This window comes from Somniosus microcephalus, unplaced genomic scaffold (assembly GCF_052327205.1).
Source record: "Somniosus microcephalus isolate GS21.2 unplaced genomic scaffold, FLI_Smic_1.0 unresolved_chr6, whole genome shotgun sequence".
Lineage (NCBI taxonomy): Eukaryota > Metazoa > Chordata > Chondrichthyes > Squaliformes > Somniosidae > Somniosus > Somniosus microcephalus.
Window position 1 is genome coordinate 41,002,207 of NW_028225184.1, and position 288,358 is coordinate 41,290,564.

The window sequence follows — 288,358 nt, forward strand, 5'->3', positions numbered from 1 at the left end:
GCTACTGAATTTCGGCGATGTGGCCTCCACTTTCCGGCGGGCGCTTACTTTAGCGGCCGCCCGACTTTACCACCCCAAAAGTGGCTAGACTGAATTTCTAGGCCAAAGACTTCAGCCTTGATTTTTTTTAACACAATTAGTCCTTTTAGAATTATTATTTACTGTGGCTCTCTTTGATTTACACCTTTGATTTCTCAGCCTTCCACTTTGGCTTTTTTCCTTCCTGTCTTTTGTTTCTATCCTTACTTCACTGTCCTCTGTCTCCCTGCACAGGTTCCCAACCCTCTACCATTTTAGTTTAAACTCTCCACAACAGCACTAGCAAACACTCCACCTAGGATATCGGTACCGTTCCCGCACAGGTGCAAACCGTATAGTTTGCACTGGTCCCACCTCCCCCAGAACCGGTTCAAATGCCCCAGGAATTTGAATCCATCGCCCTTGCTCCACTCCTCTAGCCACGGTTTGATCTGAAATATACTTCTATTTCTACTCTACTAGCACGTGGCACTGGTAGCATTCCTGAGATTACTACCTTTGAGCACCTATTATTAAATTTACCTCCTAACTCCCTATATTCAGCTATTAGGACCTCATCCCGCTTTTTCCTATAGCGTTGGTGCCTATATGCAGCACGACACGCTTCTGGTCTCTGGTGACCCCCAATTGCTCATGGTGGGGGATTCGGTGATGGTAATGCAGTTGAATGTCCAGCATCGTTAATAAGACTCTCGCTTGTTGAAGATAATCGTTCCCTGGCACTACTGTGGCTTGTGTTACCTGCCATTAATCAGTCCAAGCCTGAACATGGTCTAGGTCTTGTTGCATGCGAGGATGGACTGATTCATTGTCTGCGGTTTTGTGAATGGAAGAAAAACTGTGCAGTCATCAGCGAACATTATCATTTCTCATCTTATGTTGGATGGAATGTCATTGATGAAGCAGCTGAAGATGGTTGGGCCTAGGACACTGCCCTGAGGAACTCATGCAGTGAAGTCCTGAGGCTGTGATGACTGAACCTCTGTGAGGGAATGGCCATATTCAGAAAGATACAGCATCCTATAAAAAATTGTACCCTTAATAAACATGACAAACTGGGCTTGATAATCTAAAAGCCTCAACGATGGAAAAGCTGTAAACGGCATACAGTTTTTTGAGATAAGATAAGTTGTTATCACTGGAACAATAGCCCTATTGAAGCAGAGGGTTAGAGCTTCCGAAATGTATGAAGTTTTGGAAAGTACACAATGGTATAATGTTATGGAGTCATAAACCATCACTTCGGGAAACAGAAAAACAGAAAATTAAATAAATATTTGCCCTCATTAATATGACATCAAATGAAATACGGAGACAGGAAATCTGTGTTACAACCAAATGAGGTATCTAAGAAGACATTGATGTACCCAGTTGAAGTGTTTATAATTTACATGTTGTAAAAAGATACAAAAGGAAGTCCTTCGTGAGAATGACATCAAAGAGTATCGCTGCTGTCACATTGTTTATATGATAATTTTTGAACACCTAAAGGAGAGTCACGAGACTGAATGCTACAAGCTGAACTGACCTTAATAATAGCAGGTGTCAACAGAATAATGATTAGAGATAATTAGCTTACATCAGCAGAAAATCTCACAGGTTATACTACTGAAAAATGGTAAAAATATAGAATTTTCGAATATGAAGAGTGAATTCGCTGTAAGGGGCAAAGTGATTGTCGGCTTCAGAGGCAGGCTCTGTAAACCTGCAAACCTTTGGGTCTCGGGTATCAAAGGTATTTGGTTTTGGTGGATATCCTGGAATATAGACTAAGAAATGTAAAAATGTAACGAAGTTAAGATTTGAGAATAAGGATCTCTGAGAATAAGAATTGAAGGCTATTTGGTTTTGGAACTGTTAAAGTTGCGATTGAATCACCAGCTGTAATTACATGTCGGTTCTTTAATAACTCTTTATTTCTAGAATTGACTCACAGAGTACTTCTGTATTAAACTCTCAAACTCAGTCTCTGTACACTCTTTGGTGAGGAGTTGCAGAATTCTGGGGGAGATTTCCGGACCCTCATAATAACTGGAATGTTACAGTCTAGTTAACCTGATTAAAAATGCTATCTGGAGGACAGTAACATCTTCAGGTCGTTCCTTTCCTTTAGGGAGAGATAGTCTGGACCTTTAGGCTCAATTAAGCATCTTTTAGGTTGTAGCTATCTCTAACTTAGTTGAAAGTGAATGTCTGGGGAATACGCCTAATGCGGGGCGGCCCGGACGCGGCTCGGACTAGTAATTATCCCTTCACTTCAACCACCACAATTATCTTCATTTGTGCTAGGTATGACTCCAGCCAGTGGAGCGTTTCCCCCCAGATTCCCAATGACATCTAATTCACTAGGGATCTTTGATGCCACTCTCGGTCAAATGCAGCCTTGATGTCAAGGCTAGTCATTCTCACCTCACCGCTGGAATTCAGCTACTTTGTTCATGTTTGGGTCAAGGCAGTAATGAGGTCGGGAGCCGGGTGGTCTTGGCGGAACCGAAGCTGGGCACCAGTGAGCAGGTTATTGGTGAGTAAGTGCCACCTAATAGCACTGTCGATGACACCTTCCATCATTTGATGTTGATTGAGAGTAGACTGATGGGGCGGTAAACGGCCGTGTTAGATTTTTCCTGCTTTTTCTGGAAAGGAAAAACCTGGGTAGTTTTCCACTTTGTTGGATACATGCCAATGTTGTAGCTGCAATGGAACAGCTTGGCTAGATGCGCAGCTAATTCTGCAGCACAATCTTCAGCACAATAGCCGGGATGTTGTCCAGGCCCACAGCCTTTGCTGTATCCAGTGTGCTCAGTCATTTTTTGATGTCACGTGGAGTGAATTGAATTGGTTGAAGCCTGGCTTCTGTGGTGGTGGGGATCTCAGTAGGAGTCTGATATGTATCATCCAATCTGCACTTCCGGCTGAAGGCGGTTGACAATACTTCAGCCTTGTCTTTTGTACTCACGTCTTGGGCTCCATCATCTTTCAGGATGGGGATATTCATGGAGCCTCCACCTGCCGTTAGTTGCTTAATGGTCCACCACCATGCATTTAGTCCTGTGTTGCAGCTTTCCCAGGTTGGCGCCTCATTCTTATGTATGCCTGGTGATACTCCCAGCATACTCTGCTACACTCCTTATTGAACTGGGTTTGGTCCCCTGGCTTGATGGTAATGGTAGAGTGAGAGATATGCTGGGCCATGAGGTTACAGATTGTGGTGTCTACAATTCTGCTGCTGATGGCCCATAGTGCCTCATGGATGCCCAGTTTTGAGGTGCTAGAACTGTTCTGAATCTATCCCATTTAGCAAGGTGCTACTGCCAAACAACACGATGGAGAGTGTCCTCAGTGGGAAGACGGGACGTCGTCTCCACAATGACTCTCTGATGGTCACATCTACCAAGGCTGTCGTTGATAGGTGCATCTGCGAGTTATTTGTAATAAGTATAACACAATCACCGCCTGAACAATAACTAAATCACCAATAACCTGTACAGTTGTAGCCGGACTGCCCTTGTTTTATACAACAACCCTCTTGCAATAAAGGACAACATTCCATTTGCCTTTTAAATTACTTGCAGTACCTGCATGCTAACTTTTTGTGTTTCATGCACGAGGACCCCGGGTCCCTTTGAACTGTAGCAATGTGTAAACTCTCTCCATTTAAATAATAATTTGCTGTTATGTTTCTACTGCCAAAGTGGAAAACCACGCACTTTCCCACATTATACTCCATATGCCAAATTTTTGCCCATCTCACTTAGCCTGTCTATATCACTTTGCAGTTTCTTTGCATCCTCTGCACAACTTGCTTTCCCACCCATCTTTGTATCATCCGCAGACATGGCTAAATTACACTGGGACCCTTCAGCCAAGTCATTAATGTAGATTGTAAAGACTTGTGTACTCAGCACCGATCCCTGTGGCACTCCACTAGTTATCGTTTGCTAACTGGAAAATTATCCATTTACCCCGGCTCTCTACTTTCTGTTGTTAGCCAATTCTCTATCCATGCTAATGTATTATCCCCAACCCCGTGAGCTCTTATCTTATGCAGTAATCTTTTATGTGGCACCTTATCGAATGCCTTCTGGAACTCCAAATGCAACACGCCCACTGGTTCACCTTTGTCCACCCTGCTCGTTACCTCCCCAAAGAGCTCCAGCAAATTTGTTAAACATGACTTCCCTTTCATAAAACCATGCTAACACTGCTTGACTGCATTATGCTTTTCCAAATGCTCTGCCACTGCTTCCTAAATGAAGGACTTCAGCATTGTCCCTACGACAGATATTAGGCTAGCTGTTTTATACTTTCCTGCTTTCTGTCTCCCTCCTTTCTTAAGTAGGGGAATCATTGATAGAGACCCCTGTCATCTATTCCAAACATCTGGATACTATTGCCACCTATCCAGTGGAGGAGAGCTCCACAAAGCGGCTCTGCATATACAAAACTAAGATTTGATATGGGCCCAGAAATTCGGGACCCCACGGGTGAGTACGCACGGGGTACTCACCCGTAGGTTGAATGGATGTGTCGGTTTCCTGCATGCACTGCGCATGCGGGGGCCGCCGGCACTACCGACCCTCTGAAAGGCAGAACGTGTGCATGGGTGAGGCTGCGTGTGCGCTTTGAACTTAGGTTTTTTTTGCAGCTTTTCTCGCGAGGTTAAGTCTGCAGGATTAACACATTTAAAAAGCAGGCATAAGGCCTGCTTTTTACAGGGTAAGTGGTCAATTAATTATAATTAAAAAAAAAAATTCTGCAGATTTATTATTTTTAAATACTTTAAAGCAAGGTAAGTTTATTTTTAGCCCAGTTAGAATATAAAATTATTTTTTTCAAAAATTTAACTTATTGTTTAAAAAGTTTTTTTATGTAATTTATAGTTTATTTAAAAAGTGTGATTTAAAAAAAAAATATTTGAAGGTTTACTGCTATTTTGGGGCCCGTAGTGTTTACAAGTTTTGACAGATCCTCCTGTCAATCTTATGAAAGATCTTTTCCCTTCTCTGATTGGATGCCCATGGCTCACGTGATCCCAGGGGAAGCATCGCACTAACTACGCCCCTGGGACATGCAAGCACAACGCGCTGGCAGCTCGGCCAGGCCCCGGAGCGGAACTCCACGCGACCCTACAGCTCAACTGCCGGTGCGCTAGGTAAGTGCACCCACGGCAATCCCCTGACCCAAATTTCTGGGCCATTGTCCCCGAAGGATTTATGCATCCATAGATACCCTCGTGCTCCTGTCACCACCGTGTCCAACATAACAGAGTGTCTCCCACTGCTCGGGATTGGGTCGGGCTTCCTACATTTTTGCGAGCATTCCCAACTGATAGTGCCTTCGAATGGTTACATAATTCTGCACCCTGGGCCCGGTGGTGCCATCAAGGCATTTTAAGAATAAACTTCCCACATTCCTGGCCCTCTTCAGTGATAACCCATGCTGCCCCTGAGCACGCAGGATGAAAATTGTTACGTCTGTGTGTTCTAGTTATTGTTAATAAGAATCACTGCACACAGACCACAAGAATAAATTCCACAGGTCTTTACTAGTCGAAGGTCAGGCTGAACTGCCCAATAAATCATTACACAGCACTTATATACCGGTGTGGTCACCACCAGTATTACAGTATACAGCAGCCAAGATAAAGTAGTGCATCTCTTAAAATAGTTCTCTTAAAGGTGGAACGGTTACATACACCACAATCCTCCCTTTTTAGCTTAACAGTATATATTCCCCATTTAACATAATATAATAACATATATACACAACTTCATGTAAAAACAGTTCACAGATTCAGTCTCTGAGGAGGCCCCCTGATCCGAGACGGATAACGCCTTTCAGGGGTCTCTGGTTCTCGTTGCTGGGGTGACTCATCTAGTTGATCCCCTATGGATAGGACATCATCATCAGGTATATTCACTTCTGAGGTAGATGCTTCAGGTTCTCTAACTTCCTCCACGGTTGTCTCTGTTGTAACCATGGGCTCGACCCTTGTTCTCGATCCCACCAGTTGGTCAGCATGACGTCGCATTACGTTTTCACCAACATCTACCGTGTACATCAGGGGTCCTTGTCTGGCCCGAATTGTTCCAGATTGCCATTTCTCGTTTTTATAGTCCCTGGCTAACACCGGTTGTCCTATTTCAAAACTCCGAGTGGGCTTGTTATTGATATGCTGGAACTGTTTGTTTTCGACTTCCCTCCGCACATTTGGTTTTAACAAGTCCAACCTGGACCGCAACCTCCTGTTATAGAACATCATGGCAGGACTTTGGTTTGTTGTTGCATGGGTGGCGTTTCGATATGCCAGTAGGAAATTGTCCACCTTGTGTTGCAGTGGAATCTGATCTTCGCTCATGGCCTTTATTGCCTTTTTGAACGTCTGTACAAACCTCTCGTCCAGCCCATTCCTAGCTGGATGAAATGGGGCAGAGGTATAATGTTTCACCCCATTCTTCTTCAGGAATTTCTGGAATTCCTCTGCCACGAACTGTGGTCCGTTGTCTGATCATATTTGCTCTGGCAATCCATTTCTTGCAAATATCGTTCTTAGCACCGCGATCGTCTTCTCCGAGGTAGTGGTAGTCATTTTAATCACTTCTGGCCATTTAGAATGTGCGTCCCCCGCAATTAAAAACATGGAGTCCATGAATGGACCAGCAAAGTCAATATGTACACGTTGCCATGGGGTTGAAGGCCATTCCCATGGATGCAGCGGTGCAACTGGTGGTGCATTTTGGACTTTTTGGCACCCTGAGCAGCTTTTCGTCAGATCCTCTATCTGTTGGTCGATACCCGGCAACCACACATAAGCCCTAGCAAGGCTTTTCATCTTGACTCCCCCCAGATGACCTTCATGTAGTTCTTTTAGAACTCTCTCTCTTAACTTAGGAGGGATAATCACCCTTGTTCCATACATCAATGTTCCCTGACAGATGGACAGCTGTTCTTGTCTTGCTGAAAATGCCGGTAACAGTGGATCACCATGGGCTGGCCATCCCTTTACTGTCAATTCGTAGAACCGGGACAGTGTCGGATCATTCCTAGTCTCCCTTTCAATATTTGCATTGGTGACAGGTAAACATTCGATGATGGTCGAGTGAAATAACTCCACCGGGTCAACCGTCGGTGCCTCCTCCTCAGTAGGTAGTGGCAGGCGTGACAGCCCATCAGCATTACCATGCTGCTTTGTACCTTTGAATTCTATCTGATATTGATGTGCCCCTAGGAAAAAGGACCATCTCTGGAGCCTCTGTGCTGTCATCACCGAAACACCCTTCTTAGGGTTAAAAATGGATACCAACGGCTGGTGGTCTGTCAGCAGTGTAAACTTCTGGCCCTGCAGGTAATGATTAAACTTCAATACTCCCCACACAAGGCTGAGAGCCTCCCTATCTATCTGAGCATAGTTGCGCTCAGCGGAGGTCAATGATCTGGATGCAAATGCGACTGGCCTTTCCAAGCCATTTGGCAACTTGTGTGAGAGTACTGCTCCAATACCATAAGGAGAAGCATCACAAGCTAAACGAATAGGTAGCGTTGGGTTGAAGTGAGCCAACACTTCCTCTGAGGTGCTCAATGCCTTGCTTTTGTGAAAGGCCTTCTTACAGTCCTCGCTCCACTTCCATGGTACTTCCTTCTGCAAAGGAGCGTTCAGCGGGTGCAGCACCATGGATAGATTTGGCAGAAACTTATGGTAATAGTTAATCAACCATAGGAACGACCTTAACTGGGATACATTTTCCGGAGCGGGAGCCTTCACAACAGCTTCGATCTTGTCAGGTGACTTGTGCAGCCCCTCCTGGCCAATGACATGACCACAGTACGAGATCCGTTTCTGAAAGAACTCACATTTCTGGCGATTAACTCGAAGTCCATATTCCTTCAATCTGGTGAGCACCAGTTTCAAATTTGCAAGGTGTTCCTCATCGTCATCTCCTGTAATCAGGATATCGTCCAAGTAACATTGAGTGCTTGGAATTCCCTGTAATACCTGCTCCATGGCCCTCTGCCAAATTGCTGGAGCCGAAGCCACTCCAAAAACCAGTCTATTATATCGATACAAGCCTCTGTGCGTGTTGATTGTGAGATACTGGCGCGACTCTTCCTCAACTTCCATCTGTAAGTACGCTTGCGACAGGTCTATCTTGGTGAAGTGTTTCCCACCAGACAAAGAAGCAAAGATATCCTCAATCCGTGGAAGTGGATATTGCACCATGTGAAGCACCGGATTAACCGTGAACTTGAAGTCTCCACAGATGCGGAAATTCCCCGGTTCCCCTGGCTTGTTACTCGATGAACGCTTCATGATGGGAACAATGGGCGTGGCCCACTCACTCCAGTCCACCTTAGACAGTACTCCTGAACGTTCTAGCCCTTCCAGCTCAGCTTCCACAGCAGGTCGTATCGCATAAGGTACCGGTCAGGCTTTGAAAAATGTTGGGTTTGCATATTCTGCAATCTTGATTTTTGCCGCAATTCCTCTCAGTGTTCCCAGTCCCTGTTGGAACACCTCTTTAGCATCATCCAATATTCTGGACAATCGTTCAGGTTTGACATCTTTTTTTCCGGAATCTACAGTTATTGCTTTTAGGGAGTGCCAGTCCATATTTATTTTCCTGATCCACTCCCGTCCCAGAAGTGGTGGACCTCCCTCAGGTAGTACATATAAGTCCATTCCTTGGTGTTCTTTGCCCTTGTGTACCACCTTGACTTTTATCTTTCCGATGGTGTATACTCTTTGCCCCGTGTATGTCTGCAATACTATCTCTGTATCCCGTAGGGGAATATGTGTGAATAGCCTTTTGTAATCTTGCTTATTCATGACCGTCAACGCCGATCCGGTGTCCAATTCCATCTTCACTTGGATTCCTGCTATCTGAAGTGTGACCCAGGTAGTTTGTAGGTCAGCTTCCTTACTCACATTGTGAATTCTCAGACTACCCAGTTCCTTGCTGTTGGAGTCTGAATCCGAATTCTGTTCATCCGAACTCTTCTCAACCATCTTATGTACCTTTCTGCACTTTTCCTGCGGTGACTTTTTGTTGCTGGTCTTCTTTCCTGACCGGCATACTTTAGCTATGTGACCAAGCTTGCCACATTTTCTATATTCCTTATTTTTAAACCAGCATTGGTTCTGATCCTGTGTTGTCTTTCCACAATGATAACATTTCGCTGTACCAAAAGCCATTTGATCTACGCTGAGTACCGCTGCCTTAAGCTGCATTTCCGCAGTGCCTCTCGCTGCGGCTTCGTGTGATGCTGCAATAGTGACAGCCTTATCAAGTGTAAGATCATTCTCTTCAAGCAGCCGCTTTTGGTAGTTCCTTCTTTCGACAATCCACACACGAATTTGTCTCTCAGTGCCTCTGTCAGTCTTTCCCCAAACTGACAGTATTTTGCTAGATTACACAGTTCAATTAAATACTCCACGTTGCTTTCCTCTTTCAGTTGCGTTCTCGCATAAAATTTAAATCATTCCGCTAACATCAGCGGTGTGGGGTTCAAATGATTTCTCAGGACAGCAACAATATTAGCGAAAGCCTGATCCACCGGTTTAGCTGGTGATAGAAGATGCTTCAATAGCCCGTATGTCTTCGCACCCATTGAGTTTAGTAAGGTTAGTGCTTTATCATCATCTGATATTTTATTTGCCTTACAATAAATCTCTATGCATTCTACATACGTGGCCCAATCTTCAACATCGGCATCGAAATCGTTGATGTTACCACGCTTAGGCATCCTTGCAATCTTCTTGAGAAACAGAAAGAAATTTTTCTTTTATTTTTTTTTTCAAAATGGCGGTTTCCCGCGCTTGTCTTGTTCCCCCGCCTACGAAAATGGCGGCTTCCAACGTTTGCCTTTCTCCCCCGCTGGCTGTAATGGCGATTGCCTTATTGCTGCGTTCGCCCTCCCCAGCGGTTCTCAAATCGTGCCTCCCAGCCCCTCTTGCAGTCCGGACCTTTCCATCGGCTGCGGCTGAGTTCTCCGCGGTTTTTAAAAAAAATTTAAAATTATTTTTATTTTCTCCCGCGCCTTGCAGCCTCGTTAGCTGCCCGGCCTTTTTCCCCCGGTCGCGGTCGAGCTCTCTCTCGAAACTGTTGCGTCTCCCAGCCCGCTTGCAGCCCGGTCTTTTACACCGGCTGCGTTTGCATTCACTACGGCTCCCGTGCCTTACGCTGCCACAGTCTCAGCGCCTCTGGCCCCATTTCTGTCCGGCTCTATTCCCCGGCCGTGGTCGAGTTCTCCACCCTTATATCCTCTGTTTTTCCCTCCCCTACTTCACAGCCAACGTGGCCGACTTGCTTCTCGTCGCTGATCGGTTTACCCACCTCCATGGTAGAAGGGGTGATCACTGCCTGTTGCTGATGGAAGGCTTCGTGTCAGGATTCTTCCTTGCTCTTCAGACCCGAATCTTTTCTCAGCAGGCTGATGAGGGAGGATGCCTCTTTTCGACGCCCGTTAAACTGCCTTGGATATATCTCTGCCGCAGGGTAAGATCATCATCATCACCACTGTTAAGTCTGTGTGTTCTAGTTATTGTTAATAAGAATCACTGCACACAGACCACAAGAATAAATTCAACAGGTCTTTACTAGTCGAAGGTCAGGCTGAACTGCCCAATAAATCATTACACAGCAGTTGTATTCCGGTGTGGTCACCACCGGTATTACAGTAAACAGCAGCCAAGATAAAGTAGTGCATCTCTTAAAATAGTTCTCTTAAAGGTGGAACGGATACATACACCACAAAAATCACCCTTGATGTACTGTAGGGCAATGTATTCCAGTGGTGTCCCGAGTGGTGACTCCGGGGAAACTGCAATCGAATTATTATAGGGCAAATAGTTAGTGGTGGTCCATTATGCCATGTAAGTTAATGTTGAAGCTTCGAGATTGACCAGAATCCTGATCATTAGCCAGAATAATTATGTAATTTTATACAGTTCAGATTCTCAATACTGTTGTTTATTTTAAAACAAAGCAAAACGTTACTTCCTACTTTTCCTTTTCTGCAAAGGGCAAATTTGCACTCCCCCCACTCTACTTCAAGTGTGTATTTTTATTTCATTTAATACGTCGAGGGGTCGGTTGGCCTCGTCTTTGGAGAAGAGTTGGTTCTGGACCTGGGGCAAGGAGTATTCTACAGCTCCTATGTCCTGTCCACCTTCATCTGGATCATAAATGTAACTGTGGCGACGCCAATTCAGGCAAGGGCGCCTCAGTGGCTGGGGTGTCCCATTAGGCACAACTTCTTCTTCATACCATTGAAGCGGATTCAGTCTCACTATGCTCATGATCGTGGCTTATTGTGTTCTTGACCTGCTTGTGGGCTGAAAAACTTCCTCTGGTTACTATGAAACCATTTGATTTTCTTAGGTAACTGAAAAGCGTATACCATAGGAAAAACGTTGTCAACAATTTGATATGGCCCCTTGCAGAGGGGATCAGAAACTCCATCCATCCCATCGTTTCGTACCTGGCTCTCTACTTCCCACTCTTGGGGTTTACTAAGAGCCAGGTGTAATCGGTTGCGTTTGTGTTCCTTCAAAATGGTGTTGGCGGCCCTCAATTCAGTTCTTTTTAAAGTTCCCCACAGGTCACTCAGGATTGTTTTCCAAGTGACCTCCTTACTTTGTTTATCAGTGAGATTATGAATAGGTGTGTGGGGGTTCGAATGGTTCTACATGCTACCAATTCATGAGGACAGTGACCGGTTCCTTTGGATTTGTTACTATGTAAGGATTAGGGGAAGCACCTCATCCCATTTAGTGAGCGGTTTGTATAATTCCTTTAACAGGGCCAACTTCAATGTATGGTTAGTACTTTCCAGAATTCCCGATGATTGTGGGCTGTGGCTCACATGACATTTCCCTTCAATTCCAAGCATTTCAGGGTGGCGTGCATTACGTGACCTGTCAAATTACTTCCCTGGTCTGACTCCATTACTTCTGGAGAATTCGTCTCTAACTAGGTTCTTGGCCGTCTACGAAGCTGCGGCTGATTGCACGGGTAGTCGTCTACCCACCTCGTAATCTTGCACCATCAACACTCATCTGGCCCCCTGTTTACAAGAAACAACACACGATCCATTGTGGATTCCCTCATGAGCAATGGGCTAATTCGGCAGTTCCTGCTGAACTTCTGTCATTTTGGAGAAATATTCACTTAACATTCATAAATTTTTATTGAATAAAGTACAATATCTATCAATTTCATTCAGTTGTAGTGAATGAAAATAAAACCAGCTGTCAGTGGAAAGGGTTCGCTCCTTGACAGGTTTGTAGGAAGGCAGAGCCAATTGTCAGATGCACGCAATTAGGTCACTTCACATAAATTGATAAGAAACTTTCCTTTTCGAAAAAGACAGGATTAAACCGTTTCAGCTCCATTCACAGAAGAGGGGGTGGAGCTAAAACAAACACTACAGACACTCTCTTTCAAAAACAGTCATTCAGACAAAAGGAATACTGTAACGTTTTAATATTCATCTTCAGGAAAACGTCCACACTTTAACACACACTCTCAAACAAAGTGAACTTCCAGCGTCCTTTAATTTTCCTTTCACACCGCAAATCTTGCATTTTATTTTTCTTGGTACAGACGCTGATAGCTTCCTTGTCGGTAAAACTTTAAGTTTCCTTTATTTCTTCTTTTATATCATCATGTCAGTAGGTATCCCTGGCTCTCCAAATCCCTGTTTCCCTTTCCTTTGCTGAGTTTTCAGATTGGTTCGCCTTAACTTAGATATTTTCCGCTCTTTCTCTCCCGCACTTTAATCCACTTCAGTTTGGATACCATTACCTACTCGAGCCTGTTTCTGGGTGACCCTAAACAAAACCTTAAGGTCCTCAATGACCTTTTCTACGTGCTCTGAATGACGTCTCTGTTTGGATAGATCATTGAGAAGGAATCGCTCTGATTCTGGTTATTTATACACTGGATCTCAAGTTGTTCTTTAGTACACAACATATTCTCCTGTTCTAACTTTTCCTCGAGCCTGTTTCTATGTTCCATTTCTACTTCTGTTTCTTTCCGTAACTTGATCATTACCCGTTCATCAGATTGATCCTGCTTCTGCTAGGCCAATAAACAAATGGATTCGCTTAAACTTTTCTGACTTCTGGACCCTTGGATCCACTGTTCAGCCTCCAATACTGGATCATCACCATTTATAGTAACCCGTATCCACCCCATGCTGAGGGGAACTCCCTGTCACATATTTCATCACTTACACAGCCATTGGCTTTGCCATTGTCTGCAGTGACCGGGTCCCTGTTCGGGCGCCAATTATCTGTAAGACGTTCAGATTGCCTGACAGTTCACAGATTTCAGTTGTGGAACCGACAACTCAAGACAAAGATTTCAGTGTAAACTATTCTTTACTTAAAAATCAGCAAGTGTAAGTAGCAAACACAAACCATACTCAATTCATTTACTTATTACAAGAAAGCAGGCACGAATCAAAAATCATTTACTTTAATCTCAGGTAATTATAAGCAACCACACATACGTACTAACACCAGATGAGAGGCCACTTCAACGATGAATAGATGTATGACTTTAACTGGCATCTGACCATGTCGCCATTGACTGCAGCAACGAATGTCACAAAAAACCCGAAACTTGGCAACTCGCCAATAACATTCATATCCCAACGTATGTGGATAATTTTCTCTCTCTCTCTCTCTCTCTCTCTATTCCTGTATATTTTGAGCCTTAGTTAACCAAAGCCAGACATTCAAGTATTGGAGAGAGCCTTGTCTTTACATTTGGAGGCTTGTTGATGCGTGAATGCTTTTCTCAGAAATGTCAAGATCTTTTCTTTTGAAGGAATGCAGCTGGGCACAGAGTGAACAACTTGTGAGTTTGGTGAGTGTGGCATTGAGTCTGAAGGGATAATCTCTGCTTGATAAAATCTAGTGATAAGATGTAGCCGCGCAAGTGGTAGCAGTGTCAGTAGGAGAGCATTTTGATGACAGTAACCATAATTCGGTGAGATTTAAGGGAATCATGGAAAGGGACAAAGATGGACTGGAAATAAAGGATCAAAATTTGGGGAATGCCGATTTCAATATGATAATGGAGGATCTGGCCAAAGTGGACAAGCTTATTGTCGGAAAAGGAACATCAAAGGATTGGGAGACTTTCCGAATGGAAATAGAGAGAGTACAACGCCAACATGTTCCTGTAAAGGTCAAGGGTGAGACCAACAAGCCCAAGGAACTCTGGATGTCAAGGGATATATAAGAATGGATTCAGAAAAAAGGGAGGCTTTTGGCAGATACTAAGAAGTAAAAAGAGTGCAAGCCATAGAGGAGTATAGGAAGTGCAGGTGGGTATTAGAAAATAAATTAGGAGAGTGAATACGGGGCATGAAAAACATTGGCGAGCAAAATAAAGGAACATTCCAAGGTGTTTTATAAGTATATTAAGGGCAAGAGGATAACCAGGGAGAGAGTAGGACTCAGTAGGGACCAATGTGGCAATCTGTGTGTAGAGCCAGAAGATGTAGGAGAGGTTTCAAATGAATATTCTTCACCTGTGTTCACTATGGAGAAGGATGATATAGGCATATAAATTAGGCAGGTGGATTGTGATATACTTCAACAAACTAGAATTGAGAGGGAGGAGGTACCAGCGGTTTTAGTGCGTTAAAAGTGAATATAACCCCAGCCACTGATGGGATGGTTCCTAGACTGCTGTGTCAGGCTAGTGAGGAGATTGCAGGGGCTCTGACACACATTTTCAGATCCGCTCCGGCCACAGGGGATGTGCCAGAGGACTGGAGGACAGTTAATGTAGTACCATTGTTCAAGAAGGTGCTAGGTATAAACCAGGGAATTACAGGCCAGTGAGCCTAACATCAATGGTAGGGAAATTATAGGAAAAACTTCTGAGGGACAGAATTAGTCTCCACTTGGAGAGGCAGGGATTAATCATTGATAGTTAGCATGGCTTTGTCAGTGGGAGATCATGTGTGACCAATTTGATTGCAGTTTTCTTGGGGGTGATTGGTGTGTGGATGAGGGTAGTGCCGTTGATACTGTCTACATGGACTTCAGTAAGGCTTATGACAAAGTCCCGCATGGGATACTGGTCAAGAAGATAAGAGCCCGTGGGATCCACGGCAATTTGGCACATTGGATCCAAAATTGGATTAGTGGCAGGAGGCAGTGTGTGAGGGTCGATGGTTTTTCTTGTGACTGGAGGCATGTGTCCAGTGGTGTACCGCTGCGATCGGTGCTCGGTCCTTTGCTTTTTGTAGTGTACGTTAATGATTTAGATTTGAATGTAGGAGGTATAATCAGTAAGTATGCAGATGGCATGAAAATTGTTGGTGTAGGAAATAGTGAAGAGGGAAGCCTTAGGCTACAGGACGATATAGATGGGTTAGACAGATGGGCAGAACAGTGCCAAATGGAATTTAACTCTGAAAAGTGTGAAGTAATGCATTTTGTAAGGAATAACAAGGCAACTGAATGCACAATGAAGCGTAGGAAACTAGGAAGGACGGAGTGTCAGAGGGTCCTTGGTGTGCATGTACATAGATCCCTGAAGGCAGCAGGACAGGTAGATAAGGTGGTTAAAAGGCATATTTGATACTTGCCTTCGTTAGCCAAGCTATACAATTTAAGAGCAGGAAGGTTATGATGGAGCTGTACAAAACGCTAGTTAGGCCACAGCTTGAATACTGTGTGCAGTTCTGGTCGCCACACTATAGGAGGGATTTGATTGCTTTAGAAAGGTTGCAGAGGAGATTCCCCAGGATGTTACGTGGGTTGGAGTGCTTCACCTATGATGAGACACTGGACAGTCTGTGGTTGTTTTCCTTGGAGCAGAGATTCCTGAGGGGGGACCTGATTGAGGTGTACAAAATTATGAGCGGTGTAGATAGGGTAGAGAGAATGGAACTTTTCCCCTTAGTAGCGGGGTCAATAACCAGGGGACATAGCATCAAGATAAGGGGAAGGAGGATTAGCAGGGATTTGAGGAAAAACGTTTTCACCCAGAGGCTGATTGGAATCTGGAACTCACTGCCTGAAAGCGTGGTAGAGGCAGGAACCCTCAACATTCAAGAAGCGTGTAGATGAGCACTTGAAACGCCATAGCATACAAGGCTACGGAACAAGTGCTGGGAAATCGGATTATAATAGACAGGACTTGATGGCTGGCGTGTACAGGATGGGCCGAAGGGCCTCTTTCTGTGCTGTATAACTCTATCACTCTATGATTCTAGTCATGTGTGCTTCCAATTAGCATTTAACTTAAATTTACTCTTTTCAGCTTTAAGTTTCTTCCAGGCTTGGACGTAACTCAGCAAGCTGTGTACTGGAGTTAGTTAATTATCTCGTCTAATCTGTTTCTGCACCTGCCAGACAGTGGAATCATAAATCTCAGCAGTAGGGAGATTGCCGTGCAACTTGGCGCAGAGTGAACAAATTGTGCGTTTCATAAGTGTGGAGTTCGATGAAGTGGTGGAAGGAGCTGCATGCATTTCCTAACTTCTCCCGCAATGCGGCGCCGGCCCTGAGCAGGAGCAGACCGAGTCCCGAGAGCGGGGACAAAAGCAGCAGCAGACCTGCATCAATAAGAACAAACTGCATTGTGACATCACAGGTAAATCAGGGAAGTGATTGGTAGTGACTGTGGGCGAAGTATCAAGTTATGATATAACATATAACTAAATTTAAAAAACTAAAATTAATTTAATTAATTTAATAAACTAAACGAGGTAAATGCTTTGATTAACACTAAACTAATTTAATTAATTAATTAATTAATGGGAGAACAGGAGATGTGTTGCTGCTGCAATACGTGGGAGCTTCTGGACATTTATGTCCAGGGTGACTACATCTGTGGTAAGTGTCTGTGACTCGACGAACTCCGGCTCCGAGTGCAGGAGCTGGAGTGCGTGCTGCAGACATTGTGAGACTTCAGGGAGGGAGAAAGTTGCCTGGAACTTTTGTCCAGATGTCAGCCACAACCCTTAGATTAAATATTTTGGAATTGAGACGTGGTCAGGGACAGCAGGGTGCAACTGTGAGCGAGGCAGGTACGGGGATCCAGGAGGTAGTATCGCAGGAGCCTATGTCCCAGCAATTGTCCCATAGATTCGAGGTTCTTGCAATCGGTGTCGACCAGTGCAGGGACTGTGGGTAGGACCAGCAAACTGACCATGGCACCGTGGTAAAAGAAGCCGTTCAAGTGGGGGGAGTAAAAATTAAGGTGGTTGTCGTAGGTGACAGTATAGTTCGGGGGATTGGCACTGTTCTCTGGAGACAGGAGCGTGAATCCGGATGGTTATGTTGCCTACCCGGTGCCAGGGTAAAGGACATCTCCTCCGGGCTGGAGAGAAATTGGACTGGGAGGGGGAGGATCCATTTGTCCTGGTCCACGTAGGTACCAATGACATAGATAGGACTGAGAAAGAGCTGCTGCTGGGAGAGTATGAGCAGCTAGGGAATTTATTAAAATACAGAACAACAAAGTTAATTATCCCTGGATTATTACATGATCCACGAGAAAATTGGCATTGAGTCAATAGGATCATGGAGATGAATGTGTGCCTCAAAGACTGGTGTGGCAGAAGTGGGTTTCCAATCGTGGGGCACTTACACCAGTACTGGGGAAAGGGAGAGCTGTTCCATTGGGACGAACTACACCTGAACCAGGCTGGGACCAGAGTTCCAGCGAATCGAATAAATAGGGAGGTAGATAGTGGTTTAAACTAAATGAGGGGGGGGATTGTCCCGGTGGAGAGAAATCTAGAATGCTAAAGAGAAAAAACAAGGAAGCAGTGCAGGAAAGTGATTGGCTTAAGGAGAACCAGATTGTGTCAGGTAGGGACAGAGCGTACAAACAAAGGAGGGCATTAACAAATAGGGTCCGGATAAGAAAAAATGTTAATAAGACACAGAGGGCCAATGTATAAAGAAACGTTAAGATGTCTAAAATTGTTAAAAAAAAGACAACTCTAAAGGTGCTCTATCTGAATGCACGAAGCATTCATAATAAGGCAGACGAATTAACAGGGCAAATAGATGTAAATGGACACGACATAATTGTGACTATGGAGACCTGGCTGCAGGGTGACCAATGCTGGGAGCTGAATATACAAAGATTTTCGATATATAGGAAGGACAGGCAAAAAGGAGAAGGAATTGGGGTGGCGTTGTTAGTAAAGGATGAAATCAGAGCACTATTGAGAAAGGATATTGGCTTAGAAAAATCAAGATGTAGAATCACATGGGTGGATCTAAGAAGCACCAAGGAGCAGGGAATATTGGTGGGAGTTGTATTTAGGCCTTTAAGCAGTCGTGGTAATGTAGGGGACAGAATCAAGCAGGAAATTAGAGATGTATGTAACAAGGGTACTGCAGAAAAATAGAGTATGAGAGTTAATTTGCAAGGAACATTACAGCGGATTGTAAAAACTTCTACAAGTATGTAAAAAGAAAAAGATTACTGAAGAGAAAAGTAGGTCCCGTACAGTCAGAAATGGGAGAATGTATAAGGGGAACAATGAAGTGGCAGATCAATTAAACAATTATTTTGCTTTAATTTATTTATAGACTGGCAAAAGCAAATTAGCAATGCTAATCTGGAGGATGAATTCCTGGAGTGTGTACGAGATTGTTTTTTTAGACCAGTACGTTCAGGAGCCAACAAGGGAACAGGCTTTCCTAGATTGGGTATTGTGCAAGGGGAAGGGGTTAATTAAAAATCTTGTTTTGCGGGTCCCTTTAGGGAAGAGTTACCATAACACGATAGAATTCATCATTAAGATGGAAAGTGAAGTTGCCCAATCCGAAACTAGTGCCCTAAAACTAAAGAAAGGGAACGACTCAAGTATAAGGAGGGATTGGGGAGCTTCATTCAAAGGCATGATGGTGGATAGGCAATGGCGAGCATTTATGGAACGAATGCATGAATTGCAGCAGTTATACATTCCTTTCTGGTACTAAACACAAAAGGAATGTCGGCCCAACCACGGCTAACAAAATAAGTTAAGGACACCATTAGTACCAAAGAGGAGTCATATAAAGTTTCCTGAAAAAGTAGCAAGCCTGAGGATCGGGAGCAGTTTAAAAGTCAGCAAAAAGGGACCAAGAGATTGATTATGTGGGGAAAAATAGAATATCAGAGTAAATTTGCAAGGAGCATAACAGCGGACAGTAAAATCAAAAATATTAGTGAATACAAAAGTAGGTCCGTTATAGTCAGAAAGAGGAGATTTTATAAGGGGAACAATGAAATGGCAGAGCAATTAAACAAATATTTTGTTTCCGTCTTCACGGTGCACTATATAACATAAGAACATAAGAAATAGGAGCAGGAGTAGGACATTCGGACATCCGAGCCTGCTCCACCATTCAATGAGATCATAGCTGATCTTCTGCCTCAACTCCATTCACCGGCCCTATCGCCATATCCCTTGATACCGTTACTAGTCAGAAATCTATCGACTTCTGTTTTGAATATACCAAATGACAGAGCCTCCACAGTCCTCTGGGGTAGAAAATTACAAAGATTCATCATATTCTTTGTCAAGAAATGTCTTGTCATCTCAGTCCTGAATAGCCAACCCTCTATACTGAGGCTGCAGACCCTGGTTCTAGACTTCCAGACAAGTCAAACATTCTACGAGCATCCACCCTCTCAAGCCTTGTAATAATTTTGTTCAATGAGATCCCCTCTCGTTCTTCTGAATTAAAGAGAATACCGGCCTAGCTTACTCAATCTCTTCTCATACGGCAGTCCCACCATCCCAGGAATCAATCTCGTGAACATTCGTTGCAATCTATGGCAAGTTTATCCTTCCTTACAATAGGACAAAAATAATTTCCATAAATAGTAAGGAGCCAAGGGTCGAGTGAGAAGGAGGAATTAAAGGGAATTTGTATTTGTAAAGAAATAGTGCTGGAGAAAGTAATGCGACTGAAAGCTGATAAATCCCCAGGGCCTGATAATCTGCATCCCAGAGTACTAAAAGGGGTAGCCATGAAAATAGCGGATGCAGTGGTAGTCATCTTCCAAAATTCTATAGAATTTGGAACAGATCCTGCAGATTGGAGGGTTGCAAATGTAACCCCATTGTTTAAAAAAGGAGGTAGAGAGAAAACATGGAACTACAGATTGGTTAGCCTAGCATCAGTAGTAGGGAAAATGCTAAAGTCTGTTATAAAGGATGTGATAACAGGACACATATTAAATATCAACGGGATTAGACAAAGTCAACATGGATTTATGAAAGGGGAATCGTTTTTGACAAACAACTGGAGATTTTTGATGATGCAACTGTTACAATAGATAAGGCAGAACACGTGGATGTGGTGTATTTGGAGTTTCAGAAGGCCTTTGATAAAGTCCCACATAAGAGGTTAGTGAGCAAAATTAAAGCCATTAAAATGGGATTGGGGGTTATATACTGGCATGGATTGTAAATTGGGTAACAGACAGGAAACAGAGAGTAGGAATAAATGGGACTTTTTTGGGGTGGCAGACGGTGACTGGTGGGGTACTGCAGGGATCAGTGCTTGGGCGCCAGCTATTCATGATATATATCAATGATTTGGATGAGGGATCCAAATGTAATATTTCCAAGTTTGCTGACGACACGAAATTAGGTGGGATTGTTAGTTGTAAAGAGGATGCAACGAGGTTTCAAGGCGATTTAGACAAGTTGACTTAGTGGGCAAATATATGGCAGATGCAGTATAACGTGGATAAATGTGAAGTTCTCCACTTCAGTAGGAAAACCAGAAAGCCAGAGTATTGTTTAAATGCTGATAGATTGGGAAATGTTAATTCACAAAGCGACCTGGGTGTCCTTGTACAGAAGTCACTGAAAGCAAACATGCAGGTGCAGCAAGCAGTTTGGAAGACAAATGGTATGTTGGCCTTCATTGCAAGAGGATTTGAGTACAGGAGCAGGGATGTCTTACTACTGTTGTACAGGGCCTTGGTGAGACCACACCTGGAGTACTGTGTGCAGTTTCGGTCACCTTACCTGAGAAAGGATATACTTGCCACAGATGGAGTGCAGCGAAAGTTCACCAGACTGACTCCTGGGATAGCAGGATTGTCGTATGATGAAAGATTGGGTCGTCTTGGCAAGTATTCACTGGAGATTAGAAGAATGAGACGGGCTCTCATTAAAACACATACAATTCTGACAGAGCTACACAGACAGGATGCATGGAGGATGTTTCCCTGGCTGGGGGGCCTAGAACGTGGGGTCAGAGTATCAGGATACGGGGTATGGGGGGAGAGCGTGGGGTATGGTATTGAGATAGAGGATCAGCCATGATCATAATGAATGGCCGAGCAAGTTCGATGGGCCGAATGGCCTACACCTGCTCCTATTTTTTTCTACGTTTCTTTTCTTTTCTAATACCAGCATATCATGATTCTAGCTCAGCAGTCTCTTGCCTCAAAGTTTAGCTCACTTTCAGAATCAGTCAAGTTTCCTATGAAAAGTATATCCTTACTATAGGCAGAGAGAGAGAGAGACAGAGATAGATGAGATTTAGATGGAGCTAGAAAGAGAAGAGATTATTAGATACAAATAAGGAGAGAGAGGGTGGCAGGGATAGAGGAGAGGTAGCTGGACATAGGGAGAGAAGAGATTATTGATACAGATAGGGAATGAGAGAGTTTGACAGAAATGGAGGAGATATAGATGGAGATAGAGAGAGGAGGGATTACTAGAAAGGAAGAGGGAGTCGGTGACAAAGAGAGATGAGAGATAGATTTAGTTAGAGAGAGGAGAGATTATTTGATATAGATAGGTAGAGGGAGCGGGTGACAGAGATAGAGGAGAGATAGATAGAGAAACAGAGAGGAGAGATTATATTTATTCGTTTATGGGATGTGGGTTTCGCTGGCAAGGCCGGCATATATTGCCCATCTCTAATTGCCATAGAGAAGGTGATGCTGAGCAGCTTTCTTCAACTGCTGCGTTCCGTGTGGTGAAGGTACTCCCACAGTGCGGAAAGGGACACAGTTCCAGGATTTTGACACAACGGCGTTGAATTATCGGAGATATATTTCTATGTCAGGATGGTGTGTGACTTAGAGTGGATTTCTCTATATATATAGGGAGAGCAGGATGACAGAGATAGAGGAGAGTTAGATGGAGATAGAGAGAGGAGAAATAATTAATTATAGATGTGGAGTGAAGTTGACAGAGATGGGGAGAGATGCATGGAGGTAAGGAAAGCTAAGATTATTAGATATAGATAGGTACAGAGAGTGGTTGACAGTGATAGAGGAGAGGTAGTTGGTGGTAGAGAGGGAAGCGATTATGAAATATAGTTAAGGGAATGAGCTGGTGTCAGAGATAGGTTAGATATAGATGGTAAAGAGAGAAGTGAGATTTACATGCAGAAAGGGACAGAGAGAGGGTGACAGAGATAGATGAGGAATAGATGGAGATAGGAAGAGGATTGATAATTAGATATTGATAAGGAGAGAGAGTGGGTGACAGAGACTGAGGTGAGATAGATGGATATGGAGGGAGGAGAAATTATTAGTTATAGATCGAAAGAGAGAGTGTGACAGAGATTTTGGAGAGATGGATTGAGGTAGAGCAACGTAAGATTATTAGATAAGGATTGCGAGGGAGAGAGGTTGACAGAGATAGAGGAGAGTTAGATGGAGAAAGAGAGAGGAGAAATATTAGATGTAGACAGGGAGAGAGAGAGAGAAAGAGACACAGATAGAGTGATAGATGGTGATAGAGAGTGGGGCGATTATTAGATATTGATAGAGCGAGAGAGGTTTACAGAGATGGAGGAGAGATAGTTGGAGATAGAGAGAGGAGAGATTCTTAGATGTAGTTTGGGAGAGAGCGGCTGACAGAGATAGATAGATGGAGAGAGAGTGAGGAGAAATTATTACATATAAATAGGGAGAGTGTGGTGGTTTCAAAGATGGAGCCGAGATTAATGGTGGTAGAGGGAGCAGCGATTATTAAATATAGATAAGGGAGTGTGAAGGTGACAGAGATAGAGAGAAAAAGGGAGATAGAGAGAAGAGATCATTAGATAGAGATAGGGAGAGATAGGGTGACAGATAGAGGTGCAATAGATGGAGATAGAGAGAAGATAGATTATTAGATATAGATAGGGAGAGAGGGAGGGATGGCAGAAATAGAGCTGATAGAGATGGATATAGAGTGTGGAGTATATTATTAGATAGAGATAGAGAGAGAGGGTGACAGAGAAAGAGGAGAGATGGATAGAGGTAGAGAAAAGTAAGGTTATTAGATAAAGATAAACGAGAGATGTATGGGGATAGAGAGAGGAGAGATTACCAGATATAGCTAGAGACAGCGAGACACAGATAGAGAAGAGAGAGATGGAAATAGAGAGTGGGGCGACTATTAGATATAGATAGGGATGAGATTGGGTGATACAGTTAGAGGAGATGTAGATGGAGATATAGAGGGGAGAGTTTATTACACATAGACAGAGAGATGGGGACAAAGTCGACCCAAATAACTATCGAGGCATCTGTGTAAACAGTAACCTGGGGAAGATATTCTGTAGTATCATAAACAAAAGACTTATAAACTTCCTTGAGGAGCACAATGTCTTGAGTAAAAGCCAAATTGGATTCCTGCCAAACTATAGAACATCAGATTATATCTTCACCCTACAGACCCTAATTGACAAACACGTTCATCAAAACAAAAGCAAAATCTACGCATGCTCTATAGATTTCCAGATGGCTTTCGATTCCATCTGGCATGACGGTTTATTCCTGAAACTTATCGAAAGCGGTGTAGGGGGAGAAACATATGATGTAATTAAATCAATTTATACAAACAACAAATGTGCAGTTAAAATTGGAGACAAACAAACAAAATACTTCCCACGGGGCGGGGGGTGATGCAGGGCTCGCCCATCTCACCGACACTCTTTAATATTTACGTAAATGAATTGGCAAAACTACTTGAACAATCTGCAGCACCCGGCCTCACCCTATATGAATCCAAGGTTAAATTCCTCCTTGTGGTGATTATTCCTTGTTTAGTAAAAGCATTGTGATTGGTTGTTTGTTAACTGCCTTGGGATATATGTTGTAATCTCATTGGTAGTTGATGATCACATGATGTGTTGTGGCCACGTTAAATTCAGTTCTTTTCCAGCTTTGGTTGGGACTGGATGTGGGAAGATGTGCTGCAGATTTTAAAGTTAATAAAGCTTAGCTTTGGAAGGCAAATCTATTCTTTATTTCAATTTATTAACTTTATGTTAGAATGGAGCGATATCTTCAACCAGAACGATTCAAGGCTGACCCCAATTCTGCTGGAGTGGATGATAAATGGAAACATTGGTATTGTACATTTAAAAACTTTTTGGGCGTGTTGGATCAAGAGTATCTAAATAAGCTGAATATGCTGATCAACTACATTGCTCCGGATGTACATAAATATATTTTGGACTGTAAAACTTATGAAGTGGCTATTTCTACATTGGAAAAGATTTTTGTTAAACCAAAGAATGAGGTATTTGCACGTCACCTTCTATCTGCCCGTAGGCAGCAGGTGGGAGAATCTTTGGATACTTATTTACAAGCACTTCGGTGCCTTAGTGTTAACTGTAATTATAAGGCCGTGACGGCTGAAGAATATAAGGAAGAATCGGTACGGGATGCTTTTATTAATGGATTACTGTCTAGATCAATTCGTCAGCAGTTGTTAGAAAATAAGACTTTGGATCTTCAAAGTGCTTTTGAGCAAGCTTCTACATTGGATGTGGCTCAGAGACGTTCGGATACTATGCTTTTTTTAATTGGCCTGCGACTATGGTTTCGGCAGTTTCGGATGAAAAGGAATTATGTGGACTTAATGGGAGTGGTTTACTAGGTTCTGAAACAGTTTCTACTTCAGCGGCTGTTGCCTCTAGGATTCAGAAGTGTTATTGTTGTGGGAATATCCGGCACCCTCGTCTGAAGTGTCCTGCTCGGGAGGCTGTGTGTAGTAAATGTGGCAAGAGAGGTCATTATGCACGCGTGTGCAAATCATCAGGTTCAATTACCTCCTCCTCTCCTGGTGTGGGAGGGCCCTCCTCCACTACCTCCTCTGTGACTATTCATCCTTTAGATAGGGCGTTTATTGCATCAATTTCTGCTGCATTTGCTCATGGCCTAAACAAAGCTGTAGTTACGGATCAAGTTAATGGGTTGGAAGTGAAGGCCCTTATAGATACGGGCAGTACTGAGAGTTTTATAAGTCTTCAGTTTGCGAAGGAGAAGCATTTGAAAATTTCTCCTGTTACGTATCAGATATGTATGGCTCAGACGACCCTTACTTCACAAATAGCTGGTTGTTGCTTTGTGAAAATGATTCTTCTAGGTAATACGTATACTGATATACGCCTATCTGTTTTGCCTAATCTCTGTGCAGATATTTTGATTGGACATTATGTGCTTCAGTTACACGAGTCTCTTAGTCTTTCATTTGGAGGGACTAAGCCACCTTTATCTATTGTGGATTAACCTCTTTATCTATTTCTCCATTATCACTTTTTTCCAATTTGATGTCGGATTGTAAGCCAATTACTACCAAGTCAAGAAGATATCGTAGTCAGGATAGAGAATTTATTAATTCTGAAGTTCAACGTCTCTTATTGGAAGGAATCATTGAACCTAGCTGTTCGCCTTGGCGAGCACAGGTAGTTGTCACGACGAATGAGAGACACAAGAAACGAATGGTGATAGACTATTCCCAAACTATTAATAGGTGTACTCAATTAGATGCGTACCCTTTACCTAAGATTGATGAGCTTATCAACAAAGTATCTCAGTATAAGGTTTTTAGCACTATTGATTTAAAGAGTGCTTATCATCAGATTCCTAGTGTTAAGAAGGATCAACCATATACGGCCTTTGAGGCTGGTGGAAAGCTGTATCACTTCTGCGGAATACCATTTAGTGTTACTAATGGTGTTGCTTGTTTTCAACGGGCAATGGATGCTTTTATAAGTGATAACTCCCTCTCTGACACCTTTTCATACTTAGATGACATCACAGTGTATGGCAAATCAAGGGTGGAGCATGATTCTAATTTAAATAGATTCCTTCAAGCTGCGGAAAAAGCTGGTTTAACTTTTAACAAAGAGAAATGTATCTTTTTGACTACTGAGGTAAATCAATTGGGGTATATTATCTCGGGAAACAAGATTAAACCAGATCCAGAACGTCTGCGACCATTGATTGATTTACCTTGTCCTACTAATTCTAAGGCTTTGCAACGAGTTGTTGGACTGTTTTCTTATTATTCTAATTGGATTGCAAATTTTTCACGGAAGATCCGGCCTCTTATTCGGGTTACGACATATCCTCTATCATGGGAGGCCAGGACATGTTTTGAGAATTTTAAAATGATATTTTGGGAGCAGTTGTGCATTCTATTGATGAGCAGGTTCCCTTTGTGATCGAGACGGATGCTTCGGATTTTGCAATTGGGGCTACTCTGAACCAAAATGGAAGACCTGGGCCTTTTTCTCACGTACTTTGAACAATAGTGAAAAAAGACATTCTTCAATAGAGAAAGAGGCATACGCAATAGTAGAAGCATTGCCTAAATGGAGACATTATTTATCAGGGCGACATTTCACGTTGGTAAATGATCAAAAATCTGAGTCCTTTATGTTTGATGTTAATCATTTTGGAAAGATCAAAAATGATAAAATAATGAGATGGAGGATTGAGTTGGCATGTTACCATTTTGACATAGTTTATCGTCCGGGGAAGGATAATGTTGCTGCTGATGCACTGTCGAGGGCTTATTGTTCTGTGATTCACGGAGATACGCTTATTAATCTTCACAATGCCTTATGTCATCCTGGGGTTACGAGGATGATACACTTTGTACGCAGTAAGAACTTGCCTTTTTCAGTTGAAGACGTCAAGCGGATGACTTCATCATGTTCTATCTGTGCTCGGTGTAAACCGAATTTCTTTAAGCCTCAACGAGCTCATCTTATAAAGGCTGCTTCTCCTTTTGAACGTTTGAGCGTCGATTTTAAGGAGCCTCTTCCTTCAACTACTCAAAACCGATATATATTTACTGTTGTGGATGAGTTTTCAAGGTTCCCTTTTGCTTTTCCTTGTGCAGATGTATCAGCTGCTACAGTTATTAAATGTCTGACTCAACTTTTTGTCATCTTTGGGATGCCTGCGTATGTCCATTCGGATCAGGGAAGTTCTTTTGTGTCTTCCCAGTTGAAGGAATACCTTCAGATTCGGGGAATTTCTACTAGTAGAACTAGCCCGTATAATCCCCAGGGTAATGGACACTGCGAGCGATACAATGGGGTGATCTGGAAGGCAGTTATGTTGGCTTTGACATCCCGGAACCTTAAGAATACACAATGGGAAATGGTACTGCCTGATGCCCTGCATTCCATTAGATCATTGCTTTCAACGGCTACTAATGTGACCCCCCATGAAAGGCTCTTTAACTATCCACGGAGATCTACTACGGGATATTCGGTACCTTCATGGCTTACTATGCAGGGACCTGTGCTGCTTCGACGCCATGTTAGATTGTCAAAATATGATCCTTTGGTGGAGGAGGTGGAGCTGTTGGAGGCAAATTCCCAATATGCTCATATTCGATTCCAAGATGGGAAAGAAAGTACTGTTTCAATTAAAGACTTGGCTCCTTGTGGGGGCCAGTCCTCTTCTGAGGATATTAACAATAGTCATGATTCAGATAATGTGGATGCTGTTACAGATACTACGAATATTTGCAATCCGATTGCAAATAATTATACTTCTATTAGTCAGCCCTTGATAGATGTTTATGACCGTCCCAGTTCCCCTCCTGATGGGATTTCTAATCCGGAAACCGTTGAAAATCGGGATATGGATAGCCTTCCTGCTGAAGATACTTCTGTGCCTTCTGGTGTGGGAGGGCAAGGAATTTCACCAAGGTTAAGAAGTTCGACACGAACAAGATATCCGGTCGACCGATTGCAAATGGACTTTTAAATTGATAGTAATGTTTTAAAATTGTTGAAATATTATAGTATATTGTTTTAGTTGAGAGATACTTAATACTTATGTGCAATGTTACTATTTGTTGTTGTTCACTTAGTATTGTGTCATGTGAACAGTTTTATTCTTGTTGTGCATAGTTTTAGTTGTAAATAATTAATTATAAATTGTAAAGGTTATTTAGGTTGGAGTATATTTTAAAAGGAGGGGTGAATGTGGTGATTAATCGTTGTTTAGTAAAAGTATTGTGATTGGCTGTTTGTTAACTGCCTTGGGATATATGTTGTAATCTCTTTGGTAGTTGATGATCACATGATGTGTTGTGGCCACCTTAATTTCAGTTCTTTTCCAGCTTTGGTTGGGACTGGATGTGGGAAGATGTGCTGCAGATTTTAAAGTTAATAAAGCCTAGCTTTGGAAGGCAAATCTATTCTTTATTTCACTCCTCTATGCAGATGACCTGGTTCTGCTGTCACCAACTAAGGAGGGTCTACAGCAGAGCCTGGATCTGCTGGAGTCGTTCTGCCAGACCTGGGCCCTAACAATAAATCCCCAAAAACCATAGTCCTTGTGTTCCAGCAAAGATCCAGACATCAGGGACCCAAAATAAATTTCACACTAGGAACAACCAAAATTGAACAAACCACTAATTACACATATTTGGGCTTAAAAATCAGTTCTGCGGGAAATTTTCATCTGGCTGTGAATGAACTGAAAGAGAAAGCAAGAAGGGCTTTCTATGCCATTAATAAATCAATCCAAATAGAAATCCCAATAGCATTTGGCTCAAAATTTTCAAATCAGTAATTGAACCAATTGCACTCTATGGCAGTGAGGTATGGGGACCGCTAACACAACAAAAATTTGCAAAATGTGACAAACATCCAATTGAGATCCTACATGCAGAATTCTGTAAAAGTATCCTCCGGACTCAAAGGAAAACCATAACCAATGCATGCAGGGCAGAACTAGGCCAATATCCATTAATAATCACTATCCAAAAAAGAGCCACCAAATTTTGGAAACACCTAGAAATGAGCAACCCCCAATGCTATCATTACGAAGCCCTGGATTGCCAAGAGAGGACCATAAAGAAGTATCCCCTCAGTCAACTAGTCCTGGGACTCAGTGAACTAACTACTAACACTACTAACAATAACCAGCCCCAGGACAGTGACAGCGTAACACAAAGAATTAGACCCAACACAATCGTCGCTAAGCAAAAGGAAAAATATCTCTCATATTGGGCAGAAACAACAAAAACCCAAAGCAAACTCAATTGCTACTTTGCCCTAAACAGACAATACAACATGGTTGATTACCAGACCAGGGGAAAGGATAGCAAAATGAGCAAAACCTTGACAATGTACAGACTTAGTGAACATAGCCTGGCGATCGATAAAGGTAGACACAGGCAGACCCGGCTACCAAGAGAGGACAGGATATGCTCTCACTGCAGTCAGGGAGTGGTGGAGACAGAGATGCACTTCCTCACAGCGTGTAGAAAATATCAGGGCATAAGGGAGAATTTCTACCCAAAATTCACAAAAATATGCCCGGAATTCAGAAATTTGAATGACGACCAAAAACTCCCATGCCTACTAGGGGAAGAGAAAAATTGTGTAAGCTTAGCGGCACACTATGTTACAGCTTGCCATAAACAGAGGGACAACAACTAAACATAAGAAAAGAGTATATACAAATTATATGAATGTATATTTATACACTCAGGGATATATCTGTTTGTACACTGTATGGATAGATCTGTATTTTTGTGTACAACCATGAATGTTTTTCGACGCTTTGGCAACATAAGAAGTACCTTGTCATGCCAATAAAGCGATTTGAATTGAATTGAATAGAGAGAGCGAGAGAGGAAAGAGGCACAGATGGAGGAGAGCTAGATGGAGCTAGAAGATGAGAGATTATTAGATCTAAATAGGGAGAGGCAGAGGCTGGCAGAGATAGCAGAGAGTTTAGTTGAGATAGAGAGAGTAAAGGTTATTCGTTATAGATATGGAGAGAGAAGGTGTGACAGAGATAGAGGTGAGATTATTTTCTATAGATACAGAGAGAAGGGGCCGACAAAGATCATGGGGAGATAGAGATAGAGTGAGGTGAGATTATTATATATAGATAGGGAGAGAGTGCCTGATAGAATCACAGAAACGCCACAGTGCAGATAGAGGCCATTTCGGCCCATCGAGCCTGCACCGACACATATCCCACCCGATCCCCGTAACCCCAACACCAACACATATCCCACCCTATCCCCGTAACCCCACGTATTTAATCCCCCTAACACTAGGAGTCAATTTATGATAGCCAATCACCCTAACCCGCACGTCTTTGGACTGTGGGAGGAAACCGGAGCACCCGGAAAAACCCACGCAAACACGGGGAGAATGTGCAAACTCCACACAGACAGTCGCCCGAGGCTGGATTCGAACCCGGGTCTCTGGCGCTGTGAGAGCAACAGTGCTAACCACTATGCCACCGTGCAGCATAGAGATAGAGGGGAGATAGATTGAGTTGGAGAGAGGAGAGATTGCTAGCTATAAATAGGGAGAGTGCACGAGTGACAGAGATAAAGACCGAATAGATGGTGATGGAGAAAACAACGATGTTTAGATAAGGATAGGGAGAGAGGGAAAGGGTGACAGAGATAGCTGAGAGATAGATGGATTTAGGGAGAAGATATTATTCGATATAAATAGGATAGATTGTCAGTGACCGAGATAGATGGAGATAGGGAGAGGAGAGATTATTAGATATATACAGAGAGAGAGAGTGACAGAGATAGAGGAGAGATTGATGGAGATAGAGAGAGCGGAGTGTTTATTATATATAGATAGGGAGAAAGAGGATGACAGAGATAGAGGAGAGATAGATGGAGATAGAGAGAATGGAGATTATTAGATATAGCAAGGAAGAGAGAGAGTGTGACACAGATTAATGAATGATAGAGATAGCGGTGTGTTTAGTTGAGGTAAATTAAAGATTATTAGTTATAGATACAGAGCGAAAATGTGTGACAGAGATAGAGGTGATGACGTATGCAAAGGAGAGATTATTAGATATAGATACAGAGATAGAAGGGCGACAAAGATCGTGGGGATATTGAGATAGAGTGAGGTGAGATTATTAGATATGGATAGGGTGAGGGTGCTTTATAGAGATACAGGAGAGATAGATGGAGATAGAGGGAGGAGAGCTTATTAGATATAGATTGAGAGAGAGAGAGCGTGACAGAGAGATAGATGGAGATAGAGAGCGGAAAGCTTATTAGATATAGCTAGGGAGGGAGGGAGGGTGACAGAGAGAGGAGATTGAGATGGCGAGAGAGAGAGGAGATATTATTAGATATAGATAGGGAGAGACAGATGGTGACAAAGACAGAGGAAATATAGATGGAGATAGAGAGAGGAGAGTTTATTAGATATAAATATGGAGAGAGAGGGGTTGACAGCGAGAGGTGAGGAAAATCTAGATAGATAGAGGATAGATTATTAGATAAAGATACGGAGAGACAGCTGGTGATAGAGATAGAGGAAATATAGATGGAGATAGAGAGAGGAGACAGCAGATAAAGATAGGGAGTAAGTGGGTTTGACAGAGACAGTCAACAGATAGATGATAGCAGACAGACGAGCCTTGAGAAACAGGTTATAGGCAGAGGGACGATAGCAAAATACTGCGGATGTTGGAAATCCAAAGTAACAACAGAAAATGCTGGAAAAACTCAGCAGGTCAGGCAACTTCCGTGGACAGAAATTTGAGTTGACATTTCGGGTGGAACCCTTCTTCAAAACTGGAAAGAAAAGATGGATCGGAGGCAGGGCTGCGATCGGACAAAAGAATAAAAGAAACAAAAGAAGTACAAAAGAGACAATAAAAGGTATTAGAAGCTAGACGAGATGGTAATAGGCTGACATTGGGTGTAAAGTGTACTGGCAGGGCAAGGGATAGCTGCCAGGTGTGAGAGTTAAACAAAAGGAAAGCTGGGGGTGGGGAAATGAGTGGAAAAATTACAAGAAAGATGAAATAGGGGCCGAGGTTATGATATGAAATTGTTGAATTCGATATTGAGTCTGGAAGGCTGCAAAGTGCCTAATCGGAAGATGAGGTGCTGTTCCTCGAGTTTACATTGAGCATCCGTGGAACAATACAAGAGGCCAAGGACGATGAGATCCGAGTGGGAATGGAGCGTTGAATTAAAATGAGAGGCGACCGGAAGTTCGGGGTCACCCTTACGGACTGAATGGAGGTGTTCAGCAAAGTGGTCACCCAATCTGCGTTTTTACTTCTCGGAATCTAGTGTACTGTATTCGCTGCTCACGATGCAGTCTCCTCTACATTGGGGAGACCAAACGCAGATTGGGTGACCGCTTTGCGGAACACCTCTGTTCAGTCCATAAGGGTGACCCCGAGCTTCCGGTCGCCTGTCATTTTAATTCAACGCTCCATTCCCACTCGGACCTCACCGTCCTTGGCCTCTTGTAGTGTTCCATGGAAGCTCAACGTAAACTCGAGGAACAGCACCTCACCTTCCGATTAGGCACTCTGTAGCCTTCTGGACTCAATATCGAGTTCAACAATTTCAGAAAATATCCTCGGCCACTATTTCATTTTTTCGTGTAATTTTTCCACTCCTTTCCCCACCCCCCTTTCCTTTTGTTTCACTCACACCTGGCAGCTATCCCTTGCCCTGCCAGTACACTTTACACGCAATATCAGCCTATTAACATCTCGTCTAGCTTCTAATACCATTTATTGTCTCTTTTTTACTTCTTTTGTTTCTTTTATTATTTTGTCCGATCGCAGACCTGCCTCCGATCTATCTTTTCTTTCCAGTTTTGAAGAAGGGTTCGACCCAAAACGTCAACTCAAATTTCTGTCCACGTATGTTGCCTGACCTGCTGAGTGTTTCCAGCATTTTCTGTTGTTATAGGCAGTGGATGATGTGTTTCCCGCTTTGTTCTGTAAATCCCTGTGTGCTCTGTGCTCTTTGATCAGTTAATGATCCTTTCACGGAATATATTTCAACATTGGGCGTGATCCATATCCTGTACTGGGGAGCAGTTCAAATTAAGATATGTGCCATTCTCTGTGACTCACATTCCTGAGCATTATACTCAGAGACAGTGTTTGTCTTCGTCAGTACTGTTCACAATGGAAGATTCTGTCTCTCGCTCGGGTCTAGATTCCTCAGGCAGCTCCTGCACATTTAATGCTGCGTGTTGCTTTTGAACCGTGGAAGGCGTCATGTTCAGTCTCCCTCACGATATCCAGCTCCATAACATCGGTCGTCTCCACCACTGCCTGAACTCAACTTCTGCTGAAACACTCATCCCTGTTGGTTACCCCTAGAGACGATATCCTGGGAACAGGTAGAAAAATTTTTTAATTGGGATAAAATCAATGATTTTTAATTCACTGATTGAACCCCGGCGAGGCCTGGGATCAGAGCGGGCAAATCATGCTCTGCTAAATAAATTGCAGAGAATATACAGCACAGAAGCAGGCCATTCAGCCCAACCTCTCCATGTCAGCGTTTATGCTGCACACGAACATCCTCCCACCCCTCTCCATCACTCACTATCAGCACAACCTTCTATTCCTTTCTCCCTCATGTGTTTATCTCGACTCCCGTTAATTGGATCAATGCTATTCGCCTCCACTCCTCCCTGTAGCAGTGAGTTTTCACCATTCTCTGGGTGCAAAAGCTTCTCCTGAATTACTGTTTGGAATTATTGGTGACTACTTATATTCATGGCCCCTACTTTGGGTCACAAACTTAGAGCATGATTTCAGTTTTTTTTTAAACTATTTATGAAATTTTCAACACACCTTGTCTCACCAGCCCATTGTGTTATTAAGAATATAAGAACATAAGAAAAAGGAGCAAGCGTATGTGGAACAAAAACAAAAACATAAGAAATAAGAGCAGGTGTCGGCCATCCGGCCCCTTGAAGGTGTTCCACAATTCAGTAAGACCACGGCTGATCATCGACCATAACTCCACTATCCCACCCGATTGCAATATCCCTTGTTTCCCCTGGAGTCCAAAATTCTATCACTCTCAGCCGTGAATATACTAAAAAAATCAGCATTCAATGCAGTCAGGGGTGGAGAATTACATAGTTTCACAACTCTCTGATTGAAGAAATGCTCCCTCCTCTCAGTCTTAAATGGCCGACCCCTTATCCGGAGATTATGCCCACTAGTTCTAGACTCTCCAGCCAGGGGAAGCAACTTCTCAGCATCCACCATGACAATCCCCTTCAGAATCTTATATGTTTCAATTAGATCACCTCTCATTCCTCTAAACTCCAGAGAGTGTAGGCATATTCTAGTCAAGCTCTCATAATAGGACAGCCCACTCATCCCAGGAATCAATCCAGTGAACCTTCGTTGCACCGCCTCCAAGGCAACTATATTCTTCCTTAGATACCCAACACTGTGCACAGTACTCCAGGCAAGTGTTGACTCAACAATACCCTGTACAATTGTAGCAAGACTCTTATACTCCAACCCCTTCCAATGAAGGCCAATATGCCATTTGCCTTCCTCATTGAATTCCTGCATGCTAGCTTTATGTGTTTCTTGCACGAGGACACCTACATCTCGCTAAACACCAACATTTAAAAGTTTCTCACCATTTAAAAAATATTCTGTTGTTCTATTCTTCCTACCAAAGTGAATAACCTCACATTTCCCTACATTATACACCATCTGCCACCTCACTTAGTCTATCTTGATCTCTTCCCAGACTCTTTGTGTTCTCCGCACAGCTTACTGCCCCATCTTGCGTTGTATCATCAGCAGTCTTGGATACATTACACCTGGTCCCTTCATCCAGGTCATTCTCAGCTGTCGCCTTTATCACATTACAGGTAACGATTAGAATTTGGATCAAAACTGCAGAACGTCGATTCTTCACTTGAGACAAGAGCTCAATAGCTTCTGTTATCACAGAATCACAGAATCATTCAGCGCAGAAAGAGGCCATTCAGTCAATCGAGCCTGTTCCGTCTCATTGAAAGTGCTAAACAATTAGTCCCACTCCCCTGTTCTATTCCCATAGCTCTGTAAATCACTCACTTCCATTACTGATCCCGTTCCCTTTTGAAATTTATTATTGAATCTCCTTCTATCACATTTTCAGAAAGCGCATTCCAAACCATAACAACTCGCTGCATAAAACACATTCTCCTCATCTCCCCTCTGGTATTTTTGCCAATTATCCCAAATCTATCTTTTCTGGTGTCAACTCTTCCACCACCGGACAAAGTTTCTCATTACTTACTCTATCCAAACCCTTGAGCACATCTATTCTATCTCCCCTTAACCTTCGCCACGCAAAGGGAAAAATCTCATTGCCCAAACTCTCCATATAACTGAAAACCTTCATCTCTGGTAGAATTCTATTAAACACTTCTAAGTCAGGATGGTGTGTGACTTCGAGGGGAACTTGGAGGTGGTGGTGTTCCCATGCGCCTGCTTCCCTTGCCCTTCCAGTTTGTTGAGGTCGCGGGTTTGGGAGGTGCTACCGAGGAAACCATGGCGAGTTTCTGCATTGCATCTTTTAGATGGTAAACCCTGCAGCCACGGTACGCTGGTGGTGGAGGGAGTGGATGTTTAGGTGGTGGATGGCGTCCCAATCAAGCGGGCTGATCTGTCCTGGATGGTGTCGAGCTTCTTGACTGTTGTTGGAGCTGCACTCATCCAGGCAAGTGGAGAGTATTCCATCACACTCATTACTTGTGCCTTGTAGATGGTTTAAAGACTTTGGCTGAAGTTGTTTGCAAACGCTTCAGCCTTGTCTTTTACACACACTTGTTAGGCTCTACCACCATTGAGGATGGGGATATTCTTGGAGCCTCCTCCTCCCGTTAATTGTTTAATTGTTCACCACCATTCACGAATGGATATGGCAGGACTGCAGAGCTTTAATCTGATCCGTTGATTGTGGGATGGCTTAGCCCTGGCTATAGCATGCTGCTTCTGCTTTTTTGCATGCATGTAGTCCTGTGTTGCAGCTTCCCCAGGTTTGCACGACATTTTTAGGTACGCCTGGGGCTTCTCCTGGCATGCTCTTCCACACTCCTTGGTGAACCAGGGTTGGTCCCCTGGCTTGATGGTAATGGTAGAGTCGAGATATGCCGGGCTGAGGTTACAGATTGTGTTGGGATGCAAGTCTGCTGCTGCTGATGTCCCACAGCACCTCATGGGTGCCCAGTTTTGAGCTGCTACATCTGTTCTGAATCTATCCCATTTAGCACGGTGGTAGTGCCACACAACTCGATGGAGGTTGTTCTCAGTGTGAAGACGTGACTTCGTCTCCACAATGACTGTGCTGTGATCACTGCTGCCAATGCTGTCATGGACAGATGGCTCTATGACAGGTAGATTGGTGAGGACGAGGTCAAGTAGCTTTTACCCCTCTTGGTGGTTCACTCCCCACCTGTCGCAGGCAAAGACAGTCAATTATGTCCTTCAGGACTCAGCCAGTAGTGGTGATGCCGAGTCATTGAAGTCCCCCACCCAGATTCCATTCTGTGCCCCTGCTGCTCTCAGTGTTTTTTCCAAGTGGTGTTCAACATGGAGGTGTACTGATTCATTGGCTGAGGGAGGGCGCAATGTGGTTATCAGCAGGATGTTTCCTTGCCCATGCTTGTCCTGAAAACTTGAGACTTCATGTGATCCGCTGTCAATATTGAGGATTCCCGGGGACACTCCCTCCCTCCTCAGTGCTTCTTCCAAGTGGTATTCAACATGGAGGATTATTGATTCATCAGCTGAGGGAGAGCGGCAGTTGGCACAGTTCCCATGGATTGGAGGGTAGCTGATGTAACCCCGCTATTTAAAAAAGGTGGTAGAGTGAAAACGGGGAATTATAGGCCGGTAAGCCTGATATCGGTAGTGAGGAAAAGGCTAGTGTCCATTATAAAAGATGTAATATTAGAGCACTTGGAAAACAGTGACAGGTTAGGAGAAAATCAACATGGATTTACAAAAGGTAAATCATGCTTGACTAATCTACATGAATTTTTTGAGGCTGTAACTGTTAGAATAGATAAGCGAGAACCTGTGGATGTTGTGTATTTGGACTTTCAGAAGGCTTTCGTTAAGGTCCCAAATAAGAGATTAGCGTGCAAATTTATTTATGCAGGTGGGATTGGTGATAAAATACTGACTTGGATAAAGAACAGAATGGCAGACAGGAGGCAAAGAGTTGTAATAAATGGGTGTTTTTCAGTGTGGCAGGCAGTGAATAGTGGGGTACCGCAGGGATCGGTGATAGGACCCCAGCTTATCACAATATATATTAATGATCTAGACGAGGGAACTAGATGTAATATTTCCAAGTTTGCAGATGTCACAAAGCTGGGTGGGCGTTTGTGCTATGAGCAGGAGGCAGGGACAATCCAACATGATTTTGACAGGTTGGGTGATTGGGTAGATGCATGGCAGATGCAGTATAATGTGGATAAATGCGAGGTTATCCACTTTACTGGCAAAACAGGAAGGCAGATTATTATCTGAATGGCAATAGATTGGGAGACGGGGAAGTGTAACGAGACCTGGGTTTCCTTGTCGTTGAAAGTAAGCATGCAGATGCAGCAGGTGGTTAAGAATTCAAATGGTATGTTGGCCTGCATAGCGAGAGCATTCGAGTACAAGAGCAAGGATGTCTTGCTGCAGTTGTACAGGGCCTTGGTGAGATCACACCTTGTGTATTGTGTGCAGTTTTGGTCGCCTTATCTGAGGAAGGTTGTTCTTGCCATGGAGGGAGTGCAGCAAATATTCACTAGTTTGATACCTGGGATGGCTGGAATGACGTATTAAGAGAGGTCGATTAGGCTTATATTCGCTAGGGTTTAGAAGAATGAGAGATGATCTCATTGAAATGTACACAATTCTAACAGGACTAGAGAGACAAGATGCAGGAAGTACGTTCCCGATGACAGGGAAGTCTGTTCCCGATGACAGGGAAGTCCAGAATCACGGATCACAGTCTACAGATAAGGGTGATAGCCATTTAGGACTGAGTTGAGGAGGAATTTCTTCACCCAGAGAGTGGATAAACTGTGGAATTCTCTTGCACAGAAGGCTGTTGAAGCCATTTCATTTAAATATATACAAGGAGGAGTTAGATATATTTCTTAAGGCTAAAGAGATCAAGGGATATGGGGAGAAAGCAGGGACAAGGTACTGAAGTTGGATGATCAGCTATGATCTCATTAAATGGCGGAGCAGGCTCGAGGGGCCGAATGAGCTAATCGTGCTCCTATCTTCTATGTTTCTATGTTTCCATGTAATCAGCAGGAGGTTTCCTGGCCCATTCTTGACCAGAAGCCAAGAGACTTCATGGGGTCCGGAGACAATGTTGACAACTCCCAGGGCCACTCCTTCCCGACTGTCCCAGCGCCCCTGGTGGGACTGTCCTGTCAGTGGGACAGGACAGACTCAGGGATGGTTATGGAGGAGATGGGACATTGGCTGTAAGGTATGATTCTGTGAGTATGAATATGTCAGGTTGTTGCTTGACTAGTCTGTGAGACAGCTCTCCCAACTTTGGCACAATCCCCAGATGTTGGTGAGGAGGACTTTGCAGCATCGACTGGTCTGGGTGTGCCATTGCCATGTTTTTAGCCGGTGCCGAGTTCGATGCCGTGAGCTAAGTCCATTTAAATTCATGTTATTTTGTTTTGTAGTCGTTATTTACAACTGTATGACTTGCTAGGCCATTTTAGATGTCAGGTAAGAGTCAACCCCCTTGCTGTGGTTCTGGACTCACATATAAGAACATAAGAAATAGGAGCAGCATTTGGCCATTCGTCCCTTCGAGCCTGCTCCACCCAAAATGAGATCATGGCTGATCATCTGCCCCAGTTCCATTCACTGGCCTTATCGCCATATCCCTTAATGCACTTACTAGTCAGAAATCTATCGACTTCTGTTTTGAATGTACCCAATGACTGAGCATCCACAGCCCTCTGTGGTAGACAATTCCAACTTCCGTGTGAAGAAATTTCTTCTCATCCCAGTACTGAATGGCTGGCAATTATCCTGAGGCTGTGGCTCCTGGTTCTACACTCACCAGCCAAGGGAAACATTATCCCTGCATCCACCCTATCAAGGCCTGTAACAATTTTGTATGCTTCAATGAGGTCCCCTCTCATTCTTCCGAATTCAAGAGAATACAGGATAGTTTAGTCAATCTCTTCTCGTACGACAGTCCCGCCATCCAAGGAATGAAACTCGTGAACCTTTGTTGCACTCGCTCTATGCCAACTATATCTTTCCTCAGTTAAGCAGACAAACAATGTACACAATACTCCAGGTGTGGTCTCATCAAGGCCCTATATAATTGGAGAAAGACGTGTTTACTCCTTACTCAAATCCACTTGTAATGAAGGCCAGCATTCCATTTGCCTTCCTAATGGCTTGCTGCACCTACACATTCACTTTAAGTGACTCATGCACAAGGACACCCCGGTCCATTTGAGCACCTGCATTCCTTAATCATTCACCATTTAGGAAACACTCTGCCTTTCTGTTTTTTCTAACAAAGTGGATAACTTCACATTTACCCACATTATAATCCAGATGCCATGTTCTTGCCTACTCACTGAGCCTGTCGAGATCCCCTTGAAGCCTCTACACATTCTCTTCGCAACTGACACTGCCACCTAGCTTTGTGTCATCAGCAAATTTGGACATTTTACATTTAGTCCCCTTTTCCAAATCATTGATGTAGATTGTGAACAGCTGGAGCCCAAGCAGCGATCCTTGTGGTACCCCACTAATCACAGCCTGTCATCCTGAAAAAGACCAGTTTATTCTGACTCTTTGTTTGCTGTCCATGCAAGTCTATTACACCCAATTACATGTGCCCTAATTTTGTTCACCAAACTCTTGTGTGGGACCTTATCGAAAGCCTTCTGAAAAGCCAAATACAGTGCATCTCTCGGTTCTCCTTTGTCTACTCCATTAGTTACTTCCTCAAACAACTCCAATAGATCAGTCATAAAGGACTTCCCAATCATAAATTCAAGTAGCTGAATTTAAAATGAATATTTTGCACATGTGTTCACTATGTAGAAGGACGATGCTAGCATAAAAATCATGCAGTGGAATTTTGATATACATGAACAAAGAAGTATTGAGAGGGCAGAGGTACTAGCGGTTTTAGCGGGCTTGAAATTTGATAAATCCCCTGGCCCAGCCGATATGTATCCCAGGCTGATGCGCGACGCAAGGGAAGAGATTGCAGGGCCTCTGACGCAAATTTTCCGAATCTTTCTGTCCACAGGGGAGGTGCCAGAGGACTGGAGGAAAACTAACGCAGTATCATTATTCAAGAAGGGTAGTAGGGATAAACCAGGGATTTACAGGCCAGTGAGCCTATCATCAGTGGTAGGGAAATTATTGGAAACATTCTGAGGGACAGAATTAGTCTCCACTTGGAGAGGCAAGGATTAATCAAGGTTTGTCAGCATGGCTTTATCAGGGGAAATCATGCCTAACCAATTTGATTGAATTTTTCGAGGGGGTGACTCGGTGTGTGGATGAGGTTAGTGCAGTTGATGAAGTCTACATGGACTTCAGTAAGGCTTTTTACAAAGTCCCAAATGGGAGACAGCACAAGACTGTAAGTGCCCATCGGATCCAGGGCAATTTGACACATTGGATCCAAAATTGGGTTAGTGGCAGGAGGCAGAGGGTGACGGTCGAAGATTGTTTTTGTGACTGGAAGCCTATGTCCTGTGGTATACCGCAGGGATCGGTGTTGGGTCCTTTGCTGTTTGTAGCATACATTAATTATTTAGATATTAACGTAGGCGGTATGATCAGTAAGTTTTCAGATGACACGAAACTTGGTGGAGTGGTAAGTAGCGAGGAGAGAATCCTCAGGCTAGAGGATGATATAGACGAGTTGGTTAGATGGGCAGAACTGGTAAAAATAATTATACCGTGAAAAGTGTGTGGTGATGCATTTTGGGAGGACTAACAAGGCAAGGGAATACACAATGAATGGCAGGACATTAGGTAGGACAAAGGATCAGAAGGAACTTCCTGTGCATGTACATAGATCCCTGGAGGCAACAGGGCAGTTAGATAAGATGTTTAAAAAGGCATATGGGTCGTTTGCCTTCGTTAGCAGAAGCATAGAATAAAAGAACAGGGATGTTATGATGGAGCTTTCCAAAACGCTAGTTGGACCACAGCTGGAATACTCTGTGCCGTTCTGGTCACCACACTACAGCAAGGATGACACTTCATTGGAGAGGATGCAGAAGAGGTTCACCATAGTGATAGCTGGGCTGGAGCGTTCCAGCTATGATGAGAGACTGGACAGGCTTGAGTTGTTTTCCTTAGAGCAGTGAAGGCTGAGTGGGAACCTGATTGAGGTGTACAACATTACGAGAGGCAAAGATAGGGTAGATAGAAAGGAATTGTTCCCCTTAGTCGAGGGATCAATAACCAGGGGGCAAAGCTTCAATTTAAGGGGCAGGAGATTTAGAGGGGATTTGAGGAAAAACGTTTTCACCCAGAGGGTGTTTGGAATCTGGAACACACTGCCTAAAAGGGGGGTAGAAGCAGGAGCCCTCACAACATTTAAGAAGCATTTAGATGAGCACTTGAAGCGCCATAGCATACAAGGCTACGGACCAAGTGCTGGAAAATGGGATTAGATTAGACAGGGCTTGATGATCCGTGCAGACACGCTGGGCCGAAGATCCTCCTTCTGTGCTATATAACTCTATGACTCTGGAACTCTATGTTGAATCTGCGCAATCTTACTATTAGTTTCTAAGTGCCCAGTTATTGCATCCTTTATTATTTATTCCTGCATTTTCCCAGCTACTGATGTGAGGCTAACAGGTCTGTAGTTACCCGTTTTCTCTCTCCCTCCTTTCTTAAATAGCAGGGTTACATTTGCTATCCTCCAATCTGCACTAACCGTACCAGAATCTAGAGAATTTTGTAAGATGACAACAATTGTGTCCACTATCCCAATGGCCACCTCTTTCAAAACCCTAGGATGTAGGTCACACGATCCTTGAGATGTATCGACTTTTAGTCCCATTAATTTTGCTCGTACTTTTTATCACTAATAATAATTTCTTTAAGTTCCTCATTCTCGCCACACCCTTGATTTTCTCGTATTTCTGGGTTGTTTTCTGTGTCTTACCCCATGAAAACAAAAACAAAGTGCTTATTTAATTTCTCTGCCTTTTCCTCATTCACCATTATAAATCCTGCCGTCTCTGGCTGTAAAGGACCTAAACTTAACTTCGCCAATCTTTTCCTTTACACATACCTATAGAAGGTTTTACAATCCGTTTTATATATTTCGCTAGTTTGTGCTCATATTCCATTTTCCCATTCTTTATCAATTTATTGGTCTTCATTTGCTGATTTCTAAAAAGATCACAATGCTCAGGCAGACCGATTTTCTGGCAAATTTATAAGCTTCCTCCTTTGACTTAATACTAGTGTGTATTTCCTTTGTTAGCCATGGATGGACCACTTTTCCTTTTGGGTTTTCATGCCCTAGAGGAATATATGTTTTTTGCAAATTATGCATTATTTCCTTGAATGTTAGCCGTTGTATGTCCACCTTTATACCTATAAGTGTAGTCGCCCAATCCATCATGGCCAACTTGTCCCTCAGACACGTGTAGTTTCCTCTGTTCAGACTGTAGACCTTAGCTTCAGACTAAACTACATCATTCTCCAACTTAATGGCACAGAAATTCAGGTCTCCACGGGTGACTACGCATGGGGTACTCACCGATAGGCCCAATGGACGGGCCGGTTTCCTGCATGCACTGCACATGCGCGGGAAACCGGCACTTCCGTTCCCCTGAAAGAAGCTCTTAAGAGGTGGAACACGTGCGCAGGAGAGGCAGCGTGTGCGCATCGAACTTTCATGTTTTTGCAGGCTTTCCCGGGAAGCTAAGTCTCCAGAAGTTTGGCATGTAAAAAGCAGTCGCAAGGCCTACTTTTTAAAAGGTAAGTGGCGAATTAATTAAAATTAAAACATTTTTTCCTCAGGTTTACTATTTTTTAAAACTTTCAAGCAAGGTAATTTTTTTAGGCCCGTTAGAAAATAAAATTAATTTTTCAAAATTTTCAATTATTGCTTAAAATAATTATTTCATGTAATTTATTTTAAAAATGTGATTTTTTAAAATGTTTATTTGAAGATATAGTGAAATGTTGGGGCTTATAGTATTTATAGGATAGCCAGGGCTTCCTGTCAAACTTATGAATGAAGCATTCCCTGCTACCATTGGCTCTCCATGGCCCACGTGTTCCCAGGGGATGCATCAAACTAACTATGCCCCTGGGATATGCAAGCACAGCGCGCCGGCAGTTGCAGGATGCCCAGGATCGGAATCCCATGGGGGCCCGCAGCTCAACGGCTGGCGTGGTAGGTAAGTGCATATTGGGGACTTGCACCCGTGGTAAGCCCCCAACCCAAATTTCTGGGCCAATAAAAAATTGAATCATATTATGGGCACTTGTCCCTGAAGGCCCCTTCACTACAAGATTATTGATTAGCCCTTTCTCATTACACAATACCAGATCCAGAATAGCCTGTTCCCTGGTTGGTTCCTCCACATACTGATCCAGGAAACCAGCACACATGCATTCCAAGTATTCGTGCTGCACACCATTAGTGTTAATTAGATTTGCCCAGTCAATATGTAGATTAAAGGCCCCCATGATTACCGTATTGCCCTTGTTGCATGCACGTCTAACCTTTGATTGATACTGTGCCCTACATTAAAACTACTCTTTGATGGCCTATACACAACTCCCACCAATGTTTACCACCCCTTGTTGTTTCTTAGCTCCACCCAAACTGATTCCATTTCTACATCACTATCTGCCAAGCCAAGATCTTTTATCTCCAGCGTACCGATCTCATCCCTTATTAGCAGTACTACAGCACCTTCCTTTCCTTTTTGTCTGTCTTTCCTAAATGTAGAGTGCCCTGGAACATTCACTTCCCAGCTTTGGTTTCCCTGCAACCATTTCTCTGTAATGGCAATTACATCATACCCATTTACTTCTATTAGTGCCATTAATTCATCCACCTTGTTGCAAATGCTGCGTGCTTTTAGATGAAGTGCTTTCAATTTTCCCTTTTCAATATTTTCCTGCACTTTGACCCTCTTTACCGTTGGCCTTTTTTTTCTGCTCTCTACTAGTTTTGCTGACTAATTTTCTAACATGCACTTCCAGCTTTTTTTCTTTCTGGGCCAACACTTAGCTTCCCAGCCCCCTAGCAAACTAGTTTAAATCCTTCCCAAAAGCACTAGCAAACCCTCTTTCGAGGATATTGATCCCGGTTATGGTGTAGTGTATTCCGTCAAGCTTGTACAGGTTCCACCTTCCCCAGAATCGGTCCCAATGCCTCAGGATTTTAAATCACTCCCATGCTATACCATCTCTCCAGCCACGCATTCATCTGATCTGTTCTCCTATTTCTGCTCTCGCTAGCACGTGGCATATGGAGTAATCCTGAAATTACAATCTTTGAGGTCCTGCTTTTTAATTTATTTCCTAGCTCCCTATATTCTCCTTGCAGGACCTCGTCCCTCTTTCTACCAATGTCGTTGGAAACAATGTGACCCACGACCTCTGACTGTTCGCCCTCTCTCTTCAGAATGTCCTGCAGCCACTCAGTGACATCCTTGACCCCAGCACCAGGAAGGCATCCTACCATCCTGGAGTCACGTCTGCAGCCACAGAAACTTCTATCTGTTCACCTTACGATAGAATCCCCTATCACTATTGCTCTCCCATTCTTTTTCCTCCCCTCCTGTACAGCTGAGCCACTGTTAGTGCCACGGACTTGGCTCTTGCTGCTCTTCCCTGAGAATCCATCTCCCTCAGCAGTAGGAGAGGGAGATGGACACAGGGGACTCCTGCACTACTTTACTAGTTCTTTTACTCTGTCTGGCCGTCACCCATTCACTTGCTGCCTGTGCACCCTTTTCCTGCGATGTGACCACCTCGTTAACCGTGCTATCCACGAAGATCTCAGCTTCGTGGATGATCCACAGTGACTCCAGCAGCAGCTCCAGCTCTGAAACGCGGAATTCGAGTAGTTGCAGCTGAAGACACTTTCTGCACGCGTTTTGCCTTGGACACTGAGTGTGTGCATGACTTCCCACACAGCATAGCAGGAGCACTCCACGCTGCCGAGCTGCCCTGCCATGTACTTCCCTTAATTTACTCAATTTATGTCCTCTAAATGAAAGTATATTTAAAACACGAGGGACCATAATTCAATTTAACCACAACTCACGCTAAATTAGAGACCTTATTTTTACTTTAATGACTGTTTGTCTATGCCCCTTTCTGAATGTGTGTCTCTGTACCTGCCTGTACCTGCCTGTCAGTCTGCACACCTGAATCTTTTCTCTGCCTATCTCTATGTATTTGTTTATCTCTCTATGTCTGTCTGTTTCTGTCTCTTTGTCGGTCTGTCTTTCTCTGTCCCTCTCTCTGGCTCTGTCTGCCGTTGCCTTTCACTCTGCCAGTTCCTGTCGCTGCCTTTGTCGACTGTCTGCCTGTCTTAGTCTGTCTGTCTGTGACTGTCTCTATTTATTTCTCTCTCTGTCTCCCTCTTTCCCGCTCTGTCTGTCTTTGTCTCTCTCTCTTTCCCTGGTAATTTCGGTTACTGTCTGTTTCTCTATCCATCTGCCTCCCTCGCTCTGTCTACCTCTTTGTCTGTGTCTTTCTCTGCCTGGCTCTGTCAGTCTGAGTCTATTCCTCTTTCTGCCTCCCTATCTCAGACTGTCTCTGTATTTCTGTGTCTCTGTCTTCCTGCCTCTCTGTATGTATCTGTCGCTCTACCTGCGTCCATCTGACTATATCAGCCTGTCTGTCAATGGCTTTCTGTATCACTCTCTTTATTTGTCTTTCTCTGTCTCTATCTCCCTGCCAGTCTCTCTCTGTAACTTGTCTCTCTCCCTGTCTCTCTGCCTATATGACTGCCCGTGTCGCTGTCTGTGCCTCTCCCTCTGTCTCTGCATATCTCTTTCTGTCGCAGTTTCTGTTGCTTCTGTATGTCTCTCCTTCTCCCTCTCTGTCTGTTTGTCGGTCCCGACTGCCTATCACGTTGTGGTTGATGCTCCACCTGCCTTTCTGCCTCTGTCTGTTTCTCTATCTCTGTCTTTTTGAGTCTCCCATTCTCTGTCTGTCTCCATCGCTGTCTGTCTCTGCCTGTCTTTACCTGTTTATCTGTCTGCGCGCCTGCCTTTCTGTCTTCCTGTCTTGCCCTCTTTTTCTATCTCAATATATCTCTGTATTTCTCTGCCTCTGTCTCTCTGTCTCTCTGCTCGTGTCTCTGGCTTTGTCTGTGTCTCTGTCTCTGTCGGTTTTTCTGCCTCTCTCTGATTGTCTCATTCTGCCTAATTCTCTGTCAGTTTCTGTCAGACTCAGTTTCCACTGTCACAGTCTTTTTCAGTCTGTGCCTCTCTGTCTCTCTGTCTGTCATTTCCGGTTTGGCAGACTCAGTCTGTCTGTCTGGCATAATCTGTCTGTTTGTGTCTGCCTGTATCTTGCTGCGTGGCTTTCGCTGCCTGATTGCCTGCCTCAGTCAGTTTGTTTATATTTCTGCTTGCCTCTGTCTCCCTCTCTCCAGCTCTGTTCTCTCTCTCTCTCACTCTGTCCGTTGATGTTGCTGTCTGTGTCTCTGTCCATCTGCCTCCCTCTGTCTCTGCATGTCTGTCTCTCTCTCCATTTCGTTGTGTCTACCTATGCCCTTGATATAACCAACACATTGTTCCTTCAGAGGGACAAATACAAGGCTTCATGGCAACACCCTCGCTCCAAGTACTGTCATCTGCTGGACTACATCATCTTCTGAGAAAGGGAATGCAAGGACGTCCACATTACCCGCAACATGACAGGAGCTGACGACTGCTGGACAGACGACTGCCTAATCTGCACTGTCGTCTCCATCAATGTAGCACCAAAAGAGGGGTGGCAACAGAAACAATGCCGCTGGTAAATCAACGCTGGCGCACTCAAAGTCCCAGCTATGAAAGCCGTAGCCAGCTTCAGCCTCACATCCAATCTGGCGACTCCCAGTGATCCAGATACACAGACTGCCCACAGCGCCTACTCTGAACTCAAGACCTCCATAATCAGCTCCTGTGAAGATACGCTCGGCACTCAACAAGGAACCACCAAGACCGGTTCAACGAGACTGACCAGGAGATCCAGGATCTAATAAGCCGCAAGGACAAGGCATTCCTGATCTGGAAACAGCAACAGAACTCGACAGCAAGAAAACAACTCCACAGAAGACTGAAGGCCAAGATCCAACAAAATCCTTGTGACCTAATCAACAGGTGGTGGGTGAAGAAAGCGCAGGAGATCCAGCAGCTAGCCGACAACCATGACGTGCGTAGACTCTTCAGTGAAGTCAAGTCCATGTAGGCCCAAGCAGGCAAGGTCCTACCCCACTGCGGGCCAAGAACGGAGAGGTACTCATCAAGGACAGGGAGGCATTCAGTTCGCGATGGAAGGAACAATTTGAACATCTCCTTAACCGAGATGCTTAAGGAAGTGGACCTAGAAATAGTACATGCATTGATGGTCATCTTCCAGAACTCGATAGACTCTGGAACAGTACCCATGGATTGGAGGGTAGCTAATGTTACCCCACTATTCAAAAAGGTGGTCGAGGAAAAGAGGGGAAATATTCACCGGTAAGCCTGACATCGGTAGAGGGAAAATGCTAGAATCTATTATAAAAGATGTAATAGCAGAGCACTTGTTCCTCTTTTGGTAGAATCTATTATAAAAGATGTAATAGCAGAGCACTTGTTAAGCAGTGACAGGATCGGACAAAGTCAACATGGATTTACAAAAGGTAACTCATGCTTGACTAATCTACTGGAATTTTTTGAGGATGTAACTGGTAAAATAGATAAGGGAGAACCAGTGTATGTGGTGTATTTGGACTTTCAGAAGGCTTTCGATAAGGTCCCACATAAGAGATTAGCGGTCAAAATTAAGGCACATGGGATTGGGGTCAAGGTATTGACTTGGATAGAGAACTGGTTGGCGGACAGAAAGCAAAGAGTTGGAATAAACGTGTCGTTTTCTGAGTGGCAAGCAGTGACTAGTGGGGTACCGCAAGGATCGGTCCTAGGACCCCAGCTGTTCACAATATATATTAATTATCTGGACGAGGGAATTGGATGTAATATCTCCAAATATGCAGACGACACAAAGCTGGGTGGGAGGGTATGCTGTGAGGAGGATGTCGTGAAACTCCAGTACGATTTGGACAGATTGGGTGATTGTGCAGAAACATGGCAAATGCACTATAATGTGGATAAATGTGAGGTTATCCACTTTGGTGGCAAAAACAGGAAGGCAGATTATTATTTGAATGGCAATAGATTGGGAGAAGGGGAAGTGCAAAGAGACCTGGGTGTTCTTGTGCACCAGTCGCTGAAGGTAAGCATGCAGGTGCAGCAGGCGGTTAAGAAGGCAAATGGTATGTTGGATTTCGTAGCAAGAGGGTTCGAGTACAGGAACAAGGATGTCTTGCTACAGTTGTACAGGGCCTTGGTGAGACCGCACCTTGAGTATTGTGTGCAGTTTTGGTCGCCTTACCTGAGGAAGGACGGTCTTGCCATGGAAGGAGTGCAGCGAAGACTCACCAGGCTGATACCTGGGATGGCAGGAATGACGTATGCGGAGATATTGTGTCGATTGGGCTTATACTCACTGGAGTTTAGAAGATTGAGAGGGGGTCTCATCCAAACTTAATAAATTCTGTCAGGCCTGGACAGACTAGATGCAGGAAGGATGTTTATGATGGCCGGGGAGTCCAGAACCAGGGGTCATAGTCTCAGGGTACGGGGAAAGACATTTAGGGCTGAAATGAGGAGGAATGTCTTCACCCAGAGAGTGGTGAACCTGTGGAATTCTCTGCCACAGAGGGCGGTGGAGGACAGGTCATTAAATATATTCAAAAAAGAGTTGAATGTATTTCTTAATGCTAAAGGGATCAAGGGATATGGGGAGAAGGCAGGGACAGGTTACTGAATTTGGTAGATCAGCCATGATCTCATTGAATGGCGGAGCAGGCTCGAAGGGCCGAATGGCCTACTCTTGCTCCTATCTTCTATGTTTCTATGTTTCTATGTCTTCGACACGAGTGTCCTCAACTCCATCCCGCTGCAAGCTACCCGCCACCACCTTAGCACAACATCAGGTTGAAATGGCCATCCTAAAATGGAAGAACATCAAGGCCTCAGGAGCATGTGGCATCCCCGCTGAGGCGCTAGAACATAGCGGAGAAGCACTATTGGCGCGAATACCTGAACAGATTTATCTTATTTGGAAGGAGGAGAGCATGCCAGGGGATCTCAGAGATGACGTTATCGTGACCAACTTCAAGAAAGTTGACAAGTCCAATTGCACTAATTATAGAGGACTTCCTCTGCTGTCTGCAACATGGAAAGTCATCACAAGAATCCTCCTCAATCGGCATTTCCCAGTGGCTGAAGAGCTACTCCCAGAGTCGCAATGCGGATACCGCCCAATGAGGTGCACAATGGACATGATATTCACCACGCAAGAGAAATGCAGGGAACAGCACCATCAGCTCTGCATGTCCTTCTTTGATCTCACAATGGCCTTCGACACCGTCAGCCATGAGGGATTATGTAGATTCCTCCTCAATTTCGGATGCCCTCAAACGTTTGTCACCATCCGGCGACTGATTCACAATGACATGCAAGCCGTGATCCTGAACAACAAATCCACCACTGACCCAATTCACGTATGGACCGTTGTCAATCAACGCTGTGTCATCGCACTAACGCTTTTCTAGATCTTTCTTGCTGCAACGTTCCATCTCATCCTCACTAAGCTCCGCGCTGGAGTGGAGCTAATCTACAGAACAAACGGGAAACTCTTCAACCTCCGTCGCCTCCATTCCAGATCCAAGGTTGTCCCATCCTCTGTCATCGAATTACAGTATGCAGACGACGCTTCCATCTGCGCAAACTCTGAGGTCGAACTCCAACCCATCGTCAACACCTTCACCGAAATATACAAGCGCTTGAGCCTTACACTAAACATCCGTAAGACAAAGGTCCTCTACCAACCTGCTCCCGCCACACAGTACTGTGCCCCGAATATAAAAGTCAATGACGAGGCCTGGGACAACGTAGACCACTTTTCATAACTCGGGAGCCTACCATCAGCAAGGCCAGACATCGAAGACGATGTCAAACACCTCCTTCAGTGTTCCAGTGCAGCCTTCGGTCGCCTGAGGAAGAGAGAGTATGAGTGCCAGGACCTCAAACGCAGGACCCAGCTGATGGTCTACAGAGCAGTAGTGATTTCCGACCTCCTGTGCGCTTCAGGGACATGGACCATGTAGAGCAGGCTCCTCAAAGCACTGGAGAGTTACAACCAACGCTGTCTGTGCAAGATCCTGCAAATCCATTGGCTGGATAGGTACACCAACGTCAGTGAACTCGGTCAGGTCAAAATCCCCAGCATCGAAGCTTGACCACGCTCAATCAGCTCTGATGGACGGGCTAGATTGTCCGCATGCCCGATACGAGACTCCCAGAACAAGCGCTCTACTCGGAGCACTGGCACGGCAAGAGAGCCCCAGTTGGGCTGAGGAAGCGCTTCAAGGACACCCTCAAATCCTCCTTGAAAGAGTAAACATCCCTTTCGACACCTGGGAATCACTGGCCCAAGACTGCTTAAAGTGGATGAGTAGCATCCGGGAAGGTGCCGAACAATTCGAGTCTCGTTGCCAGGAGCAAGCGGAAGCCAAGCACAAACAGCAGAAGGAGCGCACGTCAACCCAAGCACCCCACCCACCCGACCCTTCAACCATTGTCTGCCCCACCTGTGAAGAACACTCTAGGTCCCACCTTGGACTCATCAGTCACCTGAGAACTCATCTTTAATGTGGAAACAAGTCATCCTCGGTTCTGAAGGACTGCCTAAGAAGAGAAGTGGCCTGTTGAGTTTTTCCATCGTTTTGTGTTGTTATTTCGGATTTCCAGCATCCGCAGTTTTTTGCTATGGTCTAAGTGTCTCCCTCTGTCTGGCACTGTCAGTCTGATTCTATTTATTTTTCTGCCTCTCTATCTCTGTCTGTCTCTGTCTATCTATGTATTTGTCTCTCTGTCCATGTGCGTCTGACTATCTCAGTCTGTCTGTCACTACCTGCCAGTTTCGGTCACTTTTTTGTCTCTGTCGCTTTGTTTGCCTCTGTCTTTATCTAACTCTCTGCCTGCCTGTCTAACTCTGTCTCGCTGCCTGTGTCCGTCTGTGCCTCACCATCTATATATTTATGTTTCTGTCTGTCTCTGTCTCTCTCTGTATGTTTTTGTCTGTTTCACTGCCCACTGTCTGTCTGTCTTTGTCTCTGTCTTGGCCTATCTCTCTGTTTCTCTATCTATGTATCTCTCTGCCTCTGTCTGTCTGTATCACTGCATGTGCCTTCGGCTTGTTATGTCTCTCTGTCTCCGTCTGTTTATCTGTCTCTGTCTGATTGTTTGTCTCATTCTACCTCGGTCTGCGTCAGTCTCAGTCAGTCACTTCAACAGTCTTCCGCTGTCTGTCTCTGCTGTCTGTCTCAGTCTGTCTCAGTCTGCCTCCGTCTGGCCCTGTCTGTCTGTTTCTCTTTGTCAGTCACTTTCTGCGTGTATGTCTCTATCTGTCTGTCATCTGGCACAGTCTGTCTATTTATATGTCTTTCTCTGTCTGCCTGCCTCTGTCTGCCTGATTCTGTCTTTATGTCTGTCTCTCCGTCTGTTACTGTGTTTCTGCGTGTGTGCATGCGTGCATGTATGTGTGTATATAGGTGAGACAGACAGAGGCAGGCAGACGGAGAAAGACTTAGAAACGGACAGCCTGTGCCAGATAGTCAGACAGAGAGAGACACGCAGAAAGAGACCGACAGCTTTAAACAGACAGCGTGTGACTGACAGAGGCACACTGGGAGATTAAGTATTAAGGGGCTTATCAGCTTTGAAAGTGGATAAATCCCCAGAACCGGATGAAATATATCCCAGGCTATTAAGAGCAGCAAAAGGGGAAATAGCAGAGGTTCTTACCATCATTTCCCCCCCCCTTCCTTGCTACATGTGTGGTGCCGGAGAACTGGAGGACTGCTAATATTGTACATTTGTTTAAAAACGGAGAAAGGGTAGACCTAGAAATGGCTTCCTTCTGTGTGTAAATTCGGAGTCTATTTCTATGATTCTCTGTATGTGTCTCCCTGTGTGAGTGTGTGTCTCCCTGTCGGAATTTATTGTTCAGTCTCTGTCTGTCTCTGTCAGTCTTTCACTGTCTGCCTTTGCTCTGCCTCTCTGAGTCTGTCCGTCTCAGGTTATCTCTCTGACTCTGTTATTTTTCCATCTCTCTACCTCTGTCTGTCTCTTCTCTCTCTCTCTCTCTCTGGCTCTGGCTCTGTTTGTCTATCTGTCTCCCTCTGTCTGTCCTTTTTGCTGTCTCTCTGTCTCAGTCTGACTGTGTCCCTGTCTGTCTGTGTCGCTGTCTGTCTGTTTGTCTGATGATATATTTATGTCTGGCTGTGGGACGCTCTCTGTCCATCTGTGTCTCTTTCTCTGTCCAGCACTCTCATCCTGTCTATTTATCTGTGTCTCTGTCTGGCCCTCTCTCGCTATGTCAGTTCCTTTGCTAAATGTTTTGCTGTCCATCTGTGTCCCTCTCTCTGTTATTCAATCCGTCTATTTCTCTGTGTCTAGCTCTGTCTGGCTCTCTCTTCGGAGCCTATTTTTCTTTTCACTCCTCTATCTCTTTCTTTCTGTGCCTCTGTCTGCCAATCTCTCTGTATGTATCTGTCTCTCTCTATGTATAGGTCTGACTATGTCAGTCTGTCTGTCAATACCTGTCTGTCTCTGTCTCTTTGTTTGGTCTGTCTGCCTCTCACACTCTGCCTGTCTCATTTTAATTCGTTTATGGGATGTGGGCGTCGCTGGCAAGGCCGGCATTTATTGTCCATCCAAAATTACATTTGCGAAGTTGGTGGTGTGCCGCATTCTTGAACTGATTGAGTCCGTGTGGTGTAAGTACTCCCACAGAGCTGTTAGTTCGGCAGTTCCAGGATTTTGTCCAGGCGACGATGACGGATCTGCAATATACTTCTAATTCAGGGTGTTGTGTGACTTGCAGGGGAACTTGGAGGTGGTGGTGTTCCAATGAGCCTGCTGCCCTTGACATTCTAGGTGGAAGAGGTCGCAGGTTTGGGAGGAGCTACCAAAGACGCCTTGGCGAGTTGCTGCAGTGCATCCTGTAGATGGTAAACACTGCAGCCACGGTACGTCGATGGTGGATGGAGCAAATATTTGAAGTGGTGGATGGGGTGCCATACAAGTGGGCTGCTTTGTCCTTGATGGGGTCGAGCTTCCTGACTGTTGTTTTAGGTGCACTCATCCAGACAACTGGCCTTGGTGAGACTGCACCTTGAGTATTGTGTGCAGTTTTGGTCACCTTACCTGAGGAAGGACGTTCTTGCCATGGAGGGAGTGCAGCGCAGATTCACCAGGATGGCACCTGGGATGGCAGGAATGACGGACGAGGAGAGATTGTGTCAATTGGGCTTATACTCACTGCAGTTTAGAAGACTGTGAGGGGATCTCATCGAAACCTATAAAATTCTGTCAGGTCTGGGCAGACTAGATGCAGAAAGGGTGTTTCTGATGGCCGGGGAGTCCAGAACCAGGGGTCATATTTAGGACTGAAATGAGGAGGAATTTCTTCACCCAGAGAGTGTTGAACCTGTGGAATTCTCTGCCACAGAGTGCGGTGGAGGCCAGTTCATTAAATATATTCAAGAAAGAGTTGGATATATTTCTTGAGGCTATAGGGATCAAGGGATATGGGGAGAAGGCAGAGACAGGGTACCGAATTTGGATGACCAGCCATGTTCTCATTGAATGGCGGAGCAGAATAGAAGGGCCGAATGGCCTACTCCTGCTCCTATCTTCTATGTTTCTATGTTTCTATGAGGCGATTCCAACATACTGTGCCTTGTCGCTGGTGGAAAGGATTTGGGGAGTCAGGAGTTGAGACATTCACTACAGAATACCCAGCCGCTGACCTGCTCTTCTTGCCACCGCATTTCTGTGGCTGGTCCAGTTAAGTTTCTGGTCAATGATGACCCCCAGGATGTTGATGCTGGGGGATTCAGCGATGTTAATGCCGTTGAATTTCAAGGGGCGGTGTGTATTGCTGAAGCAGCTGATGATATTTCGCCTCTGGACACTGCTCTGAGGAAAACTTGCATCGATGTCCTGTGCCTGAGATGACTGATGTCCATCAACCGCAACCATCTTCCTTTGTGCTAGTTATGGCTCCAGCCAAGGACTGTTTTCCCCTGATTCCCATTAATTTCAGTTTTGCTGGGGTCACTTGATGCCACACTCGGCCAAATTCTGACAATCTCGCATCACCTCTGGAATTCAGCTCTTTCGTCTATGTTTGGACCAAGGCTGTAATGAGCTCTGGAGCCAAGTGGTCCTGCCGTTACCTGAAGTGATCTTTGGTGAGCAGCTTATTGCTGAGTAAGTGCTGCTTGATAGCACTGTCGATGACACCTACCATCTCTTTGCTGATGATTGCGAGTAGACTGATGGACAGGTAGTTGGTCGGATTGGATTTGTCCTGCTTTTAGTTGACGTGACATATCTGGGCTGGTTTCCACATTGTCGGGTAGATGCGAGTTTTTTGCAGCTGTATTGGAGCAGCTAGGCTAGAGTCGCGGCTAGTTCTGGATTACAAGCCTTCAGCACCACATTCGGAATGTTGTCAGCGATCATAACCTTTGCTTTATCCAGTGTGCTCAGCCGCTTCTTGTTATCACCTGGAGTAATTCGAATTGGCTGAAGACTGGCACTTGGCACTTCCGATGGAAATGGTTGCAAACGCTTCAGACTTGTCCTTTGCACTAATTAAGGATGGGGATTTAACTGGAGCCTTCACCTCCTGTTAGTTGTTTAATGGTCCACCAGCATTCAGGACTGGATGTGGCAGGACTGCAGAACTTTGTTCTGATCCATTGATGGTGGGAGCGCTTAGCCCTCTCTATAGCTTGCTGCTTCCGCTGTTTATCATGTTTGCTCCTCTAGATCTTTCCCACTAGTTAGTGGTCTATAAAATACACCTATTCGTGTAATGTCACCTCTATTATTTCTTAACTCTAACCACATAGATTCTGTCCTTAACCCCTCCAGGACATCCTTTCTCTCCAGCACTGTAAAATTCTCCTGATTCAATACCGCCATCCCACCTCCTTTATTTCCTTCACATTCCTTCCTGAACACCTTCTGCCCAGGAATATTTAGTACCCAATCCTGCCCTTTATTGACCCATGTCAACGTGATCATCACAACATCTTATTTCCCTGTGGCTATTTGTGTCTGCAGCTCACAAAACGTATTTACCACACTTCATGCATTAACCCATATGGGACTGTAAACCTGTCTTGTATTCTTTTAGTCTGACCCCACATAATACCTTATTATTTATTACTCTTGGCTATCCATCTCTCCAATCCTTTTTGCACCTGGTTTCATCTTTCTAGTGCTACAGCCTGGTGCCCAGCGCCTGCCAATTTAGTATAAAACCTCCCCAACACTACGAGCAACCCAACCCCTCCCCATCGAGACCATTGGTTGCGGCCCTGTTTAGGTGCAGCCTGTCCAGCCTTTTTAGGCCCCACCTCCCCGAGAAACGGTCCCAGTGTCCCAGGAATAAAAAGCCCTCCCTCCTGCACCCTCTTTCCAGCCAGGCATTCATCAGCTCTATCCTCCTATTTCTACACTCAAAAGCACAATCACCTGGAGTAATCCGAATATTACTACATGAAGTCCTGATTTTAGTCTCTTTCCCAGCTCCCTAAAATCTGCCTGCAGGTCCTCATTCTTCTCCCTACATATGTCATTGTTATCGATATGGAACATGGTCTCAGTCTGTTCACCCTACCCTTCAGAATGTTCTTGTGCCACTCAGTCACATCCTTGACCCTGGCACCATCCTAGATTCATGTCTGCGGTCGCAGAAACGCATGCCTATTCCCCTAACTATTAAATCCCCTGTCACTGTTGCTTTCCTGATCTTTCTCCACCCATCCCCACCAACCCACTGTAAAGCTGAGCCACCCGAGGTGCACCGGACTTGGCTCTGACTGTACTCACCAGATGAACCACAGCCCTCTCCTGTAATTAGAACTGAATACCGGTTAGAGAGTTACATGCACTCAGGGGATTCCTACATTACCGGCCAAAATCTCCTTTTCTGTCTGCCGGTCACCCATTCCCTCTCTGCCTGCACTCTCTTAAGCTGAGGGGTGACCACCTCCTGAAACGTGCTATCCAAGTAGCACACAGCCTCACGGAAGCACCACAGTGACTCCAGTTGCTGCTCAATCTCCGAAACCCAGAATTCGAGCTCCTACAGCTGATGACGCGTCCTGCACATTTGGTTGTCCTGGACACGGGAAGTGTACTGGAGTTCCCACAAATCACAAGATTTGCATTCCACGGGAATGAGGTGTTCTGCCATGCCTGTATTTAATAAACCATTACTAACTTAACAGAAATAAATTTAAGACTTTTGATATATATTTAAATAATACGCATTGTTAAACTGTTTATATAATCTGCACAATCAGTTCTTGTTAGCCTGGTAACGCCCTCATGGTGTCTGGCAAGTGAGATCCCATGCATTGTGAGTTTGTGGGAACACAAGATTACTGGACTTTGGACCAGAGAGGTTGTGGGCGGGTCTGTTTACTAGTTTGAGGAGATGAATTAGTTTGAGGTGCTGTATTAGATTGAGGTACTGTATTAGTTTGAGGTATTGTATTAGTTTGAGGTACTGCATTAGTTTGAGGTACTCTATTAATTTGAGGGGTTGTACCTGATTGAGGATCCATCGACAAATACGCTAATTTAATTGTTTAACTAAATGGCCACACTTAAGGCAGTCAGCCCCATTCGAGATTGCAAAGAGCATCCCTGAGAGGACGCTCTAACATTTGGAATGTAATTACTGAATGGCCACAGCAGAGTGAAGGACATCATCAAAACAATATGAGATCTAGGGGTGGACCTGGTGGTGTTTGAAACAACAACCCCATTGGTGGGAGAATACAGCTGGCAATTTACATTAGTTATAACATGTGATCAGAATTGTCCGGTCTTTTGGGTGTTCAATTTCAATCTCAGCAGTAAATATATTCCATCACAACAGGGAATTCAGTCCACTGTCGTCATCTGTTTGTTCAAATGTGTTTTTAAATAGTATTTTCAGCGCTTCTGTAAACTCAACGTCCCCGTGGGAATCCCGCAGGGTATAAATGAAAGGCTCTGGGAATGTATCACCTCAGAGTTTAATTCACAGAGATTGCCGGCAGCACGAAGGGAAACACGGCTTCACACAGAAAATGCTTGACACATATCTCAGTGTGGAGAAAATATCCTACATGATCATTGCCGTCATTGGAGTTCCTGGCAAGTGATTATAACTATTGAAGTTGTTTAATCTGTGTGTGAGCTGGTCTCTGGTTTTGCTCTGTGACTGATAATGTTGCATTGTGATCTAGTCCTTACTGTTATTCAGACACCCAATCAATCATAGCATATCGTTTAATCAAATGTCCTGAATTTCCTCTGAGATTTTATTCCAATGCGTCAACTGAATTTAAAATTCTGTTTGTACTCATGGGCTCGCTGTGTTATGAAGTTATTGACTTTAGTGTAATATTGTGTACTGTTGTATCAGACCTCAGTGTAAGCAACTCTCTGAGAGAAGTTATTAGTGGAAGGGACTGTCACTGTAGAAATTTACTGAGTATTGGTCACTAACTGGAGTGGAACACCAGACCCCAGTGGCCATGTATTACTGGAGTATCTTTCACTGTAGAACTGTACTGAGTGTGGGTCACTAACTGGAGTGGTACATCTCATCCCAGTAGCCATGTATTACTGGGAGTATCTATCACTGTATAACTGTACTGAGTGTGGGTCACCAACTGGAGTGGAACACCAGACCCCAGTGGCCATGTATTACTGGGAGTATCTGTCACTGTAGAACTGTACTGAGTGTGGGTCACTAACTGGAGTGGTACATCTCATCCCAGTGGCCATGTATTACTGGGAGTATCTATCACTGTATAACTGTACTGAGTGTGGGTCACTAACTGGAGTGGAACACCTGACCCCAGTGGCCATGTATTACTGGGAATATGTGTCACTGTACAACTGCACTGAGTGTGGGTCACTAACCGGAGTGGAACACCTGACCCCAGTGGCCATGTATTACTGGGTTTATCTGTCACTGTAGAACTGTACTGAGTGTGGATCACTAACTGGAGTGGAACACCTGACCCCAGTGGCCATGTATTACTGGGAGGACCTGTCACTGTAGAAATGTTCTGAGTGTGGGTCACTAACTGGTGTGGTACACCTGACCACAGTGGCAATGTATTACTTGGTGTATCTCTCACTGTAGAACTGTACTGAGTGTGGGTCACTAACTGGAGTGGAACATCTTTTCCCAGTGGCCATATATTACTGGCAGTATCTGTCACTGTAGAATTGCACTGAGTGTGGGTCACTAACTGGAGTGGAACATCTCATCCCAGTGGCCATGTATTAACGGGAGTATCTGTCTCTGTAGAACTGTACTGAGTGTGGGTCACTAACTGGTTTGGAACACCTGACCTTAGTGGCCATGTGTTACTGGGAGTATCTTTCAATGTAGAACTGTACTGTGTGTGGGTCACTAACTGGAGTGGAAGAAGTCTGTTCCAATTTGAAATTGTTGTTATAGATGACTGATCTCTCCCCTTCATTGTGCTGCATTCGTGTTTTCTGAATGTAATCAGTGGCAAAGGGGAAGATTTCTGCTGTTGGTTGAAGAAGTTTGGTAATAAGCATAAGCATCGCTGCAACAAAGGTTCACGAGATTGATTCCTGGGATGGGAGGGCAGTCATATGATGAGAGATTGTGTAGAATGTGCCTGTACGCTCTGCAATTCAGAAGAATGAGAGGTGATCTCATTGAAACCTATAAGATTCTGAAGGTTATTAGGATACTTGCCTTCATTAGCTGAGGAATAGAATATAAGAGCAGGGTGGATATGATTGAGCTGTACAAAGCGTTAGTTCGGCCACAGCTGGGATACTGTGTGCAGTTCTGGTCGCCACACTATAGCAATAATGTGATTGCATTGGAGACGGTGCAGAAGAGATTCACCAGGATATTACCTGGGCTTGAGCTTTTCAGCTATGAAGAGACAATGGACAGGCTGGGGTTGATTTCCTTAGAGTAGAGTAGGCTGAATGGGGACCCGATTGAGGTATACAAAATTATAAGTGGCACAGATAGGGTAGATGGAAAGTAACTTTTCCCCTTACTGGAGGGGTCAATAACCAGGAGGCATAGATTCAGGTTAAGGGGCAGGAGGTTTAGAGGGGATTTTAGGAAAAACATTTTCATCCAGAGGGTGGTTGGAATCAGGAACTCACGGCCTGAAAGGCTGGTAGGGGCAGAAACCCTCACAACATTCAAGAAGCATTTAGATGAGCACTTGGAACAGCATAGCATGCAAGGCTACGGAGGAAGTACTAGAAAATGGAATTCGAATAGACAGGTCTTGAAGGCCGGCGCGGACACGATGGGCTGAAGGGCCTCTTTCTGTGCTGTTTAACTCTATGACTGTATGACTCTATTGCCAGGGTTAGATGTTGAGAGGTTGTTTCCCCTGGCTGGAGTGTCTAGAACTAGTGGACATAGTCTCAGGATAAGATGTAGGCAATTTTAGAGTGGGCGGAGAATGATATTATTTTCTCAGAGGATGGAGAACCTTTGGTATTCTGTACCCCAAGGCTTGTGAATGCTGAGTCTTTGAGTACATTCAGGACTGAGATAGATGGATTTTTGGACTCATGGATAATCAAGGGATATGGAGATCGGGCAGGAAAAGGCTTTTGAGGTCAATGACCAGCCATGAGCTTATTGAATGATGGAGCAGGCTCGAGGGGCCGTATGGCCTACTCCTGCTTCTATTTCTTATGTTCTTATATTCAGATATAAGGTGAAATGCCTTGGTAATGTTTTGTTTCCTATTGAACTGCACCAAAAGAAACATATGTTACCTAATTACAGACAGGTGAACAGCGGGAGAGCAGTTTTACAGTATTCCAATCCTCTATATAATGATTTATTCTTACTTTATGTATAGTTATTGTAAACACTTTAATTGTTTTGGTGTTGATTAGTCCCCTTCCCCCAACACAGTCCTGAGAATCTGTGGGTCATGACTGCTGAAATTCATTATGTTACCATTAGACGGGCTGAATATTGGGCTGTGGTTATTGATTTTTGCACTTCTGTAATTGATTAAGGTTTGACGAACCAGTTCTTCTCTCTGATTCAGAGTCTTTACACAGGTAACCTGCACCGATCTCTGGCCTTAGCTCAGTGAGGTGAGTCCCTGCGAAGCGGGAGTGTAAGAAATAGCTGTTAGATTCAAAGATGCGTTTTAATTCTTAGAACAGAGACTGACAACAGTCAAGCGGAAAAGAGACAGCATAAATGGTGGAATATCAAGCATCAAAAGACAAATAGAAGTGATAAGGGAATTGTAAAATGCAAGGTAACAGTGAGGATAGCACTTGCTAGATATAAAGGAGCCACGAAGCCATAAAATGCCCTTGGAGAAACTTGACAAAACATTCCTCAGAAAGATAAGAGGGAGGCCTTGTCAGTCATACAGAAAGGGACGGCGAGGGTTGCCTTCCCGCTTCACAATTGGACAATAGGATTGGGATCAAATGATTGACACCAGGTGATTACCAGCCCACAAAAATAACTACAAATATAGACGATCGAGAGAGGAAATCAGGCAGTCAGGGGCGAAGGCTTCCCCACGGTGGCTGTGGCCTAACACCTTGATCAAGAAGTTCCACGAGATTGATTCCTGGGATGGCGGAACTGTCATACGAGAAGAGATTGAGTAAACAACGCCTGTATTATCTTGAATTCAGAAGAATGAGAGGGGCTCGCATTGAAGCATACAAAATTATTACAGGGCTTGATAGGGTGGATGCTGGGAGAATGTTTCCCTTGGCTGGGGAGTCTAGAACCAGGGGTCACAGACTCAGGATAAAGGGTAGGCCCTTCGCGACAAGGATGTGAAGAAATTTCTTCACACAGAGGTGGTGAATCTATGGAATTCTCTACACCAGAGGGTTTTGGCGGCTCAGTCATTGGATATATTCAGAACAGAGGTCCGTATAGATTTCTGACTAGTAAGGGCATCCAGCGATATCGCAATAAGGCCAGTGAATGGAATTGAGACAGGAGATCAGCCATGATCTCAGTGACTGGCGGAGCAGGCTCGAAGGGCCGAATGGCCTACTCCTGCTATTATTTCTTATGTTCTTATCTGATTTACAGCAGTCTCAGTATTTTGCATTTGCTCCTATACTTCTGCCTGGATATTAACAGAGGTGTGTCATGTACGATGGCCGGAGGGTATGGGGTGGGTGTGAAATATCAGACAGGATACCTGGAAGTCCAGGTATTCCCGGACGTTGTGGTGCCTTAACTCCACAGTGTACGTCCTTTGTCCTTGACTGGTTCCCCACCCCGGAATTCAGCCTGATTGATAGTCGAGCTTCCAGTCGGACGGGGTCCGGGAGACTCCGGAGCAGGACCAGGTTGGTCCCGGAGGTGAGTCCATCAGACCCCGTGGAGTGTCCGATCATGTACTCGGGGTTTGACCGGCCCCAGGGGGTTAGCCCGGTCCCAGGTAGTTTGACCGGTCCCGGGGTTTTGACTGGTAATGGGGGGTGTGACCGGTCCTGGAAGTTTGACCGGTCCCGGGGGTTTGACTGGTAATGGGGGGTGTGACTGGTCCTGGAAGTTTGACCGGTCCCGGGGGATTGACCGGTCCTGGGGGGTGTGACTGGTCCTGGAAGTTTGACCAGTCCTGGGAGTTTGACCGGTCCCCGGGGGTGTGCCCAATCATCAGTCTTGGCAATGTCCAACCCCGATTGCGCTGTTCTATCCCTGGGGGGTCAGGCGATGGGTAGAGCTTGGTGAGTGGGGGATGAAATCATTCCAGTGGCCCAGGGAGACCGGCCAACCGTAGTTAAGCCTATAAAACAGGATAAATCAGTGGCTGCACGCCTCATTGATATATTTAAATTGCCAACCCGCCTCCTGGGAGCGGTTCACTTCCCGCCCGCTGTCCCATCTCCATTAACCAGGAAGCGGGCGGCTTGGAGGCATTTCCGGGTTCGGAGGATATTGTTCAATTTTCACCTCTGACCCGACACCTACCGCCGGTTTTTGGGGTGTTAAAACCCAGCCCTCACTGTCTGGGCTCAGCCACGGAGAGTGTGTGATCAGTAGTTTCCAATCTCTTTTCCCTTCCATGTTTTACAGTGAATTTGCTGGCGATTGTGATCCTGTCCCAGGGAAAGTGCGGGCTCTCCACCTGCACCACTCGCTACCTGGTGGCCATGGCAACGGCGGATCTCCTGGTCATTGTCTTTGAGGTCATAATGAACCGGATCAAATATATTTATTTCCCATGGTCTATCCTGGACATCACTCCTGTGTGCAGAGTTATCGCTGTCCTGGCCATTGCAGCCACAAACTGTTCTGTCTGGTTCACCATCACTTTCAGCTTTGATCGATTTGTGGCCATTTGTTGCCAGAAGCTGAAAACTAAATATTGCACCGAGAAAACTGCGGCTGTGGTTCTGGCAACAACCGGCATTCTGCTCTGTTTAAAAAACGTTCCCTTCTACTTTACAGTTCAACCCTGGAGGATAATCGACAATGTACCGTGGTTCTGTGCCATGATCCCAAGCTATTTTACTGATCCTGGTTGGGTGGGATTTGACTGGTTTGATACGGTTTTAACACCATTGCTCCCATTCACTTTAATTCTGTTGCTCAACGCTCTGACAGTCAGACACATTTTAGTGGCCAGTCGGGCCCGTAAGAGATTGAGGGGTGAGAGCAAGGGAGAGAATGACAGAGACCCAGAGATGGAGAGCAGAAGGAAGTCAGTGATTTTACTCTTCACCATATCCGCCAGCTTCATATTGCTGTGGCTGGCCTATGTTATCAACTGCTTATATTATACCATTACAGCAACGAATCCCGGTTATTACACTGATTCTTTATATATCTTTGAACAAGTCGGATATCTGCTGATAAATTTAAGTTGCTGCACAAACACATTTATTTATGGGGTGACCCAGTCCAAGTTCAGAGAGCAGGTGAAGAGGGCGGTGATATATCCACTTACCTCAATTAATCAATTAATTATTAATCATATATAACTGAGCGCAGCCCAGAGGCGGCTCCCAGTGTTTCCAGCGCAGCAATGCCATCCACTGAATTACACCAGATATCGCTAGTGATCTGAAGATACAGCCAGCGGCGGGGCGAGCACTGTGTTTAGGACTCGGCGCTGTTTCTGATTGACATTTCCCACATTGTCTTTTGGGACAGGACCACGAGTTGTCTGCGTTCCGTCTTTAAAGAGTCCCTTCAGGTATTGAGTGCAGCAATTCATTTGCAACTTCCAGAGCAAGAGCCTGGTCAATAGATAGACAGACAGAGCTGAGCTGTAGTTCAGAGAATTATATTACCTGGGATACACAGCACACAAACAAGCCATATGGCCAATCTGTCTGTGCTGGTGTTGATGCTCCACACCAGTCTCCTCTCATTGCATGTACATCACCTCAGACACTTAGCTTATCTTTCTGTTCCGTTTTCGTTCATTTACTCGTCTAGTTTCCTTTTGAAATAATCAAAAATATTTTCCTCAAATACTTCCTGTGCCATTATCTTCCACATTCTAACTACTCTGAGTTAATTAATTGTTCATTACATCCCTTTTGAATTTATTAGTAACTATTTTGTATTTATGACCCCAGGTGTGGCATTCTCCCACAAGTGTAAACATTCTCTCCACATCTACCCTGTGCAACCCATTCATCATTTTCAAGATCTCTATCAGCCTCATCTAAGTCCGCTCTCTTCTAAGAAATGCCCAACCTGTTCAAACTTTCCTGAGAGCTGCAATCTTTCAGTTCTGGTGACATCCAACGAAATATTTGTAAGACCAAAGCTATTGGCCCCCTTCACAAAATCCGTTGCCTACCCACCGACTCCATCCCTCCCCGTAGCAGCAGTTTGCTGTTTGCAACCTTTGTGTCGTATTAGACCTCGGGATGATCTTCCAACCGGTTATTCACTTCATCACCAGGACGGCTTACTTCCACTGCCGTAACATCGCCAAACGTCGCCCCTGCCAAAGCTCATCTGCTGCTCGAAGCATCAGCCCTGCCTTTGGTAGCTCTACACTTGATAACAACAAATCTCTCCTGGCCGGCTTCCCAGCTCCCACCCTCCATAACCTGAGCTCATCCAAAGCTGTCCTGCCCATAACCTAATCCACAACCATTGCGGTAAACCACTACTCCTATGCTCGCTGACCTACAGTCATTCCAGTTCCGGCAATGCCAACATTTTAAAATTATCATCCTTGCTGTCAAATCCCATCATGGCCTCGCCCTCCCTTCCTCTGCAAGCTCCACCAGCCCCTCAACACTCCCGAGGTCTCTGTGCTCCTCTAATTTTGGCCCCTTGCACATCCCCGATTATAACCGCTCCACCAGTGGCGGCTGTGCTTTCAGCTGCCTGGGCCCTAAGCTCAGTAATCCCCTCCCTAAAACTCTCTGCTTCTCTAATTCTCTCTCCTCCATTAAGATGCTGCTTAAAGCTTAACTCTTTGACTAAGCTTTTGCTCATCTTTCCAAATATCTGCTTATGTGGCTCAGGGTCAGGTTTTGCTCAATAACGATCCCGTAAATCGCTTAGGTCATATTACTATGTTAAAGGTGCAATGTAAATACAAGGTGTTGTTGTTGTAAGTATTCTTTGCACATTCTCCAGTTCTTCTATGTCCTTTTTATATTATGGAGACCATAAATATGTGCAGTTCTCTAAATGTGACCTGACCCATGTCCAACACAAGTTTAATACAATTTACAAAGTATTTACAGCACAGAGAAAAGATACTTGACTCAAAATGTCCATGTTGATGTCCTTGCTCCGCAAGAGCCTCCAACCACCCTCCTTCATCTAACCCAATAAAAATATCGTCCTATTCCTTTCCCCCTTTAAATTTGTCTGTTATTCACATCAACTGCTCCTTGTGGTAGCGAGCTCCAAATTCTGACCACTCGTTTAGTTAAAAGGTGACTCCTGAATTTCCTATTAGATTGATTAATGACTATCTTAAATCTATGGTTCGAGATATAGTCTCTCCTGCAAGGGGAAAGAACTTCTCTAATCTACCATATGAAACCATTTCATAATCTCCAAGAACATTATCTGTTTATCCCTCAGTCTTCACTTTCCTAAAGAAAGGAGCCCCAGCCTGTTCAGACTTTCCTGACAGGTATAACCTCTCAGTTCTGGTATCACTCTAGTAAATACTGTTTGTAACTTCGCCAGTCCCTCTCTGTCCTTTATATAAGATGGACACCATGTGCACAGTACACCGAGTGTGGCCTAACCAAGGTTCCATACAAGATTAACATAACTTCTATTTTTTACAATTCTATCCCTCTAGAAATGAAACCCCGTGCCTTCTTTGTTTTTATGGCCCTATCAACCTGCATTTCAACTTTTATTGATTTATGTAACTATAGCCTCACATCCCTCTGTCCCTTTACCCCGTTTAAAACTTATTTTCCAAGGAGTGGTGACCTCCGTATTCTTGCTATTAAAATGCACCACCTCACATTTCGCTATATGAGGCTCAGTTACTCACCCATTCTGCCAGTTTAATAACGTCTTCCTGGATTTTGTCGCAGTCCTCCTCTGTTTTAAGTATATACCCCCATTTAGGTGGCATCTACAATGTTTCAAATTGCACTTCTGATTCCCGAGTCCGAAATGTTTAAGTAAATGGTGAACAAAGTGTTCCCAGCACCGATCCTTGTGAAACTCCACTTCCCACCATTGGCCAACTTCATTTCTTTTGAATTCTATCACCTTAGAAATAAATCCCAGTTCATTGTTAGCACTTTAATTGTTTTGCTGACCAGTGATACTGCATTTAATTACTTGTTCATCTGTTGCCGTAGAACCCTTTGCTCTTCTGCCATGTGCCGCTTCTTATTTTCTAAGGTATCGGTGATTATAGAATCAGGGAATGATACAGCACAGAAGGAGGCCATTCGGCCCAACGTGCCTGTGCTGGCTCTTTGGAAGAGCTGTCCAATAATCCCACTCCTCTGCTCTTTCCCCAGTAATTTATTTGACTTCAAGTATTTTTTCCAAATCCCCTTTGAAAGTTAGTATTGAATCTGCTTCCACCGCCCTTTCAGGCAGTGCATTCCAGATCACAACAACTCGCTGTGTAAAACACAATCCTCCTCATGTTGCCTCTGGTTCTTTTGCCAATCACATTAAATCTGTGTCCTCTGTTACCGACCCCACTGCCACTGGAAACAGTTGCAACTTAATTACTCTATTAAATCTATTTAGGTTTTTGATCACCTCTTAACCTTCTCTGCTCTAATCAGAACAACCCCAGCTCTGCAGTTACCGGAAGCCCCTTATCCCTGGTACCATTCTAGTAAATCTCTTCTGCACACGCTCCAAGGCCTTGACATTTTCCTGAAGTGTGGTGCTCAGAATTGAACACAATAGTCCAGCTGAAGCCTAATCAGTGCTTTATAAAGTTTTTGCATAACTTCCTCGCTTTTGTGCTCTACTGCTTATTAATAAAGCGAAGGATCCCTTATGCTTTATTAAAATACTTCTCAAATTGTCCAGCCACCTTCAAAGATAAGTGTACATACACGTCTAGGTCCGTCTGTTGCTGCACTCCCTTTAAAATTGTAACATTGAGATCACATTGCCTCTTCTCATTTTTCACTTCACAATCCTCTGTGTTAAATAGAATCTGCCAAGTGTATGCCTAATTGAATCCGAGTTCGGGCTATGCTGTAAGCAAAGCGATTGGATTGGGAAAGAAACACCATCAGCGAAGTGTAGGATCATGTTAGGGACGTATCTGAAACTCTAAAACCCTCCAGCTTGAGGAATAGTTTATAAGGGTCAAGACACAGCCAACTTTTCTTGGCATTTAGATTCTTGTTTTCGGCTCCAATTATATATTATTCTGATAATGCAAAATATGCCTGAAGACTGAGTAAGGAGGTACATTTATAGGCAGGAATGAGGGTCAGTTAGAAGGTGTTGCATGAATGACTTTTAACCGAAGGTCAGCCATGTTCATATTGAATGGTGGAGCAGGATTGAAGGGCCGAATGGCCTACTCCTGCTTCTATCTCTTATGTTCTCTTGCAGAGCAATCAGTCTACGTCCTCCTGATGTCTGTTACTATGCTCCTCATCGTGGACTGCATTTCCGAGTTTCGATGCTCTGTATACCCAACAAAGGTCATTAAAAAATCAGAGAGCACGGGTCCTAATAGCGACCCCTGGGGAAGACCACTGTATACCTCCCTCCAGTATGAAAAACAACCGGACACCACTATTCTCTGCTTTCAGATACTTAACCAATTTTGTATCCATGCTGCCCTGTCACATTAATCCCATGGGCTACAGTTATATGATCAGGTACGTCACGTGATTTTTGTCAAACTTCTTTTGTAAGTCCATATACACAACATCAACCACGCTACATTCATGATGCTTATATTTTCGTACCAAAGTTAATCACGTCGCATTTGTAGATGTTAAACATCACTTGTCAATTAACTGCGCAGTCTGTATGCTTTGTAATTGCCCACAAATTCGGGTCTGGGGCTTCCCACGGGTGCAAGCCCCCGACCTGCACTTAACCAGCGCGCCAGCCGTAGTGCTGTGGGGCCGCTTGGGATTCCAATCCTGGGCCTCCTCCAACTGCTGGCACGTAGTGCCTGCACACCCCAGGGGCGCAGTTAGTGCGATGCGTCCCCTGGGATCACGTGGGCCATGGAGAACCAATGCCAGCAGGGAATGCTTCATTCATCAGTTTAACAGGAATACCTGTCAAACCAATAAATACTATAAGCCCCAAAACATCACTAAAACTTCAAATAAATTAGAAAAACCATCACATTTATGCAAAAAAATAAATTACATGAAATAACTATTTTAAACAATAAATTACATTTTCTGAAAAAATTAATTACATTTTCTAATGGGGCGACAAACAAACTTAACTTTCTTTAAAATATTTAGAAATAACAACCCTGTGGAAAAAATGTTTTAATTTTAATTAACTCACCAGTTACCTTGTTAAAAGCATGCCTTGCGACTGCTTTTTAAAAGTGTACCTGCTGGAGACATACCCTGCAGGAGAACATGCAAAAAAAAACGTTAGTTCGATGCGCAGGTGCTGCCTCTCCTGTGCACGCATGCAAACTCTGACCCCCTTCTTTCAGGGGAACAGAAGTGCTGGATTCCTGCACATGTGCAGTGCATGCAGGAAACCGTCACTTCCATTGGGCTTACGGGTGAGTATCCCATCAGTACACACTCGTGGGGGCCCGAATTTCTGGGCCAATGTCTATTGTGAGATGTCATGTAGAGAAATGTCTCTTCAATATTTGAGGCAAAGCATCTCTGCATTGAATAAACAAAAATAATTATTAATAAAGGCAGCATTCTACAACTGTGTGTAGTTTTGGAATGTAATCATAATGCCTGCGGATTTATTGCAGAGTAAACTCCTGCCTTGTCACTTTATACCACAGTTTTTTGAAGAGGTTGGTGAAGTTATAACAATACTGCTCTCCTGTATGCTTCAGCCTCACTTTGTGACTCTCGAAATCTATTTATGCATCGAACATACTAAACACCTTGCCACCCCACATAAGATACTCAGCTCCTCCCCACCGCACCTAATATTCTCTATTCCTCCACACCCCATCTAATATCATCAGGTCCTCCCCATCCCATCTTATATCCCCAACTCCTCCCCACCCCACCTAATAACCTCAGCTCCTCCCAACACCACCTAATATCCTCAACTCCTCTGCAACCCACCTAATATCCTCAGCTCCTCCAAACACCACCTAATATTCTCAGCTCCTCCCCACCCAGCCTATTATCCACAGCTCCTCCCCACCCAACATAATATCCTCAGCTCCTCCCCACCCCACATAATATCCTCAGCTCATCCCCACCCAACATAATATCCTCAGCTCCTCCCCACCCCACCAAGTAACCTCAGCTCCTCCCCACTCCACCTTATATCCACAGCTCCTCCCCACCCCACCTAAAATCCTCAGCTCCTCCCCACCCCACCTAATGTCCTCAGCTCCTCCCCATCACAAATAATATCCTCGGCTCCTCCCCAACCCACCTAATATCCTCAGCTCTACCCCACCTCACCTATTATCCTCAGCTCCTCTCCACCCAACATAATATCCTCAGCTCCTCCCCACCCCACATAATATCCTCTGCTCCTCCCCACCCAACATAATATCCTCAGCTCCTCCGCACCCCACCAAACAACCTCTGCTCCTCCCCATTCCACCTTATATCCACAGCTCCTCCCCACCCCACCTAATGCCCTCAACTCCTCCCCACCGCACCTAATACGCTCAGCTCCTCCCCACCCCACCTAATATCCTCCAGGTTTTGGCTCCTTACCTAAGAAAGGATATACTTGCCTTAGAGGGAGTGCAGCAAAGGTTCACCAGACTGATTCCTGGGATGGCAGGTCTGTCATATGAGGAGAGATTAGGTCGACTCGGCCTGTATTCACTAATACGATAGCAAAATACTGCAGATGTTGGAAATCGGAAATAACGACAGAAAATGCTGGAAAAACTCAGCAAGTCAGGCAACATCCGTGGAGAGAAATTTGAGATGACGTTTCGGGTCGAACCCTTTCTTCAAAACTGGAAAGAAAAGAAAATAGATCGGAGGCAGGGCTGCGATTGGACAAAAGAAGTAAAAGATACAAGAGAAGTAAAAGAGACAATAAAAGGTATTCGAAGCTAGACGAGATGGTAATAGGCTGAGATTAGATGTGAATTGTACTGGCAGGGCAAGAGATAGCTGCCAGGTGTGAGAGAGAAACAAAAGGAAAGGGGGGGGAAAGGAGTGGAAAAATTACAAGATAAAATGTAATAGGAGCCGAGATTATGATCTGAAATTGTTGAACACGATATTGAGTCCGGAAGGCTGCAGAGTCCCATCTCTGGCTCTTCCCTTCCCTTCCTCGACTTCTCTGTCTCCATCTCTGGGGATAGGTTATCGAGTAATATTCACTACAAGCCCACTGACTCCCACAGCTACCTGGACTACACTCCCTCCCACCCCGCTTCCTGTAAGGACTCTATTCCATTCTCCCAGTTTCTCCATCTCCGCGGTATCTGCTCCGATGATGCCACCCTCCACACCAGTGCTTCAGACATGTCTTCCTTTTTCCGCAACCGAGGATTCCACTCTACCGTGGTTGACACTGCCTTCGACCGTGTCAGTTCTATGTCCCGCACTTCTGCACTCACCCCTGCCCCTCTCTCCCGGAACAACGATAGGGTTCCCCTTGTCCTCACCTTTCATCCCACCAGCCTCCGCATTCAACGGATCATCCTCTTGCATTTCTGCTACATGCAAAGTGATCCCACCACCAAACGTATCTTCCCCTCCCCTCCCCTATCAGCATTCCGTAGGGACTGCTCACTCCGAGACACCCTAGTCCACTCCTCTATCACCCCAAACAGCCCTTCCCCTTCGCCTAGCACCTTCCCTTGCAAGCGGAGGAGATGTAACACCTGCCCCTATGCCTCCCCCCTTCCCACTGTCCAGGGCCCCAAACACCCCTTCCAGGTGAAACAGCGATTTACTTGTACTTCTCGCAATCTAGTGTACTGTATTCGCTGCTCACGTTGCGGTCTCCTTTACATTGGGGAGACCAAACGCTGATTGGGTGACCGCTTTGCGGAACACCTCTGTTCAGTCCGTAAGGGTGACCCCGAGTTTCTGGTCGCCTGTCATTATAAATCACCGCTCCATTACCACTCGGACATCACCATCCTTGGCGTCTAGTACTGTTCCACGGATGCTTAACGTAAACTCGAGGAACAGCACCTCATCTTCCGATTAGGCACTCTACAGCCTTCCGGACTCAATATCGAGTTCAACAATGTCAGATCATAATCTCAGCCCCTACTACATTTTATCTTGTAATTTTTCCACTCCTTTCCCCCCCGCCTTTACTTTTATTTCACTCTCACACCTGGCAGCTTTCTCTTGCCCTGCCAGGGCAATTCACACCTAATCTCAGCCTATTACCATCTCGTCTAGCTTTGAATACCTTTTATTGTCTCTTTTACGCCTTTTGTTTCTTTTACTTCTTTTGTCCGATCGAAGCCCTGCCTCCGATGTATTTTCTTTTATTTCCAGTTTTGAAGAAGGGTGCGACCCGAAACGTCAACTCAAATTTCTATCCACGGATGTTACCTGACCTGCTGAGTTTTTCCACCATTTTCTGTTATTATTCTGTATTCACTCGTGTTTAGAATGAAAGTGGATCTCATTGAAAGGTCTAAAATTCTGACAGGGCTAGACAGACTGGATGTAGGGAGAATGTTTTCCCTGACTGGTGGGTCTAGAAGGAGGGTTCACTGTCTCAGGATACGAGTAGGACATTTCGGACTGAGCTGAAGAGAAATCACTTCACTCAGAGGGTGGTGAACCTGTGGAATTCTCTACCACAGACGGCTGTGGAGGACAAGTGTGAATATATTTCAGCAGGAGATAGATAGATTTCTAGACACAAAATGCATGAAGGTGTATGGGGAGAGTGCGGCTATAAGGTAATGAGATAGACGATCAGCCATGATCATGTTGAATGTCAGAACAGGCTCGAAGGACCGAATGGCCTACTCCTGCTCTTTTTATTTTGTGTTTCTATGTTTCTATACTTGAACCTGGCAGCAAGGAGGCAACGTACCATCCTGGAGTCACGTCTGCTTCCACAGAAACGCCTATCTGTAGCCCTAACCAATGAATCTCGTATCATTATTCCACTCTTCTTCCTCACTGTGCATGTGTGCCACCCGTGGTGCAGTGGCCTTGGCCCTGGCTGCACTCCCAAGAGGAGCAATCTCCACCACCAGTTTCCAGAACTGTGAACCGAATAGCGAGCTGGATGCACTCTGGGGTTTCTTGCACTTCTGATTGTTCCTCCTTCTCTCTCTGGCAGTCACCCTTTCCATCACTAACTGCACATTCTGAGGCTGCAGGGTGACCACTTCTGGAAACGTGCTTTACAATTATTGCTCAGCCTCGTGGACGCACTGTAGCGACTCCAGCTGCCACACCAGCTGCGAAATCTGGAGCCGCTGCAGTAGGCAACACTTCCCGCACACGTGGTCATCCAGGCCGCCAGAAGTAGAAAAAAGAGAACTGGTAGATGTGGTGTATCTGGATTTTCAGAAGGCCTTCGATAATATCCCACACAAAGGGTTGGTGAACACCATTAAGGCACATGGAATTGGGGTTAATTTACTAGCATGGATTGAGAATTGGTTAACACAGAAAACAAAGAGTAGGGATAAACGGGTCTTTTTCAGCATGGCAGGCTGTGACTATTGGGGTACCGCAAGGAGCAGTGCTTGGGACCCAGCTATTCATAATCGATATCAATGATTTGGATAAGGGGATTAAAGTAACATTTCCAAATTTGCTGATGATACAAAGCTAGGTTGCAGTGTCAGTTGCAAAGAGGATGTGAAGAGGCTTCAAGCGGATATCGACAGGCTCAGTGAGTGGGTGAGAACATGGCAGATGGAATATAATGTGGATAAATGTGAAGCTATCCACTTTGGTTGAAAAAGCAGAATGCAGAGTATTTCCTAAACGGTGAAAGGTTGGGTAATGCAGCTGCTCAAAGGGACCTGGGTGTCCTTGTACATGAGTGACTGAAAATGAATGTGCAGGTGTAGCAAGCCATTAGGAAGGCAAATGGTCTGCTGGCTTTCATTACAAGAGGATTTGAGTAGAGGAGTAAATAAGTCTTACTCCTATTATATAGGGCCTTGGTGAGACCACACCTGCAGTACTGTGTACAGTTTTGGTCTCCTTACCTAAGGAAGGATATACTTGCCACAGAGGGAGTTCAACGAAAATTCACGAGATTGATTCCTGGGATGGCAGGACTGTCGTATGTTAAGAGATGGAGTAAACTTCGCCTGTATTCACTTGAATTGAGAAGAATGAGAGGGCCTCTCATTTAAACATACAACATTATTACATGGCTTGATAGGATGGATGCTGAGAGAAATTTTTCCTTTTCTGAGAATCTAGAACCACGGGCCACAGCCTCAAGATAAAGGGTAGGCCATTCAGGACTGAGATGAGAAGAAATTTCTTCACACATAGGGTGGTGAATGCTTGGAATTCTCTACCCCATAGGGCTGGAGAGGCTCTTTCATTGGTATATTCAAAACAGATGTCGATAGGTTTGTGACTAGTAAAGGCATCAAGGGATATGGCGATAGGACCTGTGAATGGATTTGCGGCAGAAGATCAGTTATGATCTCACTGAATGATGGAGCAGGCACATAGGGCCGAATGGCCTAATCCTGCTCTTATTTCTTATGTTATGAAGCATCCAGGATATCCCACATGGCACAAGATGTGCAAAGCAAAGGACGGAGGTGCCCTGGCATGCCTCGATTTATCAGATTTTGGAGGTAATTTAGCAGTAATAAACTTAACAAGAGACACTCAACAGCTACCCAACAATCAGCACTTCCCTCTAATAGATAGGCTATGAAATTTTTAGCAGATATTTACTGAAAGCAGAAGAAAAAAATACCACGAATAATCACTCTGTACTCAGCTCTCAGCTCCCTTGGGCTAGCGACAGCTTTGAATACTGACGCCACTCCTTCGTTGTTTCACTTGCCGACCATTCCCCTTGCAGATAGTCCACTTGCGCAGTCACCCAGGATTCTGCTCCGAGCTGTCTTTATCCCCGGTCCTTTTTGGTCTTAAAATACTTCTGTGCAGCACCTTGGGACGTTTTACTATGTTAATCGCATATAAATACAAATTGTTGTTTTTGTTGTCTCTGAATCGGTTCCACCCGCTCAGACTCGCAAGTAGGTTATTCCCTCCTGTTGGTTCACTCAGAACTGTCGTAGGCCCAGTCTAACATAGAAACATAGAAGATAGGAGCAGGAGTAGGCCATTCGGCCCCTTGAGCCTGCTCCGCCATTCATTGAGGTCATGGCTGATCATCCAGATTCAGTACCCTGTCCCTGCCTTCTCCCCATATCCTTTGATCCCTTTAGCCTTAAGAAATATATCCAAATCCTTCTTGAATATATTTAATGAACTGGACTCCACCGCCTTCTGTGGCAGAGAATTCCACAGGTTCACCACTCTCTGGGTGAAGAAATGGTTTCCCTCATCCTAATCATTGATGTATATTGTGAACAGCTGGGGCCCAAGCACTGATCCCTGCAGTACCACACTAGTGACAGTTTGGCACACTAAAAAAGACCGATTTATTCCTACTTTCTCTTTCCTGTCTGTTAAATATTTTTAAATCCATGCCCGTATATTACCCCGAATCCCATGTGCTTTAATTGTCCACGCTAACCTCTTATGTGGGACTTTATCAGAGCCCTTCTGAAAATCCGAACACACCACATCCACTGGTTCTCCCTTATCTATTCTACCAGTTGCATCCTCAAAAAGCTCCAGTAGGTCTGTCAAACACGATTTCCCTTTCATAAATCTATGTTAGCTTTGTCTAATCCCGTTGATACTTACTAAGTGGCCTGTTGTTACATTCTTTATAATAGACTCCAGCATTTTCCAAACTACTGATGTTAGGCTAACCATTCTGTAGTTCCCTGTTTTCTCTCTGCCTCCTTTTTGAAATTATGGGGGTAGATTTGCCACCCTCCAATTCCTGCAGGAACTGTTCCATAATGTATAGAATTTTTGAAGATGACAACCAATGCATCCACTATTTCAATGGCTACCATTTATAATACTCTGGGATGCAGATTATCAGGCCCTGTGGATTAATTGTCTTTCAGTCCCATTAATTTCTCAAGCACTATTTTTTTACTGATAATAATTTCCTCAAATTCCTCCTTCTCACTAGACACTTGGTGCCCTAGCATTTCTGGAAGGTTAATTGTATCCTCTTCCGTGAAGACAGAACCAAAGTATTTGTTTAATTGCACTGCCATTTCATTATTCTCCATTATTAATTCCCCTGTTTCAGACTGTAAGGGACCTACATTTGTTCTCACTAATCCTTTTCTTTTTACATAGTTGTAGAAGCTTTTACAGTCCACTTTTATGTTCCTTGCAAGTTTTCTCTCATGCTGTATTTTTCCCCTCTTAATCAATCTCTCGGTCCTTTATTGCTGAATTCTAAACTGCTCCCAATCCTCAGGCTTGCTACTTTTTCTGGGAACTTTAATAGACTCCTCTTTGGATCTAATTCTATCCTTAATTTCTGCTGTTAGCCATGGTTGGGCCGCTTTTCCGAATGTCTTTTTGTGCCAGAAAGGAATGTATAACTAGCAGTTCATGCATTTGTTCCTTAAATTTAGCCATTGCCTATCCACCATCAAGCCTCTTAATGAAGCTCCCCCATCTATCATAGCCAACTCACTCGTTATAGCTTCGTAGTTTCCATTATTTAGATTTAGTACCTTGTCTCGATTGGACGACTTCACTTGCCATCATAATGAAGAATTCTATCATGATATGGTCACTCTTCCCTAAAAGGCCCCGCACAACAATATTATTAATTAACCACATCTCATTGCTCTATAGCCAATTTAGGATAACCTGTTCCCTAGTTGACTCCTCAAATTACTTGTCTAAATTTCTATATTATATAAACTCCAGGAATTCTTCCTCCACAGTATTATTGCTAATTTGGTTTGGCCAGTCTACATGTAGATTAAAGTCCACCCTTCCCTCAACTTCACATGGCCCATCTCTGACTCTTCCCTTCCCTTCCTCGACTTCTCTGTCTCCATCTTTGTGGATAGGCTACTGACAAACATTCACTACCGCCCCACTGCCTCGCACAGCTACCTACACTACTCTTCCTCGCTCCCTGCTTCCTGCAAGTACTCTTTTCCATTATCCAATTATCTCAATCTATGCTGCATCTGCTGTGACGATGCCACCTTCCATTCTAGTGCTTCCAGCATGTCTTCTTTTGTCCTCAACCGAGGATTCCCCTCTACTGTGGTTGACAAGGCCCTTGACCAGTACCGAACTATTTCCAGCACTTCTGCTCTCACCACTTCCCCTCCCTCACTGTACGATGATAGGGTGCCCCTTGTCCTCAACTTTCACCCCACCAGCATCCACATTAAATTGATCATCCTCTGCCATTTCCGCCACTTCCAGCGTGATCCCACCACCAATCACTTCTTCTGCTCATCTCCCCTTTCAGCATTCCTAAGGGACCGCTCCCTCTGCGACACCCTGGTCCACTCCACTATCACACCAAACACCCCTTCCCCTTTGGCCGTCACATTGACGTGCAAGTGTAGGAGATGCAACACATGCACTTATACCTCCTCCTTCCCACTGTCCAAGGCTCCAAACACCCCTTACAGGTGAAGCAGCGATTTACTTGTGCTTCTTGCAAATTTGTATACTGCATTCGCTGCTCATTAGGTGGTCTCCTCTACATTGGGGAGACCAAACGCAGATTGGTTGACCACTTTGCAGAACACCTCCATTCAGTCTCTAATGTGACCACAATCTTCTGGTTGCCTGTCACTTTAATTGTCCGCTCCACTCCCACTCAGACCTCACCAACCTCGGACTATTACACTGTTCCAAAGAAGCACAAAGTAAGCTAGAGTAACAGCACCTCATCTTTCGATTTGGCAATTACAGCCTTCTAGAGTCAACCAAGAGTTCAACAGTTTCACACCGTGACCTCTACCCTATCCATTATTTCCCATTTTGTCTCGCTCCCACATGGCAGCTGTATCTCATTCTGCCATCGCCATTTACATTTCATCTAGAGCCTACTTTTGTTTCTTATCTTGTCCCATTGCCATATCCTTTTGCCTTACACCATCTCTTCATCTCTCTCAATGTCTCTTAATCTCTCCTGCCTTCCATCCTATCACAGACCTTCCCTTTTATTCTTTCCTCCCCCCCTTTTCCTGCCACTGCACTTGCTTAAAAACTTGTTCCATCTTCAGCTTTTCCCAGTTCTGTTGAAGTGTCATCGATCTGAAACGTTAACTCAGTTTCTCTCTCCACAGATGCTGCCTGACCTGCTGAGTATTTCCAGCATTTTCTGTTCTTATTTCAAATTTCCAGCATCCACAGTATTTTGCTGTTGTAGATTAAATCCACCCATGATTACTGTAGTAACCTTGTTACATGCATCTCAAATCTTCCGCTTGATGTCATCCCCTGCATTACCACTACTGTTTGGAGCCCTATAGACAACTATCACCAATGTTTTCTGCACTTGCTGCTTCTTAGCTACACCCAGACTGAGTCTACATCTTGATTTTCTGAGACAATATCCTTTCTCACTATTGCTCTGAATTCATCCTTTACTACCAAGGCCACCTCACCTCCTTTCACTTTTTGTCTGTCCTTCCTAAATATCGAATATACTTGGGTATTCTGCACCCAGCGTTGGACAACCTGCAGCTTTGCCTCTTCAATCGCAATTACATCCTATCCGTTTACATCTATTTGCACGGTTAATTGTTCTAGCATATTACGAATGCTTTATGCATTCAAATAGAGTGCCTTTAGATTTGTCTTATGAGCATTTTTAGATATCTTAACATTTTTTGCACTATGGCCCTATTTGTCTTATTACTATTTTTTCCTACCCAGAATCTGTTTGTTAGTGCTCTCCTTTGTTTGTACGCTCTGTCCCTTCCTGACACAATCTGGCTATCCTTACCCCAATCACTTTCGTGCACTGCTTTCTTGTCTTTTCTCTTTAGCACTCTAGATTTCTCTCCATTGGAACCCTCCCACCGCCTCCCCCCCCCGCTTATGTAGTTTAAATCCCTATCTACCTCCCTAGTTATTCGATTCGCAAGAACTCAAGCCCCAGCATGGTTCAGGTATTGTCCATCCCAACGGAACAGCTCCCTCTTTCCCCAGTGCTGGTGCCAGTGCCCCACGAATCGAAACCCACTTTTCCCAGAAAAAATCTTTGAGCCACGCATTCATCTCCCTGATCCTATTGACCCTATGGCAATTTGCTCGTGGCTGCAGTGATAATCCAGTGATTGTGATCTTTGAGGTTCTGCTTTTAAATTTAGTCCCTAGCTGGCCAAAAACTCTCAGCAGAACCTCTTTCTTAGTCCTACCTATGTCGTTGGTGCATACGTGGACCACAACAACTGGATCCTCCCCCTCCCACGCCAAGTCCTTCCACAGCTCGAATAAGATCTCCATTACCCTGGCACTGGGTAGGCAACATAGCTTTCAGGACTCACGCTCCAGGCTGCAGAGAACAGTGTGTATCCCCCTAACTATTATGTCGTCTACTACAACCACCTTCCTTTTTACTTCCCCAATTGAACGGCTTCCTGTACCATGGTGCAGCGGTCACTTTGATTGTCATCCCGCAGACCCGCACTTGTCTATAAGGGCTGCAGGAACCTCGAATCTATTGGACATTTGCATGGACTGAGGTTCCTGCAATATATACTGCTGGATCCCCATACCTGCCTCACTCGCAGTCACAATTTCCTGTCCCTGACCACGTGCCAATTCTAATGTATTTAATGTAAGGGTTGCGGCTGCCTACTGGAGCAAATGGTCCAGGTAACATTCTCCCTCTCTGATGTCTCGCAATGTCTCCAGCTCGGACTCCAGCTCCTTAGCTCGGAGCCGAAGTTCCTCGAGTTACAATCACTGGCCGCAAATGTAGTCACCCTGAAAAAATGCCCACAAGTTCCCACATATTGAAGCAGCAACACATCTCCTGTTCTCCCATTATTGCATTTATGTAATTAATTATTTTAGTGTGATTCAAATTACTTACATCGTTTAGTTTATTATATTAATTACATTAAATTTAGTTTTTAAAATGTAGCTATATGTGATGTCTTAACTTGAAACTTAGCCCACAGTCACTGCCAATGACTTACCTGCCTTAACTGTGACGTCAAACTGCGGGTTTTCTCTTGTTGATGCAGGTCTGTTGCTGCTTTTCTCCGCCGCATTTCGGGAGAAGTTAGGAAAAGCAAGCACCTCCTTCCCCCACTACATCCATCTCCTACACTTATGAAATTCCAGTTGTTCACTCAGAGCTCGATGCACTCAGTTCTGACTGCACGCACATTCCACAGTTCTTATACTGTTTGTGACTCAGATGTCTCAGCACTGCTCTGCTACTCTTTCAGGAACCAGTTTAATCTAGTTAGCCGAATAAGTACCTACAGCAGCTCTCCAGCAGGTGTGCTTGGTTGATTTTCTCTGCTTAAGTCTGAAGAGATATAAAAATGTAAAGTTTAAATTTTAACTTTAACACTTCCTCATACTTAAAGGTTACTATCATTTAACACAAGAATTAAGATAGATTAACGTTAGAACTCACACACTTACTAATCTCCCACTTGTTCAAACTGTGCTGGGTGGCTGCAAGACACTCTGAGGGGGGAGGGTGATCAGCCAGAGGTCGTTGTCCATATCGGCTCCAACGACATAGGCAGAAAGAGGGATGTGGTCCTGCAAGCAGAATGGAGCTAGGAAATTGATTAAAAAGCTGGAGCTACCGCTGCCACGTGCTAGCAAGTGCAGATATAGGAGGATAGAATAGACGAGTGCATGGCTGGAGAGCTGTTGCAGGATGGAGGGCTTTAGATTCATGAGTAATTGGGGCCATTCCTGAGGAAGGTAGGACATGTACAAGCCAAACGTGTTACACCTCAACAGAGCTGGGACTAATATTCTCGCGGGGAGATTAGCTAGTGCTGTTGGGTAGGGTTTAAACTAGCTTGGCAGGGGGTCAGCACCAGCATGAAGGAGTGGAGGGGAAGAATGGAGTGCATGGAAGAGAGAGTGTGTTGGATGGTACTGGAGGGGAAGGTAGTGCAAGAGGCGGAAGTAGTACCATATTAGATAGGAGCAGACTAAGAAGGACTACGAAAAATTCAAAAATAGATTTAGAATGCATGTACATAAAAGCACAAATTGTGGTGATTAAGTTTCGTGAGCTACAAGCACAATCAGCCGTGTGGCAACATGATTTTGTGGCAAAAATGGAACCGTGGCTTAAAGACGGTGAGGACTGGACATTTAATATTCAAGGATACAAGAATTTCAGAAAAGATAGAGAAAGAAAAAAGAGAAGTGGGGTGGCAGCGCTGATTAAGGAAGACATTGCAGTGTTGGAAGATGAGGATGTTCTTGAGGGGACAAGGGCAGAATTTATTTGGTTAGAGTTGAGGAGCAAAAATGGCATGATCACGCTACTAGGGTTATTCTATAGATCTCCAAATAGTGAGAGGGAGGAAGAGGAGCAAATCTGCAGGGAAATCGCAGGGTTATGCAAGAGCTACAGAGTGGTGATATTGTGGAACTTTAATTACACAATTATCGATTGGGATAATGCTAGGGTAAAGGGAAATGATGGAGAGGAATTTCTGAAATGTGTTCAGGAGAATTTCTTTGACCAGTATGTTCCTGGCCCAACTAGGCATTGCTGGATCTGATGTTGGGGAATAAGGTGAGCCATTTCGATGAAGTGTCTATGGGAGAACACTTGGTTATGAGTGATCATCATATCGTAAGCGTTGGATTATCAATGGAGAGGAGCAGGGAACAATCTTGGGTGCAACTTCTAAACTGAAATAGGGCTAATTTCAATGTAATGCGAAAGGATCTAGCCAGGGTAAAATTGAACTACAGACTAACAGGGGAAACTGTAAAAGAACAATGAGTGGCCTTTAAGGAGATGTTCCAAGTAGAGCTAGGTATATTCCAACAAGAGGGAAGGGTAAAGAGACCAAAGCAAGGGCTCCTTGTATGACGAGGGTGATAGAGAAGATGATGAAACAAACATAGAGTGTGTATGATGCATGTCAGGGGACTCTTTCAAGGGAGAACCAGACCAAATACAAGAAGTTGAGAGGGGATGTGAAGAAGAAAATAAGATTGACATGACAGGATATGAGAGTAGCATGGCGGTTAATGTAAAAGGCAGGTGAAAAATCTTCTACCGGCATGTAAACAGTAAGCAGGTGGGAATAGTCGGGGTGGGGACTTTTAGAGCCAAAGAAGGTGATATATGCTTAGCGGCAGAGGGCAAGTCTAGAATAGTCAATGAGTACTTTGTGTCGGTCTTTACTAAGGAGGTGGATGCTGACAAAATATCGGTAGAAGTGGAAAATTTAGCAGCAATGGTCGGGGTAAAAATTGAGAGACAGGAAGCACTAGAAAGGCTGGGTATGCTTAGAGTGGATACGTTGCCAGGCCCAGATGGCTTGCATCCCAGATTGCAAATGGAATTGCGGGGGATGGATAACGGATGGGCTTGCCATAATTTTCCAAACTTCCCTAGTTGCGGGGGAGGTGCCTGAGAATTGGACAGTGACAAATGTGACAGCATTGTTCAAGAAAGGGTGTAAGGCCATTCCCAGTAACAGCAGGCCGGTCATTTTAACATCAGTGGAGGTTAGAATTACGGAAACAATAATCAAGGAATAAGTTAGGGGCACTTGGAGAGGTTTACGCTAATGCAAGAGAGCCAACACGGATTTGTAATAGGCAGATCGTATTTGACTAATCTAATGGAATTTCCTGATGAAGTAACAGAGTGGATGATGAAGCGAATGCAATGGATGTTGTCTACATGGATTTTCAGAAGGCGTCTCGCAAAGTGTCACGTAGAAGGCTGGTTAACAACATTGAAACTCTTGGAATAGGTGGGTCAGTGGCAGCGTGAATAAAGAATTGATAAAGGGAAAGATACGAAACTTGGGCGTGTTTCAAACAGTAAGGAGGATACCAATGGACTGCAACAGTAAGTAGAAATGCTAGTAGAATTGGCAGACAATGGCAGATGGAATTTAATACAGAGAAATGTGAGGTAACGCATTTTGGCAGAAGGAACATTTCGGGGCAATATATACTTAATGGCACAGATTTTAAGAGTGTGCAGGGACAGGGGGACATGGGAGTTAATGTGCATAGGTCACTGAAAGTGACAGGAAATACTGAGAGAGCGGTTTAAAAATCATATGTGTTCTTGGGCTTCATAAATAGAGGTATTGAGTACAAAAGTGGATAAATTATGCTGAACTTTATAAAGCGCTGGTTAAGCCACAACTGGAGTTTTGCATCCAGCTCTGCTCACCGCACATTAGGAAGGATGTGAAAGCCCTTGAGAGGGTGCAGAGGAGAATTACCAGGAGGGTTCTGGAGTTGGGGATCTTAGCTACAATGGCAGGTTGGAGGAGCTGGATTATTTTCATTAGAGCAAAGGAGGTTGAGGCGTGATTTGATAAACATGTACAAGATTATGACGGGTTTGCCTAGGCTAGAGGAGTGAAGACTGTTTCCACTATTTGATTGTGCAAGGACAAGGGGACACAGATTTAAGGGTTTGGCAAGAGATACAGGGGGATGTGAGGAACAATGTTTTTGCAGCGAGTTGTGATGACCAGGAAATCACTGCCACGGGAAGTGATGGATGCGGAGGTACTCAAAGTTTTCAAGGGGGAACTGGATAGTCATTTGAGGAAAATCAAACTGCAGGGCACCGGGAATACAGCGGGGGAATGGGACTGTCTGGATTACTCTGCAGAGGGCCGGCACAGACTCGATGGGACAAATGGCCTCCTTCTGTGCCGTTATGATTCTATGATGCTAATTGTAAATGGCAATGGCAGAATGAACAACAGCTGCCATAGGAGACAGATAAAAATTGGGGCCAAGGTGATGCGCTATCAATAACTCAAAAGACTGAGATTAAGCGAGTAACTAACAGGCTTTTATTAACAAGAGAATGAAGGTGTGCCTCGAGTGGTCGACCGGTCCAGAATACAGAGGGACTGTGGAGCAGTCACCTTTATACCTGGACTCGTGGGAGGAGTCAGCCGAGACATGTACAGGCAAGTACACAGTGGAATACAAACAGTGGTTTACCACATTCACCCCTTGTTTAAAAATGAGTCCGGCGGGGTGAAGTGTATTAAAAGTCAGTGTATTGGAGTCTCTCCGGAGATCTTGTCTGCCACTGTGATCGACGTGGCGACGGCAGGGGTAGTGAAGCTTCCGGCGTCGAGTCCCACGTAGGCTGTGGCACTGGTGTGTAGTCCTCGTAGGTGTCGAGCGTGGCCCAGGCCTGCCGTCTGCTGGGGCTGGATATTGGATCATGGGGGGGGTGGTAGTGGGTAGTGGGTTACTGCGGCCCCCGAGGGTGCGAGGTGTCGTGTGGAGACTGTGTCCTCCCGCCCATCCGGGTACTCAATATAAGCATACTGGGGGTTGGCGTGGAGGAGGTCGACCCTCTCGACCAGGGGATCCGTTTTATGGGTCCTCACGTGTCTTCTCAGTAGGACCGGCCCTGGTGACGTCAGCCATGGCGGTAGCGATGTCCCCGATGTGGACTTCGTTGGGAAGACAAACATTTTCTCATGAGGGGTGGCGTTAGTGGCAGTGCAGAGCAGTGACCGAATAGAGTGGAGCACATCGGGGAGCACATCCTGCCAGCGGGAGGTCAGAAGGCCCCTAGCCTTTAAGGCTAGCAGGGCGGCCTTCCAAACTGTCGCATTCTCTCTTTCCACCTGTCCGTTCCCCCGGGGGTTGTAACTGGTGGTCCTGCTTGTGGCACTACCCCTAGCGAGCAGGTACTGACGGAGTTCGTCGCTCATAAACGATGAACCCCGGTCGCTATGGATATAGCTGGGGAAACCGAACAGGGTGAAGAGGTCGTTCAGACATTTAATGACCGTGGCACTGGTCATGTCCGGGCAGGGGATGACGAACGGGAAACGGGAGTGCTCATTAGTAATGTTGAGGAAGTACACATTGCGGTCGGAGGAGGGGAGAGGCCCTTTAAAATCAATGCTCAGGCGCTCGAAGGGGCGAGTGGCTTTTATCAGGTGAGCACTGTCTGGTCTATAAAAGTGCGGTTTGCACTCAGCACAGACTTGGCAGTTCCTGGTCATGGTCCTGACCTCCTCAATGGACTAAGGCAGGTTGCGGGCCTTGATGAAGTGGAAGAAACTGATGACCCCCGGGTGGCAGAGGTCATTGTGTAGGGCCCGCAGTCTATCGATCTGCGTGCTGGCGCAGGTGCCACGCGATAGAGCACCCGGGGATTCATGGAGCTTCCCGGGCCGGTACAAGATCTCGTAATTGTAGGTGGAAAGTTCGATTCTCCACCTCAAGATCTTGTCGTTTTTGATTTTGCCCCTCTGCTTGTTGTTAAACATAAAAGCAACTGAACGCTGGTCAGTGAGCAGGGTAAATCGTTTTCCGGCCAGGTAGTGCCTCCAATGACGCACGGCCTCCAAAATAGCCTGGGCCTCCTTCTCAACAGCGGAGTGTCTGGTCTCCGGGCCCTGGAGGGTTCGTGAAAAGAAGGCCACGGGTCTCCCCGCCTGATTAAGGGTAGCGGCCAGGGCAATGTCGGATGCGTCGCTTTCCACCTGGAAGGGGATGGATTCGTCCACTGCGTGCATGGTGGCTTTGGCAATGTCTTCCTTGATACGTTGGAAGGCTAAGCGGGCCTCTGCCGTCACGGGAAAGGAGGTGGACTTGATCAGCGGATGGGCCTTGTCTGCATAGTAGGGGACCCACTGGGCGTAATAGGAGAAAAACCCTAGGCACCTCTTCAGGGTCTTGAGGCAGTGGGGCAGTGGGAGTTCCATAAGGGGATGCATCCGGACGGGGTCGGGACTGATGACTCCGTGTTCCACAACACAGCCAAGGATGGCGAGGTGGGTTGTGCGGAATATTCACTTCTCCTTGTTATACGTCAGGTTCAGGAGTTCGGCGGTGCGGAGGAATTTTTCGAGGTTTGCGTCATAGTCCTGCAAGTCATGGCTGCAGATGGTCACACTGTCCAGATATGGGAAAGTGGCCTGCAATGCATTTTGTTTGAACATCCGGTCCATCTCCCTTTGGAAGACGGAGACCCCGTTGGTGACGCCAAAGGGAACCCTACGGAAGTGATAGAGGCGGCCGTTTGCCTCAAAGGCAGTATACTGGCGGTCCATAGGGCAGATAGGGAGCTGGTGGTACACTGATTTCAGGTCAATGGTCGAGAAGACGCGGTACTGCGCAATCTGGTTGACCATATCAGCTATGCGGGGGAGTGGGTAAGCGTCCAGCAGGGTGTAGCAGGATGTTATTGTCTGGCTGTAGTCAATGACCAGGCGCTGCTTCTCGCCGGTCTTAACGAACACAACCTGGGCTCGCCAGGGGCTGGTGCTGCCCTCAATAATCCCCTCCTTCAGCAGCCGCTCCACTTCAGTTTTAATGAAAACCATGTCCCCGGCACTGTATCGCCTGCTCTTTGTGGCGATCGGCTTACAGTCGGGGGTAAAGTTAGCAAACAGTGGGGGGGGGGTGACTCTGAGTGTGGAGAGGTTGCACCTGGTGCACGGTGGGCAATTTTGAAGCTGCTGGCTGCGGACTGTGAGTGGGGGGAGGGGTACACCGTACGCCATCGTAACACTTTTAAGGTGGCACTGAAAATCTAACCCCAGTACAAGGGCAGCACAGAGGTGGGGCATTACCAGAAGTTTAAAATTATCATACACAATCCCGTCTACTATGAGTGTCACCAGGCAGTAGCCGCCAATGTCCGCCGACTGGAACTCGGAGGCCACAGAAATCCACTGGTGCGCAGGCAGGACTGGGAGAGAGCAACGCCGCACCGTGTTGGGGTGGATGAAGCTCTCCGTGCTCCCAGAGTCAAAAAGGCAGATTGTTTCATGACCATGTACCTTAATGTCCATTGTGGACCGGGCCAGTTCGTGCGGCCTCGCTTGGTCCAGCATAACGGAGGCCAGCGTAGGGGTCGGTGTGTCGCTGCGGGTATCAGATGAGGCAGTGTTGGGGGCCTGTTGTGTCCCGGCTGTCGTCCAAGATGGCGGCATCCATGATCCCCATGTGGCTGGAGGCGTCCAAAATGGCTGCTGTTCCGGAGGTTCGCACATGGCTGGGGATGCCCAAGATGGCGGCCCGCACGGCCCACATGTGGCGCTGCTTGGGTTTGGTGTGGCTTTGGCTCTGCAGATGCTGGCATAGTGTCCCTTCTTCCCGCAGTCCGAGCAGATCGCATTTTTCGCCGGGCAGCGTGCTCTGGGTTGTTTGGCCTGGCCACAGAAGTAGCATTTCTGGCCTTGGGGCACTGCTGCCTGGCCTTGGGACACTGCTGCGGTAGTTGGGCCGTTGCTGGGATGTGGCTGGGGTGGCACGGCACTATGAGACGGTCCTACCATGTACCAGGCTGTCGTTCCCTTTGGCATCCACGGTGCAGAGGCGTAGGCATCCATGCCCCGGTAGGCTGCATCCAATGATAATGCGAGTTCAGAGGTCTTGTTAAGATTGAGCTCACTCTGCTCCAGCAGTCGCTGTCGGGTGTAATTGGACCTGTGGCCCGCTACAAAAGCGTCCTGGATAAGTTCCTCTGTGTACACGGCGGCCTTTACATCCTTACAACCACAGGCCCGGCCAAGCACAGAGAGTGCCTGAAGGTATTCCTCGGTCGATTCCTCAGGTTGTTGTTTACGACTCCCCAGGAGGTGCCTAGCGTACACCTCGTTCACTGGGCGCGTGTGCTTGTCCTTGAGGAGCTTGATAGCATCCGCATACGAGGTCGTGTCCTGGATGACCGAGTACACTCGGTGGTTCACTTTGGAGGTCAGGACATCCAGTTTGTCCTCGTCCGATTTGACTGTTGCAGCGGAGGCGATCATTAATTTTTCAGAACACCTAAGCCAGTGAGTAAACTTGAAGGATGAGTCCGCCTCCCGATGATCTAAGTCCAGGCATGCTAGTGTGAGGATCTTCTCCATTATAAAAAATCTTGTTAATAAAATTGATGCGCTATCAATAACTCAAAAGACTGAGATTAAGCGAGTAACTAACAGGCTTTTATAACAAGAGAATGAAGGTGTGCCTCGAGTGGTCGACCGGTCCAGAATACAGAGGGACTGTGGAGCAGTCACCTTTATACCTGGACTCGTGGGAGGAGTCAGCCGAGACATGTACAGGCATGTAAACAGTGGAATACAAACAGTGGTTTACCACACAAGTTAATGATCGGTAATTGTTGAACTGGATTTTGAGTCCAGAAGGCTGTTTAGTGTGTAATCAAAAGATGAGGTGCTGTTCGTCGAGCTTACCTTGAGCTTCGTTGGAGCAGTGTAGGAGGCCGAGGACAGAGAGTTCAGAGTGGGAGTGGAGTGTTGAATTAAAGAGACAGGTGACTGGAAGCTCGGCATCGCCCTTACGGGCTGGGCGGAGGTGTTCCACAAAGTGGTCAACCAATCTGCGTTTGCTCTCCCCAACGTAGAGGAGACTGCATCATGAGCAGCGAATACAGTATAGTAAATAGCAAGAAGTGCATGTAAATCACTGTTTCACCTGGAAGGAGGTTTGTGGCCCTGGAGAGTGGAAAAGAAGGAGGTAAAAGGACAAGGGTTGCATCGCTTGTGCTTTCATGGGTTGTTGCCTAGATGAGGGGAAGGTGTGTTGGGGCTGATTGACGAGTTGACCAGTGGGGTGCACTTCCCTCGGAATGCAGTATGGCGAGGTGAGGGGAAGATGTTTTCCCTTGTGGGATCACGCTGGAGGTGGTAGAAAAGGTGCAGTATGATCCAATGTATGTGCAAGCTTGTGGGGTGAAAGGTTATGACAAGCAGAATCCGATCATGGTTCTGGGAGGGAGGGGAAGGTGTGGGAGCAGAAGTGCGGGAAATAGAAGGGATACGGTCGAGGGCCTTGCCAACCACGCTGGAGGGGAATCCTCAGTTTAGCAAAAAAGGGAGACATGTCAGAAGCTCTAAAATGGCAGGTGGCATCATCAGAGCAGATGCAGCGGAGATGGAGAAACTGGGACAAAGGAATAGTGTCCTTCCAGGAAGCGGGTTGTGAGGAAATGTACTCCAGGTAGCTGTGGGAGTCAGTGGGCAAATCGTGAATGTTTGTCGAAAGACTATCACCAGTGATGGAGAAAGAGAAGTCGAGGATGGAAAGGGAAGATTCGCAGATGGACCATATGAAGGTGAGGGAAGGGTGGAAATTGGATGAAAAGTGAATGAAATTTTCTAGTCCAGGGCGAGAGCAGGAAACGGCACTGCTATAGTCATCAATGTAATGGAAAAAGTGGTGAGGGAGGCGACCAGAGTAAGACTGGATCAAAGAATGTTCCAGATATCCCACGAAATATAGAGAGTAGATACAGACGACACTGCGTTCGACAATGTCCCTCTAAACAATCGCAGTTCAGGTACAGCACGAGTTACATACAGAGCAAATGTCCCGCTACACTCTCCCATCAAACTCCCAGGGCAGGTACACCATGGGTTAGATAGAGTAAAGCTCCTTCTACACTGTTCAATCAAACACTCCCAGGGCAGTTACCAAATGTTTTAGATAGAGAGTAAATCTCTCTCTACACTGTCCCATCAAACACTCCCTGGGCGAGAGCAGCACGGGTTAGATGCAGAGTAAACTCCCTCTATACTGTCCCATCAAACAAGCCCAGGGCAGGTACAGCACCGGATTAGATGCAGAGAAAAACTCCCGCTACCCTGGCCCAGCAAACACTCCCAGGTCAGATACAGCATGGGGTTAGATACAGAGTAAAGCTTCATTTACAATGTCCCATCAAACAGCCCCAGGGCAGGTACAGCATGGTTTAGATACAGAGTAAACCTCCCTCTACACTGTCCCATCAAACACTCCCAGGGCAGGTACAGCACGGGTTTGATACAGAGTAAATCTCCCTCTACACTGTCCAATCAAACACTCCCGGGGAAGTTACAACATGTTTTAGATAGAGACTAAATCTCCCTTTACATGGTCCCATCAAACAGTCCCAGGGCAAGTGCAGCACGGGTCAGATGCAGAGTAAACTCCCTCGATACTCTCCCATCAAACAAGCCCAGGGCAGGTATAGCACGGGGTTAGATGCAGAGGAAAACTGCCTCCACACTGTCCCAACAAACACTCCCAGGGCAGATACAGCACGGGGTTAGATAGAGAGTAAAGCTCCCTCCACAATGTCCCATCACACAGCCCCGGGAAAGGTACTGCATGGGTTAGATACAGTGTAAAGCTCCCTTCTGCACGGTCCCATCACACACTCCCAGGGCAGGGATAGCACGGGTTAGATACAGAGTAAATCCCCTGCTACACTGGCCCATCAAACGCTCCCAGTTCAGATACAGAACGGGGTTAGATGCAGAGTAAAGCTCCATTTACAATGTCCCATCAAACAGCCCCAGGGCAGGTACAGCATGTTTTAGATACAGAGTAAATCTCCCTCTACACTGTCCCAGCAAACACTCCCAGGGCAGGTACAGCACGCGTTTGATACAGAGTAAAGCTCCCTCTACACTGTCCAATCAAACACTCCTGGGGAAGTTACAACATGTTTTAGAAAAAGGCTAAATCTCCCTTTATATTGTCCCATCAAACAGTCCCAGGGCAAGTGCAGCACGGGTCAGATGCAGAGTAAGCTCCCTCTATACTCTCCCATCAAACAAGCCCAGGACAGGTACAGCACGGTGTTAGATGCAGAGTAAAACTGCCTCCACACTGTCCCAACAAACACTCCCAGGGCAGATACAGAACGGGGTTAGATAGAGAGTAAAGCTCCCTCCACAATGTCCCATCAAACAGCCCCGGGAAATGTACAGCATGGGTTAGATACAGTGTAAAGCTCCCTTCAACACGGTCCCATCACACACTCCCAGGGCAGGGATAGCACGGGTTAGATACAGAGTAAATCTCCTGCTACACTGGCACATCAGACACTCCCAGGGCAGGTACAGCACGGTTTAGATACAGAGTAAAGCTCCCTCCACACTATCCCATCAAACACTCACTTGGCAGGTACACCATGGGTTAGATACAGAGTAATGCACCCTCTACACTGTCCCATCAAACACTCCCAGGGCAGATACAGCACGGGTTTGATAGAGAGTAAAGCTCCCTCTACACTGTCCCATCAAACACTCCCTGGACAGGTACACCATGGGTTAGGTACAGTGTAAAGCTCCATCTACACTTTCCCATCAAACACTCCCAGGGCAGGTACAGCACGGGTTAGATACAGAGTAAAGCTCCCTCTACATTGTCCCATCAAACAATCCCAGCGCAGGTACAGCACTGGTTAGATACAGAGTAAAGCTCCCTCTACACTGTCCCATCAAACACTCCCAGGGCAGGTACAGCACAGGTTAGATACAGTGTAAAGATCCCTCTACACTATCTCATCAAACACCCAGGGCAGGTAAAACCACGGGCTAGATACAGAGCAAAGCAAAGAGTTTACCATCTAGTGAGCTTACATCGTTGTCTAACTGGATCAGAGAAGCAGCCTTACACCAACGCCACCCCCCACACCCCCACACGCCAAACTTCCAATGGAGAAACGGCAGTGCCCACGCCTCACCGTCGGATATTTCCTGTTCTTGCGATTTCCTGTATACCAGATTCCAGGAAGAGGCCAAGTCCTGGCACCGAGGATCCCAGGCAGGAAGAGGTCAGCCAACCCCCCAATCCCCAGGAGAAGCGGGAGAAGCGAATGCCTCCTGTCCGGTCTCCAGAACCTGAATCTCCCTCCAACCAATTGCCCGAGACACCTTGACGCCGACTGTACCTCGGCTCCTTCTCCAGGCCTGTCCAGGGTATCGGCCAATGGCGGCCACGCACTCCCACAATGCAGCTCTGCCTGCAAAAGCCCCCATGGACTGACCATTCCGCTGCACTACGGGAGACCCCATGGAGGCTCTGCCTGAGAGAAATTTCTAAGGAGCAGGACAGGTGCTAAGTCTGTGTGTTATAGTGAGAATTACTACACAGACCACAAGAGTAAATTTTAACAGGTCTTTACTAGTCGATGGTCAGGGCGGAACTGCCCAATAAATCATTACACAGCACTTATATACCGGTGTGATCACCACCGGTATTACAGTATACAGCAGCCAAGATAAAGTAGTGCAACCCTTAAAATAGTTCTCTTAAAGGCGGAACGGTTACATACACTACAATCCTCCCTTTTTAGCTTAACCGTATATATTCCCCATTAAACATAACATCATAACATATATACACAACTTCATGTAAAAACAGTTCACAGATTCAGTCTCTGAGGAGGCCTCCTGACTCGGTCCGGATAACGCCTCGGTGGTGTAGTAGTTTTCGGTGGTGTAGTAGGTTCTCGTTGCTGGGGTGACTCATCTAATAGTCCTTCACTGGACTTAACAGCTTGAACTTTCGTAACTTCAGAACCAGCATTGCTGACTTCTAAAGGCTCGAGTACCTTGGGAAGTTTTTCTACTTCCAGACTGATTTGGCTCAGTTCGGAGGGACCACTTGCGTGACCTGGTAGGGGTGATAATGGTTCAGATGAGTCATCATCTTCTGCTTCTTCTCTATTGACTTCTATTTCCTCCATCACTTCAGCTTTTGCCTCTGCCACCAATTCCCTGAGTGGCTTATTACTGCTGACACTGCTCACAAAAGAGCGCTCTTTCTTCTTAGCTTTCAACTGATCGATGAATTTGGCATATTCCCTTTCTTGCTCAGCTTTGATTCGTTTGGCCTCATCGCGCTGACGGTTTGTGTGTTCCTGATCCATTTTCTCAATCAGCTGCTTCTGCTGTCTTCCCAGATTCTCCAACTCTGTGTCAAAGAACTTTTTCTTTGCATTCATCTCTTGCTCAAAACGGCGAATCATTTGTTCTAATTGCTGTTGTAGTTTGAAATTGAGTTGAGTTCGAGCCCGGTGTTCCTCAGAAATGTGCTTGTCTGTAGACTGGACAGACTCAGAATTCTCTGTCAAACTATGTTGTTGTTGTTCAGTGGAATTCTGTTCTGATACTTTGTTCTCTTCTGAAGCGTTTATGCACTCCTTCGTTTTTCCATCATTAGTCTGCAAGTCCATTTTAGACTTGTCTTTTGCACATGGGCTGGTCTTACCATCATCAGTTCCAGATTCTGAGCTGATTGTCTTCACCGAGTTCTCACTCTCTGCTTTGTCACTGTCACTGCTGCATATGCCCTCATCCAATATTCTGGACAATCGTTCAGGTTTGACATCTTTTTTTCCGGAATCTACCGTTATTGCTTTTAGGGAGTGCCAGTCCATATTTATTTTCCTGATCCACTTCCGTCCCAGAAGTGGTGGACCTCCCTCAGGTAGTACATATATGTCCATTCTTTGGTGTTCTTTGCCCTTGTGTATCACCTTGACTTTTATCTTTCCGATGGGGTATACTCTTTGCCCCGCGTATGTCTGCAATGCTCTCTCCGTATCCTGTAGGGGAATATGTGTGAATAACCTTTTGTAATCTTGCTTATTCATGACTGTCAATGCCGATCCGGTGTCCAATTCCATCTTCACTTGGACTCCTGCTATCTGCAGTGTGGCCCAGATAGTTTGTAGGTCAGCTTCCTTACTCACATTGTGAATTCTCAGACTACCCAGTTCCTTGCTGTTGGAGTCTGAATCCGAATTCTGTTCATCCGAAGTCTTCTCAGCCACCTTATGTACCTTTCTGCACTTTTCTTGCGGTGACTTTTTGTTGCTGGTCTTCTTTCCTGACCGGCATACTTTAGCTATGTGACCAAGCTTGCCACATTTCGTTGTACCCAAAGCAATTTGATCTACGCAGAGTACCGCTGACTTCAGCTGCATTTCTGCAGTGCCTCTCGCTGCGGCTTCGTGCGATGCTGCAATAGTGACAGCCTTATCAAGTGTAAGATCATTCTCTTCAAGTAGCCACTTTTCTGTTCCTCCTTTCGACAATCCACACACGAATTTGTCTCTCAGTGCCTCTGTCAGGCTTTCCCCAAACTGACAGTATTTCGCTAGCTTGCGCAGTTCAATTAAATACTCCGCGTTGCTTTCCTCTTTCAGTTGTGTTCTCGCATAAAATTTAAATCGTTCCGCTATCATCAGCGGTGTGGGGTTCAAATGATTCTTCAGGACAGCAACAATATTAGCGAAAGTCTGATCTGCCGGTTTAGCTGGTGATAGAAGATGCTTCAATAGCCCGTATGTCTTTGCACCCATTGAGTTTAGTAAGGTTAGTGCTTTATCTTCCTCGGATATTTTATTTGCCTTACAATAAATCTCTATGCGTTCTACATACGTGGCCCAATCTTCAACATCGGGATCGAAATCGTTGATGCTACCACGCTTAGGCATCCTCGCAATCTTCTTGAGAAACAAAAATAAATTTTTCTTTAATTTTTTTTTTTTGAATGGCGTTTTCCCGCGCTTGTCTTCTTCCCCCGCCTACGAAAATGGCGGCTTCCCGCGTTTGCCTTTCTCCCCCGCTGGCTGTAATGGTGATTGCCATATTGCTGTGTTCGTCCTCCCCAGCGGTTCTCAAATCATGCCTCCCAGCCCCTCTTGCAGTCCGGTCCTTTCCCCCGGCTGCGGCTGAGTTCTCTGCGGTTTAATTTTTTTTTTTTTTTCTCCCGCGCCTTACGCTGTGCCTCGCAGCCTCGGTAGCTGCCCGGCCTTTTTCACCGGTCGCGGTCGAGCTCTCTCTCGACGCTGTTGCATCTCCCAGCCCGCTTGCAGCCCGGTCTTTTACACCGGCTGCGTTTGCATTCACCGTGGCTCCCGTTCATTACGCTGCCCCAGTCTCAGCGCCTCTGGCCCCGACATCTGTCCGGCTCTTTTCCCCGGCCGTGATCGAGTTCTCCACCCTTATATCCTCCGTTTTTCCCTCCCCTACTTCACAGCCAACGTGGCCGACTTGCTGCTCGTCGCTGATCGGCTTACCCACCATCAGGATAGAAGGGATGATCACTGCCTGTTGCTGATGGAAGGCTTCGTGTCAGGATTCGTCCTTACTCTTCAGACCCGAGTCTTTTCTCAGCAGGATGATGAGGGCGGATGCCTCTTCTCGACACCCGTTAAACTGCCTTGGATATGTCTCTGCCGCAGGGTAAGAGCCCATCCTCGTCGCCACTGTTAAGTCTGTGTGTTATAGCGGGAATTAATACACAGACCACAAGAGTTAATTTTAACAGGTCTTTACTAGTCGAAGGTCAGGGCGGAACTGCCCAATAAATCATTACACAGCACTTATATACCGGTGTGGTCACCACCGGTATTACAGTATACAGCAGCCAAGATAAAGTAGTGCAACCCTTAAAATAGCTCTCTTAAAGGCGGAACGGTTACATACACGACAACAGGCATCTCCCTCCGGAACCCTTTACATAGATGGGCCTCCCGCTCACTGTAATTTCTAATGTGCAGTGCAGGCATCTTCCTGGGGAAGCCATTACATAGATTGTAGTCCCGCTCACTGAAATTTCTAATGTGCAGGAAAGGCATCTCCCTGTGGAACCCCTTACAGAGATTGGCCTCCCGCTCACTGAACTTTCTAATGTGCAGGGCAGGCATCTCTCTGGGGAAATCTTTACATATATTGGCCTCCCACTCACTGAATTTTCTAAAGTGCAGGGCAGGCATCACCCTGGGGAACCCGTTATATAAATGTATCTCCTGCTCACTGACATTTCTACTGTGTAGGACAGGCATCTCACTGGGGAACCCCTTACATAGATTGGGCTCCCGCTCACGGAAATTTCTAATTTGCACTACAGGCATCTCCCTGGTGAACCCCTTACATAGATTGTCCTCCCGCACACTGAAATTTCTGCTGTGCACGACAGGCATCTCCCTGGGGAACCCCTTACATAGATTGGCCTCCCGCACACTGAAATTTTTGATGTGCATGACAGGCATCTCCCTGGGGAACTCCTTACACAGATTGGACTCCCGCTCACTGGAAGTTCTAAAGTGCAGGACAGGCATCGCCCTGGGGAACCCGTTACATTGATTGATCTCCCGCTCACTGAAATTTCTAATGTGAAGGACAGGCATCTCACTGGGGAACCCGTTATATGGATTGTACTCCCGGTCACTCAAACGTCTTGTGTACAGGGATGGCATCTCACTCGGGAACCCCTTACATAGATTGGCATCCCGCTCACTGAAATTTCTAATGTCAGTACAGGCATCTCCCTGGGGATCCGTTTACATATATTGCACTCCTGCTCACTGAAATTTCTAATGTGCAGTGCAGGCATCTCCCTGGGGAACCCGTTACATAGATTGTCCTCCTGCTCACAGAAATTTCTAATGTGCAGGTCAGGCATCTCCCTGGGGAAGTCCCTTACAAAGATTGGACTCCGGCTCTCTGAAATTTCGAATGTGCAAGACAGGCATTTCGTTGGGGTACCCCTTACATAGATTGCATCCCGCTCACTGAAATTTCTAATGTTCAGGGCAGGCACATCCCTGGGGAACCCGTTACATAGTTTCCCCTCCCGCTCACAGAAATGTCTAATGTGCAGGGCAGGCATCTCCCTGGGGAGCACCTTACATAGATTGTTCTCCCGCTCACTGAAATTTCTACTGCGCAGGACAGGCATCTCCCTGGGGAACCCGTTACATAAATTGGCGTCCTGCTCAATGAAATTTCTAATGTGCAGGACAGGCATCTCCCTGGGAACCCGTTACATTCATTGGCCTCCTGCTCACTGCATATTCCAATGTGCCATGCCGGCATCTCCCTGCGGAACCCTTTGCACAGATTTCACTGACGCTCACTGAAATTTATAATGTACGGTGCAAGCATCTCCCGGGGGAACCCGTTACACTGTTTGGCCTCCCGCTCACTGAAATTTCTAATCAGCAGGACTGGCATCTCCCTGGGGAACCCCTTACACAGATTGGCCTCACGCTCACTGCAATTTCTAATATTCAGTACAGGCATCACCTTGGGGAACCCGTTACATATATTGGCCTCCCACTGACTGAAATTATAATGTGCATGACATGCATCTCCCTGGGGAACCCATTACATAGACTGGCCGCCCACTCACAGAAATTTCTAATGTGCAGGTGAGGCATATCCCTGGGGAACCCGTTACAGAGATTGGCCTCCCGCTCACTGAAATTTGTAAAGTGCAGGAAAGGCATCACCCTGGCGAACCCGTTACACTGATTGGCCTCACGCTCACTGAAATTTCTAATCTGCAGGACAGGCATCTCCCTGGGGAACCCGTTACATTTATTGGCCTCCTGCTCACTGCAATTTCCAATGTGCCATACCGGCATCTCCCTGCGGAAACCCGTACACAGATTTGCCTCACGCTCACTGAAATTTATAATGTACAGTGCAGGCATCTTCCGGGGGAACCCGTTACACTGATTGGACTCACGCTCACTGAAATTTCAAATGTGCAGTAGAGACATCTCCCTGGAGAACCAGTGACACAGATTGGGCTCGCACTCACTGAAATTTCTTAAGTACAGTGCAGGCAACTCCCTGGTGAACCGCTTACACATGTTGGCCTCTCTCTCACTGAAAATTCTAACGTGCAGGGCAGGCATCTCCCTGGGGAACCCATTAAACAGATCGGCCTCCCGCTCAATGAAATTACTAATGTGCACGAAAGGCATCTCCCTGGGGATCGCGTTACATCGATTGGGCTCTCGCTCACTGAAAGTTCGAATGTGAAGGACAGGCATGTCCCTGGGGAACCCGTTACCTAGATTGGCCTCGTCCTCATTGAAATTTCTAATGTGCAGGGCATTCATCAACAGGGGGATCCCGTTACATAGATTGGCCCCCCGCTCAATGATCTTTCTAATATGCAGTGCCGGCATTACCCTGGGGAACCCGTTGTATAAATTACCCTCCCGCAAAATGTCATTTCTAATTTGCAGGGCTGGCATCTCCTTGGGGATCCCGTTACAGAGATTGGCCTCCCGCTCACTGAAATTACGAATGAGCAGGAGAGGCAGTTCCCTGGGAAGCCGTTACATTGATTGGCCTCCCGCTCACTGAAAATTCTAATGTGCAGGAGCGGCATCTCCCTGGGGACCCGTTACATAGATTGGCCTTCTGCTCACTGAAATTTCTAATGTGCAGGACAGGCATCTCCCTGGGGAAGCCGTTACATTGATTGGCCTCCTGCTCACTGCAATTTTGAATGGGGCATGCCGGCATCTCCCTGCGGATCCCCTTACACAAATGAGCCTGACGCACACTGAAATTTATAATGTACAGTTCAAGCATATCCCGGGGGAACCCGTTACATTGATTGAACTCACGCTCACTCAAATTTCTAATCTGCATGTGAGACACCTCCCTGGGGAACCAGTTACACAGATTGCGCTCCCACTCACTGAAATTTCTTAAGTATAATACAGGCAACACCCTGGGGAACCCCTTATACAGGTTGGCCTCCCACTCACTGAAATTTCTTAAGTATAATACAGGCATCTCCCTGGGGAACCCGTTACACAGGTTGGCCTACCGCTCACTGAAATTACTGATATGCACGAAAAGCATTTCCCTGGCTAACCCGTTACATTGATTGGCCTTCCACTCGCTGAAATTATAATGTGCAGCACCGGCATCTCCCTGGGGAATCCATTACATAGACTGGCCTCCTCCTCATTGAAATTTCTAATGTGCAGGAGAGGCATCTCCCTGGGGATCCCGTTACATAGATTGGCCTTCCACTCACTGAAATTTTTAATGTGCAAAACATGCATCTCCCTGGGGATCCCGTTACATAGATTGCGCTCCCACTCACTGAAATTTCTTAAGGATAATACAGGCAACACCCTGGGGAACCCCTTACACAGGTTGGCCTCCCGCTCACTGAAAATTCTAACCTGCAGGGTAGGCATCTCCCTGGGGAACCCGTTACACAGATTGGCCTACTGCTCACTGTAATTACTGATATGCACGAAAAGCATTTCCCTGGCTAACCCGTTACATTGATTGTCCTTCCGCTCGCTGAAATTATAATGTGCAGCACCGTCATCTCCCTGGGGAATCCATTACATAGACTGGCCTCCTCCTCATTGAAATTTCTAATGTGCAGGAGAGGCATCTTCCTGGGGATCCCGTTAGATAGATTGGCCTTCCACTCACTGAATGATCTAATGTGCAGGACAGACATCACCCTGGGGACCCTGTTACATAGACTGGGCTTCCACTCACTGACATTTCTTAAGGAAAGTGCAGGCAGCTCGCTGGGGAACCCCTTACACGGGTTGGCCTCCAGCTCATTGGAAATTCTAATGTGCAGGGCAGGCATCTCCCTGGGGAACCCATTACACAGAATGGCCTCCCGCTCTCTGAAATTACTAACGTGCACGAAAGGCATCTATCTGGTGCACCCGTTACAGAGTTTGGACTCCTGCTCACTGAAATTGCTCATGTTTAGTGCATTCATCTCCCAAGGGATCCCGTTACATAGATTGGACACTCGCTCACTGAAATTTCTAATGTGCAGGACAGGCATATCCCTGGGGAACCCGTTACATAGATTGGCCTCGTTCCCATTGAAATTTCTAATGTGCAGGGCAGGCATCTCCCTCTGGGATACCGTTACATAGACTGGCCTCCCGCTCACTGAAATATCTAATGTTCAGGACAGGCGTCACACGGGAGAGCCCCTTACACAGATTGCCCTCGCGCTCACTGAAACTTCGAATGTGCAGGATAGGCATCTCCCTGGGGAACCCATTACATTGATTGGCCTCCTGCTCACTGCAATTTGCAAAGTGCCATGCCAGCATGTCCCTGCGGATCCCCTTACAAATGTTAGCCTCATGCTCACTGAAATTTATAATGTACAGTACAAGCATCGCCCGGGGGAACCCGTTACACTATTTGGACTCACGCTCACTGATAATTCTAATGTGCAGGAGACACATCTCCCTGGGGAAAAAGTTACATACATTGGGCTCCCACTCACTGAAATTTATTAAGTATAGTGCAGGCCACACCCTGGGGAACCCCTTACACAGGTTGGCCTCCTGCTCACTGAAAATTCTAACCTGCATGGCAGGCATCTCCCTGGGGAACCCATTATGCACGTTGGAATCCCACTCAGTGATATTTTTAATGTGCAGGAGAGGCATCTCACTGGGGCACCGGTTACATAGTTTGGCATCCTGCTCACTGAACTTTATCATGTGTAGTGCAGGCATCTCCCTGGGGCTCCCGTTACATAGTTTGGACTCTCGCTCACAGAAATTTTTAATGTGCAGGACATGCAACTCCCTGGGGAACCCGTTATATTGAATGGACTCCCGACCACTGAATGATCTAATGTGCAGGACAGGCATCTCCCTGGGGAACCTGTTACATAAATTGGCCTCCTGCTCACTGACATTTCTAATGTGCAGGACACGCATCACCCTGGTGAACCCGTTATATAAATTGGCCTACCGCTTACTGAAATTTCTAATGTGCAGGGCTGGCATCTCCTTGGTTATCCCGTTACATAGATTGGCCTCCCGCTCACTGAAATTTCTAATGTGCAGGACAGGCATTTCCCTGAGGCACCCGTTACATAGATTGGCCCCCCGCTCACTGAAATTTCTAATGTGCAGGGCAGGCATCACTCTGGGGAACACCTACATAGATTGGCCTCCCGCTCACTTTAATTTCTAATCTGCATCAGAGGCTTCTCCCTGGGGAACCCGTTACACAGATTGGCCTCCCGCTCACTGATTTTCTAATGTGTAGGACAGGCAACTCCCTGGGGGACCACTTACATAGATTGGCCTCCCGCTCACTGAAATTTCTAATGTGAAGGACATGCATCTCCCTGGGGAACCCGTTACATTGATTGGACACGCGGTCACTAATTGTTCTAATGTGCAGGTCAGACATCCGCCTGGGGAACCCGTTACACAGATTGGCCTTCCGCTCAATGATTTTCTAATTTGCAGGGCAGGCATCTCCCTGGGGATCCCGTTACATTGATTGGCCTTCCGCTCACTGATTTTCTAATGTGCAGGCAGGCATCTCCCTGGGGATCCCGTTACATAGATTGGCCTTCCGCTCACTGAAATTTTTAATGTGCAGAACATGCATCTCCTAGGGGAACCCGTTACATTGATTGGACTCCCGGTCACTGAATGATCTAATGTGCAGGACAGGCTTCACCATGGGTAAGCTGTTACATAGATTGGGCTCACACTCACTGAAATTTCTTAATAAACGTGCAGGTAACCCGCTTTGTGATATTTTTAATGTGCAGGAGAGGCATCTCCCTGGGGAGCCCATTACATAGATTGGCCTCCCGCTCACTGAAATTTCTAATGTGCAATGACGGCTTCTCCCTGCAGAACCCCTTACACAGATTGCCATTCCATTCACTGCAAATTCTAATGTGCAGGACAAGCATCTCCCTGGGAATAACGTTATATAGATTGGCCTCCCGCTCACTGAAATTATTCATGTGCAGGACAGGCATCTCCCTGGGGAAACCGTTGCGTAGATTGGCCACCCGCTCATTTAAATTTCTAATGTGCAGGACAGGCATCACCCTGGGAAGCCCCTTATATAGATTGTCCTCCCGCTCACTGAAATTTCTAATGTGTGGTGCCGGTATCACCCTGGGGAACCTGTTACACAAATTGACGCCCCGCTCACTGAAATTTCTAATGTGCAGGACAGGCATCACCCTGGGGAACCCGTTACACTGTTTGGCCTCCTGCTCACTGCAATTTCCAATGTTCCATGCAGCATCTCCCTGCGGAACGCCTTACACAGATTAGCCTCATGCTCACTGAAATTTATAATGTACAGTGCAAGCATTTCCCGGGGGAACCCGTTACACTGATTGTACTCACTCTCACTGAAATTACTAATGTGCAGGAGAGCCATCTCCCTGGGGAACCAGTTACATAGGTTGGGCTCGCACTCACTGCAATTTCATAAGTATAATGCAGGCAGCTCCCTGGGGAACCCCTAACAAAGGTTGCCCTCCCGCTCACTGAAAATTCTAACGTGCAGGGCAGGCATCTCCCTGGGGAACCCATTACATAGACTGGCTTCCAGATCAGTGATATTATTAATGTGCAGGAGAGGCATCTCACTGAGGCACCCGTTACATATTTTGGACTCCTGCTCACTGAAATTTCTCATGTATAGTGCAGGCATCTCCCTGGAGATCCCGTTACATAGATTGAACTCTCGCTCACAGAAATTTCTAATGTGCAGGACAGGCATCTCCCTGGGGAACCACTTACATAGATTGACCTCCCGCTTACTGAAATTACTTCAGTATAGTGCAGGCATCTCCGTGGGGAACCCGTTCAAATATTTTGGTCTCCTGCTCACTGAAATGCCTAAAGTGCAGGGCGGGCATCTCCCTGGGGATCCCGTTACATAGATTGGACTCTCGCTCACTGAAATTTCTAATGTGCAGGACAGGCATCTCCCTGGGGAACCACTTACATAGATTGACCTCCCGCTTACTGAAATTTTTTCAGTATAGTGCAGGCATCTCCGTGGGGAACCCATTACATAGCTTGGTCTCCCGCATACTGAAATTTCTAAAGTGCAGGGCAGGCATATCCCTGGGGAGCACCTTACACAGATTCGCCTCCCGCTCACTGATATTTCTAATGGGCAGGAGAGGCATCTCCCTGGAGTAAGCATTACACAAATTGTCCTACCGCTCACTGAAATTTCTAATGTGCAGGATAGGCATTTCCCTGGGGAACCCGTTACATAAATTGTTCTCCCACTCACTGAAATTTCTAAAGTGCAGGACAGGCATCTCCCTGGGTAACCCGTTACATAGATTGGCCTCCCGCTCTCTGAAATTTTAATGTGCAGGGCAGGCCTGTTCCTGGGGAACCCGTTACATAGATTGGCCAACCGCTCACTGAAATTTCTAAGGTGCAGGGCAGGCATCTCCCTGGGGAACCCTGACATTGATTGGCCTGCCACTCACTTAAATTTCTTAAGTATAATACAGGCAACACCCTGGGGAACCCCTTACACAGGTTGGCCTCCCGCTCACTGAAAATTCTAACCTGCAGGGTAGGCATCTCCCTGGGGAACCCGTTACACAGATTGGCCTACCGCTCACTGAAATTACTGATATGCACGAAAAGCATTTCCCTGGCTAACCCGTTACATTGATTGGCCTTCCGCTCACTGAAATTATAATGTGCAGCACCGGCATCTCCCTGGGGAATCCATTACATAGACTGGCCTCCTCCTCATTGAAATTTCTAATGTGCAGGAGAGGCATCTCCCTGGTGATCCCGTTACATAGATTGGCCTTCCACTCACTGAAATTTTTAATGTGCAAAACATGCATCTCCCTGGGGAACCCGTTACATTGATTGGACTCCCGGTCACTGAATGATCTAATGTGCAGGACAGACATCACGCTGGGGACCCTGTTACATAGACTGGGCTTCCACTCACTGACATTTCTTAAGGAAAGTGCAGGCAACTCGCTGGGGAACCCCTTACACAGGTTGGCCTCCCGCTCATTGGAAATTCTAACGTGCAGGGCAGGCATCTCCCTGGGGAACCCATTACACAGAATGGCCTCCCGCTCTCTGAAATTTCTAATGTGCACGAAAGGCATCTCCCTGGGTAACCGGTTACATTGATTGGCCTCCCGCTCGCTGAAATTATAATGTGCAGGACAGGCATCTCCCTGGGGAACCCATTATGTAGACTGCCCTCCCGCTCAGTGATATTTTTAATGTGCAGGAGAGGCATCTATCTGGTGCACCCGTTACAGAGTTTGGACTCCTGCTCACTGAAATTGCTCATGTTTAGTGCAGGCATCTCCCAAGGGATCCCGTTACATAGATTGGACACTCGCTCACTGAAATTTCTAATGTGCAGGACAGGCATATCCCTGGGGAACCCGTTACATAGATTGGCCTCGTTCCCATTGAAATTTCTAATGTGCAGGACAGGCATCTCCCTCTGGGATAACCTTACATAGACTGGCCTCCCGCTCACTGAAATATCTAATGTTCAGGACAGGCGTCACACGGGAGAGCCCTTTACACAGATTGCCCTCGCGCTCACTGATATTTCTAATGTGCAGTGCTGGCATCACCCTGGGGAACCCGTTATATAATTTGGCGTCCCGCTCACTGAAATTTCTAATGTGCAGGATAGGCATCTCCCTGGGGAACCCATTACATTGATTGGCCTCCTGCTCACAGCAATTTGCAAAGTGCCATGCTGGCATGTCCCTGCGGATCCCCTTACAAATGTTAGCCTCATGCTCACTGAAATTTATAATGTACAGTACAAGCATCTCCCGGGGGAACCCGTTACACTACTTGGACTCACGCTTACTGAAAATTCTAATGTGCAGGAGAGACATCTCCCTGGGGAAAAAGTTACATAGATTGGGCTCCCACTCACTGAAATTTATTAAGTATAGTGCAGGCAACACCATGGGGAACCCCTTACACAGGTTGGCCTCCTGCTCACTGAAAATTCTAACCTGCATGGCAGGCATCTCCCTGGGGAACCCATTATGCACGTTGGAATCCCGCTCAGTGATATTTTTAATGTGCAGGAGAGGCATCTCACTGGGGCACCTGTTACATAGTTTGGCATCCTGCTCACTGAACTTTATCATGTGTAGTGCAGGCATCTCCCTGGGGATACCGTTACATAGTTTGGACTCTCGCTCACAGAAATTTTTAATATGCAGGACATGCAACTCCCTGGGGAACCCGTTATATTGAATGGACTCCCGATCACTGAATGATCTAATGTGCAGGACAGGCATCTCCCTGGAGAACCTGTTACATAAATTGGCCTCCTGCTCACTGACATTTCTAATGTGCAGGACACGCATCACCCTGGTGAACCCGTTATATAAATTGGCCTACCGCTTACTGAAATTTCTAATGTGCAGGGCTGGCATCTCCTTGGGTATCCCGTTACATAGATTGGCCTCCCACTCACTGAAATTTCTAAAGTGCAGGAGAGGCATCTCCCTGGGGAACCCCTTACACAGATTGGCCTCCCGCTGACTGAAATTTCTAATGTGCAGGACAGGCATTTCCCTGAGGCACCCGTTACATAGGTTGGCCCCACGCTCACTGAAATTTCTAATGTGCAGGGCAGGCATCACTCTGGGGAACACCTACATAGATTGGCCTCCCGCTCACTTTAATTTCTAATCTGCATCAGAGGCTTCTCCCTGGGGAACCCGTTACACAGATTGGCCTACCGCTCACTGATTTTCTAATGTGTAGGACAGGCAACTCCCTGGGGGACCACTTACATCGATTGGCCTCCCGCTCACTGAAATTTCTAATGTGCAGGACATGCATCTCCCTGGGGAACCCGTTACATTGATTGGACACGCGGTCACTGATTGTTCTAATGTGCAGGTCAGGCATCCCCCTGGGGATCCCGTTACATAGATTGGCCTTCCGCTCACTGAAATTTTTAATGTGCAGAACATGCATCTCCCTGGGGAACCCGTTACATTGATTGGACTCCCGGTCACTGAATGATCTAATGTGCAGGACAGGCTTCACCATGGGGAAGCTGTTACATAGGTTGGGCTCACACTCACTGAAATTTCTTCATAAAAGTGCAGGCAACCCGCTTTGTGATATTTTTAATGTGCAGGAGAGGCATCTCCCTGGGGAACACGTTACATAGATTGGCCTCCCGCTCACTGAAATTTCTAATGTGCAATGACGGCATCTCCCTGCAGAACCCCTTACACAGATTGCCATTCCATTCACTGCAAATTCTAATGTGCAGGACAAGCATCTCCCTGGGAATAACGATATATAGATTGGCCTCCCGCTCACTGAAATTATTCACGTGCAGGACAGGCATCTCCCTGGGGAAACCGTTGCATAGATTGGCCACCTGCTCATTTAAATTTCTAATGTGCAGGACAGGCATCACCCTGGGAAGCCCCTTATATAGATTGTCCTCCCGCTCACTGAAATTTCTAATGTGTAGTGCCGGTATCACCTTGGGGAACCCGTTACATAAATTGACGTCCCGCTCACTGAAATTTCTAATGTGCAGGACAGGCATCACCCTGGGGAACCCGTTACACTGATTGGCCTCCTGCTCACTGCAATTTCCAATGTGCCATGCAGCATCTCCCTGCGGAACCCCTTACACAGATTAGCCTCACGCTCACTGAAATTTATAATGTACAGTGCAAGCATTTCCCGGGGGAACCCGTTACACTGTTTGTACTCACTCTCACTGAAATTACTAATGTGCAGGAGAGACATCTCCCTGGGGAACCAGTTACATAGATTGGGCTCGCACTCACTGCAATTTCATAAGTATAATGCAGGCAGCTCCCTGGGGAACCCCTTACAAAAGTTGCCCTCCCGCTCACTGAAAATTCTAACGTGCAGGGCAGGCATCTCCCTGGGGAAGCCATTACATAGACTGGCTTGCAGATCAGTGATATTATTAATGTGCAGGAGAGGCATCTCACTGGGGCACCCGTTACATATTTTGTCTCCTGCTCACTGACATTTCTCATGTATAGTGCAGGCATCTCCCTGGAGATCGCGTTACATAGATTGGACTCTCGCTCACAGAAATTTATAATGTGCAGGGCAGGCATCTCCCTGGGGAAACCACTTTCATAGATTGACCTCCCGCTTACTGAAATTTCTTCAGTATAGTGCAGGCATCTCCGTGGGGAACCCGTTCAAATATTTTGGTGTCCTGCTCACTGAAATGTCTGAAGTGCAGGGCGGGCATCTCCCTGGGGATCCCGTTACATAGATTGGACTCTCGCTCACTGAAATTTCTAATGTTCAGGAGAGGCATCTCCGTGGGGAACCACTTACATAGATTGACCTCCCGCTTACTGAAATTTCTTCAGTATTGTGCAGGCATCTCCGTGGGGAACCCGTTACATAGATTGGTCTCCCGCTTACTGAAATTTCTGAAGTGCAGGGCAGGCATCTCCTTGGGGAGCACCTTACACAGATTCGCCTCCCGCTCACTGATATTTCTAATGGGCAGGACAGGCATCTCCCTGGGGTAAGCATTACACAAATTGTCCTACCGCTCACTGAAATTTCTAATGTGCAGGATAAGCATTTCCCTGGGGAACCCGTTACATAAATTGTTCTCCCACTCACTGAAATTTCTAAAGTGCAGGACAGGCATCTCCCTGGTTAACCCCTTACATAGATTGGCCTCCCGCTCTCTGAAATTTTTAATGTGCAGGGCAGGCCTGTCCCTGGGGAACCCGTTACATAGATTGGCCAACCGCTCACTGAAATTTCTAAGGTGCAGTGCAGGCATCTCCCTGGGGAACCCTGACATTTTTTGGCCTGCCACTCACTGAAATTTCTAATGTGCAGGAGAGGCATCTTCCGGGGGTACCCCTTACATAGATTTGCCTCTCGCTCTCTGATATTTCTAATGTGCAGGGCAGGCATCTCCCTGGGGAATCCGTTACATAGATTGGCCAACCACTCACTGAAATTTCTAATGTGCAGGACAGGCATCTCCCTGGGGAACACTTTACATAGATTGGCCTCCCGCTCTCTGAAATTTCGAATGTGCAGTGCTGGTCTGTCCCTGGGGAACCACTTACATAGATTGGTCTCCCGCTCACTGAAATTTCTAATGTACTGGACCGGCACCTCACTGGGGAAGCCATTACATAGCTTGGCCTCCCTCTCACTGAAATTTCTAATGTGCAGGACAGGCAACTCCCTGGCGAACCCGTTACATAGATTGGCCTCATGCTCACTGAAATTTCTAAATTGCTGGAAAGTCATCTCCCTGGGTAACCCGTTGCATAGATTTTCCTCCCGCTCAAGGACATTTCTAATATGCAGGACAGGCATATCCCTGGGGAACCAGTTACATAGATTGTCCTCCCGCTCACTGAAATTTCTAAAGTATGGAGCTGGCATATCCCTGGGGAATCCGTTACATTCATTGGACTCCCGGTCACTGAATGTACTAAAGTGCAGGACGGGCATCTCCCTGGGGAACCCCTTACATAAATTGGCCTCCCGATCAGTGAATTTCTAAAGTGCAGGGCAGGCATCTCCCTGGGGAACACTTACATAGAGTGTCTACGCTCTCTGAAATTTCTAATGCGCAGGTCAGGCATCTCCCTGGGGAACCCATTACATAGATTGTTCTCTCGGTGACTGAAATTTCTAAAGTATGGAGCTGGCATATCCCTGGGGAACCCGTTACATACATTTGCCTCCCGCTCACTGAAATTTCTAATGTGCATGGCAGGCAAATTCCGGGGGAAGCCGTTACATAGATTGGCCTCCTGCTCACTGAAATTTCTAATGTGCAGTGCAGCCATCTCCCTGGGGAAACCGTTACACTGATTGGCCTCCTCCTCATTGAAATTTCTAAAGTGCAGGTCAGGCATCTCCCTGGGGATCCCGTTACATAGATTGGCCTCCCGCTGACTGAAATTTCTGATGTGCAGGACATGCCTCTCCCTGGGTAACCCGTTACATTCATTGGACTCCCGGTCACTGAATGTACTAATGTGCAGGGCAGGCATCTCCCTGGGGAACCCCTTACATAGATTGTCCTCCCGCTCACTGAAATTTGTAACGTGCAGGACAGGCATCTCCCTGGGGAACCACTTACATAGATAGGCCTCCCGATCAGTGAATTTCTAAAGTGCAGGGCAGGCATCTCCCTGGGGAATCCGTTACATCGATTGGCCTCCCGCTCATTGTAATTTCTAATGTGCAGGACAGTCAACTCGCTGGGGAACCCGTTGCATAGATTGGCCTCACCATCACTGCAATTCGAATGTGCAGTACAGGCATCACCCTGGGGAACCCATTAAATTGATTGTCCTCCTGCTCACTGAAATTTCCAATGTGCAGTTCCGGCATCTCCCTGCAGAACCCCTTACACAGATTGCCCTCCCATTCACTGCAAATTCTAATGTGCAGGACAGGCATCTCCCTGGGAATCCCGCTACATAGGTTGGCCTCCCGATCACTGAAATTTCTCATGTGCAGGACAGGTATCTCCCTGGGGAACCCGTTACAAAAATTTGCCTCCCGCCCACTGTAATTTCTAATGTGCAGGACAGGCAACTCCCTGGAGAACACATTGCATAGATTGGCCACCCGCTCACTTCAATTTCTAATGTGCAGGACAGGCATCTCCCTGGGAATCCCTTAAATAGATTGGCCTCCCACTCACTGAAATTTCTGGTGTAAAGGACAGGCATCTCCCTGGCGAACCCGTTACATAAATTTACTCCCGGTCACTGAAAGTTCTAATGTGCAGATCAGGCATCACCCTGGGGAACCCGATACATAGATTGGCCTCCTGCTTACTGAAATTTCTAATGTGCAGGGACAGCATCTCCCTGGGGAAACCCTTACATAGATTGGCCTCCCGCTTACTGAAATTTGTAATGTGTAGTGCATGCATCTCCCTGGGGAACCCTTTAAATATATTGGCCTCCCGCTCACTGAAATTTCTAACGTGCAGGACAGGCATCTCCCTGGGGAACCCGTTACATAGAGTGGCCTCCCGCTCACTGAAATTTGTAATGTGCAGGACAAGCATCTCGCTGGGGAACCCGTTACATAGATTGGACTCCCGCTCACTGAATTTTCTAATGTGCAGGGCAAGCTTCTCCCTGGGGAACCCGTTACATATATTGGCCTCCCACTCACTGACATTTCGAATGTGCTGGAAAGGCATCTCCCTGTGGAGCCCGTTACATAGACTAGCCTCCCACTCACAGAAATTTCTAATGTGCAGTACAGGCAACACCCTGGGTAACCACTTACAAAGATTAGCCTACCGCTCACTGAAATTTCAATTGTGCAGGACAGGCATCTCCCTGGGAATCTGTTTCATAGATTGGCCTCCCGCTCACTGAATTTTCTAATGTGCAGTGCAGGCATCTCCCTGGGGAACCCGTTACATAGATTGGCCTCCTGCTTACTGAAATTTCTATGATGCACAACAGGCATCTCCCTGGGTAACCCGTTACATAGATTGGCCTCCTGCTCTCTTAAAATTCTAATGTACAGTGCAGGCATCTCCCACGGGAACCCGCTGCATAGATTGGCTTCCCTGTCACTGAAATGTCTAATGTGCAGGACAGGCATCTACCTGGGGAATACGTTACATAGATTGGCCTCATGCTCACTGATATTCCTAATGTGCAGTACAGCATCTCCCTGGGAATCCCTTACACAGATTGACCTCCCGCTCACTGAAATTTCTAATGTGCTGTTCAGGCATCTCCCTGTGGAGCCCGTTACATAGACTAGCCTCCCACTCACAGAAATATCTAATGTGCATGACCGGCAACTCCCTGGGGAACCCCTTACATAGATTGGCCTCCCGCTTACTGAAATTTCTATGATGCATGACAGGCATCTCCCTGGGTAACCCGTTACATAGATTGGCCTCCCATTCACTGAAACTTCTAATGTGCAGGACAGGCATCTCACTGGGGAACCCGTTACATAGATTGGCCACCCGCTCAAATAAATTTCTAATTTGCAGGGCCGGCATCACGCTGGGGAACCCCCGTTACATAGGTTCGCCTCCCACTCACTGAAATTTCTAATGAGCAGGACAGGCATTTCCATGGGGAACCCTTGACATAGTTTGTCCTCCCGCTCACTGAAATTTCAGATGTGCAGGGCAGGTTTCACCCTGGGGATCCCCTTATATAGACTGGCCTCCCGCTCACTGATATTTCTAATGTGCAGGGCAAGCAACTCCCAGGGGAACCCGTTACATAGATTGGTCTCCCGCTCACCGAAATTTATTATGTGCAGGACGGGCATCTCCCTGGGGACTGCACTACATAGATTGGCCTCCCTAGGGAACCCATTACGTAGATTGGCCTCCCGATCTCTGTAATTTATAATGTGCAGGACAGGCATTACACTGGGGAACCCGTTATATAGATTGCCTCCCGCTCCCTGTTCTTTCTAATGTGCAGGGCAGGCTTCTCCGGGGGAAACCGTTACATAGATTGTTCTCCCGCTCACTGAAATTTCTAATGTGAAGGGCAGGCATCACCTTGGGGAACACGATACAAAGATTGGCCTCCCACTCATTGAAATGTCTAATGTGCAGAACAGGCACCTCTCTGGGAACAGGTTGCACAGATTGGCCACCCGCTCACAGAGATTTCTATCGTGCAGGGCAGGCATCACCCTGGGGAACCCCTTACATTGATTGTCCTCCCGCCCTTTCAAATTATTAATGTACAGAGCAGGCACAACCCTGTGAACACGTTGCACAATTTGGCCTTCCGCTCACTGAAATTTCTCATGCGCAGGGCAGGCATCTCCCTGGGGAACCCGTTACAATGATTGGCCTCCCCCTCTCTGAATTTCTAATGTGCAGGACAGGCATCTCCCTGGGAAACCTGTTACTTAAATTGGCCTCCATCTCACTGAAATTTCTAATGTACATGGCAGACATCTCGCTGGGAACATGTAACACAGATTGGCCTCCCGCTCACTGAAATTTCTAATGCAGAGGACAGGCATCTCCCTGGGGAACCCGTTATACAGATTGGCCTCCCGCTCTCTGAATTTTCTAATGTGCAGAACAGGCATGACCCTGGGTAACCGTTACCTAGAATGGCCTCCCGCTCACTGAAAATTCTCATGTGCAGGGAAGGCATTTCCATGGAGAACACGTAACATAGTTTGGACGCCCGCTCACTGAAATATCTAATGTGAAGGACAGGCATCTCCCTGGGGATCCTGTTACATAGATTGGCCAACCGCGCACTGAAAGTTCCAATGTGCATGAGAGGCATCTCCTTGGGCAACCCCTTACATAGATTGGCCTCCCGCACACTGAAATTTCTACTGTGCGGGGCTGGAATCTCCATGGGGAACCCGTTACACAGAATGGCCTCCCGGTCACTGATATTTCTAATGTGCAGGGCAGGCACATCCCTGGGGAAACCGTTACATAGATTGGCTTCCTGCTCGCAGTAATTTCTAATGTGCAGTGCAGGCATCTTCCTGGGGAAGCCATTACATAGATTGTAGTCCCGCTCACTGAAATTTCTAATGTGCAGGACAGGCATCTCCCTGTGGAACACCTTACAGAGATTGGCCTCCCGCTCACTGAACTTTCTAATGTGCAGGGCAGGCATCTCTCTGGGGAAATCTTTACATATATTGGCCTCCCACTCACTGAATTTTCTAAAGTGCAGGGCAGGCATCACCCTGGGGAACCCATTATATAAATTTATCTCCCGCTCACTGACATTTCTACTGTGTAGGACAGGCATTTCACTGGGGAACCCCTTACATAGATTGGGCTCCCGCTCACGGAAATTTCTAATGTGCAGTGCAAGCATCTCACTGGGGAATCCGTTACATAGATAGGCCTCCCGCTCACTGAAATTTCTCATTTGCACTACAGGCATCTCCCTGGTGAACCCCTTACATAGATTGTCCTCCCGCGCACTGAAATTTCTGCTGTGCACGACAGGCATCTCCCTGGGGAACCCCTTACATAGATTGGCCTCCCGCACACTGACATTTTTAATGTGCATGACAGGCATCACCCTGGGGAACTCCTTACACAGATTGGACTCCCGCTCACTGGAAGTTCTGAAGTGCAGGACAGGCATCGCCCTGGGGAACCCGTTACATTGATTGATCTCCCGCTCACTGATATTTCTAATGTGAAGGACAGGCATCTCACTGGGGAACCCTTTATATGGATAGTACTCCCGGTCACTCAAACGTCTTGTGTACAGGGATGGCATCTCACTCGGGAACCCCTTACATAGATTGGCATCCCGCTCACTGAAATTTCTAATGTCAGTACAGGCATCTCCCTGGGGATCCGTTTACATATATTGCACTCCTGCTCACTGAAATTTCTAATGTGCAGGTCAGGCATCTCCCTGGGGAAGTCCCTTACAAAGATTGGACTCCGGCTCTCTGAAATTTCGAATGTGCACGACAGGCATTTCGTTGGGGTACCCCTTACATAGATTGCATCCCGCTCACTGAAATTTCTAATGTTCAGGGCAGGCACATCCCTGGGGAACCCGTTACATAGTTTCCCCTCCCGCTCACTGAAATTTCTAATGTGCAGGGCAGGCATCTCCCTGGGGAGCACCTGACATAGATTGTTCTCCCGCTCACTGAAATTTCTACTGTGCAGGCCAGGCATCTCCCTGGGGAACCCGTTACATAAATTGGCGTCCTGCTCAATGAAATTTCTAATGTGCAGGACAGGCATCTCCCTGGGAACCCGTTACATTGATTGGCCTCCTGCTCACTGCATATTCCAATGTGCCGTGCTGGCATCTCCCTGCGGAACCCCTTGCACAGATTTCACTGACGCTCACTGAAATTTATAATGTACGGTGCAAGCATCTCCCGGGGGAACCCGTTACACTCTTTGGCCTCCCGCTCACTGAAATTTCTAATCTGCAGGACTGGCATCTCCCTGGGGAACCCCTTACACAAATTGGCCTCACGCTCACTGCAAATTCTAATATTCAGTACAGGCATCACCTTGGGGAACCCGTTACATATATTGGCCTCCCACTGACTGAAATTATAATGTGCAAGACATGCATCTCCCTGGGGAACCCATTACATAGACTGGCCGCCCGCTCACAGAAATTTCTAATGTGCAGGTGAGGCATCTCCCTGGGGAACCCGTTACAGAGATTGGCCTCCCGCTCACTGAAATTTGTAAAGTGCAGGAAAGGCATCACCCTGGCGAACCCGTTACACTGATTGGCCTCACGCTCACTGAAATATCTAATCTGCAGGACAGGCATCTCCCTGGGGAACCCGTTACATTTATTGGCCTCCTGCTCACTGCAATTTCCAATATACCATGCCAGCATCTCCCTGCGGAAACCCTTACACAGATTTGCCTCACGCTCACTGAAATTTATAATGTACAGTGCAGGCATCTTCCGGGGGAACCCGTTACACTGATTGGACTCACGCTCACTGAAATTTCAAATGTGCAGGAGAGACATCTCCCTGGAGAACCAGTTACACAGATTGGGCTCGCACTCACTGAAATTTCTTAAGTACAGTGCAGGCAACTCCCTGGTGAACCGCTTACACATGTTGGCCTCTCTCTCACTGAAAATTCTAACGTGCAGGGCAGGCATCTCCCTGGGGAACCAATAAACAGATTGGCCTCCCGCTCAATGAAATTACTAATGTGCACGAAAGGCATCTCCCTGGGGATCGCGTTACATCGATTGGGCTCTCGCTCACTGAAAGTTCGAATATTTAGGACAGGCATGTCCCTGGGGAACCCGTTACCTAGATTGGCCTCGTCCTCATTGAAATTTCTAATGTGCAGGGCATTCATCAACAGGGGGATCCCGTTACATAGATTGGCCCCCCGCTCAATGATCTTTCTAATATGCAGTGCCGGCATTACCCTGGTGAACTCGTTGTATAAATTGCCCTCCCGCAAAATGTCATTTCTAATTTGCAGGGCTGGCATCTCCTTGGGGATCCCGTTACAGAGATTGGCCTCCCGCTCACTGAAATTACTAATGAGCAGGAGAGGCAGTTCCCTGGGGAAGCCGTTACATTGATTAGCCTCCCGCTCACTGAATATTCTAATGTGCAGGAGGGGCATCTCCCTGGGGACCCGTTACATTGATTGGCCTCCTGCTCACTGAAAATTCTAATGTGCAGGACAGGCATCTCCCTGGGGAAGCCGTTACATTGATTGGCCTCCTGCTCACTGCAATTTCGAATGGGGCGTGCCGGCATCTCCCTGCGGATCCCCTTACACAAATGAGCCTGATGCACACTGAAATTTATAATGTACAGTTCAAGCATATCCCGGGGGAACCCGTTACACTGATTGAACTCACGCTCACTCAAATTTCTAATGTGCATGTGAGACACCTCCCTGGGGAACCAGTTACACAGATTGCGCTCCCACTCACTGAAATTTCTTAAGTATAATACAGGCAACACCCTGGGGAACCCCTTACACAGGTTGTCCTCCCGCTCACTGAAAATTCTAACGTGCAGGGTAGGCATCTCCCTGGGGAACCCGTTACACAGATTGGCCTCCCGCTCACTGAAATTACTGATATGCACGAAAACATTTCCCTGGCTAACCCGTTACATTGATTGGCCTTCCGCTCGCTGAAATTATAATGTGCAGCACCGGCATCTCCCTGGGGAATCCATTACATAGACTGGCCTCCTCCTCATTGAAATTTCTAATGTGCAGGAGAGGCAGCTCCCTGGGGATCCCGTTACATAGATTGGCCTTCCACTCACTGAAATTTTTAATGTGCAAAACTGCATTTCCCTGGGGAACCCCTTACATTGATTGGACTGCCGGTCACTGAATGATCTAATGTGCAGGACAGACATCACCCTGGGGACCCTGTTACATAGACTGGGCTTCCACTCACTGACATTTCTTAAGAAAAGTGCAGGCAACTCGCTGGGGAACCCCTTACACAGGTTGGCCTCCCGCTCATTGGAAATTCTAACGTGCAGGGCAGGCATCTCCCTGGGGAACCCATTACACAGAATGGCCTCCCGCTCGCTGAAATTATAATGAGCAGGACAAGCATCTCCCTGGGGAACCCATTACGTAGGCTGCCCTCCCGCTCTGTGATATTTTTAATGTGCAGGAGAGGCATCTATCTGGTGCACCCGTTACAGAGTTTGGACTCCTGCTCACTGAAATTGCTCATGTTTAGTGCAGGCATCTCCCAAGGGATCCCGTTACATAGATTGGACACTCGCTCACTGAAATTTCTAATGTGCAGGACAGGCATATCCCTGGGGAACCCGATACATAGATTGGCCTCGTTCCCATTGAAATTTCTAATGTGCAGGACAGGCATCTCCCTCTGGGATACCGTTACATAGACTGGCCTCCCGCTCACTGAAATATCTAATGTTCAGGACAGGTGTCACACGGGAGAGCCCCTTACACAGATTGCCCTCGCGCTCACTGAAATTTATAATGTACAGTACAAGCATCTCCCGGGGGAACCCGTTACAGTATTTGGACTCACGCTTAATGAAAATTCTAATGTGCAGGAGAGACATCTCCCTGGGGAAAAGGTTACATAGATTGGGCTCCCACTCACTGAAATTTATTAAGTATAGTGCAGGCAACACCCTGGGGAACCCCTTACACAGGTTGGCCTCCTGCTCACTGAAAATTCTAACCTGCATGGCAGGCATCTCCCTGGGGAACCCATTATGCACGTTGGAATCCCGCTCAGTGATATTTTTAATGTGCAGGAGAGGCACCTCACTGGGGCACCCGTTACATAGTTTGGCATCCTGCTCACTGAACTTTATCATGTGTAGTGCAGACATCTCCCTGGTGATCCCGTTACATAGTTTGGACTCCCGCTCACAGAAATTGTTAATGTGCAGGACATGCAAATCCCTGGGGAACCCGTTATATTGAATGGACTCCCGATCACTGAATGATCTAATGTGCAGGACAGGCATCTCCCTGGAGAACCTGTTACATAAATTGGCCTCCTGCTCACTGACATTTCTAATGTGCAGGACACGCATCACCCTGGTGAACCCGTTATATAAATTGGCCTACTGCTTACTGAAATTTCTAATGTGCAGGGCTGGCATCTCCTTGGGTATCCCGTTACATAGATTGGCCTCCCACTCACTGAAATTTCTAAAGTGCAGGAGAGGCATCTCCCTGGGGAACCCCTTACACAGATTGGCCTCCCGCTCACTGAAATTTCTAATGTGCAGGACAGGCATTTCCCTGGGGCACCCGTTACATAGATTGGCCCCCTGCTCACTGAAATTTCTAATGTGCAGGGCAGGCATCACTCTGGGGAACACCTACATAGATTGGCCTCCCGCTCACTTTAATTTCTAATCTGCATCAGAGGCTTCTCCCTGGGGAACCCGTTACACAGATTGGCCTCCCACTCACTGATTTTCTAATGTGTAGGACAGGCAACTCCCTGGGGGAACACTTACATAGATTGGCCTCCCGCTCACTGAAATTTCTAATGTGCAGGACATGCATCTCCCTGGGGAACCCGTTACATTGATTGGACACGCGGTCACTGATTGTTCCAGTGTGCAGGGCAGGCATCTCCCTGGGGATCCCGTTACATAGATTGGCCTTCCGCTCACTGATTTTCTAATGTGCAGGGCAGGCATCTCCCTGGCGATCCCGTTACATAGATTGGCCTTCCGCTCACTGAAATTTTTAATGTGCAGAACATGCATCTCCCTGGGGAACCCGTTACATTGATTGGACTCCCGGCCACTGAATGATCTAATGTGCAGGACAGACTTCACCATGGGGAAGCTGTTACATAGATTGGGCTCACACTCACTGAAATTTCTTAATAAAAGTGCAGGCAACCCGCTTTGTGATATTTTTAATGTGCAGGAGAGGCATCTCCCTGGGGAACCCGTTACATAGATTGCCCTCCCGCTCACTGAAATTTCTAATGTGCAATGACGGCATCTCCCTGCAGAACCCCTTACACAGATTGCCATTCCATTCACTGCAAATTCTAAAGTGCAGGACAAGCATCTCCCTGGGAATAAGGTTATATAGATTGGCCTCCCGCACACTGAAATTATTCATGTGCAGGACAGGCATCTCCCTGGGGAAACCGTTGCGTAGATTGGCCACCCGCTCATTTAAATTTCTAATGTGCAGGACAGGCATCATCCTGGGGAACCCGTTACATAAATTGACGTCCCGCTCACTGAAATTTCTAATGTGCAGGACAGGCATCACCCTGGGGAACCCGTTACACTGATTGGCCTCCTGCTCACTGCAATTTCCAATGTGCCATGCAGCATCTCCCTGCGGAACCCCTTACACAGATTAGACTCACGCTCACTGAAATTTCTTCAGTATAGTGCAGGCATCTCCGTGGGGAACCCGTTCAAATATTTTGGTCTCCTGCTCACTGAAATGTCTAAAGTGCAGGCAGGGCATCTCCCTGGGGATCCCGTTACATAGATTGGACTCTCGCTCACTGAAATTTCTAATGTTCAGGAGAGCCATCTCCCTGGGGAACCACTTACATAGATTGACCTCCTGCTTACTGAAATTTCTTCAGTATAGTGCAGGCATCTCCGTGGGGAACCCGTTACATAGCTTGGTATCCCGCTTACTGAAATTTCTAAAGTGCAGGGCAGGCATCTCCCTGGGGAGCACCTTACACAGATTCGCCTCCCGCTCACTGATATTTCTAATGGGCAGGACAGGCATCTCCCTGGGGCAAGCATTACACAAATTGTCCTACCGCTCACTGAAATTTCTAATGTGCAGGATAGGCATTTCCCTGGGGAACCAGTTACATAAATTGTTCTCCCACTCACTGAAATTTCTTAAGTGCAGGACAGGCATCTCCCTGGGTAACCCGTTACATAGATTGGCCTCCCGCTCTCTGAAATTTTTAATGTGCAGGGCAGGCCTGTCCCTGGGGAACCCGTTACATAGATTGACCAACCGCTCACTGAAATTTCTAATGTGCAGGGCAGGCATCTCCCTGGGGAACACTTTACATAGATTGGCCTCCCGCTCTCTGAAATTTTTAATGTGCAGGGCAGGCCTGTCCCTGGGGAACCCGTTACATAGATTGGCCAACCGCTCACTGAAATTTCTCAGGTGCAGGGCAGGCATCTCCCTGGGGAACCCTGACATTGATTGGCCTGCCACTCACTGAAATTTCTAATGTGCAGGAGAGGCATCTTCCGGGGGAACCCCTTCCATAGATTTGCCTCTCGCTCTCTGATATTTCTAATGTGCAGGGCAGGCATCTCCCTGGGGAATCCGTTACATAGATTGGCCAACCACTCACTGAAATTTCTAATGTGCAGGACAGGCATCTCCCTGGGGAACACTTTACATAGATTGACCTCCCGCTCTCTGAAATTTCGAATGTGCAGTGCTGGTCTGTCCCTGGGGAACCACTTACATAGATTGGTCTCCCGCTCACTGAAATTTCTAATGTACTGGACCGGCACCTCACTGGGGAAGCCATTACATAGCGTGGCCTCCCTCTCACTGAAATTTCTAATGTGCAGCACAGGCAACTCCCTGGCGAACCCGTTACATAGATTGTCCTCCCGCTCACTGAAATTTCTAAAGTATGGAGCTGGCATATCCCTGGGGAATCCGTTACATTCATTGGACTTCCGGTCACTGAATGTACTAATGTGCAGGACGGGCATCTCCCTGGGGAACCCCTTAGATAGATTGTCCTCCCGCTCACTGAAATTTGTAATGTGCAGGACAGGCATCTCCCTGGGGAACCCCTTACATAAATTGGCCTCCCGATCAGTGAATTTCTAAAGTGCAGGGCAGGCATCTCCCTGGGGAACACTTACATAGATTGTCTACGCTCTCTGAAATTTCTAATGCGCAGGACAGGCATCTCCCTGGGGAACCCATTACATAGATTGTTCTCTCGGTCACTGAAATTTCTAAAGTATGGAGCTGGCATATCCCTGGGGAACCCGTTACATACATTTGCCTCCCGCTCACTGAAATTTATAATGTGCATGGCAGGCAACTTCCGGGGGAAGCCGTTACATAGATTGGCCTCCTGCTCACTGAAATTTCTAATTTGCAGGGCAGCCATCTCCCTGGGGAAACCGTTACACTGATTGGCCTCCTCCTCATTGAAATTTCTAAAGTGCAGGTCAGGCATCTCCCTGGGGATCCCGTTACATAGATTGGCCTCCCGCTGACTGAAATTTCTGATGTGCAGGACATGCCTCTCCCTGGGTAACCCGTTACATTCATTGGACTCCCGGTCACTGAATGTACTAATGTGCAGGGCAGGCATCTCCCTGGGGAACCCCTTACATAGATTGTCCTCCCGCTCACTGAAATTTGTAACGTGCAGGACAGGCATCTCCCTGGGGAACCACTTACATAGATAGGCCTCCCGATCAGTGAATTTCTAAAGTGCGGGGCAGGCATCTCCCTGGGGAATCCGTTACATCGATTGGCCTCCCGCTCATTGTAATTTCTAATGTGCAGGACAGTCAACTCGCTGGGGAACCCGTTGTATAGATTGGCCTCACCATCACTGAAAGTTCTAATGTGCAGATCAGGCACCACCCTGGGGAACCCGATACATAGATTGGCCTCCTGCTTACTGAAATTTCTAATGTGCAGGGACAGCATCTCCCTGGGGAAACCCTTACATAGATTGGCCTCCCGCTTACTGAAATTTGTAATGTGTAGTGCATGCATCTCCCTGGGGAACCCTTTAAATATATTGGCCTCCCGCTCACTGAAATTTCTAACGTGCAGGACAGGCATCTCCCTGGGGAACCCGTTACATAGAGTGGCCTCCCGCTCACTGAAATTTGTAATGTGCAGGACAAGCATCTCGCTGGGGAACCCGTTACATAGATTGGACTCCCGCTCACTGAATTTTCTAATGTGCAGGGCAGGCTTCTCCCTGGGGAACCCGTTACATATATTGGCCTCCCACTCACTGACATTTCGAATGTGCTGGAAAGGCATCTCCCTGTGGAGCCCGTTACATAGACTAGCCTCCCACTCACATAAATTTCTAATGTGCAGTACAGGCAACACCCTGGGTAACCACTTACAAAGATTAGCCTACCGCTCACTGAAATTTCTAATGTGCAGGCCAGTCATCTCCCTGGGGAACGCTTTACATAGATTCGCCTCCAGATCACTGAAATTTCAATTGTGCAGGACAGGCATCTCCCTGGGAATCTGTTTCATAGATTGGCCTCCCGCTCACTGAATTTTCTAATGTGCAGTGCAGGCATCTCCCTGGGGAACCCGTTACATAGATTGGCCTCCTGCTTACTGAAATTTCCATGATGCACAACAGGCATCTCCCTGGGTAACCCGTTACATAGATTGGCCTCCTGCTCTCTTAAAATTCTAATGTACAGTGCAGGCATCTCCCACGGGAACCCGCTGCATAGATTGGCTTCCCTGTCACTGAAATGTCTAATGTGCAGGACAGGCATCTACCTGGGGAATACGTTACATAGATTGGCCTCATGCTCACTGATATTCCTAATGTGCAGTACAGCATCTCCCTGGGAATCCCTTACACAGATTGGCCTCCCGCTCACTGAAATTCCTAATGTGCTGTTCAGGCATCTCCCTGTGGAGCCAGTTACATAGACTAGCCTCCCACTCACAGAAATATCTAATGTGCATGACCGGCAACTCCCTGGGGAACCCCTTACATAGATTGGCCTCCCGCTTACTGAAATTTCTATGATGCATGACAGGCATCTCCCTGGGTAACCCGTTACATAGATTGGCCTCCCATTCACTGAAACTTCTAATGTGCAGGACAGGCATCTCACTGGGGAACCCGTTACATAGATTGGCCACCCGGTCAAAGAAATTTCTAATTTGCAGGGCCGGCATCACGCTGGGGAACCCCCGTTACATAGGTTCGCCTCCCACTCACTGAAATTTCTAATGAGCAGGACAGGCATTTCCATGGGGAACCCTTGACATAGTTTGTCCTCCCGCTCACTGAAATTTCAGATGTGCAGGGCAGGTTTCACCCTGGGGATCCCCTTATATAGACTGGCCTCCCGCTCACTGATATTTCTAATGTGCAGGGCAAGCATCTCCCAGGGGAACCCATTACATAGATTGGTCTCCCGCTCACTGAAATTTATAATGTGCAGGACGGGCATCTCCCTGGGGACTGCACTACATAGATTGGCCTCCCTAGGGAACCCATTACGTAGATTGGCCTCCCGATCTCTGTAATTTATAATGTGCAGGACAGGCATTACACTGGGGAACCCGTTATATAGATTGACCTCCCGCTCACTTTTCTTTCTAATGTGCAGGGCAGGCTTCTCCGGGGGAAACCGTTACATAGATTGTTCTCCCGCTCACTGAAATTTCTAATGTGAAGGGCAGGCATCACCTTGGGGAACCCGATACAAAGATTGGCCTCCCACTCATTGAAATGTCTAATGTGCAGAACAGGCACCTCTCTGGGAACAGGTTGCACAGATTGGCCACCCGCTCACAGAGATTTCTATTGTGCAGGGCAGGCATCACCCTGGGGAACCCCTACATTGATTGTCCTCCCGCTCTTTCAAATTATTAATGTACAGAGCAGGCACAACCCTGTGAACACGTTGCACAATTTGGCCTCCCGCTCACTGAAATTTCTCATGCGCAGGGCAGGCATCTCTCTGGGGAACCCGTTGCAATGATTGGCCTCCCCCTCTCTGAATTTCTAATGTGCAGGACAGGCATCTCCCTGGGCAACCTGTTACTTAAATTGGCCTCCATCTCACTGAAATTTCTAATGTACATGGCAGACATCTCGCTGGGAACACGTAACACAGATTGGCCTCCCGCTCACTGAAATTTCTAATGCAGAGGACAGGCATCTCCCTGGGGAACCCGTTATACAGATTGGCCTCCCGCTCTCTGAATTTTCTAATGTGCAGAACAGGCATGACCCTGGGTAACCGTTACCTAGAATGGCCTCCCGCTCACTGAAAATTCTCATGTACAGGGAAGGCATTTCCATGGAGAACACATAACATAGTTTGGACGCCCGCTCACTGAAATATCTAATGTGAAGGACAGGCATCTCCCTGGGGATCCTGTTACATAGATTGGCCAACCGCGCACTGAAATTTCTACTGTGCGGGGCTGGCATCTCCATGGGGAACCCGTTACACAGAATGGCCTCCCGGTCACTGATATTTCTAATGTGCAGGGCAGGCATCTCCCTGGTCAATCCGTTACATAGATTGGCCTCCCGCGCACTGAAATTTTTAATGTGCAGAGCATGCATCTCCCTGGTGAACCCGTTATATAGATGGTTCTCCCGCTCTCTGTAATTTCTAACGTCAGGGCAGGCATCTCCCTGGGGACTGCTTTCACAGATTGGCCACCCGCTCACTGAAATTTGTAATGTGCAGGGCAGCGACCACCGAGGGGAAGCCTTTGCATAGATTGGTCCCCGCTCACTGAAATTTCTAATGTGCAGGTCGGGCACCTCCCTGGGGAACCCCTTACAGAGATTGGCCACCCACTCACTAAAATTTTTAATGTGCAGGACAGGCATCTCCCCTGGGAACCCGTTACATCGTCTAATGTTCGCAAATTTCGGCAGTCCACGAGGATAATTTGTTTAAAGAAAATGGTTGGAATGTACTTAAAAAACCCAGGACATCAAAGTTGGCTGCACCAGCCTCGTGGCAAAAGAGAAAGACAGCCTGTCTGATTATCTCCCATCACTGGCTGACAAAGGATTGAAAAAAATACCAGCCTCTGAGTACTTGAAACTGTAAATCAGCTGCGGTTTAGGAAGTTTTCAATACGGAACAAAGGACTTTGTTTACAAGCCCTCAACAGTGTTGACTCAAGGTCTTAACCACTTGAAGCTGTCAATCAATTGCAGTTGGGCGGTGACCACAGGAAAAATGATTGTTTACACGATCACTTGAGTACTGTTTACCGAACACTTAAGGTTTGTTTGCCCAGCACTTGAGTAATCAGTGGGACATTTCAAACTGGTCAGCTCCATTCACAGACCAGTCAAATGAATAGGAAACGTATTCAAAGTCATTACAGTCAATGGGGACAGATTGATCCCTTTTGTAACCCAAATACATTCAGATTTGGGCACGAAGATAAGGGCTCCCAAATGGGGTATACAGATAGCCCCTCAGGAAGCCAATCTCTCTCTCTCTACCGCCTCGCATCTGGAGCCCTGTCTTCAAGAGGACCGTTGCAGCCCGCCCAAAGAAGTGGAATACCAGGAGTTACTTTTGAATTACTGGGGTATCTCTACTTTGGGTGGTGAAAAATCCAAGGCAGACCGCAGGGGCACGGAGCAGGCGTTTACTGGTTGAGCATAAACTTTCTGGCCCATTATAAGGCAACCTAGAATAGTATAAAGGGTGGGAACTTAAGGGGAATTTTGTAAAATGGTCATTTTTAGTCAATTTTCCCTCGATGTGTCCATCTTCTTTTCTCCTCCCCGTTAAAGTAAAAGTGTGCTGTAATTCCTAATTATTTTCACTCTATTGCAATGTATTCTTTTTTTCAATAAAACATTGGTTTTCTTTGCACCCATCCACTGGTCTCGTTTTGTCTATATCACTACTGAAATAAGTCCGGCGGTTGGAAATAAAGAGGAAGCGATTCGAAACCGCATGGTGCTGGAACAGCTCAGACATATGCCTGACTGGCCAGACACAAACGCCAAAACCAACCCCTACAAATTGGCAACTGCGGCACGACCGTCTGCGACAGTATGCAATGTAGCAGACGGTGTTCTGGGTCTGGAGAGAGCAACAGTTATTGGTTTGCATTTTATCACAACTTTGGTTTTGTGGTTAGGTACCCGCAAGCTTAGGGAAGTTAAAGCAGACAGTTGGGAAAAGGGAATGGAGATTGATGAATACCAGGCCAAATAGAGAGCCGGTCGTCCAGTTTAGTGAGGACAAAAGCCAAATGAGGCACGAGTTAGAGTACCTGAAGTGCCTCGTTACAGAGGCCAAGACTAATGAGATGAGGGTGGGGGAGGATAAAGCCCGCCTCATACAAGAAGTAAGAGAGCAGGAGGAAAAGTTTATGGATGTAAAGGCAGCGTATAAGCTGGCCTGCGACCAAGGGTTTGAGGAAGCAGATCATGGCCCCTGTAGGGAAGAGATAGAAAGCTTGAATATGGCTTTAAAGAGGGCAAAGGGGATGATATGTCATATCAGCCCGAAGATAGACCAGTTGGACTTATCCGGCAACCCAAATAGAACTGGCCACAGGCAACACCCAGAACAAAGTTGGTTAGGGAATCAGAGGTCCCACGACCACCACCCATAGCTCTGCGCTTTCAGGAGCTCTGGCACCGAGCGGGGTGGAGGATGAGGTGGTAGACGAAGCACAGCAGGCCCCGCTAAGTAGGCCGGGACCAGGACCAGTGTAACGCCTCTGCCAACGGAGGTACGGTCCGCCCATTGATGACAAAGATCCAGGGGCCATCCAGAATCAGTTTGTGGTGCCATATGGCACTCAACAGCTCAGGCCATGTTTAGCCACATCCCCACGCTCACTAAAATGGAGACCCCTCTCTGCATTTCAGGGAGATAGAACAAGCAGCTTTTGCAGTGACTGTCATGATGCAGAGCAAGCTAAAATGCTGCTCTTTTCCCTGGGAGGTCGTCTCCTCCAGGCCCTATCTGGCGAGTGCTAAAGTGGGCAGAAGGATTATGAGGATCTGAGGAATGAGATACTGGAGGCCATGGGACTCAACGATGGTAGTCCGTTTGCCCGGGTAGAAAGAGCGGTGCAGCTCCCAGGGGAGTCCCCGTAGGCGTTCTCAGACAGGCTGTGGCCAATCTACTGGAGTGCATGCCCGGGAATTCCAGGGCGGGCATCACTGAAACCATTCCAATTGACTCACTGGCTCCATTGTCTTATGACAAACAGCCGATCCCAGATCCAAGCCCAGCTTGCAGCTTGGTTTGATCCCCGAAACCCCCAGATCACTGAAGAAGTGGTGACCGCAGGCTCACATTAGATTTAGAAACATGAGGTGTCTCGAGACGCCCCAACCCAAGGGAAAAGACCATGAGGTTAAACCTGGAGGCCAGAGTAGGAACGAAAGGCACCAGGAGGGGAACCGTCCCTCCCAGGCTAAGTTAAATTATTATGTGTGCGGGAAGGACGGCCACTGGCGCAAGGATTGTAGAAATCCTTGGAGGGAAAACAAGGGAAAGAATCCCACAGACCCAGTCCAAAAGGAAGAGACAGGAATTCCCCCCTCCTCGGTCGAGTCACTATTGGAGGCAATGCGGTTTCTTCTGACTGGCCAGGGGAGAGTAGCAGCCAGCACGGTGCTTTGTCCCCGTCTGCCCCATCCAACTCCCAGCAATGACTAGAGCCAGAGCAGCCTGTCGACCTGTGCCCCTGCGAAAATGCTGAGGGCAGCAGGCACTATGTTAACCTGGGGGTGAAGACGGTGCAGGGGAGATATTCGGTGAAACTGGAGCTTCCAGCACGGTGGTCCATTCGGAAGAACTGACCAATTCACCCCGGTCTAGCAAGGTCCCATTTAGCTTAATGGGACCCACAGGGCACAAGCAGTCTGGGGAAAGGTCAAAACCTTCCGTCATAGTTTAGGATCCCTCCACACCACATGGGAGGGTAACCAACATATTGACTAGGTGGCCAAGCAGGGGGACATGGAAGGAGAGTTCTGGGACCCCTGTAGAGCAGGCCCGGTAGCAGCAATCCGGGACAAGGGAGGCACACAGGGGTAGCTTTGGCCCCGGACCAAAAGCTTGTCCAAGCCAAAGATTCTGCCTTTAAGGCTGCCCTCGTAAGGAGAAATAATTCAGAACAGGGTTACTGAAAGGCTGCTAGTTATATTGAACAGTGTAAATTGTTTAAGGGAAACAGGCAGCTGGGATTGGACCTGAGATTAGAAACCCGCAGCCTGCAGCGAGTACACGCTCACAGGCTGCACAGGCAGGTGCTGTGGCTTGAGTTAGGGGAGGAGCCATTCCACCCACTGTTCCGGACACACCCCCTCTCTTATGGGACTCCGGGGAGGAGCCTGAACCAGGTTTTAAACTGAAGGGGAAGACTCTCAGCCACCGGCAGCCAGTGGCGAGGGATTGCACATCCCCAACCCAGGTTTGCGAAGGGAGTGACCTGAGGGAGAAGGTCCCCAGCCAGCAAGGACAGTGAGCCGAGCTAAGCGTCTGGTCGCCAGTGTAGCCACACCAGCGACACTCCCTAGGAGGTCTCTTCGGGTACCCCAGCCCAGGAAAATATGGTCACCAGCTTTCCTGTTTAAAAGGGCAGCCTCCCGATTCAGGGAGAGGCCAATAGACAGAGGTCCCCAACCAGCAGCCATAAGCTGCGAGGGACTTAAAGTTGAGATCAGTGCAGCCATGCCGCAAGGAGCAGCCTGCAAATGTCCTAACAGGGATTAGGCTGGCCGCCTGGAGACGGGCAGTGCTTATATATAGCTTTGTTCAAGCAATGTGTATAGAGGATTAAGTTAGAGTGTGTTAATTTTAATTTCATTTTGCAATCCGGTAGTTTAAGTATTAAAGTATAAGTTTTAAGTATGGAACCGTTCCAGAGTGTTGTCTATGTGAGCCGATCTCGCAGGACCTGATCACATTCCCCGAGCCAGGGGACCTGGCTAGATGCTATTGTTTTGTCTTTTTCAGAGTTTCGAAAGGTGCGGAGGACCATCGGCTCTTTGGATGCTCGGGGAAGGGAGCTCTCCTAGCCCACGAAGCGTGGGGTCTGCAGGAGGTAGATGCCCACGAGGGGAGCTGGCCACGATCTCTGGCATCCAAGTCAATCCAGTATTCTAGTGAGACCGGCTTCACGTATGGGGAGGCCTCCCTCCAGTGCCCGAGGATACGAATCGGCACGTCAAGAAAAGATGTTTCAGAAACTCTGTAAATTTCGCTTTTCGGAAGTCAATAAGACCAATTTGTACCGAATCATGAGTAATAGCAGATTCGTTTGAATTTTTAGCAGATATGTTTTGGCTTGGTGTTAATCTCATTAAAGATGCTGTATCATGTTAAATCTATGTCACAAGTGGTGAAGTGGCATTGAACACCCTCCATGCTTGAATTATTGTATGTAATCAGTGATGCAGGGGCATTGGACCTCCTCCATGCTTGAATTATTGTAACTAATCATGTTTTTCTATCGATAGATGCCTACCGTTTACTGCGATTCTCTCTGGGTAAGGGGGATGGAGGTGTCGGGGTGATCAGAGATAGATATAGATAAGTATAGGAAGGTTGTTTGTGGTGGTCAGAAATTCTTGCTCACGTTTAAACAGGATGCTGCAAGGAAGTTTTTGTATCCAAGGGGGATCGGTAAGCTTCGCAATATTTCGGCAGCCCCCGAAGATTATTTGTTTGAAGAAAATCTGGTTGGAATGTACCTTAAAAATCCAGGGCATCAAAGATGGCTGTCAGGCCTCGTGGCAAAGGAGAATGCCTGCCATTACTGTCTGACAAGAGGATTGAAAATAATAACAGCCTGTGTGAATATGTTGAAGTACTTGAAACTGTCAATCAACTGCGTTTTAGAAAGTTTTCAATATGAAACAAAGGACTTTGTTTACACGAGCTCACTGCAGTGTTGAGCTCCCTACAAGTACTTAAAGCTGTCAGTCAATTGCAGTTGGACTGCAACCACAGGACAATGGATTGTTTACACTTGATCTCAAGCACTGTTGACTGTACAATTAAGGATTTGTTTGTCCAGCACTCGAGAAATCAACGTGACATTTTAAAACTGGTCAGCTCCATTCAAACCTGTTAAACGAATGGGAAACGCATTCAAACCCATTCCACTCAATGGGGACAGATTGGTCCCTTTTGTGCAGCCCCGATGCATCCAGATTTGGGCGCGAAGATAAGGGCTTCCAATGGGGTATAATAATAGCCCCTCAGGAAGCCATTCTCTCTATCTACCACCTCGCCTCTGGTGCCCTGCATTCAGGAGGACTGTCATAGCCCGCCCAAAGAAGTGGATTAGCAGCAGATACTTTTGAATTACTGGGGTATCTACTTCAGGCAGTGAAGAATCGAAGGCAGACCGCTAGGGCACGGAGCAGGCGTTTACTGGTGAGCATAAAACTTTCTGGCCCATTACAAGGCAAACTAGATAGGTATAAAGTGTGGGAGTTAAGGGGAATTTTGTTAACTTGTCATTTTAGTCAATTTTCTCTCGATGTGTCCTTTTTCTCTCCTCCCCTTTAAGTAAAAGTGTGCAAGTGTGCTGTATTCATAATCATTTTCACTGTATAGCAATTTATTTTTCATTTTCAATAAACTTTGGTCTTCTTTGCACCCAACCACGTGTCTCGTTTTAACTATATCACTACTGAATAATTCCGGCAGTCAGAACCAGAAAGGGAAGCGATTCGAAACTGCACGGGGTCTGAAGCAGCTCAGATACGCCTGACTGGCCAGAAATAAACCCCAGGGACAAAAGCCCCCCTCGCCTCCCCTTTCTACAATAGGGAGAGAAGAGATTTTTAGACATAGATAGGGAATGAGAGAGGTTGACAGAAATGGAGGAGAGATGAATGGAGATAGAGAGAGGAGGGATTACTGGAAAGGGAGAGGGAGTCGGTGACAGAGAGAGAGGGGAGTTAGATTGAGATAGAGACAGGAGAGTTTATTTCATATAGATAGGTGGAGAGAGATGGTGACAGAGATAGAGGAGAGATAGATAGAGACACAGAGAGGGGAGATGAGGAGGAACTATTTCACTCAGAGGGTGGTCGGTCCATGGAATATGCTGCCCCAAAAAGCTGTAGAAGCTACATCATTACATAAATTTTAAACAGAAATAGACAGTTTCCTAGAAGTAAAGGGAATAAAGGGTTATGGGGAGCGGGCAGGAATTTGGACATGAGTCTAGGTTCGGATCGGTCATGGCCCTATGGGTAGCGGACCGGGCCCAGGGGCCGTGTAGCCTGATCCTGCTCCTATTTCGTGTGTCTAAATCTGTTAGATTCAGGAGATGGTTCTCTGATAGTAGATTGGCGGTTAGGATCAGATCAGCCATGATCTTTTTGAATGGCGGAGCAGGCTCGAGGGGCCGATTGACCGACTCCTGTTCCTATTTCTTATGTTCTTATGTTCTTATTCTTCTAAACTCTAGCGAGTATAAAACCCAATCGAACCAATCTCTCCCCATAAGTCATTCCTGCCAACCCCGGTATCAGCTGGGTGAATATTCGTTGCACTCCTTCCAAGGCAAAAACATCCTTCCTCAGATAAGGGGACCAAAACTGAACACAATACTCAAGATCTGGTCTCACCAAGGCCCTGTACAACTGCAGCAAGACATCCTTGTTCCTGTATGCAAACCCTCTCACTACGAAGGCCAACTTACCATTTGCCTTCTTAACCGCCTGCTGCACCTGCATATTTAATTTCAGCGACTGTTGCACAAGGACGCCTGGGGCTCGTAGCACTTCCCCTTCTCCCAATCTTTTGCCATTCAGATAATAATCTGCCTTCCTGTTTTTGAAAGCAAAGTGGATAACCTCGCATTTATCCACGTTATATTGCACCTGCCATGCTTCTGCCCAATCACCCAACCTGTCTAAACCATACTGGAGTTTCTCACAGTACACACGCCCACCCACCTTTGGGCTGCTTGCAAATTTAGAGATATTACATCTAGTTTCCTCGTCCAGATCATTAATATATATTGTGAATAGCTGGGATCCAAGGACCGATCCCTGTGGTACACCACTAATCACTGCCTGCCACTGAGAAAAAGTGACGTTTATTCCAACTCCTTGCTTTCTGTCCGCCAACCAGTTCTCTATCCAAGTCAATACGTTGCCCCCAAGCCGATGTGTCTTAATTTTACACGCTAATCTCGTATGCGGGACCTTATCGAAAGCCTTTTGAAAATCCAAATACACCAGATCCACTGGTTCTACCTGATCTATATTACCAGTTACATCCTCAAAAATTCCAGTAGATTAGTCCTGCACGATTTACCTGTTGTAAATCCATGTTGACATTGTCTGATCCGATCACTGTTTTCCAACTGCCGTGCTATTACATCCTTTATGATGGACTCTAGCATTTTCCCCACTACCGATGTCAGGCTTACCGGTCTGTAATTCCCCGTTTTCTCTCTACCACCCTTTTTGGACAGTGGGAAAACATTAACTAAATATCAATTCATGGGTACTGTTCCAGACTATATCGAATTTTGGAAGATGACCAGCAATGCATCTAATACTTCTAGGGCCACTTCCTTAAGTACACTAGGATGTAGATTATCAGGCCCTGGGGATTTATCGGCCCACTAGCCAGTCAATTTCCCTAACACCATTTCCCTACAAATACTGATTTCTATCAGTTCCTCCCTTTCGTTAGACCCTATGTTCCCCGACATCTTTGGGAGGTTATTTGTGTCCTCGTTTGTGAAGACAGAACCAAAGTGTGTCTTTAATTTGGTTACCATTTCTTTGTTCCCCATTATAAATTCCCCTGATTCTGACTGCAAGGGACATACTTTTGACTTCACCAATCTTTTTACCTTCACATATCTATAAAAGCTTTCACAGTCAGTTTTTATGTTCCCTAAAAGCTTATTCTCAAACTCTATTTTCCCCTTCTTAATTAATCCCTTTGTCCTCCTTTGTTGGATCCTAAACAGCTCCCAATCCTCAGGTTTACTGTTTTTTCTGGCCAATTTATATGTCCTCTCCTTGGATCTTAAGCTACCCTTAATTTCACTTGTTAGCCACGGTTGAGTCACCTTTTATGTTTTATTTTTATGCCAAACTGGGATGAACAAATTCTGTAGTTCATCCATGCGATCTTTGAATGTTTGCCATTGCCCATCCACCATCAACCCTTTGAATGACATTCCCCAGTCAATCCTACCCAACTCGCACCTCATACCATCGTAGTCTCCTTTATTTAAATTCAGGAACCTGGGCCTAGAAATTGGGTATAGCCCCGCCAGCAAGTTTGCGCCGAAAATTTTGCGCCCACCACGGAGCCAGTTGTGCCCGCCCCATATTCACTTTCAGCTCCCCAAAGCGGAACCGGGCACTGGTACAGGGTGTGTCCGCCCCGCTTGGGGTGCTGAAAGTGAATTTCAGCGCTCCCGGTCCTGCTGCGCCACCCGATGCAGTGCGGCAGGCTGCTGTACTGCAGGCCTCCCCCTTCTCTTAAGGGGGAGGTGCCTGCAACGGCCGGAGCCCCGATTGCAAGTGCCGGCAAAAGAGCCCGGCACAACGGAGAAGTGCCGGGCTCCACGGAAACCAGCTGGCAATGCAGCGGGGGGTGGGGTGGAGGAGGCCGGGGAAGGAGGTGCGGGCAGGTGGCCGCCGAAAAAGCGGCCGCCCCGCACCTCCACCTTAACTTGCGCCGCTAAGGCTGCAGTAAGGACCCGGTCTCCCGATGTTGTTAGCGCCCGCCATGAAAGAGGTGGCCGCTACTGAAGATGGGGATCGGCGTGGTTTCGGGCGGTACCGGGGCACTGCGCACACCGATGACGTCATCGGTGCCGGCACAGCGCTACCGGCTAACGCCGATATTAGGGCCCACCTAATTTCGGGCGTGACGCAACTTCCGGCGCAACCCACTCTTTCGCCCCTAATTGGGCGCAAACGCAACTGAATTTCTAGGCCCTAGTCTCTGAGTCTACGATTTCACTCTTCGTCTTAATGAAGAATTCTATCATATTATTATCGCTCCAAACCAAGTGGCCTCGCACAACAAGATTGCTAATTAATCCTTTCTCATTACATAATACCCAGCCTAAGGTGGCCTGACCTCTTGTTGCTTCCTCGACGTATTGGTCCAGGAAACCATCCAGTATACACTCCATGAATTCCTCCAACACCGTATTGTAACTAATTTGGTTAGCCCTATCTATATGTAGATTAATGTCAGCCATGGTAACTGCCTTGAGAGAATTAATTGAAAAACCCCCTCTCGTGAGCACTGACCATACTCACTGCGAATTAAAAGTTATGGAATTGAAGGGAAAGCTGGGGAGATCAACAGCTGCTGTTATGGCCGTTTTTCACCTTAAACGAGGGGATTCCGTTAGTAACTGGGATGATCTAACAAGAAAAACCCAGTGCAATAATAACCCATCTGCAAAAATAGTCCCTCACCCTCTGCGCCTCCACCTCCCGATCCAGGAAAACTACCCCGGTAGAAACCAAGCAGGTTGTTATAGTCACTTCAACCACACAATTTGGTGACCCTACACCCTCGGATGATGAATTCGATAATGATACCTCTTCTGTAGCCTACAACCTGCCCCCAAATCAGGAAGTAACTAATACTACCAGTAGAAGTATGACCCCGGCAGAGTGCAAAGCACTAGCTGAAGAAGTGGGGCCAATAAACTGGGAGACGAACCCAGTTGCCCTGTCAAGTGATTGGGGCACATACCGTCACTGTCACCCTGAGTTAGAATTGACAGACTTAAAACAAGTTCTGTTGTCATGCATTTCACGAGAACTCAAGGTATCACCTTCATGGGAAATCTATGATAAAAGAAAGGAGTGGTGGGATGTTATTGTTTCAGCCTTTTCCTGTTTGCGCATGGTCGCAGTTAATTTCACCCATGTGGTTGGGGACGCCTGGCAAAAGGCTAACGAGCATGCTGTAGCCTTTGCAAATGGGTTGTATGATTTGTACAACCAGTCCCAGAGAAACTAATATGTTCAAGAATTTTCGGACACGGAGGAATTTAAGCTGACATTCATTGATGCTCTTTTACGTAAGGGACGCTCTTGGATTACTGTTCATCAGGGAACCCCGTGGGCTGATCCAGAGGACGCTTGCATTCAAGCTTGGGACCGAGTTCAAATCGTCCCTCACTCCTACTGAGTCCAAAGTGTCGGCGGTGGAGGGTCCTCTGACAGTACAAACCCCTCCCCAGTGGGGTGACAAAGGCCACATAATCTGTTGTAATTGCTATTGTTATGCTCGCGACTGCAGCAATAGTCGACATCCAAATAATGGCCCACGCTAACAACCCCCAATCCGTGAAGGTAACATGTCTGATTTGAACTCTCTGCAGCAGCAGCTCGAACAACATTCGGCAGCAGTTGAGGCCTTGAAGCACAGTCACGCGGGGTGGGGGGGGGGCAAAACGTTTCGGCTGTTTCTCGCAGTGGAGATGCGCTCCCAGACTCACGGCCCCAGTGAAGGTCAAAGGCCTCCATGGCGACCACGTCTTCTGCTGTCTGGTACGGGGGGGATGGACGACCTTTTGTCCGGGCCACTGATCTTAGAGGCCACCACCATGTAATGCTTGTGGATTTCGGTTCTGCCATGACTATTTTACATGACCTCGCTCCCTTTTCCCGTTCTGGCACCGCCCTAAACCTCTTTGGCTGCAATGGTTCTACTAAGTTAGCTAATCAGGGATTGAACTCCACAGTCTTGTCCATCGATGGGAATTCCGTCGATGTCCGCTCTCCTGTATATGTGGCCAGCCATGACCAGAAGGGTTACCTCGGAAGTGACACGTTGTATAAACACTGTCCTGTCCTCGACTATGTTAATGGATTTCTTTGGTGGCACTTTAATGAGGGACCACGGGCACCTATTTCAGATGCCCATTCAATATATGCAATTTAAAATTCTGAGGATTTCACCCTTCCAGGGAATGATGACCCCATACATGAATTCATAAATTATCAGAGGTTTTTGCTAAGTCCAAACATGATTATGCTAGAATTTCAGGAGATGAGGAGATTAATGGACAATCCCACCCTCCTGTTAAGCAATATTCCATTCTGGCTGAGAGTAAAACTTATGTTCGGTCTACTATCGATTCATTGTTAAAGCAGGGTGTTATCCACATTGGCACTTTTACCACTAATTCTCCAATCTGGCCAGTTAAGAAGCCAGACTATAGCTGGCGTCTAACAATTGATTATCACAAGCTTAATTCGGTAACCCCAGCTTGCGCCCCTGTTGTGCAGGAGACCCCCACTCTCCTGCCCAGATTGCACCAGATAGCTGCTGCTTCTCTACCTTTTGAAATTTCAAATGGCTTCTGGAGCATTCCTGTTAAGTCAGAAGATCAGTTCAAGTTTGCCTTCACTGTTGAAGATCAAAGTTATTCTTGGACATGTTTACCTCAAAATTTTCACAACGCCCCAACTATATTCCACAAACGGATGCCTCAGGCACTGGAAACTTTTTCGAGACCCGACTGCCTGCTGCAGTATGTTGATGACATTTTGCTTGCAACGCCTGGCAAAAAGACTCATTCAAAATTAATGGAAGAGCTATTAGACCTTCTTCTAAAAGGTGGGTGGAAAATTAACCCTAAAAAGTACAATTGTTACAGCCAGAAGTGACATTTTTAGGGGTTTCTTTGGGACAAAAGGGACTGCATAAGACTGAGGTGATTCAGCGTTTACCATTGACCGCATCGAAAACAGCACTTCGTTCCTTCCTGGGCCTAGTTGGATATCAGCGCTCATTTATTCCCAGATTTGTGGAGCTAGCCAAATCATAATTGAACTGTTAAAGGGTGAAGAGGACGCTGTGGCCCGTGACTGGACCACTGAACATACAACGGCTGTGTCCCTCCTTAAAACTGCTGTTATGCCAGCCACATGCCTGACAAGCCCTGACCTAGAGAAGCCTTTCCACCTGGAGGTGGGATCCACACATCAGTGTCTTGCTGCTGTTCTGTGCCAAGAGGTTCAGGGTAAACTTATGCCAATCGCATTCACCTCCCGTATTTTGAAAGGCGTGGAGAAGAATTTCACTGTGTGTGAGCGACATCTGCTAGCCACTTTTTGGGCAGTCAAACACTTCACGTTTATTATTGGGCTGAACAAAATGATCATACATAGCCCCTACACCCCTTTGAATCTTTTACTTAAACCAGGGGACACTTTGGTCTCCTCTGCCCGACTCAGTCACTGGACACTTCTGTTTACGCTCAGCGATTTGGAAATAACGCCAAGGCAGACAACTTTACTACCTCAGCTCCTAGTGTATGAGGGGGGAAGCCATGAGTGCCCTCTTCCACCACTGGAGTTCGACCGTCACCCCGTATCTCCTACACCGCTAAGTGACGCCCAGAACGTCTACATTGATAGGTCATCCTATCACAGGAACAGAAAGCTCCTTACTGGATTTGCAGTAGTCATGCCTAACCGAGAACTTAAGTATAAATACATTCCCCACTCTGCCCAATATGCCGACGTTACAGCCCTGATGACAGCAATCCAAATTACTCATGACATGCCTGTTAATGTCTGGTCAGATAGTGCCTATGCGATTAAAACTTTGTTATCTTTACCATTGTAAGCTAGGAATAATTTTTGTACTGTTGATAGCAAGACCCTACTCCATGCAGACCTCTTTGCTTCCCTTTGGGATACTTTAAATTCACGATCAACCCCTGTCTATGTTGGTAAGGTAAAGTCCCATTCACGTTCTTCAGCTGTACATACCCAGGGTAACTCACAGGCAGTTCGTGCTGCCAATGTTGCCACCATTAACGGTGACCTCTGGCAAGACCGTACCCTCCCTTAAGATCAGTCGCGAGTATCCAAGGTGGGGAGGTCGACCTCCCTTCACTCCAGGCAGTTATTCCCCCTATGCAGTTGTTATTGTATGGCATCAGAATGGATGTCCTTTACCTCAGCCCACTCCATTTGCTGCGGACACACAATTGGCTCCGGATCAGTCTGGGGAAGCTGCTCCACTGTTAATGTTCAACCCCTGCATTCGGTGGCTATCATCTGATCTCCCGGTTGTCTGTGTTCCCCCATCCATGGCACCCGAAACCTTTGATCTCTTGCACTCACATCCGGTAGGAGGGCACTATTCAGCTGATGCAACTGTTCAGAAACTACGCAAATTTGCATGGTATCCCGATTGCATCACAGATGTTACTCATAGGGTGAATCGTTGTTTGCCCTGTTTATAGCACAATCCAAGTGTCCACACTAATCGGGCACTGTTGCGCAGTCCCCCTCCTCCCGGTGGGCCGTGGACACACCTTCAAATTGATTTTTTATGGCCCTTACCTATAGGACCTTCAGACTTGCGAAATTGTCTTGCTATAGTTGATAAATTTACTAAATGGATGGAGGCTTTTCCATGTAAAACAAATAACGCATTGACAGCAGCTCGCCTTTTATTGGGTGAGGTGGTCTGCAGGTGGGGAGTGCCAATTCCAGAGGATAGTGATCAGGGATCACCCTTTACTGCGCAAAATTTTTACCGAATTGCAATGGATAATGGGTATCTCGCATAAACTTCACATCTCCCATCACCCACAATCATCTGGTGTAGTGAAAAGAGGAAACCGAACTCTGAAAACAATGTTAAACAAATTATGTGCAGATCACCCCATCAAATGGTCCAGTATGTTGCCAATGTGTCTAATGGCTATTAGATCCACCCCGCATAGCACAATGGGTATCTCACCCTACCAGGCTATGATCAGGCGACTAATGCGAATGCCAGCCCATCTGTTAACCCCTTCAGCCACACCCTTAGTACAGGGAATTGCCAACCAAAAATGGCTTGAAATGGTGGTAGAGAACATAGAACAAACTAACATTTTTATAGCTACACAAACAGGCAAATCAAAAAACCAGGCAAAGAAATACTTCGACAAGAAGGTCCGACCATTTGAGTACCAAGTGGGAGATGTTGTAATGGTACTAATCTAAGGGAAGAAGCAACATTACTTCGAACCAAAGTGGAATGGCCCCTTCCCGATTATTGACAGGGCCAGTCCTTCAGTTTATCTGGTGCAATTCCCTGGGAAAAAGGGGAGAGCCAAGAGGGCAAAATGCTACCATATCAATCAGTTGAAAACTGTGAAAGGATAACTATTCCTGGTTAGATAATAAACTGTAGCTTTCTTCACAATTTCTATTTTCTTTGTCTTGTATAATTGTCGCTTGAAATGTACATACGTAGTCGACGTGCTAATGATTGTAAGACTGAATTATAACTGTGACTGTAATAATTGTGTTTTGTAGGTAACAGAGCGTTGGAAAAGCCAATACGATCCAGTCTGAGCTGCACAGTTATGTGGTACAATTCAGGTACGACATTCTCCTGTTGTCTGAGGAATTCAGTGAGCTTGTGATGTGACTGAACTCCCCCCTAAAGCAATTTTATGTCTTGGAGCAAGACAACTCAAGAATAGACATTGGAATTGACAGCATTGGGGATGATTCACACTGCTGGGATATTGGGGTTTATATATCAGCTCACCCGTAGGTTTGTATCATTTCAAGTGCTCTGGTAGTTCTCGAACATGTAATGATAGTGTATTTGAGGTGAGATAGGGACTGATTAATGTGCCACAGCTTTGGCTGGGGCCATGATTAAGAGGGTCAGGGCCGGGCCTTATACTTCCTGGGAAAAAAGGGGGCGAGAGTAAGAAGAGATAAGATGGATTCCAATGGAGGAACTTGCAAAATGTAAAAAAACAAGGATGAAGTAATGAGACCTTCATTTGGGGATGGCTTTCATACAAACACCAAGACAAAGAACTTAAACTGTCATTGGTTGGTGAAGTTTTCCAAAAATCTCTATAGGTTAAATGGTCTTGTCAATAACTTGACCCCTAAAAAGAGAATAAAAAGTGACAACCCAAGGCCAGTCAAAGGAGAAGTTGTTCAGTGTGAGAACAAGTTCAGCCAGGCGGAGAAGGGTGGTGGTGGATGGGAACTGGTTGAGCCACTTTTCAAGGAAGAAGCAGAGCGCCCTCAGGCCATCCTCGTGGGGGATGGAGTTGCACAGGGATTGCACACCCATAATGAAAAGGAGGTGGTTGCGGCCGGCAAACTGGAAAGAGTTAAAGTGGCGGAGGGCATCGGAAGAGTCGGGGATGTAGGTGGGAAGAGACTAGACAAATGGGAGAAAAAATGGATTCGAGTTAGCAAGAGATAAGTTCCGTGGGGCAAGAACAGACTGAAACGATGGGTTTACCAGGGCAGTCCTGTTTGTGGATCTAGGGAAGGAGGCTGTGCGGGGTTGAGGAACTAGGAGTTTGGAGGCCACGGGGGGAAGATCTCCAGGGGAGGTGAGATCAGTGACAGTCTTGGAAATGGTGGTTTTATGTTCGGTAGTGGGGTCATGGACCAGGTGGAGGTAGGAGTATGTGTCAGAGTTGGCGTTCAGCTTCCGCTAGGTAGAGGTCGGATTGCCAAACAGCAACAGCACCACCCTTGTCAGCAGGTTTAATGACAATGTCAGGGTTGGATCTAAGAGAATGCAGTGCTGCAAGTTCAGAGGGAGGTAGGTTGATGTGATTGAGTGGAGCAGGGAAATGCAGGACTTGACTGGGCGGATGCTAAGAGTCTCTTTACCCTGGCTGTAGAATCCAGAATGAGCTGTCATAGTTTCAGAATAAGGAACCGGCAATTTATGACTGAAGATGAGGAGAAATTTCTTCATTCTAAGGGTTGTGAACTTTTGGAATTCTCTACCACAGAGGGCTGTAGCTGTTCAGTTGTTGAGTGCATTCCTAACCGAGATGGATTTGGACATTACGGGAATTACGTGATATGGGACTAGTTCGGGAAGTTTCAGTTGAGGTTGATAATCACCCACAAAATTATTTAATGGCGGAGCAGGCTGGAGGACAGCATGGTCAAATCCTGCTCCTTGTATCTTATGTTCTCATGTCCTGATCTTAGCCTGCAGCGTTGAGAACTGTGGCTCGTCTGGCTTAGTTCATTAAAGAAGCATTGAAGTAGGAAGCAGCATCAACTGGAAGATGGCTGAGCACTCCATGTGTACTTTCTTCAATGTGTTGCAATAAAAATATTTTTGATGATTAAAATGCTTTCACAGTTTCATGAGCATTAAATAATGTAATATTTTTCCTGTGGCCTCGGACGATCGTGATGCCGTGATGTAATAATGGGGTGAACTGCTTTTTTTACTTTCTGCTTGAATCATTGTTTGATTGTAGCTTTGAATCTGTCTCGGCTCAGCAACTGAAAGGCAGTAGTTAAAATGAAGTGTCATTTGGGCTGACTTCATCACTTCCATAGGTGGCAGAATTTGAACCTGCGTGGGTAAACCACAATCGATTTCCACTCCCTCGCCTTAACCACTTGGCCACGATTACCCCGAAGTTTGCTTTGCCCCACGCAGATTCTCATTTGCTGTGCAGTCAGTGCCTTAGTTTTGAATGCACTGGTATACAATCACTTTGGTTCATGCAGATTAATTCAAATTTCAAACCATCGCTCGAGTGTCGCTGTGGCGAAATGGGCCAGCGCATTCGGCTGTTAACTGAAAGGTTGGTGTCTTGTAAAAAAAAGGGGGAATGAAAGGAATTTAAATTAGTAGACCTCAAAATCTCTCCGGATGCAACCTATTAGATCAGAAGAAGCAAGCTTATCATAGGGCAACACTAATATATAGATGTTTATTGGAACACAACGATTGTAAATTTAATTCTTAATTTTTCCATAAATCAACAGCACGAATAAAACAGTTGAGCTGATCATTAGCACATTGCTGCTTGTGGGAGATGTTTTGTGCAAATATGCTGCGGCGTTTCCAACATTGCAGCAGTAACTACAATTGAAAATACTTCATTGGCTGTAAAGCATTATGGGTCGTCCTGAGGTGTTGAAAGGTGCTAAGGCGATACAAGTCTGAGAAAAGTGTGCGAGCCTGAGGGGAAACAGTGCAAGAGGACAACAAATAAACTCTGGAGAACCGGCGGTAGAGAGTCAGTGAGAGTGGAGAAAGAGAGCCTGAGGGAAGAAAGAAACAACGGTCGAAAAAAGAATGAAAGATCATCATTTCCATCTCGGACTATTAGAGTAATTAGCCAAAAGTGGTAATAAAATTGTGAGCAACGGCAGAACATTTTGATCTTCCCTCTAATGCTCTCTCAATTGAAGTGTTCCTGCCGCATATAGCCTGAAATTTACCATAATTACAAGAGGAGAGAATAATAGGGTACATTTGCCCTCATAATCACACGTTCTCCGACTAATGGAATGAAAAAAAATCTGACCCTCATATTGGACACAGAGCCAAGCTCACCACCTGTATATATATCCTTGCCTTAATATAACTTTCAATGTCTGGGTAGATTAGTTTGAAAACAAATATTCGTGCAATACTAATCGGATTGGAGCACAGGAGCAGATGGGAGCTGCTGTTTAACTGGCAAGTTTGGAAGGGCGAACGGCGAAACAGCAGAGAGATGGTGGGTCCAGAATGGCAGCACAGCGGGTTTGTGGTCGATAGATTGTAGAGACATAAATGTAAAAGTGTTGGATATCTGAATAAGTGAGACGCAGCAGGTGTGGAGAAGAGTGAGTGAATGGTCTGAATTCAGTTGGTTGGGTGACGGTGTTTGCAGTACTCGGGACAATTATGGACCAGAGACAATTCTTCAAATCGTATCAAGAACAACTGAAGGAAAAGGTTAGTATTGGCATCCATGAAGGAAATGGTGAAGAAGTGACATAATAGGGAGCAAACCACCCTACTTGGACGATTTACTTCTGCTGGTGAAGCGGCGAAATTTATGAAATCCAAAATATCTGGCAGCTATGGGATTCGAACCCACACTTGCCAAAGAGACGGGAACCTGAATACAGCGCTGCAGACCGCTCAGCCAAGCTACTTCAGTTTTGTAATTTGCAACTGATGATTGAAATGTGTCTTTTTCTTGTAAAACAAAGGGGGAATGAAAGGAATTTAAATTAGTAGACGGCAAACTCTCTTCTGATGCAACCCACAAGATCAGAAGAAGCAACCTGTTCACAGGGCAACACTAATAAATAGATGTTTGTTGGCACACAACGATTGTAAGTTTAATTCATAATTTATCCATAAATCAACAGTAGGAATAAAATGGTTCCGCTGATCATTATCACATAGCTGCTTTTGGAATGTAAGGTTCGCAAAATTCTGCAGATTCCCCAAACCAAGAAGAATACCCCAAGGAAAAGATTTTTGCACTGTTTAAAAAAAATGTTGGGCCAAAAAGGCGCTTAAAGTAAAAGCCCCAGGATTTTTTTTTTAAGGACATGTCAAGCCCTGTGGAAGGCTGGAAAAAAAGGGGTAGGGATGGGCCTCTGTAAAACAAGCAGTTTGGGTATTGGCTTAAGCCAAAATGTTTGGGAATGTTCTGGGCTGTCTCAGTCATTTTACATAATGACAATAGGCCCACGGAAGAGCAGTTCCCGCCAAAATTACAGAGCCATCAGGGGTATGCATAATGCAGTGCATGCCACTGACCAACAAACGGGACCCTGGCCCCAGCAGGAGAAGACAAACTTACTAATCGGACCAAAAATAAAACAGTCATTTAAAGCCAATTTACGTTTGGATGGACCATTCCGAACCTAGTTTAAACCAACTTAAATCAATTAAACACAGATGGGACTAGGTCAAAACCATTAAAAAAATCAAAAATATTAACGTTAACGAGCCCGCCAAAAATGACAATGGGCCAGAGAAGATTTGTTGGGCAGATAAGCAAGGCCTCAAAAGGTATAATTGCAGCCTGCTTTTTTAGTTAACACATTCGGAGAATTCGGAGAAATGTAAAGAATCAATCAATCGACGGAAGGAGAACAGGAGAAGATCGATAGGAAACGAGAGAGGAATCCCAGCAACCAAGAGCCCCATGAAACAAACAAGCAAAAATTTTACCAGCAACTAGGTAATATTGGGCCACTGTGACCAACAAGTTACCAACCTGGAAGAAACCGAATATCCATAAGTTTGTTTTCACTCTACAAACTATTCTGACTTAAACCTGGGTAAGATTTGGTGAAAAGTCTCTAAACCATATTTCTGAACAAAAGAAATACGGTATTTACCCGATAGATCCAATATGCATGCAACCGCATCAGCGCACATGCAGAGACTGAAAAAGCAACGCTGGTGAAGTTTTCTACCGTGCCCGGGGTACAGCAGGCCACAACCGCCAAACCAAGAGAACCCCAAAATCGTGAACCTCTACAACTGTCAAATGAAGTCGTCTGGTGAGCATTAAACCTGTTCCTCTGGAGTCGAACATAGTTAGTGTAGTGTGATTCGGAGTGGTGAAGTATTCTGTCTATTGTTATGCTCCCTCTTATATTCTGAAGTGATAAGATTGTTGTGTTGTGTATAATTTCTTGTCTGAAATAAATCCAAATTTTTTTCACCAACTCATTTGTCTGTTGAAATTTCACTACAACCCCAAAATAAGTTCAGGGCCAAAACCAAGGGTCTGGGAGCGATTGGAACTGCTCAGGATTCAAAGGCAAAGCTGCCCACACACACCACCCCCTAAAGAAAATGGCGACCGCAGCAGGACGTTGGCAAAAGGGATGTAATGCAACAGAGCCTGTGTTTGACCAAAGAACGAAGATGGAAGAGAGGATTTCCTCTTATGTGTTTTAGAAGGTGAATATCACCAAGAAATGGGTGAGCAGTCTTTTGCGCGCTGAGTGTCCCATGGACGCAGCAGCCAAATGGACTGAGAGCAAGGATCATAAGAAGTTGGTAGAAAAAGTCATCTGGCAGGTCTGCGCGCTGCGACAGATCCAGCTTTTAGACCAACACATTAAGATATTAACAGAAGAGCTGCGGGAGGCAGCCAAACTCTCTCAAGCAAGAGCTATAGCAGGGGAAGAATAACTTGAGGAATTCAGACCCAAAGTCAGGAGACGTTACAGATAGAGGAGAAATAGAGGAACAGACATGAGTATTTTCGGTGTCAGGTCACCGAAGCCAAAAGTAATGAGTTAGTACTGAAAGAGGAGAATGCTTGCCTAACCTAAAAGAGAGGTTAAGAGACGTGCAGGCAGCTTATAAGGTATCAATCACTAGGGATTTTTAAGCGGAAGATCATGAGTCCTGCCAAAAAGCAGATCGACAGTTTAAAACTTGCTCTGTCCAGGGCAAGAGGCATGGTATGCCTAGTGATCCCGGGTGCGGCCCGGTGGACCTGGAAGTAGAAGGAGGAAACTGTTCAAACATCACCTGTGGCACCAGGGAAAGGCCGGTTGGGCAGCAGGAGGGACAAGCAATCTGTAGCGAGGGCAGGGAGGAGTGTACACCATCACCACCTGTGGCGCCGGGTTTTAACTCGGTTTGGCAGCAGGCAGCAGGGGGCAAGCCAATGCAGGAAAGGTCGGAGCCGGGGCCGATGTGCCCAGCTCGGTAGCAAAAGTTTGGCGTGCCCGGCAGTGGTGGGGCACGGGTCCCTTGAAACCAATTCGTGATTCCCCACGGTACCCAACAGCTTAGGGCTATGGTAAGCCAACTGAACAAACTCACCCACAAGGGAGACCCCTCAGTCCACTTCATGCAAGTGGAAAAAGCAGCAGGCAGCAACGACTGCGACGACACTGAGATGGCCAAAATGCTTCTGTTCTCGTTGGATGGCTAGCTGTACCAGTCCCTCTATGCCGAGAGCAAGAAAGTACAGGGTGGGTACACTGCCATCCGGGATGAACGGTGGTAGTTCTTTCTCCCGGTTGGAGAAGACTACACAGTTAGCAGGGGAGACCCCACAGGAATTCACAGACAGGCTGTGGTCTGTGTATAAGAGTGCCTGTAATGGGGATCTGGACCTGACTTACTTGAACCAGGACGAGCTGGCCCACTGGCTCCAGAGTCTGGTGGCAAACCGCTTGTCACGGATCAGAGCCAAGGCCGAGGTGTCGTTTGAATCAAAGGGCCCCCAAGTCACCGAGGAGGTAATGGTCAGACAACTGACCCTGACTTATCGTTATGGTAGTAGGTAGACGAACCACAGACAAAAGGGAAAGTACACGAGTTTAAACCCAGCCAGGATAAGAAGTAATGGCATCAGGAAGGGAGTAACCCTTCCGATGCGATGCATAACTGCTTCGGGTGTGGGAAAAGTGGGCACTGGAGAAGGGACAGCAGAAATCCTTGGAACGATAATGTGGGGCAAGACACACCAGCTCCTGCTCCAAAGACAGAAACACCGACCCTTTCCCCCCGCTTGACTCATTAGTAGCTGCACTTGGAGTTTTGTTGGCTGGCCCAGGGAAGGTAACCACAGCCACGGGTGCTATAACTCCATCTGCCCCACCTAACACAGACTTATGACTAGAGCCAGCGTAGCCTTTCTACCTGTGTCCCCTTGATTATGATGTATGGAAGAGACCGCTTGTTAAGATGGAGGTGGAAAAGGTGAAAGGGACCTATCTGTTGGACACGGGAGCATCGAGCACCATATTCTATTCAGATAACCCCGCAGCCTCAGCTCTGTCCAACAGGGTCCCGTACAGCTTAGTGGGGATTACAGGTAATGAGCAGGCTGGCTCATTCTCCATCCCGCTGTCCATTCATTTAGGAGCACTCTGCTCCAAGTGGACCTGTGTTTTAATGAAATGGGATCAGGAAGGGAACGGGATCCTGGGGGTTGATTTTTTTATAGGCCACAGGATTCCAGTGGATCTTAGGAATCACTGTCTGTGGGGAGCATGCACCGGCAAAGAAAGTGAAGTGGAAGTTATCCCAGAGAAACAGGGCAAGGGGACCTTCACAGAAATCACAGAAATCACAGAAACCCCACAGTGCAGATAGAGGCCAAATCGGCCCATCGAGCCTGCACCGACACATATCCCACCCGATCCCCGTAACCCCTACATGAACACATATCCCACCCTATCTCCGTAACCCCACGTATTTAATCCCCCTAACACTAAGGGTCAATTTATCATAGCCAATCAACCTAACCCGCACATCTTTGGACTGTGGGAGGAAACCGGAGCACCCGGAGGAAACCCACGCAAACACGGGGAGAATGTGCAAATTCCACACAGACAGTCACCCGAGGCCGGATTCGAACCCGGGTCCCTGGCGCTGTGAGGCAAAAGTGCTAACCACTATGCCACCGTACACTAAAACCAAAGTAGAGATACGACCTCCTACAAATGGTCAGTAACACTCCAGTGGAGTACCAGGCATGTGTGCAAGCACACCTCAGCGCATTTGCCACTCATAAGCACGAATTTGGGAGGGTGAACGGGGTCGAAGTAAGTGTAGATGGGGACTCCAGGACCGACCTCAAAAGCAATATAATTTCCACAAAGAGGCAGAGGCAGACATGGAAACGGTCATGATCTCTCTGGTCAAAAAGCGGGTATTGAGACCGGGAGCCACCCACATTAGCTCTCCACTGTGGCCGGTTAGAAATCTGGACAACTCCTGGAGACCAAAGTGGACTATCGGGTACTCAATCGACACATCCACGACAGTGCACCCACGGTCGCAGCTGTCGCCGACGTCATTGGATGTATCCCAGGCTCTGCAGCCACCTTCACGCTGCTGGATATTTCACAGAAGCATAGAAATATGGAAGATAGCAGCAGGAGTAGGCCATTCGGCCCCTCGAGACTGCTCCGCCATTCAATGCGATCATGGCTGATCATCCAAATTCAGTACCCGGCCCCTGCTTTCTCTCCATGCCCCTTGATCCCTTTAGCCTTGAGAAATATATCCAACTCCTTCTTGAATATATTTAATGAATTGGCCTGTACTGCCTTCTGAGATAAAGAATTCCACAGGTTCACCACTCTCTGTGTGATGAAATTCATCCTAATTTTTGTCCTAAATGGCCTACCCTTTCCTTAGACTATGACCCCTGGTTCTGGACTCCCCGACCATAGTGAACATTCTTCCTGCGTCTAGTCTGTCCAGTCCTGTCAGAATTTTAAATGTTTCAATGAGATCCCCTCTCATTCTTCTAAACGCCAGCGAGTACAAGCCCAATCGACCCAATCTCTCCTAATATGTAATTCCTGCCATCCCAGGTATCAGCCTGGTGAATCATCGCTGAACTGCTTCCATGGCAAGAACATCCTTCATCAGATAAGGCGACCAAAACTGCACACAATACCTAAGATGTGGTCTCAACAAGGCCCTGTACAACCGAGCAAAACATCCTTGTTCCTGTGCTCAAACCCTCTCGCTACGAAGGCCAACATACCATTTGCCTTCTTAACAACCTGCTGCACCTCCATGCTTACCTTCAGCGACTGGTGCACGAGGACACCCAGGTCTCGTTGAACTTCCCCTTCTCCCAATCTATTGCCATTCAGATAATAATCTGCCTTTCTGTATTTGCTTTGTCCACGTCATACTGCATCTGCCATATCAGCCAACTGAAAGGGAAAGGTTAGCATGGAGTTCCATGAGGAAAAGACATCATAAAGCGCAGACCGCCCTGCCTGGTTTATTTCTGTTGGTAAAACGGCGAAATTTAGATAAGCTACAATATCTAGCAGCGGTGGGATTGGAACCCACGCTTCTGCAAAGATTGATGAATCGTAATCCTGCGCCTTACACCGCTCGGCCATCCTACCACGTAAAGCTGTGCCCCTTCTGTAACTTGTAACTGATGATTGAAATGAGCCTTTGTCTTGTTAAATATAAGGGGACGGAAAGGAATTTAAATGAGTAGACGGCAATCTCTCTTCTGATGCAACCCACTAGATATGAAGAAGCAACCTCATCACAGGGCAACACTAATATATTGATGTGTGTTGGACCACAACGATTGTAAATTTTGTTCTTAACCTATCCATAAATCATCAGCACGAATAAAACAGTTGAGCTGATCATTATCACATTGCCGCTTGTGGGAGATGTAGTGTGCAAGCGTTTCCATCATTGCAACTGTAACTACACTTGAAACTACTTCATTGGCTCTAAAGCGTTCTGGTTCGCCCTGACGTGGCAATACAAGTCTGAGAAAAGCGTGCGAGCCTGATGGGAAACAGTGCAAGAGGACAACAAATAAAATCTGGAGAACCGGCGGTAGAGAGTCAGTGAGAGCGGAGAGAGAGAGCCTGATGTAAGAAAGAAACAACGGTAGAAAAAAGAATGAAAGATAATCATTTCCATCTCGGAATATTAGAGAAATTAGCCAATAATGGTAATAAACTTCTGAGCGTAGGTGGCACATTTTGATCTTCCTTCTAACGCTCTCTCAATTGAACTATTCCTGCCGCATTGAGCCTGAAATTTATCATAATGGTAAGAGAAGAGAATAATAGGGAATATTTGCCCTCCTAATCACACGTTCTCAGACATGGAATGAAAAACATATCTGACCCTCATTCTGAACACAGAGCCCAGCTCAGCAACTGTGCACACAAAAGACATCTTCTCTTATCCTTGCCTTAATGTAACTTTCAATGTCTGGATAGGTTAGATTGAAAAAACGTATCAGTGTAATATTAATCGGATTGGAGCACAGGAGCAGATGTTTAACTTGTTGGTTAACCGGCAGGTTTGGTAGTAGGAACAGTGAAACGGCAGAGAGATGGTGGGTCCCGAATGGCAGCACAGGGGGTTTGCAGTCGACAGATTGTAAATAAATGTAAGAAACAGAAAGGTAAATGGGGTGGATATCTGAAACGCAGCAAGTGCGGAGATGAGTGAGAGGTCTGAATTCATTTGGTTGGGTGACGGTGATTATAGTGCTCCATGCCGATTTCAGACGAGAGGAAATACTTCAAATCGCATCTGCTTCTTAACAACAACTGAAAGGGAAAGGTTAGCATGGAGCTCCATGAACCAAGTGGTGAAGAAGTGACATAATACGGAGCAAACCACCCTGTCTGCATGGTTTATTGCTAAAGCTGCGGAATTTATGAACGCCACAATATATTTGGCAGCGGGGGGATTCGAATCCACGCTTTCGCAGAAAAAAGAACAAGAATCTAGCGCCTTAGACCGCTCGGCCACGCTACCACGAAAATTTGTTTCGCTTCTGTAACTTGTAATTGATGACTGAAATGTAAGGGGGAAGGAAAGGAATTTAAATGAGTAGACGGCAAACTCTCTTCTGATGCAACCCACCAGATCTGAAGAAGCAACGTGTTCACCGGGCAACACAATATATAGATGTCATAGTGTCATAGTCATAGAGTTTTACAGCACAGAAAGAGGCCCTTCGGCCCATCGTGCCTGCTCCGCCCATCCATCCCTGTCCAGTCTAATCCCATTTTCCAGCATTTGGTCCATAGCCTTGTATGCAATGGCATTTCAAGTGCTCATCCAAATGCTTCTTGAATGTTGTGAGGGTTCCTGCCTCCACCACCCTTTCAGGCATTGAGTTCCACATTCCAACCACCCTCTGGGTGAAAAAGTTCCTCCTCAAATCCCCTCTAAATCTCCTGCCCCTTACCCTGAATCTATGCCCCCTTGTTATTGACCCCCCCACTAAGGGGAAAAGTTCCTCTTTACCTACCCTATCTATGCCCCTCATTATTTTGTACACCTCAATCAGGTCCCCCCTCAGCCTTCTCTGCTCCAAGGAAAACAACTCCAGCCTGTCCAGCCTCTCTTCATAGCTGAGGCGCTCCATCCCAGGTAACATCCTGGTGAATCTTCTCTGCACCCTCTCCAAAGCAATCACATCCTTCCTATAGTGAGGCGACCAGAACTGCACACAGCACTCCAGCTGTGGCCTCACCAGCGTTTTGTACAGCTCCATCATATCCTCCCTGCTCTTATATTCTATGCCTCGGCTAATGAAGGCAAGTATCCCATATGCCTTTTTAACTACCTTATCTAGCTGCTCCGCTGCCTTCAGGGATCTATGTACATGTACACCAAGGTCCCTCTGACCCTCTGTACTTCCTAGGGTCCTACCACTCATTGTGTATTCCCTTGCCTTATTTGTCCGTCCAAAATGCATCACCTCGCACTTTTCAGGGTTAAATTCCATTTGCCACTTTTCCGCCCATCTGACCAACCCGTTTATATCGTCCTGTAGCCGGAGGCATTCCTCCTCGCAATTTACCACCCCACCAATTTTCGTGTCATCTGCGAACTTACTGATCATACCTTTTACATTCTCATCCAAATCATTTATGTAGATCACAAACAATAAGGGACCCAGCACCGATCCCTGAGGTACCCCACTGGACAGAGGCTTCCAATCGCAAAAGCAACCTTCGACCATCACCCTCTGCCTCCTGCCACTCAGCCAGTTTAGGATCCAACGCGCCAAGGCACCCTGGATCCCATGGGCTCTTACCTTCTTGACCAGTCTCCTATGCGGGACTTTGTCAAAAGCTTTACTGAAGTCCATGTAAACCACATCCACAGCATTTCCCTCATCCACCCCACTAGTCACCCCCTCGAAAAATTCGATCAGATTTGTTAGACATGATTTACCCTTAACAAAGCCATGCTGACTATCCCCGATTAATCCTTGCCTCTCCAAGTGGAGATTAATTTTGTCCCTCAGAATTTTTTCCAATAATTTCCCCACCACAGATGTTAGACTCACTGGCCTGTAATTCCCTGGTTTATCCCTGCTACCCTTCTTGAATAATGGTACTACGTTAGCTGTTCTCCAGTCCTCTGGTACATCCCATGTGGCCAGAGAGGTTCTGAAAATTAGTGTCAGAGCCCCTGCAATCTCCTCCCTTGCCTCCCACAGCAGCCTGGGATACATCTCGTCCGGGCCTGGGGATTTATCCGCTTTTTGGCCCGCTAAAACCGCTAGCACCTCCTCCCTCTCGATGCTAATATGTTCAAGTATGTCACAGTCCCCTTGCCCGATTTCTATGTCTGCATCGTCTTTCTCCATAGTGAACACAGATGCAAAAAAATCATTTAAAACCCCCTTACATCCTCTGGCTCTACACACAGATTGCCACTTTGGTCCCTAATGGGCCCTACCCTTTCCCTGGTTATCCTCTTGCCCTTAATATACTTATAAAACATCTTAGGATTTTCCTTTATTTTGCTCGCCAGTGTTATTTCATGGCCCCTCCTCGCCCTCCTAATTTCTTTTTTAAGTATGCCCCTGCACTTTTTATACTCCTCTAGGGCTTCTTCTGTCTTTAGTCTTTTGTAACTGCCAAAAGCCCCCCTTTTATTTCTAATGCATTTTTGTATATCCCTTGTCATCCAAGGTTCCCTTTGCTTGTTGGTCCCACCCTTGACCTTTACAGGAACATGTTGGTGTTGTACTCTCTCTATTTCCCTTCTGAAAGTCTCCCACTGTTTTGATGTGGATTTTCCTATAAGCAGCTGCTCCCAGTCCACTTTGGCCAGATCCTGCCTTATCATATTAAAATCGGCCTTCCCCCAATTTAGAACCCTTATTTCCGGGCCGTCTTTGTCTTTTTCCATGACCACCTTAAATCTCACCGAATTATGGTCACTGTCGCCAAAATGCTCTCCTACTGACACTTCCACCACTTGCCCGGCTACATTCCCCAGAATTAGGTCCAGTACCGCCCCCTCTCTTGTAGGACTTTCTACAATGTGTGTTCGAGCACAACGATTGTAAATTTTATTCTCAATTTATCCATAAATCAACAGCACGAATAAAACAGTTGAGCTGATCATTATCACATTGCTGCTTGTGGGAGATGTTGTGTGCTAATTGGCTGTGGCGTTTCCATCATTGCATCGGTACCTGCACTTGAAAATACTTCATTGGCTCTAAAGCGTTATGGGTCGTCCTGAGGTTGTGGAAGGGACTAAGGCAATGCAAGTCTACGAAAAGCGTGCGAGCCTGAGGGGAAAGAGTGCAAGAGGACAACAAATAAAATCTGGTAGAACCGGTGGTAGAGAATCAGTGAGAGCGGAGAGTGCGAGCCTGAGGGAAGAAAGAAACAACGGTAGAAAAAAAGAATGAAAGATAATAATTTCCATCTCGGAATATTAGAGAAATTAGCCAATTGTGGTAATAAAATTCAGAGTGTAGGCGGCATATTTTGACAATTATGGAACAGAGGAAATTCAGCAAATCTTACCTGCCTCTCAATAACAATTGAAGGGTTAGCATGGACCCATGAAGGAAATGTCATAATGCGAAATAAACCGCCCTCCCTGCACGGTTTACTGCTGTTGGTGAAGCTGCGAAATTTATGAAAGCCGCAATATTTGGCCTCGGTGCGATTTGATGTGCCTCGGTTCTGAAACTAGTGAAATATCCAGCTTGTTCCCAATTAATTCTGATTTACTTGACTATGTTAACTCTCTCAAAGAACGGAATTGTAAGAAATAGCTGTAAGATTAAAGGATGGGTTTTAATTAATTCTGAGAACAGGGACTGACAAAATGCAGCTGGGAACAGATAGCAGAAAGGCAAGCAAGGTCAAATTTCAAGCTTCAAAGACAAATAGAACTGATAAGAGAATCGTAAAATGCAAGGAACCAAACACATTTGCAGACTGCTAGACGCCACCTCACTAATTCAACTTCGGATTTTGTGTTCACAGCCCTCAGTAGAGCCATTGTCTAAACACGACCGTTCCACCCAGGAAATAAGGGTACAAATTAACAAACAAAATTGTACTAATCGCAGCATACATGAATCACTGTGGCCTTTGTAGTCTCCCTGCTTGTTGGACAGTTAAGGATAAGACATGTTTTCTCAAACAATAAACTATGCTGACAACGGGGAAGAGGTAACAGCAGGAATGTGGGGAGTAGGATGATACAACTAATGTGTGACTGGCAAGGTCAGAGGGTTTTCCGAGTTCAAGGGGTGGGCCCGACTTTTGAGTGACTAACCACATAAACCAATAAAGGGTAACTGTTGTGACACTGTTTGTACATGTACGCCCCCATTCCGTAGTAGGCGGGCATTGCTTATAGTATTGTATAACTTGAATGAACCGCTCCTTGTCCTTGGAAAGTGCACCCCTAGCTTGAGGAAGCTGGATGGCTCTCCCTTGTGCATAAGTCTTTTGATTGTTTTTATAAATTCTGAACTTGTCCTCAATTTCGTCGCCATCTGTTGTTTCTCCAAATTCTAATCTAACACTATTGCAATGTTCTATTGCAATGCAACTTACAATAATATTGTAGTGAAGTTCAATTACAATGCTCTATTGCATTGCAAATTCCTATTATATTGCAAAGTGAAATTCCATTGCAATGTTTCCTTCATTGCAAATGACTATCATATTGCAAGGTGATATTCCATTTCAATATACTATTATATTGTAAAATACTATTTAGTTGCGAAGTGATGTTCCATTGCAAATTCCTATTGCATTGCAAATGACGATCATATAGCCAAGCGATATTTCATTGCAATGTGCTTTTGCATTGCAAATGACGATCATATTGCAAAGCGATATTCAATTGCTATGTGCTATTGTGTTAGAAATGTCTATTTTATTGGAATGTGTTATTCCATTGCAATGTGCATTTGCATTGCAAATGACTATTATATTGCAAAGTGACATTTCATTGCATGTTCTATTGAATTGCAAAAGACATTCATATAGCAAACTGATATTCCATTGCAATGTTCCATTGCACTGCAATGACTGGTTAAAAATAAATATTCTATTTCAATGTTTATTGCAATGCAAATGACGATTGTTTTGCAGTGATTTTCCATTGCAATGTTCTGTTGCAGTGCAAATGACTACTATGTTGCAAAACGCAATTCCATTCCATTGCAATGTGCTATTGCATTACAAATGAATATAATATTGCAACTTAAAATTCCATTCCATGAATATTATATTGGAAAGTGATATTCCATTGCAATGTTCTATTGCTTTGCAAATGACGATCCTATTACAAAGCGATATTCCATTGCAATGTTCTATTGCATTGCAAATGACTATTATATTGCTAAACGATATTCCATTGCATTATGATATTGCATTGCAAATGACTATTATATTTCAAAGTGATATCCCATGGCAATGTTCCATTGCATTGCAAATGACTATTATATTGCAGTGATATTCCATTGAAATGTGGAATTGATTTGCAAATGACTTCTATATTGCAAAGTGAAGTTCCATTGCAATGTTCTATGGAATTGGTAAAGACTCTTATATTGCAAACTGATATGCCGTTGCAATGTTCCATTGCATTGCAATAATTATATTGCATAGTTATATTCCATTGCAATGTTAGATTGCATTGCAATTAACGATTATATTGCAAACTAATATTCCATTGCAATTTTATATTGCACTGCAACTGATGAAAGTATTGTAGTGAAATTCCATTACAATGTTCTATTGCATTGCAATTTCCTATTATATTGCAAAGTGATATTCCACTGCAATGTTTTGTTCAGTGTAAATGACCATCAGATTGCAAGGCGATTTTCCATTTCAATATGCTATTGCATTGCAAATGACGATTATATTGCAAAGTATTATTCCATTGCAATGTGCAATTGCATTTCAAATTACAGTCATATTGCAAACTGATATTCCAATTTTCCATTGCACTGCAATCACTATTCTGTTGTAAAGAAATATTTTATTGTAATTTTCTATTACATTTCAAATGATTGTTTTGCATTAATATTCTATTGTAATGCTCTGTTGAAGTGCATATAACTACTATGTTGCAAAGTACTGTTGCATTGCAATGTGCTATTGCATTGCAAATTAATATAATATTGCAACTTAAAATTACATTGCAATATTCCATTGCATTCAAAATCAATATTATATTGCAAAGTGATATGCAATTGCAATGTTCTACTGCATTGCAAATGACGATCATATTACTAAGTGACATTAAACTGCAATGTTCTATTGCATTGCAAATTACTTATATATTGCTAAGTGATATTCCATTGCAATTTACTATTGCATTGCAAATGACGATCATATTTCAAGGCAATACTCCATAGCAATATGCAATTGCATTGCAACTGACTACAATATTGCAAAGTGATGTTCCATTGCAATGTTCCATTGCATTGCAAATGACTAATAATTTGCAAATTGCTATTCCATTGCAATGTTCTACTGCATTGCAAATGATGATCATTTTGCAAGGCAATATTCCAATGCAATGTGTTGTTGCATTGCAACTGACTATAATGTTGCAAGGTGATCTTCCACTGCAATGTTCTATTACATTGCAAATTACTATTATATTGCAAAATCATTTTCTGCTGCATTGTTCCATTGCATTGCAAATGACTATTAAATTGCAAAGCAATATTTCTTTGCTATGTTCTACAGCATTGCAAAAGATGATCATTTTGCAAAGCAATATTGCATTGCAATATGGATTTTGTATTGCAACTGACTGTTATATTGCAAGGTGATATTCCAATGCAATGTTCTTTTCCATTGCAAATTACTCTTATATTGCAAAGTGATATTCCACTGCAATGTTCGACTGCATTGCAATCATGATCATATTACAAAGCGATATTCCATTGCAATGTCCTATTGCATTGCAAATGACTATTATATTGCAAAGTGATAATCCATTGCAATGTCCTATTACATTGCAAATGGTGATCATATTGCAAAGCGATATTCCATTGCAATGTTCTATTGCTTTGCAAATGATGATCACATTGCAAGGCAATATTCCATTACAACATGATATTACATTGTAATTGACTATTATAGTGCAGTAATATTTCACTGCAATGGAATAGTATCATATTACAAAGCGATATTCCATGGCAATGTATTTTGCATTGCGAATTACTATTATATTGAAAAGCGATATTCCATTGCAATGTGCATTTGCATTGCGAAGCAAAATAATATTGCAAGTTACTATTCCATTGCAATGATATTTTGCATTGCAAATGACTATTTTATTGCAAAGTGAAATTCCGTTGCAAGTGGCGATCATATTGCAAATCGATATTCCATTGCAATATGTTATTGTATTGTAAATGACGATTATATTGCAAGGTAATAGTCCAATACAATGTCCGATTGCATTGCAAATGAGTATTATCTTGCAAAGTAATTTTTTTTTTAAATTCATTGATGGGATGTGGGCGTCGCTGGCTGGCTCGGCTTGCATTTAGTGCCCATCCCTAATAGCCCTTGAGAAGGTGGAGGTGAGCCGCCTTCTTGAACCGCTGCAGTCCATATGGTGTAGGTACACACACAATGCTGTTAGGGAGGGAGTTCCAGGATTTTGGCCCAGCAAAAGTGAAGGAAAGTCGATACAGGTCCAAGTAGGTGTACTTGTAGGTGGTTATGTTCCCATGCCTCTGCTGCCCTTGTCCTTCTAAGTGGTAGAGGTCATGGGTTTGGAAGGTGCTGTTGAAGGAGCTTTGGCGAGTTGCTGCAGTGCATCTTGTCGATGGTACACACTGCAACCACAGTGCGCCGGTGGTGGAGGGAGTGTATGTTGAAGGTGGTGGATGGAGTGCCAATCAAGCGGGCTGCTTTATCCTGAATGGTGTCGAGCATCTTAAGTGTTGTTGGAGCTGCACTCATCCAGGCAAGTGGAGAGTATTCCATCATCCTCCTGACTTGTACCTTGTAGATGGCGGAAAGGCTTTGCGGAGTCAGGAGGTGAGACACTGGCCACAGAATTCCCAGCCTCTGGTCTGCTCTTGTAGTCACAGTATTTATATGGCTGGTCCAATTCAGTTTCTGATCAATGGTAAACCCCAGGTTATTGATAGTGGGGGATTCGCTGATGGTAATGTCTTTGAATGTCAAGTGGAGATGGTTAGAGTCTCCCTTGTTGGAGATGGTCATTGCTTGGCACTTGTGTAGTGCAAATTTTACTTGCCACTTGTCAGCCCAAGTCTGAATGTTGTCCAGGTCTTGCTGCATATGAACACGGATTGGGTCAGTATCTGATGAGTCTCGATTGGTGCTGAACAGTGTGCAATCATCAGCAAACATCCCCAATTCTGACATTATGATGGAGGGAAGGTCATTGATGAAACAGCTGAAGATGGTTGGGCCTAGGACACTGCCCTGAGGAACTCCTGCAGTGATGTCATGTGATTGAGATGATTGACCTCCAACAACCACAGACAACTTTATTTGTGTTAGGTATGATAGCAAACAATGGAGAGTGTTCCCCTTGATTCCCATTGACTTCAGTTTTGCTGGGGCTCCTTGATGCCACACTTAATCAAATGCTGCCTTGATGTCAAGGGCAGTCACTCTCACCTCACCTCTTGAGTTCAGCTCTTTTGTCCATGTTTGGATGAAGGCTGCAATGAGGTCAGGAGCTGAGAGGCCCTGGCGGAACCCAAACTGGGCGTCAGTTAGCAGGTCATTGCTGAGTAAGTGCCACTTGATAGCACTGTCGGCGACACCTTCCTTCACTTTGCTGATGATTGAGAGTAGACTGATCGGACTGTAATTGGCTGGGTCAGATTTGTCCTGCTTTTTGTAGACAGTACATACTTGGGCAATTTTCCACATTGCCGGGTAGATGCTAGTGTTGTAGCTGTACTGGAACATCTTGTCTAGGGGCGCAGCTAGTTCTGCAGCAGAAGTCTTCAGTACTAATGCCAGAATGTTATCAGGGCCCATAGCCTTTGCAGCATCCAGTGTCTTCATCCATTTCTTGACATCACGTAGAGTGAATTGAATGGGCTGAAGACTGGCATCTGTGATGCTGGGGACCTCAGGAGGAGGCCGAGATGGATCATCCACTCGGCACTTCTGGCTGAAGATGGTTGCAGATGCTTCAGCCTTGTCTTTTGCACTCACGTGCTGGGCTCCACCATCATTGAGGATGGGGATATTTTTGGAGCATCCTCCTCCTGTTAACTGTTTAATTGTCCAACACCACTCACGACTGGATGTGGCAGGAATGCAGAGCTTTGTTTTGATCCGATGTTTGTGAGATCGCTTAGCTCTGTCTATCACATGTTGCTTCCATTGTTTGGCATGCAAGTAGTCCTGTGTTATAGCCTCACCAGGTTCGCACCCCATTTTTCGGTATGCCTAGTGCTGTTCCCAGCATGCTCTTCTGCACTCTTTGTTAAACGATGGTTGATGTCCCGGCTTGATGGTAATGGTAGTGTGAGGGTTATGCTGGGCCATGAGGTTACAGATTGTGGTTGAATACAATTCTGTTGCTGCTGATGGCCCTCAGTGCCTCATGGATGCCCAGTTTTGAGTTGCCAGACCTGTTCGAAATCTGTCCCATTTAGCACGGAGGTAGTGCCACACAACACGGTGGTGGCTATCCTCAAATTGAAGATGGGACTTTGTCTGCGCAAGGACTGTGGGGTGGTCACTTCCACCAATGCTGTCATGGTCAGATGCATCTGCAACAGGTAGAATATAATATTGCAAGTTATTATTCCATTTCAGTGTTCTATTGAGAGCAAATGACTATTATTTTGAAAAGTGATATTCCATTGCAATGTGGAATTACATTGCAAATGACTGTTATATTGCAAAGTGTTATTAAACTGCAATATTGTATTATACTGCAGGTTACTATTATATTGCAAAGTGATATTCCATTGCAAATTGCTACTGCACTGCAAATGACTACTATATTGCAAAGCGATATTCTGTTGCATAGCACTATTGCATTGCAAATGACGATCATATTGCAAACTGATATTCCATTGCAATGTTGCATTGCATTGCAATAACTAGTATATTGCAAAATTAGATTCGATTACAATGTAATATTGTATTGCACATGATTATTTTATTGCAAACTGATATTCTATTGCAGTGTTCCATTGCTTTGCAATGACAATTATATCACAAATTGATGTTCCAGTGCAATGTTCTATCGCACTACAATTGACGATAACATTGCAGTCAAATGGCAATATTCTATTGCATTGCAAATTCCTATTATATTGCAAAGTGATATTCCATTTCAATGTTTTGTTCATTGCAAATTATGATCATATTGCAAGGCGATATTCCATTTCAATGTGCTAATGCATTGCAAATGACTATTATGTTGCCAGGTAATATTCCATTACAATTTTCTATTATATTGCAAATGACTACTGTATTGCAAAGTGATATTACATTGCAAAGTCCTATTGCATTGCAAATGGCGATCATATTGAAATGTGATATGCCATTGCAATATTCTATTGCATTGCAAATGAGGATTATATTGCAGTGACATTCCTTTGCAATGTGCATTTGCATTGCAAATGACTGCTCTATTACAAAGTGATATTCGTGTGCAAAGTCCTATTGCATTGTAAATGAATTTAATAATGCAAGTTATTATTCCATTGCAGTGTTCTATTGAGAGCAAATTACTATTATTTTGAAAAATCATGGTCCATTGCAATGTGCTATTGCATTGCAAATGACTATTATATTGCCAAGCGATATTCCATTGCAATGTTCTATTGCATTTCAAATGACGATTATATTGCAGTGATATTCCATTGCAATGTTCTGTTGAATTACAAATGACTACTATGTTGCAAATTCATAGTCCATTGCAATGGCCTACTCTATTGCAAATGGCGATCATATTGCAGTGATATATTCCATTGCAATGTGCTATTGTATTGCAAATGTCTATTATACTGCAAAGTGATATTCCACTGCAAGATGCAATTGCATTGCAAAACACGATTGTATTGCAAACTGATATTCAAATACAATGTTGCATTGCATTGCAAATGACGAGTAAATTGCAGTGATATATTCCATTGCAATGTGTTATTGTATTGCAAATGTCTATTATACTGCAAAGTGATATTCCACTGCAAGATGCAATTGCATTGCAAAACACGATTGTATTGCAAACTGATATTCAAATACAATGTTGCATTGCATTGCAAATGACGAGTAAATTGCAGTGATATTCCATTGCAATGTTCTATTGCATTGCAAATTATTTTTATATTGCAAACTGATCTTACATTTCAATGTGCTATTGCCAGGCAAATGACTATTATATTGCAGAGCGATATTTCATTGCAATGTTCTTTTCCACTTCAATGATGATTATATTGCAGTGATCTTCCATTGCAATGTTCTGTTGCATTACAAATGACTACCATGTTGCAAAGTGACATTCAATTGCAATGGCTTATTGCATTCCAAATGGCGATCATATTGCTGCATGATATTCCATTGCAATGTGCTATTGTATTGCAAATGGGTAATATCTTGCAAAGTGATATTCCATTGCAATGGCCTATTGCATTCCAAATGGCGATCATATTGCTGCGCGATATTCCATTGCAATGTGCTATTGTATTGCAAATGAGTAATATATTGCAAAGTGATATTCCATTGCAATGTTCCATTGCATTACAAATGACGTTCATGTTGAAATGTAATATTCCATTGCAACGTGCTATTGTATTGCATTTGACTATTATATCGCCAACGATATTCCATTGCAGTGTTCTATTGCATTTTAAATGACGATTAAATTGCAGTGATTTTCCGTTGCAATGTCCTGTTGCATTACAAATGACTACTACGTTGCAAATTGATATTTCATTGCAATGGCCTTTTGCATTTCAAATGGCGATCATATTGCAGTGCGATATTCCATTGCAATGTGCTATTGTATTGCAAATGACTAATATATTCCAAGCTAATAGTCCATTGCAATGTTCTATTGCATTGCAAATAACTATTATATTGCAATGTGATGTTCTACTGGAATTTTCAATTGTATTACAACTGACGATTATATTGCAGTGATATTCCATTGCAATGTGCAATTGCATTGCAAATGACAACTATATTGCAAAGTGATGTTCCACTGCAAAGTCCTATTGCATTGCAAATGATGATCATATTGCAAAACGACATTCCATTGCAAAGTTCTATTGCATTGGAAATGATAAGTATATTGCAAAGTTATATTCCATTGCAATATCCTATAGCATTGCAAATGACGATCATATTGCAAACCGATATTCCATTGCAATGAGCTTTTCTATTGCAAATGAGTACAATATTACCAATTATTATTCCATTGCGACGTTATATTGCATTGCAAATGAATATTATAATGCAAAATGATACTCCATTGCAATGTGCTCTTGCATTGCAAATGAATATTATATTGCAAACTTATATTCCAATGCAATTTTATATTGCATTGCAAATGACGATCATATTGGAAGGTGACTTTCCATTTCAATGTGCTGTTGCATTGCAAATGACTAGCATATTGCAAAGTGATATTTCATTGCAAAGTGCTATTGCTTTGCCAATGAATATTATATTGCAAAATAATATTCCATTGCAATAACCTATTGCATTGCAAATGACGATTATATTGGAGTTCTATTCCAATGCAATTTTCCATTGCATAGCAAACGACGGTCATTTTGCAAAGCGACACTCCATTGCCATTTGCTATTGCAATTCAAATGACTAATATATTGTGAAGTGATAATCCATTGCAATATTCTATTGCATTTCAAATGACTATTATATTGCTAAGTGCTATTGCATTGCAATGTGCTACTGCTTTACAAATGATGTATATTTTGCAGTGATAATCCATTACAATCTTCTTTTGCATTGCAAATGACGATCACATTGCAAGGCAAAATTCCATTGCAATGTTCTATTGCAATGAAAGTGACGAGTATTTTGTAGTGATATTCCATTGCAATGTGCAATTGCATTGCAAATGACTACTTTACTGCAAAGCGATGTTCCATTGCAAAGTCCTACTGCTTTGCAAATGATGACCATATTGCAATGCGATATTACATTGCAATGTTCTATTGCATTGCTCATCATTATTATGTTGCAAAGTGATATCCCATTGCAATGTTCTATTGCATTGCAAATGAGTACTATATTGCAATGTTCTATTGCACTGCAAATTATGAATATATTGCAGTGAATTTCCATTGCAATGTGCAATTGCATTGGAAATGACTACTTTATTGCAAAGCAATAGAATCATAGTCATAGAGTCATAGAGTTATACAGCACAGAAAGAGGCCCTTTGGCCCATCGTGTCTGCACCGTCCATCAATCCCTGACCAGTCTAATCCCATTTTCCAGTATTTGGTCCATAGCCTTGTATGCAATGGCATTTCAAGTGCTCATCCAAATGCTTCTTGAATGTTGTGAGGGTTCCAACCTCTACCACCCTTTCAGGCAGTGAGTGCCAGATTCCAACCACCCTCTGGGTGAAAAAGTTCCTCCTCACATCCCCTCTAAATCTCCTGCCCCTTACCCTGAATCTATGCCCCCTTGTTATTGACCCCCCTACTAAGGGGAAAAGTTCCTCTATATCTACCCTCTCTATACCCCTCATCATTTTGTACACCTCAATCAGATCCCCCCTCAGCCTTCTTTGCTCCAAGGAAAACAACCACAGCCTGTTTCGTCTTTCTTCATAGCTGAGGCGCTCCATCCCAGGTAACATCCTGGTGAATCTTCTCTGCACCCTCTCCAAAGCAATCACACCCTTCCTATAGTGAGGTGACCAGAACTGCACACAGTACTCCAGCTGTGGCCTCACCTGCATTTTGTACAGCTCCATCATAACCTCCCTGCTCTTATATTCTATGCCTCGGCTAACGAATGCAAGTATCCCATATGCCTTTTTAACCACCGTATCTACCTGTTCCGCTGCCTTCAGGGATCTATGTACATGTACACCAAGGTCCCTCTGACCCTCTGTAATTCCTAGGGTCCTACCACTCATTGTGTATTCCCTTGCCTTATTTGTCCGTCCAAAATGCACCACCTCGCACTTTTCAGGGTTAAATTCCATTTGCCACTTTTCCGCCCATCTGACCAACCCATTTATATCGTCCTGTAGCCTGAGGCTTTCTTCCTCGCAATTTACCACCCCACCAATTTTCGTGTCATCTGCGAACTTACTGATCATACCTTTTACATTCTCATCCAAATCATTTATATGGATCACAAACAGCAAGGGACCCAGCACCGATCCCTGAGGTACCCCACTGGACACAGGCTTCCAGTCACAAAAGCAACCTTCGACCATCAACCTCTGCCTCCTGCCACTCAGCCAGATTAGGATCCAACGCACCAAGGCACCCTGGATCCCATGGGCTCTTACCTTCCTAGCCAGTCTCCTATGCGGGACTTTGTCAAAAGCTTTACTGAAGTCCATGTAAACCACATCCACAGCATTTCCCTCATCCACACACCTAGTCATCCCCTCGAAAAATTCAATCAGATTGGTTAGACATGATTTACCCTTGTTCCATTGCAAAGCCCTACTGCTTTGCAAATGATGATCATATTACAATGCGATATTTCATTGCAATGTGCCACTGCACTGAAAATCATGATCAAATTGCAAAGCAATATTCCTTTGCAATGTGCTATTGCATTACAAATGAGGAATGTTTTGCAGTGATAATCCATTGCAATGTTCTATTGCATTGCAAATGACGATCACATTGTAAGGCAATATTCCATTGCAATGTTCGATTGCATTGAAAATGACGATTATTTTGCAGTGATATTCCATTGCAATGTACAATTGCATTGCAATTGACTATTTGTTTGCAATGTGATATTTCATTGCAATATTCTATTGCATTGCAAATGACGATTATACTGCACCGATATTCCATTTTATTGTGCAATTGCATTGTAAATTGCTATTAAAATGCAATATGACATTCCATTGCAATGTTCGATTGCATTGCAAATGATGATTGTATTGCAATGCAATATTTTATCGCAATGTTCTATTGCATTGCAAATCATTATTGTATTGCAAACTGTTATCCCATTTCAATGTTGTATTGCATTGGAAATGACTATTGTATTGCAAAGTGATATTCCATTGCAATGTTCTATTGCATTGCAATGTTCTATTGCATTAAAAATGTCGAATATATTGCAGTGATAATCCATTCCAATGTGCTATTGCATTTCAACTGACTATTATATGGCAAGGTGATATTCCATTGCAATGTTCTACTGCATTGAAAATGACGAATATTTTTCAGTGATATTCCTTTGCAATGTGCAATTGCATTGCAAATGACTTTTATATTGCAGAGTGATATTTCATTGCCAAGCTCTATTGCAGTGCAAATGACGATTATATTGCAGTGACATTCCATTGCAATTATCTATTCCATTGCAAATGATGATTATGTTGCAAACTGATATTCCAAAACAATGGCCTAGAAATTCAGTTGCGTGCGCCAGCCATTAGCGCCTTAAGAGGAGTAGACTTCGAGCGCTAGGCACTTAGCGGCCGGGCGCAGCGTGATCTGTGCCTACGCCCAACTTCAGTAGACATTTAGCGCCGGCGCAAAGTGTTTGCGCACGCTCAGCTGCGCGCGCAGCTTATGACGTCATTTCGTCATGCAACGCCCTTTGTGCACCCCAAACCGGAACTTCAGTCACGCCCGCCCAATGTGGGCATGGCGGTGCTAAGAACTGTGAAGTGGAACGCAGCAGAGGCCCTGCGGGCCTCAGGGAGCGCTAATTAAAGGGCACTTACACTGAACTATAAAGGCCAGCCATTTTGCTGCAATGACTTTTGTGCAACGGATTTCTGGACAGAGACCAAGGAAGAGACCTTACTGATTTGTCCCAACATAGGAGAGGTATTTTTGGCTTCTGGCCAGAGCTTGGAAATTTGCCTCATTGTGATTTCATTGTTTGCCAGTATATTATGGGGGCTGCATGGGGTGCCAAACCTCAGTTCCAGCATTATGTGCGAAGGGCTCGCAGACGCTGTGTGAGAGGGGCAGCCATGCCTAGATGCAGAGGGGGCATCAGGCGTCGGCAACATAGGCCTTACCCACTCAGGGAATACCGCCAGCAGGTGTCCTATCTCACCATGACTGCCGCGCTGTGTGTTAAGAGGCTGCGCTTCAGAAGGGAGGTGGTTGCAGAGATCTGCCAGCTGCTTCACAGAGATCTGCATCCACAGCTGATGTGCAGGATGTCTCTGTTGGTGGAAGTGAAGGTCACGGTGGCTCTGAACTTTTATGCAGCGGCTCCTTCCAAGCCGCTGCTGGGGACATAGCTAACATATCCCAGTTCGCCGTGCATCGCTGCATCCGGCAGGTCACCGATGCCCTTTTCACAAGGAGACACCAATTCATCTCCTTCCCCATGACCGTGGAGAGGCAGGAGCAGCATGCAGTCGGATTTGCGAGGATCGCAGCCTTCCCCATGGTGCAGGTCGCCATTGACTGCACACATGTGGCTTTGCGGGCACCTATCGACAATGCCGAGGATTACCGCAACCGGAAGGGCTACCATTCCCTCAATGTACAGCTGGTGTGTGACAACAGGCAGCGCATCCTAGCTGTCAATGCCCACTTTATAGGCAGCAGCCACGATGCATTTATCCTGCGCCAGACTACTGTGGCTGACATGTTCCAGGCACAGCCACCCCCAAGAGGATGGCTTATCGGGGACAAAGGCTATCCTTTGTGTACATGGCTCATGACCCCGCTCTGCGCGCCTAGGACCCCTGCTGAGGAGGCATACAACGAAAGCCATCAAGCCACAAGGAACATCATAGAGCAAACGATTGGCGTCCTCAAGCAATGGTTCCACTGCCTGGAACGCTCCAGTGGATCTCTGCAGTATTCGCCAGATAGAGTCTCCCAGTTCGTCGTCGTTTGCTGCATGCTGCACAACCTGGCTATCCGCAGGACTCAGGCACTGCCACCTCACGTTAGACCACCACCTCAGGAGGAGGAGCAGGAGGACCATGAGGAGGAGGAGGAGGAGGAGTACCAGCCCAGGAGGGAGCCACAAGGTCCAAGGGCCATCCGTCGGTGGCTTATTGAACGACACTTCTAGGCCCCCTGTCAGGGAATGGTTGTGGCAATGAAGGGACATGAATGCTGCCGCTCCGCAAGCCCTCAGCTGGTTAACGCAACAACCACTTCAAACATCAAACATGCACAAGCTGAATAAAGAAAAAGCTTTATTGAACAAACTCAGGGCCCTTCCCACATGAAACCCAAAAACAGACAACACCCCCAAAAAACAGTGAAACACATGACTCACTCCCACAACCTGGGGAGGAATAACAAAACTTTTCCATCCAAATGGCCTTCATCCTCGGCATTACCAAAACAACCACCCCCATAGACAACACAACCACCCCCATATAAAAAAACATTTGGCAACACCCTCTACTTTGTGTGCCGAGAGGGCGAGTCCTTGTCCAGCCTTTTCCGGCCCCTGGCCGACCTGCTGCTCCGCCTCAACCTGGGCCCTGTGGGTGCTGCAAGGCTGAGGGAAGGCTCCTGAGGGGCAGATGGCGTGATGGCAGATGCCCTTGGGGGTCGGCCTAGACGAGCTCTGGCCCTCGAGGGGCCGGCTGCTGACTGCTGCAGCTGTGGCTGGGCAACAATGGTCTCTCCAGCAGCTCGTGGCAGCTTCACTGGGGGAGTGGCAGTGGCGGCTGCAGCAATGTGGGCAAGCTGGCTGATGCCAGGTGCTCGCTGCTCACCTGAGACACTGGCACTCGGCCGGGCTGGCACTGCAGCAAGCGCAGCAATCTGCTGAAGGCCAGACCGCTGTGCTGCTGCAGCGCGGCGGGTGCCCTGGCGATGCCTGGCTGACACAGCGAGTGTGGCAGCAGTGAGTGCCCGTACTGCCCTGGTCTGTGCCCACATCAGACCAACCAGTGACTGCACGGCACCACTGATCAACTGGCCACTCGCTGCCTGTGCTGTCCTGAAGTCGTCCCGACTCGTGTCCTGTGCTGCCCTGAATTTGGCCCGACTCGCGTCCTGCGCTGCCCCGAATTGCTCGAAACCCCTGGCCTGTGCTGCCCTGAGTTGCTCGAAACCCCTGGCCTGTGAGTCCCCGAAATCGGACACACTATGAGCCAGGGACTCGATGGCCTCAGGCAACCGTGCCACAACCCCCATGAACTCAGTTTGCTGGCAATCTGAGTCTATGGACATTTGATCGAGGAGGCGCACCTCCTGGGTGAGGACCGCCTCCAGACTGGAGGCCGGACTCTCCCTCTGGGGAGAAGGCCGCCACGCTGCCCGACCCTTCCCGCGTGGCTGGACGCCACTGGGCCCAGCAACTACACTCCCCTGCAACACTTCCCCCCTCTGGGGAGAAGGCCGCCGAGCTGCCCGACCCTTCCCGATTGGCTGGACGCCACTGGGCCCAGCAACTACACTCCCCTGCAACACTTCCCCCTGGCTCTCCTCCAGGGAAGACGTATCTCCTCCATTGCCGTCCCCTGGCGTGGATGAGGGTTCCCCTGATGGGCCGCCTTCCTCTTGCTCCTCCTCGTCCTCCTCTTCCGATGGACTGTCACTGGCAGCTGCAGGGACCTCCTCCTCACCAGCTGAAAGCAGGAAGGCACAAGAGTAGCTTTAGAGTGAGGACAGGGCGTCAGCGAGGGAGGCATGAGTGGTGGCATTCAGCGCATTGGTCGGACAGTGGCAAAGGATGTAGATCTGAAGCACAAGGGGAATGAGAGAGGTCCAAAATGTGATGTCCTTACCATTGGGGCCCAGCACAGGGTCGGCATCTCCACATGCAACGGGGCCAATCAGCCGGCCACCCATGAGTCAACCCACGCGCTCCTCCAGGTCACTAAGCTGCTGGAACTGGGGACGGCCTCCCCTGGTGTCAGCCCGGCTCCTCAGATTCTGGGCCAGCTTGGCCTGCAAGAGAAAGGACGGCCTCAAAGTACAGTGTGGTGCCCTGTTGTTGTGTGCACTGCCTCCCATGGTCGAATAGCTTGGCCAGTGTGGTGCCCTGCTGTTGTATGCACTGCCTCCCATGGTCGAATAGCTTGGCCAGTGTGGTGCCCTGTTGCTCTATGCACTGCTTCCCATGGTCGAATAGCTTGGCCAGTGTGGTGCCCTGTTGCTGTATGCACTGCCTCCCATGGTCGAATAGCTGAGCCAGTGTGGTGCCCTGTTGTTGTATGCACTGCCTCCCATGGTCGAATAGCTTGGCCAGTGTGGTGCCCTGTTGCTGTATGCACTGCCTCCCATGGTCGAATAGCTTGGCCAGTGTGGTGCCCTGTTGCTGTATGCACTTCCTCCCATGGTCGAATAGCTTGGCCAGTGTGTAAAGTGCAGAAAGTGCAATTGATGTTCATGCCAGTGCCATAGCTGCTGGATGAGGGCTGGCCATTAGGGCTTTGAGGTCCCTTTGCCCATAATGTGAGGTGCACATGCAAGGATGAGGAGGACACTGGAAAGGGTACTCACCCTGAAAATCCGAGTGAGGTCGTTAAACTTTTTCCGGCATTGGACACCAGTCCTGGGGACATCGCAGGTGGCTGTGACCCTCTGGGCGACATCCCTCCAGGCTTTCCTGCACACCCTGGTGGCAGGCTTCTTGCCACTGTCCGGGAACAAGATATGGCGTCTCCTCTCCAAAGCCCTAACCAGCACCTTTAAATCATGGGCAGAGAAGCGCTGCGCTCGCTCACGGGCCCTCTGCATCCTTCCTGACGCTATTTCTCTCCAGCAGCAGTGTTTAGGCCTAGCTGGAGGGCTGCAGTATCCAGGGCGTGGCAGCAGACCAAGACGACCCTTCCCCCTTTAAGAGCTGGCCGGCGCCAGGGTGTCTGCTGTCAATCAAGAAATGACCGCACCTGCGCTGCGCCCGGCCTCGGAGGTATCGCTCTGCACCGCCGGCTTAGCGCCTAAAGATAGCCATGCATCGCCAGTTTTAGCGCTCGAGCAAACTCCTTGGCCAAAGCTACTGAATATCGGCGAAGTGGCCTCCACTTTGCGCCGGGCGCAAACTTTAGCGGCCGCCCGACTTTACCGCCCCAAAAGTGGCTATACTGAATTTCTAGGCCAATGTTCCATAGCATTGCAATGACTTTTACGCTGCAAAGTGATATTCCATTGCTATATTCTATTCCATTGAAAATGACGATTATACTGCACCGAAAATGCATTTAAATGTGCAATTGCATTGCAAATTGCGATTAAAATGCAAATGACATTCAGTTGCAATGTTGAATAGCAATGCAAATGACGGATCAAATTGCAAGGCAATATGCCACTGCAATGAAGTATTGCATTGCAACTGACTATTATATTGCAAGGTGATATTATATTGCAATGTTCTATTGCATTGCAGTGATATTCCATTGCAATGTTCTGCAGCATTACAAATGATTAGTATGTTGCAAAGTGATATTCCATTGCAATGGCCTATTGCATTGCAATGATTACTTTATTGAAATGTGATATTCCATTGCAATGTCCTATTGTTTTGCAAATGACGATCAGATTGCAAAGCAATATCACATTGCAATATGCTATTGCAGTGGAAATGAATATAATATTGCCAGTTAATAATCCATTGCAATCTCATATCTCCTTGCAAATGACTATTATATTGCAAAGCGATATTCCATTGCAATGTTATATTGCATTGCTAATGACAGTTATATTGCCGTGATATTCCACTGCAATGCGCAATGGCATTGAAAATGAATACTATATTGCAAAGTGACATTCCATTGCAAAGTGCTATTGAATTGCAAATTACTATTATATTGCAAATTGATATTGCAATGCAATGGAATATTTCAAAGTAACATTTCATTGCCATGTTCCATTGCATTGCAATGCCTATTATATTGCAAAGTGATACTCAATTACACTATTCTATTGCATTGAAAATGAGGATTATATTGCAAACTTATATTCTATTGCAATGTCCTTTTGCATTGCAAATGATGATCATATTGCAAAGAGATATTCCATTGCAATGTGCTGTTGCATTGCAAATGAATGTAATATTGAGGTGCTCTCTTCGTTTGATGCTTCATATTAGTTTGAGGGGCTGTATTAGTTTGAGGGGCTCTATTAGTTTGAAATGTTGTATCAGTTTGAGGGTCTGGATTACGTTGAGGGGCTGTGTTTGTTTGTGATCTTGTATCACTTTGAGCGGCAATCAGTTTGAGGGGCTGCATTAGTTTGGGGGCTGTATTACTTTGTTTGATGTGCTGTATTAGTTTGAGGGGCTGTAATAGTTTGAGATGTTGAATTAGTTTGAGGGGCTGTATTAGTTTGCGGGGCTGTATTAGTTTGAGGGGCTGTATTAATTTGAAGGGCTGCATTAGTTTGAGATGTTGTATCAGTTTGAGGGGCTGTATTAGTTTGAGGGGCTGTATTAGTTTGATATGTTGTTGTAGTTTGAGGTGCAGTATTAGTTTGAGGTACTGAATTAGTTTGAACAGCTGCGTTATTTTGAGGGACTGCATTACTTTGAAGGGCAGTATTAGTTTGAGGGTCTGTATTAGTTTGTGGCGCTGCATTAGTTTGAGGTGAGGCATTAGTTTGATATGTTGTATTAGTTTGAGGTGCAGTATTAGTTTGAGGTACACTATTAGTTTGAACAGCTGCATTCTTTTGAGGGACTGCAGTACTTTGAGGGGCTGTATTAGTTTCAGGGGCTGTATTATTGGAACGTTTGTATTATTTTGAGCTCCTGTATTAGTTTGACATGTTGTATTAGTTTGATGTGCTGTATTAGTTTGAGGGGCTGTAATAGTTTGAGATGTTGTATCAGTTTAAGGGGCTGTATTAGTTTGAGGGTCTGTATTAGTTTGCGGGGCTGTATTAGTTTGAGGGGCTGTATTAGTTTGAAGGGCTGTATTAGTTTGAGATGTTGTATCAGTTTGATGGTCTGTATTAGTTTGAGGGGCTGTATTAGTTTGATATGTTGTAGTAGTTTGAGGTGCAGTATTATTTGAGGTACTGTATTAGTTTGAAAAGCTGCGTTATTTTGAGGGACTGCATTACTTTGAGGGGCACTATTAGTTTGAGGGGCTCTACTAGTTTGTGGCGCTGCATTATTTTGAGGTGTGGCATTAGTTCGATATGTTGTATTAGTTTGAGGTGCTGTATTAGTTTGAGGTACTGTATTAGTTTGAGGAGCTGCATCACTTTGAGGGGCTGTATTAGTTTCAGGGGCTGTATTATTGGAGCGTTTGTATTATTTTGCGTTGCTGTATTAGTTTGACATGTTGTATTAGTTTGAGGTGCTGTCTTAGTTTGGGGCTTTATATTAGTTTGAGGGGCTGTATTAGTTTGAGGGGCTGTATTAATTTTAGGTTTTGTATTATTTTGAGCTGCTGTATTAGTTTGAGATGTATCAGTTTGAGGGTCTGGATTAGTTTGAGAGGCTGTGTTTGTTTGTGATCTTGTATCACTTTGAGGGCCAATCAGTTTCAGGGGCTGCATTAGTTTGGGGGCTGTATACTTTGAGGGTTTGTATTACTTTGAGGTGCTGTATTAGTTTCAGATGTTTTATTAGTTTGATGTGCTGTATTAGTTTGAGGGGCTGTAATAGTTTGAGATGTTGTATCAGTTTAAGGGTCTGTGTTAGTTTGAGCGGCTGTATTAGTTTGCGGGTCTGTATTAGTTTGAGAGGCTGCATTAGTTTGCAATGTTGTATCAGATTAAGGGGCTGTATTAGTTTGAGGGGCTGTATTAGTTTGATGGGCTGTATTAGTTTGATGGGCTGTATTAGTTTGAGGGGCTGTATTAGTTTGAGGGGCTGTATTAGTTTGAGATGTTTTATCAGTTAGAGGGTCAGTATTAGTTTGAGGGGCTGCATTTTTGAAGGGCTGTATCAGTTTGAGGAGCTTTATTAGTTTGAGGGTCTGCAATAGTTTGAGGGTTTGTATTAGTTTGAGGGTCTTTAATAGTTTGTGGGTCTGCATTAGTTTGAGGAGCTTTATTAGTTTGAGGGTCTGTGTTAGTTAGAGTTGGTGCATTAGTTTGAGGGACTCTATTAGATTGAGTTGCTGTATTTGTTTGAATTAGTTGTAATAGTTTGAGGTGCTGTAATATTTTGCAAAACTCTATCAGTTTGAGGGTCTGTGTTAGTTTGAGAAATGTTATTATTCTGAGGGGCTGTATGAGTTTGAGTTACTAGATTAATTTGAGGAGCTATATCAGTTTGATGGTCTGTATTACTTTGATATGTAGAATTAGTTTGAGGGGCTGTATTAGTTTGAGGGGCTGTATTAGTTTGAGGTGCTGTATTAGTTTGAGGTATTGTATTATTTTGAGGGGCTGTATCAGTTTGAGGTGCTGTATTAGTTTGAGGTAGTATATTAGTTTGAGGAGGTGCATCAATTTGAGGGGCTGTATTCATTTGAGGGGTTGTATTAGTGTGATATGTTGTATTAGTTTGAGGTGCAGTATTAGTTTGAGGTACCGTACTAATTTGAGGAGCTGCATTAGTTTGAGGGACTGTATTAATTTGAGGGGCTGTATTAGTTTGGGGGGCTGTACTACTTGGAACGTTTGTATTATTTTGAAGTGCTGTATTCGTTTGAGATGTTGTATTAGTTTTAGGTGCTGTATTAGTTTGAGGTGCTGTATTAGTTTGAGGGGCTGTATAAGTTTGAGGGGCTGTATTAGTTTGAGGTGCTGTATAAGTTTGAGGGGCTGTATTAGTTTGAGGTGCTGTATTAGTTTCAGGTATTGTATTAGTTTGAGGGGCTGCCTTAGTTTTGAGGGGTGGCATATTTTTATGGGACTTTATTAGCTGGAGAGGATATAGGAGTATGAGATGCTGTGACATTTTGATATGCTGCAGTAGTTTGACGGTCTTCATTCGTTTGATGTGTTCTAATATTTTAAGGTGCTGTATTAGTTTGAGGTGTTGTATTAGTTTAAGGGGCTGTATTAGCTTGTGTTGCGTGTTTGATTGAGATGCCTTAGGAGTCTGCGCTGCTATTCATTGTGAGTTGCTGTATTAGTATTAGATGCTTATTTTTCCCGAGCTGCCGCATTAGTGTGCAGGGCTTTACTAATTTGATTGGCTGCATTATTTTGAGGGGCTTTATTACTTTGATGTGCTGTTTTCGTTTGAGGTTATATTTTAATTTGAGGGGCTGTATTAGGCTGAGGTGCTCTCTTGGTTTGAAGCAAAGACTTGCATTTATATAGCGCCTTTCACGATCACCGGACGTCTCAAGCACTCTACAGCCGATGAACTATTTTAAAGTTTAGTCACTGTTGTAATGTGGGAAATTAGTGGGAAATTGCTGTGCGTAATATTTTGAACTGATGCTTTAATTTCGTTATTTTTATTGATGTATTATGTTAATTAGTTTGGGGGCCTAAATTGCTTCCAGGGGCTGTATTACTTTGAGGAGCCATCAAAAGAAAATTCCCACTTTAATTATTAACAGAATGGCTGCAGTTATAGCGATCAGCCCCATCACAGAATGCAGCAGAGCAGCTCTGAGAGGGCATTCAAACATTTGTAATTTAATTACTGACTGGCCAGAGCAGAGTGAAGGACATTGCCGCAACAATATGAGATCTACAGACGGGCCTGATGGTGTTTGAAACAACAATCGCATTGCTGGGAGGCTCCAGCTGGCAATTTCCATTAGTTAATTAATGTAATCAGAATTCTGCAGTCTTTGGGGCTTTCAGTTTCAATCTCAGCACTAAGTATATTGCATCACAACACGGATTTAACTCAGCTGTCGTAATCTGTTTGTGCCATTTTTTTAAAATAACTATTTTGAAAAATGTTGCAACCTCAATGTCCCAGTGGAGAACCCGCAGTGTATATATTAAATGTTCTGGGAATGTACCGCCACAGAGTATAATTCAGAGTGATTGCCTGCAGCATGAAGGGATACATCGCTGGAAACTAAAAATGCATCGACCAATTCAACATGTCCGGAAAATATACTACCCTATCATTGCCGTCATTGGTGTTCCCGGTAAGTTACTATAACCATTGAGGTTGTGTAAATCTGTGTGTGAGCTTGTCTCTGGTTTTGCTCGGTGACTGATAATGTTATATGCTGATGTACTGAAATGTCATGAATTACCAGTGCGGGATTATTCCAGTGCCTCAACTGAAAAGAAACTTCTGTTGGTAACTTACAGGCTCATGAAATTATCACATTACTGCCTTTAGTGGAATATTGTGTAGTGTTGAATAAGATAATCAGTGCGGGCAAATCTCTCAGAGAAGGTATTAGTGGGAGTATCTGTCACTGTAGGACTGTACTGAATGTGGGTCATTAACCGGATTGGAACATAAGAACATAAAAAGTAAGAGCTGGAATAGGCCATACGGCCCCTCTAGCCTCCTGCACCATTCAATAAGGTCATGGCTGATCATCGACCTCAACTCCACTTTCCCGCCTGATCTCCATATCCCTTGATTCCCCGAGAGTCCAACTATCTATCTATCTCAGACATGAACATTCTCAATGAACCAGCATTCACAGCCCTCTGGTGTGGAGAATTCCAAAGACTCACAACCCTCTGAGTGATGAAATTCTTAATCAGCTCAGTCTTAAATCGCCTACACCTTACCCGGATGTTATGCCCCCTACTTCTGGACACTCCAGCTAGGGGAAACAGTCTCTCAGAATCTACCCTGTCTGTCCCCTTCAGAATTTTGTAAGTTTCAATGAGTTCACCTCTCATTCTTCTAAACTGCAGAGACAATAGACCCATTGTACACAATCTCTCATCATAGGACAGCCCTCTCATCCCAGGATTCAATCTAGTGAAACTTCGTTGCACTGCTCCAAGGCAAACATATCCTTCCTTAGATAAGGATACCAAAACAGTGCACAGTACTCCAGGTGTGGTCCCCCAAGGCCCTGTACACTTGTAGGAAGACATCCTTACTCTTTTACTCCAACCCCCTTGCAATAAAGGTCAACACGCCATTTGCTTTCCTTGTTGCTTATTGTAATGGCACACTAGATTTCTATGCTTTTTGCACGAGGACACACACATCTCTCGGAACACCAAGATTTGAAAGTTTCTCACCATGTAAAAAATATTCTGTTTTTCTATTCTTCCTATCAAAGTGAGCAACCTCACATTTCCCTACATTATACTCCATCTGGCAACTTACTGCACATTCTTTTAGTCTATCTGTATCCCTTTGTAGACTGTTTGTATTCTCCTCACAGTTTACTGCCCCACCTAACTTTGTATCATCATCAAACTTGGATACTTTGCAGTCGGTCCCTCCATCTAGGACATGAATATAGATTTTAAATAGCTGAGCCCCAACACTGATCCTTGTGGCACCCCACTACTAACAGCCTGCCAACCTGAAAATGATCCATTTATCCATATTCTCTGTTTTCTGTCCATTAACCAATTCTCTATCCATGCTATTTTATGACCCCCAACCCCATGAGCCGTAATCTTCTGTAATACTCATTTATTAAACTGACGCCTTTTGGAAATCCAAATATCCTATATCCGCTGCTTTTCCTTTACCTCCCCTGCTAGTTACATCCTCAATAAACTCTGATAAATTTGTCAAACACGATTTTCCATTCATAAAACCATGTTCCCTCTGTCTAATCATGTTATCATTTCCCAAGTGACTCGATACCACTTTCTTCACAATAAATTCCAGCATATTACCGATGACTGATGTCAGTGGCGATGTATTACTGGGAGTCTCTGTCACTTTTCAATTGTACTGAGTGTGGGTCACTAACAGGAATGGAACAAATTGGTTCTGTTTTAAAATCATTGTTTCAGGTGACTGAGGTCACCCTCCTTTGAACAGCCTTTGTGTTTGGAATCTATGAGAAAGGGGAAGATTTTCACTGTTGCTTGAGGAGGTTTTGAAATTATAACCTCAGACCCGACGCCAACACACCGGATTTTGGTGATAAAATCCCTACCTTAATGTCTGGCCTCAGACATGGAGACTGACTGATCTGTAATTTCCGAACCCTTTTCCCTTTTCTTTTTTACAGTTAATTTATTGGCGATTGTGATCCTGTCTCGGCGAAAGTGCGGACTCTCCACCTGCACCACTCGTTACCTTGTGGCCATGGCAGTGGCGGATCTACTAGTCATTGTTACTCAGGTCATACTGAGGCGGATCAGATGGTATTATTTCCCAGATTCTTTCCTGGACATCACCCCTGTGTGTAGTGTAATCCTTGTGCTGTCCTGTTCGGCCACAGAATGTTCTGTCTGGTTCACCGTCACTTTCACCTTTGATCGATTTGTGGCCATTTGTTGCCAGAAGCTGAAAACAAAATATTGCACTGAGAAAACTGCGGTTGTAGTTCTAGCAACAACCTGCACGCTGATCTGTTTAAAAAACATACCCTTCTACTTTACACGCGAACACAGAATGATAATTGACAGTGTACCGTGGTTCTGCAGAACAATCCCAAGGTATTTTACTGAGCCCGGATGGGTGGTATTTGATTGGTTTGATACGGTTTTAACCCCATTGCTCCCATTCACTTTAATTTTGCTGCTCAATGCTCTGACAGTCAGACACATTTTAGTGGCAAATCGAGTCCGTAAGGGACTGAGGGGTGAGAGCAAGGGAGAGAATCACAATGACCCAGAGATGGAGAGCAGAAGGAAGTCTATGATTTTACTCTTTGCCATATCCGGCAACTTCATACTGCTGTGGTTAGCAAATGTTACAAATTTCTTATCTTATATAACTGCAGGAATAGATAATTCCACCAGCTCTTTATATAACCTTCGACAGGTCGGTTATATGCTGCAGAATTTAAGTTGTTGCACAAACACATTTATTTATGTGGTGACGCAGTCCAAGTTCAGAGAGCAGTTCAAGAGCGCGGTGAAATATCCGGTTACCTCAATTATACAATTAATTAAGAATCAGAACAACTGAGCGCCGCCCAGAGGCGGGTCCCAGTGTTTCCAGCCCAGGAATGTCATATTTAGGCACATAATTCCTTCAACTGAATTACACATAGGATCGCTGGTGATCTGAAAATAAAACCAGCGGCGGGGCAAGCAATGTTTTTAGGACAGGGCACCAATTCTGACTGACAGTTCCAGCATTGTCTTTTGGGACAGGACCACTAGTTTGTTGCATTCTGTCTGAGCTCTTCTGTAAAGAGTCACTTCAGCTATTAAGTGCAGCGATTTACTTGCAGCTTGTGGACTAAGAGCCTCGTCAGTAAGTGGGCAGACGGAGCAGAGCTGCCGACCAGAGGATTACATTACATCGATTATACAGCTAAAAAATCGCCATTCGACACAACTATTCTGTGCTGGTGCTTATGCTCCACACGATTCTCCTCCCATTGCAACTACCTCACCTCAGCATTTCAAGATTTCTTTCTATTCCCTTTTCTCTCATGTGCTCGTCTAATTGTCCTTTCATAACATCGAAGCTATTTGCCTCGACTACTTCCTGTGGTAGTGAAGTCCACATTCTAACCACTCTCTGAGAAATTAAATTGCTCCTTATTTATCTATTGCATTTATTAGTAACTACCTTGTATGTTTGGCCTCTAGGTAAGATTCTCCCACAAGTGGAAACGTTCTCTCCACATCCATTCTTAATTTTCCCACCTATCATTGGATTGTTATGTCCGTGTAATAATAAAAAAGTTACATACATTACATGGATCATCAGTAAATTTGGCCAGATTACACTCGGTCCCTTCATCCAAGTCATTAATATAGATTGTTATCAGCTGAGGCCTCAGCACTGATCCAGGTGGCGCCCCACTTGTTTCAGTTAGCCAATCTGAAAATTACCCATTTATCCCGAATCTCTGTTTCTGATTAGTTAGCCAATCCTCTATCCATGCTAACATATCACCCCAAACCCCATGAGCTCTTATCTTGTGCAGTACCTTTTTATGTGGCACCTTATTGAATGCTGTCTGCAAATCTAAATACACGACATCTACTGGTTCCCCTTTATACACCCTGCTCGATACATCCTCAAAGAACTCTAGCAAATTTGTGTAACATGACTTCCCTTTCAAAAAACCATGCTGAAGCTGCTTGACTGTATTATGATATTCTAAATGTCCTGCTACTACTTCCTTAATAATGGACTTCAACATTTTCCCAGTGACAGATGTTAGGCTAACTGGTCTATAGTTTTCTGCTTTCTGTCCCCCTCCTTGCTTGATTAGGGGTGCTACATTTGCGGTTTTCCAATCTGCTGGGATCTCTCTAGAATGCAGGGAATTTTCGTAGATTACAGCCAATGCATCCACTAGCCCTGCAATCACTTCCTTTAAGACCGTAGGATGCAGGCCATCAGTCCAGGTGACTTGTCCACATTTAGTCACATAATTTTGCCTAGTACTTTTTCTCTCGAGTGTAGTGATAGTTTTAATCTCCCCCTCTCCCTATAGTCCTTCATTATTTATTATTATTGGGATGCTTTTAGAGTCTTCTACCTTGAAGACCGATACAACATATTTGTTCAAAGCCTCTGCCATTTCGCTGTTTCCCATTATTAATTATGCTGTCTCATCCTCTAAGGGACCAACTTTTAATTTGGTTAATCACTTCCTTTTTATATACCTGTAGAATCTCTTACTGGCTGTTTCTATATTTCTTGCTAGTTTACTCCCATAATCTATCTTCTCACTCTATTATTTTTTAAGTCGTCCTTTGCTGGTTTCTAAAAATGTCCCAGTCCTCTGGCCTATCACTAACCCTCGCATCATTGCATGCCTTTGTTTTCAATGTGAAACCATCCTTAACTTCCTCAGTAAGACACGGAGTCTTTATTTATCTCTGCAATATATCTTTGCTGAGTTTAATGAAATAGCCACTAAAATGCCTACCACTGCTTATCTACCATCTTACCGTTTAATCTATTTCCCCAGTCCAATTTAGCCGATTTTCAGCAACGGAACAAATTTTTATCACAGCGTCGACATATAATAATGCAAAAATTAATACTTAATTACAGCACGGTGTTAAAAGCAAAATCTCTTCCTTTCTGACCTTACTCTGGAATGAAATATTCGGGCAATCAGCAATTCTTCAAACGGACCTTCACGCTGTTTCTTTGCCTTTATCAGATTGCACTCTATTCCCAGGATAATCACAGTTCCAAGCAAGATAAATACAGCGAGACACAAACGAATTGGGATTGAAGAAGATGTTAAGTAAGATCCTAGAAGATTATAGCAAGAGAGAATTTTAATGGGAAAATCTCCCCTTTTCCACGTCAAACACAAATACAGAGTCACTCTGTAATCATATCTAACCTTCGCCTGGCAAGTATGGAACAATCGTGATATTCTCATTCAGCATAGATTATCAGGGACAGACTCGCTCTGCGATGAATGTAATCGCCCGACTATTGTCTGTGTCTTCGCCATAAAAAAACTTGAGCTCATCCAAAACACTGTTTCCTTTATCCTAACTCAGTCCATGACCCTTTCACCCCTGTGCTCGCTGACCTCCATTGGCTCCGGTTCAGACAACGCCACAATTTTAAAACGTTATTTCTTGATTTCAAGACCCTCCATGGACCTCACCCCCTCCCTATCTCTGTAACCTCCTCCAGTCCTCCAACTCACATCCTCCTGTTCAAATGCACCGTGGACCTCGCCATGTCCCTATCTCTGTAACCTCCTCCAGCCGTACAATTTGCGTCCTCCTGTTCAAATCCCTCCATGTCCCTCGCCCCCTCCCCATCTCTATAACGTCCTCCAGCACTACAATTCTCGTCCTCCTGTTCAAATCTATCCATGGCCCCTCGCCCCCTCCCTATCTCTGTAAACTCCACCAGCCCTACAATTCTCATCCTCCTGTTCAAATCCCTCCATGGACCTCGCCACCTCTCTATCTCTGTAACCTCCTGCAGCCCTACAATTCGCATCCTCCTGTTCAAATCCGTTCATGTCCCTCGCCCCCTCCCTATCTCTATAACCTCCTCCAGCAGTACAATTCTCATCATCCTGTTCAAATCTCTCCATGGCCCCTCGCCCACTCCCTATCTCTGTAACCTCCTCCAGCCTCTACAATTCTCGTCCTCCTGTTCAAATCCCTCCATGGCCCTCACCCCTCCATATCTCTGTAACCTCCTCCAGCCCCTACAATTCGCATCCTCCTGTTCAAATCCTTCCATGTCCCTCGCCCCTACCCTATCTCCATAACCTCCTCCAGCACTACAATTCTCACCCTCCTGTTCAAATCTCTCCATGGCCCCTCGCCACCTACCTATCTCTGTAACCTCCTCCAGCCCTACAATTCTCATCCTCCTGTTCAAAACCCTCCCTGGCCCTCGCCCCCTCCCTATCTCTGTAACCTCCTATGGCCCTACAATACTCATCCTCCTGTTCTAATCCCTCCCTGGCCCTCGCCACCTCCTCATCTCTATAACCTCCTCCAGCCCCTGCAATTCTCAATCTCGCCTTCAAATCCCTCCATGGACCTCGCGTCACCCTAGCGCTGTAACCACCTCCTTCTTCCCTTCAACTATCCGATATCTGTGCCCAGCTCCAATTCTGACCTCTTTCACATCCTCGATTTTATTTGCTGCACCAATGGGGGGCCGTGCTTTCAGCTGCCTGTGCCCTAAGCTTTGGAATTCCCTCCATAAACCTCTCTGACTCTCTAGCACTCCTTCCTCATTTTAAGACGCTGGTTAAAACCTAGCTCTTTGACCAGGCTTTTGGTCATCTGACCACGTTCTCCTTATGTTGGTCGGTATCATATTTTTTGATCATTGTTCTTGTCAAGCGCCTTTGCAAGTTTTATTAGTTTAAGGCGCTATATCAATACAAGTTGTTGTTGTTGTTGTTGTCCCTGTGGATATCTGAGTTATTGGATTCTTCTTATTTGTACTGGCTACCGCTTAAAATTGATTGATTTATTACTCGTTTGATTTAACCAATTGTTAAAATCAAATGCATGACAATGTACAGAGTGAAAGACTTTCGAGCTAGATTGGCGGATATTTCCAGCAGAACACATCGATGGCAAACATTCGGCAAAAAGAGTAATCACGGCATGAGGAAGGATATGTTCTCAAAAATGCCAGTTTATTAAACTTGATTGCTACATCTGATGAACTGGAATCTCAGGCGGAATACAGTATGGATTGTGCAGAATGTTGTGTGCGTTTATGTGTAAATTCCTATGTGTGTGAGTGTGAGAGTTTGTGCATGTGCGTGTGTGAGTGCATGTGGGTGTGAGTGTGTGCGTATATGTTTGTTTGTGTGTGTCTTTGTGTGAGTGTGTGAGTGTGTGCTTGTGAGTGAGTGCATGTGTGTGAGTGTGTGTGATTGATTGTGTGTGCATTCGTGTCTTTTTATGAAGGTGTTTGTGTGTGTGAGTGCTTGTGTGTGTGAGTGACTAGGTAAGTGAGAGTGTGTCTGTGTGTGTGTGGGAGTGTATATGTGCACCTGAGTGTGTTTGAGTATGTGCTTTATAATGTGTGTGAGTGTGTGTGAATCTGACAGTGTGTGAGTGAATGTAGGTGTATTTTGTGTGTTTGTAAAGATGTGTGTGTGAGTGTGTGTGACTGAGTGTCTGTGTGTGCCTGTGTGTGTGTGTATTTCTGTGAATGTGTGTGCATGTGACTGTGTGAGTGAGAGTGTGTCTGAGTGTGTCTGAGTGTGTGTGTATTTGATTGTGTTTGTGTGTCTGTTTTAGAATGTATGTGAGTGTATGTGAATCTGAGTTTGTGTGAGTGAATGTGTGCATTTTTTGTGCGTAAGTGTGTGTGTGTGTGTATATGTGTGAGTGTATAAGTCTTTGTGGGTTTGCGTGTGTGTGTGTGTCTGTGTCCGATTTTCTGTTACAGAGAGCGTGTGTGTGTGCACGGGTGTGTGTGAGTGAGTGTGTGTATTGTGTGTGAGTGTCTAAGAGTGGGGATATGTGTGTGAGTGTGTGATTGTGTTTTGTGTGAGTTTGCCCGTCTCGCCGTCTGCAATGAGAATAAACTGACCTTTACAAGGCAAAGCAGTGCCGTTCTATAATTTACCGTTACGTTGTGGATACTATGGGGTAGGTTGTGAATATGATTGAAACATGCATAGGAGGACTCCAGCGATAACTGTCGAAATAATTGCATTTTCACTAGATGGTTCTGAGTTAGGAATCATTTAGTGTAAACAGCGAGAGCGAGGAACATCTCAAAGATTGTGTTTAACTGGCGGTAATATTTAACTTGTATAATAACTGTAACATCTCCTTCAATGTTTTCTGTGTTAACTGGATAACTGCTATTTTGGTTTACGGCAAAATGTCCCAAGAGAAATTGCAGCAACAGCTGTCATAATAAATGCAGAAACAATATCCCAAAATCTCCTATGCCTGATTTTTGCACAGTGGTTCTGTGGGAGGGCGGTTCGCCTACACATACATTTAACAGCAATTTAATACACGCCCCTCTCAAGCACATTAGGAAAAAGCATCAAATAAGCAGGAAAAATCTCAGCCCGGTGTGTTACTCGGAAAATCGCAACGACAGGATGAGGGAAATTCTTTCAATCCTGTAACACATCATATCACTAGATACCGCCGAAGGTAGTGGCAACAAAGTAATGTGTGACTGATTGATTCATTAGTTGTTTCATTGATCGATTGCGTGTTTAACTACTTTAAACATACATTCATTGATTCAGTGATAGATTCATTTATTCATTTATTCCTTCTTCAATCGATAAATTAAACACCTGATTCAGCCTCAATGGAAAATAAATAACTACAGTGAATGTGTGAATCTCACTCACCTCTTACAGTTATTTTTACCGGGTCACTCAGAGCCGATGATAGCTGTTTTCCCTCCACAATTCCCTTATATAGACAGATGTAATTTCCTCCTTTGGCGTGATCTATATTCCTGATGGTGAAGGTGACAGAATTGCTCCCTATAGCCGCAGGCTGGACATCCAAGTAATTTGCTTCTCCTTGCCTGTATCAGAAGAATGCGAAGCCAGGAATGTCTCGGGATTTGTACAGTTAACGGTAACATTTCCACCATTCACAGCAACACTGGAATCCGCTGATATAGTTGGTTTGGGTAGACCTGTAGTTCGAAAGGAACAAACATTGACAATCGATTCACAATGCAGTGCTGACTTATTTTTGCAATCCAAAGTATTAATGGTCTGCAATTGGGTATACAGAGCATAATTTCAAAGTTTGCAGATCACACAGACGTCGCAAAAATAGCGAGCAGTGAGAATGATAGTAAAACACATGAGCTGGCATAGTCAGGCTGTTGAAATGGGGAGAAACAATGCTGATTAAATTTAACACAGAGAAGTGTGATGTGAAGAACTTTGGTCGGAAGAATGAGGAGAGACAATATAAACTACAAGGTATAATTTTAACCGGGATGGAGGAAGCAAGAGACCTGACGTCTATGTAAACATGTCTTTGAAGGTGGCGGGAATGATTGAGACGGCTGTTAATAGCTCTATCAATCGAGTAACAGAGAACGCAATTAAGGACGTTCTGCTCAACCTTTATACCACACATGTTATGTCCCAGCAGGAGTATTGTGTCTAATTCAGGGCGTCGCACATTAGGAAGGCTTTTAAAGCTAAGGCTAAGGGACTATTTGGACAGTTTTTTCAGAGCCGACACAGGCTCGACAGACCGAATGGCCTCCTTCTGTGCTGCATCGTTTTATAATTCTCTGATTAATGGTGTTGCTGACAGTAAGGTGTCAGCTTGTGTGTCCAGGATTAATGGTTACAGACAAGAGCTGACTGCAGAGACCCTCTCTGTGAAGATTAAACAATGTTATGTTGAAAGATGGGTGATATTTTTATATACCAGTAGAGCTTTGAATATGTCTATTAAAAGTCTCTGCTCCCTTTCACTCATCTAGTAGAGTGACTGTCATTTCGAACCACCCACTATTGACAGAGGCTCTATATTGGCATTGGTAACGCCCTCCGTGGTTTGTGGTATTAACTGATTCGCTCTGATAAGTCGAGATGTAGGGGCAGAATTGGAAATCAGGAACACAGATCGTACAGTAAAAGCCACAGCCTGCAGAACATTGGTTATATTACACGTGGAGTACAGATATTCACTAATAAATTCCAGATGGTGGCGAGATTATGGATATCACATCTACTTGGCGTGTTTGAGGCAAATAGGGTGCATACATTTAAGGGGTCACTGGATAAACACATGAGGGAGAAGGGAATGGAGCAATATGCAGATAGGATGAGTTGAAGTAGTGTGGTAGCAGGGTCATGTGGAGTTTAAATACCGTCTTACACCAGCTGGGCCGAATGGTCTGTTTCTGTGAAGTAAATTTTTTTTCATACTGTGTAATGCAATAATGCTTCCTTTCCACAACAGTAAATGTCGAATTTTTAAACCATTCTTCAAATACAATGTCAAGGGCTGAGCGCAGGGAGCCTCGCTGTGAAATATAAAAACTGATCATTGAAACCAGTTAGATTTATTGGTAAAATACAAAGATCGTTGAATAGAAATATTAAGAATATGTATTCCTGTTCACTTACCTGCTATAGTGATGGTCACTGCTTCACTGATCGGGGACCATAACCACCGGCTATTGATGGAGATTCTATATTGGCACTGATAATGCCCTCCTTGGTCTGTACCGGTACCCAGGAGTGTTCCAATGTTGCTCTTTGTGACGATTTGAGGATAGTTCAGCGTTTGATTACCTTTGTAAAAATAGATTTGACCGTGATCCTCTCTGTTCACCGTGCAGGTAATGGTGGCCGTCTCTCCCTCTGAGTACACCCCAGTCAGCTGATCAAGTGAGATCCCTGGTGGTGTTAGCGGATCTGTGGTAAAATAAATGGAAAGAATAAATGAAATGGGTTTCTTCATTTTTCTTGTGCCATGAAGTTTGGTAACTCATTAAAGATTGTGATGTATTCAAGGGAAATGTTAGCATCAGCAACTGAGATTCTACAAAAGGGGAATTGACTGTTGCTTAATGAAGTTGGACAGAAAATATACGAGCTGCGGAACCTGTTCCAAAATCTGTGCTGTTCATTGAAATGTCCTTCTGTGATAGCAGGAGAAGAAGGGTTGGTTTGAAATTCATATTTCTGCTAATGTATTCGAGCCATAACCTGATTAAACTGAGTGAACAACTCCAATAAACTGTGTGGATTTTCATTTCACATAAAGGAGTTCAGTGTTGCTGGGCTCTGGATTGTGGGCTTCGCTGTCAAGGCCAGCATTTAGTGCTCAACCCAGTTGCCCTTGAGAACTGGTGGTCGGCCTTCTTCTTAAACCCACTTGTGTTCCCACAATGCTGTTTGTTACGTACTTTGAGCACTTTGACCCAGTGACGATTAAGGATCGCCACATATATTTCCAAGTCAGCATGATGCGTGACTTGCAGGTGGAACTAGGAGATGATGCTCTTCAGATGCAACTGCTGCCATCGTCCCTTTTGATGATGGTGGTCGAGGGTTTTCGTGCTGCATTCGAAATGCAATCCATTCAGGGATATGGAATCCTAAAATGTACTTAAGTGAAAATATTTCGCATATCAGGATGATTTTGTAAATCGCGTTCTGCAATTTCGGTTATCTGACTGAGAATCTGTAATATGACATGACCAGCCAGTCTGGTGGTGCCTCGTGAGGTGAATATACACTCAGTGGAGTTAACAGTCTGGCCAGATGAAATCATTTGCCACTAAATATTCCACTGTGGTAGTTCCAGAGGTTTAGGGAGTAAAATTGGAAATCAGGGACATAGATTGCGTGATGATAACAGACAGTCTGCAGTTCCCCTGTCAGAAGACCTGGTCTTCACATCACAAATTATCGGGTCTCTCAGCTCCATAACACAGCATTCCCTCAGTACTGAGTTACAGGGGCAATCATAATCTATCATCATAGTGCACTCTATTCAATTCAATGGAGGGTATAATTGGGCGAAGTTTAAAACGGGAGGCTGATCCCTATCCACTTCTTTCCCACCTGGAGGGTGTGGTTAGATTTATCCTCCATGTTTCGCCGTGGACTGTGAGCTCATGTTTTTCCTCGTGGTTGAATTCACAAAATTCAGATGCAATGGAGTATAAATTCGTCTTGTATAGTAACCCAAAACAGGCGACATCGTCAGCCCGTTTTACACATGGCCAGATTTCCATTCCCATTGCCTACAATGGAATCAGAAATCCGGTGGGTATGAATCGCGCAGACGATTTGCTTTATCTCATTTTGCGCTACCTCCCGTGATGAATTACATCCCCTTATCTCCAGTAACGCGCTTTGCTGCTAATAGGTTCACAAAGGGTGATTGCAGGGTCCAGTTTTACAGGGATCCTGTCAAGAGTTGAGAAATAAGATTAAAACCTAACCCCACTATTTATGAAAGGAGGGAGAGAGAAAGCGGGGAACTGGAGGCCTGTGAACCTGACATCAGTAGTAGGGAAAATGTTAGAATCTATTATTGAAGAATTGACAACTGAACACTTAGAAAATAATAATAGGATTGGGCAGAATCAACACGGATTCATGAAAGGGAAATCAGGTTTGACAAATCTGTTAGAGTTTATTGAGGTTTTAACTGACAGTATAGATAAGGGGGAATCAGTGTATGTGGTATATTTGGACTTTCCGAAGGCATTCGATAATGTGCCACACACTAAACAAAATTAAGGCTCATGGGATTGGGGATAATAAAATAGCATGGATTTCGGTTTGGTTAACGGACATAAAACAGAGTGTAGGAAGAAATGGATCATTTTCGGGCTGACAGGCTCCAACTAATGGGGTAACGTAAAAATCAGTGCTTTAGTCTCAGCTATTCACAATCTACAGCAATGACTTGGATGAGGAGACCAAATGTAACAAAGCCAAGTTTGCTGATGTTACAAAGCTGGTGCAACATAAGTTGTGAGGAGGATGCACGATGGTTGGATGGGGATATAGACAAGCAAAGTGAGTGGGCAGGAATGTGGAGAAATGTGAGTCTGGAACCAGGGTCCACAGTCTCAGGTTAAGGGTTTGGCCATTTCGGAATGAAATGAGGAGAAATTTCTCCACTGAGTGGATGGTGATTCTTTGGAATTCAATACCCCAGGGGGCTGTGAAGGCTCAGTCGTTGAGTATATTCAGGACAGAGGTAGATGGATTTTTGAGCATTAAGGGAATCAATGTAGATAGTGCAGGAAAGTGGAGGTGCTGTAGATGATTGCGAATGATCTTACTGAATGGTGGAGCAGGCTGGAAGGTGCAAATAGCATTTCCTGCTCCTGTCTCTTATTTTCTTATGCTTTAAAACCAATTCTGTTGTATTCCTCAGTCCTAATATTAAGCCATTAATTCAGTTACAGTGATTAAAGCATGATTTTATAAACATACCAAGTGTGCTGGAAGAAAATTACAAATCTCTGTCCCTTGTCATTCACCTGCTACAGTGACTGTCACAGACTCGCTGAGATGAGATTCTAACAACCTTTCCTTGATGAAGGTTCCATACTGGCACTGGTACCGCCCTCTTTGTTCTTTAATGGTAATCGAGATATATCCAATATTGTACTTTTTGGCAATTTGATCGGAGTACAGCCATTGAGTATCTTTGTAAAAGAAGAAGGCATAATAGCGATCATCTCCGGACATGGTGCAGGAATTGGTGACCGTCTCTCCTACTACATACACACCAGTCGGTTGATCAAGAGATATCACTGGTGTTGTTAGCGGATCTGTGGTAAAATAAATAGAAAGTACAATTAGAAATGGATCTGCGGATTTTCAGGTGCAGTGCCAGGTTGGGAACTCAATGATGATTACATTGTGTTGAAGCGCAGTTTCACATCGGATACAGAGATTCCACAAAAGGGGAGTTCGGGATTTGGTTACAAAGAAACAAAAGAAGACTTGCATTTCTATAGCGCCTTTCATGACCTCGGGACGATCCAAAGCACTTTACAGACAATTTATCAATGCCGAAGTGTAGTTGATGTTATCAGGTAGGAAATCGAATGTCGGAGCCAAAGAACCTAAATCAGCTGGAGTCCAAAGTCCGGTTTTGGGCAGGAGATTTTACTCTGGGATACCAGCGGTACAAGGAAATGGATGCTTTGAAATCCCGTGGTCAGCTGTTTTAGACCAGGTGCAGATGTGATCAGTAACAGTGAAATTCTCCATTATACCCGCACCACGACCGGTACCAGTGCAAGTATGAAACCTCCACCAAGGGAAGGCAGTTAGGAACTAATCTCAGCGCGGCTGTGACGGTCACACATTTCAAATATTTGGCCTGTTCTCTCACACTCCTGGCTTGTGCCATGTAGATGGTGGAAAGCATTTGCTGAGTAAGGACGTGAGCCATTCGCTGCAGAATTCTACGTCTCCGATCTTCTCAAGTAACGGCAGTCTTTCTGTGGATGGGAAATTGGAGTTGATATTTTTGTTGGCGAATTTGGAGGTGATTTTGTGAAGGTGAATTTTAAGTTGATGCTGTTCCCATGCGGTTGCTGCCCTTGTCTTTCTGGGTGTTGGAGCTCGCTCGCCTGTTTGTGAAGTGCTGCTGAAATGCAATGCAGATAGATATATGAACCTTACTTTGTAGTTAGATTAAAATATCGTGCATAACAAAAACATATTGAATACCTCTGCACGCAGATTCTGTTCCCTGAAAGAGAAACCTCTAATGTGTCAAGGCCAGTCAATCTGGAGAGCTTCTTGAGGCTGATACCTGGGATGGCAGGAATGACGTATGAGGAGAGATTGGGACGATTGGCCTTGTTATCGCTGGAGTTTAGAAGAATGAGAGGGGATCTCATTGAAACTTATCAAATTCTGACGGGACTAGACAGTCTGGATGCAGGAAGGATGTTCCCGATGATCAGGGAGTCCAGTACCAGGTGTCACATTCTAAGGACAAGGGGTAGGCCATTTTGGACAGAAATGAGGAGGAATTTCTTCACCCAGAGATTGGTGAGACTGTGGAATTCTCTGCCACAGAAAGCAGTAGAGGCCAATACGTTAAATATATTCCACAAGAAGTTGGATATATTTCTTAAGGCTAAAGGGTTCAACGGGTATGGGGAGAAAGCAGGGACCGGGTACTGAATTTGGCTGATCAGCCATGATCGCATTGAATGGTGGTGCAGGCTCGAGGGGCCGAATGGCCAACTCCTGCTCCAATCTTCTATGCTTCTACCCTAATTCTTCCCACAGCGGTCCTCTTTACTTCATTTGGCTGTGGGCTTTTTAAATTATTTATCCTTTACCTAATATCTTTTGTCGCACATCAGTTGTTCACCCCAGAGTTATTATTAGCTGCTATTTAAGCCACAAGCTTCACAGTCAATGCCAGGCTTGGAGTTTGGTCAGAATTCCACTTAGAATTACAGGCATGCCAGCCTGGAGTCTCGTCTGCATACAACTTAGATTGACAGGCAATGCCAGGCTTGAGTTTGGTCAACATACAGCTGAGATTGACAGAAAATGCCAGGCCTGGAGTCTGGTCCGCATACAGCTTAGATTGACAGGCAATGCCAGGCCTGGAGTTTGGTCAGCATACAGCTGAGATTGAAAGGCAACACCAGGTGTGGCGTCAGGTCAACATACAGCATGGCTTGACAGGCAATGCCAGGCCTGGAGTCTTGTCCGCATACAGCTTAGATTGACAGGCAATGCCAGGCCTGGAGTGTTGTCCGCATACAGCTTAGATTGACAGGCAATGCTACGGATGGATTCTGGTCAACATACAGCTTAGATTGACAGGCAATGCCACGGCTGGGTTCTGGTCAACATACAGCTTAGATTGACAAGTAATGCCTGGCCTGATGCCTGGTCAACATACAGCTTAGATTGACTGTGAATGCCAGTCCTGGAGTCTTGTCCGCATACAGCTTAGATTGACAGGCAATGCCAGGCCTGGAGTTTGGTCAGCATACAGCTGAGATTGAAAGGCAACACCAGGTGTGGCGTCAGGTCAACATACAGCATGGCTTGACAGGCAATGCCAGGCCTGGAGTCTTGTCCGCATACAGCTTAGATTGACAGGCAATGCCAGGCCTGGAGTGTTGTCCGCATACAGCTTAGATTGACAGGCAATGCTACGGATGGATTCTGGTCAACATACAGCTTAGATTGACAGGCAATGCCACGGCTGGGTACTGGTCAACATACAGCTTAGATTGACAAGTAATGCCTGGCCTGATGCCTGGTCAACATACAGCTTAGATTGACTGTGAATGCCAGTCCTGGAGTCTTGTCCGCATACAGCTTAGATTGACAGGCAATGCCAGGCCTGGAGTTTGGTCAGCATACAGCTGAGATTGAAAGGCAACACCAGGTGTGGCGTCAGGTCAACATACAGCATGGCTTGACAGGCAATGCCAGGCCTGGAGTCTTGTCCGCATACAGCTTAGATTGACAGGCAATGCCAGGCCTGGAGTGTTGTCCGCATACAGCTTAGATTGACAGGCAATGCCACGGATGGATTCTGGTCAACATACAGCTTAGATTGACAGGCAATGCCACGGCTGGGTTCTGGTCAACATACAGCTTAGATTGACAAGTAATGCCTGGCCTGATGCCTGGTCAACATACAGCTTAGATTGACAGTTAATGCCTGGCATGATGTCTGGTCAACATACAGCTTATATTGACAGGCAAATTCAGGCCTGGAGATTGGTCAACATACAGCTTAGATTGACAGACAATGCCAGGCCTGGATTCTGGTCAGCATACAGCTCAGATTGACAGTTAATGCCTGGCCTGATGTCTGGTCAACATACAGCTTATATTGACAGGCAAATTCAGGCCTGGAGATTGGTCAACATACAGCTTAGATAGAAAAGCAGTGCCAGGCCTGGAGTCTGTTCAACATACAGCTTAGATTGACAGGCAATGCCAGGCCTGGAATTTGTTCGACATAAAGCATAGATTGACAGGCAATGCCAGGCCTGGACTTTGGTCAGCATGCACCTTAGATTGACAGGCAATAACAGGCGTGGAGTCTGGTCAACATACAGCTGTGATTGACAGGCAAGGCCAGGCCTGGAGTTTATTCAACATACAGCTTAGATTGGCATACAATGCCAGGCCTGCAGACTGGTCAACATAAAGCATAGGTTGACAGGCAATGCCAGGCCTGGAGTTTGGTCAACATACAGCTTAGATTGACAGGCAATGCCAGGCCTGGCGTCTGCTCAACATAGAGCTTAGATTGACAGGCAATGCCATGCCTGGAGTCTGGTCAACATACAGCTGAGATTGACAGATAATGCCAGGCCTGAAGTCAGGTCAACATAAAGCTGAGAATGACAGGCAAGGTCAGGTCTGGTGTCTGGTCAACACACATCTTAGATTGACAGGCAATGCCAGGCCTGGAATTTGTTCAACATACAGCTGAGATTGACAGGAAATGCCAGGCATGAAGTCAGGTCAACATAAAGCTGAGAATGACTGGCAAGGTCAGGTCTGGAGTCTGGTCAGCATACAGCTAAGAATGACAGGCAATGCCAGGCCTGGTGATTGGTCAACATACAGCTGAGATTGAAAGGCAATGCAAGGCCTGGAGTCTGGTCAACATGCAGCTTAGACTGACAGGCAATGCCAGGCCTGGAATTTTTTCAACATACAGCTGAGATTGACAAGCAATGCCAGGCCTGAAGTCAGGTCAACATAAAGCTAAGAATGACTGGCAAGGTCAGGTCTGGAGTCTGGTCAGCATACAGCTAAGAGTGACAGGCAATGCCAGGCCTGGTGATTGGTCAACATACAGCTGAGATTGAAAGGCAATGCCAGGCCTGGAGTCTGGTCAACATGCAGCTTAGATTGACAGACAATGCCAGGCATGGAATTTTTTCAACATAGAGCTGCGACTGACAGGCAATGCCAGGCCTGGTGTCTGGTCAACATACATATTAGATAGACAGGCAATGCCAGGCCTGGAGCTTTGTCAACATACTGCTTTGTTTGCCAGTCAAGGTTTCTAGTGGCTGGCGTCCTTTTCCCCTCCCTGTCAACTCTCTGATATTTGTTAACTCTGATGTCGCCACATTGTGTGCAACCGTGAGCTGCACACTGTAACAATTGCCTGCCCTTATAACCTTCTGCCCACACCCTCCATGATGGTAATTCGGTGTTATTATTAAGTATTTCATTCGTTCAGTTGTTGTCTGTTTGCACCTCTCCTTATTGGACTCGGCCTTTATCGCATTTCATGGTAAGGCCCCTGTAAGAGTCTCTGTTATCCTTCTCAAAAGGTCCTGACCGAGCGTGCTTTTGGACATAATATTCTACCCACAACATCAAAGATAATACTCCATTATTTTCGTTAATATTTACAGCTGTTATATATTTTGCCCTCTCCTTCTTGGACTTGGCCTTTATTGGAGGTGAGCATTCTCCAATTTTCTTACAACTAACTCCCCCTTTCTATAAAACTTGTAAGAGATTGAGGAGTATATGATTAGTACAGTGATCCTTCAGTGACTTTCACGTTAAGACACGATGTAACTTGATATCTGCTATACCCGCTGTCAAATTGAATACAGCACACATGTGTGTGTGTGTTGCTTTTTTCTTGAATCCCCCTGCGTTGCCTTGGATTGTCGATGGTGAAAGCAGTCCAGCTCCTGCCCCAGTGCTCGTTCACGATTGAGCTCTTGATGGTTGTGGCTCACCTTCAGTCCCGTTTCGGCGCACCTGGTTTTCAATCCTATTAAATAGTGGTGTGATATTATTATCTATATCCGGGCAGAGAGATTTCATAACTAATAATAAGGAATTTAATTAATTACATAGCATGGAGCTGGTGATGTGTTATTGTTGCGAAATGTGGGAGCTGGTGGAGACCATTGATGCTCACGGTGATTAAATTTGCAGTAAGTGTTTGATGCCAGAGGAACTCCGGCTCAGATTTGAGGTGTTTGAGACCAAGCATCAGACACTGCAACGGTAGTCACACCGATGAAATTAATTAAGTCAGATGTAGTCCGTGGTCAGGAACAGGACGGTCTGACTATGAGTGAGGCAGGTACGGGGATTCAGAAGGTAGAGCTGGAGGAGCCACAGCCCTTGCTCTTGTCCAAAAGGTTCGAGGTTGTTACTCCCTGTGAGGTCAGGAGCAGGGACTGCAGGGAGGATGAGCAACCTGGCCACAGCCCCGTGGAAAAGGGGGCCATTCAAGTGGGGGAATAAAAGGAAATGTTGTAGCGGCAGGGGATAGTATCATTAGCGGGATAGATAGGGTTCTCTGCAGTCGAGGGCGGGATTCCTTGGTTAAGGAGATCTCTTCTGGGCTGGAGAGAAACTTGGAATGGCAGGGGGAGGATCCAGTTGCCGCGGTCCATTTTGGACAAACGACATAGATAGGACAAGGAAGAAGGTTCTGTTAAAGGAGTATGAGCAGCTAGGGGTCAAATTAATAAACCAGAACCTCTGGATTATTGCCTGAGCCACGTGCGAATTTGGCTAGGATTAATAAAATAAGACAGTTGAATGCGTGGCTCCAAGATTGGTCTGGGAAAAATGGGTTTTGCTTCTTGGGACACTGGAACCAGTACTGGGACAGGAGGGAGCTCTTCCGTTGGTACAGACTTCACTTGGCCAGTGCTGGGACTAGAATCCTGGCGAATCATATAACTAGAGCTGTAGAGAGGGCTTAAAACTAATTAGTCGGGGGGGGAGGTTCCTAGAGAGCAAATAATAAAAATGACAACGGAGAAGGTCATAGACTTCGGTAGTAGTGGGAAGATTAAAAACCAGAGCGTGTCAGGAAGGGACAGAAGGTATGGAGTAAAAGGCAAAGTAGTAAAAGGGGAAAAAGCAGGAACTAAGTGTCACAAAACATATTTGAAAGTTCTTCATCTGAATGCACTAGCATTCGTAACAAAATGGACGAGTTAACAGCACAAATAACTACCTATGGGTATGATCTTGAGGACATTACAGAAACATGGCTGCAGGGTAACCATGACTGGGAAATAAACATAGCAGGTTATTTAATAATCAGAAAGGACAACAAGGAGGAAGGGGAGGTGGGGTGGCTATGTTAATAAAGGAAGGAATCACTTAATACAGAGGCATGATATTGGGTCAAAGGAGCAGGATAGTGAAACAGTTTGGGTGGAGATAAGGAATAATAAGGGGGAAAAAACACTAGTGGGAGTAGTCTATAGGCCTCTGAACAGTTGCAACTCTGTTGGACGGAGTATTAATCAGGAAATAGTTGAGGCTTTTAATAATTGAACAGCTATAATTATGGGGGATTTTAACTATCATATTAACTGGACAAATCAAATTGGGCAGGAAAGCCATGAGGAAGAGTTCATTGAGTGTATGAGGGATTGGTTTCTTGAGCAGTATGTAACTGAACCGACCAGGGGGCAAGCAACCTTAGGTTTGGTCCTGTGTAATGAGACAGGATTAATTGCAAATGTCCTAATAAAGGATCCCCTGGAATGAGTGACCATAACATGGTTTAATTCCATATTCAGTTAGAGGGTGAGAAGGTTGGATCTCAAAGAAGCGTGCTGAGCTTGAATAAAGGAGACTATGAAGGTATGAGAGCGGAATTGATTAGAGTGGACTGGGAAAATAGATTAAAGTGTAAGACGGTACATGATCAGTGGTGTACATTTGAGGAGTTATTTTCCAACTTCCAAAAAATATATATCCCACTGAGGAAAAAGCGTGTAAAAGAAAAGATTGCCATCCGTGGATAAGAAAGTAATTAAAGATAGTATCCGACTAAAAACAAGGGCATATAAGTTAGCCAAATCTAGTGGGAGGATAGAAGATTGGGAAGTCTTTAAAGACAGCAAGAAATAACTAAAAGATTGATTAAGTAAGGGAAGATAGATTATGAAAGTAAATTAGCAAAAAGTAACAACAGATAGCAAAATTTCTATCGTTATATAAAAAGAATAAGGGTGGCTAAAGTAAATGTTGGTCCCTTAGAGGATGAGACCGGGAAATTAATGGTGGGAAACATGGAGATGGCAAAAACGCTGAACAGTATCAGTCTTTACGGAAGAGGACACTAACAATATCCCAACACTGGACAAACAGGGGGCTCTAGGGGGGGAGGAGCTAAATAAGATTAAAATCACTAAGGAAGTGGTACTCGGTAAAATAATGGGACTCAACGCGGATAAATCCCCTGGACCTGCTGGTAGGGATTGTGGATGCATTGGTAATCATTTTCCAAAACTCCCTGGATTCAGCAAAGGTCCCGGCAGATTGGAAAACTGCTAATGTAACACCCTTATTTAAAAATTGTATTAGGCAGAAGGCTGGAAACTATAGACCTGTTAGCCTAACATCTGTGGTTGGTAAAATTTTAGAGTCCATTCTTAAGGAGACAGTAATGGGGCATTTGGATAAACATAATTTAATAGGACAAAGTCAGCATGGTTTCAAAAAGGGGAAGTCATGTTTGACAAATTTGATTGAGTATTTTGCGGAATTAACATACAGGTTGTATACAGGGGACCCAGTGAACGTATTGTATTTAGACTTCCAAAAGGCAATTGACAAGGTGCCACACCAAAGATTATTGCTCAAAAAACAATTATCACGGGAATGGGGGTAATATTCTTGCATGGGTGGAGGATTGGCTCTCTAACAGAAAGCAGGGATTTCGGATAAATGGTTCATTCTCAGACTGGCAATCAGTACCGAGTGGTGTTCTGCAGGGGTCAGTGCTGGGTCTCCAACTCTTTACAATCTATATTAATGATTTGCAGGAGGGGACCGAGTGTAACATATCAAAGTTTGCAGATGAAACAAAGATGGGAGGGAAAGAAGTGAGTAAGAAGTACATAAAAAATCCTGCAAAGGGACATAGACAGGCTAAGTAAGTGGGCAGAGATTTGGCAGATGGAATTCAATACTGGGAAGTGTGAGGTTATGAAGTTTGGCAGGAAAAATCATAGAGCAAGTTATTTTCTTTATGGCAAGAAACTGGAATGTACTGTAGTACAAATGGATCTGAGGTTCCTGGTGGACGAAACTCAAAAAGTTGGTATGCAGGATGAGCACGTGATCAAGAAGGTCAAGGGAATGTTGGCTTTTATTGCTAGGGGGATAGAATATAAAAACAGGGAGGTATTGCTGCAGTTGTACAAGGTATTATGAGACCGCACCTGGAATACTGCATACAGTTTTGGTGTCCATACTTAAGAAAATACATACTTGCTCTCGAGTCAGTACAAAGAAGGTTCACTCGGTTAATCCTGGGGATGAGGGGCTGGAGATATGAGGAGAGGTTGAGGAGATTGGGATCCTACGCATTGCACTTCAGAAGAATGAGAGGCGAACTTATTGAAACATATGAGATTGTGAAGGGGCTTGATCGGTTGGATGCGGTGAGGATGCTCCCAATGATGGGTGAAACTAGAACTAGGGGGCATAATATTAGAATAAGGGGCTGCGATTTCAAAACTGAAATGAGGAGAAACTTCTTCACTCAGAGGGTAGTAGGTCTGTGGAATTTGCTTCCCCCGAAAGCTGTGGAAGCTACATCATTAAATACATTTAAAACAGAAATAAACAGTTTCCTAGAAGTAAAGGGAATTAAGGGTTACGGGGAGCGGACAGGAAATTGGACATGAGTCTAGGATCGGATCGGTCATGGCCTTGTGGTTAGTGGAGCGGGCTCGGGGCGGTGTAGCCTGGTCCTGCTCCTGCTTCTTGTGTTCTAATTCTGTGTTAGATTTCAGGAAATGGTTCTATTCACAGGGATTAGTGAAGACATCGAACAGGCTGCCAGCTAGGTTTACTTCAAGAGTAAATTGGGTCTGTTCCTTGCTGGGATGGAGATCACCTTGTACAGAAGGTAAGTGTTGTAGGAAATACAGGGACAGAGTGATCTCCTGGACGAGTTTCGATTGCCTAGATGGATCGGAGAGGAATTTCCCAGATTTTTGCTCCCAAATCGGCCATTGGGTTTTTTATCTGGTTTTTGCCTCTCCCAAGAGATCACATGGGTTCGGGTGCGTTGGAGGGTGATAGAAGATTTGAGGTTAGGATCAGATCAGCCATGATCTTATTGAATGGTGGAGCAGGCTCGAGGGGCCGATTGGCCTACTCCTGCTCCAATTTCTATGAGCTAAGCAGCAAGATTAGGTCATTCGCTCGACTAGACAATGTTGTCTTAAACAGTACTGCTTGTTTACTTGAGCAGCAACGAGTTCAGTCGTCTGATTATAATCATTTAATTCTTTAACTTCAGCAGTAAAAGCAATAAAAACACTTTGCAAGCGGAGTAAAATCTCAGATAGAGCAACAAAAATTAGCCATGGGTCTTTCCGTGCTGCTTGAACACTGGAAAAAGCTTTGTCTAATATAGTAGTCTCTGGCCATTACATAGACTCGAGACACAAATATTCATTTTCTTCAACATACATCAACAGCTTTAAAAGCACATAAAAACAATGTGGCCTTCCTGTGGTAAGCGGAACATTTCTAGTCGCTAGACATTCTTACCATAACATAACATTTCCAATCTAAACATTCTATCATGAAAATATCCAAGGCCAGTTGGTTGCGAACATCGGCTGTTGCTGAATGAAAGATGTCCGTCTTTCTCTCTCACTCTCTATCTCTCTCCCACTCTCTACTCCAATGATACCCATCAAATTTTGCCTATATTGAATGAACTAATCATGAAAACCTTTCAGAAGCGGAATTAACTGATTTCCATATGCTAACACCAATACATTTCTGGTATCCCAAAAGATTTCTCCTGATTCAATAGATTTCTGGAACCACAATTGATTTCTGGAATGGCAGTGGATTTCTACATCCCAACAGATACCTAGAACACCAGTTTATTTTTCCTGTCGCTATAGACATCTGAAATATTATTGGATTTCTTCCATCGCAATTTATTTCCTTAGAGTTCATCCAATGGTGACAGACATGGAACTTTAATCATCCGATTCCCATGTGAGTGCCTCTCTTTATGGTGCAGCCTGTTGGTCCCACTTGTATTTAGATATAATGTGTAAGGTAGGACGGGCTGTTAAGCCTCAGTGAATAGGTCATGCCAGTAAGAGCTTGTTATGGTGAGGGACACTGAGAGGCTTAATTTGCTGTTCCAGTGAAATCATTGTTGGGTTTAAATAAAAAGTTTTAAAATAATCGGGTTTACAAACTGTGTTAAAAATGGACAGGCTAGTTTTTAACCCAGAGAATGCAGTGCGCAGAGTGAATTAATCCCTGAAATGTGAACTTCAGTAAAAGGTAAACGGATTGAAGTTTGTTATTTTGAAATAAAGCGTATGTAGAAGGCAGTTTTTGTAGAATATGCAATTCTAGACTTTATTTCAAATGTTAGACATAAAACTTGACTGAGCCTGAGATTTATTGGATACAGTATTTAGCTGTTATCACTTTATTGATCATTTTTATTTAATCTGTACGGAATAGAATATGGGCCATAACAGAGCAGGAAAAACGAAAGAAAGTCTTGCATTTATATAGCACCTTTCACGATGACCGGACACCACAGAGCATTTACAGCCAATCAAATACTTTTGCAGTGTCGTCACTGTTCTAATGTCCGAAACACAGCAGCCAATTAGCGAACAGCAATATCCCACAAGCAGCAATGTCATAATGACCAGATAATCTGTTTCTGTTATGTTAATTGAGGGAGCACTATTTACCAGGATACTGCGAAGAACTCCGCTGCTCTTCTTCAAAGTAGTGCCTTGGGATCTTTAACGTCCACCTGAGAGGGCAGATGCAGTTTTGCTTTAACGTCTCATTCGAAATACAACACCTCCGACAGTGCAGCACTCCTTCAACACTGCAGTTGATTAAGAGCCTAGATTTTTGTGCTGAAAACTCTGGAATGCATGTGAATGCACATAGATCTGATTGAGAGGGTAGTGGGCTACCCACTGTGCCACAGCTGACACTGTACAACACAGGACAATACTGCGGGTCCCTGTGATGCTTAGTAATACAGGCGAAGGGTTAAGAGCAGTTGGAAACCCTCCTGCACTAAGTGATGGTCAGGGTCAGTTACACAAAACTGAGTGACTGTATTGTGCAGTCTCCAGGCGTCACATTTGGAGTTAGACCTAAAAGTGTATTACCCCGGAAAAGAGATATAAGAGGTATGTGTTAAACTCATTCTCTGTCCCTAACTTCATTTCTCTTTTTACCTCTGTCTGCCTCTCATTGTCGCTGTCTCTCTGTGTATATTTCTCTTCCTCGGTCTCTTTTCTGTGTTTCGGTCCTGTTATTTCCACCTCTGTTATTTTCTGCCTCTCTATTGCTGTCTTTATCTTCTTCGATCTGTCAAGCTGCATTTTTTCTGCCTGCCTCTCTCTCTCCCTCTGTTACTGTCAGTCTGCCTCTGGTTGTCTCTGACACCTATGTCTACTCCCTCCATCAGCCACATTGTCGCTCTTGCTCGGTGTCTGCAACTTTTTCTCTTTCTCTTTCTGTCTGTCATAGAGTCATAGAGTCATAGAGTTTTACAGCACAGAAAGAGGCCCTTCGGCCCATCGTGTCTGCGCCGCCCATCCCTCCCTGTCCAGTCTAATCCCATTTTCCAGCATTTGCTCCATAGCCTTGTATGCAATGGCATTTCAAGTGCTCATCCAAATGCTTCTTGAATGTTGTGAGGGTTCCTGCCTCTACCACCCTTTCAGGCATTGAGTTCCAGCTTCCAACCACCCTCTGGGTGAAAAAGTTCCTCCTCAAATCCCCCCTAAATCTCCTGCCCCTTACCCTGAATCTGTGCCCCCTTGTTATTGACCCCCCTACTAAGGGGAAAAGTTCCTCTTTATCTACCCTATCTATGCCCCTCATCATTTTGTACACCTCAATCAGGTCCCCCCTCAGCCTTCTTTGCTCCAAGGAAAACAACCCCAGCCTGTCCAGTCTCTCTTCATAGCTGAGGCGCTCCATCCCAGGTAACATCCTGGTGAATCTTCTCTGCATCCTCTCCAAAGCAATCACATCCTTCCTATAGTGAGGCGACCAGAACTGCACACAGTACTCCAGCTGTGGCCTCACCAGCGTTTTGTACAGCTCCATCATAACCTCCCTGCTCTTATATTCTATGCCTCTGCTAATGAAGGCAAGTATCCCATAAGCCTTTTTAACCACCTTATCTACCTGTTCTGCTGCCTTCAGGGAATTATGTACATGTACACCAAGGTCCCTCTGACCCTCTGTACTTCCTAGGGTCCTACCACTCATTGTGTATTCCCTTGCCTTATTTGTCCGCCCAACATGCATCACCTCGCACTTTTCCGGGTTAAATTCCATTTGCCACTTTTCCGCCCATCTGACCAACCCGTTAATATTGTCCTGTAGCCTGAGGCTTTCCTCCTCGCAATTCACCACCCCACCAATTTTCGTGTCATCCGCGAACTTACTGATCATACCCTTTACATTCTCATCCAAATCATTAATGTAGATCACAAACAGCAAGGGACCCAGCACCGATCCCTGAGGTACCCCACTGGACACAGGCTTCCAGTCACAAAAGCAACCTTCGACCATCACCCTCTGCCTCCTGCCACTCAGCCAGTTTAGGATCCAATGCGCCAAGGCCCCCTGGATCCCATGGGCTCTTACCTTCTTGACCAGTCTCCTATGCGGGACCTTGACAAAAGCTTTACTGAAGTCCATGTAAACCACATCCACAGCATTTCCCTCATCCACACACCTAGTCACCCCTCGAAAAATTCAATCAGATTGGTCAGACATGATTTACCCTTGACAAAGCCATGCTGACTATCCCCGATTAATCCTTGCCTCTCCAAGTGGAGAATAATTTTGTCCCTCAGAATTTTTTCCAATAATTTCCCTACCACAGATGTTAGGCTCACTGGCCTGTAATTCCCTGGTTTATCCCTGCTACCCTTCTTGAATAATGGTACTACATTAGCTGTTCTCCAGTCCTCTGGTACATCCCCTGTGGCCAGAGAGGTTCTGAAAATTTGTGTCAGAGCCCCTGCAATCTCCTCCTTTGCCTCACACAACAGCCTGGGATACATCTCGTCCGGGCCTGGGGATTTATCCACTTTTTGGCCTGCTAAAACCGCTAGTACCTCCACCCTCTCGATGCTAATATGTTCAAGTATGTCACAGTCCCCTTGCCCGACTTCTATATCTACATCGTCTTTCTCCATAGTGAACACTGAGGCAAAAAATTCATTTAAAACCCCACCTACTTCATCTGGCTCTACACACAGCTTGCCACTTTGGTCCCTAATGGGCCCTACCCTTTCCCTGGTTATCCTCTTGCCCTTAATATACTTATAAAACATCTTAGAATTTTCCTTTATTTTGCTCGCCAGTGTTATTTCATGGCCCCTCCTCGCCCTCCTAATTTCCTTTTTAAGTATGCCCCTGCACCTCCTATACTCCTCTAGGGCTTCCACCGTCTTTTGTCTTTTGTAACTGCCAAAAGCCCCCCTTTTTTTCCCATTGCATTTTTGTATATCCTTTGTCATCCAAGGTTCCCTTTGCTTGTTGGTCCCACCCTTGACCTTTACAGGAACATGTTGGTGTTGTACTCTCTCTATTTCCCTTCTGAAAGCCTCCCACTGTTTTGATGTGGATTTTCCTATAGGTAGCTGCTCCCAGTCCACTTTTGCCAGATCCTGTCTTTTATCTTATTAAAATCGGCCTTCCCCCAATTTAGAACCCTGATTTCCGGGCCGTCTTTGTCTTTTTCCATGACCACCTTAAATCTCACCGAATTGTGGTCACTATCGCCAAAATGCTCTCCTACAGACACTTCCACCACCTGCCCGGCTACATTCCCTAGAATTAGGTCCAGTACCGCCCCCTCTCTTGTAGGACTTTCTACATGTTGGCTCAAAAAGCTTTCCTGGATGCACTTTAAGAATTCTGCTCCCTCCAAGCCTTTCACACTCTGACTATCCCAATTTATATTGGGGAAGTTGAAATCCCCCACTATTACTACACTATTATTTTCACACTTTTCTGATATCTGCCTGCATATCTGTTCCTCTATCTCCCCTGACTGTTTGGGGGCCTATAGTACATTCCAGCAAGGTGCTTGACCCCTTTTTGTTTTTAAGTTCGACCCATATGGCCTCATTAGAGGAACCCGCTAATATATCATCCCTCCTTACAGCAGTAATAGACTCCTTAATTAATATTGCAACACCCCCTCCCCTTTTACACCCCCCTCTGTCTCGCCTGAAGATTCTATACCCCGGAATATTTAGCTGCCAGTCCTGACCCTCCCTCAACCATGTCTCCGTGATAGCAACAATATCGTACTCCCATGTGTTCAACAACAACTTCAGTTCATCCACCTTATTTGCAAGACTCCTTGCATTAAAATAAATGCCTTCCAGCCCTGCCATATTCCCTTTTGCCTTCTCATCTTTGCTCTGCCTTCCCTGCTGACTTGTTTTTTCCTCCTTATTTGGCTGTACATCACCCCCTACTATAGCTCCACTCTGTATCCCATTCCCCTGCCGAATTAGTTTAAACCCCCCCCAGCAGTGCTAGCAAACCTCCCCGCAACGATATTGGTTCCCCTCTGTTTATTTCTGAGTCTCTGTTTCTCTGTGTGTAAACTTTTCTCTTTTTGTCTGCTTCTGTTTGTTTCTTTTTAACTTTCAATCTCTGTCTTTCTCTAACATACTGTTTCACTATCATTCCATTCCTGGATTTGTATTTCTCTTTCTCTGTGTTTTTAATGTTGACTACATTTCCTTATCACTTATTTACATCTCTCAGTTTTTCATTCCCATACTTTCCCTCTTTCTTCTATCAAACATTTTCTTAATCTATCTCTTTGGCTTCTCTACCTCTTTCTAACGCTTTTAGAATTAATAATCAACTTTAATTCCAGTGTTCTTGGAAGTCATAAATGTATTGCTATTCTTAGACATTATGGGTATATTATTTTATATAAATAAAAACACACTTAACAATATAATTATGAAATATAAACAAGAAATGGTGGAAACACCCAGCTGGTCATGTAGCATCTGTGGAGAGAGAAACAAATTTAAGGATTCAGATCGATGACCTTTCATTAGATCCGGAAAAGGTTAGAGCTGTCCCAGGTAGTGTGCAAGTGCCGATGCAGGGAAAGGTGGAGGGGAGGAAAGAACAAAGCGGGAGGTCTGTGATAGGTTGGAAGGAAGGAGAGAGTGAATGACGAAAGAGATGATGCTGCGACACAAAGGGCGAGGGGAATGGGAGAAGTAAAGAAACAGAAGATGGGTCGAGAAAAGCTGTAACTGGGAATGGCAAAATCATCAAAGGCTGCCGGCCGAAAAAAACGGGGGCAGGGGATTGTGTCCTGAAATTGTTGAACTCGATGTGGAGTCCGGAAGGTGTAACATGACAAATCGAAAGATGAGGTGCTGTTCCTCGAACTTTCTCGAGCTTCATTGGAGCAGTGTAGGTGGCCGAGGACAGAGAGATCAGAGTGGGAGTGGAGCAGAGAATCAATGTGACAGGCGACCGGAAGCTCGGCGTCACCCTTACGGACTGAATGGAGATGTTCAGCCAAGCGGTCACAGAATCTGCGTTTGTCTTGTAATTATAAATTTGGAAAAGATTTTTAAAAATCGTCTGTTCAGATGCAAAACATTTATCTTCATTAACAGTTATATTAATTAATTCGAGGAACAGCACCCCATCTTTCGATCAGGCTCTTTACAACCTGCTGGAATCGAAATTGAGTTTAACAATTTCAGATCAGAATCCCCAGCCCCCATTTGTTCAGGCGAGAGCTGTTGATGATTCTGCCATCCCCATTTGCAACAATTAATCTCTCCTGCCTTCAATCCGATGAGAGTCTATCCCTTTTGTTCCATTCTCCCCTCTCCCCTTTTCCCTGCCTCTGCACCTGATACATCTCTAACTTGTTCCAGTTCTGCAGAAGGGTCCCACACCTGAAACGTTAACTCGGTCTCTCTCTCCACGAATGCTGCCTGGCCTGCTGAATGTTTCCAGCATTTTCTGTTGTTATTTCAGATTTCCAGCATCCACAGTATTTTGTTATTGTTTATCCATTAACATATTAGCTACATAACTGGAACCACACTTCATTGTATCATTCATTACATGAAGTGTTTGGAGTTAAGTAGATATAAAAGAGGCAGTATAAATGCAAATTAAAAGAAGCTTTGTATTGTGGACCAAAACTTGTCCAACTCTTTCTTGATTTTCTTTGTATATGTTTCTATCCTTCCTCCAACAAGTTAGATTTATATTGTGCATCTAACGTAGCAAAGCGTCCCAAGGAGCAGAACAAGAGCGATTTCAATAAAATTATTTTACCACCGAGTCACAGAAGGAGATATCAGGACAGATGTCCAAAAGCTTGGTGAAGGAGGATGGTTTTGTTTTATTCTTTGATGGGATGTGGGCGTCGCTGGCTGGGTAGGCCTACATTTAGTGCCCATCCCTAATTGCCCTTGTGAAGATGGTGGTGAGCCACCTTCTTGAACCGCTGCAGTCCAGATGGTGTAGGTACACCCACAATGTTGTTAGGAAGGGAGTTCCAGGAATTTGGCCCATCGACAGTGAAGGAACGGCGATAAAGGTCCAAGTCAGGATGGCCTGTGGCTTGGAGGGGAACTTGTAGATGGTGATGTTCCCATGCGTCTGCTGCCCTTGTCCTTCTTAGTGGTAGAGGTCGCGGGTTTGGAAGGTGATGTTGAAGGAGCTTTGGCGAGTTGCTGCAGTGCATCTTGTAGATGGTACACACTGCAGCCACAGTGCACCGGTGGTGCAGGGAGTGAATGTTGAAGGGTGATGGAGTGCCAATCAAGCGGGCTGCTTTATCCTGAATGGTGTCGAGCTTCTTGAGTGTTGTTGGAGCTGCACTCATCCAGGCAAGTGGAGAGTATTACATCACACTCCTGACTTGTGCCTTGTAGATGGTGGATAGTCTTTGGGGAGTCAGGATGTGAGACACTCGCCGCAGAATTCCCAGCCTCTGGCCTGCTCTTGTACCCACAGTGTTTTAAGAGGCAGAGAGTGGTAGAGATGCAGTGAAGTTTCGGGTGGGCATTCCAATATTTAGTTTCAAGGCAGCTAGCTTTCTTCCTTTCCTTCTTTCCTTCCTTCCTTTTTTCTTTCAGTCTTTCCTTTTTTTCCTTTCTCCCTTTCTCTGACTTTCTGCCTCTTTCTGTCTATCCATCTTCTCTTCATGGATGTCTCTGTCTTTTTCTGACTCTACATGTTTCAATCTCTGCTTCTTTGTGCATTTATTAGCTTGTAACGTTATTGTGCCTCTTTACCTTCTTATTTCTATCTTTACTTCTGCTCCTTTTTGCTATTCAGCTATTGTCTGTCGCTGTTGGTATTTTCTCTGCCTTCCTCTGTCATTCGGTCAGCGGGTTAACAGCAGCTTTTTCAGTTGAAGTCCAGCTGAGCTATTCAGCGCTGCCCTTTGGAGAAACAAGTCATGTGTCGTCTGCAAAGGTGACCCGCCTCAATAGGTCGGATTTTCAATAAATTCTGACATCAAAATGAGGTATAAGATCATCTCAGGACTCAGTGCTGCCAATGTCAAATGTGCTGTCTGTCCAGCGGGGAGTGCAGGAGATGGGGGATGAATTGGGCTGCAGTTCTAGTGCTGCAAACTCTTCAGCTCTTTCTATGATTTAACTAATTTAACTATTAGATTGAGTGGGTATTTCACCACGTTCTTCAACTCCTCTCTGAATTTAGTCTGGATCGCAACATAAATACACGTGTTGGTGCAGGAACTGAGAAGCTGAAGCATTCCTGCTGTGTGTTTTGTGATAACAATAGGGTCATTGACGGAGGAATAAGACCGAATATCGGTAATTCGCGAATAAATGTTAAAGCAAACCTGTGTCACCCATAACAGTATAAAACTGCCGGTTATACTGAAGAGTAAAACAGTGGATTTCTTTCGGTTCTCCATCTCTGGGTCCTTGTAATTCTCTCCATCGCTGCTGCCCCGGAGTCCCCTGCGGACTCTGCTGGACACTAAAATACGTCTGACCGTCAGGACATTGAGCAGCAAAATCAGAAAGAACAGGTGGCATAGTGGTTAGCACTGTTGCCTCACAGCGCCAGGGATCCGTTTTCGAATCCGGCCTCGGATGACTGTCTGTGTGGAATTTGCACATTCTCCCCGTGTTTGCGTGGGCTTCCTCCGGGTGCTCCGGTTTCCTCCCACAGTCCAAAGATGTGCAGGTTAGGTTGATTGGCTGTGATAAATTGACCCTTAGTGTTAGGGGGATTAAATACATGGGGTTACGGGGATAGGGTGGGATATGTGTCGGTGCAGGCTCGATGGGCCGAAATGGCCTCTATCTGCACTGTGGGGCTTCTGTGATTCTGTGATTCGGAGGACACAAGGGGTTAAAATTCGATGAAACAAGACAAATGCGGCCCATGCGGAGGAAGTAAAGAAGCTCGGTTTAGCGATACAATACCAGGGAACATTATCAATCATAAAGTAAGGTTTATGTATAAAGTACCAGGGGACTGACTCTAAAAAGCCCAGCACACTCACTGCTCCAATAACCACAGCCACCGTTTTCTCAGTGCAATATTTTGTTTTCAGTTTCTCACAACAAATGACCACAAACCGATCAAAGGTGAAAGCGACTGTGAGCCAGACAGAAACCTCTATGCTTGCATACACCAGGAAGACAATGAGACTACACACGGGAGTAATGAAGAGGAATGAACCTGGGAAATAAATCAGAGCTGTCCACCTCAATAAGGGATCGGAGATGATGACCAGGAGATCGGCCACTGCCATTCCCAACAGGTAGCGAGTGATACATTTGGAGAGACCGCACTTTCCTCGGGACAGGATCACAATCGCCACCAAGTTAACTGTAAGAGAGCGAAGAGGAAGCAGAGACATTATTGATCAGACCTGGAGACAAATAAGCAGTTTGACAGGATCTGGGCTGATATTTACAGCTTTGTTGCTGCATCAAATATGGCCACCACCGCCAGGAAGTGCCATCATCAAAATGGCCAGAGTTGTGTGGCTGCGGCTGGTGACCATATGAAAAATGGCCACTGCTGGCAGGAGGTGATATCATCAAAAGTTTCGCTGTTGTGTGGGTGGGGCTGGTGACCATATGAAAAATGGCCACCACAGCCAGCAGGTGATATCATCAAAATGGCCGCTGTTGGGGGTGGGGCTGGTGACCATATTAAAAATGGCCACCACCGCCAGGAGACGATTTCATCAAAATGGTCGCTGTTGTGGGGGTGGGGCTTGTGCCCATATGAAAAATGGCCACCACTGCCAGGAGGTGATATCACCAAAGTGGCCACTGTTGTGTGGGTGAGGCTGGTGACCATATGAAAAATGGCCACCACTGCCAGGAGGTGATATCATCAAAATGGCCTCAGTTGTGGGGGTCGCGCTGGTGACCATATGAAAAATGGCACCACCGCCAGGAAGTGATTTCATCAAAATGGCTGCAGTTGTGGGGCTGTGGCCTGTGACCATATGAAAAATGGCCACTGCTGGCAGGAGGTGATATCATCAAAATGGTCGCTGTTGTGGGGGTGGGGCTGGTGACCATATGAAAAATGGCCACCACCGCCAGCAGGTGATATCATCAAAATGGTCGCTGTTGGGGGTGAGGCTGGTGACCATATGAAAAATCGCCACCACTGCCAGGTGAATCATCAAAGTGGCCAACGGTTTAAATCAAACATGGCCACAGTAAATAATAATTCTAATAGGACTAAGATCGTTAAAAAAACAAGCCTGAAGGCTTTGTGTCTTAATGCGAGGAGCAATTGTGAGAAGTTGGATGAATTGGCTGTGCAAATACAAGTAAACAAATACGATTTGTTTGGGATTATGGAAACGTGGCTCAAGGAAGGCCAGGACTGGGAACTCAACATCCAGGGGTATTCGATATTCAGGAAAGATAGGCAAAAAGGAAAGGGAGGTGGGGTAGCTTTACTGGTTAAAGAAGGGATTAACACAATTGTAATGAAGGATATTAGCTCTGATGAGGTGGAATCTGTATGGGTAGAATTGAGAAATTCTAAGGGGAAAAAACCGTTAGTGGGAGTTGTTTATAGAATTCCAAAGAGTAAGGCAGAGGTTGGGGATGGCATTAAAAGAGAAATTGAAGAAGCGTGCAATAACGGCACAGCAGTCATCATGGGTGACTTTAATCTACATATAGATTGGGCCAACCAAATGAGTAACAATACTGTGGAATTCCTGGAGTGTTTATGGGATGGTTTCCTGGACCAATATGTCGAGGAACCAACCAGAGATCAGAACATCTAAGACTGGGTATTATGTAACGAGAAAGGATTAATTACCAATCTTGTTGTAAGAGGCCCCTTGGGTCGGAGCGATCATAATATGATCGAACTCTTCATTAAGATGGAGAATGAAGTAGTTGACTCGGAGACTAGGGTCCTCAATTTAAATAAAGGAAACTATGATGGTCTGAGGAGCGAGTTGGGTCGGATTGATTGGGGAATGGCACTCAAAGGGTTGACGGTGGATAGGCAATAGCAAACATTCAAAGACCGAATGGATGAACTACAGAATTTGTTCATCCCAGTTTGTCATAAAAATAAAACAAAAAAGGTGACACAACCGTGGCTAACAAGTTAAATTAGGGATAGCTTAATTTCCAAGGAGAGGGCATATAAATTGGCCAGGAAAAGAAATAATCCTGAGGATTGGGAGCAGTTTAGGATTCAACAAAGGAGGACAAAGGGATTAATTAAGAAAGGGAAAAAAGAATATGAGAGTAAGCTTGCAGAGAACATAAAAACTGACTGTAAAAGCTTTTATAGATATGTGAAGAGAAAATGATTGGTGAAGTCAAGCATAGGTCCCTTGCAGTCAGAATCGGGGGAAATTATAATAGGGAACAAAGAAATGGCAGACCAACTAAATACATATTTTGGTTCTGTCTTCACAAAGGAGGATACAAATAACCTCCCAGAGATGCCGGGGAAAATAGGGTCTGATGAAAGGGTGGACCTGAAAGAAATCAGTATTTGTAGGGTAATGGTGTTAGGAAAATTGATGGGACTGATTGCCGATAAATCCCCAGGGCCTGATAATCTACATCCCAGGGTACTTAAGGAAGTGGCCCTAGAACTAGTAGATGCATTGCTGGTCCTCTTCCAGAACTCGATAGACTCTGGAACGGTACCCATGGATTGGCGGGTAGCTAAAGTTACCCACTTCCAAAAAGGTGGTAGAGAAAAGGTGGGGAATTATAGACCGGTAAGCTTGACATCGGTACTGGAGAAAATGCTAGAGTCCATTATAAAAGATGTAATAGCAGAGCACTTGGAAAGCAGTGACTGGATTGGACGAAGTCAAAATGGATTTACAAAAGGTAAATCATGCTTGACTAATCCACTGGAATTTTTTGAGGATGTAACTTGTAAAATAGATAAGGAAGAACCAGTGGATGTGGTGTATTTGGACATTTAGAAGGTTTTCGATAAGGTCTCGCATAAGAGTTTAGCGTGCAAAATTAAGGCACATGGGATTGGGGGCAAGGTATTGACTTGGATAGAGAACTGGTTGGCGGACAGAAAGCAAAGAGTTGGAATAAACGTGTCGTTTTCCGAGTGGCAGGCAGTGACTAGTGGGGTACCGCAAGGATCGGTCCTAGGACCCCAGCTGTTCACAATATATATTAATGATCTGGACGAGGGAATTGGATGTATTATCTCCAAATTTGCAGACGACACAAAGCTGGGTGGGAGGTAATGCTGTGAGGAGGATGTCGTGAAACTCCAACACGATTTGGACAGGTTGGGTGCTTGGGCAGAAACATGGCAAATGCACTATAATGTGGATAAATGTGACGTTACCACTTTGGTGGCAAAAACAGAAAGGCAGATTATTATTTGAATGGTAATAGATTGGGAGAAGGGGAAGTGCAAAGAGACCTGGGTGTTCTTGTACACCAGTCGCTGAAGGTAAGCATGCAGGTGCAGCAGGCGGTTAAGAAGTCAAATGTTATGTTGGCCTTCGTAACAAGAGGTTTCGAGTACAAGAACAAGGATGTCTTGCTGCAGTTGTACAGGGCCTTGGTGAGACCGCACCTTGAGTATTGTGTGCAGTTTTGGTCGCCTTACCTGAGGAAGGACGTTCTTGCCATGGAAGGGGTGCAGCGAAGATTCACCAGGCTGATACCTGGGATGGCAGGAATGATGTATGAGGAGAGATTGTGTCAATTGGGCTTATACTCACTGGAGTTTAGAAGATTGAGAGGGGATCTCATCGAAACCTATAAAATTCTGTCAGGCCTGGACAGACTAGATGCAGAAAGGATGTTTCTGATGGCCGGGGAGTCCAGAACCAGGGGTCATAGTCTAAGGATAAGGGGTAAGCCATTTAGGACTGATCTGAGGAGGAATTTCTTCACCCAGAGAGTGGTGAACCTGTGGAATTCTCTGCCACAGAGGGCGGTGGAGGCCAGTTCATTAAGTATTTTCAAGAAAGAGTTGGATATATTTCTTAAAGCTGAAGGGATCAAGGGATATGTGGAGAAGGCAGGGACCAGGTACTGAATTTGGATGATCACCAAGATCTCATTGAATGGCGGAGCAGGCTCGAAGGGCCGAATGGCCTATTCCTGCTCCTATCTTCTATGTTTCTATGTTTCTATATTGTGGGGGTGAAGCTGGTGACCATATGAAAAATGGCCACCACTGCCAGGAGTTGATATCATCAAAGTGGTTGCTGTTGTGAGTGGGGCTGGTGACCATAAGGAAAGTAGCCACCACTGCCAGGAGGTGATATGATCAATGTGTTCGCTGTTGTGTGGGTGGGGCTGGTGACCATATGAAAAATGGCCACCACCGCCAGCAGGTGATTTCATCAAAATGGTCGCCAAACATGGTTGACACGGCCCTTGTCCGTGTCCATTCCATTTCCCGCACCTCTGCCCTCACCCTTTCCCCTCCTTCCTGGAACCACGATAGGGATCCCCTTGTCCTAAACTTTCACCCCACCAACCTCCACATTGAACGGATCATCCTATGCCATTTGAGCCACCGCCAACGTGATCCCATTACCAAAGCTTCATCCCCTCACCTCACCTTTCAGCTTTCCGAAAGGACCGCTCCCTCCATGGCATCCTGGTCCACGACTCTATCACCCCCAACATACCTTCCTCTTCACCCGGCAACTTCCCGTGCAAGCACAGCAGATGAAACACATGCCCTTTTACCTCCTCCCTTCACATTGTCCATGGCCTGAAACACACCTTCCAGGTGAAACTGTGATTTATTTCTACTTCTTGCAATTTAGTATACTACATTCGCCACTCCCGATGCGTTCCCCTCTACATTGGGGAGACCAAACACAGATTGGGCAATTGCTTTGTTGAACACCTCCGTTCAGTCCGTAAAGGTGACCCCAAGCTTCTGGTCACCTGTCACTGTAATTATCCGCTCCGCTCCCACTCTGGCCTCTCTGTCCTCGGCCTCTTACACTGTTCCAATAAAGCTCGATGTAAGCTCGAGGAACAGCACCTCATCTTTCGATTAGGCACTTTACAGCCTTCTCGACTCAACATAGAATTTTACAATTTCAGACTATAAACCCTTTCCCATTTTCCAGGCGGCTGTTGATGATTCTGCCATCCGCATTTGCAACATTTAATCAGTAATGCCACCTAAACGAGCACAGATTTTCCAGAGATCCTTCCTCGGCACCCCTCCCACTTTCCCTGCCTCTACAACTGCTTAAAACATGTTACATCTCTAACCATTTCCAGTTCTGATGAAGTGTCACAGACCTGAATATTTAACTCTGATTCACTGTCCACGGATGCTGCCTGGCCTGCTGAGTGCTTCCAACATTTTCTTTTGTAATTTCGGTTTTCCTGCATCCGCAGTATTTAGCTATTATATTTTGTTTCTCTGTCTGTCCGTCACACAGTCTATTTTCTCTTTCTGTCTGCCTGGCTGACAGTCTCTTTACCCTCTCTGCCTGCTTGTCCAACAGTCTCTTTTCCCTCTCTCTCTGTCTATCCGACAATCAATTTTCTCTCTCTGTCTGCTGGTCCAACAGTCTCTTTGGCATCTCTGTCCAGCCGTCCAACAATTTATTTCCCCTCTCTGTTTGTCCGTCCAACAGACTCTTTGTAGTCTCTGTCTGCCCATCCCACAGCCGCTTTTCCCTCTCTGTCTGCCTCTCTGAAAGTTCATTTTCCCTCCCTGCTCGCCCGTCTGACAGTCGGTTTCCATCTCTGTCTGCCCTTCCGATAGCCTATTTTGCATGTCTGTCTGCCCATCCAACAGCTACTTTTCGCGCACTGTCTGCCCGGCTGACAGCCTATTTTCCCTCTCAGTCTGCCTGACCATCACTCTATTATCTATGCCTGTCTGCCCATCTGACATATTCTTCTCCCTCTCTGTCTACCCGTCCGAAAGTCTCTTTTCCCTCGTTTTCTGCCCTATGACAAGTTATTTTCTGTTATGTTTTCCCAACCAACAGCATTTTTCCCTCTCTATCTGCCCGTCTGACATTCTGTCTGTCCGACAGTCTGTGTTCCCAACTCTGTCTGCCCATCCGACAGCCTAATTCCAATCTTTTCTACCAGTTTCACAGAATCTTTCCCCTCTTTGTCTGCCCATCCGACAGCCTCTTTTCTATCTTTACCTGCCCTTCCACCATCCTCTTTTGCCTCCATGTCAACTTGTCCGACCATCATTTTTCTCTCTCTGTCTTTCTTTCTAACAGTCACTTTTCTCTCTCTGTCAGCCCGTCCGACAGCACCTTTCTCTTCTCCTTCTTCGGCAGTCCCTCGGAACCGTGGATGACTTGCTTCCACATTAAGCATGAGTTCTCTGGTGACTGATGAGTCCAGTGCGGGACCTACAATCTCTGTCCCAGGTGGGGCAGACGTTGGTTGAAGGTGCGGGTGGGTGGGGTGCTTGGGTTGATGTGCGCTCCTTGCACTGCCTGCGCTTGCTTCCGCTTGATCCCGGTGAAGAGACTCGAGGTGTACGGCGCCTTCCCGAAGGCTTCTACACCACTTTGTGCGGTCTTGGGCCAGGGATTCCCAGGCGTCGGGGGGGATGTTACAATTTTTCAAGGAGGCTTTGAGGGTGTGTTGAAGCGTTTCCTCGGCCTACCTGGGGCTCTCTTGCCGTGCCAGTGCTCCGAATAGAGCGCTTGTTTTGGGAGTCTCGTATCGGGCATGCGGAAAATGTGACCCGTCCATCGGAGCTGAATGAGCGTGGTCAGAGCTTCGATGCTGGGGATGTTGGCCAGAGCAAGAACATTGACGTTGGTGCACCTATCCTGCCAATGAATTTGCAGGATCTTGCGGAGGCAGCATTTCGTTGTACTGCACTTGTGCACTAACAATGACAATAAAAGTTGATTTGATTTGATTTGATTACATGTTCACTTTTCTCTATCTGTCAGCCCGTCCGACAGTATCTTTACCTTCTCTGTGTGCACCTTCTTCATTCTCCTTTCCCATTCTGTCTAGAAGTCCAACAGCCTGTTTAACTTCTATGACAAGCCGCCCCACAGACTCTTTTCCAACTCTGTCTGGGCGTCCTATAGTTTCTTTTCCAGCTCTGTCTGACCATCCGACTGTCTCTTTTCTCCCTCCGTCTGCATGTCCGACATTCACTTTTCCCTCTCTAGCCGTCTAACTGTCTCTTTTTCCTCTCTGTCAGCCCCTCCGACTGCCTGTTTATCCTTCTCTGACTGCCCATCCAGCAGTTCATTTTCCCTCTCTGTCTTCCCATCTGACAATCACTTTACCATCTCTGTGCTCGTCCGTCAGTCAGTTTTCTCTCTCTGTCTGCCCGTCTAACAGGCTCTATTCACTCTCTCTCTGCGCGTCCAACATTGCCTTTTCTTTATCTGTCTGCCCGTCCGTCAGCCTCTTGTCCCTCTCTCTCTGCCCATCTGACAGTTTCTTTGCCCACTCTGTCTGCCCGTCTGACAGTTCCATTTCTCTCTCTGTCTGCCCGTCTGACAGTTCCTTTTCCCTCACTGTCTGCCAGTCCGACAGCCTCTTTCCCTCTCTGTCTACCCATTCGACAGTGTCTGTTCCCTCTCTGCCCGCCCATCCAAAAGTCTCTTTTCCCTCTTTGTCTTCGCACCCGACAGCCTCTTGTCCCTCGCTGTCTGCCCATCCAGCAGCCTATTTTCCATCTCTGCATACCCATCCCACAGCCTATATTCCCTCTCTGTCTGCCCGACCGACAGCCTATTTCTCCTCTTTGTCTGCCGCTCTGACAGTCCCATTTCACGTTCTGTCTGCCCGTCTGAAAGTCAGTTTTCCATCTCTGTCAGCCCTTCCAACCTATATTCCGTCTCTGTCTTTCCAGCCAGCAGTACCTGTTCCCTCTCTAAGTAGCCATCCGACAGTATCTTTTCTGTCTCCGTTTGCCTGTCTAACTGTCTCTTTGCCCTCTCTGTCTGCCCGTCAACAGCTTCTTATCTCTTTCTTCCCTTCCGACAGCCTCTTTTCTCTTTCTGTCTACCCGTCTGACAGTCACTTTTCCCTCTCTGTCTACCCTTCTGCGGGTCTCTTTTTACTCTCTGGCTGCCAGTCCGAAAGTTTCTTTTCACTCTCTGTCTACCAGTCTGACAGTTCCTTTTTACTCTCTGTCTGCCAGTCCGAAAGTCTCTTTTCACTCTCTGTCTACCAGTCTGACAGTTCCTTTTCACTCTCTGTATGACAGTCCGAAAGTCCATTTTCAGTCTCTGTCTACCCGTCCGTCAGTTCCTTTTCACTCACTGTAAGCCCGTCTGACAGTGTTTTTTCCCACTCTCTCTGCCCGTGCGACAGTTTCTTATCCCTCTCTGCCTTCGCTTCTGACATTCCCTTTTCCCTCTCTCTCTGCCCATCTGATTGTTTGTTTTCCCACTCTGCCTGCCAATCCGACAGCCTCTTTTTGCGCTCTCGCTGCCCGTGTGATAGTGGCATGTCCCTCTCTGTTGGCCCGTCTGACAGACGCTTTTCGCACTCTGTCTTCCCATCCGGCAATCTCTGTTCCCTCTCGGTATAGCCAACTGGCAGTCTCTTTTCCCACTCTCTCTGCCATTCCGGCAATGTCTGTTCCCTCGCTGTTTGCCCATCTGACAGCCTTTTTTCTTTGTCCGTCTGCTGATCTGGAAATCTTTTTTCTCTCTATGTGTGCCCGTTATTGACAGTCATTTTTCCCTCCCTGTCAGCGCATCCGACAGCAAATTTTCCCTCTCTGTCTGCCTGTCCGACGGTCTCATTTGTTTTTCTGTCTGTCAATCCAACATTCTCTTTTCGCTCTCTCTCTGTCAATCTGCCAACCTCCTTTCCATCTCTGTTGGACCATCCGACAGCAACATTTCCCTCTCTGCCTGCCCGTCCAACAGTCTCTTTTCCCGCTCTCTTTGCCATTCTGGCAATCTCTGTTCCCTCTCTGCTTCCCATCCGACAGCCCCCAGACCGAGAGCCTCTTTTCTGTCTCTCTCTGCCAATCCGACAGACGCTTTTCATAAGAACATAAGAACATAAGAAATAGGAGCAGGAGTAGGGCAATCGGCCCCTCGAGGCTGCTCCACCATTCAATAAGATCATGGCTGATCTGATCCTAACCTCAAATCTTCTATCACTCTGCATCCACCCGAACCCATGTGATCTCCCGGGAGAGGCGAAAAACCAGATAAAGACCCAATGGCCAATTTGGGAGAAAAAAATCTGGGAAATTCCTCTCCGACCCATCTAGGAGATCGAAATTCTTCCAGGAGATCACTCTGTCCCTATATTTTCTACAGTACTTACCTTCTGTAAAGGCGATCTCCACCCCAGCCAGGAACTGGAATAAAACCATCTCCTGAAATCTAACAGAATTAGAACACAGTAGGAGCAGAACCAGGCTACACGGCCCCTGGGCCCACTCCACTACCCACAGGGCCATGACCATTCCGAACCTAGACTCATGTCCAATTTCCTGCCCGCTCCCCGTAACCCTTAATTCCCTTTACTTCTAGGAAACTATCTATTTCTGTTTTAAATTTATTTAATGATGTAGCTTCCACAGCTTTCTGGGGCAGCAAATTCCACAAACCTACCACCCTATGAGTGAAGAAGTTTCTCCTCATCTCAGTTTTCAATGAGCAGCCCCTTATTTTAAGATTATGCCCCCTAGTTTCCCTCTCTGTCTGCGCATTGGACATTCCCTTATTACTCTCTGTCCACCCATCCGACAGTCTCTTTTCACTCTTTGTCTGTCCGTTCATCAGACACTTTTCTATCTCTGTCTGCACGTCCGGTAGCCTCTTTTCCATCTCTGTCTGAACTTCTGACATTCTCTTGGGGGAGATTGCAGGGGCTCTGATACAAATTTTCAGAACCTCTCTGGCCACAGGGGATTTGCCAGAGGACTGGAGAACAGCTAACGTAGTACCATTATTCAAGAAGGGTAGTTGGGATAAACCACGGAATTACAGGCCAGTGAGCCTAACATCAGTGGTAGGGAAATTATTGGAAAAAATTCTGAGGGACAGAATTAGTCTACACTTGGAGAGGCAGGGTTTAATCAGGGATAGTCATCATGGCTTTATCATGGGAAGATCATGTCTGACCAATTAGATTGCATTTTTCGAGGGAGTTACTAGGTGTGTGGATGAGGGTAGTGCAGTGGATGTGGTATACATGGATTTCAGTAATGCTTTCGATAAAGTGCCGCATAGGAGACTGATCAAGAAGGTAAGAGCCCATGGGATCCAGGGTGCCTTGGCACGTTGGATCCAAAATCTGGCTTAGTGGCAGAAGGCAGAGGGTGATGGTCGAATGTTGTTTATGTGACTGGAAGCCTGTGTCCAGTTGGGTACCGCAGGGATCGGTGATGGGTCCCTTGCTGTTTTTGGTCTACATTAATGATTTGGATGTGAATGTAAAAGGTATGATCAGTAAGTTCGCAGATGACACGAAAATTGGTGGGGTGGTATACAGCGAGGAGGGTAGCCTCAGTCTGCAGGACGATATAAATGGATTGGTCAGATGGGAGGAACAGTGGCAAATGGATTTTAATGCTGAAAATTGTGAGGTGATGCATTTTGGAGGGACTAACAAGGCAAGGGAATACACAATGAATGGTAGGACCCTAGGAAAGACAGAGGAACAGAAGGACCTTGGTGTGCATGTACAAAGATCACTGAAGGCAGCAGAACAGGTAGATAAGGTAGTTAAAAAGGCATATGGGATACTGGCTTTCATTAGCCGAGGCATAGAATATTAGAGCAGGGAGATTATCATGGAGCTGTACAAAACGCTGGTTAGGCCACGGCTGGAATACTGTGTGCAGCTCTGGTCGTCACACTATAGGAAGGATGTGATTGCTTTGGAGAGCGTGCAGAGGAGATTCACCAGGATGGTACCTATGCTGGAGTGCTTCAGCTATGAAGAAAGACTGGGCAAGCTGGGGTTGTTTTCATAGAAACATAGGGGATAGGAGCAGGTGTAGGCCATTCGGCCCCTCGAGCCTGCCCCGCCATTCGATGAGATCATGGCTGATCATCCAAACTCAGTACCCCGTACCTGCCTTCTCCCCATATCCCTTGATACCTTTAGTTCTAAGAAATATATCTAACTCCTTCTTGAATATATTTAAAGACTGGGCCTCAACCGCCTTCTGTGGTAGAGAATTCCGCAGGTTCACCACTCTCTGGGTGAAGAAATTCTTCCTCATCTCAGTCCTAAATGGCTTACCCCTTATCCTTAGACTATGAACCCCGATTCTGGACTCTCCGACCATCGGGAACATTCTACCTGCATCTAGTTTGTCCAGACCTGTCAGAATTTTATATATTTCGATGAGATCCCCTCTCATTCTTCTAAACTCCAGCGAGTATAAGCCCAATCGACCCAATCTCTCCTCATACGTCATTCCTGCCATCCCAGTGATCAGCCTTGTGAAACTTCGCTGAACTCCTTCCATGGCAAGAGCATCCTTCCTCAGATAAGGTGACCAAAACTGAACACAGTACTCAAGGTGTGGTCTCAGCAAGGCACTGTACAACTGCAGCAGGACATCCTTGCTCCTGTACTCAAACTCTTTTGCTATGAAGGCCAACATACCACTTGCCTTCTTCACCGCCTGCTGCACCTGCATGCTTACCTTCAGCGGCTGGTGCACAAGGACACACAGGTTTCGTTGCACTTCCCCTTCTCCCAATCTATTGCCATTCAGATAATAGTCTGCCTTTCTGTTTTTGACACCAAAGTGGACAACCTCGCATTTATCCACGTTATATCCCATCTGCCACGCTTCTGCCCAATCATCCAACCTGTCCAAATCATCTTGGAGTTTCTCGGTATCCTCCTCGCAGCACACACGCCCACCCAGCTTTGTGTCATCTGCAAACTTGGAGATATTACATCTAGTTCCCTTATCTAGATCATTAATGTATATTGTGAACAGCTGGGGTCCAAGGACCGGTCCCTGCGGTAGCCCACTAGTAACTGCCTGCCACTCGGAAAAAGACCCGTTATTTCCTACTCTCTGCTTTCAGTCCGCCAACCAGTTCTCTATCCAAGTCAATACCTTGACCCCAATCCCATGTGCCTTAACTTTACACGCTAATCTCTTATGCGGGACATTATCGAAAGCCTTTTGAAAGTCCAAATACACCACATCTACTGGTTCTCCCTTATCTATTTTCCCAGTTACATCCTCAAAAAATTCCAGTAGATTAGTCAAGCTGTCCTTGGAGCAGAGAAGGCTGAGGGGGGACCTGATTGAGGTGTACAAAAATATGAGGAGCACAGAAAGGGTAGATAGAAAGGAACTTTTCCCCTTAGTAGAGTGTTCAATAACAAGGGGGCATAGATTGAAGGTAAGGGGCAGGAGGTTTAGAGGGGATTTGAGGAAGAACTTTATCACCCAGAGGGTAGTTGGAGTCTGGAACTCACTGCCTGAAAGGGTGGTAGAGGCAGGAACCCTCACAACATTCAAGAAGCATTTGGATGACCACTTGAAATGCCATAGCATACAAGGCTACGGACCAAATGCTGGAAAATGGGATTAGATTAGACAGGGATTGAAGGCTGACGCGGCCACGATGGGCCAACGGGCCTCTTTCTGTGCTGTATAACTCTATGACTCTATGATTCTATGATTCTTTTTCATCTCTGTTTGGCAGTCCGACAGACCCTTTTCCCTCCTTTTCTGCTATTCCGACAATCTCGTAACCCTCTCAGACTGCCCATTCGATATTCACTTTTCCCTCTCTGTCTACCCATCCGCCATTCTCTTTTCCTTCACTGTTTGCCCATCCGACAGCCACTTTTCTTTCTCTGTCTGCCCAACTGAGAGTCTTTTTTCTCTCTATGTCTGCCAGTCCGACAGTCATTTTCCCTCCCTGTCTGCACGTACGACTGCAAATTTTCCCTCTCTGCCTTCCCATCCAACAGCCTCTTTTCCATCACTGTTTGCCAATCCAGAAGTCTCTTTTCCCTCTCTGTCTGCCATTCCTACAATCTCTGTTTCCTCTCTGCTTCCCATCAGATAACCTCTTTCCCCCCTCTGTCTCCCCCACCGAGAGCCTCTTTTCTCTCTCTGCCTGCCCCTCCGACAGTCGGTTTTCCCTCTCTATCTAGCCATCCAACAGTCTCTTTTTCTGCTCTATCTGCCAATACGAAAGCATATTTTCCCACTCTGTCTGCCAATCCGACAGATTCTTTTCCCTCACTGTCTGCCCGCAACAAAGTCTGTTTTCACTCCCTGCCTGCCCATCCGACAGTCTCTTTTCCCTCTCTGTCTAGCCACCTGACAGTCTCTTTCCCTTTCTGTCTACCCATCAGAAATTATCTTTTCTCTCACTGTTTGCCAATCCGAAAGTCTCTTTTCCTTCTCTCTCTGCGATTCAGACACTCTCTATTCACTCTCTGCTTCCCATCCGACAGCCTATGTTACCCCTCTGTCCTCCCAACCGAGAGCCTCTTTTCCCTCTTTGTCTGCCCATGCGACAGCCTTTGATCCCTCTTGGTCTGACCTTCTGACATTCTCTTTTCCCTCTCTGTCTGCCCATCCGAGTGTTTGTTGTCCCACTCTGTCTGCCAATCTGACAGCCTCTTTTCTCTCCCTGTCTGCCCGCCTGACAGCTTCTTATCCATCTTTATCTGCCCATCTGACAGTCACTTTTGCCTCTCTGTCTTCCCGTTCGACAATCTCTTTTCCCCCTCTGTCTACCCGTCCGACAGTCTCTTTTCCCGCTCTCTCTGCCATTCTGGCAATCTCTGTTCCCTCTCTGCTTCCCATCTGACAGCCTCTTTTCTGCCTCGACCTAACCGACCGAGAGCCTCTTTTCTCACTCTGTCTGCCTGTCTGACAAACTATTTTCTCTCTCTCTCTGCCAATCGACAGCCTCTTTTCCCTCTCTGTCTGGCTGCCCGACAGTCTCTTTCCCCTCACTTTCTGCCCATCCGAAATTCAATTTTCCCTCTCTGTCTAGTCGTCTGAAAGTCTGTTTTTCCTCTCCAGCCTTCCCATCCGATATCCTCTTTTCTATCTCTACCTGCCAATCGACAGGCTCCTTTCCCTCTCTGTCTGGCTGCCCGAGAGTCATTTTTCCCTCTCTGTCCACACTTCCAACAATCTCTTTTCCCTCTCTGTCTGTCTGTTCATCAGACTCTGTTCCCACTCTGTCTGCCCGTCCGATCGCCTCTTTTCCATCTCTGTCTGAACTTCTGGCATTCACTTTTCCTTCTCTGTCTGGCAAACCGACAGACTCGTTTCCCTCCTTTTCTGCCATTCCGACATTCACTTTTCCCTCTCCGACTGCCTGTCCGATATTTACTTTTTCCTCTCTGTCTGCCCTTCCACCAGACAATTATCCCTCTGCCTACACGACCAACAGCCTCTTTACCTCTCTCTCTGCCCATCCAACAGTCTCTTCTCTCTCTCTCTCTCTCTGCCCGTCCCAAAGCATTTTTACCTCTCTGTGTGGCTGTCCGACAGTCTCTTTTCAATCGCTGTCTGCTCACCCAACAGAAACATTTCACTCACTGTCTGCCTGCCCAACAGGATTGGACAAAGTCAACATGGATTTACAAAAGGTAAATCGTGCTTGAATAATCTACTGGAATTTTTGAGGATGTAACTGGTGAAATAGTTAAGGCAGAACCAGTGGAAGTGATATATTTGGACTTTCAGAAGGCCTTCGATAAGGTCCCGCGTAAGAGATTAGCGGGTAAAGTTTAGGCACATGGGGTGGGGGCAAGGTATTGACTTGGATAGAGAACTGGTTGGCGAACAGAAAGCAAAGAGCTGGAATAAACGGCTCTTTTTCTGAGTGGCAGGCAGTGATTAGGGGGGTACCACAGGGATCCGTCCTTGGACCCCATCTATTCACAATATATATTAATGATCTAGACAAGGGAACTAGATGTAATATCTCCAAATTTGCAGATGACTCGAAGCTGGGTGGGCATGTGTGCTGTGAGGAGGATGCCAAGAAACTCCAGGATAATTTGGACAGGTTGAGTGATTGGGCAGAAGCATGGCAGATGCAATATAACGTGGATAAATGTGAGGTTATCCACTTTGATGTCAAAAACAGGAAGGCAGATTATTATCTGAATGGCAATAGATTGGGAGAAGGGGAAGTGCAATGAGACCTGGGTCCCCTTGTGCACCAGTCACTGAAGGTAAGCATGCATTTGCAGCAGGCGGTTATGAAGGCAAATGGTATGTTTGCCTTCGTAGCGAGAGGGCTTGAGTACAGGAACAAGGATGTCTTGCTGCAGTTGTGCAGGGCCTTGGTGACATCACATCTTGTGTATTGTTTGCAATTTTGGTCGCCTTATCTGAGGAAGGATGTCCTTGCCATTGAAGGAATTCAGTGGAGATTCAGCAGGCTGATGCCTGGGATGGAAGGAATGACGTATGAGGAGAGATTGGGTCGATTGGGCTTGTACTCGCTGGTGTTTAGAAGAATGAGAGGGGATCTCACTGAAACTTATAAAATTCTGACAGGATTGGACAGATGTTGGAAGGATGTTCCCGATGGTCGGGCAGTCCAGAACCAGGGGTCACAATCTTAGGATAAAGGGTATGCCATTTAGGATAGAAATGAGGAGTAATTTCTTCACCCAGAGAGTGGTGAACCTGTGGAATTCTCTACCACAGAAGGCAGTAGAGGCCAATTAATTAAATATATTCAAGATGGAGTTGCATATATTTCTTAAGGCTAAAGGAATCAAAGGTTATGGAGAGAAAGCAGGGACTGGGTACTGAATTTGGATGATCAGCCATGATCACATTGAATGGTGGAGCAGGCTCGAGGGGCCGAATGTCCTTCTCCTGCTCCGATCTTCTATGTTTCTATGTTTCTATATATCCTTCTCTGTCTACTCATCCGACAGTCTCTTTTCCCTCTCTATCTGCCTGTTCATCAGACTCTTTTCCCTCTCTGTCTGACAGTTTGGCAGCCTCTTTTCCCTCGCTATCTGACCTTCTGACATTCTCTTTTCCATCTCTGTTTTGACAATCCGACAGACTCATTTACCTACTTGTCTATCATTCGACAGTCACTTTTCCCTCTCCGAAATTCTCATTTCCCTCGCTGCCTGGCCATCCGACAGCCACTTTTCTTTCTCTCTCTGCCCAACTGAAAGCCTTTTTTCCCTCTCTGTCTTCACATCCAACAGTCAGGTTTCCATCTCTGTCTTCCCGTCCGACTGTCTCTTTTCCCTCATTCTACACGTCAGAGAGTCTCCTTTCCCTCTCTTTCTGACAATCCCACAGTCCCTGTTCCCTCTCTGCTTCCCATCCGATAACCTCTTCATCACCTCTGTCTACCCATCAGAGAGCCTCTTTTCTCCCTCTGTCTGCCCGTCCGACTGTCTCTTTTGCCTTTCTATCTTGCCGTCCAACAGTCTCTTTTTCCTCTCTATCTGCCAATCCGAAAGCATCTTTTCCCCAATGTCTGCCCGCCCCACAGTCCCTTTTCCCACTCTGTCTGCCCATCTCGCAGCCTCTTTTCCCTCTTTGTCTGCCCGTCCCACAGTCTCTTTTCCCTCTCTGCCTGCCAGTTCATCAGACCCTTTCCCTCCCTGTCTGCCAATCCGACAGCCTCTTTTCACTCTCTGTCTGCCCGTACGACAGTTTATTTTCCATCTCTTTCTGCTGTACCGATATTCCCTGTTAGCTCCCTGTCTGCCCTTCCACGAGGCTCTTATCTCTCTCTGTCATCACGTCCGACAGCCACATTTCCCTCTCTGTCTGCCCATCAGACATTGTCTTTTCACTCTCTGTCTAGCCGCCCGACAGCCTCTTTTACCTCTCCACCTGCCCATTCGACATTTTCATTTCCCTCTCTGTCTACCCGACCAACAGCCTCTTTTACCGCTCTGCCTGCCCATCCGACAGTCTATTTTCCCTCTCTTTCAGCTCGCCCAACAGTTTCTTTTCACTCACTGTCTGCCCGCCCGACAGTCTCTTTTCCTTCCCTGTCTACTCATCCGACAGTCCCTTTTTCCTCTCTGTCCACCCATCCAACCGTCACTTTTCCCTCTCTGTCTGCCCGTTCATCAGACTCTTTTCTCTCTCTGTCTGCAATCTGACAGCCTCTTTTCCCTCTGTCTGACCTTCTGAAATTCTCTTTTCCATCTCAGTCTGCCAATCCGACAGACTCTTTTCCCTCCTTGTCTGACATTCCGACAGTCACTATTCCCCCTCTGACTGCCCATCTGATATTCACTTTTCCCTCTGTCTGCCCGTCTGACAGCCTCTTCTTCCCATCTGCCTGACAATCTACATTCTCTTTTCCCTCTCCGACTGCCTGTCGGATATTCACTTTTCCCTCTCTGTCTACCAGTCCTGTATCCTCTTTTCCCTCACTGTCTGCCAATCCGACAGCCTCTTTTCTTCGCTGTCTGCCAAACAGAAAGTCTGAATTCTCACTCTGTTTGCTCATCCGACAATCACTTCTCCCTCTCTGTCTGCCCGTATGACGGTGGCTTTTCCCTCTGTGTCTGCCAGTACGACAGTGGCATTTCCCTCTCTGTCTGCTGTTCCCATAATAAGGCATATGGAATTGGGGGCAACGTATTGACTTGGATAGGAAACTGTTTGGCAGACAGAAAGCAAAGAGTTGGAATTAATGTATCTTTTTCCGAGTGGCAGGCAGTGACTAATGGGGTACCGCATGAGCATAAGAACATAAGAACATAAGAAATAGAGCAGGAGTAGGCCATACGGCCCCTCTGGCCTGCTCCGCCATTCAATAGGATCATGGCTGATCTGAATCTAGACTCACATCCACTTCCCTGCCCTCTCCCCGTAACCCCTAATTCCCATATCTGCTAGGACAATGTCTATCTCCATTTTAAATTTATTTAATGTTGCAGCTTCCACAGCTCCCTGGGGTAGCAAATTCCATAGATTTACTACCCTCTGAGTGAAGAAGTTTCTCCTCATCTCAGTTTTGAAAGGGCAGCCCCTTATTCTAAGATTATGCCCCTAGTTCTAGTCTCACCCATCAGTGGAAACAACCTCACCGCATCCACCCAATCAAGCCCCCTGACAATCTTATATGTTTCGATAAGATCGCCTCTCATTCTTCTGAACTCCAATGAGTAGAGTCCCAACCTATTCAACCTTTTCTCATACGTCAAGCCCCTCATCTCTGGAATCAACCGAGTGAACCTTCTCTGAACCGCCTCGAGAGCAAGTATATCTTTTCTTAAATATGGAAACCAAAACTGCACGCAGTATTCCAGGTGTGGCCTCACCAGTACCCTGTATAACTGAAGCAAGACTTCCCTGCTTTAATACTCCATCCCCTTTGCAATAAAGCCAAGATTCCATTGGCCTTCCTGATCACCTGCTGCACCTGCATACTAACTTTTTGTGTTTCATGTACCAGGACCCCCAGATCCCTTTGTACTGTAGCACTTTGCAGTTTCTCTCCATTTAGATAATAACTTGCTCTTTGATTTATTTTGCCAACGTGCATAACCTCACACTTTCCAACATTATATTGCATCTGCCAAATCTCTGCCCACTCACTTAGCCTGTCTATGTCCTATTGCAGGTTTTTATGTCCCCCTCACTCACTGCTTTCCCTCCCATCCTTGTATCGTCGGCAAACTTGGATATATTGCACTCGGTCCCTTCCTCCAAGTCGTTAATATAGATTGTAAAGAGCTGGGTTCCCAGCAATGATTCCTGTGGGACACCACTAGTTACTGATTGCCAGCCTGAGAACGAACCATTTATCCCAACTCCTTGTTTTCTGTTAGATAGCCAATCTTCCACCCATGCCAGTATATTACCCCCAATCCCGTGATTTTTTTTATCTTGATCAGTAATCTTTTGTGTGGAACCTTGTCAAATGCCTTTTGGAAGTCCAAATACACTACATCCACTGGTTCCCCTTTATCCACCCTGTAAGTTACATCCTCAAAGAATTCGAGCAAATTTGTCAAACATGACTCCCCCTTCGTAAAACCATGCTGACTCTGTCCTATTAAATTATGTTTATCCAAATGCTCTGATATTGTTTCCTTAATAATGGACTCCAACATTTTGCCAACTTCAGATGTTAGGCTAACTGGCCTATAGTTTCCAGCTTTTTGCCTACTTCCCTTCTTAAATAAAGGTGTTACATTAGCAGTTTTCCAATCTGCCGGGACCTTTCCTGAGTCCAGGGAGTTCTGTAAAATGATCACCAATGCATTCACAATCCCTACCACAACTTCTCTCAAGACCTTAGGTTGTAAGCCATCAGGTCCGGGGGATTTACCCGCCCTAAGACCCATTATTTTACTGAGTACCATCTCTTTAGTGATTTAAATCGTGTTTTGCTCCTCCCCCCCAATTGCCCCCTGTTTGTCCAGTGTTGAGATATTTTTAGTGTGCTCTACTGTAATGACTGATACAAAATATTTGTTCAGCATATATGCCATCTCCATGTTCCCCACCACTAGTTTTCCAGTCCCATCCTCTGAGGGACCAACGTTCACTTTAGCCACCCTTTTTCTTTTTATATAGCTGTAGAAACTCTTGCTATCTGTTTTTAAATTTTTTGCTAGTTTACTTTCATAATGTATCTTCCCTTTCTTAATTAATCTTTTAGTTATTGTTTGCTGGCTTTAAAATGCTTCCCAATCTTCAATCCTCCCACTAGATTTGGCTAATTTATATGCCCTTGTTTTCAGTTGAATACTATCCTTTATTACTTTACTAAGCCACGGATGGCTGTCTTTTCTTTTACTCCCCTTTTTCCTCAGTGGAATATATTTATTTTGAAAGATGTGAAATATCTCCTTGAATATAAACCACTGCTCTTCTACTGTCTTACACTTTAATCTGTTTTCCCAGTCCACTTTAGTCAATTCTACTCTCATACATTCATAGTCTCCTTTATTTAAGCTTAGTACGCTGGTTTGAGATCCAACTCTCTCACCCTCAAACTGAATTTGGAATTCAACCATATTATGGTCACTCATTCCAAGGGGATCCTTTACTAGGACATTTTCTATTAATCCTGTCTCATTAGACAGGACCAGATCTAAGATTGCCTGACCCTGGTTGGTTCAGTTACATACTGCTCAAGGAACCTGTCCCTAATACACTCTATGAACTGTTCCTCAATGCTGCCATGCCCAACTTGATTAGCCCAGTCAATATGAAAGTTAAAATCCCCCATGTTTATAGCTGTTCCCTTATTACAAGCCCCAACTATTTCCTGATTTATACTCCGACCAACACAGTTGCAACTGTTAGGAGGCCTATAGACTACGCCCACTAGTGACTTTTTCCCCTTATTATTCCTTATCTCCACCCAAACTGTTTCACTATCCTGATCCTTTGACCCAATATCATTTCTGACTATTGCAGTGATTCCATCCTTGATTAACATAGCAACCCCACCTCCCTTTCCTTCCTGTCTGTCCTTCCTAATTGTCAAACACCCTTTTATGTTTAGTTCCCAGTCATGATTATCTTGCAGCCATGTTTCCGTAATGGCCGCCAGATCATACCCATGCGTAGTTATTTGCACCGTCAACTCGTCAATTTTGTTACGAATGCTGCATGCATTCAGATAAAGAACTTTCAAATATGTTTTCTGACAATTTATTCCTGCTTTTACCCCTTTTACTACTTTACCTTTATCATTATACATTCTGTCCCTTCCTGACACGCTCTGTTTTTTAATTCCTGCACTGCTACCTTGCTCTATTGCCTTCTCCACTGTCATTTTTATTTTTCGCTCTCTTAAAACCACCCCCTCAATAATTAGTTTAAAGCCCTCTCTTCAGCCTTAGTTATTCGATTCACCAGGATTCTAGTCCCAGCACTGGCCAAGTGAAGTCCGTCCCAACGAAACAGCCCTCTCCTGTCCCAGTACTGATGCCAGTGTCCCAAGAAGCAAAACCCATTTCTCCCACACCAGTCTTTGAGCCACGCATTTAACTCTCTAATATTATTTACCCTAGCCAAATTTGCACGTGGCTCAGGTAGTAACCAAGAGATTATTACCCTTGTGGTTCTGCTTTTTAATTGGGCCCCTAGCTGCTCAAACTCCCTCAGCAGAACCTCCTTCCTTGTCCTATCTATGTCGTTGGTATCAACATGGAGCACGACAACTGGATCCTCCCCCTCCCCCTCCAAGTTTCTCTCCAGCCCAGAGGAGATGTCCTTAACCCTGGCACCGGGCAGGCAACATAGCCTTCGGGACTCTCGCTCTCGGCTGCCAAGAACTCTATCTATCCCCCTAACGATACTATCCCCTACCACTACAACATTTATTTTAACTCCCCCACTTGAATGGCCCCGCGCTCCATGGTGCTGTGTCCAGGGTGCTCATCCTCCCAGCAGTCCCTGTTCCCATCCTCACAGGGAGTAAGAGCCTCAAACCTGTTGGCTCCTCCAATGCTACCTCCTGGATCCCTGTACCTGCCTCACTTCTAGTCACACCATTCTGAACCTGGCCACGGACTACATCTGAATTAATTAATCTAATTGGTGTGACTACCTCGTGTTACACAGAGTCCAGGTAACTCTCCCCCTCCCTGATGTGTCTCAGTGTTTGAAGCTCGGTCTCCAGCTCTTCAACACGGAGCCGGAATTCCTTGAGCAGCCAACACTTACTGCAAATATGATCACTGTGAACATCAATGGTGTCCACCAGCTCCCACATATTGCAGCAGCAACACATCACCTGATCATCCATTCTATGTAATTGTGGTGATTATTCTTGTTTTATAAGAAGCATTGTAATTGGTTGCCTGTTTTCCAGCCTTGAGATATATGCTGTAAACTTATTGGTTGGTTGATTCCATGTGACCTGTGGTGGCCATCTTAAATTCAGTTTTCTACAGATTGGTTGAGACTAGGTGCTCAACATGTACTTGCTGGTTTTTTAAGGTTCATAAAGCCTAGCTATTGAAAGGCAATCTACTCTTCATTTCAATTTATTAACCTTTTGCTATAATGGAACGATATCTTCGACCGGAACGATTTAATGCTGACCCTAATTCTGCAGGAGTGGATGATCAATGGAAACATTGGTATCGTACATTTAAAAACCTTTTGGGTGTGTTGGATCAGCAATCTCTAAATAAGTTGAATATACTAATCAACTACATTGCTCCGGATGTGTATAAGTATATTTTGGACTGTGAAACTTATGAATTGGCTATTGCTACGTTGGAAAAAAAATTTGTTAAACCCAAAAATGAGGTATTTGCACGTCACATTTTATCTGCCCGTAGGCAGCAGGCGGGAGAATCCTTGGATGCTTATTTACAAGCACTCCAGCGCCTTGGTGCTAACTGTAATTATAAGGCCGTGTCTGCAGAAGAACATAGGGAAGAGTCAGTACGGGATGCATTTATTAATGGATTACTGTCTAGATCAATTCGTCAGCGGTTATTAGAAAATAAGACCTTGGATCTTAAGAGTGCTTTTGAGCAATTCTCTACATTGGATATGGCTCAGAGAAGTTCCGATTCTTATGCTCTTCTTGATCGGCCTGCGACCGTGGTTTCGGCAGTTCCGAATGAAAGGGAGTTACGTGGATTTAATAGGAGTGGTTTACTAAATTCCGAAACAGTTTCTACTTCGGCAGCTGTTGCCGCTAGGATTCAGAAGTGTTATTTTTGCGGGAACGCCCGGCACCTCCGTCTGAAGTGCCCTGCCCGGGAGGCTGTGTGTAGTAAATGCGGCAAGGGAGGTCATTACGCACGTTTTTGCAAATCGTTTGCCTCCTCTGCGACCATTCAGCCTTTAGATGGGGCGTTTATTGCATCAGTTTCTGCCGCCTTTCCCCATGGCCTAAACAAAGCTATAGTTATGACCCAAGTTAATGGGTTAGAAGTGAAGGCTCTTATAGATACGGACAGTACTGAGAGCTTTACAATCTTCAGTTTGTGAGGGAGAAGCGTTTGAAAATTTCGCCTGTTTCCTATCAGGTGTGTATGGCTCAGACGACTCTCACCTCACAAGTAGCTGGTTGTTGCGTTGTGAAATTAATTCTCCTAGGTAATACGTATACTGATATACGCCTATCCATTCTGCCTAATCTCTGTGCGGACATTTTGATTTGTCATGATGTGCTCCAATTAAATGAGCCCCTCAGTCTTTCTTTCAGAGGAACCAAGCCAACTTTGTCTATTTGTGGATTAACTTCTTTATTCATTTCTCCATTATCACTTTTTTCCAATTTGATGCCGGACTGTAAGCCAATTGCTACCAAGTCAAGAAGGTATAGCTGTCAGGATAAAGAATTTATTAATTCTGAAGTTCAACGTCTTTTATCGGAAGGAATCATTGAACCTAGTTTTTCGCCCTGGCGGGCACAGGTAGTTGTCACCACTAATGAGAGACATAAGAAGTGAATGGTGATAGAATACTCTCAAACTATTAACAGGTATACTCAATTAGATGCGTACCCCCTGCCTAAGATTGATGAGCTTATCAATAAAGTATCTCAATATAAGGTTTTTAGCACTATTGACCTAAAGAGTGCTTATCATCAGATTCCTATCGCTAAGAGTGAGAAACCATATACGACCTTTGAAGCTGGCGGAAAGCTGTACCAGTTTTGCCGAGTACGATTCGGTGTTACTAACGGTGTCGCCTGTTTTCAACGGGCAATGGATGCTTTTATAAGTGATAACTCTCTCTCTGACACCTTCTCATATTTAGATGACATCACGGTGTGTGGCAAATCAAGGGAGTAGCACGATTTTAATCTAGAAAGATTCCTTCAAGTTGCGGAAAAAGTTGGCTTAACTTTCAATAAAGAGAAGTGTATCTTTTCGACCACCGAGGTAAATTTACTGGGGTATATTATCTCGGGAAACAAGATTAAAGCAGATCCAGAACGGCTGCGACCACTGATTGATTTACCTTGCCCTACTAATTCTAAGGCCTTGCAACGAGTTGTTGGACTGTTTTCTTATTATTCTAATTGGATTGCAAACTTCTCAGAATCACAGAAACCCCACAGTGCAGATAGAGGCCATTTCGGCCCATCGAGCCTGCACCGACACATATCCCACCCGATCCCCGTAACCCCAACACCAACACATAATCCCACGTATTTAATCCCCCTAACACTAAGGGTCAATTTATCATAGCCAATCAACCTAACCCGCACATCTTTGGACTGTGGGAGGAAACCGGAGCACCCGGAGGAAACCCACGCAAACACGGGGAGAATGTGCAAACTTCTCGCAGAACATCCGGCCCCTTATTCGGGTTACGACATATCCTCTATCAGGGGAGCCCAGGATGTGTTTTGATAATCTTAAAAAGGATATCCTTGGAGCAGTTGTGCATTCTATTGATGAGCAGGTTACCTTTGTGATTGAGATGGACGCTTCCGATTTTGCAATTGGGGCTACCCTGAACCAAAATGGAAGACCTGTGGCCTTTTTCTCACGTACTCTGAGCAATAGTGAGCAGAGACATTCATCAATAGAGAAAGGGGCGTACGCAATAGTAGAAGCACTGCGTAAGTGGAGACATTATTTATCTGGGTGACATTTTACGTTAGTAACTGACCAAAAATCTGTGTCCTTCATGTTTGATGATAAAAAAATGAGGTGGAGGATCGAGTTGGCATGCAACCATTTTGATATAGTCTATCATCCGGGGAAGGAGAATGTTGCCGCTGATGCGCTGTCGAGGGCTTATTGTTCGGTGCTTCACGGAGATACGCTTATTAATCTTCATAATGCTTTGTGCCATCCTGGTGTTAGGAGGATGATACACTTCGTATGCAGTAAGAATTTGCCCTTTTCAGTTGAAGACATCAAGCGGATGAATTCGTCATGCTCTGTCTGCGCCCGGTCTAAACCGAATTTCTTTAAGCCTCAATGAGCTCATCTTATAAAGGCTACTTCTCCCTTTGAACGCCTGAGCGTTGATTTTAAGGGGCCTCTTCCTTCAACGACTCAGAATCGATATATATTTACTGTTGTGGATGAGTTTTCAAGGTTCCCTTTTGCTTTTCCTTGTGCAGATGTATCAGCTGCTACAGTTATTAAATGTCTGACTCAACTTTTCGTCATCTTTGGGATGCCTGCGTATATCCATTCGGATCAGGGAAGTTCTTTTATGTCTTCCCAGTTGAAGGAATACCTCCAGATTCGGGGAATTTCTACTTGCAGAACTACCCCATATAATCCCCAGGGTAATGGACAGTGAGAACGATACAATGGGGTGATCTGGAAGGCAGTTATGTTGGCTTTGACATCCCGGAACCTTAAGAATACACAGTGGGAAATGGTAGTGCCTGATGCCCTGCATTCCATTAGATCATTGCTTTCAACGGCTACTAATGTGACCCCCCATGAAAGGCTCTTCAACTATCCACGGAGATCCACTATGGGATATTCGGTACCTTCATGGCTTACTATGCAGGGACCTGTGCTGCTCCGACGCCATGTTAGACTGTCAAGGTATGATCCTTTAGTGGAGGAGGTGCAGCTATTGGAGGCAAATTCCCAATATGCTCACATTCGATTCCAAGGTGGGAAAGAAAGTACGGTTTCAGTTAAAGACTTAGCTCCTTGTGTTGGCCAGCCCTCCCCTGAGGACATTAACAATAGCCATAATTCAGAAAATGTTGATGTCGTCACAGATACTACGAACATTTTAATCCTATTGCAGACACTTACAATTCTCTTAGTCTGCCCCCGATGGATGTTCATAACACTCCCAGTCTACCTTCTAATGGGACTTCCAATCCGGAAACCGTTGATAATCGGGATATTGATAGCTTCCCTGCAGAAGATATTTCTGTGTCTCCTGGTGTGGGAGGGCAAGGAACTCCACCAAGGCTAAGAAGGTCGATACGAACAAGATATCCGGTCGACCGATTAAAAATGGACTTTTAAAATAATTAATAATTAAATGGTAAAATTTTAAAATTGTTGAAGGCATTATACAAGTATTGCTCTAGTCACAAATAACTAATTGTAAACTGTAAAGGCTACCTAGGCTGAAGAATATTTTAAAAGGGGGGGTGAATGTGGTGATTATTCTTGTTTTTTAAGAAGCATTGTAATTGGTTGCCTGTTTTCCTGCCTTGAGATATATGCTGTAAACTTATTGGTTCGTTGATTCCATGTGACCTGTGGTGGCCATCTTAAATTCAGTTTTCGACAGTTTGGTTGAGACTGGGTGCTCAACATGTACTTGCTGGTTTTTTAAGGTTAATAAAGCCTAGCTTTTGAAAGCCAATCTACTCATCATTTCAGTAATTAATTATATTTATTGATATTATTTTTAAATATCCTCTGCCCCGATTCTAGATGAATATCGCACCTTACAAACTATAAACCATAGATTTTAAGCTGAAAAAAGAGAGAAATGCTTACCAACCAATCACTTAGCCGCTTTCTGGTGACGTCACACTTGGATTACTTTTTACCTCTCTCCTTCCCTCCAAGTTCCGAAACTGGAGATTGGTTCGTCTTACCTGGTCTCTGGGACTTTTATAGCCCCGCTGCTGCCGCTGAGTTCCCGCCGACGCTGTGAGGCCTTACCTGGTCTCTGGGACTTTTATAGCCCCGCTGCTGCCGCTGAGTTCCCGCCGACGCTGTGAGGCCTTACCTGGTCTCTGGGACTTTTATAGCCCCGCTGCTGCCGCTGAGTTCCCGCCGACGCTGTGAGGCCTTACCTGGTCTCTGGGACTTTTATAGCCCCGCTGCTGCCGCTGAGTTCCCGCCGACGCTGTGAGGCCTTAACTGGTCTCTGGGACTTTTATAGCCCCGCTGCTGCCGCTGAGTTCCCGCCGACGCTGTGAGGCCTTTCCTGGTCTCTGGGACTTTTATAGCCCCACTGCTGCCGCTGAGTTCCCGCCGACGCTGTGAGGCCTTACCTGGTCTCTGGGACTTTTATAGCCCCGCTGCTGCCGCTGAGTTCCCGCCGACGCTGTGAGGCCTTACCTGGTCTCTGGGACTTTTATAGCCCCGCTGCTGCCGCTGAGTTCCCGCCGACGCTGTGAGGCCTTAACTGGTCTCTGGGACTTTTATAGCCCCGCTGCTGCCGCTGAGTTCCCGCCGACGCTGTGAGGCCTTACCTGGTCTCTGGGACTTTTATAGCCCCGCTGCTGCCGCTGAGTTCCCGCCGACGCTGTGAGGCCTTACCTGGTCTCTGGGACTTTTATAGCCCCGCTGCTGCCGCTGAGTTCCCGCCGACGCTGTGAGGCCTTACCTGGTCTCTGGGACTTTTATAGCCCCGCTGCTGCCGCTGAGTTCCCGCCGACGCTCTGAGGCCTTACCTGGTCTCTGGGACTTTTATAGCCCCGCTGCTGCCGCTGAGTTCCCGCCGACGCTGTGAGGCCTTACCTGGTCTCTGGGACTTTTATAGCCCCGCTGCTGCCGCTGAGTTCCCGCCGACGCTGTGAGGCCTTACCTGGTCTCTGGGACTTTTATAGCCCCGCTGCTGCCGCTGAGTTCCCGCCGACGCTTTGAGGCCTTACCTGGTCTCTGGGGCTTTTATAGCCCCGCTGCTGCCGCTGAGTTCCCGCCGACGCTGTGAGTCCTTACCTGGTCTCTGGGGCTTTTATAGCCCCGCTGCTGCCGCTGAGTTCCCGCCGACGCTGTGAGGCCTTACCTGGTCGCTGGGACTTTTATAGCCCCACTGCTGCCGTGCGAGTTTCCCGCCGACGCTCTGAGGCCTTACCTGGTCTCTGGGGCTTTTATAGCCCCGCTGCTGCCGCTGAGTTCCCGCCGACGCTGTGAGGCCTTACCTGGTCTCTGGGGCTTTTATAGCCCCACTGCTGCCGCTGAGTTCCCGCCGACGCTCTGAGGCCTTACCTGGTCTCTGGACCCTTTTATAGCTCCACTGCTGCCGGTCGAGTTTCCCACCGGCGCTGTGAGGCCTTACCTGGGTCTCTGGGACTTTTATAGCCCCGCTGCTGCCGCTGAATTCCCGCCGACGCTGTGAGGCCTTACCTAGACTCTGGAACTTTTATAGCCCCGCTGCTTCCGCTCGAGATTCCCGCCGACGCTGTGAGGCTTTACCTGGGTTTCTGCGACGTTTATAGCCCCGCTGCTGCCGCTCGAGTTCCCGCCGATGCTCTGAGGCCTCACCTGGTCTCTGGACACTTTTATAGCCCCGCTGCTGCCGTTCGAGATTCCCGCCGACGCTGTGAGGCCTTACCTGGGTCTCTGGGACCTTTATAGCCCCGCTGCTGCCGCTGAATTCCCGCCGAAGCTGTGAGGCCTTACCTGGGTCTCTGGGAATTTTATAGCCCCGCTGCTGCGCTGAATTTCCGCCCTCGTCCAGATCATTAATATATATTGTGAATAGCTAGGGTCCAAGGACCGATCCCTGCGGTACACCACTAGTGACTGCCTGCCGCTCGGAAAAAAAGCCGTTTATTACGACACTTTGCTTTCTGTCTGCCAATCAGTTCCCTATCCAAGTCAATACCTTGCCACCAATCCCATGTCTTTATATGCTAATCTTTTATGTGGGCCCTTAAAAAGCCTTTTGAAAGTCCGAATACACCACATCCACTGGTTCTCCCTTATCTGTTTTACCAGTTACATCCTCAAAAATTTTGAGTAGATTAGTCAAGCACGATTTACCTTTTGTAAATCCATGTTGACTTTATCCGATCCATTCACTGTTTGCCAAGTGCTGTGCTATTACATCTTTTATAATGGACACTAGAATTTTCCCAACTACCGTTGTCAGGCTTACCTTACTGTAATTCCCCCGTTTTCTCTCTACCACCTTTTTTGAACAGTGGGGTAACATTAGATGCCCGCCAATCCTTGGGTACTCATCCAGATACTATCGAATTTTGGAAGATGACCAGCAATGCATCTATTATTTCTAAGGCCACTTCCTTAAGTATCCTAGGATGTAGATTATCAGGCCCTGGGGATTTATCGGCCTTCAATCCCGTCAATTTCTCTAACAGCATTTCCCAACAAAAACTGTTTTCTATCAGTACCTCCCTGTCATTATACCGTACGTTCCCCGACATCTCTGGGAGGTTATTTGTGTCCTTCTTTGTGAAGAAAGAACCAAAGTATGTATTTAATTGGTTAGCCGTTTCTTTGTTCCCCATTAAAAATTCCCCTGTTTCTGACTGCAAGGGACCAACGCTTGACTTCACCAATCATTTTCTCTTCACATATCTAGAAAAGATTTTACAGTCAGTTTTTATGTTCCCTGAAGCTTACTCTCATACTCGATTTTCCCTTTCTTAATTAATCCCTTTATACTTTTAAATTTGAGAGTCTTTTCAGTTAGGATCACAGCACATGGTGAGGTGAGCCCTGTATGTGGTAGGAGGAGCCATCCACATATTCTTCAGAGGCTCCTTCTACTGGTGATCGCAAAACAGGATGGTACTCAAAGTCTATTATAGGCAGTGAGTGTGCCCCTCATACACAAGCATCTGTGCTAAAAGAGTAGCCTGTTTGGAGGTGACATCAATGTCCCATTGTAATAGTTCTAAAGTCCATTTACATGTGCGTTGGAATTAGATCAAAGAATTGCCTATTTTTTTAAGTAGGTTCAGTGGGATGTGAGGGGAACGCAAGATGATCCTCTGGAAGCCCGTAATGTAGATAAAGTGTTGGCTGGCCCAGAACGTCGCCAGTAGGTGGCGCTCACATGCTGAATATGTCTGTTCTGCCCCCTGCAAATCCCGTGAGGCATATGCGATCGGCTGTAACCTGTCCAGTCATTCTTGACATAGCATTGCAGTCAGACTATGCTCGGTGGATGTGACCTCGAGATGGAATGGCTGTGTCGAGTTGGTTGATAGCAAACAGGTAGCCTGCATAACAGCCTGTTTCAATTGCTTCACTGCAGCAGTGTGATCTGACACCCACAAGGAGGAAATTTGATCCCCTTTTCCTTTTAGCAGTACATAGAGGGGTTTTGCAAATCCTGCAAATCCAGGAATAAAACTACGCTGGTATCCCACTAGTCACAAAAACGATCGGAGCGCTGTCCTGGATACAGGAAGCGGGAGTCATTGAATGACCTCTATCTTGCGCTCCTCAGGACTTAGTCCCTGCGGTGAGATTGTCACTCACAAACAAGTGACCTGGTCCTGCAAAAGCTGAGCTTTTCAAGGGTTAATTTTCAAGCCTGCACTGCTTAACAGTGTTAAAAGTTCATCGAACAGTTCAAGGTGTTCCTCGATTGTACTAGTATACTAGTAGCCAGCAACAAGTGGTCGACATACTGAAGCAGACACTGGGGCTTAGAAAAAGCTTTCAGGATCTGTACCATTCTGGTTTGGAAAATGGTCAGTGCATTGTGGAAGCCTTGGGGTAGGCATGTCTACGTGTAACTCAGGTCCTCAAAGCTGATGGCCAATTTATATTGATCCTCTGTTCTGATGGGAATACTCCAAAAGCCTTTCGCAATCTCTGGGGTGATATAGTATTTAGAGTCTATTGGGAGTTCTGAAAATAAGGTTGGTGCATCGTTAACAATAGGGGCGCTCTTGGGCGTAACCTTGTTAAGACTTCGGTAATCAATCGTGAGACTTCAGCTATTGTCCGGCTTCCAAACCGGCCAAGCTGATGACTTGGTCATGAAAGTGCCTGTTCTCAGAATGCCCTGTTTTAAGAGGGAGTCCATGACATCTCTTATACAGGGATGACTTTCTTTGGGAATTGGGTCATTAATCGTCTCCTCACCCTCCATTCAAAGGCAGTCATGCTTACTGGTGGCGAATGCGGCTGAGTGCATTTTAATTAATACTTTGTCTCGCTCATCTGTGTGATCTAGCACTTCGTACAAGCAAGTTCAATTAATCGCAAATACGGAGTGGGCATCCGAGATTTCGACCAATTCACTACCTCCTGTCCCGATCCAAATACACCTCTGGTTGTAATCAATAATTGTCCCGAAACTTTCCAAAATATCCTTCGCAATGTGCCCCTTCCATCAGGAGTTGTCATCAAGACAGGGTCATCAACATTCAAATCGATCCCATTTTACACGTAATTATCATTTCTCCCTTAAAAGCAAAGGTTGACCTTTTTCAAAGCCTTGTAACGTCAAGCAGCCCTTGCCTGCCACAGCATGGCGTTCAGGGTGTGGGGTATGGATGATGGTAACGGATGAACTAATGACAATAAACATGATTTATTGTCGGCCCCCCGGTACAACAACCAAAATTTCCGGTCGTGCATTAACATCACATTGGAACCCATCTTCTGACCAAGAGAGGCCCGTCCCCTTCATTGGGCCGATGTCTGGGATCCCTGTGGCTATCGTCCAGCTGGACCCGAGATGGCCGCCACCTGATTAGCTCTTGTAGCAATGTGGGTGTTCAGTGTGGCTGTTATTTTACTCATTTCTCCGGCCAATTGATCTAACTTGGTCTCCAGTTGATCAGCGGATATTATTGGTGGTGGTTGGGGTAGATTTCCCTGAAGGAGATGGTACCATTGACCCTGTCTTTGGGGTTTCTCACAAAATTTAGAATAGTGCCCAGGTCTCCCACAGTTGTAACAATTTCCTTCTAATCGATGTGTGTAGGGGGAATCAGTGGGCATAACTGGCACCTCTACCACACTAACAGGTTTTTCTTCCACATTGACAGTTTTTTCTATCAAAGTAACAGTTTTTTTTTTGGTTTACACTCCTCCCTTGGAAATGTCCATGCCTGATTGGTGGTCTCGAGTAGTTCAGGCCACTCAGTCACAGGTGAGACCATGTATCCCAGAGCGTGCCTCAATCAGCTTTGTAAGCCATTCAGGTATTGTGTCTTGAATGGTACCCAGGCCTTCCCTTCATCACCGGAATCAGGAGCAAGCCCTTGGTCTCCACCATAAACTGTGTAGAGCCTGTCACTGTATAGAGTGTGTGATTCTATTGGTCCCTGTGTTGTTTGATAAAATGTCTTAGCCATATCCATGCTGTTAATACCTAACTATTCCTGAATGGACTCCATGCACACTGTCGACGTAGTGCCAATATTAAAAACCAGGAACGGAAGATTTTGCCGTATCTTGGGTTTGGTGGAAGCGAGGAGGATGCGTTTCAAATCAACATCCTCCAATTCACTGTGTCCCCGCTTCAAGCAGTCCATCGAACTTTAACGTCGATGCGGCACCTGGATGGTGTTATGGGGCCCAGCTCATTTACACAATCTTGTACTTCGGCAGCATTGAGGGGAATGGAGCACTTCTCGGAGGAGGTTTCCTCCCCCTTGTCATCATACACCAGGGTTCTAACTATGACACTCACAGTGGCCAACCGCCTCTCCTCATGGATGTGGGACACCCCGGGGTCTCCCCAACCATCATGTCAGCCGTGCTGATATGTCTTGCCTTCTAGTGCATCCCAGTCTATCATTTCTCCTCCTCCTGCTGCTCCCACAGCTGAATCATATGATCTGGCAGTACCAGCAGCCACAACAGCCTGTCGTTTTCCCAGCTTTCCCTTTGGTTGGTATATCTTCAACTTGCACTGAGTGTGATCCATCTCTCTATAAGGGCGCTGGAGAGATTCCCTCAAGGCGTCTCCGGCATCTTGTGAGTCTAATGCAAGATTCTCCCTCTCTATCTCACAAGATTGTAAAGCTTGTTTGGTTTCTTCAAGTTCACATATAGCGCTTCCTGCCTGGACTGCACACACGCTTTGTTGCTGCAGAACTACTGCAGCTTGAGAGGTCAGGCTCTCTAAGTCAGTAATTCGCTTTATCAAACTTTCCCACTTCCTGAAGCTGCTTTCTTTTTCGGTCTTCCTTCTCCAGCTCTTGCTGCTTCCTTAAGGCTTCTATCTCTTGCCTATGTTTTTCCTCTTACTCATTGTGTTGTGCTCTTAGCTCTTCTACCTCTTTACTTTGCTACTTATAGTACTCATCATCTCTGTGAGCGCAGTAAAATATTGCATAGGCAACTAGCCTAGTTGCCTTATCAATTTTAATCTTTTTTAGATCCACACTTTCCTGAATAAATTTTATCACTTCGTCAAATGGGACTCGGTCTCCATTGCATAAACATTCTGTCAGTAGCACCTGTTCTTCCTCCTCACAGGCAACTCTGCCTAACGTATTCTTGTAAGAATTCACAAAACACCAGGTTATAGTCCAACAGTTTTATTTGAAATCACAAGCTTTCGGAGTGCTGCTCCTTCGTCAGGTGAAGTGAAGAGATGCATAAAGACACAGCATATAAAGTCAGAGAATAATTCCAGATGATTACAGGTAATCCTCCTAACTACCCTTTATCACACCTCGACAGAGAGATAATCACTGCAATCAAAGGTGTGAATGGTGTTCAAATAGGTCACTCAGGAAAACATTACATCAAGGAACAATGAGGTGAAACCCAAAATGTCAGCAGTGAACCCAATGAGACAACCAATGATCCGGAACAGTAGACAAAGGAATCCGCAGTGCAGCAACCGCAGAAGAAAGAATCTAATTGGAACCCTGCGGAGGGTCGCTGCCCTAAGCTTGACATGTATGCTCAAGCTGTCAGTAGATGCATCAACGCCAGATTCATCAGCCGCACTCACTAGACAGTCCAGAATGTCACCCGAGCACAACACAATGCCATCCACGCTCTCAAGACTAACCGCAACATCGTGAATCAAACCAGCAGACATAGGAGGAGCCATCGTCATACAGAACAGAATGGACTATTGCAAAGAAGCATACCGACAACTGGACAACCAAGAACACTACAGAGAGTTACCTACAGATCCAACCAAAGGACACACCCGACAACTCAACAGACTGATCAAGACCTTCAATCCAGACCTTTAAAGCATTCTACGCACTCTCACCCCACGTACTCCCCGTGTGGGAGACTTCTACTGCCTCCCAAAGATACAAAAAGCCAACACACCCGGACGTCCCATCGTATCAGGCAATGGAAAGCTGTGTGAGAACCTCACTGGATACGTCGAGGGCATCCTGAAACCCATCGTACAGGGAACACCCAGCTTCTGTCACGACACTGCAGACATTTTTCAGAAACTCAGCACCCACGGACCAGTTGAACCAGGAACATTCCTCGCCCCGATGGACGTTTCCGCACTCTACACCAGTATCCCCCACGATGACGGCATCACTGCGGCAGCCACAGTACTCAACACCAACAACAGCCAATATTCAGACACCATCCTACAACTCATCCGTTTCATCCTTGACCACAATGTCTTCACCTTCGACAACCAGTTCTTTACCGAAACACACAGAACAGCCATGGGGTCCAAATTCGCACCCCAATATGCCAACATCTTCATGCACAAATTCAATCAAGACTTCTGCACAGGCACAGGACCTCCAGCCAACGCTATATGACAGATACATCGACGACATTTTCTTCCTATGGACCCATGGCAAAGAATCACTGAAAAGACCGCACGATAACATCAACAAGTTCCATCCCACCATCGAACTCACCATGGACTACTCCTCAGAATTAGGTTCATTCTTGGACACACGAATCTCCATCAAAGACGGACACCTCAGTGCTTCACTCTACCGCAAGCCCATGGACAACCTCAGGATGGTCCACTTCTCCAGCTTCCACCCTAACCACGTTAAAGAAGCCATCCCCTATGGAGAAGCCCTGCGAATACACAGCATCTGCTCAGACGAGGAGGAACATGATGGACACCTACAGACGCTGAAAGACGCCCTTGTAAGAATGGGATATGAGGCTCAACTCATCGATTGACAGTTCCGATGGGCCACAGCGAAAAATCACATAGACCTCCTCAGAAGACAAACACGGGACAAATCAGGACACTAGTTTAAACTAACTAATGGGGGGGGGAGGTTCCTAGAGAGCAAATAATAAAAATGACAACAGAGAAGGTCCTAGACTTAGGTAGCACTGTGGAAATTAAAAACCAGAGCGTGTCAGGAAGGGGCAGAAGGTATGGAGTAAAAGGTAACATAATCAAAAGTGCAAAAGCAGGAACTAAGTGTCACAAAACATATCTGAATGCAAGTAGCATTCGTAACAAAATAGACGAGTTAATGGCACAAATAACTACATATGGGTATGATCTTGTGGCCATTACAGAAACATGGCTGCAGGGTGACAATGCCTGGGAATTAAACATACCAGGTTATTTAACGACCAGGAAGGACAGGCAGGAAGGAAGGGGAGGTGGGCTGGCTATGTTAATAAAGGAAGGAATCACTGTAATACAGAGAACTGATATTGGGTCAAAAGATCAGGGTAATGAGACAGTTTGGGTGGAGGTAAGCAATAATAAGGGGAAAAGACACTCGTGGGCGAGGTCTATAAGCCTCCGAACAGTTGCAACTTTGTTGGATGGAGTATCAATGAGGAAATAGTTGAGGCTTGTAATAAGGGAACATCTATAATTATGGGGGATTTTAACTATCATATTAATTGGACAAATCAAATTGGGCAGGGCTGCCTTGAGGATGAGTTCATTGAGTGGATTAGGGATGGCTTTCTTGAGCAGTATGTAACTGAACCGACCAGGGGGCAAGCAACCTTATATCTGGTCCTGTGTAACGAGACAGGATTAATTAAGAATATCCTACTAATGGATCCCCTTGGAATGAGTGACCATAACATGGTTGAATTCCATATTCAATTAGAGAGTGAGAAGGTTGGATCTCAAACAAGCGTGCTAAGCTTGAATAAAGGAGACTATGAAGGTATGAGAGTGGAATTGTGTAGAGTGGATTGGGAAAATAGATTAAAGGGTAAGACGATACATGATCGGTGTTGTACATTTAAGGAGTTACTTTACAACTTCCAAAAGATATATATTCCACTGAGAAGAAAAGGGTGTAAAAGAAAAGACAGCCATCCGTGTCTAAGTAAAGAAATTAAGGATAGTATTCGACTAAAAACAAGGTCATATAAGGTACCCAAAACTAGTGGGAGGATAGAGGATTGGGAAAACTTTAAAAGACAGCAAAAAATAACTAAAAGATTGATTAAGAAAGGGAAGATAGATTATGAAAGTAAATTAGCAACAAATATAAAAACAGATTGTAAGAGTTTTTATAGTTATATGAAAAGAGAAAGGGTGGTTAAAGTAAATGTTGGTCCCTTAGAGGATGAGACCGGGAAATTAATGGTGGGAAATATGGAGATGACAGTAACACTGAATGAATATTTAGTATCAGTCTTTACAGTAGAATACACTAAGAATATCCCAACACTGGACAAACAGGGGGCTATAGTGGGGGAGGAGATAAACACGATCAAAATCACTAAGGAAGCGGTACTCGGTAAAATAATGGGACTCAAGCCGAATAAATCACCTGGACCTGTTGGCTTACATCCTAGGGTCTTGAGGGAAGTGACAGAAGGGATTGTGGATGCATTGGTAATAATTTTCCAAATCTCCCCGGAATCAGCAAAGGTCCCAGCAGACTGGAAAACTGCTCATGTAACACCCTAATTTCAAAAAGGGCAGTAGACAGAAGGCTGGAAACTATAGACCGGTTAGCCTAACATCTGTGGTAGGTAAAATTTCGGAGTCCACTATTAAGGAGACAGTAACAGGACATTTGGATAAACATAATTTAATAGGAGAAAGTCAGCATGGTTTTATGAAGGGGAAGTCATGTTTGACAAATTTGCTGGAGTTCTTTGAGGAAGTAACATATAGGGTCGATAAAGGGGAACCAGTGGACGTAGTGTATTTAGACTTCCAACAGGGATTTGACAAGGTGCCACACAAAAGATTACTGCTTAAGATAAAAAATAATCACGGGATTGGGGGTAATATTCTGGCATGGATAGAGGATTGGCTATCTAACAGAAGGCAGAGAGTTGGGATAAATGGTTCATTCTCAGACTGGCAATCAGTAACTAGTGGTGTTCCACAGGGGTCAGTGCTGGGTCCCCAACCCTTTACAATCTATATTAACGATTTGGAGGAGGGGTCCGAGTGTAACATATCAAAATTTGCAGATGATACTTAGATGGGAGGGAAAGTACTGAGTGAGGAGGACATAAAAAACCTGCAAGGGGACATAGACAGGCTAAGTAAGTGGGCAGAGATTTGGCAGATGGAATACAATACTGGAAAGTGAGAGGTTATGCACTTTGGCAGGAAAAATCGTCGAGCAACTTATTATCTTAATGGTAAGAAACTGGAAAGTATTGAAATACAAAGGGATCTGTGGGTCCTGGCGCACGAAATTCAAAAGGTTAGTATGCAGGTGCAGCAAGTGATTAAGAAGGCCAATGGAATGTTGGCTTTCATTGCTAGGGGGATAGAATATAAAAATAGGGAGGTATTGCTTCAATTGTACAAGGTATTGGTGAGACCGCACCTGGAATACTGCATACAGTTTTGGTGTCCATACTTGATAAAAGACATACTTGCTCTCGAGTCAGTACAAGGAAGGTTCACTCGGTTAATCCCGGGGATGAGGGGATGGGCATATGAGAAGAGGTTGAGTAGATTGGGACTCTACTCATTGGAGTTCAGAAGAATGAGGGGCGATCTTATTGAAACATATAAGATTGTGAAGGGGTTGGATCGGGTGGATGCGGGGAGGATGTTCCCGATGATGGGTGAAATTAGAACTAGGGGGCATAGTCTTACAATAAGGGGCTGCTCTTTCAAAACTGAGATGAGCAGGAACTACTTCACCCAGAGGGTGGCAGGTCCATGGAATATGCTGCCCCAAAAAGCTGTAGAAGCTACATCATTACATAAATTTAAAACAGAAATAGACAGTTTCCTAGAAGTAAAGGGAATAAAGGGTTATGGGGAGCGGGCAGGAATTTGGACTTGCGTCTAGGTTCGGATTGTTCATGGCCCTGTGGGTAGCGGAGCAGGCCCTTGGGCCGTGTAGCCTAATCCTGCTCCTATTTCGTGTGTCTAATTCTGTTAGATTCAGAAGATGGTTCTGTGATAGTAGATTGGCGGTTAGGATCAGATCAGCCATGATCTTATTGAATGGCGGAGCAGGCTCGAGGGGCCGATTGGCCTACTCCTGCTCCTGTTTCTTATGTTCTTATGTTAGGGAGAGTGGCAGACTCTGGAGAGAGATGGAGAAAGCAAGGCTTTGGAGATAGAGGGAGAATTAATGACTTTGCAGAAAGAGGGAGAGAGACAGAGTGAGGAGTGACAGGGGGAGACAGACTGTGGATAGAGTGAGCTGGCCACATTGTGGAGACTGCAGAGTGATAGACTGTGGAGAAAGAGGGTGAGAGACAGACGGTTGAGAGAGAGAGAGACAGACATACTCTGTGGGGAAAGGGAGAGAGATGGACTGTGGAGACAGAGGGAGAGAGAGAGTCTGAGGAGATAGAGAGAGAGACACAAACTGCGCAGAGAGAGGGATAGAGGCAGACTGGGGAGAGATGGACAGAGACAGACGCTGCAGAGTGAGGGAGAGAGATAGGCTGTGGAGGGAAAGGGAGAGAGACAGACTGGAGACAGAGGGAGAGGGAATGGCTGAGGAGAGTTGGGGAGAGCTAGGCAGTGGAGAAAGAGAGAGAGGAAGCTGTATCGAACCCGTGCTGTTCCTGCCCTGGGAGTGCTTAATGATACAATTTAGAGGGAGTTTTACTCTGTATCTAACCCGTGCTGTACCTGCCCTGGGAATGTTTGAGGGGACAGTGTAGCGGGTGTTTAACGCTGTATCTAACGCGATCTGTCCATGCCCTGGGAGTGTTTGATGGCATAGAGTAGAAGGAGCTTTACTCTGTATCTAAAACGTGCTGTGCCTGCCCTGGGAGTGTTTGATGGGACAGTGTAGAGGGAGCTTTTCTCTGTATCTAATCCGTGCTGTACCTGCCCTGAGATTGTCTGATTGGCAGTGCAAAGGGAGCTTTACTCTGTATCTAACACGACCTGTAGCTGTCTTGGTAGTTTTTAATGTGCCAGTGTATAGGGAGTGTGTGGTAAACCACTGTTTGTATTCCACTGTGTAAATGCCTGGACATGCCTCGGCTGACTCCTCCCACAAGTCCTAGTATAAAGGTGACCGCTCCCCAGCCCTTTGTATTTCTGGACCGGTCGACCACTCGAGGCAGACCTTCATTCTTTTGTTAATAAAAGCCTTTAGTTATTCTCTTAACTCTCAGTCTTTTATGAGTAATTGATAGCGCATCAATTTTATTAACAAAATTTTTATAATGCAGAAGATCCTTACACCAGCATGCCTGGACTTAAATCATCGGGAGGCGGACTCATCCACCAAGTTTACTCACTGGCTTAAGTGTTTCGAAAAATTCCTGACCGCCTCCGCAGCAATCAAATCGAACGAGGACAAACTGGATGTCCTGACCTCCAAAGTGAACCACCGAGTGTACTCGGTCATCCAAGACGCGACCTCGTACATGTACGCTATCAAGCTCCTCAAGGACCAGTACATGCGCCCAGTGAACAAAGTGTACGCCAGGCACCTTCTGGGGAGTCGTAAACAACAACCTGGGGAAACGACCGTGGAATACCTTCAGGCACTGTCTGTGCTTGGCCGGGCCTGTGGTTGTAAGGATGAAAAGGCCGCCGTGTACAAAGAGGAACTTATCCGGGACGCTTTGGTAGCGGGCCACAGATCCACTTACACCCGACAGCGACTGTTGGAGCAGAGTGACCTCGACCTCAACAAGGCCTCTGAACTCGCACTATCATTGGATGCAGCCTACCGGGGCATGGATGCCGACTCCTCTGCACCGTGGACGCCGCGGGGATTGACAGCCTGGGACATGGTAGGACCGCCTCATAGCGCCGTGCCACACCAGCCACACCCCAGCAATGGCCCAACTACCGCAGCAGTGTCCCAAGGCCAGACAGCAGTGCCCCAAGGCCAGAAATGCTACTTCTGTGGCCAGGCAAAACACCCCAGAGCGCGCTGCCCGGCGAAAAACGCGATCTGCTCAGGCTGCGGGAAGAAGGGACACTACGCTAACGTCTGCAGGGCCAAAGCCACCCCGAACCCCAACAGCGCCGAGTGTGGGCCATGCGGGCCGCCATCTTGGGCCTCCCCGGCCATGTGTGAATCACCGGTACAGCAGCCATTTTGGACGCCTCCAGCCACAAGGGGATCATGGACGCCGCCATCTTGGATGACAGCTGGAACGCAGCAGGCCCCCAACACCGCCTCATCTGATATCCGCAGCGACACACCGACCCCTACGCTGGCATCCGTTACACTGGACCAAGCGAGACCGCACAAGCTGGCCAGTTCCACAATGGACATTAAGGTAAATGGCCACGATACAATCTGCCCTTTTGACTCTGGGAGCACGGAGAGCTTCATCCAACCCGACACGGTGCGGCGTTGCTCTCTCCCAGTCCTGCCTGCGCACCAGCGGATTTCTATGGCCTCCGAGTCCCAGTCGGCGGACATCGGCGGCTATTGCGTAGTGACACTCGTAGTAGACGGGACCGTGTACGATCATTTTAAACTTCTGGTCCTGCCCGACCTCTGCGCTGCCGTCCTGCTGGGGTTAGATTTACAGTGCCACCTTAAAAGTGTTACGATGGCGTACGGTGGACCCCTACCCCCACTCACAGTCCGCAGCCAGCAGCTCCCAAATTGCCCGCCGCGCACCAGGTGCAACCTCTCCACACTCAGAGTCACCACCCCCCCACTCTTTGCTAACCTCACCCCCGACTGTAAGCCCATCACCACAAAGAGCAGGCGATACAGTGCCGGGAACAGGGTTTTCATTAAAACCGAAGTGGGGCGCCTCCTGAAGAAAGGGATTATTGAGGGCAGCAGAAGCCCCTGGCGAGCCCAGGTTGTGGTCGTTAAGACCGGCGAGAAGCAGCGCCTGGTCATCGACTACAGCCAGATAATAAATCGCTACACCCTGCTGGACGCCTACCCACTCCCCCGCATAGTTGATATGGTCAACCAGATTGCGCAGTACCGCGTCTTCTGGACCATTGACCTGAAATCAGCGTACCACCAGCTCCCTATCCACCCTGAGGACCGCCAGTATACTGCTGTTGAGGCAAGTCCGCCTCTACCACTTCCTTAGGGTTCCCTTTGGCGTCTCCGTCTTCCAAAGGGAGATGGACCGGATGGTAGAGCAAAATGCGTCGCAGGCCACTTTCCCATATCTGGACAATGTGACCATCTGCGGCCGTGACTTGCAGGACCATGACGCAAACCTCGAAAAATTCCTCCGCACCGCCCAACTCCTGAACCTGAAATACAACAAGGAGAAGTGCATATTCTGCACAAACTGCCTCGCCATCCTTGGCTGTGTTGTGGAACACGGAGTCATCGGCCCCGACCCCGACCGGATGCGTCCCCTTATGGAACTCTCACTGCCCCACTGCCTCAAGGCCCTGAAGAGGTGCCTAGGGTTTTTCTCCTATTATGCCCAGTGGGTCCCCTACTATGCGGACAAGGCCCATCCGCTGATCAAGTCCACCTCTTTTCCCTTGACGGCAGAGGCCCGCTTAGCCTTCCACCGTATCAAGGAAGACATTGCCAAAGCCATCATGCACGCAGTGGATGAATCCATCCCCTTCCAGTTGGAAAGCGACGCGTCCGACTTTGCCCTGGCCGCTACCCTCAATCAGGCGGGGAGACCCGTGGCCTTCTTTTCACGAACCCTCCAAGGCCCGGAGACCAGACACTCCACTGTTGAGAAGGAGGCCCAGGCGATTGTGGAGGCTGTGCGTCATTGGAGGCACTACCTGGCCGGAAAACGATTTACCCTGCTCACTGACCAACGTTCAGTTGCTTTCATGTTTAACAGCAAGCAGAGGGGCAAAATCAAAAATGACAAGATCTTGAGGTGGAGAATCGAACTTTCCACCTACAATTACGAGATCTTGTACCGGCCCGGGAAGCTCAAGTAACCCACGGATGCGCTATCGCGTGGCACCTGCGCCAGCGCGCAGATCGATAGACTGCGGGCCTTCCACAATGACCTCTGCCACCCGGGGGTCACCAGGTTCTTCCACTTCATCAAGGCCCGCAACCTGCCTTATTCTATTGAGGAAGTCAGGACCATGACCAGGAACTGCCAAGTCTGCGCTGAGTGCAAACCACACTTTTATAGACCAGACAGGGCCCACCTGATAAAAGCCACTCGCCCCTTCGAGCGCCTGAGCGTTGATTTTAAAGGGCCTCTCCCCTCCTCTGACCGCAATGTGTACTTCCTCAATATTATTGATGAGTACTCCCGTTTCCCGTTCGCCATCCCCTGCCCGGACATGACCAGTGCCACGGTCATTAAATGTCTGAACGACCACTTCACCCTGTTCGGTTTCCCCAGCTAAATCCATAGCGACCGGGGCTCATCGTTTATGAGCGACGAACTCCGTCAGTACCTGCTAACTAGGGGTATTGCCACAAGCAGGACCTCCAGTTACAACCCCCGGGGGAACGGACAGGTGGAAAGAGAAAATGCGACAGTTTGGAGGGCCGCCCTGCTAGCCTTAAAGTCTAGGGGCCTTCCAACCTCCCGCTGGCAGGATGTGCTCCCCGATGCGCTCCACTCTATTCGGTCACTGCTCTGCACTGCCACTAACGCCACCCCTCATGAGAAAATGTTTGTCTTCCCAACGAAGTCCACATCAAGGACATCGCTACCGCCATGGCTGACGTCCCCAGTGCCGGTCCTACTGAGAAGGCACGTGAGGACCCATAAAACGAACCCCCTGGTCGAGAGGGTCGACCTCCTCCACGCCAAACCCCAGTATGCTTACATTGCATACCCGGACGGGCGGGAGGACACACTCTCCATAAGAGACATTGCACCCTCGGGGGCCGCAGTAACCCACTACTCACTACCACCCCCCCCCACGATCCGATATCCAGCCCCAGCAGGCGGCAGGCCTGGGCCCCGCGACCCGCTCGACATCTACGAGGACGACACGCCTGTGCCACAGCCCACGCAGGACTCAACGCCGGAAGTTCCACTACCCCTGCCGTCACCACGCCGATCACAGCGGCAGACAAGACCTCCGGAGAGACTCCAATACACTAACTTTTAATACACTTCACCCCGCCGGACTCTATTTTAAACAAGGGGTGAATGTGGTAAACCACTGTTTGTATTCCACTGTGTACATGCCTGGACATGCCTCGGCTGACTCCTCCCACAAGTCCTAGTATAAAGGTGACTGCTCCCCAGCCCTTTGTATTTCTGGACCGGTCGACCACTCGAGGCAGACCTTCATTCTTTTGTTAATAAAAGCCTTTAGTTACTCTCTTAACTCTCAGTCTTTTATGAGTAATTGATAGCGCATCAGAGTGTTACTCTTTATCTTTCCCGTTATGACCCTGCCCTGGGAGTGTTTGTTGGGACAGTGTAGATAGAGTTTTACTCTGTATCAAACCCGTGCTGTGCCTCCCCTGGGAGTGTTTGAAGGGCCAGTGTAGATGGAGCATTACTCTGTATCTAACATTCGCAGTACTTGCCCCTGGAGCATTTGATGGGACAGTGTAGAGGGAGATTTACTCGGTATCTAACCAGTGCTGTACCTGCCCTAGGAGACTACGACGCCATCCTGCAGAGGGAGATTTACGCTGTATCAAACCCATGCTGTTCCTGCCCTGGGAGTGTATGATGATACAAGTTAGAGGGAGCTTTACTCTGTATCTAACCCGTGCTGTACCTGCCCTGGGAATGTTTGAGGGGACAATGTAGCGGGTGTTTCACTCTGTATCTAACCCGTGCTGTGCATTCCCTGGCAGTTTTTGATGGAACAGTTTCGAGGGAGCTTTACTCTGTATCTAATCCGTGCTGTACCTGCCATGCGATTGTCTGATTGGACAGTGTAGAGGGAGCTTCAAACTGTACCTAACACGTGCTGTACATGTCTTGGAAGTTTTTAATGTGTCAGTGTAGAGGGACATTTAACATGTATCTATTCCGTTCTGACCCTGCCCTGGGACTGTTTGATGGGGCAGTGTAGAGGGTGCTTTACTCTGTATCTAAGCCGTGCTGTACCTGCCCTGGGTGTGTTTGATTGGTCAGAGTAGCGGGAGATTTACTCTGTATCTAACCAGTGCTGTACCTGCCCTAGGAGAATTTGACGTGATCCTGTAGAGGGAGATTTACGCTGTATCAACCCGTGCTGTTCCTGCCCTGGGAGTATTAGATGATACAATTCAGAGGGAGCTTTTCTCTGTATCTAACCCGTGCTGTACCTGCCCTGGGAATGTTTGAGGGGACAATGTAGCGGGTGTTTCACTCTGTATCTAACCCGTGCTGTACCTGCCCTGGTAGTGTTGAATATGACAGTGTAGAGGGAGGTTTACTCTGTATCTAACCCTTTCTGAACCTGCCGTGGGAGTGATTGATGGGAGAGTGCAGAGGGAGCTTTATTCTGTATCTAACCCGTGCTGTACCTGCTCAAGATGAGTTTGACGCGATCGTGTATGGGAATTGTAGTCTGTATCATATCCGTGCTGCTCCTGCCCTGCGAGTGTTTAATGGGACAGTGTAGAGGGAGCTTTACACTGTATCTAAGCCTTGCATACCTGACCCTGGAATTTTTGATGGGACAGTGTTGAGGGAGCTTTACTCTGTTTGTAACCCGTGCTGTACTTGCCCTGGGAATGTTAGATGGGAAAGTGCAGAGGGATTTTTGCTCTGTATCTACCCTGTGCTCAACCGGCCATTGGAGTCTCTAATGCGACAGTGTAGACGGAGCTTTACTCTGTCTGTAACATATGCTTTACCCGTTTAATGGGACAGTGTAGAGGGAGATTTACTCGGTATTCGACCTGTGCTTCAACTGTCTTTTGAGAGTTTAATGGGACAGTGCAGAGCGAGATTTACTCTGCATCTAACCTGTGCTGAACCGGCAATGGGTGTGTTTGATGGGACAGTGTAGAGGGAGCTTTACTTCTGTAGCTGACTTGTGCTGTACCTGCCCTGGTAGTGTTTGATGGGACAGTGTAGTGGAATCTTTACTCTGTATCTAACCCCATGCTGTACCTGTCCTGGGAGTGTTTGATGGGAACAGTGTAGTGGGAGCTTTACTCTGTAGCTGACCTGTGCTGTGCCTGTCCTGGTAGTGGTTGATGGGACAGTGTAGTGGGAGATTTACTCTGTATCTAACCCGTGCTGTACCTGCCCCATTTGTGTTAGATAGTACAGTGTAGAGGGAGCTTTGCTCTGTATCTGACCCGTGCTGTACCTGCACTGGGAGTTTTTGATGGGTCGCTGTAGAGGGAGATTTACTCTGTATCTAACCCGTGCTGTTTCTGCCCTGGGTGTGATTGATGGTGCAGTCTAGAAGGAGATTAACTCTGTATCTAATCCGTGCTGTACCTGCCCTAGAATTGTTTCATCGGGCAGTTTAAAGGGAGCTTTACTCTGTATCGATGCCATGCTGTACATGTCCTTGGATTGTTTGCGGGAAAAGTGCAGAGGGAGGCTTAATCTGTATCTAATCCCTATTGTACATGGCCTGCGATTGTTTGATGGGACAGTGTTGAGTGAGCTTTAATCCCTATCTAACCCGTGCTGTACCTGCCCTTGGAATTTTAGATGGGCCAATGTTGTGGTAGCTGTACTCTATATCTAACACTTCTGTTCCTGCCCTGGGAGTGTTTAATGGGACAGTGTAGAAGGAGCTTTACTCCATATCTAACCCGTGCTGTTCCTGCCCTGTGAGTGTTTGATAGGACAGTGGAGATGGAGATTTACTCTGCATCTAACATTTGCAGTACTTGCCCCGGGATTATTTGATGGGCCAGTGCAGAGGGAGATTTAATCGGTATGTAACCCGTGCTATACCTGCCTTAGGAGAATTTGATGTGACCCTTTAGGGGGAGATTTACGCTGTATCAAACCCGTGCTGTTCCTGCCTTGGGAGTGTTTGATGATACAATTTAGAGGGAGCTTTACTCTGTATCATGCCCTGGGAATGTTGAGGGGACAGTGTAGCGGGCGTTTCACTTTGTATCTAACCCGTGCAGCACCTGCCCTGGTAGTGTTTAATATGAGAGTGTATAGGGAGGTTTACTCTGTATTTAACCCTTTCTGTACCTGCCGTGGGAGTGATTGATGGGAGAATGCAGAGGGAGCTTTATTCTGTATCTAATCCGTGCTGTACCTGCTCAAGGTGAGTTTGACGCGATCGTGTATAGGAGCAGTACTCTGTATCATACCCGTGCTGCTCCGGCCCTGCGACTGTTTAATGGGACAGTGTAGAAGGAGCTTTACTCCATATCTAACCCGTGCTGTTCCTGCCCTGTGAGTGTTTGATGAGGCAGTTTAGATGGAGATTTGCTCTGTATCTAACCCGGGCTGATCAAGCCCTGGTAGTGTTTGATGGGAGAGTGTAAATGGAGCTTTACTCTCTATCTAACCCGTGCTGCACCTGCCCTGGAAGTGTTTGGTGGGACAATGTAGAGGGGACTTTACTCTGTATCTAACCCATGCTGTACCTGCCCTGTGAGTGTGAGATGGGAGAGTGCAGAGGGATCGTTAGTCTGTTTCGAAACCATGCTGTTCCTTGCCTGTGAGTGTTTGATGGGACAGTGTAGAGGGAGTTTTACTCTGTATCTAACCAGAGCTGTACCTGCCCTGTGAGTGTTTGATGGGACAGTGTAGACGGAGCTTTACTGTGTATCTAACCCGTGCTGTACCTGCCCTGGGAATGTTTGAAGGGACAGTGTAGAGGGACCTTTACTCAGTATCTAACCCGTTCTTGAACTGCCCTGGGAGTGTTTGATGGGAAAACGCTGAGGGATTTTTACTCTCTAAATAACCTGTGCTTGACCAGCCATTGGAGTGTCTAATGCAACAGTATAGTCTGATCTTTACTCTGTCTCTAACATATGCTTTTCCGCCCATGGTTTTTTTTTGAAGGGACAGTGCACAGGGAGCTTTACTCTGTATCCAACCTGTGCTTCACTGCCCTAGGATTGTTTGATGGGACACTGCAGAGCGAGATTTACTCTGGATCTAACCTGTGCTGTACCGGCCATGGCAGTGTTTGATGGGAGAGTGCAGAGGGAGCTTTACACTGTATCTAGTCCGTTCTGTACATGCAGCATATGTATGATGGGCAAGTGTAGAGGGATCGTTAACCTTTATCGAACCCCGTGCTGTAACTGCCCTGAGAGTGTTTGATGGGACTGTGTACAGGGAGCTATATTCTGTACCTAACCCGTGCTGTACCTGGCGTCGGATTGTTTGATGGGACAGTGTAGAGGGAGCTTTACTCTGTTTGTAACCCCGTGCTGTACCTGCCCTGAGAGTGTTTGCTGGGACTGTGTAGAGGGAGCTTTACTCTGTATCTAACCCGTGCTGCACCTGCCCTGGGAGTGTTTGATGGGAAAGTGCAGAGGGCGCATTACCCTTTATCGAACCCCGTGCTGTATCTGCCCTGGTTGTGTTTGACGGGTCTGTGTATAAGGAGTTGTACACTGTATCTAGCCGGTGCTGTACCTGCCCTGGTTGTGTTTGATGGATCTGTGTACAGGGAGTTGTACACTGTATCTTGCCCGTGCTGTACCTGCCCTGGTTGTGTTAGACAGGTCTGTGCATAGGGAGTTGTATACCATATCTAGCCCTTGCTGTATCTGCCCTGGTTGTGTTTGATGGGTCTGGGTATTGGGAGTTGTACACTGTATCTAGCCCGTGCTGTATCTGCCCTGGTTGTGTTTGACGGGTCTGTGTATTGGGAGTTGTACACTGTATCTAGCACGTGCTGTATCTGCCCTGGTTGTGTTTGATGGGCCTGTGTATAGGAAGTTGTACACTGTATCTAGCCCGTGCTGTACCTGCCCTGGTTGTGTTTGACGGGTCTGTGTAGAGGGAGTTGTACACTGTATCTAATCCGTGCTGTATCTGCCCTGGTTGCGTTTGACGGGTCTGTGAAAAGTGAGTTGTACACTGTATCTATCCCGTGCTGTATGTGCCCTGGTTGTGTTTGATGGGTCTGTGTATAGGGAATTGTACACTCTATCTAACCCGTGCTGTATCTACCCTGGTTGTGTTTGACGGGTCTGTGTATAGGGAGTTGTACACTGTATCTAGCCTGTGCTGTATTTGCCCTGGTTGTGTTTGACGGGTCTGTGTATAGGGAGTTGTATACTGTATCTAGCCCGTGCTGTATCTGCCCTGGTTGTGTTTGACGGGTCTGTGTATAGGGGGTTGTACACTGTATCTAGCCCGTGCTGTATCTGCCCTGGTTGTGTTTGACGGGTCTGTTTACAGGCAGTTGTACACTGTATCTAGCCCGTGCTGTATCTGCCCTAGTTGTGTTTGACAGGTCTGTGTATAGGGAGTTGTACACTGTATCTAGCCCGTGCTTTATCTGCCCTGGTTGTGTTTGACGGGTCTGTGTATAGGGAGTTGTACACTGTATCTAGCCCGTGCTGTGCCTGCCAGAGGAGCAATTTAAACTCCGATGCTTTCTATTCCCCATGCCTCAAATTCCTGAGCATTAAACTCAGAGACTGTGTTTCTATTGGTCAATGCTGTTACTAAAAAACTCCTTCTGTGCACCCCACAATATTTTTTCTCTGTCTTCATCCCATTGTAATTGCATTTATTTACGTTTAGGCTTCTCAAATTTCTAAATTCTATTCTACACAGGGTTCTGGTGGACCTTGTACATGAATCACAAGAAGTTAGCATGCATGTACAGCAAGTGATTAGGACGACAATGGGAATGTCGGCCTTTATTGAAAGGGGGTTGGAGTATAAACTTGGGAACTTTTGCTAAAATTGTACAGGGCACTGGTGAGGCCGCACCTTGAGAACTGCGTACAGTTTTGGCCTCCTAATTTAAGGAGTGATAGACATTTATCAGAGGCAGATCAAAGAAGGTTAATTCCTGAGATGAAGCGGTTGTCTTATGAAGAAATGTTGAGCAGGCTTGGCCTATACTCATTGGCGTTCAGAAGAATGAGAGGTGATCTTATTGAAACATAAAAGATTCTGATGGGGCTGGAAAGCGTAGATGCAGGGCGGATGTTTCCCCATGTGTGGAAATCTAGTACTAGGGGGCATAGTTTCAGGATAGGGGGTCGCCCATTTAAAACTGAGATGAGGAGGAATTTCTTCTCTCAGAGGGTCGTGAATCTTTGGAATTCTTCACCCAAAGAGCTCATTAGTTGGAATCATTGAATATATTCACGGTGGAGATAGACATAAATTTTAGCTATAGGGTAGTCAAGGGTTATGGGAAGCGTGTGGGAAATTGAAGTTGAGGCCAAGATCAGATCAGCCATGATCTTATTGAATGGTCAGGCAGGCTCGAGGGGCCAAATGGCCGACTCCTGCTCCTATTTCTTTTGTTCTTATGTTCCTATGTATGAAAGGGGTTAACTGAAGCTGTTTGTTCATTGACTGTAATTAATGTCAGTCCCCACGGGTTAACTGAAGCTGTTTGTTCATTGACTGTAATTAATGTCAGTCTCCAAGGGTTAACCGTAGCTGTTTGTTCAGTGCCTGTAATTAATGTCAGTCTCCAAGGGTTAACCGTAGCTGTTTGCTCAGTGACTTTAATTAATGTCAGTGTCCACGGGTTAACTGAAGCTGTTTGTTCGGTGTCTGTAACTAATGTCAGTCTCCATGGGTTAACTGAAGTTGTTTGTTCAGTGACTAATTAATGTCAGTCGCCACTGGTTAACTGAGGCTGCTTGTTCATTGACTGTAATTAATGTCAGTGTTAATGGACATTATTGTATCAGTCCAGGGTTTCCCTCTTCTATTAATAAGGGACTCCTTTCAATGTGTTATCCCATAGCTTCAGGGAGAGCATCACCTCTGGCACTGACAGGGATCAGTACGCAGAGTGGGAGTCAGAATCTGAGAATAGTAGATTTAATGTTGCAACAATGGATCGGAAGCTAACAACAGTGGATTGGAATGTTACAATAATGGACAGGAGTTTCTCCTTGGCGGTTGATTATCTTTCTGAATATTTTGATTATCTCACATTGGATGAGCAGATCTATTCCGCACTTTTGACTATTCAATGGATTTACTATCCCTTCCTTGCTGCTGTTGGCCTTCCTGGTAAGTGTCTCTATCCAGCTATTCTATTAACGATGTTTTACTGTATTACTGTTCTTATCATTTACTCGCCCCTCCTTGCTACTGTTGTTGATCCTGGCAAATCTACGTATCCAACTATTAACGCTGCAAACTTTTCCTAACTTTATTACTGTTCTTGTCATTTACTCTCCCCTCTTTGCTGGTATTGGTATCCCTGTTATATTTCTATATTCAGCAATTAGATTTGTAAACCACGTTTCACTGTATTACTGTGGTTGACATTTAAATCTTGGGATGACTAAAGCCATTGCCTCTGTTCCTCGTCACAAACTACATTATCTATCGATTCAGTCATCCACCCTGGCCAATGTCTGAGGCTGAACCAGACTGTTCACAACCTCGTCATTCTCTTTGAATGTGAGCTGAGCTCCGACCTGATTTCCTGTGAATCACCAGGACTGCCTACTACCCCCTCCATAACGTCTCCCATCTCCACCCCGCCTCAGCCATTCTGCTGCATAAACTCCCATCTGTGCCTTTGTTAAATCCAGACTCGACAATTCCAATGCTCCCCTGGCCGCCCTCCCCGTTACAAGCCTCCATAAACTAGACCGCATCAAAAACTCTGCTGCCCATATCCTAACTCGCACAAGACCCGTTCACCCATCAACCCTGTGAGCACTCACATACATTGGCTCCCGATCCAGCAACATCTCGATCTTAATATTCTCATCCTTGTGTTCAAATCCCTCCATGTCCTCACCCGTCCAGTTAGTCCCATTCCCCTGCTCTTTCCCATAGTCCTGCAAATTGCTCCCCTCAATTATTTATCCAATTCCCCTTTTCAAGTTAATTTATTGCCCTCTGTACCTCTCCCAGTATTTCTGTCTCTATTTTTCTTTCCATTTTTCTCTCTCTCTCTATCCCTCTTCTCTCTCTGTGTCTTGCTCATAGAATCATACAGTGATATAGCACAGATGGAGCCCATTCAGGTCACTGTGTCTGTGCCATCTCTTTGAAAGTGCTATCTAATTAGGCCTACTGTTTAGCCAGAGCCCTGTAACAATTTCCACTTCAACCTATCGTCCAATTCCCTGTCTAAATTTGCTATTGAATCTGCTTCCACCACGTTCTCAGACAGAACATTCCAGAACACAACAACCCACTGCATAAAGAAAATTCTCCATCTCCTCTCTGGTTCTTTTGCCAATTACCTTAAATCTGTGTCCTCTGCTTACCCACCATTCTGCCACTAGAAACAGTCTTACTTACTTTATCGAAACCCATATTGATTATAAACATCCATATTAAATATCCCCTTATGGAAAAGGACAAAGATAAAGTAAAAGGTCTCAATGTGGGAAAGACCAATTGTACTAAGATGAGATAAGATTTAGCAAACATGGACTGGGAACAGCTGCTTGAAGGGAAATCGGTGTCAGAGCAGTGAGAAGCTTTCAAGGAGGAGATAGTGAGGGTTCAGGGCAAATATGTTCCCACAAATAAAAAGGGGGAACACCCAAACCTTAAACCCCTTGGATGTCAAGGAACACACAGTGTAGGATAAGGGAAAAAAGGTAAGCTTTTGTCAGATACTGAGAGCTCAAAACTTCAGAAAACCTAGAGGAATATAGAAAGTGCCAGGGTGAAGTTAAAAAGTAAATTGGGAAAGCAAAGAGAGGGCATACAAAATATTGGCATGTAAAATCAAGGGAATCCAAAAAATATTTTATAAATACATAAAGATTAAGAGGATAACTAAGGAAAGAATAGGGATTATTAGAGACCACAACGGTAAGCTGTGTGTGGAGGTGGATGACGTGGATATGACTCTTAATACATACTTTGTGCCTGTCTTCACAGGAGAGAGGGATGATGCAGAAAATTGTAGTTAAGGAGGCGTGTGAAATATTAGCTTAGATAAATATAGAGAGAGAGGAAATGTTTAGGTGCTTACCAACTTTGAAGGTAGATAAATCACGAAGCCCAGAAGAAGAGTATCCCAGATGATAAGAGAGGCAAGGGGGTAAATGTGTACAGTTTTGGTCTCCTTTCCTAAGGAAGGATACACTTGCCATCGATGGAGTGCAAAGAAGGTGCGCCAGAGTGGTTCCTGGAATGGGGGGATTGTCCTATGAGGGGAAATTGAGTGGACTAGGCCCACATTATCAAGAGTTTAGAAAAATGAAAGGTGATCTCATTGAAACATAGAAAATATTGACAGGAATTGACAGTGTAGATGTAAGGAGGATGTTCCCCCTGACTGGGGAGTCTAGAACCAGGGGTCATAGTCTAAGAATAACAGGTCGGCCATTTAGGGCTGAAATGAGGAGACATTTCTTCACTCGGAGGGTGGTGAATCTGTGGAATTCTCTACACCAGAGGGGTGTGGAGGTTCAGTCATTGAGTATACTCAAGACAAAGATCGATAGGTTTTTGAATATTAAGGGAATCTAGGGATATGGGGATAGTGCAGGAAAGTGGAGGTGAGTTAGAAGATCAGCTATGATCTTATTTAATGGTGGAGCATGCTCGAACGGCCAAATAGCCTACTCCTGCCCCTATTTATTTTTTCTTATTTTCTTGAGACACAAAGGGGTTAAGTGTTTAGCAGGCAATGAACACCTGATCAAGAGCGCTGAACTACAGCCATTGACACAGAATCAGTCACACAGGCTTTTAATAGACGACAGGACAAGTCACACAGGCTCTTTAAAGAAACAGAACCAGACACACGGGCTTTTTAAGGAGACAGAACCAGTTAAAACGTCATTTTAAAGAGACACGTCCATTAAGACAGGGTTTTTAAAAGATAAACGACAAGACACACAGGCTTATTAAAGAGACAGAACCAGTCATGCGGGCTCTTTCGTCTGACAGGCACAGTCACACAGTCTATTGAAAGAGACAGGACCAGACAAACAGGCTTATTAAAGAGACAGAGCCATACACACAGGCTTATTAAAGTGACAGGGCCAGTCACACAGGCTTATTAAAGTGACAGGACAAGGTACACGGACTTATTAAAGAGACAGTACCAGTCACACAGGCCTTTTCATCTGACAGGCACAGTTACACTGGCTTATTAAAGAGACAGGACCAGTCACACAGTCCATTGAAAGACACAGGAGCAGTCACACAGGCTTATTAAAGAGACAGGACAAAACACACAGGCTTATTAAAGTGACAGGACCAAACACACAGGCTTGTTAAAGAGACAGGACCAGTCACACATGCTTATTAATGAGACAGGACCAAACACAAAGGCTTTTAAAGTGACAGGACCAAACACACAGGCTTTTTAAAGAGACACGAACAATCACACAGGCATATTAAAGAGACAGAACCAATCACACAGGATTATTAAAGAGACAGGACTAGTCACATCGGCTTATTAAAGGGACAGGACCAGTCACACAGGCTTTTTAAAGAGACAGGACCAGCCACACAAGCTTTTGAAGGCGACAGGACCAGTCACACAGGCTTATTAAAGAGACAGGACCAGTCACACAGGCTTAGTAATGAGACAGGACCAGTCACACAGGCTTTATAAAGAGACAGGACCAGTCACACAGGCTTTATAAAGAGACAGGACTAGTCACACCGGCTTTATAATGAGACAGGACCCGTCACACAGGCTATATAAAGAGACAGGACCAGTCACTCAGGCTTTATAAAGAGACAGGACCAGTGACACAGGCTTTATAAAGAGCCAGGATCAGTCACACAGACTTTGTAAAGCGACAGGACCAGTCACACAGGCTTTATAATGAGACAGGACCCGTCACACAGGCTTTATAAAGAGATAGGACCAGTCACTCAGGCTTTATAACGAGACAGGACCAGTGACACAGGCTTTATAAAGAGCCAGGACCAGTCACACAGACTTTGTAAAGCAACAGGACCAGTCACACAGGCTTTGTAAAGAGACAGGACCAGTCACACAGGTTATATAAAGAGACAGGACTAGTCACACAGGCTTTATAAAGAGACAGGACCAGTCACACATGCTTTATAAAGAGACAGGACCCGTCACACAGGCTTTATAAAGAGACAGGACCCGTCACACAGACTTTATAAAGAGACAGAACCAGTCACACAGGCTTTGTAAAGGGACAGGACCCGTCACACAGGCTTTATAAAGAGACAGGACCAGTCACACAGGCTTTATAAAGGGACAGGACCAGTCACACAGGCTTTACAAAGAGACAGGACTAGTCACTCAGGCTTTATAAAGAGACAGGACCAGTCACGCAGGCTTTTTAACGAGTCAGGACTAGTCACACAGGCTTTGTGAAGAGACAGGACCAGTCACACAGACTTTGTAAAGCGACAGGACCAGTCACACAGGCTTTGTGAAGAGACAGGACCAGTCACACAGACTTTGTAAAGCGACAGGACCAGTCACACAGGCTTTGTAAAGAGGCAGGACCAGTTACTCAGGCTTTTTAAAGAGAAACAACAGGTCACACAGGACCAGGGACACAGTCTTTTGAAGGAGAAAAAAAGCTGAAAACCCAAGTGCGTAGAAAATCCTCTTGGGCAGAGGCTCGAAACACACGATTTCGGATCCGAAATTCTTGGACCCCATATATCTCCTTACAGATTATTAGATCATTAACGTTCGTTGACAAATTCTAATCTTGTACTGTTTAAGACCCTTACAACTTGCTTATTTTGGAAAGTCTTAGTTTTGATGTGTTTTATTGTGAAATGTTTAATAAAAATTTCGAATACCTTGTTAAACATTTCTCAGTATTAAGGACAATTAGATTCTTACCCACATGTCTTGCCTATCTCTTTTTTTATTTATGCACGGAATGTTGGCACTGCTGGCCAGGCAAGCCAATACCTAATTCTTGGGATCCCTAATCCTGGAGAAGGTGGTGCGGAACAGCCTTCTGGAACTGCTGCAGTCCTTGTGGTGAATGTATTCCCACAGTGCTGACTTTACTACAACTGAATGGCTTGCTTGGACATTTCAGAGGGCAGTTAAGAGTGAACGACATGTGGGCAGCCCAGGAAAGGATGGCAGGCTTCCTTTCCTAGGTTTTTCCAAAAATCTTCCATTATTGATTCTATATTTTATTTCAAATGTACTATGTGAAATTAAATTCCCCAGCTGGTGAGGTGGGATTATCAGCCCTGTCCTCTGGATGACCGGTCCAGTAACAAACACTAAGCTAATTTACACAATGTCTACAGAGAGTAATCTACCACACCTTTGATTTGTGCCTTGTAGGTGTTGGAGATGTTTGCAGGATGCAGGAGGTGAGTTAATCACCTCAGAATACCCGATTCTGACCTCGTGTAGTAACCACGGCATTTATGTGGCTGGTCCAGAGGATTTTATGAACGATCGCGACCCCTACAATTTTGATGGTGGAGGATTGGGTGATGGAAATGCCATTGACTGGCAAGTGGAGGAGGTTAGATGATCTCTGGTTGGAAGTGGTCATCGTCTGCTGCTTCATTGGAGAGAATTTACCGTAATAACACCAGAGTTGAGGGATTTCAGTAATATGGAGAGACTGGGATTGTTTTTCTTAGAGCAGCGAAGGTTAGGGGGAGATTGAATTGAAGTGCTCAAAATGATATGGGTATGGATACCCTCTGCCCGGAACACCAACACGGCAAGAGAGCCCGAGGTAGGCAGAGGAAACGCTTCAAGGACACGCTCAAAGCCTCCTTGAAAAAGTGCAACATCCCCACCGACACCTGGGAAATCCCGGCTCAAGGCCGCACAAAGTGGATGAGACGAACAGTGGAAGGCAGCAAACACCTCGAGTCTCTTTGCAGAGAGCAAGTGGAAGCCACGCACAAAGAGCGGAAGGAGCGCACATCAACCCAAGCTTCCCACCCACCCGCCCTTTAAAACACCATCTGCCCCACCAGTGACAGAGACTGTAGGTCCCACATTGGACTCATCAGTCACCTGAGAACTAATTTTTAGTGTGGAAGCAAGTCATCCTCGGTTCCAAGGCACTGCCTAAGATGAAGATTGATACCGGAAATAAAGAGACACAGATATCACTGGCTTACTTGTCTGCACCAAAAGGAGGAGCTTTGGTCACGCAGTGAGTTTTTATGATCTGGAATTAACTCTCAGCAAGGCTGCTGGAAGCAGATTCAATAGGATCAGGTCGTAGCACACTCGCCTCTAAGTGAGGAGGACCTGTGTTCACGTCCCACTCCAGTGACATGAGTACAAAAACCTAGGCTAACACTTCAGTGCAGTATTTAGAGAGTGGAGGGGCAGTACTGAGGGAGCACTGCACTGTTGGAGGGTCAGTACCAAGTGAACGCTGCACTGTCGGAGGGGCAGTACTGATGGAGCGCCGCATTGTCGGAATGTCAGTTCGGAAGGAGGGCTGCACTGTCGGATGGGCAGTACTGAGGGAGTGCTGCACTTTCCGAGGGGCAGTACTGAGGTAGCACTGCACTGTTGTAGTTTCAGTACTGAGGGAGGGCTGCACTGTCCGAGGGGCAGCAGTGAGGGAGCTCTGCACTGTTGGAGGGGAAGTACTGAGCGGGCGCTGCACTGTCAAGTCAAATCAAATCAAATCAAATCAAATCAACTTTTATTGTCATTGTTAGTGCACAAGTGCAGTACAACGAAATATAGGCTTGCGGCTCCCGAGAGTGTACAATTTGGATTAGGACACTTTAACATTTCAACCTACATTTGTACATATATATTAGCATAAATATGACCATAATAAAGTGCATCGGCAGATGTGCAGGCTTTAGTGTTTATTTGTGGAGTTCAGTAGGATGACAGCCCTGGGAAAGAAGCTGTTCCTAAATCTGGCCGTATGGGTGCGAATGCATCTGTAGCGTCTTCCAGATGGTAGGAGGGCGAACAGACTGTGGCTGGGGGTACTGGGGGAGCCCTACATTGTCGGAGATGCAGTACTGGGGGAGCGCTATACTGTCAGATGTGCAGTACTGGGGAGTGCTACATTGTCGGAGGTGCAGTACTGGGGGATCGCTAATTTGTCAGAGGTGCAGTACTGAGGGAGCGCTGCATTGTCAGAGGTGCAGTACTGGGGGAGCTCTCCATTTTTGGAGTGTCAGTTCTGGTGGAGCGTTACATTGTCGGAGGGTGCAGTACTGGGGGAGCTCTACATTGTCGGAGGGTCAGCACTGGGGGAGCTCTACATTGTCGGTGTGTCAGTACTGAGGGAGCATTACACTGTCAGAGGTGCAGTACTGGGGGAGCGCTACATTGTCGGAGTGTCAGTACTGATGGAGTGCTACATTGTCGGAGTGTCAGTACCGGTGGAGCACTACATTGTCGGCGGTGCATTACTGGGGGAGCGCTGCATTGTCGGAGGTGCAGTACTGGTGGAAAGCTATATTGTCGGTGGTGCAGTACTGGGATAGCGCTGTGTTGGCCGTGGTGCCATTGTTCTGATGTGATGTTAAACCGAGGGACAATCTGCTGTCTCTCAGGTGGATGTTCGAAGAAGTGCAGTGGAGTTATCCTCAGTGTTCTGCCCGATATTTATCTCAATCAACATCACTCAAACAGATGATCTGGTCATTTTCACATTGCTGTTTATGGGATCTTGACGTGCACAAACTAACTGCCGTGTTTCCTTCAGTATAACACTGACTGCACTTCGAAATAACTTCATTGACTTTAAAGTGGTTTGGGACATCCCAAGGTTTTGAAAGGCACTCTATAAATGCAAGTCTTTCTTTGTTAATAGAAACTTTCAACAGGGATTTGAATATAGATTTGAAAAGGAGAGATTTTCATTACCATTCACGACTGGATATGACAGATTTGAAATAATTTGATCTGTTGTTTGTGTGATCGATTGTCTCTGTCCAATTTCATCCCACTGAGCACGATGGTAGTGACACATGATATGATGGAGTGTGTCCTCTGGGTGAAGGCGAGACATAATCTCCACAAATATTGTGCAGTGGTCAGTCCTACCAATATCGTCATGGACAGATACATATGCGATAGGTAGTTTGGTGAGGACGAGGTCAATCAGGCTGTTATATCAAGTTGGTTATATCCCAGTCTGCTAGCTGTGTTCTTCAGGGCTCAGTTAATGAGAGCCACTCTCGGTGATGAACATTAAAGTTTACCCCCCCTCCAAACCAAAGTATATTTTGTGTCCTTCCATTAGAAACGAGAAACAAGGTGCACAAATGATTGGGAGAGACAGGCAGTAGTAGAGTATGCAATAGTACGGTATTAAGTGGGGTCAGACTAAATGAGAATCCAGGAAGGTGTAAGAGTGAAACAGAAAATGATTCTGCCATCCCCATTTCCAACATTTAACCACTCCCGCCTCCCACCCTATCTCAGGCCGTCCAGTTTGTCCATTCCTCCCCTCCCCCTTTCCATGCCCCTGCACCAGCTTTAAAACTGTTACATCAATAAATGTTGCCAGTTCTGACGAAGGGTCACAGCCCTGAAACGCTGACTCTGTCTCTCTCTCCACGGATGCAGCCTGACCTGCTGAGTGTTTCCAGCATTTTCTGTTGTTATTTTAAATTTCCAGCAGCCACAGTATTGTAAGGTCTAAGAGAAAATTTTGAAAACTTACATTTATACAGCGCCTTTCACAACCAGCGGAAGCCTCAAAGCACATTACAGCCAATGAAGTACTTTTGAAGTGCAGTCACTGTTATAATGTGGGAAACGCGGCAGCCAATTTATGCACAGCAAGCCCCCACAAACAACAATATGATAATAACCAGATAAATTGTTTCTGTTATATTGATTGTAGGATAAATATTGGCCCCAGGATATCAAGTATGGCTCCCATCTCTTCGAACTAGTGCAATAGGATCTTTTACGTCCACCTGAAAGAGCAGATGGGTCCTCAGTTTAATGTCTCATCCAAAAGACGGCACCTCCAGAGATATATGAAAACGAAAACATGCGATAACAGAGACCTGGTTCTAAAAAGGGCAGGATTTGGTACGAAATATTCCTGGATAAAAGATGTTCGAGAAAGATAGTGAAGGAAAGAAAGGAGTTGGGGTAGCAGTGTCGATTAAGAAGAATATTAGTGCTGGAGAGAGAGGAATTCCTGGAGGGGTCAAGAACAGAATGTATTTGGTTAGAGTTAAGAAACAGTAGAGGTACCATTTCACTGCTGGGTGTATTCTATAGGCCACCAACTAGTGGGAAGAATACAGAGTAGCAAATTTGCAGGGAAATTACAGAGAGATGGAAGAAATATAGAGCAGTAATAATGGGAGACTTCAATTATCCTAATATAGACTGGGATAGTAAAAGTATAAAGGGCAGACAGTTGGAAAAATTTCTGAAGTGATTTCAAGAGAACTTTCTTCATTGTTGCATCTCTGGCCAAAACACGATGGAGGCATTGGTGGATCTGGTTCTGGGACATGGGATAGGTGAAGTGGAGCAAATGTCAGTAAGGGAACATTTAAGGAACGGTGATCATAGTATTATAAGGTTTAGATTCGTTATGGAAAAAGTCTGGGAGCAATCTAGAGTAAATTACTTAATTGTGGGAGGGCCAATTTCAATGGGTTGAGAAAAGAGCTGGCTAGGGTAAACTGGACACAAAAATTGGCAGGCAATACTATAGTTTAACAATGGGCTGCCTTTAAAGTAGGGATCATTCAGGTACAATAGAGGTACATTCCCACGAGGGGGAACGTTAGGGCAACCAAAACCAGAGCTCCATGGATGACGAAAGAGATAGAGAGTGAGATTTAGCAGAAAAAGGGGCGTATGACAGATGTCAAGTTGAGAATATACGTTAAGAACCAGGCTGAATATAGAAAGTTCAGAGAGGAAGTGAAAAGGGAAATACGAGGGGCAAAGAGAGAATATGAGAATAGATTGGTAGCGAACATAAAATGTAAGCCAAAATTCTTCTCTAGGCATATAACTAGTAAACGGGTAGTGGGAAAATGGGTGGGGCCGATTAAGGAACAATTAGGAGACCTACGAATGGAGGCAGAGGTCATGGCTGAGGTACTAAATGAATACATTGCATCTGTCTTTACCAAGGAAGAAGCTGCTGCCAAAGTCATAGTGAAAGATGAGGTAGTGGAGAAACTGGATGGGATAAAATTGATAAAGACGAGGTACTAGAAAGACTGGCTGTACTTAAAGTATATGCGTTACCAGGAGCGGATGGGATGCATCCTAGGATGCTGAGGGAGGTAAGGGTGTAAATTTCGGAGCAACGGGCCATAATCTTCCCATCCTCCTTAGATATGGTGTGATGCCAGAGGAAGGAATAATTGCAAATATTACACCCTTGTTCAAAGATGGGCGTAAGGATAAACCCAGCAACTATGAGCCAGTCGGTTTAACCTTGGTGGTGGGGAAGCTATTAGAAATGACAATCCGGGACAAAATTAAGTCACTTGGACAAGTGTGGATTAGTTAAAGAAAGCTGCACGGATTTTTCAAAGGCAATTTCATGTTAATGAACTTGATTGAGTTTTTTGATAAACTAAGTGAGAAGGTTGATGAGCGCAATGTCTTTGAACGGATGTACATGGTCTTTCAAAAAGGCTTTGATAAAATTCCGCATAATAGGCTTGCCTGTAAAGTAGAAGCCCATGGAATAAAAGGGACAGTGGCAACATACGGAATTGACTAATTTACACGAAACAGAATGGTGGGTGAACGGTTGTGTCAGACTGAAGGAGTGGTGTTACCAGGTGTTGGGACTAGGACATTGCTTTTCGTGATATATATTAATAACTTCGACTTGGGCGTACAAGGCACGATTTCGAAATTAGCAGATGACAAAAAAATTGGAAGTATAGTGAACAGTGAGGAATATATTGATAGACTTCAAGGTGCCACTTACAGCCTCTTGGAATGGGCGGACACGTGGCAGATGTAATTTAACACAGAAAAGTGTGATGTGATACATTTTGATAGGGAGAATGAGGTGAGGCAATATAAAATCAAGGGTACAATACTAAAGTGGTTGCATGAATAGGGAGACCTGTGTGTATATGTGCAGAAATCGTTGAAGGTGGCAGGGCAGGTTGAGAAATCGGTGAAAATAGATTATGGGCTCCTGGGCTTCATAAATAGAGGCACAGAGTAAAAGGACGTTATGATGAACCTTTGTAAAACACTGGTCTGCCCACAACTGGAATACAGTGTCCAATTCTGGGCACCGCACTTTAGGAAGTATTTGAAGGTCTTAGAGAGGGTGCAGGAAGGATTTACAAGAATGGGTCCTGGCATGAAGGACTTTAGTTATGTGGATAGACTGGAGAAGCTGGGGTTGTTATCCTTTGAGCATCTTTTGATCTCAGCTTTCGATCAATACAGCTAGTGACACTCCGTTCCCTCTGTTCTTTCCTCTGTATTTCTGGACTCGACAGGTATCAATGGATATTGGGATGGGGATGGCTGGGGGAATGTCGATTTGTGGTCGAAGATCAACCATCATCTTATTCAATGGCGTAGCAGTCTCGAAGGGCTATATGGCCTGAACTTGCAACTAATTATTATATTATTATGCTTATGGGCGGGTGAAATATTGTGCATTCGCTAACTTTTAATTTAAAACTGTGTACAATAAGGTGAACTAGATTGTGGTGCAGCAAAGCGTTCTGGTGGCAATACTTCAATGAGTCTGTTGGCTCAATTACTGTAATTAATGCCCGTTACAGTGAGGCCTAATGATGTCACTCAGGGATTTCCCACTGCTCTAAATGAGGAACTCTCTTCACTGTGTCACCTCACACTGTCAGCACGCTGCCTCCAGCACAAACACCAACCGACACTCACAGAAGGGAAGGCATGGATTGGGGTGAATTGTTTTGGATATTAGGAATATGTTATGATATACAAAAGATATACTATCCCCTCCACGCTGCTGTTGGTCTTCCCAGTAAGTATCTATGTCCAGTTATTAATTCTACAAACCGTGTTACACTGTAATATTATCCTTGCTATTTACCGTGGGATGTTCAGTTATTAATGGTATTCTGTGCTTCAAGTTGTTGCATCTTTGTTAACGCATGGGTTGCTGTATAAACATACTGGCACATGCTCACTACTGTTGGTGTTCCTGGTAAGTCTCTCTATCCAGCTATTAATGCTATAAACCATGTTTAACTGCATTACTGTTCTTGTCATTTACTCCAACAACCCCCACCCTGGCTGCTGTTGGTGTCCCTGGTAATCTCTGTATCCAGCTATTAATTCTGTAGTCCAAGTTTAACTGTATGTCTCTCTTTGTCATTCCCCATGATATCCACGCTGCTGTCGGCGATTGATTCTGAAGGTGATATCGTGTTGCCAAGATTCAAATGTTGCGTTTTCAACTCAGCCAAATTTATTGGACGTGACTCTTTATTGAACGAATTCCAGTCTGTCATCTACACTGAACATTTGTAACAGATCAGAAGAATGCTCTCTTGGTCTTGGAGACATTTCACCTAATGACGAAAGGCCATCTTGCTGAAACGTTAATTCTGTTTCTCTCTCTCTCTCCACAGATGCTGCCTGACCTGTTGAGTATTTCCTCCATTTTCTGTTTTAATTTCAGATTTCCAGTCAGAGCAGTATTTTGCTTTTGTTTTCATTTAATGCTCTGTATAGTTACTTACAGTGTCACAGGCACAAATCCTGGCAGATCATATACACATCATTTAATATCTGAAATATCATTCCTTCATCTCCCATCATCTGCAGTTCTGAACTAGCGGCACTGCTTCTGCTGTTAAAGTAGAATTACAAGGATAATTTATATACTCAGAAAGTGTTTATTCAGCCAGATTTCAATACTATTATTTCCCATCATTGTTTTGAATGTACTATTGGCTCCCATGCCCGTCTATCACAGTTCAGTGGATCTATCAGTGAGTCCCAGAGTGATTCTCTATTGCCTCCTGTTGTACTTCAGCATAAAGAATCCCAGCTGATTGTAACTAAAGTACTGAGGATAAGAACATTCTCTGATATTTTCTCGTCTAATTTTCTTCACATATGTTGGAAACCAACAGGTGTAAAAGTACAATCTCTTCCATTTGTGTTTAGATATTTTGCAAAAGCTTTTGGCGGCCCTTTGCCTGTGGTTTAAGGCTTCTAATTTTGATGCTGATAAATGCATTTAGTGGGGCATTACCTGGTCAATGATTCCTCTTACTGTTATTTGGAAAATATTCATTTCAATGAGCAACAACTTGTGTATTTCAACAAATATGTAAACGTTCAATCTTATAAAACTTCTGACAGCCCAGTGATCTGTATAACTGCAGTCAACCTGTATTTATTACCTAAGCATTGTGAAATTGTATCCGTACATTTTACATTGCCTGTAATTATTGCACGCCAAGTTAGCAGTTTCTGTATTTTGCCATTGCATTCATTTTCAGTTATTAATATAATGGATATTCGAACCAGGAGCAGGAATCAAAGTGGGATTTCCCCCTTCCTAACACAGGGTCAAGAGAAGCGAATTGCACCGCTCCAAATTGTGACTGATCACGGGACCAAGGGCTTTCTGAGAGACTCTGGTCCTTTGTGTCCCTGGTACCTCAGCTGGTTCTTTTATCTGCTGGGCTAAATGTAGATCTATCATTTAATCTCTCATTGAACAGACATATGTTACATTAATTTATTAATTGCACTATGTATTATCGATTATTGTTACAATAAACCCTATAGTCAGCTGCACAGATAATAGAATGAGATTATATAATCGAATGTCGCTAATGCTTTGCAGATTTCACCCCGAATTCCATCAAACTGCTCTTCTTGCTCCCAGCCTGATGTATAATTTCCCTTGTTTATTTGCCTTCCTCACAGTGAACTTAGTGACGATTGTGATACTGTCTCGGGGAAAGTGCGGTCTCTCCAAATGTGTCACTCACTACCTGGTGGCCATGGCAGCGGCGGATCTACTCGTCGTAATTCTCGACCTGATATTGAGGCACATTCCGATTGTTTACGTGGATCACTTTGATTTCCTGGCGTCCATCCCCGTGTGTAATATCCATGCCGTCCTGCTTTATGCAGCCACAGATTGTTCTGTCTGGTTCACCGTCACTTTCACCTTTGATCGATGTGTGGCCATTTGTTGCCAGAAGCTGAAAATTAAATATTGCACCGAGAAAACGGCAGCTGTGGTTCTGGGAACAGTGACTGTGCTGAGCGCTTTAAAGAACATGTTCTGGTATTTTATGTTCACAAATGAGTATTACCTTTCGAACGACCCCTGGTTTTGTGATGTAACAATGGATATTTTGTTTTCACGGGTCTGGGGAGCAATCGAGTTCCTTCATTATATTCTCACCCCGTGTGTCCCATTTGTTCTGATTCTGCTACTCAATGCTGTCACCGTCAGACACATTTTACTGGCCAGCAGAGCCCGCAGGAGACTCCGGGGTTCCAGCAGTGGGGACAATCCAAGAGACCCAGAGATGGAGAGCCGCAGGAAATCCATAATTTTACTGCTTGTTATCTCGAGCAATTTCATCCTGTTATGGGCAGTGTTTATGGTGTATTTTATATGGAGCCGAATGTACTTTATGGGCTATGAGTCTGTATATCTACCTGATTATGTAATGGAAATTGGATTGATGCTGCAGCTGCTGAGTTGCTGCACAAACACTGGGATTTATGCCGTTACCCAGACTATGTTCAGAGAGCAGTTGAAGAATGTGGGGAAATATCCCTTTACTCTAATTGTAAAATTAATTAAAGGGTGAGAAGAAGCGAAGATATTGCAGCCTGAGAGGTCCCTGTGCTTGATATTGTTGCGAGCGCTCACCCCCGGGCAGCCCAAGGGCTGGTGATCGGGGACATTCACACGCTCACTCACACACTGTCTGCACTGGTCATTCTGCAAGGTGCACGGCCATCTGCCAAGCCCCTCTGGAAAGGCACCAATGCCCTAGAAAAAGATGGCCGCCCAGAAAGTGCCGCCGGAAGCAGCGTATATCCTGCCTGCACTAAGATTGCGGTCGCTGTGACCCAGACAAAGATAGCAGCGCCACTCAAAGACCAACGCAGAGGGAAAAGCTGGGGAAAGGCCCCTCAGAAAGACGGCAGCACTGTATCGCTCGGGATCTTTCCCTAGCGCATGGGTTGCCGCCATTGAGGTTTTGTTTTTCCCAGCAGCTAGGCCGGGGAGTGGCAGCGGCAGATAAAAGTCCGGAGGTCAGCAGCTAAAGGCCCGATTACTGTGTGAACGGACGGCGAGTGGAGAAGCCCTGCCCGGGGAAGAGGAGGCCCGACACCTGGCCAAGGGCACGCCCGCCCCCTGCTCACTGCTTACCAGCCTCGCTCCGCATGAGCGCTGCTCTGCTCTGAATGGGATGGCCAACAGCCTGTCCCTGTTTCAGTCCTGCAAATGTTTAAGAATATAAGAAATAGGTGCAGGAGTCGGCCATTTGGCATTCTACGCCTGCTCCGCCATTGATTGAGATCATGGCTGATCTTTGACCTCATCTCCAATTTCCTGCTCTGTCTCCATATCCCTTGATTCCCTTAATATTCGGAATGTATCGATCTCTGTCTGGAACATACCCTGTCACTGAGCCTCCACAGCCCTCTGGGCTACAGAATTCGTAAGAGTTCAGGCTTGGTCTGGTAAGTGGCAGGTAACATTCACGTCACACAAGTGCCAGCCAATGACTAACTCCAATAAGCGACAGTGTAACCACCGCCCTTTAACATTCAAGGGCATTACCTTCGACGAATCCCGCACCATCAACTTCTAGGCGCATTAAGGACCCAAACGAAATCTACATGTAATGCCTGTGACATTGAACGGTATTACTGTCACAGAATCCAGCTCGTTCAAAATCCTGGGCATCACCATTGACCAGAAACTGGACCGGCCACATAAATACTGTGGCAATAAGAGCAGGTCAGAGTCTGGGTATTCTGCGGCATGTGTCTCACCTCTTGACTCCCGGAAGACTTTCCACCATCTACAAGGCATGAGTAAGGAGTGTGATGGAAAAATCTCCACTTGCCTGGATGAGTGCAGCTCCAACAACACTGAAAAAGCTCGACTCCATCCAGGACGAAGCAGTCCACTTGATTTGCACCGCATTCTGCACCTTAAACATTCACACCCTCCACCACTGGCGTACCGTGGCTGCAGTGTATACCATCTACAAGATGCACTGCAGCTACTCAGCAATGCTTCTTCAGCCGCACCTGCCAAACCCACGACATCTTCCACCTAGAAGGACAAGGGCAGCAGGTGCATGGGAACACCACCACCTCCAAGTTCCCCTCCAAGTCACGCACCATCCTGACTTAGAAATATATTGCAGATTATTCATTGTCATCCTGGAACTCCAAACGCCACACAGAATGCAACGGTTCAAGAATCTACGTCAACTTCACTTTCCTGCATGAATGCCATATCCCTTGATTTAATTAATATTCAATTATTCTGTCTGACACCGTATCTCTCTCTCTCTCTCTGTTCTCCTGTTGCTCTCTCTCTCACACTATCTCGGACCATATGTCTCTCTCTCTCTCTCTCTATGTGCTCCTGTTGGTCTCTCTCTCTCTCTATCTCGCACCGTATGTCTCTCTCTCTGTCCCCTGTTGGTCTATCTCTCTCTTCCTCCCACCGTATTTCTCTCTCACACTCTGTCCACGGTCAGTCTCTCTCTCTCTGTCTCCCACCATATGTCTCTATCTCTGTTCCCCTATTGGTCTCTCTATCTCTATCTCCCACCGGATTTCTCTTTCTCTATCCCCCTTGTTGATCTCTCTCTCTCCATCTCCCACCGCATCTCATGAAACATATAAATTCTTACAGGGCTTGACTGTGTAGATGCAGTGAGGATGAATTCCCGGGCTGGGGAATCTGGAACTAGGGGTCACAATCTCAGAATAAGGGGTCGGCCATTTAGGACTGAGGTGAGTAGAACATTATTCACTGAGAGGTTGGTGAATCTTTGGAATTCTCTACCCCAGAGGGCTGTGGAGGCTCAATCTTTGAGTATTTTTAAGACAGAGCTCGATAGGTTTTTGAATATTAAGAGTTTCAAGGGATATGGTGATAGTGCAGGAAATAGGAGTTGTGGTACACGATCAGCCTGATCTTATCGAATGGCGGAGTGGGCTCGGGGGCCGAATTGCTCCTATATCTTACGTTCTTTTTCCTTCTTATCTGGAATGGAAACGTCTGCTGTATAGGTACCTTGACAAGTGGTAATTCTGAGCTGTGAGCCTATACTGAAGGAACTGTGTGACGATGGATTTCAGACCCAGTCACTGTTTTCACTCCAATGCCTTGCCAAGTGGTAATTCTGAGCTGTGAGCTCATACAGCGATCTGCCAGTACTTCGATCACGGGGAGCAGCACAGCCTTTCTGGAAGTGCATTCCAGGGCATAGCAGCAGGATGGGTACAAAAGTTCCCCTCATGTCACCTCTGGCTCTGTCACCAATTACCTTAAATCTGTGTGCACTGGTTACCGACCCTCCTGACACTGGAAACAGTTTCTCCTTATTAAGATAGTTGTAGGGCTGGAGGTAGAGAGTTGACAGGCCATGAAGGGATTTGAACAAGACGATGAGAATTTTAAATGCTGAAGTCACCAGCCCTCTCCCTCAGTACATAATGTGATTCACTATGAACAGGAAGGATGTTACTTTAACTGCTAAAGATGCAGAAAGGTGAGACATTGTCCCTCTAAATATCACAACTAGATGCATAATGAGGGGAAATCTGCACCTTCAACTAACAGCTACAATAAAGAGGGAAATGAATGGCCTTCAAACACCTGTTCGATAATCAGAGACAAGATCAAAAGTCACTTGGACAACTTTGGATTAATTAAGGAAAACCAGCACGGATTTGTTAAAAGCAAATCGTATTTAACTAACTTGATTGAGTTTTTCATGAGGTCACAGAAAGGGTTGATGAGAGCATTGTGGTTGATGTGGCGTATATTGATTTCCAACGCGCGTTTGATAATTTGCAGCATAATAGACTTGCCAGCAATGTTGAATCACATGGAATAAAAGGGACAGTGGCAGCATGGATACGGAATTGGCTAAGAGATAGGCAACAGAGTGTAATGATGAACGGTTGTTTTTCGGCCAGGAGGAAGGTATACAGTGGTGTTCCCCAGGTGTTATTTCTAGGACCCCTGTTTTTCTTGATAGATATTAATGAATTGGACTTGGGTACAGAGTGGAAAATTTAAAATTTTTCATCTAACACACAACTTGTAATTATAGTGAACAGTGAGGAGGATAGGGATTGACTTCAGGGAGCATAGACAGGCTGGTGAAATGGTGGACACATGGCAGATGAAATTTCACGCAGAAAACAGCGATGCAATACATTTTGGTAGGAAGAACGAGGAGAGGCAATATAAACTAAAGTGTACAATTCTAAACGGGGTGCATGGACAGGGAGACCTGGGGGTATATGTGCACAGATCGTTGAAGGTGGCAGGGCAGGATGAGAAAGCGGTTAAATAAGCAAAGGGGGTCCTGGGCTTCATAAATAGCGGCATAGATTACAGAAACACGGAAGTTATGATGAACCTTTATAAATCACTGGTTCGGCCTCAACTGGAGTATTGTGTCCAATTCTGGGCACCACACTTTAGGAAGGATATGAAGGCCTCAGAGAGGGTGCAGAAAAGAAATACGAGAATGATTCCAGTGATCAGGGACTTCAGTTACGTGGATAGACTGGAGAAGCTGGGATTGTTCTTCTTGGAGCAGAGAATGTTAAGAGTTGATTTGAAAGAGTTATTCAAAATCATGAAGCGTCTAGACAGAGTAGATAGAGAGAAAATGTTCCCATTGGCTGAAGTGTCGAGAGCCAGAGGACACAGATTTAATATGATTGGCAGAAGGTTCATAGGCGACATGAGAAAAAACCTTTTTATGCAGCGATTGTTTATGATCTGGAATGCACTGCCTAAAAGGATAATGGAGGCAGATGTATTCCTGGCTTTCAAAAGGGAATTGGATAAGTTACCGAAAGGGAAAAATGCAGGGTTCTCGGGAAACCGTGGGGGACTGGGACTATCTTAAGTGCTCTTGTGGAGAACCAGCACGGGCTCGACGGGCCGAATGGCCTCGTTCTGTGCTGTAACCATTCTATGATTATATGGTGCGCTTGGCACTGAAGTGTCTGAAACTCATAATCGGAACTCCAGGAAAACCCAATACTGACACATTTAAAACTGTTCCCTTGACAAATAAATCTCGGTTTACATTTTAGAAGATAAATAGTTTAACAGGGGTTCTCACTGATTCACCTGACTGGTCGACTCAAGCATCGCGATGGGTAGCAGAACCCGCTGCTCCCTTGGCCCTCCGGCCTCTGAACTCTCTTCTTGTTGGTTCCCAGGGCAATCGATCACCACTTGCCAGCATTACACTGCCAGATGAGGTTCAGGGGCCCAGAGGAAGAAAGGAAGTGAGGCCTTGATTCTGAGTTGTGAAATACAATTAGAGAAGCATGATTCAATTCATAAACTAAACCATTTCAAATCAATTCTAATGAATTGTTGCAATTAATATATGCATTTTGTGCCAAGTAGGAAATAGTGATGTCTCGGCTTTGCAGGAGTGCTTGTGCCTGCTTACACTGCGTGTCTCTGGCTCTCTGCTCCAACTGCATTTCTTTCAGCTCAAGCTCTCAGTCACACATACAACTGACTGGGTTAAACTCGCCCTTCTAAACCCCATCACTGAAAAAGCAGTATTTGGTGTTGAACTGTGCTAAACCTTTTAAAAAACTGGTTAATCTTCAGCTGCAAAATTGTGTCCAGTCCTGGTCGCCAAACTTTAGGAAGGATGTAAATGCATTAGACACGGTGCAGAGGTGATTAGAATGGTAACGGGGTGATGGACTTTGGTGGTGAGGATAGACTGGAGAAGCTGGGTGTGTGCTCCTTAGAGCAGAGAAGGTTAAGAGGAGATTCAATGGATGAGTAAATAAGGAGACACAGTTTCCATGGAAGAAGGGTTTGTAACCAGAGGACACTGACTTAAGGTGATTGGCAAAAGAACCAGAGTGGAAGTTAAATTCGGCAGGGCTTGTGGGAACCCGTTCTCCCGGGTATCCTGACCGCTTCTGGCCGCCCCCACAATGCCCCACCGCTCCAACCTGCCAACGTATTAAAATTCAGGCTGTTAACTCTGTTTCTCTCTTCACCGATAATGTATCAGCTGCTCAGTATTGCCAGCAGTTTCTCATTTTATTTCAGATTTCCAGAATCCACAGTATTTTGCTGTGATTTTATTGTAGGCGTTGCTCACAGAACCGAGTCTGGAATCACAGGCGAACCAATTAGGAGCCGGTTTGCATCAGGGTGGGCATTGGGTGCAGAAGCCAGTCACTGGCCTCCTGTGTAGGTCTTTTTTGTTGCGTCAGTTTGTGTTGGAATGGAGATGGGGGACGGGCTGCTGGGTTAAACCCCGAGTACTTTTGAGGCCAGTAGGGGACTGTCAAGGGAGGTGGATTCTAGGGGAGATTAGGTTGCTAAACAGACACTGTCCGTACAGTGTAAAAGAGTATTGTTTCAGGAACAAGTACTTCTGTAAATGCTTTCAATCCACATTTAATTTATTCTTGTGATATGGGCAGCACTGGCAAACCGGTCATTTATTGCCCATCTCTGATTGCCCTGAAGAAGGTGGTGGTGAGTCGCCTTCTGGTAACGCTGCAGGCCGTGTGGTGAAGGTACTCCCAAAATACTGTTAGAGTGGGAATTTCAGGATTTTGTCCCATCGACAATGAAGGAACAGCGAAATCTTTCAAAGTCAGGATGGCGTGTCGCTTCGAGGAGAGCTTGGAGGTGAAGGTGTTCCCATGTAACTATGTCACTTGACCTTCTAGCTGGTGGAGGTCGCTGGTTAGGGAGGTGCTGTCAAATTCTTCGTCCAGTTGCAGATATAAAAGTAACTATCCTTCGCCCCTTCCAACTCTCTCTTTCTCACCTGCCATAGAGGTCAGAGTCTTCTGTAGGCCCAGAAAGGGTGCCGGATTCACTTCCCTGAAGGACAGTAGTGAACCAGTTGGGTTTTATAACAATCGGCAGCTTTCAATGGTCAATTTTTTCTAGTGTCGGACCCACAAATTCCCAGACTCATTATGCTTAATTTCACAACCTGCATTGATGTTTTTGTGAGTTCTCTCTCACGCTCCTGTTTCCTGTTTTAGCTTCACTTTACAGGGTATCAGAGGGGGAGCAGTTGTAAACAGGAAGCTCAACCTAAACATGAGGTCAAGATCTGACAGTCACTCGATTCATTGGGACCTGAATATCACCAGCCTTTGAACAGGGAAGCAAAAAGGAGCGTTCAGTCATAGAGTCCTGCTGTCATAACTTCCACCACTTCCATCGGCAGCGAGTTCCAGGTTCTCACCACTCGCTGTGCAAAAAGGGTTTTCCTCACACACCCCTGTATCTATTGCCGAAAACTACTAGTCGAGATGTGTGGAGACCCAGGATGGAGTGATGCTGGAGCCTCGAACCTGGACCTTGTCCAACAGGCACGAGGTATTTTCTACCTGTATTGATGAGGAAAAGCACTGCAGGAAGGATGACCAAACTGACCACGGCACTGTGGGACAGGGACCATCCAAATGGGGGGAGACAGTAGGAATGTGGTAGTAATAGGGGACACTATAGTCAGGGGGAAAGATACTGTTCTCTGCTGCCTGAAAGAGAGTCCAGAAGGCTGTGTTGCCTGCCCAGTGCCAAGGTTAAGGATGTAGCCTCATGGCTGGAGAAGAACGTGGAGTGGAACGGAGAGGATCCAGTTGTCATGGTCCATGACAGAACCAGTGATATAGGGAGAACTAAGAATGAGGATCTGCTGAGGAAGTTTGAGGAGCTGGGTTCTAAATTAATAAGCAGAAGCACAAGGGTAATGAACTCTGGATTAATACCTGTGCCACGCACAAGTTGGAATAGGGTCAAGCAGATCAGAGCTTTCAATGCGTGGCTCAAAGTGTGGTGTGGAAAAAAGGAGTTTCACGTCATGGGACACAGGCACCAGTACTGGGGAAAGAGTGAGCTGTTCCATCTGGACGGGTTACACTTAAACTGGGCTGGGACCAGCGTCCTGTCGAATCGAATATCTAGGGCTGTAGATAGGGCTTTAAAGTAAAAAAGGGGGGGGTCAGGTGAGGGGAAATTTAGAATTCTAAAGGAAGAGGTCAAGTCAATAGAGCAGTGTAGCGACTTGGGTAAAAATAAGCAGAGTATGACTGGAAGGGACAAAGAGTTGACTGGTAGCAGTGCACCGAGAATAAGGTCAAAGCAGGGAATAATGGTAAAACAATTAAAATAAAGGCCCTTTATCTGAATGCATGAAGCATTCGTAACAAGAGAAACAAACAAATGCTACAAATAGAGATAAATGGGTTTGATCTAATAGCCATTACAGGGACATGGTTGCAAGGTGGCCAAGGTTCCTGGAACATTTAGTGACCAAGGCACTAAATATTACAGGGAACTGGACGTTTCGAAAATGCAGGAAGAATGGAAAAGCAGGGGGAGTAGCGCTGATAATCACGGATGAAATAAGGATAGTAGCAAGAAAGGATCTTGGCACAGAAGATCAGGAAGTAGAATCAGTCTGGGCGCAGTGTCATATGGGGAGAAATTCGGTTGTTAGCGCCAGCGATTAGCACCTAAAGAGGCCGAGAATTGGGGCGCCAGCCAATTTCTGGCAGGCACATGCGCAAGGAGATTAGCGCCTCGCCCCATATTGATCATGCATTTAGCGCCGGCGCAATATCTTAGCGCCAGCACACGGGCGCAGGCAGATTATGATGTCATTTGAGTGTGCAACGCCTTTTGGACGCCCCAGACCGGAAATTCAGTGGCGTCCCGTCTGTAGCACCTGGCGCAAATAGTGACAGCTTGTTGGAACCTTCCCAAGTTCTTCTCGGCCAGGGGGTGGGCGTTATTTAAAGGGGACTGGTGTGGTTTAAAAGCAGCAGCCATTTCAGGAGCAAAACTTCTTCGACAGTTACAAAGAGTTGCTGAGCTGCACACAGAGAGCCTTCTGACCACTGAGCCCGCGCAGCCAGAGGAACTTCAGCCTTCTGACCATCGCCTTGCTGTTGGTGAGATTTTACAACGGGAAAATTTGCTGTGCGTACTTATTATGGGGGCTGCATTAGAGGGGAACGTCCTGCTGCTGAATCATTTGAAAGGGCACTGAGATGCAGGGACAGGGGGGCAGGCATGGCCAGACGGAGGAGGGGCAACAGACATCGCCACTCCAGACCTTACACTGGCAGGGATTTCCGAAAGCAGTTTTCCTACATGAACATGTCAGAGGAGCCGTGTATCAGAAGGCTGCAATTTAGAAAGGAGGTGGTGACTGAGCTGTGCCACCTGTTTCGGCAGGATCTGCAGCCTCAGATAAGGTGCAGGACATCTCTGTCGGTGGCTGTGAGTATGATTGTTGCCCTGAAATTCTACGCGAGCGGCTCTTTTCATGCTGCATCTGGGGACATAGCCAACATCTCGCAGTTTGCGGAGCATTGCTGCAGCCGTCAACTCACTGATGCCCTGTTTTACGGAGGCGGCAGTACATCTCCTTTACAATGACCCTGGACAAGCAGCGGGAGCGCGCAGAGGGCTTTGCTGCAATGGTGGACTTCCCCATGGTGCAGGGTGCCATTGACTGCAAGAACGTGGCTTTGCAGTCGCCTGTACGCAATCAGGAGGAGGTCCGCAACTGCAAGGGGTTCCATTCCTTGATTGTGCAGCCGGTCTGTGACCACCGACAGCTGATCCTTGCAGTGAATGTACAGTTCCCAGGCAGCAGCCACAAAACCTTCATCGTTCGCAGGACTTCTGGAACAGACCTTTTCGAGGCCCCGACTCACGCAGGAGGCTGGCTTCTCGGGGACAAGGGCTATCATCTGTGCCCATGGCTGATGACACACCCCTATAAGAGCTGGCCGGCGCCAGTGTGTGTTGGGGCACGTGATTATTGACAGCACCTTCACTGCACCCCGCCACCAGAAAATTGTGTTGCGCCACTGGATTAGCGCTTTAAGAGTCCCGTGTAATGCCTGATTTAGCGCCGCAATCACCTTAGGGGCGCTACAACCCAATATCGCGGTAGGTGGCGCTAAATTGTGCCTGGCGCTAAACTTTCCGCATCACCAGGACTAACGCCCCAAATGGGGCTATAACCAATTTCCAGAGTTATACAGCAGAGAAAGAGGCACTTTGGCCCACCGCGTCTGCGCCGGCCATCAGGCCCTGTCTAATCTAATCCCATTTTCCAGCTTTTGGTCCGTAGCCTTGTATGCTATGGCATTTCAAGTGCTCATCCAAATGCGTCTTGAATGTTATGAGGGTTCCTGCCTCTACCACCCTTTCAGGCAGTGAGTTCCAGATTGCAACCAACCTCTGGGTGAAAAAGTTCTTCCAGAAATCCCCTCTAAACCTCCTGCCCCATACCTAGAATCTATGCCCCCTTGTTATTGACCCCTCTACTAAGGGAAAAATTTCCTTTCTATCTACCCTATCTATGCCCCTCATAATTTTGTACACCTCAATCAGGTCCCCCCTCAGCCTTCTCTGCTCCAAGGAAAACAACCCCAACCTGTCCAGACTTTATTCATAGCTGAAGCGCTCCAGCCCAGGTAGCATCCTGGTGAATCTCCTCTGCACCCTCTCCAAAGCAATCACATACTTCCTATAGTGTGGCGAGCAGAACTGCAGAGTGTATTCCAGCTGTGGCCTAACCAGCGTTTTGTACAGCTCCATCATAACTTCCCTGCTCTTATATTCTATGCCTTGGCTAATGAAGGCAAGTATCCCATATGCATTTTAACCACCTTATCCACCTGTTCTGCTGCCTTCTGGGATCTATGTACATGCACACCAAGGTCCCTCTGATCCTCTGTCTTTCCTAGGGTCTTACCATTCATTGTGTATTCCCTTGTCTTGTTAGTCCCTCCAAAATGCAACACCGCACACTTTTCAGGGTTAAATTCCATTTGCCACTGTTCCACCCATCTGACCAACCATCTATATCATCCTGCAGACTGAGACTACCCTCCTCGCTATTTACCACCACACCAATTTTCGTGTCTTCTGCGACCTTACTGATCATGCCTTTTACATTCGCATCCTAATCATTGATGTAGCCCACAAACAGCAAGGGACCCAACACCGATCCCTGCGGTACCACACTGGACACAGGCTTCCAGTCACAAAAACAACCTTTGATCATCACCCTCTGCCTTCTGCCACTAAGCCAGTTTTGGATTCAATATGCCAAGGCACCCTGGATCCCATGGGCTCTTACCTTCTTGGCCAGTCTCCTATGCAGGACTTTATCGAAAGATAAGGAATAACAAGGGTCAGAAAACACTGGTAGGAGTAGCTGCAGTATAATGTGGATAAATGCGAGGTTATCCACTTTGGTGGCAAAAACAGGAAGGCAGATTATTATCTGAACAGCTATAGATTGGGAAAAGGGGAAGTGCAAGGAGTCCTGGGTGTCCTTGTGCACCAGTCGTTGAAGTTAAGCATGCAGGTACAGCAGACGGTTAAGAAGGCAAATGGCATATTGGCCTTCATAGCGAGAGGATTCGAGTACAGGAGCAAGGATGTCTTGCTGCAGTTATACAGGGCCTTGGCGAGAACGCACCTTGAGTAATGTGTGCAGTTTTGGTCGCCTTATCTGAGGAAGGATGTTCTTGCCATGGAGGGAGTGCAGTGAAGATTCACCAGGCTGATACCTGGGATGGCAGGAATGATGTAAGAAGAGAGAGTGGGTTCGATTAGGCTTATAGTCGCTAGAGTTTAGAAGAATGAGAGGGGATCTCATTGAAACGTATAAAATTCCAGCAGGACTAGACAGACTAGATGCAGGAAGGCTGTTCCGATGGCGGTGGAGTCCAGGACCAGGGGGTCACAGTCTAAGGATAAGTGGTAAGCCATTTAGGACTGAGATGAGGAAGAATTTCTTCACCCAGAGAGTGGTGAACCTGTGGAATTCCCTATCAAAGAAAGCAGTAGAGGCCAATTCATTAAATATATTCAGGAGGGAGTTAGATATATTTCTTAAGGCTAAGGGGTTCAAGGGATATGGGGAGAATGCAGGGACAGGGTACAGAATTTGGATGATCAGCCATGATCGTATTGAATGGTGGAGCAGGCTCGAGGGTCCGAATGGTCTACTCCTGCTCCTATCTTCTACGTTTCTACGTGTCTATGTTATATAATACCCCTAACAATAGCTATACCGTTGTACAGAATATTGATAAAGAAATAGGGAGCTTGCAACAAAGGTAATGCCATAATTTAGGGGACTTGAATCTTCATATGGACTGGACAAATCAAATTGGCAAATGCAGTCTGGAGGGTGAGTTCATGGAATGCATTCGGGACAGTTTCCTGGAACAGTGTATTATGGAACCAACCAGGGAGCAGGTTATTTTAGATATTGTATTGTGTAATAAGACAGGGTTAATTAGTAATCTCATAGTAAAGGATCCTCTGGGGCAGAGTGATCATAAATGATAGATTTTTACATTAACTTTGAGAGTGATTTGCCCATGTCCGAAACTAGAGTTTGAAACTTAAATAAAGCCAATTACATGGGTATTAGGGCGAGTTAGCTAAAGTAGGTTCGAAAAATAGATTAAAATGTATGGTGGTAGATCAGCAGTGGCTAGCATTTAAAGAAATATTTCTAATTTCTCAACAAAAATACATTCCATTGTGGAAGAAAAAATGCATGTGAAAAGTTATCCATCCATGGCTAACTCAAGAAATTAAGTATGGCATTAGATTGATAGAAGACACTTATAATGTAGCAAAGAATAATAGTAAGCCTAAGGATTGGGAGAGTTTCAGACACCAGCAAAGTTTGACCAAAAAATTGAAAATACGGTTAAAATAGAATATGGGGGAATACTAGCAAGAAATACAAAAGCAGATTGTAAGAGCCTATACAAGTATGGAAAAAGGAAAAGAGATGCAAATGTAATCCTTGGTTCCTTAGAGGCTGAAACAGGAGAAATAATTATGCGGAATAAAGAAATAGCATAAATTATAAACAAATATTTCGTATCTGTTTTCACAGAAGACAACTAAAGCATATCAAAAATTGTGGTGTATGTGCCTTTAAGAGCAATTATGGTGTATGTGCCTTTAAGAGCCCCAGGTGTGCGTAATGCCAGTAATTGCCACTTGGGCTATATAAGCCTGTGTATTGTGTATATCCTTTAGAAATCCCCCCCCGCAGACTTGCTTAGTAAATACCTATGAACCAACTCCTGTCTTCAGTGTCTTTATCTACACACGGACACTACAGTGGCGACGAAGTGGAAACGGACTTAACTGCAATTCGGCAGCACCTCAAGGACATCGATTCCTCCAGAGTCCAGAAGACTCAAGGAAGTAAGAGAAACTGTGGTTTCACCAGCTGGCCAAGCTGGTGACAGGTACTGCACTAATCCTTCCTGGGCGTCAGGCTGGAGCTCCAGCGGCGGGCTCTACAGCTGAGACAGGCAGTGAAATCGGAGGCAAGCAATAACGGACTGGGAGGGTGCACTAGAGAGACGGCCGGCACGGCAAGCAGGTCAGCGTTTAGACCTCCGTCGGGAACGAGTCTCCAACAGTGAATAAACGGAAACCACAGTAAAACAGCATTGTTATCGGTAGCAGCGGCGGGAAAGCGCGGGAAGCACCATATCGTTGCTACAGAAGAAAAAAAAAGCACGGGAAGCGCCATATCTTTTCTGAAATGCCTAAATCTGGTAATATTGAGGCTTTTGATGGCGAAATAGAAGATTGGACCACATACGTGGAAAGAGTAGAGGTTTATTGCACTGCAAATGGAATAACAGAAGAAACAAAAGCTTCAATACTTCTGAACTTAAAGGGCGCGAAGACATACGGGCTGTTACGAAATTTAATCACTCCAGCCAAACCAAAGGACAAGACTTTTAAAGAAATTGTTGGTATCCTGCAGGAGCATTTAAACCCAACACCGCTGCTGATAGCAGAACGATTCAAGTTCTTCAAGAGAAATCAACACAAGAATGAAAGTAACGCTGATTACCTAACCGAATGAAGAAAGCTATCAAAGTACTGCCAATTCGGAGCAGGACTATCGGATTATCTTCGAGACAAATTTGTTGCGGTCTCTTAAGTGAAGGAACACAAAAAAGACTGCTTTTTGAAAAAGATTTAACATTGGACAAAGCTTTCAGTATGGCTGTATCATACGAAGCAGCAGCAAAAGGAGCTGCAGAGATACAACAAGAGACACAGGACTTCGGCACCCATAAAATGACACAGGAGTTCGGAAGATGTTATCGCTGCGGCAGATCCACCCATAACCAGAGGGACTGCTGGTTCAAGGGCAAAGCATGCAGGCAATGTGGTAAGATTGGACACATTGCACGGGTATGCCAATCTGGACAAAATAAATTCACTGACAGAAAACAAAAAATCAATAAAGAAAAGTACAGGAAGGTACAAATGATGACGGACAATAGCTCCGAAGACCAGAATAGCGATAGCGACTCCGGAAACAAGAGACTAAGCTGTCTCAAATTACATAATGTACTTGCCAAAGAGGATTAGCAAACCATTTGGGTTACCCTCACAATAGTAGGGTCCCCAGTTAAAATGGAGCTAGATACAGGATCAGCTCTAACCATAATAAATTGATGAGATTATGAGAGGCTATTTTCGCATATACCTCTAAAAGACACATCCATTATCTTAAAAACATATACGGGGCAGAAAGTCTACCCCAAAGGAAAAATAAGGGTGCCGGTGGTATACAACGGCAAATAAATACAAAAGATGTATTTATACATTCTACAAGATGGTGGTCCACCGTTGTTGGGACGTGAATGGATAAGGAAGATACGTTTAGACTGGCACTCCATTCAGGCACTGACGGTGACCAGTAAGGAAAAAAACAGTGATGACATCATACCTGAACGATTAAAAGACATCTTGGCCAACGCCAAAGAAGTGTTTCAAGAGAAACTAGGAACCTTGAAAGGCATCACCGCCTCAATAAAAGTGGAAGATACAGCAATTCCAAAAATTTTTAAGGCAAGACGTCCGGCAGTCGAGGCAGAGCTGAAGAATTTGGAAAAGGCAGGCGTATTATCCAAAATAGATTGGAGCGAATGGGCAACACCCATCGTTCCAGTCATGAAAAAAACATTGAAAAATAACCCTGAGGAACAGATAAAAATTCGCATCTGTGGGGACTTTAAGGTGACTGTAAACCCGGTCCTTCACAGGGTATAGTATCCTCTTCCGAGGATAGAAGATATTTTCGCCTCACTATCCGGAGGGAAACGTTTCACAAAAATTGACTTGGCACAGGCATATCTACAGATGGAGGTTGAGGAGACCTCTAAAAAGTATCTCACAATAAACACACACAAAGGCCTGTACCAGTAAAATCGACTGGTTTTTGGAATAGCATCAGCTCCAGCTATCTGGCAAAGAGCTATGGAGCAAGTCCTGCAAGGAATTCCGGGGACTCAATGCTACCTAGACGACATCCTTATAACAGGAGAAAACGACAACGAGCACCTTGCAAATTTGGAGCAGGTGCTCACTAGGCTGAAAGAACGGGGCCTACGAGCAAATCGCCCCAAGTGCGAATTTTTCAAAAATCAGATATTATATTGTGGCCACATAATTAATAAGGAAGGGTTGCATAAGTCACCTGAAAACATTGAAGCAGTTATAAAAGCCCCAGCACATGAAAATGTTTCACAATTAAGGTCATTCCTGGGATTAATAAATTACTATCATAAATTTTTACCGAACTTATCAACTATTCTACACCCTCTTAATGATCTTCTACAGACAGGAGTGATTTGGTAATGGAACGAAGACTGTAAACGTGCCTTCCATAAATGTAAAGACTTAATCACATCCGAGAAAATTTTGGCTCATTACAACCCATCACTACCAATCAGACTGGCGTGCGATGCATCCCCTTACGGCACGGGAGTGGTATTGTCCCATAGATTCCCTGATGGCTCGGAACGGCCGATAGCTTTTGCGTCATGCTCATTGAACTCAGCTGAGAGTAACTATGCCCAGATAGACAGGGAAGCACTCAGCCAGGTATGGGGAGTGAAGAAATTCAACCATTACCTACATGGACAAAAATTTACCTTGCTGACTGACCATCAACCCCTCATCTCCATATTCAACCCTAAAAAAAGTGTCCCCATTATGACGGCACAAAGACTACAGAGGTGGTCCCTTTTTCTAGGGGCACACCAATACAACATTGAATACAAAGTGTCAAAACAGCATGGGAATACTTACGGTTTATCACGCCTACCGTTGCCAACGATAGAAGAGGCAACTACAGTACACCCAGTAGAGATATTCCACTCTACCATAGTGGAATGTCTACCGGTGACAAATTCTGCCATTGAAAGGGAGACAAGAAATGACCCTACTCTCTCACGGGTCTACGATTTAACAGTGAAGGGATGGCCAGCACATGGCGAAGCACTGTTGCCAGCATTCTCGCAAAGAAGAGAACAGCTGTCAGTGTGCCGAGGAATCTTGATGTGTGGATCCAGAGTGGTGATTCCACCCAAACTCCAGGATAAAGTGTTAAAGGAGCTTCACGAGGGGCATCTGGGTGGAGTGAAAATGAAGAACCTAGCTAGGGCGTTTGTATGGTGGCCAGGTATCGATGGAGACATCGAAGACATGACCAAGATCTGCCTAGGATGCCAGAAGGTCCAAAATGCACCGCCACAGGCCCCTCTACATCCATGGGAGTGGCCCTCATCTCCCTGGCAAAGGGTGCACATCGACTTTGCTGGTCCATTTATGGACTCAATGTTCTTAATCGCAGTTGATGCACACTCCAAGTGGCCGGAGGTAATAAAGATGTCCTCCACCACCACGGAAAAAACCATCACAGTATTAAGGACCATATTTGCCAGGAATGGGCTGCCGGAGCAGATATGTTCTGATAATGTACCGCAATTTGTGTCCGAAGAATTCAGAAAGTTCTTAAAGAACAATGCGGTAAAGCACTACACGTCCGCCCCATACCATCACGCCACCAATGGATTGGCTGAAAGGTTTGTCCAGGCCTTCAAGAAGGCCATCAAGGCCATGGGTAATGAAGACATATAACTTCAGCACAAGGTGGATAACTTCTTATTTGCATATAGGAATGCAACGCATATGGTTACTAACCAAACTCCCGCCATGATGTTCTACAATAGAAACCTAAGATGCCGGCTGGATTTGGTCAAGCCCAACATCCGAAGGGACGTGGAGAACCGGCAGTTTCAGGGCATGAATGAAAGGCCAACTAGGGCCTCCCAGATAGGCCAACCGGTTTTGGCCCGGGACTACCGTACCGAGAAATGGCAGCCTGGAACTATCTGCACACGATTAGGACCACTGATGTATACCGTGGATATCGGAGACAGCATAATAAGGCGCCATGCTGAACAAATCATCAAGTCATCCGAAAAGGGACAACCTACACCAGCACTCTATACATCTAACGATGAAGTAGAGATACCCATATCTACCTCCGATCCGGTGATACTGGAGCCCGATGAACCCGACACTGGCCTTCAAGCCGAATCAGCCTTGCCAGAAGAACCTACTACACCACCAGAAACTACTACACCCCCGAGGCGTTATCCGGACCGAGTCAGGAAGCCTCCTGAGAGACTAACTTATAATTAATTAATACAGCAATGTATATTATTTTGCATGTAACATGTAATTAATAATTACTTAAAATATGATGTACTAGTTAGCTAGAAGGGGAGGAATTGTGGTGTATGTGCCTTTAAGAGCAATTATGGTGTATGTGCCTTTAAGAGCCCCAGGTGTGCGTAATGCCGGTAATTGCCACTTGGGCTATATAAGCCTGTGTTTTGTGTGTATCCTTTAGAAACGCCCCCCCCAGACTTGCTTCGTAAATACCTATGAACCAATTCCTGTCTTCAGTGTCTTTATCTACACACGGACACTACAAAAATGATGGGGAACCAACGGTCTAATACGGATGATGAACTTAATGTAATTAATGTAAGTAGAGGAAACATACTAGCGAAACTAATGGGACTAAATCCGACAATTCTCCTGGAACTTGAGTTGTTCAAAATTATGAGGGGCATCGATAGTGTAGAGAGAAAGGGACTTATCCCCTTAGTATAGGTGCCAGTAACCAGGGGGCATAGATTAAATGTAAGGGTAGGAGGTTTATTGGGGTTTTGAGGAAATAAAAATTCACTCAGAGGGTGGTTGGAATCTGGAACTCACTTCCTGAAAGGGTGGTAGAGGCAGGAAGCCTCACAACATTCAAGAAGCATTTAGATGAGCACCTGAAACGTCATAGCATACAAGGCTATGGATCAAGTGCTGCAAAATGGGATTAGATTAGACAGGGTTTGATGGCCGGCACAGACACGATGGGCTGAAGTGTCGCTTTCTGTGCTGTATAACTCTATGACCCTAGGATTCTAAATCAAAGTGTGTGATAAACGGATCTTTTTCAGGTTGGCAGGCTGCTGCTAGTAGGATGCCGCAAGGATCAGTGTTGGGTCTTAGCTATTTACAACCTATTTAATATCAGAGATGAAGGGACCGAGTGTAATGTATCCAAGTTTACTAATGATACAAAGCTAGGTGGGACAGTAAGCTGTAAGGAGAACACAAAGGGATTGCAAAGGGATATAGGTAGACTAAGTGAGTGGGCAGTAAGGTGGCAGATGGAGTTTAATGTAGGGAAATGTGAGGTTATTCAGTTTGATAGGAAGAATAGAAATACAGAATAGTTTTTAAACCGTGAGAAACTTTCAAGTGTTGGTATTCAGAAAGATTTGGGTGTCCTCGTGCAAGGAACAGAGAAAGCTAGCATGCAGGGTCAGCAAGCAGTAAGGAAGGCAAATGGCCTGTTGGCCTTATTGCAAGGGGGTTGGAGTGTAAGAGTAATGAAGTCTTGCTACAATTTTACAGTGCCAAGGTGAGACCAAACCTGGAGTACTGAGCACCATTATGGCCCCCTTATCTATGGAAGGATATACTTGCCTTCGAGGCAGTGCAACGAAGGTTCACGAGACTGATTCCTGTGAGGAGATGGCTGTCCTATGATGAGAGATTGTGTAGAATGGGCGTATACACGCTGGAGCTTAGAAGAATGAAAGGTGATCTCGTTGAAACATACAAGTTCCTGAAGGAGATTGGCGGAGTAGATGCTGAGCGGTTGCTTCCCCTGGGTGCAATATCTTGAAGTAGGGGGCATAGTCTCAGGATATGGGGTAAGCCTATTAAGACTCAGATGAGGAGGAATTTCTTCACTCACAGAGTTGTGAATCTTTGTAATTCTCTGCCCCAGAGAGCTGCGAATGCTGAGTCTTTGATTATTTTCGAGGCGGAGATAGAGAGATTGTTGGGCTCTTGGGGAGACAACGGACATGGGGATCGGCGGGAAATTGGACTTGAGGTCGATGATCAGCCATGATCTTATTGAATGGTGGAACGGGCTCTAGGAGCTGTGTGGCCTACCCTGCTCTGAATTCTTATGTTCTTATAATGGGAACAATGATCGTGGAGTAAAACTTCAACTTGGCACCCAGGAATTAACCGGGCATCGTAATCGACCATCCATTATAGAAACCGTTTGATTTATGTTGCCATCGATTTCATAAGCAATGACAATCAGGCCGTTTCTATAATGGGCGTTGTCGTGGGCAGTTGTGGATCATTCTGTGTCTGTTTAAACTGGGAGCGCTCAGAGTCCCGGATGATTTTTTATCTGTTTAAACGGGGAGTGCTCACAGTCCTGGATCATTCTGTGTCTGTTTAAACTGGGAGTGCTCACAGTCCTGGATCATTCTGTGTCTGTTTAAACCGGGAGTGCTCACAGTCCTGGATCATTCTGTGTCTGTTTAAACCGGGAGTGCTCACAGTCCTGGATCATTCTGTATCTGTTTAAACGGGGAGTGCTCACAGTCCTGTATCATTCTGTATCTGT

At 45.7% G+C, this 288,358-nt stretch overlaps 1 protein-coding gene and 1 pseudogene across 1 annotated transcript; one reads left to right on the forward strand and one right to left on the reverse strand.

Moving 5' to 3' along the window:
• Window positions 1–34,776: 34,776 nt before the first annotated feature.
• LOC147087225 (leukocyte immunoglobulin-like receptor subfamily A member 3) lies at window positions 34,777–182,940 on the reverse strand (annotated as a pseudogene).
• Window positions 182,941–268,246: 85,306 nt separating this feature from the next.
• LOC147087226 (putative G protein-coupled receptor 139) lies at window positions 268,247–269,071 on the forward strand. Its single transcript, XM_085978123.1, has one exon. The coding sequence runs from the start codon at window positions 268,247–268,249 to the stop codon at window positions 269,069–269,071; it is 825 nt and encodes a 274-aa protein (XP_085834249.1).
• Window positions 269,072–288,358: the final 19,287 nt, after the last annotated feature.

What these genes read in the sequence shown, in the direction of transcription:
- LOC147087226 (XM_085978123.1), top strand. Translation starts at nt 268,247, where the DNA reads ATGGCAGCGGCGGATCTACTCGTCGTAATTCTCGACCTGATATTGAGG.